This window comes from Cupressus sempervirens, chromosome 3, assembly GCF_028749045.1.
Source record: "Cupressus sempervirens isolate cs-2001-9-10 chromosome 3, ASM2874904v1, whole genome shotgun sequence".
Taxonomy (NCBI): domain Eukaryota; kingdom Viridiplantae; phylum Streptophyta; class Pinopsida; order Cupressales; family Cupressaceae; genus Cupressus; species Cupressus sempervirens.
This window is the reverse complement of record NC_143120.1, coordinates 12,281,953-12,570,310: the sequence shown is the minus strand read 5'-3', so window position 1 is coordinate 12,570,310 and position 288,358 is coordinate 12,281,953. Positions and strand designations below refer to the sequence as shown.

The 288,358-nt window shown below is 34.7% G+C and overlaps 1 protein-coding gene and 1 pseudogene across 1 annotated transcript; one reads left to right on the top strand and one right to left on the bottom strand.

Moving 5' to 3' along the window:
* The first annotated feature begins 81,492 nt into the window (after positions 1 to 81,492).
* On the top strand, positions 81,493 to 81,997 carry LOC149564489 (uncharacterized protein At1g66480-like; annotated as a pseudogene).
* Positions 81,998 to 98,799: 16,802 nt separating this feature from the next.
* On the bottom strand, positions 98,800 to 221,858 carry LOC149564488 (Phosphatidylinositol 3- and 4-kinase family protein). The gene is made up of 26 exons (XM_089818023.1): positions 220,611 to 221,858; positions 216,310 to 216,651; positions 216,045 to 216,206; positions 208,460 to 208,630; positions 208,135 to 208,293; positions 207,846 to 207,973; positions 207,301 to 207,607; positions 206,871 to 207,039; positions 206,462 to 206,679; positions 170,148 to 170,306; positions 169,844 to 170,026; positions 158,097 to 158,639; positions 157,546 to 157,905; positions 127,713 to 127,927; positions 113,662 to 113,851; positions 113,407 to 113,537; positions 113,119 to 113,272; positions 111,805 to 112,071; positions 111,531 to 111,608; positions 103,176 to 103,223; positions 102,596 to 102,768; positions 102,288 to 102,483; positions 100,722 to 100,862; positions 100,277 to 100,485; positions 99,548 to 99,709; positions 98,800 to 99,351 (listed from the first exon to the last, which is right to left on the bottom strand). Exons 1-26 carry the CDS (start codon positions 221,685 to 221,687, stop codon positions 99,093 to 99,095), a joined length of 6,201 nt encoding a protein of 2,066 aa, XP_089674149.1. The 5' UTR covers positions 221,688 to 221,858; the 3' UTR covers positions 98,800 to 99,092.
* Between the last annotated feature and the right edge of the window lie 66,500 nt (positions 221,859 to 288,358).

Sequence of the window (288,358 nt, the reverse complement as noted above, 5' to 3'; positions counted from 1 at the left end):
TATTTCTCAACCTTTTCTCTCTTGTATCCAAAATCTCTTTTGGTATCAAAACTAATTTCCCTTCATCATCAAGAGGTGGTAATTCTATAGATACCATGGTTTGCTGGCCTAGAACCTTCTTTAAGTAAGATACATGAAAAATATTATGTATTTTTCTGTTTGGTGGGAGCTCCAATTCATAAGCTACCTCTCCTACCTTCTTGATGATTTTATAAGGCCCATAGAACCTTGGCTTGAGTTTCTCTACCCCACTCCTCTTCAAGGTGCTTTTCTTATATGGCTGCAACCTAACAAATACCAAATCTCCCACCTCAAAAGATCTTTCAATCCTTTTCCTGTCAGCATATATCTTTTTTTGGTTCTGTGCATGTTGTAGATTATCCTTGAGGGACCTTATTATGTCTTGGCTTTGCTTGATGAAATCACTTGCTGCGGGTACTCTGCTATCAAAAAGTATTAGATCAATAAAGGAAAGGGCATCATAACCATAAAGAGCATGAAAAGGAGGCATACCAATAGACATGTGATGAGATGTATTGTAACAATACTCCCCTAGGTGTAACCATTTCACCCAAGCATGTTGTTGATTTGAAACATAGTTCCTCAAATATCCCTCTATCCATTTATTAACTATCTCTGTTTGTCCATCTGTTTGAGGGTGATAGCTAGTACTGGGAGTGATTTTAGTTCCTGCCAAATGAAAGAGCTCCTTCCAAAAAGAGCTGAGGAATCTACTGTCCCGATCACTAACAATGTTTCTAGGCAAAGCATGTAATCTAAAAATTTCCTTGAAGAACAATTATGCCACTTGTGATGCCTTGAAATCAGATGTGATAGGAAATAAATGTGCATACTTAGTTAGTCTATCTACCACCACATATATGCAATCCTTACCTTGAACCTTGGGCAACCCAGTGATGAAATCCATGGAAATACTGTCCCATTTTTGTTCGGGAATAGGAAGTGGCTGCAACAACCCTACAGGAAAATTTTGCTCACTCTTGCTTTGTTGGCATACCATACATTCTTTAATGTGTTTAAGTACATCCTCCTTCATACCCTTCCATGAAAACCGCTCTTGAGTTTTCCTGTATGTCTCAAAGTATCCCTGATGACCAGCCAAAGGTGTGTCATGAAAGGCCCTCAATATCCTCTCCTTAGTTTTTGACCCTAGTACTAAGAAGATCCTGTTCTTGTAATAAATCAATTCATCAACAACCTTGTACCTGTTATCATCCACTAACTTATCCAAAATCTTGGTGGCAAATGAATCTTTAGCATACTCTAAAATTATGGAGACTTTCCAATTAGCAGAGATAGATGATAAGGAACACAAAGTGGGCTTTCTTGAGAGAGCATCAGCAACCACATTATTCTTTCCTTTCATGTATTCAATATCAAAATCATAAGCTTGCAATTTGCTTACCCATTTTTGTTGATGATCATTCAAATCCCTTTGGTTCAAGAAGAATCTGAGGCTATTATGGTCTGTCTTTACAATGAATCTCCCACATACCAAATATTGTCTGAACTTATGAAGTGCATGCATGATTGCCAACATTTCCTTATCATAGATGGAGTAACCTTTCTCTGATTGATTTAATTTTCTACTCTCAAATGCTATTGGATGTCCCCTTTGAGTTAGGACAGCCCCTATACCTTCTCCAGAAGCATCACATTCAACAACAAAAGGTAAAGAGAAATCTGGAATTACAAGCACAGGGCATGAACTCATTACCTCCTTAAGCTTATCAAATGTTTTTTGTGCCTCTTCTGTCCAAAAAAAAGCTCCTTTCTTTGTCAAATCAGTCAAGGGGGCAGCAAGCTGAGAAAATCCCTTGGCAAATCTCCTATAGTAGCTACACAACCCGAAGAAACCTCTCAACTGTATAAGATTAGTGGGTGGAGGCCAATCCAAAATTGCTTGGATTTTTTGTTGATCAACTTGTACTCCTTTAGAACTTATAATATGTCCCAAATATAGGATCTCTGTCAAACCAAACTCACATTTAGATAGCTTAGCATAGAAGGATTGCTGCTCCAAGATTCCCAAAACAGTGTCTATGTTCTTTAGATGCTCTTCCCATGTTTTACTGTATATCAAGATATCATCGAAAAATACCAAAACAAATTTTTGAAGATGCTGACTGAATACCTTATTCATACAAGATTGGAATGTTGCAGGTGCATTAGTGAGTCTGAATGGCATAACAAGAAATTCAAAGTGTCCATAGTGACATCTGAAAGCAGTCTTTTCCACATCTTCACTCCTCATTCGGATTTGATGGTACCCTGATCTTAAGTCAATTTTTTAGAAGTATACAGCACCATGTAACTCATCAATGAGTTCATCTATGCGTGGTATGGGATACCTATTTTTTATGGTCTTCTTGTTTAGAGCCCTATAGTCTATACACATTCTCATTGTACCATCCTTTTTCTTGACAAGTACCACAGATGATGCAAATGGACTAGAGCTAGGCCTTATGAATCCCATGTCCAGGAGTTCTTTAATAGTTTTTTCAATTTCTTCCTTATAACCTCTTGGATGGCAGTATGGGGTTGTTATAACTGGTTTGGCACCCTGTTCTAACTCTATAACATGCTCAAAACCTCTATCTGGTGGTAATCCTGGAGGCAAATCATTGAAAACTATACTATGCTTATCAAGAATATTTTGAATTTCAAAATGGAAATTACCTTGATTCTTTGGAGAGCTTGTCGGTTGGATTATGACTCCTGCTGCCCATGTTATTTGTCCTCTTCGAAAAGTCCTCTCCATCCTCTTTGCAGAGATCGCCTTAGGTGCTCCATTCGATAACCCTCTCAATATGACTTCTTTCACATTGGAATTAAATTTAAACTCCATAGTTTGATGGTTCATGTAATAGCCTCTGATAGAGTGCAACCATTGAACACCCAATACAAGATATGTCTCCCCAATACCAACCACATAGAAGTCATCACATAACTCATACTCTCCTAAGGTCATCTTGAGTTGTTTCACCACCCATGTGCAAGGCATAGTGAATCCATCAGCTACAGTAAGATTGAATCCCTCAAAATCTTCTGCTTTAAGCCCTCTTTTCATGACAAATCCCTCATCAATAAAATTGTGAGTTGCCCCACTATCAAGAAGAACGGTCAACCTTTTCCCTGCTAGTACCCCTCGAATTCGGAAGGGATGGTATCTTGGGACTCCTGATAATGCTGCTAAAGTGCCATCCTTGCTGATTTCTTTTACTTTCTCTTCTTCTACCTCCTCCTTAGTATCATGAAATTCCTCATGCTCATCTAAATCAGATTCTGAAGGAACTTTAATATAGTGCACTTGACCTTTCCCCAAACATCTGTGTCTTGGAACCCATGGTTCTCTACAAGTAAAACAAAGCTTTTTTCCTTTGTAATTCACTCCTAGTCTCTTCATCTACCTTCTTTTTTGCCACATTTGTCACATCTTTTGGTGGTAGTGTTGGAAAAGTCTTTTTCTGAAAATTTCCCTTATGTTGCCAAAGATTTAGGGGTTTTTGATTAGTGATTGATTTCATAGGCACACAAGTTTCAAGTTGCAAGCTTCTTTTGATAGCTTCCTGTAAGGTTGAGGGTGAGAAAGCCTTAACCAAACCCTTAACAGAATCTTCTAAACCATCAAGAAAAAGATAAAAAAATCCTCTTTTCACTCATATCAGGTACCATAACAGCCACTTTTTGAAATTCTTCTATATACTCATTAACTGATTTGGTTTGCTTCAACTTTGACAATTATTTAAAGTACTCTTCATCATCCTTGAGGTCAAATCTATCTATCACTCTTTGACTGAAATCTTCAAATGTAGTTACCTGATCGTGACCTTGAGTAGTCATTCCATGATACCACCAATCATAGGTTGCATCTTCCAAGTGTAGACTTGCAAATTGAACAGCATCACTCTCTTTCATGGGGTTAAGTGTGAAGAAAGTTTGTAATTTTTGTAGCCATGCTCTAGCTGAAATTTTATTTGTTCCATCAAAAGTAGGTGCTGTAAACTTGCTTATTTTATTTTTGATCTCTCTTTCACTTGTGTCATGCTCCCTCCTGTTCTCTTTCTTGGGCATCAAAGTGTTCATCATATCCACATATTCTCTAAAAGGAACTGAACTACGAAAGTCATCATCTAAGCCATTGTAAGTAGCTCTTAATGTAATCAAGTTACCTGTAACCTCTTCCACTAGATTATTGGTTGGATTTGGTACTGGTGGCTCATCTGCAGGCAAGAAAATAGTTTTGGTTGATTTAGATGGTGTGGATCTCCCATTTCCTAGCTCCTCTGAAGTGCTCCCTTTCTCATTAATAGATGCAACTCCTTGTAATTTTTCTGTCAATATTCGCAAAGCCTCTCTAGTTTCCGCCAAACCATCCACTGTTTGCTTCTGATTATTTTGGATGTCTTGGAAGAATTTCTTTGCCATCTCATCTGGATCAGCCATACTTTTTTCTTCCTTGGATTTTGTACTTTTGCTTTCAACTCGGGGTTTGATCAAAATTTCTTTATTCTTTTCTCGCTGCAAATATCTTTTTTCTCTTTCACTTAGTTGCATGCGATCATAAATTTTGACATGCAACTAATTAGAAGAAACATGCAACCATAAAATATGACATGCAAGATCTGGGTAGTTGTCAAAACTGACATGCAAGATCTGGGTAGTTGTTAAAACTGACATGCAACTTCTACAAACCCTCAGGCTGGCAAGATCATGGCTCTGATACCACTAAAATGTACCTTTACTTATTTTGCATGGTATTTCCAGCTTCAAATCAGATCTTTAAAATCAAACAACCAAAATTACAAAGATCTGCCAATTTCCCAATAAAACCCAAATCGGGTATGTCCAAATTAGTGCCAAAAAACTTCACAACTTCACAAATTATTAATAAATCTGAGAATGGACATTTTTACAAAAATTTCAGCAGCATAACAGCCTAAAAAATGACATTTCCATATTTGTATAGCCTTTACACAAAAGCTCACAAATGTAGGACAAAACTATGCTCAATCGGGCTCCCGAAATTAACACACAATGCCCGAAAACACCACAAAAACACTCATAAACTATCTCAGAAGTTTAATCATGACCCAACACATATATTCAGCTCTATTTTAACATCTTAAAGTCTGAAATACAGCAGCAACCCAAACTGATATGAAACACTCAACTGAAAACACCAAACTCAAACCAAAAACAACCCTGAAAACCCACAAATCGGCACTATTCAGCACAAAGGAAAACTCTGTATGAGCATGCACATAGAATGGCTTCAAAATCCCATCCTTAGCCTTCCTGGAAACCTACAAACTCCCATTCTTGGGTCTCCTTCTCCACAGGTTTGGCAGCCTCTGAAGAACAACAAGAAAATTAGCAAAAATCCAGTTCTAGAATGAGCCCAAAATGCCTCCAAACCCCCTTAAAAGAGGGCATAACCCTAACTCACGTCCAAGAGGGGTTAATAAAATATAATTTAATAATAATTTTTATTTATTAGTCCATTGGTTTCCAAAGATTAGCCCCTTTTTCCGAAACTTCACCTTTTTGGAGCCTGCCTGCCTTAGCAAAGTTTATTATTTTTTTAATTATTTGAAAAGGGGACATGACAAAATTGCAATTACTAGGTTGAAGGGTCATGTGTCACTATGGTGGGGGAATTCGCAAACTAGTAGACAAAGGAGAGGGAAGGAGAAGATCAGGACTTGGCTGAAAATGGTGAACAAGGTGAAGAACGCGTTCCTTCCTATTGGTTACCAAGTTATCTTATTCAGAAAGATGAAAAATTTGAAGCAAAGAGACATGACCATGAAGGAGTATACTACAGAATTCTATAGATTAAACATTAGATCTAGACATGTGGATGATGATGTTGAGAAAATTGAAAGGTAAAAAAATGGATTGAAGTCTAGGATTCAAGATGAGATAAGTTTTATGAAATTAGAAAGTGTGGAGGAAGCATATCAATATACCTTCAAAGATGAGGAGATCTTGACAAAGAAGCATGAATAAAGACAAAGAGGTAGATGTGGTAGATTCCAAAGAGACAAAGGTAGATCTTATGGAGAAGGTGGTAGTTTTGATAATTTTGTGCAAGATAAGGGAAAACCTGAATGGAATAATGATGATAAAGGCAAGACCGAGTGGAAAGGTGGTGATTCATATCGAGGAGATACTGGTTCTTACCAAGGAAGAAGTAATTCTTATTCTAGAGGTAGTTTTTGTGGTAATTGTTTCAAATGTGGTAAAGAAGGGTATAGATCCTTTGAGTGTGGGTGCTCTGAAAGTGGGGAAGGTAACATAAATGTTGTGCTTCAAGGAGACACTAAGGGTTCACCTAGAGGACCTTAGGTTGGAGAAAATTTGATGGTGAGAAGAACCTTATGTAATAAGGGAAGTGATGAGGAACTTGTTCTAATGAGAAGTCTTTTCAAGACCAAATGTAAGATGGTTGGAAAATGTTGCAAAGTGATCATTGATAGTGGAAGTTCTTCAAATTTGGAATCAGAAGAATTGGTTACCAAGGTGTAGTTGCAAAGGTTGAAGCATCCTAAACCTATCATATTTCATGGATAAAAGATGAGCATAAGATATTGGTAAGTGAACAATGTATTATGAAGTTCAAGATTGGACATTATTTTGATGAAGTTTTGTGTGATATTATGCCTATAGATTGTTCTCATATTTTTTTGGGTGGACCTTGTGAAAAAGATATGTATGTTGTACATGATGGAAGATTGAATCAATATACTCTTTGGGTGAATGGGAGAAAGAAAATATTGTTGCCTTTGATTGAAAATCAGATAAGGTTAATTATACTATTATGAGAATTTTCATGGTAATTAATGGGAAGCAATCTAAAAAATATGTGAAGAAGAATCAACTCTATTTTTTCTATAATTCCTAGGAAGTTGACTTGTACCAATAATAGTCGAGTCACAGAAAATAGTGATGACTGAGTAACAACTAGTGATGGTTGAGCAACAAAAACTAGTAAAAATCTAGTACCAAAATAAATTGAAAATTTCTTGAATGAGTATAAAGAAATTCTTTCAGAAGATATTCCTTATGATTTACCACTAGTCAGAAGTATAAGTCATTGTATGGATTTGATTCCTGAAGTTAGTTCACTAAATGAAGCACCATATAGATTGACACCTATAGAGAATGAAGAGCTTAACAGACAAGTGCATGAGTTGTTGCATAAAGATTTGATCAGAGAAATTTTGAGTCCATGTGCTATACCTATTGTATTAGCACCTAAGAAGAATCAAGACTGGAGAATGTGTATTGATTCTAAAGCTATTAACAAGATCCCAATTAAATATAAGTTTCCTATGTAGAGGTTGGATGACATAGTGGATTGTTTGAGTGGAGAAAAGTATTTTACCAAGATTGATTTGAAGAGTGGTTATCATTAGATCAAAATTAGAGAAGGTGATGAATGGAAGATTGCCTTCAAGACAAAAGATGGTTTGTATGAATGGTTGGTAATGCATTTTGGTTTGACTAATGCACCTAGTACTTTCATGAGGTTGATTAATGAAGTTCTCAAGATATTTTTGGGTAAGTTTGTGATTTTTTATTTGGATGATATTGTGATATTCAATAAGACTAAGGAGGAACATCTTGAGCATGTCAGACAAGTATTGCAAAGATTAAAAGAGGAAAAGTTGATGATTAACTTGAAAAGGTGTTCTTTTATGCAAGAGGAGTTTGTGTAATTTGGATTTGTGATTTTAGCTTATGGTTTGAGAATTAATCTCAAGAAGGTTAAAGCAATTTTGGAATGATCTACACCTGAGAATTTGAGTGAGGTAAGATCATTTCATGATTTGGCTAATTTTTATAAGAAATTTATAAATAATTTCAGTTTTGTTTGTAATGCTATGACTAAGACAATGAGAGGAGACAAAAATGATTTCAAGTAGACACATGGAGCTAACAACAGTTTTCAGATTTTCAAACAAAAGGTTGTTGAGTTACCTGTATTGACTTTGTCTGATTTCAATAAGGTGTTTAAAGTTGAATGTGATGCAAGTGGTATTGCAATAGGAGTTGTATTGAATAAAGAAGGTTAACCTATCTTTAGTGAGAAATTTAATGATGCTAGAAGGAAGTATTCTATGTATGATCAAGAGTTTTATGATATTTTTCAAGCCTTGAAGAAGTGGAGACATTATTTGATTCATAAGGAGTTTGTGTTGTATACTGATCATAAAGATTTACAGTACTTGAAAAGTCAACATAAATTGAATAAGAGACATATGAAGTGGCTTAAGTAATTGTAGAATTTCATATTTGTGATTAAGCATAAGAGTAGAGTCACTAACTGAGTTGTTGATGCATTGAGAAGAAGACATTCTTTGTTGACTGAGATGAAGGTTGAGGTTCTTGGTTTTGATGAGATGAAAGAGTTGTATGATACTGACCCTAATTTTTCTAAGGTGTGGAGAGAGTTTAGAGCACCAAATCTATCATATCACATGATTACGTATGATGATTATTTCATTCAAGAAGGTATGTTGTTCAAAATAATTTAGTTACATGTATACCTAGAAGTGATATGAGAGTTAATCTTATTAAGGAAAAACATAATGGTGGATTGGCTGGACATTTTAGAATTGATAAGACATTAAGTTTGATGAAGAATAAGTATTATTGGTCACATATGTATAAGGATTTTTATAAATTTGTAAAGATTTGTGGAGTTTGTCAAGTTGTAAAAGGAGTAAGTCAGAATATTGGTTTGTATACACCTATTTATGTTCCTCGGAAACCTTTAAGTGACATCAGTATGGATTTTATTCTTGGATTACCTAAGACAACAAAGGGGTATTATTCTATTTTTTTTTTTGTGGATAAATTTTCTAAGATGGCTCATTTCATAACATGTAAGAAGACATCAGATGCCAAGCATGTTACTAAGATTTCCTTCAAAGAGATTTTTAGATTGCATGGATTACCAAGAAGTATTATTTATGATAGAGACAATAAGGTTTTTGGTTACTTTTTGGATACTTTATGAGAGAAGATGGGTACTAAGTTGAATTTTAGTTCTACATTCCATCCACAGACAGATCAATAGACAAAGGTTGTGAATAGAAGCTTGGGTAATTTGTCGAGATGTCTAGTTAGAGATAAACCACATAATTGGGAGTTAGTATTAACACAAGCTAAGTTTTCATATAATAATTCTATGAATAGGAGTACAAGGAAAACACCTTTTGAGATTGTTACTGGAATGGATCCTAGAGGAATATCTAAATTGAGGGATGTCACTAGTGAATAAAAGAGAAGTGTTGTAGGGGTAGAAAATTTTGATTTTATGGATTCTTTGAATAAGGAAGTGAAGTTAAGGTTGGAACAAAGTAATCAAAAGTATAGGGGGAATTTTGATAAGTCTAGAGGACATCATGTTTTGGAGTTGGTGATGAGGTGATGGTTCATTTGAAGAAAGGTTGATTTCCCAGTGGAACATACATTAAGATAAAGATGAGGAAGTTTGGACCTTGTAAGATCTTGTCAAATTTTGACAATGGTAAAGATTATGAAGTTAAGTTACCTAATGACATGGATATATCTCCTATATTTAATGTTTCTAATTTGTATAAGTATCATGAGTCAGATGATGAATTTTTTGTATCAAATGATTATCCTAAGAAGTAGAAGATGAATTGAATCAGAGAGTTGGTAAAAGCACAAGAGCAAAGGATTACTATGAGTATTTGGTGACGTGGAAGAAAAAACTAGTTGAAGATGCTACATGGATTTCTCAATCTGAGTTGGATTCAGCTCAAGTTGTGACACTTTCATGATTCAAGATAATCATTTCTTTCAACCCTAATTGTTTGAAGTAGGAGCATCCTAGGTTGCATCATTATCCTACATGTTTCTTTTCTTAGTTGTTGTCAAGTTCTCTATTGCTGTCGATATCTTAGTCTTTGTCGAGTTTTTTATTGTTGTCGAGTTTGCAGTTGATGTCAATTTCATATTTGATCTCAAGTTCTCTATTGTTTTTAAGTTCCTTTTGGTGTTAAGTTCTTTTTGGTGCCAAGCTTGTGTATGTGTCGAGCATTCTAAGTGCCAGTATTTGTTCTTTTCTTTCTTTGGATGAGATATCTATGTCTGGTTCCAATTTAGGCTAACCTTGTATGTTAATTTTATGATTTTTATTTAATATGTGTTGAGAGCCAACTTGTGGCTTGATTATGAATTTAATGTAGGGGTTTATTTAGTTTGTAATTTGTAGCAAGTTGACTTGTGGTCATGCAAGTATGTAAAGGAGTCTTGGGTAGAGTCTTATGTATGATTGTGGGATTAGGAAGAGTAGAAGTATAGTAAGAATGTGAAGATCATCATTAAAGATCAAAGTTTGAATTATAATCTTGGACATAATCCAAAAGGCCTTATAGTTGGCCATATATGTGGATGATTTGATGATTTAGTAAATTGTTTTTCTCTTCTACCTCCTTTGGTTTTTGCTCTTATGTTGTATTTTCACTATGTTTACTCTTGCACGTGACTTTGGTAGTTGGGTGTGCCTGTGGCCCTAGTTACCCAAGTTCCTCCCTATGTCACCACATATTGTTCTTTTCAATTTGATCAATCTCCTCATTCACAACATTAACCAAACATACATCATCTAATGAAAATTTTACTATTGTAGGTTCAAATTCAACTATTAATCATGTACCTCCTCTTATCATACTTTTTTTTTGTAATCCAACACTTCTATCTCCAAATATTTTATTTAGGTGTATGGATCTTCCTCACATATTTAGCCAATACAAGTTTAGCTCCCTGATTCTTTGCATCTCCTTCACTCTATAGAGGTTTGACTTTCTACTCAGGTTGTATTCTCTAGTGTTTGAGTATAAGTATATGTGACTTGGTAGAAGTTGTTTGTGATTCAGTAGTCATTTGTTATAACTCAAGTAGAGTATTAGGTGTCTCTTACTAGAAATATACAAACTCATAGTAATCTTCAGGTTCCTTCTTTCTTTCCACATCATTCTTCTCTACAAACTCATCAAATCTCACATTTTCACTTTCAATCATCTTGTTAGCAACCTTGTTTAAACATTTGTATGCTTTACTCTTAGATGAATAACCAAGAAATATACCTTCATCTCCTTTAACATTGAGTTTACCATTCCTTTTATCTTTATGAATGTAACACCGACTTCCAAAGATTGTGAAATTACTTAGATTGAGTATATGACCATTGCATAGTTCATAGTGTGTCTTTTTTGTTTCTCTATTTAATTGAACTCGGTCAAGAGTATAAGCAATAGTATTGATTGCTTCTATTTGGAATATCTAAGAGACCTATTTCTCAATCATCAGTGTCCTTACACAATCCATGATATATATTTTCTCCTTTCAGAAATACCATTATGTTGTGGTGTCCTTGGTGCAGATAATTATCTTTTAATAGCATTTTATATACAAAAATTAATGAATTAAACAAACATAAACTCACCATCTCTATCAGATCTTAAACATTTCAAAGATTTACCATTTTCTTTTTCAACTCTAACTTTATACCATTTGAACATATCAAAAACATGTAATTTCACCTTCATGAACATTATAGCCATCATCTTTGAATAGTAATCCACAAAAAATGTGAAATATACATCACCATAGAAACTATCAATACCAATTAGACCACATAAATATGTATACACCAAGTGATAGATGTCCTAAAATTGTAAAAATGCAAAACTTGTCAATAACTGAAAAGTTGCATGACAACATTTGAGCAAGAATTGAACATGTCATGGATTCGAAGTTGATAGTTACTATAATTGTTTGAAGCCTCTTGGTAAACTTATAAAACCATTAAATTACCCCATTCCAAGGGTTTGGAATTGTAACAAGTAAAAATTTGCAATTGGATCCACAAAATATAATTCAAAATTTGACAATTTTTGCATTTCATGACTACATGTACAAAACAATGGATTGAGAGACTTAATTTTGTTTTTGGTTCTTATTGCTCACACTATTACAGTACTATTCCTTTTAGAGTTCAATTTTATTAGAATCCATCTATACATAGTTGGAAAACCATTTGTATATAGGTTCTTTATTGTTTTTGCTTAGATAGTTTTTGGGAAAATGGCACCCCCATGAGTTCCTAGCATGGGTCCATCACGACCTTAAGGGGAATGGAAGTGGAGCTATTGTACATAATGTATATTAATTATTGGGCCTTGAAAATATGGTTAGCTATTTTTTCATGTGATGTCCTAGGCAAGTCATATACACTTGGTTAGGCACTTACGTTGCTTCCAATAAGCTTTTGGAGGTTTGAATGTGATAGATACTTGAAAACATGAGATGCAAAATGAGGAGGTGTGAGTGATGTTTTTATATGAAATAGGAAGAAGTTTCAAATAGATTTTTTCTAATTCTTTGAATACACCCTAGGCAACACTATCTTTTTGATGTGAAACCCTTGATTATAGGCATAAAAATTGCTTTCAAGTGTATAGATGGCTTGGGAACCTGAGACCCAAAAAAAAAAATTGAAAAGGGTACTCAAATCCATGATTGTATTTCCACCTTGTTCAGAGAATTTTTGAGATATAGTCCAAAAATCCAATTTGGAGGGCTAATTCAAGTAGGCCTATTTTTGACAATTTTTGAGTAGCTGAAAAGAACTTGAGAAAAACTTATGGGAATTTTGTCCAAAATCCTAGGTGAAGACTAGCACTACATGTATGAGCCCCTCACCCCATGTAGTTGAAGAAATTCTCAAGGAAACCAAGGAAATGAAGTTGCCAAGTTAGGTTGAAAATGTAAGGAAACTCAGGTGCGGAAATAGCTTCCTACACTAATCTCTTAAGAGAAGTATGGTGTAAATCCTATTAAAATCTTTTGCACTTACAGATTCAATATCATGTAAACAACAATATTTCAGCCAAGCAAACATAAAGAAAATAGACAGAGAAAGAAACACATAACACAATGATTTTCCAGTGGGGAAAAACCTTTCGGTAAAACAACCCCACCCCTTCAGAACCTGCACAATGTATTATCTTCAACACAAGGTTACAATACACTTGCAATGCAAGTTCAACATCGACAACAGAAGACTCCAATAGCAACTCACAGTACCAACAATACACTCTCACGCATCATCTCTCTTCGCAACCCTAAAAATGCTTATAACATGCACTTCACTTTAGGGCTACTCCCAAAGGTAAACCGTATTAGGGTTTTACCATTCTCTGAGAAAATAGGAAGGGTTAGAGTGTACAATACTCAAATATCTTAGTTGCCACATGTCTTCACCTATCATTGAATCTTTCTAACATAGTTCTTACGAGTCATAGGAATCCATCATAACCATTTTAGTCATGATCTCCTTACACACAATTCAAGATGTCGACACATCAACATTATTTACAAGAAATACATTTTACAAAACAAATAATAAGAATAGGAATTATACAAGGTTGAGACACCTTATTCCTAATAGAAAAGACATTTGGCAAGTACAAGAAGCAAAATTCTTGGTGTATCTAGATGGTGAAGAGTTGGGGGATAGGAAATTAATTCTCTAGATGTTAGGGCATCCAAGTGGACATTGTTAGGCTAGGAGAAATCCTAAGAAAGTCCTAGAGAAGAGTAAGACTAAGTAAGAAAACTATCTAGTATTACATCAAAATCGCTGAAATTTGATAGCATAAATAGGTAGAAGAGTTCTAAGAACTTTACTTATAATTTCAAAATCAGCTATAGCTTCTCCAATGGCTCTGGTTGCACTCACAACATCCTTTATTCAATTCACATATTGAGCATCATTTTCACCTTCTTTCATTCTCATATCACTATACTTACATCTAAGACCATCAACTATGACTCTTCTTACATTATCATCTCAACCATGTACTAGCTTCAGTTTATCCCATATTTTCTTAGCCTTTGCACAATTCTTGATATCATCAAATTCAACATCATTGAGAGAAGATGCAATCTCAATCATTAGCCTATTGTGATTTCTCTTCTCATTTGTTTTCTCCATAGTTAGGGTACTAATAGGGGTAATATATTCATTCTCTAAGAAATGTGTGTCATTATCTCCAATACCAAAAAGATACAACTTTATTCAGCCTTGACATGATGATAAAGATCTCCTTATTCAACTTTGGTGCCTCTCTCTTATACATCTTTGATCTTTACCTCAAGTTTCTTTAAACCTATTTTCCAAGAACTTAACTTTGATACCAAATAGTTAGATAACTAAGGGGGGGTCAGTTATGTCTAATTTTCTCACAGTCCCTTCAAACATTTCAATACCATTAAATCATCATAAAGATTATGTTAATATGACCTCGTTAGAGGATTTCACCAAAAGATCATCTAGACCTTATGACTCCATGTCCTTGACTAAAAAGAGTGGCCTAATTCAAAGGACTTACAAACACCACTAATCGATGTCACCATATAAGTTTTTACTAACTTGTTAGGTCCACTTAGTTATTTTGAGATTTTATGCTACAATGACTAAATAATAATAGTATAAAAATGATCTGTTACAATAGCAACTACCTTTTCTTGTTTAGATCTTTGTTCTTTCTCTTTCTCTATCTTTTTCTCACTTGGCTAATTCATCCTTTCACCAATTCTGCATATTGTCTTTTCTCTACTCTGCTAGGTTCACCTGGCTTAACTCTATCTTCTTTCACCTTACTCAACTTTGCACTATGATATGTTCTATCAACATGATCAATGATAATTTTATCCAACATCAACTTTGAACTAACAACCTAAAACAATCTCATTCTTGTCCTTCAATAGTTTTCTCAAAGCTTCCATATCCTTCTATCTTTTGTCATTTAATCATAATTGTTGATCTTAGGTTTATAAATAAAAAACTTTCATACAAAAAATTTAGATAATTTTAAAGTATAAATTGCATAGAAATTTTTGTCCATCCTTATCTTCATTCAATTCCCTTCATCAGATCCTTCTTGAATTTTCTCAACCGAAGATCTCACAAAAAATTTTGAGTTGTGTGTTAGACCTCAAACTTTCGAAATTTCCATCAAAATTCAGCCTCAAATTCTAATTTTTCAAACTTGTTCATCCAATTGTCACTTGGTAAACATAACATTTACCAAGGAAACATAACACTCAGTTAATACTAACTCACTTGGCTAACACTATATTTCCTTCTTTTGTTACCAATCGCTTGGACAATACTATAGTCAGTTGTTGAATATAGTCTCCCTTCATTGACCTTGTAACTTAGTTAACCTTGTGTTCTTCAATACATTGCAACAAAACATGATTATAAAACAATCAAAACAATAATACATTATCACTATCCAACTCACTCAAGTACCCACTGAATACCTATCACTTTTGTATTCATCTTCAAATCCCCTTTATCAATCAAATGATATGGTACTTAAATGAGTTAGCATAATGTCTAGCCAACTAAGACTTTGACATCAATCATAATGTAACAACTGATATGACTCTTTTACAAACATTCATAGCATCAACTAAAAATCTCCCACGAGATCAATTACATTATCAGTTGTGGCTTACATTTTCATCATTACACGTGTAACTTGGTAAGAATGTGCAAACTACCCCAACTCCATGAATAGTATCATCCATTTGTTTCTCTTCCAAATCAACACTTCCTTATTACACTCAATATATAGTCGCTTTCCATGAACATGACTTTCCTTGCAAATTGTAGACGAAGGCAATACCAAGCACATTCAATATATCCAATGCCATAGAGATCTAGTATATCTCTTTCACCTCTTTTATATCTATGCACATAGATATATATTTAATTAAAATGGTATTTGATTTGAATTTCTTTAGTAATAGCTTATTTAACTATAATACAATGATATCAATCAGAATCTCAACTAAGCATCTTTGATATCAATGGTAATACTTCTAGTAACTATGAACTATTTTATATTATTTAATATATATTATTAAATTACATTACATAATACTATTTATTTTAAATGAATTTATATCTAAATTTTAAAAAATTGGGGCAAACTCTGATGGGCAAGCTCTGATTTTGTGAACTGCTATAGATTTATGTGCGTAGATTCGAACCGTGCTATTGATGGTTCTGTGTTTACAATTTTTTGAGGGAAAAATGATTAGATTTCATTAGGATCTATAGGAGGTCTACTAATATTCACAATTTTTCCCTATCTTTGGTGCTAGTGTTTTGTTTTAGGGTTTCTCTACCGGCGAAGGTGGCGTCGTCAGAGAGAAAGGAAGTCGACGGCAGTGGACGGATGGATGTCCCTGCGCGTACAACTAAATCTGGTGGTATTCTACTGCAAACCTCCTTTAATGCTTATGTCATTTCAAGTCTCTGCAACCATCTCTGCCAATCTCAATGGCACTCCTTATTAGGCTTCTAACACCACTTTCAAAGCTAAAACATTTTTGGAGGTGGTTGCTCATTCGGTTGGGGTCATCGATGCTAGAGAAAGGTTTGTTGTCACTAGTCCTAAACACAATGAGGTTGCCCATGATGGTAAGATTCCTCTAACTTCCTCGGTTCCTTTTTCTTTGACTCCTAATTCAGAAATGATTGCCGAAATTGTTAAAGAAAAAAATAGGCTTAAAGACATTGCTATATTTTTTGTTGTGGTTGAAATTGATAAGTGCCCTCCTCACAAGTTTTTGGATGATTGGTTCCATAACTTCTAGACCATTAAGTTAGGGTTTCATATTTCATTTTGTAGACAAATTCAAAAAGGCTTATTTGTTATCTTTTTTGCTAATCAAGAGGCCCAAAAAGAAGTTCTAAAAAAACAATACTAGGCGGTAGGGTCAACTTCCTTTCGTGCTTTGGCTTGGACCCCTGAAGCCATCCATGAGGAAGTTTTGGCTCTTTTAGCCCCAGATGGATACTTTTGAAAAATACCCCTCCCTTTCTATGGCATTTTTTTACCACAGTTATTGGAAACATTGGGCAAAACTATCTGAATGGATGACACTATTAGACTTGTTCCTCACATGGATGCTAGGGTTCTCATCTCACTTCTTCCCAGAAAATAAATCCCTTCTAAGATTACTATTAATGTGATAAATGAGAATTTTTTTTTCCCTATCAAAATTTTAGGGGGCTTGAATGCTTGCTTTCTGTGTCAGAAAGAGGGTCATCGCAAGAGAGATTGCCCCATCATCAAGAAGTCTTCTGCTAAATCCACTAATAGCCCTAATTCTCCTTCAAACTCTACATTGCCAGTTAACCCCTCTATTGATTCATCATCTTCTGTTCATCCCACTAAGAAAGTTCCTGACACCTCTGGTGTTGCCCAAAATGCTCCTGCTTCCAATTTGCCTCTATTACCTCCTCCAGAGCTAGTGTCGAGGCTTGATCTTAATGAAGGATTTACGATGGTTAGGAACAAGAAGAAGAGGAAGGGGAATACCTCTGGTAACCCTACACCCAAGAATTTTATCGATAAACCCACTACTCTTACCATAGCTCATTCTCCATGTATTAATATGATTGAGTATCCTACTCCTATTACTGAAACCATTAAACCCGTTTTGAATCCTCCAAAGTTACCACCAAAAAATTTTAAGGAAATAGATGATGAATATGTTTTTGGAAATTATTCTTGCTTCTATGTTGCCTCAAAATGAGCTTAATATGGATATGGATTCGTCTGACTTTGTAGGACTCCTAGGTCAGATACTCTTACCACAAAAAGGCGTGGGAGGCCACCTGGGTCAAAAAATAAACAAGCGAGTAAGAAATATGGGGATAATTCCAATAGTCCCATAATGCCTATTCAAGATGTGTGTCATACTCCTTTCAATGTGTCTCAATGAATTTTTTATCTTGGAATGTTAGGGGGCTCGAATCTCCAAATAGAAAGTATGTTGTTAAGCATTTGTTAAATTCTTTTAACCCTATTGATTTATTTATGATGCAAGAAATTAAAGCTTCTGGTTTCACTCTTGAAACCAACTTTAATTTTATCTAGAAAGATGCTATTAAGTTTTACTCTAATCACATCAAAGGTAAAGGTGGAATTACTATCCTTGTCAATCCCAAATGGGGGACACTCATCTTTGATAATGGTGTCTCTCCCTATCAAAGGGTTGTCTGGTTTATCATGAACATTAATAATAAACCTATTGATTTTTTCTCTATTTATGCTCCTAATGATGTTAAAGCTAGAATCTCCCTTGGAAATTGGTTATCCACTCTTCCTGATATTCCTTGGTTTTTTGGAGGAGATTTCAACATGGTTGAGTCCCTAATTGATAAAACTGGTGGCAATCCATTCAAATGGAAAGATTATGAAAATATGCATTGGTCTAAATTTATAAACTCAAAAAACTTGTTTGATCCTCTTGCTAATAATAAGGATGCTCATTCTGGAATATGGCACACCTGGTGCAATTTCCAGCAAGGTCAATCTAGGATATATTCTAGATTAGATCATTTTTATGGAAATAAAGATTTATTTTCTTTTCTTCCTGATAGTAATGGTAATATTGTCTTGGTCATCGCTACCACCCTGTCTTATCATCATCCTATATTCACTCATATTAGTATCAATTTTGTGCCTATTAGACAGAAACCCGCCTACACCAAATTCTTGTTGAATTCTAAACTTCTTCAAGATGAAGACGTTCTTTGTGCCATTCAAATCATTAGAAGCGTCAACTTTTTTAATCTTAAGGAGTTTTCCATGATTAACAAGTGGAAGGCCAATCTTCCTGCATGGAAAGGTTTTCTTCAAACCATAGGTCAAAAGTGTGCCAAAGATTATAGATTCACTAAAAAACATCTCTACTCTGAACTTCAAAATGTTGAATATAATGTTCAGGCTGACCCCTTCAATCCAAATCTCTTGAACCATGTGATTTTTGTCAAAGATGCCCTGAGCAAGCACCAACAAACCAAAATTCAAGGAGCTAAAATTTGATCTAGGGTTAATTGGCTTCAGCATGGGGATCATGGATCTAAAAATTAGGCAAAGAATTAGGTGTTACAATGGTGGGAGATTTCAAAGGTGGTGCGAGGCCACTGGCCCTCAACCTGCAAAGAGAGTCTAACATAATTCATTGCTTAGCCGAGTTCTGCAACAGGAACCAGATTGGAATCTCCATTTTGTCATCTCGTGGGTCGGTATGCAATGTTCAATTCCAATCCCCCAATTTTCAACCCCCCGTGAGTTGGGGAGGCCCCTCTGAGTTGAAGAGGCTGTGTGGCTCTTTTATGCCTCCCCCGTGGAATCTTCCTCGTAGCATCTTGTCAGCAACTCTGGAAGGGCAGATCACTGGAGATATTTTTGAAGATAATCTTTGGGCAGCTGGTCCAGTCACGGTTGTGGTTATATGCTTAGCCAATCCTGGTTACTATGACATTAATTTCGGCCAAGATGATAATGGCGGAGCACACTCTGCGAATGGCATTGGCAATGGCAACATGCATCTTCCCGTAGCCCTTCCTTCTTCAGCTTCTAACTATACTTGCCTTTCAAATTATGCAGCTGATCAGAATAATGGGTATCCTATGGATTCTTTAAGTTATGTTCCACCATCATCACCATCTTATGCAAATGTAAATGTGCACCCTGCTACTATAGCTCTTCGTCAGCCAACAGTGACGAACAACAATGACTACACTAGTTCATTACCACCGATTGGATCCCAACCCAATTTGCCCAATTCTTTTCTGAATGGTGATGGATACTACATGGAGTCGTGCCTTGGTGAGAACTGCGGGTCTTTGGAAGGGCAGAGTTTGAACAAAGAGGAGAGTGCTTAAATAGGCGGCCTGCTGATTCAGAACACAGAGAATATGAAGAGTGACGATCAGCACACAGAGTGACGATCAGCACTCAGAACACAGAGAATATGAAGAGTGACGATCAGCACGCACTATGGATCTCACACCATGGGAAGAAGATTTTACTTCAATGCATCTCTTGCTTTGAAAACCCGTTACACAAAAAAGCTCACTTGGGAATATAGACAAACTTCCATAAAAAGTATTCATCCTGAGGAAGTGAATTGAATTCACCTGACAACTGCAATGTGAGAAGAACAAATTACTGCAACATATCAATCAATTGAATACATTATTACTCTTCAGCTATAATTGCAATTGATGTTTTCTGGCAATTTATATTTTCTATTGACAATCTAGTGATCTATTTTTCAAATTCTTGTCTGCCTAATTAACATTTCTATATTATGGATAAAATTTCGATAACAATCTGTATACCAGTAAATATGGTGCAGATAGATGGTTAAGGGACCTTTATTGGCCAATTCCATTTCTCTGTTTGAAACTTGATATTGTGTGGTAGTTATTTTTGTAAATTTTTGGTATTCTGGGCCGCCAAGAGACCTTCATGTTCTCTCACAGCTTTAAATGCCTATAATTTGCCTCACTTTGCCTTCAGTTTGGTAAAGTTCTGCTAGACCTTTTTGTCCCACAGCTTTAAATCCATGGCTTTCTGCCTCCAATTTACTTCATTTTACCTTCATAACTGAAGATAATGGAAAAAGGGGTTTTCAGAGGCCAAGGAGGAGCAGTTGCCACCTCGAATGAGGTATGTTGGTGTAGGAGTGCTTGCTTGTAGTGGCCAAAGTGCATTTTTGGATGGAGATTAGTCTATTTCTAATATTATCATATTTGTGCTAAGTAATAGTAATATTTGATATTTTTTCTAATGGGCTGCTAAATAGATAATATTTTATATTTAAAGATATATAAAACATTTTATAATTTTATAAAAATGTTTGAGTCCTAGAAAGCAATAGTATTCAAGAACTAATAATTCTATTTTGGTTGTACTATGTCTATCTGAAATGTAGCTCTATATTTTTACTACTATAATCCAAATGTCAGCTATATTTACTTTTTAAAATTATGTTCTATATAATATATTATATTATATATAATTATAATTAATATATATTTAACTTTTACATATGATATTAATTTAAATATTTAGTACATTACATGCTTAATTTTGTAATACTATTGTAATCACTTAAGCTTAATTAGTGATTAATCTTTTCTATTTTCACAAGTTTATTATTAATGAATATTACTTATGAATTGTAATTGTAATGCATTAAAGATTGTTTTTATTTGCCTTTGTTTATTTTGTTAGACAATGTATACATCTAAATGATGTGATGGGAACTCCGAACCCTATTTTAGTTATAATAAAGAAATTGCATAGTATAGTACACATAGTATTTGTAAAAGCTTACATTTTCACCAATAAAATGTATCACTTAATTTTATTATTTCAATTAAAATGATGAGTTAAAAAGTTAAATAATAGAAATTTAATAATTTTAACTAACATGATCTAAAATAAAATCTAGAAAAAAAAATGCCATTACAAATCAAGTGCAAATCCAAAATTCATTAATCTTTATCCTTAAATGTTTCCAATTAACTACAACATGATTTTTTAAATTAGTTTTGCATTCAAAAAATAGTTGTGCTAAGAATTAGTAAAATTGAAAGTTTGTAGTGTGGATTTTCATGGAAGAGATTGTATCTCCATACTTTCTAATTATATCAAAGTTTGTATTGTTGGTTTTTAAAGGAGGTGTCTTATGGATTAGTTTTTATTTTAAAAGATTTTGAATTTTGAAACTTGTTCAGGTCTTATTTTTTAAGATCATTATTAGAGGCTTTTTTTATAGATACTTATAAATTAGAGTTCCATTTTCAAAGACTCTGGATTTGGATACTATTTTTGAAGATAGTTATTATGGTGTCTTTTGACTCAAGGTTATGAGATTATAGTTTTTTTTATTTGGGTACATATACAGAGTATATGCTTGTTGATTGACATTATAAACTTTTAATTGTGGAATTTTTATTTATACAGATTATACACTTGTGTTTGTTGGCTGATTTTGAAAACTCATTGTAGGATTATATGAGTTAGACTATTTTTAATTATATTTTTTATATTCGAAGGTTGTATTTAAATATTTTAGTATGGCATTTTATATGATTTAAGGTTTCCTTTTTAATAGATTGTAAGTGATTGTGAGACAGAAGGCCCCATGGGTTTTGTTTCATGGCTCTTAGCGACGAGCAAATGGTGATGAATGTCATTGAATACCACAATGGAGGAGAAGCTACATGTTTACAACTATGGTGGTCATGGTCATCATAGATATGAGCATGGATGTGGTATTATAAAATTGTAATTTGGAATTCAATCAAACATTTGTCTACCCATTAGTTCTTGATGTATATATTTTCTCAAATGAAACTAGACAATGTTGTGATTTAATGTTGCACATTCTATTCATTATTTTATATATTTTTTGTAAGTACGTTCTTTGTCATTTAGTGCATTGTTTCTACTTTCTATATTTTAAAAATATTATTTGTTTATTTATAATTAATTTAATATTGAATAAAAAATCTTATTAAGAGATTGAGATAATAATGTCTTAAAATCAAAGAACGAAATAGAATTTGAATATTGTTCGATACAATAATGCCACCACTTTGCTAATAAACTAAGCGATTATAACTTCATCATATCATAAATAATTTTGAGCAACTATAATAAGATTTATTTTATTTTATGAAGGATGATTTAATACATCTTTTGAACTATTTAGTGTGGTTGTAAAATATTATTCATCTAATTTTTTATAGTACAAAAACTATTTTAATATATATAATTATATATATCTAAGTTCATTTGTGAAGTTATAATATTAATTTAATATTTTACTTTAAATGTTAGAATGATTAGAATAGTTGGGAGAGGGGATGGGTGAATCAGTTTTCTTCTGGTCCATATGTATGAATTCAACTTTTACTAACTTCAAACAATTTAAACAAACTCTTTAAACAACTCGATGCATATAGCAACTTATCAATAGATTAACATTGTTTAACTCTCTATCATGTATATATGCCAATGAATAGTAAAATAAACAACTATAAAAATATCATGAATAACATATTAAAACATTCACACAAGTAAATGACACTTTGGGGTGAGAAGATGGTGTACAAAAAGGGGGGGTATAAGTGGACACCTTTTTCTTGAAATCAGGTAAACCTTCACTTGGACGAGACATTTGAGGGTCATCCACTCAAAATGAAAAGATGTGTAAAATATTTAAATTGCAGTACTCTAAATCTACTTTCTAAACTACTAGAGTTTTTACAAAAGGGATAAGAAGATGAGGTGGGTCAAACCCCATGCACACAAAAAATAGTTCCTTGTTTTTATAGAAAAGATAACATAGTTATTTTTGTGTGCAGTGCAAAAAACTTATTTATATTCAATATTTTGTAAATCCCTTCAAGGTAGGATGATAGATACGAGTGATATCTAGAAGTTGTATATTTTCTTATAATTTTCTAATGATTACTTTTCTTTAATGAATAATTGAAGTGACTGCATCATGAAATTTCAATACCTATTCGTGTGTAGGGCATAACTTGTAGGTCAACATATTCAAAAATGGAAACTTTTTTTTTTTAAAAAGTGTCTAGAATGAAGTGTAGGACAATAATATTTAATTTATTTTTTATTTGGTTAAGTATATTAAAAGTTATTTAAAAAATTAGACATGTGTCTATGAGGACTATGAATATAGTGGCAAAACTAAGTAAAGTTGACAATGTTAATGTTGTCCAAAAAAGGAAAACTTTATATGTTTAGAAAGCTAAGCAGACATGCAAAATTATGGTGGTGATTTTAGCCATACCCACTTTAACAATTGGAAACTTGATGAAGGGAAATATGAGAATTCATCTTATAAGATGAAAAAATGTCTAAAAGAATAAAATTCGAGGGAAAATAAGTTCCCAAGCCATTGGATCAACTCCCAAGGCTATTACCAAGTCATAAGTTGATTGGGTTTTACATTTTAAAATAACCCGATCGAGTTATTAAAAGCAAAAAGTACATTCAAAACTCGATTGCATTTTGAAGCTTGATCGGGTAATGAAGACGTACGACTTTACTTTTTCAAAACCCAATCGGGTTTTGAAGAAGTAAAATGGGCTCTACTTTGAAGGCCATAACTTTCACATATGGAGTCCAATTGACTCCACTCAAAATGTGTTGGAAAGGTATTGAAGAGATCTAAAAAATTATGTAGATGAAAAAAATCCTATAACATCAGAAAAAAATTTCCATCCATTTGAATTAAGAATAGTCTAAAATATGTACTCATTATTTTCTAGACATGCAACCAATAGGTAAATACGACTACAAACATATTTTGAATCATCTCACTCCCTACCTCTCCCTCCTTCACTCACTAACTCCTAAGATATATATCTAACTCCTAACCTCTCTCCTTCATTCACTAAGTCCTAGCCTCTCTCTCTCTAACTTTTTACCCTCAACCTTTGTCTATCTTTGAGTAACCCCTAGGCCCACCTCTCCCCCCCCCCTCTCTCTCTCTCACACACACACACACACTCATTAAGTCATTCACTCACTAAATCCTAATCTCTCTCTTACTAACTTTTAACCTCTCTTATTCTCTCACTAACTCATATCCTTAATATTTCTCTCTAACTCATAATCTTTACTCTCTCTCTCTCTCTCTCTCTCTCTCTCTCTCTCTCTCTCTCTCTCTCTCTCTCTCTCTCTCTCTCTCTCTCTCTCTCTCTCTCTGATCCCCTTCTTTCTCTCCATCACTCCCTCTCTCTCTATCATATATCCTCCTCTTTCTCTTCAATCCCCTTCTCTCTCTCATAATCTCCCTCTGTCCCCATCTCTCCCTCCCTAACCCCTCTCTCTCTCACTCCCTTTGTGTAGTAGTAATACATAATCTAATCGGGTTATTAGTCAATATGGATATTCAGCTATGACTCAATAACCCAATTGAGTTATTGAAAAATGTAAATAAAATAACACGTCATTGATTATTATGTTGTTTTAGTATGGTCCACAAGATTCTACTATTGTTTCACATGTATTTGTGTATCAAGTATGCAAGTATCAAGGTTTTTTGTGCTTGGGAATGCTAAATTTGATCTATTTTCATGTGCCAACATCTTATTGTATGTTTAATTTTGTATCTTGTGATTGAGCATAAAATAATCATGCAATTTTTTTTTAATTTTGTATTTGATCATTTACTTTGTTCATGCTATTGTTTATACCTAGGGTAATTTTCTTGGAAATGATGAATTCATTCTATTAAATCTTGTGTCCACATGTTAGTTTATGTTTGTATCTTGTGATTGAGCATAAAATAATCATGCAATTTGTATTTGATCTTTTATTTTGTTCATGTTATTCTTTATAGGGTAGTTTTCTTGGAAATGATTAATTTGTTCTATTAAGTCTTGTGTCCACATGTTACTTTATGTTTGTATCTTGTGATTGAGCATAAAATAATCATGTAAATTTGTTTAGTTTTGTATTTTATTGTGTGTTTTATTCATGTTATTTTTTGTAGGGTAATCTGCATCTACAATCATGGGAAAGAACAAGAGAGGAACACTTGAAAAATGAGAGGCAACAAAGGCACAAACAAGGGAGCATATGAGGAGATTACATGAAGGTACATCATCAAATTCCTTCAATATAAATGATGAAAATCTACCTATTGATGTTGATGTCACAAATGCACTTAATATGGCAAACGAAAATGTTCAACATACCCCAATTGAAATGATTATGACAAATACACGTACATCACCTAATGCCCCTAATGCGACATCTCAAGTTGAAATGATGAATGCACATAACGTAAGTAATGAAAATATAGAGCATGCACATACATCAATGTAATGCCCTGCCAAGGAACCCAAAATAAATTAACCCAAAGTTTCACTAAGTTTGTCAGATATTATTTTTTGAAAGATTAAAACAATAAGAGCTAATATAGTGGAAGCAATAATTGGCATACATACAAACAATCCATAAATAGATTACATCTCTTAAGGGTTGCATGTCATTGAATCACATATATAAAAGTTTCATTAATACTAAATCTAATACATAACAAAATCCACATTGAAGGATAACAAGTAATATTCAATTACATAAGATGCCACATGGCATAACCAGAATGCATAGTCATCCACTATAGGAGTCATAGGGTATGAAAAAAAATCAAAGAATATACATCATGAATAAATACATCATCTCAAAAGATCTCTAGATAAATAAGTACGGTACAACAAAATATAACCATCCAACAATAATACAAGATTAGAATGAAATGAACAACTACACAAGTACATCCAACAATGACATCTAGCTATCAGATCTCAATGGTATAAGAAACAATAACACCCAACCTTGTGGAGCCTAAATGGTCCACTCCCACCGTGTTGAGGAGATAATCTCAAGTCCCAAATAGATAACAAATCCAACAGTCATAACCAACATCTAGGTCAAGGAAAAACTTGATAGCAATCTATCTCAAAGGTACTACGATACAAATAACATCTAAACCCAAAGGCAACAAAGACACATAGGAAATCTACTATGTAAGTGGGAAAGTGTCATTGCATGAGCTAACTCTAAGGTTACCCTAGTAGCCTCTCTGGACTCTACCCCCTGGTGTCTCTATGCAGCATTAGTATCCTTTCGTATAGACGAGGAATACTAACAAGGTAAGGTTGCAACAAAGCATTCCTTCTACTCCCATCCTAGCCTATACTAGTACTCAAGACATGGGCGATAAAAAATACTAACTCTTATTAATTCATTTTAAACCAGTTTAATGAAATGTTATCACTTTTTAAAACAACTTACACTAGGTTACCCAAGCAACCTCTTTAGGACTCCAACCTCCATTGCAAGCCACTTCCAAACATACACAGATAACATGCCCTAATCTCATAAAAATTACAACTCACAAATCACAATATTCACCTTAGTCATATACAAGCAAATGGAAAGCACAAAAAAATAGTCAATTGAAACTCAAAGGTTACAACTAGAAAATCACAATATTCATCTCAGTCTTATGCAAGCAATTAGAAAGCATCTAAAGATAATTGATCGAAACTCAAAGGTTACACGAGGAAAATTGCACCATTCACCTCAGTCATATACAAGCAATTGGAAAGCACTAGCAAATAAATAATCAAAACTCATCACAAAATTATATGAATGCATCACACTAGTTGGAAAGATCATGACCAAAATATTATACGTAACATCATCATAGAACAAAATCTCTCAAGCCTCTGGTAAACATCCTAACTGGTCAATGTACTAAGTCAACCCTAATCCCAACACAAAGTAAATTGTACATCACAACAAGTCTAGTTTCATAATTTGTTGTGTTTTGAAAATATAAGATTTTGATTTACAAAAAGGGTCAATTTTTCATTCTTCACATGTCATATTTGCCAAGGTCTTCGAGTCCACAAGAATCTCAAAAGACTCAACAATTCTTAAAAACTCATCTTAATATGGAAACTCATATTTATTTTATAAAATGAACTATCATTTACACAAAATCCAAAACTCATTAAAATTCTCTTAATAAAAAAAAATCGGATTTATAATTATAAGTTTAATATCTAGATATATATTATTTTTCAATTATAATGAACTAATTAACAAACACCTTTAATTTAAACTTTATTAAAATTTATTAATAAATATTAAATATTATTAATATAATTATTAGTTTATTAAAAAATAATTTAATTAATTTATTAATAACTAACAATTAATTATTTTAATAATAATATTTAATAAAAAATATTAATTAAAAAAACTAATTAAAAAACCCTTACCTTTAAATTTTTTAAAGCCTATGGGTTATATTTGTTGTCATGACAGCTCTGTTGATGCATTAAGAAATTACTGCCTACGATAGTACCTGCTACTATGGCAACATAGTACTATCTATGACAGTACCTATTGCTATGACAACAGAGTCTATCATGTGACAAGCCTTTAAGGTTGCCAACAACACTCTCACAGTCGCGCATAGGAAGTAGGAAGAAGGTGAGGGGGAGGTGTGGGTGGTGGTCTGCCTCCCAATTTTATATTATTATTATTATTATAATTAAAAAATCAAGCCCCTCCAAACAAGCACATTTTCATAATATAATTATCACAGTAATTATTAAATACTATGGTAATTATATGTGTTATATATATATATATATATATTGATAAAATTCCAATATAGACCTGATATAGCAACCATAATTAAACAGTAAAAAAAAAATTATATATGGTTTTCTTTTCCAAACCCACATCTTAATTTCATAATTTTTTTAAAATAATCTAATTACAAATAACAAAATTCCTAAAACAAGGGTTTCCAATTGATTTCATCCATAAAAGTTTTTAAAAATTAAGAATGGTAAATTTTAACAAGGGTTTCAACTAGAATTATTTATGAAAATAGATCCATAACAAACACAAAGAAGATAAAGAAATTTTGAAGGAAAATTGCTATGCAAATCTCAACAAGATCTTACCTTGATTTGATACTAACCAAATGAATGCTTAGAGCTTCCAAGAATTCACATCGTCTCGAAAACCCTCTTTCTCAAAATTTGCTCCTCCAAACCTATGTTTGGAGAAAATGAGCTCTAATTTCTTAATAAAGAGCTTTCTCCTTTAGGGTTTTGGTTTTGCAAACATGCAACCCCTTTTCTTTATTATTTTAATTTCATGCAACTTTTTGCATTTTTAATTAAAATAAACTTTACCTATCTCTCTCTCTCATTAAATCACAAGATGTATTTAATAATATATTTATTAATTTATCTAATAATAATATTTAGATTTAATTATAAAATGAAACTCCTAAATAAATTATTATTAAATTAAATAAATATAATTATACCAGATTTGAAACTTTAATCAAATTTTTTAAATTTAATTCTTTTATTTAATTAATTTCTCATTTTTGGCAAAATACCTAGCCATTATATTTTTATTAATATATATTATTTTTTAAATACACTACTTCAGGAAGCTCTAGAGGGAAAGAAGCAGGGAAGAAAACCCTCTTTCTCAACCCAAAAAGAAATAATATAGCTACCTAAAATAGAACTATGCTTTTTGGGAAAGTGATCACGAAAAATACATATCAAAATTTTGAAGCCCATACATCAAATATCGAAGATATGGTAGATATATCCAAGCCTTCAAGCCTTTAGGATAATAGCTTCTAATCGTGTCATGGGTTTCATCGACCAACCAAAATTTTGGCTTGAGGAGAGTCAATGGCAACCTGATCAAAACTTTAACACTTCCAGAATGGAGAGACCACGAAAATTGCAGAAACCCACAAAGTAAGATTGAAACAACTAAAGCATTTGTAGAAGAAGCCTTAAATATTGAGTTTATAACTTTCACAAAATCCCATAATTACTTTTTCATCTTCATGGTTGTAGATCGACCATCTCAACCATAGGGTCAAGATTTTACCAAAACCTCTCTATAATTTCAATTTCCATTAAAATTTAAATATGTGGCACGCCTGCCAATAATTAGACCTTTTACTGCAAGATAGAGTAAACCTTTAAAAAAATGCTATTTGAAGGTCCAAGATGCAAAACACTCGTCACAACTAAGATAGTTCTTTAGACCCCAAAAAACCCTCTACTCAATTGTATTAGTTACCATTGTTGGAGTACGAAGATACTCTTGTTATTTTTCTACTTTTGGATATTTTGACAATGTTCTCAATTTTAAATCCTCATGTTGTGGCTTGGATGATTTAGTTGTCAAATCCCTATTTATAAATAGAGAAAGAATAAAAACCATTGAAACAATTGACAATATGTTTCCACAATCATTTTTTGGTTTCAATTTTCTTGAGTGTGCAAACACTACCCCAAGATTGAAGTTATTGATGTAAAACAAATTGATTGAAATAAAATCAACAGTAAGATTCAAACAAACCCAAATTGATGATGGTAAAAGAACTTCAGATGAATTCTATTTAAACAAACAGGCCTAGATGGATGATGGTTAGAAACTTGACAAATTGTATTTTAAACAATTATAATAATAAAAACTATGTGCCACCATATACAAATTAAACATAAAATTTACAGATTGGGCAAGAGAGAAGCCCATAAAGCATATGAGTAATAGAAATAAAGGGGCAACAATGAACAAGTTACCTATTAGTGCTTGTCATTAAGCTCTTTAGTTTTGACCTACTATATATATATATATATATATATATATATATCATTAAATTACAAAACTATTACAACAATATAATATATGTACAAAATAATTTTATATATTATTAATTTTTTAAAATATATTAAAAATTATTTAATATATTGAAACTTTGAAAATCTAAAATTAGTAAAAAGCACCTTAAAATAATAAAACAAATAAAAATGAAATAAAATGAACAAATAGTTAACTTATGTTAATTAAGGTGATAGGTTTATTCCTAGAAGGATTGCCATCGGGATGTTAGGACTTTCAGATGTTGTCAGAGCTGATAAATGGAAAAACAACACCAGAAAAGTGTGAATGTGTCAAAAAGTGTTGCACATATTTCAAACTTTGCAGGGCATAAGAAGCATTAGCGTGGACACCTAGCAAGTAGTCTTGGGTGACCGAGGAAGTTTGAGAGGACATAATCACACCATAAGAGTGAGGATCCCATGTTTGAGTGCAAGATAGAAGAAAATTAAATACAAATCTACCACCTGGACTATCATGTGGACTGCACTAACCAAAGTCACCATTGTTTATGCAACACCAAAATGCACAATTTACTATAATTATTAATTAATGAAAATATATATATATTCATTTTATTTCAACTTTTAATTAATCAATCTATATTTCTAGGAAATAATTTTTTAAAGAAAGTATTTTGTGAAGGCCGCACTCTAAGGAAGATCGTCGAATTTTATATATATATATATATATATATATATATATATATATATATATATATATATCATGTGTCTAGAGTAGAATATTATTGAAGCAGATGGAGAAAGAGCTTGTCACCCACTATAAAGGAGTCATTGATCAATAAAGTGGTTTGTTGCTATTTATTTTAAGCCATCACTATCATGTTGGTTTATTGCTATTTATTAAGAAATAAATTTACTATGCAATGTATTTTTGAAGTATTTCATATAAAGTTATATTTATATAATTATGAAGGGAGGGAGATAAGTAGACAAAATGATACAGATATATGAGTTGGTAGATTAATAATGAATAGATAGATCTAGATAGAGCATATACATAGAATAAATCAAAGAGATATATAGTAAATATTATATAGATAACTAGGAGTAATAAATCAAATGTATTAAATTTCTTTAGTTAACAAAATTTATATTTTAGTGAACATTTTCTATTTCAACATCTTTTAAAAACTAACATTTAAAAAATAATGATATAGATTTTGATATTTTATTTATATTTTGTTAAAATATCAATTACTTATAATAACTAAATTAAAAACTTATGTAATAGAAATATTATAGTTTAATATGTAAAAATTAATTATATTATAGTATATTAATTATATTTTACATTTTAATTAATATAAAATGTTTTTGTTTTATTTTTAAATTTAAATATATAGCGATCTTAAATTTTTTTTGACAAACAAGTCTTCATTATTAATTTATAGTATTATAATACATTTTCCAAAAATCAAGCTTCCCTACAAGAGAGTCAAATGTTATATGTAAAATAAATTAAGATATCTAAATATAAAATAAAATATTAATAATAGAACATTATTTAAAATGTTAAAATATGGTAATTTCAATATAATAATAGTGATAATAGATTTTTTTTAATATTATATACAATATACAAATAATATATTTATAGTTAACTCTAGAGTAGTCAATGATAATTAGGGAGTAGAGAGATACATGGAGGGATAGGGGGAGAGAGGTTAGGGTACTCAATAAGATGAATAATATGAAGAGAGAAGAGAGATAGAGAAGTGAAAAGATGAAATTGATAAAAATAGGGAAGGAAAAATAGCAAGAGAGAGTGTGTGATTATGTATGCTGGAGATAAATATCAAGGGAAACACAAAAAAGGAGGATGTGGGAGGGAGAGCAATCTAAGAGAGGAGAGTGTGGAGATGAAGAGATAGAATAAAGATGTTTGAGGTTATAGATATTATATAAATAGATTTGCATAGAAGATCAAAGAGAAATAGAGTAAATAGAATATAGATAGTGAGAGGTAAATGGTAAAGAGAGGGGAAAGATAACATAGAGGTAGTGATGGACAAAGGAGTGTATATGTGTACAAGAAATATATAAGAAAAAGGATAGGGAGGTAGATTGGGAGAATGTGTGAATTAGAGAGAGACATATGGATATAAAAATCTAGATAGATATATAAATATAAACTAAGATGAAGAGTAATAGATAGAGATGACAAGATAGAAACAATAGATTAGTTGTTCATTTCACATATGAAATGATAGTTAGTGGGATAGATATTTATAATGAAAGATAAGGAGAGACTGAGGGGGATGGAAGAGAGTGATTAAGACAAATAATATAAAGAAAAAAGAGGAATAGAGAGGTAAAAAGATTGATAGAGATAAAAAGAGAGAGGAAAACATTAAGAGAGTCAGTTTATAAATAGATGGATCATAATCGAATACCAAAGTGGAGAATAGTTATGAAGGGATAGACAAAGAGGAGGGAGAGAAATAGGAAGATTAAATGAGGAATATATAAAGAGAGAGAATGATAAAGATATATGAGGTGATAGATAGATAGAGTATGTACATATAGTAAATCAAAGAATAATATAGGAGATAGGATATTGATACATAAGAGAAAACAATAAATGAGGGTAAGATAAAATATAGATAAGGAGGGAAAAAAGTGTGTCATGTGTGTGAATAGGAGAGATATAAATATTAAGACAAGAAATTAGATTGGAAGAGTTTATAAATAACTATTCAAGAACATTATAAAAATTACACACTATCGACTTAACCCTTGTACCCTTCAAAAGTGCAAGCGCTAGTCTATATTAACATACAAACTTGACTATTAGAAAACTAGAAAAAAATTAGCTAATTATTAATTTTGAATTAATTAAAAATTATAGTGCATGGTAATGTCTATATGTAGACATTGCAATGCAAACATATCTAAGCACTTGTAGCAATGCAAGATGATTGAAGGGAATCTGTCCACTCATTTTTATGTCACAATGTTTACTTTCCCACTCTTGCTTTTTTTTTCAATACACTATTTATTTAGCATGGTTGACATTATAAAAAAAAATTATATGGAGGATGAAGAATTAGCCCTTTTTAGAATATCCCACGAAACTTTAAATTGTCTTATAAGATGGGATTGTTTTAGAGCTTGAGTCTACCTCAAGCAATGAAAAAATGCATAAATTTTGTAATTTTATTAACATGCTTGTCCTTGTTTTGTTTTTTATTGTTCTAATTAGCTTTTAAATTGTTATGCGGTGAGAAAATATATGTATAGGCTTCATTCATGTATTTCTAATTAATGAGATTGTGTATATAGTTTCTAATTAATTTTTGGAATCATATGTTTTTATCTATTATTATATTGAAAAAGAATCCAATAACGAAAATGATAGATGAAAATACCTTAGCATTAAAAAAAAAACATTAGCATCAAAACAATTTTACAAATTTACAGATATTCATTAGATGGGCTTTCATTGATTTCAGCTAGATGAGGCAAGGAAAGATAGAATTACATCAAGGCGTGATGCAGAGAAAAATTGAACGGAAGCAAAAACAAAAGGAAGCAACATCAAAAAGAGATAGATAACAATATTCTTCTAATTGATTCATCAAATGAACAGTATATACACTTGCTCTAATAAAGATTTATTCTCCCTGTAACTTCCTATCCAAAAACTTGACTAAACCTAAACCTAAAAACTCTATTTATACTTCCTAGGACTATCTACAAAACATTCTACATTATTACAAAATAGGAAAACCTACCCAAAGAGACTTCCCATCAAAATAGCTTACAGAATATTCTAGATCAATATAGAATAAGGAAGAATGGCCCCACAATGGTCTGAACAAATCCCAAGAAAAGATCTTATCCTAAACAATTTCTGGTGCTCGGTAACTTTTGCAATGTGGTAGAGTCTGAAATGCGGCAACATGTACAATCTTTATGTGGGTGCTCCTGCACCATACTCCCCAAGAAATTCTATCTCAAGCCCACTTGAGATGAGCTCTTGTAGAGTGGTATCCTGCTTCTTGATATCTTGTTTGGTCATCCACACAGCATCTACATCCAAATAACCTATGAGTTTTACCAAATACTGCTTGGACTCCTTTCCTCTTGTTTGCTTTATGACTTTGGTGTCAAGTATCCTTTCTAGCTATGGTGTCTTCTAAAATGGTAAATGTTGAATGTCTTTTGTCTCAGTAATCTATCCTGTATCAATTTCTTCATGGGGTGCTTTGAATGGTGTGAGGTCTACTATGTTGAAGATGGGAGAGATGCCAATCTCAGGTGGCAATCGAATCTCATAAGCATTGGTTCCAAAATTCTTCAATATTTGACAAGGATGTAGTTTTCTCAAAATAAGCTTGATAGATTTACCTTTTGGTAGCCTCTCTTTCTTGAGATTTTCCCATACTAAATCTCCCACTTCAAATTCTAAGTGTCTCTATTTCTGATCTGCATGCTTCTTATACTTGTCAGAGGTGTGTTGGAGTTGTGCTTTGACTTCATCATGGATTTCTTTTATGGTTGTAGCAAATTCTTCTCCTTGGGCACTAACTTGTTGTTGTGAACTCATATCTCTTAACTCAAAGATCCCTCTAGGATGAATTCTATGCACCACTTGAAATGGTGACTTTCTTGTACTTCTATTGATGGAGTCATTATATGAAAATTTAGCTTCGGGTAGGATTACATCCCATTTTATTGCATGTTGTCTTGTCAGTGTTCTTAACAAATCGCCCAATGTTCTATTAACTACCTCTATTTGGCCATCAGTTTGACGATGGTAGGCTGATGAGAATGATAAATATGTTTCAAGTTTCCTCCATAAAGTTCTCCAAAAGTGTCCTACAAACTTCACATCCCTGTCTGAAACTATGTTGAGAGGTAGCCCATGAATCATTATGACTTCATTAAAAAAGAGATATGTTATATGAGAAGCATCATTGGTTGACTTACATAGTAAGAAGTGAGCCATTTTGTTGAACCTATCTACTACAAGAAATACACTATCATGCCCCTTTTGTATTTGTTATAGCCCCATTGCAAAATCCATCATTATTCTTTCCCAAGGTCTAGATGGTATTGGCAAAGGTTGATAAAGCCCTGCATTTGTATTCCTTCCTTTGGCCCTTTGACAAATCATACATGTTTCCACAAAGTTTCTAACATCAGTCTAAATTTTAGGCCAATAGTAGTACCTTCTAACCAATTCTAAGGTTTTATCCAAACCAAAATTTCCACCCATTGTTCCACTATGCTTCTCTTAGATAATGTTTGTCCTTATAGAGCACCTAGGTACACATAGTTGTCCTCCTTTGAAAAGAAGTCTATCTTGTATCAAAAATTAGGAAAATCAGCATGGTATCTTTCACCAAACTCCATACATACCTTGTAGATGTCGCCAAAAATTTGGATTTGCTACATACATGTCTTTTAGTGCTTCAATTCCCACACTTTCTAGTTGTATCTGGGAGACAGTCAAATTCCTTCTACTAAGATCATTGGCAACCTTGTTTTCTATTCCCTTCTTATGCTTGATGGTGAAGGTATAGGCCTATAAATACTCCACCAATTTCATGTGCCTATGACTTAATTTTTCTTGGCTATTCAGAAAACTAAGTGCTTGGTTATCGGTATACACAACAAACTCCTTTGGCAATAAGTAATGTCTCCACCTTTTGAGAGCTTGAACCAATGCATAAATTTATAGGTCATATGAAGAGTATTTTTTCTTGGCTTCATTGAACTTTTCACTTGAGAAAGCCATTGGTTTTCCTTCTTGACTAAGAATTGACCCTATAGCGACCTTTCTAGCATCACATTCTACTTGGAAAACTTTGTTAAAATCAAGTAAAGAAAGAATTGGCTACTCACTAACCTTTTTCTTAAGCAATTCAAAAGCTTCATTTGCTTATTGACTCCATGCAAACTTACACTTCCTTCCTCCTTTAATAGTTTCTAACATAGAAGCACATATATGACTCAAATTTCTTATGAATTTCCTATAAAATGTAGCAAGACAATGAAAGCTTCTAACATCTCCAACTTTTTTTGGGGGCGACCGAGATAGTATAGCACTTACCTTATCTTTATCCATCTTCAAGCTACCTTGGAAAATCACAAAACCAAGATATGTCATCTCCTCTTGCATAAACAAACACTTTTCCAAGTTTATTACCAATTTATCCTCATGAAGTCTTCTTAAAACCATGTCAACGTGCTCTAGGTGTTCTTCCTTTGTCTTGCTGAAAATTAATATGTCATCTAAATATACTATGATGAATTTTCCATTGAAGTCTTTGAGTATTTCATTCATAAGTCTCATGTAGCTACTATGAGCATTAGAGAGTCCAAATGGCATTACCTTCCATTCATATAATCCATCATTGGTTTTGAATGTTTTCTTCCACTCATCTCCAGCTCTTATCCTTATTTGATGGTAGCCACTTTTTAAGTCAATCTTGGAGAAATAATTTTCACCTCCCAAACAATCAAGAAAATCTTCAATTATTGGCATTGGAAACCTATATCTGATTGTAATCTTATTAGTGGCTCTAGAATCAATGCACAACCTCTAGGTTCCTTCCTTCTTGGGTGCCAAAATATTAGGTACACCACATGGGCTTAAGCTTTTCACAATCAAGCCAAAATTGAGTAACTCCTTTACTTGTCTAACAATCTCCTCATTTTGTTGAGGTGTCATCTTGTATGCAGTGTTACTGGGTAAAGTAGCTCTAGGAATGAAATCAATACAATGAATAATGTCTCGTATAGGTGGTGAAGACTTTGGCATACCTTCTGAAATCAAACCTTCATACTTATCCAAAAGTTTTTTCACTTCATTAGGGATTTCCTTCTTTGTTTCAGCCTCCTTTATGTCATTTCCAATAGGTTCTTGTGGTTCTGTGTTAGGCATCAAAAGAAAACAAGGCTTAGGTTCATCCTTCATGTCCTGTAAGAATTCATTTTTATCAACCATCATAATTTTGGCTTCCATCTCTTTATTTTCTTCCACTTCTTCATGATTAGCAAATGGAATCAATCTAATCACCTTTCCATCCTTCTTGATGGTGTATATATTTAGTTTTCCATCATGTTGTCCTTGCAAATCATACTTCCAAGGCCTACTAAATAATAGGTGGCATGCATCCATGTCAGCTATATTACACAAAAAAAATTCTTTATACTTTCCAATCTGAAAATCAACCTGTGCTTGCTCATTTACAAGAGTTTGTTGACCCTTTGTTAGCCATGAAACCTTATAAGGAAAAAGATGAGGTATTCTCCTAAGTTTTAACTTCTAAACCATCTCAAGAGAAACTAAATTCTCAGTAGATCCTGAGTCAATAATGACTTTACATACCTTACCTCTAGATTTGCAAGTAGTCCTAAAGATAGTTTTCCTTTGTGGTGGTTCCATGATAGTAGGCACTTTCAAAAGTGTTATTTTCATCAATAAACTTTCTCCTCTTTTAGCTACACTATTTGAGTCAAACATCTCCTTCTCTTGGTATTCATCATCTTGTACCAAATGTGTTCTTCTTTCACCTTGTGAACTTGAACCAACTCTATCCAGACACCTAGATGCATAATGTCCCTCCTTATTGCAATTGAAACAAATGATCGGACTTGCCCTTCTACCACCAAATCCACCTCTTGAATTTCCTCTTCTACCTCTAAAATTACCTCTGAGATTTCCTTCGGTTTGACTGGTTTCTTACTTTATCTCCTTATGATCTTCATGGTTTTTTCCTCTTCCTTGGAAATTTCCTCTTCCCCTTTGATTTCTTCCTCTTCCTCTGCTATTTTGTTCTTTCGTTCTTTTCAATTTGGCTTCCACCTTCAATGCTAGTTGATACATTTTTGTACTGTATCAGGACACAATAAATTAAGTTCTTCTTCAATGTTCAACCTCAATCCATTGAGGTATCTAGCAACTTTTACAATTTCACATTCACTCTGCTTTGCCCTTAGGCTTAATTTTTGGAATTCTTCAGTATAAGTTGTAACATCTAGCTCCTTTTATCTTAACCTTTATCTCCTTCAATGAAGTTGGATTTCATAATCCTCAAGTAAGTATGTTTCTCTCACCTTGGCACACGTCGTTTCCCATGAAGTTATCATGTTCTTACCTTCTTTGACCCTTTCTCCTTGGGTGAAATTACACCAAGTGAGGGTTGGTCCCTTCAACTTCAACTTGGCAATTTTTACCTTGTCCTTTTCTGCTATATTTTCACATTCAAAATGGTTATTCAAGGCTTCTATCTAATCCACAATAGCATTAGCATTAGCATCCATCTTTCCCGAGAAGATGGGTAGGTCACCTTTGGCGTCCTTCTTGCCAACTCTTTTAAGGGCTTCTATGAAGTATCTCTAGTCTGCAGGTAAGTTAACCACCTCCTACTCAAGGGTATCCTCTTCTTCCCCTTCTTCATCTTGATCTGAGGAAATCTTTGCTCTCTTTTCCTACCAACCCTTCACCTTCTCAAATTCATCCAATAACTACTTATTGGTTTTCTTATGTTCTTGCATCTTCTTTGCCAATTCAGCATTAGTGACCATGTTTGATGTTTCAGCTTCTAACTTTGATCCAAACATAAAATCCAATTACCTCAGGAGCTTTCACCAAGCTCTGATACCAAAAATGATGCAAAGAAAAACTCAACAGAAGCAAAAACAAAAGGAAGCAGCACCAAAAAGAGATAGATAGCAATATTCTTCTAATTGATTCATCAAATGAACAGTATCTACACTTGCTCTCCTAAGGATTTCTTCTCCCCGTAACTTTGTATCCAAAAACTTTACTAAACCTAAACCTAAAAACTCTATTTATACTTGCGAGGACGGTCTACGGAACATTCTACATTATTATAAAATAGGAAAACTGACCCAAAGAGACTTCCTATCAAAATGGCTTACAAAATCTTCTAGATCAATAGAGAATACGGACAAATGACCCCACAATGGTCTAAACAAATCCCAAGAAAAGATCTTATCCTAAACAATTTCTAGTGCTTGGTAACTTTTGCAACGTAGTATAGTCTGAAATGCAGCAACATGTACAATCTTTATGCAGGTGCTCCTACACCAAGGAAACATTGCTCTATTTGCAAGGCAATTGATTAAAATTTATGATATTTTCAATAGTTTTGTTTTGATAATATGTTTCTGAACAGAAAAAATACAAATTCATTAGCAGCAAGGCTTGAAATTGCCCCAGAAAAATAAATTAAAATCGAGAATAAAAACGAAGTCAATTGTCACATTCAAAATTGAATGATCCCTTAACTATAAAAGATGGGCTATTTATAGATTCAACAAATAGCCATTTGCCTCCTTTATAGCCTATACTTTTATCAATGACCTACCAATCAAAGACCTTTTAGAAAAATATTGTAAGAGATTATATTATTGATGTGAAAATATAGTTTATGATATTTAATTTAGCATATAAAAAGCTTTTAATATGTTTTAGAAGAATTTAACAATTATATATATATATATATATATATATATATATATATATATATATATATATATATATATATAATTGTAATTATTATTTGAAAACTTTATGTTTCCATTTAAAAGTATTATTTATGAGAAAATAAACAACAATGAAATTAAACTTTATGTAAGACTTATATTGTCCATATCTTATGTCCAAACTCTACTATTATTTCTTTTAATGAAAGAAATATTATTTAATTTTATTATGTTAATTTGTGATAAATAAAATAAAATTTTACAAAATAATTTTAGAAGATATAAACATTAAATAACTTATAGTATTGTAAATTCTTTATTTTAATAGATTCTACACAATCTATTTATTAGTTTAAAGAAGACATAAGAGTAAAACTAGCAATCACATGCTTTTGTACATGCAATGAGTGCACCGATAAGAGATGAGATTTAAGAGAAAAATGTAGAATGAATATTAAATATTAGAAATATAATTTTTTTAAATGAAAATTTTTTTTAAAAGTTGAAGATTAAAGCATAGATATAAAATTTACAATATTTAGAAAATTTGAATATTACTCAAGAAATGTGTTCAATAATTTCAAGATTTTACAATTAAACTCAACTTATCAAATATGAAAAAAAAATCATTTAAAATATATATATATATATATATATATATATATATATATATATATATATATATATATATATATATATATATATATATATATATATATATATATATATTTATTTATTTATTTATTTATTTATTTATTTATTTATTTATTTATTTATTTATTTATTACGAAAAAGTAATAAGAGAAATACAAAAAAAATAATATGAAAAAATAACATCTCTAACAAATATTCTATTGACTAAATAAATTATAGAAACTTTAAAACAATATTTAAAGAAAAACTAAACTAATATAAAAAATAATTTAAAAACTAAAACCTAAATCAATTTGTAAAAATAAGTTAAATAAATAGAGATCACAACACAAGCTAATGTGGAGATCACAAGTAATTTAAAAATAAGAAAAGAAAAACTATCATTAAAAGTGGATATTTAAAATATAATCTTATGTGAACAAATTAGATTATTAATATTTTTAATTTAAATAACATAATATTTACTAATATCTTTTAAATAGATTAATAATATTATTTATTTAAGCAAGCAACAAAAAAGAAAAACGGCAACCGAAGCAACAAAAAGCTAACTCGTCACAAAAGTTGGTGTTTTTATGGGCTCAACCTAGGCAATTGAAGAAGCCTACATTGTATCATCTTTCTAGATGACAAAAAATCTTTGTGATCAGTCGTGGATCAAAAGTGAGGAAAGCCAACTGATTGTAATTTTCTAAAACTAGATTTTATTTCGTGAAGTGTAAATCCATCACCATTTTTGTGGAATAGTTGACGCTGATAGAAAAAGCAGTGCATCTAAATTGAAATTGTTCACAACAGTAGAACTTGTCAGTCTAATAAGAAATAGATTGGAAAAAGATTAATAGAACAGAAGAAAGATCTGCAAAAGAATAGTAAAATTAAATCTTATCTAGCCAGATAATATAGACTACATCAAGCCTTTTGATGCGTTCATCTACATTGTAGAGGTTGAATTCGGCAGAAGTCAAGCGAGCACAGTAAAGAAATTAAGACCGTCTTTACACCGAAATCAAGTTTAATTTGGGAACCACCATCATCGACTTGTTTGAAAAAGGTTCAAATCACATTGTATGTTCATTTAAATTGTCAGTTTCCTAGAGAACAACTAAGTGGTTCCTTGTATATCAATTATGTATAACAATTTCAAAAAGCATCTCTGATATCCATAAATAAAATTCAGTAATCGGATCGAATATGGAAAGAAAAGCATACTACAACAATGGAAAAACTAGGGTATTTGGTGAATTCTCAAAACCCTAGATTGAAACCAACATGCAAGCAGCAGGGGCATCTTCCATTGACATTGCCTCGAAGCACTAAAGGGGAAACAAATAAGTTTGAGAGATTGTGCATTGATAACCCTCTCATCATTTGCTATACATCTACAAATCTAAGGTATGTTGTGAAGACTACAAATTCTTTTTTGGCTCTACTTGAAACAAATGTTCAGGAAAACACAAATGTTCAACAAAAGAATCTCAATCATAAGATCATCGATAAAATATCTAGTGCTACTGATCAAGATTTTCTAAAGAAATATTTAGAGAGATTAGGATTTCAGTCAGTGGTAAATCCAAATGGGATTATCTGGTCCAAGGCTCAATGAAATTTAAATCAGATCATTTCTCACCAAAATGCTCTGATTCGGAATAAGGCAAGTAAGCGTAAGTTTTATCACCAAACCTTTAATAGTGATGATTGCCATCAATTTGTCAACGCTACTACTCAGAACACTAAATATGCTACCTATAAGAGATTTCCCCTATATACCCAGCAGATAGGTTTTCTAGTTGATCCCTATGTGAGTTCCCTCATAAAACATTGCAATAAGTCGGATAAGTCAAATTTTAAACCTGCATATAACCTGCCAAAAACATGCATACCCCCTCATAGGATTACCCTATCTATCCTTCTCGGCTCCTTTGCCCCAATGTTAATACTAAGGAACAAATTCTAATTATCAACAATCATAACAGTGAAAATTGTTGGCAAGATTGCAAGAATGTCAGTATAATTTCATTTTAGAATGGGCCAAAACAAGAAATGTTATTTCATCAACTGGTTAAAGGATTTGTGTCAAAATCAGGTAAGTATATCTCACCATTCAAATAGATTAGTTTACATTCACTGTAGTGATAAATATATATCAAAAAAAATTTCCTCTTTATCTCTGTTTGTTATTTTAAAGGTCACACAGTTAAATTCTTGGAATGGGTCCCAAATTGTAAGGAAGAACTATTAAATATTGTCATCCCAACTTGGGTCTCAATTTAAACTCTCCCTCCAGAACTTATGCATTTAGAGATTCTTAAGAATATAGGTTCATCAATTGGTAATCTAATAGGAATATATGCTTCTTATAAATGCTGTAATAATATTAAATTTTTGATCAACTTAGAGATTAAAACCCCTAAACTCCAACCTATTAAGAAAATAACAAACAGATCTATTTATAACTTAAACTTTTATAGATTTGAAGGTAAAATTTCTAAAATAATCAGACTAAATAATGAAAGGAAAAATACATTTAAAACCTATCAACCAACCTTGGATCTTAAAGATACCTTCCCTATGATGAATATTAGGAACAAAAAGGAATTCTAGGGGAAGAGCAGCCATGTTACAGTGGGGAAAGAAGTTTCACATCTAGAAGATGGAGAAATAAGAAAAGGAAAAACAACAGTCATAACTCCAATATTAGAAATCAGATACAAAGATCAGAAGAAAGCTATAGAAATAACACTAGTAGTAAAAGAAAAAGAATCTCAAAGAAAAGATAAAGGAAAATCTTTAATATCAAATAATAGTAAAGATAAGAGTGAATTGTCAGATGCGAAAGAAAGTAAAGGCACTAGCTCACAGTTGGCAATTGATCCTACATGTGAAGACCAAAGTCATAAAGATATCAACAGAAGAGGAGGAGAAAAAGAAAAACTTAATACAATTAATATTAAGATGCAAAAGATAGCAAATAGAGGCAGAAAATTAAACAAAAAACTAAAAAGAGCACAGAAATCCAAGGATGCAAAAGAAATCAGTGGAAAAGAAAAAATGTTAGGAAAAGAATCTAGCTTTCAAGACAAAAATATCTTGGGTAATTCTAATAGCATTCTTGAAGAAACTAAAAACAAAGGTCTTTCATCTGATACATCTCCAGAGAGAAGTAAAGATAAATGCACAAAAGAAATATTAAAGACACTATTCCAATAGAAAGAAGATTCTATGAAGGAGATCATAGATTGTAATAAAGAGGGAGTCAAGAATTGGTCCAAATTTTGGTAGACACTAGATACAAAACAAGAATCTCCTATTAATAATGTCAGTGGGCACACTATAAGGGAGAAGGATGAGAGTAAGACAAAAGGAATACTAACACAATATTTTCATGACTTATTGAATAATGATATGTCAAAGATTGATGATATGGAAATGTTAATTTCAGATGAGGCCAAGAAAGAGAACTTGGAACTTCTAACAAATGAGTTGATCCAAGTTTTTAACCTAGACAATATTGATAAAAGTAGTGAGGAATAGAAAGAGGAACTAATGCAACGAGTTCTGAAATTAGGTAGGGATAAATATACCTTTGAAGATTTAAGAAGAGATTTGTTAATCATTGAGAATGAAGATAAGAGAAGTGAAGATGTACAGACAATCGAAGATAAAACAATCACAAGACAAGGAGATGTTCCTGATTTAGGTAAAATATGGAGTATACTAGAGTTATCAGATAATATACATATAGGTGCTCAAATAACTCATGCAGATTAGATAATGAAAGAATTAGAAAACGAAGAAAAATATGTGGAAGAAGGTAAGCAATCTGAAAGTGCAGTTAATGCTCAGGAGAACGTAGAGCTATTAGGTATTATGATGAATCGAGAAGGGATAAGTACTCCCAAATATGGAAGAAGGAAAGCTAAGAGAGGAAGGAAGTCTCTTTAAAAACTCAAAGAAGTGGATGGACAAGCAAAAGAACAACAAAAGATAAGTCAGCTACTTAATCCTAGGAAGGGGAAGAACCTTCTCATAGCAGCATGAAGATCACCATCTGGTATGCTAGAGGCTTAAATGCACCTAGCAAGAAACGATTACTAAAACATAATTTAAAACAATTTGGTTCTAAAATTATTATATTACAAGAAACAAAACTGAATAAGGAAGAAGGAATTAAGCTAGTAAAGAAATTATGAAACTAGAACATTAACTTACATGAATCTAGAGGAGCCTCAAGGGGATTAGGATTGAATTGGAATCCTAGGAAAGTAACCCTAAATATTCTAAAAGAAAACAACTCATGGATGAGTAGCAGAATTAAAAGCATAAAGGCTACCTTACAACTAATGTTACTAAACATCTATGGTCTGAGCCATAACACAAATAAAAAAATGCTATGGGAAGAAATAATTCTATTTATTAAAAACCATAGCAATGAACTCATTCTTATAGGTGGAGATTTTAATACTATTATGAATATAGATGAAAAATCTGGAGGCATCCAACAAATTTCACAAGCATCTATGTAATTTAAAAAATGGATAGACCTTAACAACCTATTTGATATACCTATTAATAATGGTAAGTTCACATGGAATAATAGAAGGAAAAACTTTTCCTTTATCGCCGAGAAATTGGAAAGGTTCTTTTTGAAAGGAAAATTAAGTGAACTAGGTGTTGATATTCAAGCTTCAATTCTACCTATAGCAGGATCGGACCACTATCCTGTTACGATTGAATTTTGTGAACCTAATAAACCTATCAAAAATCCTTTTAAATGTGAAAAAATATGGTTTTGAGACAAAAATTTGATGGAGCTCATTAGAGAATGATGGAACCAAGGCAATTTTAAAGGCTCCAAAATGTATATATTTGTCTCTAAGATGAAAAAAATTAAAGAAAATATAATCAAATGGAATAAAGAACATTTCAAAAATATTTTTAAAGAAAAAATAGACATCAAAGAAAGCTTAAAAAAATTAAACACAAAAGTAATTAAAGAAGGTATGAATAATGAGAACTTATTCCTAGAAAAAGAACTTCTCGCTAGACAAGAAAACATTTTAGCAAAGGAAGAAGTCTTATGGAGGCAAAAATCAAGAGAAAAATGGCTAGAAGAGGGAGACCATAATACTCTTTTTTTTCATAATAGTACTTTACACAACAGAACTAAAAGGAAAATAATTAAAATTAAAGACTCGCCAAGCTCTATCACTGAAAACCCTGATAGTATATCAAAGATTTTTGTAGGTCATTTCTATAATTTATTAAAAAAAAAATTGAAAGTTTGAATATGATAGCTCAAGCAAAAATGCTTGAAGATATACCAAAGTGGTTTCTATATAAGATAATAAAGCATTAAATTCACCCATATCTCTAGAAGAAGTCAAATTTGTGTTATTCAACATGAGAACTATCAACAATATGAACCCTGATAGTTCTCTAGGTCCAGATGGATTCCAAGCTTTTTTCTCCCAAAAATGTTGGGATATTATCGGAGTTGACCTTTGGAAAGCCATTGAAGCATCAAGAAATGATGGGTCATTACTATCAGAAATTAATAATACTTTTCTTACTTTAATACCTAAAAGAGATTATCATGAAAACCCAAGAGATTTTAGACCCATAGCTCTTTGCACCACCATCTACAAAATTTTAGCCAAAATTTTAGCTAATCAAATAAAAGTGCTTCTTCCTAAGCTTATATTAGAAGAAAAAATGGATTTTGTACTAGGAAGATCGATTCTAGATGAGATACTCATTATACAAGACACAAGATATTCAGAAAGCATATGATATGATTGACTAAAGGTTTTTATGCAAAACCTTAGAAGCATTCGGATTCTCTCACCAATGGAATAATCTTATCTATCAATGTATTTCAACAACTAAAACTTTAATTCTTATTAATGGGACCCCTAATGGCTTCTTTAACACATTGAGAGGTATAAGACAAGGAGATCCCCTATCATCTTTCTGTTACATTATCATGGTAGAAGCCTTCGGTAGAGCAATTACCAAAGCTCACTCTGACAGAAAAATAAGGGGAATTACTATAATAAAAAATGTTTCTAATATAACCCACTAACAATATGCAAATGATACCATTTTATCATGAGAAAGTACAATAGATGAAGCCCAAAACTTTAAGACAATCGTACAACAATATATGGAAGCTTCAAGTCAAAGAGTGAATGCTGAAAAATCAGAAAAAAAATTCATTAACACCAAACCTAAAATAGAAAGACAGATCTATAATATACATTCCCATGTAAATACTTAGGAATAGAGTTAGAAAAAGCTAATAAAACTAACAAAGGATGGCATAGTATACTTGATAGAATGGATAAAAGAATAGGAGGTTGGAAAGATCAATGGCTTACAAAAGCGGGTAAAGTTATTAAGATTAAAGTAGTTTTATCTCCCCTGCCAACATACCCCCTTTCTTGCTTACCTCTATATAAAAGTATCAATAAGAAGCTTGAGGCAAAACTTAGAAACTTCCTCTGGAATTAAACTGATGAACAGAAAAAATTGGCTCTTATAAAATGGGAAAACTTATGTAAACCATAGGAATTAGGAGTCCTAGGTATCAAAAACGTAAGCTGGCAAAATGAAGCATTAGAGGCTAAACTAACATGGCATCTTTTTCCAGAAAGAGAACAAAAATGGGCTAAAATTATGTATAGAAAATACCTTAATGCAGCCAATCCATACTCCTTATTTAGAATGAGGAACCTTCCTAAAGGATCCAAAAGCTAGAACTTTATAGTAAAAAGCAGAGCCTTGATTAGTAAGTATCTCATGTGGGGATGTTGGTAATGGAGATGAAGCTCTCTTCTCAGAGGATTCGTGGGATGGTCATCCACCAGTAGATAGCATGGGCATCCCATCTATCCTTAAAGAACAATTAGTTAAACTCTGGGCGTATAAGGTTAGCAGTTATAAAACTAAAAAAGATATTAATGGCAGTATAAGATGGGAATGTAAATCTTTGGATAATATTGACTTGAAGCCAGCAATAAAAGAGGTTTATGAAAAAAAGAATCATAAGAGGAAATTAAAGCAGTTAGAGAGAAATGACAAACTCTTATGGGTAGCATCAAAAGATGGTAGATATAGTGTTAAAAATGGATATAAAGTAATCATTCATTCATAAAGGTGAGAATAATTGAATATTCCCCTTAAACTTTGTCGGGGCTCTTCCTGTCTGCCAAAGACAAGCTTCTTTATGTGAATTGCCTCCCAAAATAGGATTTTAACTACTGAAAGACTCAAAAGGATGGGACCATCAAGATGTGTGTTATGTAAGAAAGATAGTGAAAATACTTATCATCTCTTATATAAATGTCCATATACACTGTTGGGAGTGGCTAAGACATATGTTGGGTTGGACCGCTCCTTTATAGAATCTTTGGAGGATCCTCTTAAGGAATGGTCAACTGATAGTAATAGCGGTATATATAGAAAAATATGGAATATTTTCCCATCTATCCTTGTTTGGGAAGTATGGAAAGAAAGAAACAGAAGAATATTTCATGATCAAGATATGACTGTAGGTGAGATTACTAATAAAATTGAGGCATGTATTATTGAAACCTTAAACTCTCACCTTAGGAAAAGCAAGAAAGGATCATTTTTAGAATGGGATGGTCTACTGAAAAAGATATGGAAAAACCTAATTAAACCCCCACTCATGTATTAAAACAAAAAAAGAATAAACAGGCAAAGGAAAAATGTAGATGGTTTCCACCACCTAGAGGTTGGACCAAATTAAAATTTGATGTAGCCTCAAGAGGCAATCCCGGTATTGCTAGAATAGGATGCATCATTAATAATGATTCTGGCAATTGGATTGCAAAAAGGGCTAATTCTATATGATCTACTACTAACAACCTTACTGAATTAGAAGCCCTTCAAGAAGGTCTCTAAATTTGTCTAAATCTAGGTATCTCTATACTTATGATTGAAAGAGATTCACAGATTGTCCTAAATGCCATTAGAAAAAGGGAGACACCAAATTGGGTTTCAAATTCTAAACTAGAAGAAGCTCAATCTCCTAGATTGCTTCAAAGAGACTTAGATTCTACATATTTTTTGGGAAGGGAATAAAGAGGCAAGCCGGCTAGCAAATAAAGGTGTTGATGGTGACAATATCTTAATCTATAATTATTAGTGAGATAACCAGAAATTGAATAGCCATCTTGATCAAAACTGGACTATGTAACTCTCATTCTTTTGAGCGAAATTAGTTCAGACATATAAGTTAGAAAATAAGAATGCTAACAAATATAACATCTTAATAACTTTTAGATATCTAGGTATATTTGTGTATACAATATTGTACATGTATATATATACACAAAAATTTATATATCTATGTGATTGTCAACATGTATAAACTTTGGAGTATAAGCCCCCGTAGCAAACAAAGGGGCAATTGGAGAAGAATTTATAATTATTAATTATGATTCTGCAAGATGCAAAAATGTAATTTTAAAAATAATAATAATAAAGATTTTTAATATTAAAATAAAAATAATTAGACAATAGTAACTTTAGATATGAAAGTAAATCAGTGTGAGAATTAGGATATTAGTAAGTTTATGTGGGTACATATTATTGATCCCTATTAGTTTATATCTTTTGCATGGCTACGTTTTTGAAATTTTATTTTGTTACTTGAAATATGGTTTTTATTACCATGAACTTCTCATCATTGTGAGACACTAAGTTTCATCTTATATCACTAACCTTACTTAGAAGTGAGTACTGTTTTTGATGTAGCTTCCAGTCAAATAACGAAATCTAGAAAGGAAGTTGCAGTGGTGGGCTAGAGTTTCATTTTTTCTTATCTTCTCAAGGAAATATTTTGATTAAAACACTTTTATGTAAATTAAAAGTGAGATGTAAGCTAGGGTATGCCCCTTTCATTCTATATAGTATAGGACTTCGGTTCCAAGCAAGACTGGAGGTTTTCTTACTCTGTTCTTTCCTACTAGTGCATGTTTGAATAGAGAATCCATGTAATTTTATTTATTAAATTATAATACAAGGCTTCGATCGTTTACTAATCAAGAAAAAAAATATTTAAATTAAATTTATCAAATATGAAAAAAATCATTTTAAAAACCCATCAAAAAATCTATTATGAAAAATTAATAAGAGAAATAGAAAAAAATATTGTCTAACAAATATTCTATTGACTAAATAGATTATAGAAACTAAAAAATAAAATTTAAAGAAAAAATTAAACTAATATAAAAATAATTTAAAACCTAAAATATAAATCAATTTTAAAACTCAAAAGTTAAATGAATAGATCACAACATGAGCTAATATGGAAATCACAACTAATAAATAGAAAAAGAAAAATAATAGTTAAAAGTGGAGATAGCAACTAATAAATATCAAAACAAGAGTTAAAAGTGGAGTGAGATAAAAACAAGCCAATAAATAATTAACAAAAAAGATTTTTATTTTTCTAACCAAACTAACAACTTTCCTATCGAACTAACAAACTTCCGTCAAAAATTTAATTTCCAGGAACAAAGTTCCCACAAATAGCCTATCGACTAAAAAATATTTATTATTTTTTCACAAATTATAAAAGTTATTAATCCCTGCGAAGGAGGAGACTATAGCTTTCAATTGCTATTTCAACATTATTATTATTTTTGGTACTTGTGCAAATACCCGCTAACATATGGTTTGACAAAAATTTCGTATTAAAGTGATATTAAATTCTTCAATTTGTTTAATTTCATTGGCCGTAGACAATTTCCTCAGTAGTCTTTTTCTTTTCCTCACCCAAATATTATGGAAAATATAAGCAGATGTAAGTTCAAATGAATGTCATTTTACAGTGTCCACACGACTCTTTGCAAGTTCCCTTTTACATGTCCTCTACATTCACCTACAAGTAGACGATAGTTCAAGATAACAACTGGCATATGAAGAGCATATGTTATTATTCTACATTGTTATTGACTTGTGCCATGTTATGTCTACAAGTTATTCTCATTTTTCCCTTTAACGTTCCTCAATGGGGTTAATCAGTGCATCTTTGTTTTGCTAATGGATTACTAATCTTTTTCCCAAATTTGAGTGGAATAAACAAGATCAATGTCTAGGTTTTTTTAGTTATTTATGAAGTTGTAGAGATTAATTTGTAGAAGGTGAAGGGTTGTTAGATGCTACAACAATAAAAGGTATTCTTTATATTGTTCTCCCAATCATTTACTTTTCTTGAAAACAAAAAATTGTGCCATTATTTAGATATCTGATATAATGTATGCATTTTTCTTCATTAAAAATTGATTGTGTTGTTGAACTTTATAATTTGTTCCCAAAATAGAAATCTCTGTGAATTTTTTAAACATCTGAAATATTTGTAGGATTTTTATCTTCTAGTTAGGTTTTCTACCTAGGCTCACTCCAAATAGCCCTTAGATAGTCTACCACAAAGGTTTTGCAAGCTTCTATAGGGGCCTTGTCCCTGCACTTCTTCAACACATCTCATACACCACAAATCTCATATTATGTAGCTCTATAGTAGATTCCTCTTACGAATTCTTAGCCAAACATGAAAAATATTTATAGACTTCTTTACCCATCATCTAGTTTTAGAGTGTTTAATGGACAGCCTGAAATTTTAACCATCAAAATTAGGGTTGCCTTTGTTGAACACATGGTTTTTTCCTTATTTGAATCTTAAACATTTCCTTTGTTTTCAACCTTCATCCACTCTTTATCATTCTTTAATAAATGCCCATTACTTGTAACAAAGTTTCCACTTTCGTACAGGTTGGAAGGATACTAGAAAAGGTTGATAGTTCAAGCTCACACTAGCTATTTGCATCTACTTAAAAAGTTTCAAGGCATTTACAACAATTCCATTACGTGAAGATCTTGCAATAATGACAGTCCATGAGATTGTATTTCACCAAATACATGATACAGATTATGTATTCTTCCACATTTTGCTTGCATATATACAAGTACGATATTTGATATTTGATAGAAAATTGCTTGCATCTTTACAAGTACGATATTTGATATTTGATAGAAGATTGCTTTCATACTTCAATGGATGTTCATATAGCCAAGCTGCTGCTATAAGTAATAATGTTACTTCCAGTCAGCCAAGAAACCTATGATGCACAATTTATTTTAGCTAAGCAAATATGTAAGCATTATTGAGTTCCATAATTCACTAAATAGAACCGAATAGATACATTGGTGTGGATGTTTATTCAATATTTGAGTCAACTTTTATTGCTGCTAGTTATTGTGGTTTGGCAAAAGCCTCACGCTAGTCTACATTTTTGTTCTATATATCTAAATTCTAAGTTTTGATTGGAAAAACATGATAGCACGATGAGATAATATCCAAACCTTTATGGAAAGGGAGGAAAATTTTCATCAAAAAACTATGATTTTTTTAAGTGTAATGAAAATTTCAATGAGGGAGTTAGGGACAAGTTATATTAGGACAGAGATTTCAAACGAGTTGAGGAAGAAAAGGAAGGATTTGACTAATAATGAGAAGTGGAAGGAAAAATATTTGAGACCTTATGGAAAACTTACAGAAAAATATTAATGTTGATTTTTTAGAATTGGATTAATCAATAAGGCAACATTTTTTAAATGGTCTCATTTTGCATGTTTTTCAGGAAATGTTTATAATTATGATTGATCGGAGATGTGGTAGTACTCGCGTGGCATTTGTGGAGAAGTAATGAAAAATTTATCACCACACTAAGTTATTATTACAACTTCTTAGGTCATTGGCCTCTTTTGGAATTAAGGATATAATGAATCTTTGTTTAAACTATCATATAACTAATAACTCGTTCCTCTCATGTGACAATGATTGTTGTTACTGGTCTTTTTGATGTAGGCATCTTGCTTTCTTTAATTTTAAAAAAATTAACAAATGGTTTTATTCATAGGAATGATAGGTTAGTACAAATAGGTCATGGAAGGTTATGATATGACATGATGTTAGCAATTTATTTTTCTCAGGTCTCCAGATATTTCAAATACAAGGATAATTTCACCAATTCTCCTCTTAAATTTCCCTATCCTTGTTATTTCATTCTAGATGTCACAATAGGAAAGGACTCCTCCAACAACTCTTGTTAGTTCCCGGTGTTGGTTCATTTTTATTTATTTTTTATAACAAAATTCAGTATAATGCTAAAGTTAATGCTAAAGTTCAAAAGTGATGTATTTTTTAATCAATTATCAATCAATAATTTCTAATTTTTCATTGGCTAATAGAATTTTTGCCAGGGGTAAAATTATTTTTTAAGAACAAAAAATTGGAACAATAAAAGTCTAGATGTTCTCGACTATATGGTGCTTCCTCCAACTTCCTCCAACTTCCTCAAGCTTCCTCAGATCGATTTAGTCAAAATACAACACTGTATGAAAACAAATTTAGAGATGAAAGATTTTGCCTACACCCGAAAAAAAAAATGAGTAGCAGCCTAGGCACAAATTATGTAGAAACGACATTCATGGAGGAGCATCATAAATGTCTATTCCAAAACAAAACCCCTACATATGAATACTATTCATTGGAAAAAAAATCCAAGCTTTTTTGTAGAAAATAGATCTAAGAATGGAAATATTCCTTTCTCTCGTGCAATCACCCAATACTTATCCAAGCTTGAAAGAAGAAATGTGTAGAAATAGTATGTGTACCCCTTTAACCAGAAAATAATTTGTGTAAAAACACCATCAATTACGCACTAAGAACACTGTAACCCTTATCACATTTGAGTAGCACAATGTCTCCATGAACAATGAAAGAATAGGGCCTTCCAAGGAATGTCATTCAGTGGTAATAGAGGGTTTTCCCTCTTCTGATTTTGAGCAGAGCGATTCAAGGGTAAGAGTGCATGGCTTTGTGGGAGAAAAGAATGATAATTTTGAATTGCATCTTGTGCAAATTGATTAAACCATATGGTTTATTCTCTCGGGCCAATTCTAATGCTCTATGATCATACCCAACAGGTAAATAATAATTACATGTAGTGAGTTGGGATCTTATTTTGACAAAAGGAATTTTGCACTTGTAAGCTAGATAACATTGTTAGTAATAGAATTGTCTAATTTTGGGTATACAGGGAAGCCATGATTTTTGCTCTGATTGCATATGGTTCTTCACTGCACCAATCTTTTTGGGATGATTTCCTTACATCACTAAGTTGCAGCACAAATGCATTCCCCTGGCCCATCTATTGAACAAGCCCATTCCATGATCTTCAAGAGCTGGTATGAAGGAACCTACAATACAAACACCATCACAAACTAGTCAAGAGTGTAGATAGTAGTCACCACAATCAAATCAACTACCTCACTAATTGGCTTAAGGCTTCTCTATTCCTATGCCTGTAGCATAGGGAACAACTTCATCAAATGGGTCTTGCATCCCTCTATCTGGAAATGTACTATAGCAATCCATACTTGGATCTATTACTAATGAAGCCTTTTCCCTGGTTGTTATTCTCGTTCCTATATCTGTTTCTAGAGAACCTATTGAAGGTTGTGACAGGGCATCAAAGAATGCAAATGAAAAGAAATATTTGGGTAGCAATGGGAATTTCAAATCATGAGGATTATGTGATTATTTTCAATGGTACAACAACCATGGTCATGAACGACGCAGGGAAAATTTGCCAGCTGATCTTAGCTATGATAGTACTAATTGTGTAGCTTCACTATCTTTCACTCTGGTGTGAGCTAGGTAATGTCTATGGACTATGAAAAATATGGATGATAAAGCTAAGAATAAAGATGTAGCAAACTACAATGCACATCATGGCCATTTTCCACCTAGCATGGATGAAAATTTAAATGCCACTTGCTGAAGCAATTGGAAACTACTCCACATGTTTTTCCATGAATAAGGATAGGTGTGGCTCCCCTCATGATGTGAAATGTCTTTTAGAAAGCATGTTTCAAAAGTGGGTCTAAAATTCACATGACTCTAGAGTTTCCACGTCCCCTTCTTCCATATTCCAAAACCCTAGACTATCAAGATACTGATGCACACATGCATATGTTGAACTTGGTAAACAAACTTCATGATTTAAAACACTCTACATGAAATAAGGCTTTTTATTTGAGCATTTAAATGGGCTTTTAGATTTATTTGTCAATGCGAACAACTCACTATTATTCACTTATTTTTGCAATTTGAGCTATATCATAAAGTTGCAGTTAATGAATTTTTAAAAATATTGATTATTTATTTTCAAATTTAGACACTTTCTATTAGAGTCTTCTAGAATTAAAAAATTCCTTACATATTATTTTCATATGTTCAATTCAATTAAAATTGCATTCGATCACTTCAAATTATATTAAATTTTTACTGTACGAATATAAGATTGTCAATAATTACATTTTTTTTTAAATATTATTTTTAAAGCAATAATATATTTATTAAAACTTAATTTCAATAAATCAAAATTTTAAAATAACTATACGTGTGCAATTGATATTTTTTCTCTAATAAATAATTGTTAAAAATAATCTCTAAACAATCTATATATATATATATATATATATGTGTGTGTGTGTGTGTGTGTGTGTGTGTGTGTGTGTGTGTGTATATATGTGTGTGTGTATATATATATATATATACATAATAAATATTTGATATTTTTTCTCTAATAAATAATTGTTAAAAATAATCCCTAAACAATCTATATATATATATATATATATGTGTGTGTATATATATATATATGTGTATATATATGTATGTGTGTATATGTATGTATGTATGTATGTATGTATGTGTATATATATATATATATACATAATAAATAATTGATATTTTTTCTTTAATAAATAATTGTTAAAAATAATCCCTAAACAATCGATATATATATATATATATATATATATATATATATATATATATATATATATATGTACATATATATATATGTACATATATATACATATACATATATATATGTACATATACATATATATGTACATGTATATACATATATGTGTACATGTATATACATGTACACATAGATGTATATACATGTACATATATATGTACATGTATATACATGTACATGTACATGTATATACATGTATATATGTATATATATACATATATATACATACATGCATATATATACATATATATACATACATGCATATATATATATATATATTCAATGGAACTTATCTCATACTAACATTATTGTTGTCGAATAAATTCTATTTTGAATCTTTTGACTTATATATCTTGATTGGCATTCTATAACTACACACAAAGCACACTTTTGCAACTATTATGGATGAAGTCTAAAAAATTAAAATTTATAAAATAAAAACAATTGTTTGAGATCTATATGACGTAATACAAAGAGCAACGGATTTCTCAAGGAAAATTTATTTCATTATGCAATGTCATTATGAGGTGAATATGACTATAAGCCTATTAGTTATTTCCACCTATCTACATGTCTCCAAATGCGTTAACTTTATTAAACTGTCAATGTGCAAGTTTCTGGACCGATAGAAGCTAATATTTATAAGTTTGGTCAATGGACCCTTGGTCTACTAGTGAAGTTGAATGGCTCACAAAGAGCCCACCAGGGATCAAGTCTTGCTAAGTGCAAGGTCCGAAGACATCATAAGGGATGAAGTTGGGATCGTGTCCTAGGCGAATTTGGCAGCGTGGATGCTCCTTAGTCCTTGGCTCTTAGCCAAAGAGGTTTCAAGCACACGTGGGCCCATATCGGGTACCTAAAACTTGTTTGTGGATGACCTCCATCAAAAAAAAAAAAAAAAATTATAAGTTTGACAAAATGTCATAAAAGAATTGAACTTGTTCGCTTGGAACTTGTGAACCATATTTGAACTTATGACAATTTCTTTTTAATGCTCCTATGTTTCATTAGTTGTTACAATTACTCAAATATTACTTATATTTCTTAAAAACTTAGCAGGGACTCTATAGGTCTTTTGCAACTCTTAGGGCCCGTTTGGCTGCAGGAATAGGAATAGGGCAATAGGAATATGTATTCTGGAATAGAAAATGGGGCTACGTATTCCTGTTCTCTATTTGGTTTAGCCAATATTTGATAGGAATTCACGAACCCCAAAATTTATGTTTTATAAAATAAATAAAAGTGGAATAGGAATACGTATTCCAATAACTCCTATTTGGGTGGAATTGCTAAACCTTATTTTTTGACCAAAATTGAATACGTATTCCTATTTTACTTCGTATTCCAATTCCGTTTTGGTGCATCCAAACGAAGAATTCAAAATTTTAAGAATTTACATATGCCTATTCCACTTGTATTCCCATTGCCAAACAGACCCTTAGTTATTATAGAGAAAATATGAAACGTTACTATTACTTAGCACAAAGATGATAATATTGAAGTACAGATGGAGCTTCTAGAATGCTTCAAAGCCCTGTCCAAATGTGGGCGAAACAGCTGGATTTTGCGGAAGATTTGCAAACCCCTATGCACTTTGACCTGTCCTGCTTTTTCATGATCAGGCAGATTCAGGAAGAGAAAGACGCACGCCTTGGCCACAACAAACTCCCACACCTGCTCCTCCTTGGCCTCCCAAAACCCCCTTTTTCCATTATCTTCCGTTATGCTCGAGTCGAAGCCAAAATGAAGTAAATTGGGGGCAGAAAGCCATGGATTTAAATCTGTGGGACAACAAGGTCCTTGATGGCCCTAAATAGCAGAACTTTACCAAACTGAAGGCAAAGTGAGGCAAATTATAGGCATTTAAAGCCGTGAGAAAACATGAAGGTCCCTTGGCGGCCCTAAATACCAAAGATTTACAAAAATGACTATCACACAATATTAAGTTTCAAACAGAGAAATGGAATTGGCCAATAAAGGTCCCTTAACCATCTGATCTGCACCATATTTGCTGCTATATAGATTGGAATCGAAATTTTATCCATAATATAGAAATGTTAATTAGGCAGACAAGAATTTGAAAAATAGATCAACAATTTGAAAAATAGATCACTAGATTAGCAATAGACACTATAAATTATCAGAAAACATCAATTCCAATTATAGCTGAAGAGTAACAATGTAATCAATTGATTGATATCTTGCATTTGTTCTTCTCACATTGCAGTTGTCAGGTGAATTCAATTCACTTCCTCAGGATGAATGCTTTTTATGGAAGTTTGTCTATATTCCCAAGTGAGCTTATTTGTGTAACGGGTTTTCAAAGCAAGAGATGCATTGAAGTAAAATCTTCTTCCCATGGTGTGAGATCCATAGTACGTGCTGATCGTCACTCTTCATATTCTCTGTGTTCTGAGTCAGCAGGCCGCCTATTTAAGCACTCTCCTCTTTGTTCAAACTCTGCCCTTCCAAAGACCCCCAGTTCTCACCAAGGCACGAGTCCATGTAGTATCCATCACCATTCAGAGAAGAATTGGGCAAATTGGGTAGGGACACAATCGGTGGTAATGGAGTGCAGTCATTGTTGTTCATCATTGTTGGCTGATGAAGAGCTGTAGTAGCAGGGTGCACATTTGCATTTGCATTTGCATGTGCATGAGATGATGATGGTGGTGGAACGTGACCTAAAGAAGCCATAGAAAACCCATTGATCTGATGAGCTGCATAATTTGAAAGGCAAGTATAGGGAGAAGCTGAAGAAGGAAGGGCTACAGGAAGATGCATATTGCCATTGCCAATGCCATTCGCAGAGTGAGCTCCACCATTATCATCTTGACCGAAAGTAATGTCATAGTAACCAGGATTGGCTAAGCATGCGACCACAATCGTGACTGGACCAGCTGCCCAGAGATTATCTTCAAAAATATCTCCGGTGATCTCCCTTCCAGAGTTGCTGACAAGATTCTAGAAGGAAGATTCCACATGGGAGGCATAAAAGAGCCACACAACCTCTTCAACTCAGAGGGACCTCCCCAACTCGGGGGGTTGAAAATTAGGGGAATGGAATTTGACGTTGTATACCGACCCACGAGATGCCAAAATGGAGATTCCAATCTGGTTCCTGTTGCAGAACTCGGCTAAGCAATGAACAATGTTAGACCCTCTTTGCAGGTTGAGGGCCATTGGCCTCGCACCACCTTCAAAATCTCCCACCATTGTAACACCTAATTCTTTGCCTAATTTGACCCTGTTCTTTGACCCGCGAGGGCGCCCCCTTCGCTTCTTTGGCTCCTCTAAACTCCTCTTCTCGCCATTTGCATTGTTATCATCTTCACACGACTGCTTTTGCCGCTGATCAAGGATTCCTGCCTCAATTCCCACCATGCTTGATTACCTTTGCTCTGGATAGATATGCACTCCAAATTCAAGAAACTAAAACTGATTTGTACGAATTGTGATTAGATGCGTAGTATATATGGCTCAAGCGATGAAAAAAGCAGAAATATAATGATCTTTTTAACATGCATGTCACTGTTCTGTTTTTTATTGTTTTATTAAGCTTTTTAAACTGTTATGGGATGAGAAAATCAAAACTAAGGCAGGCTGGGGTTCTATTGGCACCGGGCATGCTTAAAAATAGAGCTGGTGTGGCTGAGTTTTTTTAGAAACATTTAAAGGGGAGGGTTTCATGGGCATTACATATAAATCTGCTTTAAAAAATTAACTCCTAAATTGATGGAAATATTAAAAATAAATTGTTGTTTTTAGAATTTTTGGGAGGATGATTTCAATTTGGAGAAAAAATAAAAGGTAAGTTCTTGCCAAGTGGCAGAATTCTTCCCTAAACAGTAGGGGCTATTTCCAGCCCCCCACCTTTTGCATCCACTGAACTAAAAAGTAAGGGCTCTTAGTTAATAGGAAAAGATTCCAAATTAAGCTTTAGCTTCCCTAAAAATATTATCATGGGACCTCCAGCGCCTTAAATATAGAGCCCAAGATAATAAAGGGAAAAATATATTAATTGAAATACTAAAAATGCTCTATGTGAGTAGTTATCTGGTTTATTGTCGCATAAACAACTAGAAAACAATTAGTTAATTATTACTTTTGAAGTAATTTAAAATTATAGTGCATGGTAATGTCTATATATAGACATTGCAATATGATTGAAGGGAATCTGTTCGCTCGTTTTTATGTCACAATGTTTACTTTCCCACTCTTGCATTTTTTTCAATACACTATTTTAGCCTGGTTGACATTAAAAGAAAAATTATATGGAGGACAAAGTAGCAGCCCTTTTTAGATTATCCCACGAAACTTTAAATTGTCTTATAAGATGGGATTGTCCAATGAAAAAATGGAGAAATTTTGTAACTTTATTAACATGCGTGTCCTTGTTTTTTTTTTTATTGTTCTATTTAGCTTTTTAAACTGTTTTGCGATGAGAAAATATATGTACAGGCTTCATTCTTGTATTTTTTATTAATGAGATTGTGTATATAGTTTCTTATTAATTTTTGGAATCATATGTTTTATCTATTCTTATATTATTTTTATCTATTATTATATGAATTAACTTTAGCATTAAAACAATTTTACAAATCTACTGATATTCATTAGATGAGGTTTCATTGATTTCAGCTAGATGGGGCGAGGAAAGATAGAATTACATCAAGGCGACCTTGCTGTATTTGCAAGGCGACTGATTAAAATTTATGATATTTTCAACAGTTTTGTTTTGATAATATGTTTCCAAAGATAAAATAAACAAATTTGTTAGTAGCAAGGCTATCAGAAGCCTTGAAATTGTCCAAGAAAATTAAATTAAAATCGAGGATAAAAATGAAGTCAATTGTCCCATTCAAAATTGAATAGAACCCTTTAACTATACAAGATGGGCTATTTATAGATTCAAGAAAGGGACAGGCTGATCTCTCACAGAAAAGTGTGAAAAATCTAACTATTGCAGTCACTGATTATTAATCTTCTATCATAAACGATTATTAAACTACTGAAAACAAATTTCCAGCTAATATTGAAAAATAACACAATTGCAACTTCACTTATATAATACGGAAAGAAATGAACAACACAATGAACACAATATTTTCGGACAAATTGTCCGTAGAAAAAACCCCTAAGGGAAAACCAGTTATACAGATGAGGAATTATATTAAACTTCAGCAAATCAAGAGATACAAAATTCCTTGCCTCTCACTGGCAGAACTCCGACAACCTCCTAATTTCTCCCACTGATATTCCTCACTTCTATCCCCACGCTAACACTGCGCCCTTGCTAACACTGCAAGACAATTTGCTATCACTGCAAATTGCTTCTCCAAAACTTCTTGTTTCTCCAAATGACCCAATGACCCCTTTTTATACTACTCCTGTTGGTAAACCAACGACCGAGATTAAATCAAACCAACGGCTGAGATTAAGGCAACTCAACAACCAATAATAGAATTGGTTGCAAGGTGTCCAAAAGTGAATCACTAAAATTAGTAAATAATTATCCTTGCAACAACCATTTACTAATTCTCGGCAAGTGGACAAACAACTATCCAAATTACCCATAACTAATGTTGCTATACATAGATAAGGACGAACAGCTGTCTAAGCTACCCATAAATACTACTGCTATTTCCGAGTCTGAAATAACAACTGTCCAACTAACAATAATTAACACTCCCTCTTAGCGAGGAAGTTGTTCTGCATGACACCCATCTTATCTCTAAAGAAGATAAATTTGGCCTTTCCCAAAGCCTTCGTCAGAATGTCTGCTACCTGCTCATCTATAGGTATGTATTGTAGTCGAACAATACCTCGTTGTACACAATCCCTAATGAAGTGATATCTGATATCTATATGTTTAGACCTATCATGAAACACTGGATTCTCAGACAACTTGATGCAACTCTGATTGTCACAATGTATCACAGTAGTCTCAACCTTCTGACCAAACAAGGCTACTAACAACTTCCGAAGCCATATGGCTTCACATGTCGCCATGCTAGCTGCTATGTATTTTGCTTTTGTTGAACTTAGAGCCACAGACTTCTGCTTCCTGCTGAACCAAGATACAACTCCTGATCCCAAGCTGAAACAACACCCTAAAGTGCTCCTTTTGTCTGTTGCACTTCCTGCCCAATCTGCGTCAGTATAGTCTATCAACCTGATACCTTCACCTCGAACATATCTGATCCCATACTCGACTGTACCACGCAAGTAATGTAGCACATGCTTAGCCGTTATCCAATGCATTCTCTTTGGTTCAACCATGAACTGACTAAGAGAGTTTACTGCAAATGCTATATCTGGTCTAGTGTTGACCAAATACATAAGCAAACCAATCAACTGTCTATATAAAGTGGGATCTACATCTTTCTCCTTAGTTGTATCTACCTTCCTCCAATTCGTGATCATGGGTGTAGACATGGCTTTGCAATCCTCCATCCCAAATTTCTTCAAGATTTCAATGCAATATTTCCCTTGACCAAGAAAAATCTCCCCATCTGTCTGTCATACTTCCATGCCTAGAAAGTAGTGCATAAGTCCTAAATCCTTCATCTCAAACTCTTCTGCAAGGTTCCTCTTGCAATATACTATGAGCCCTAGTGAACCTGTAAGAAATAGGTCGTCCACATAAAGAACAAGAATGAGAATCTCACCCCTAACCATCAAGTAGTAGAGGTTAGCATCTGCTTCACTCTTCACAAAGCCCATTTTCTGCAAGAATGTATCAATGCGCTCATACCACACTCTAGGAGCCTGCTTGAGTCCATATAATGCTTTCTTCAATCTGCACACGTGGGTCTCTTTGATGTGTGCTACAAAGCCTTCTAATTGTAAAGAACAGTCCATTCTCTCTTGATTCCTTCTCTGGTGCAGAACTCATGGAAGACATTTCCTTTGTACTCACCTCCATTGTCTGAACGAAGAACCTTTATCTTCTTTCCTGTCAAGTTCTCCACAAGAGCCTTGAACTCTTGGAATCGACTGAAAACCTCATCCTTAGTCTTCAAGAAGTATATCCAGGTCTTTCTAGAGAAATCATCAATAAAAGTAACATAGTACTCATATCCTCTGAGAGATTTCGTCGACATTGGTCCACAAACATCTGAATGTACTAGATCAAGAACACCCTTAGATCTGGTGTCACTCCTTGGAAAAGATGCTTTCGCAAACTTTCCCAACACACATCTCTTACATACATCATCATGCTTTGTGCTCACCTCTAGAACACCTGTCACTGTCTCACGAAGCAATCTAAGTGCTCCATGATGAATATGGCCCATCCTCCTATGCCATAGCTCTCCAAGATCTCTAGGATTATTGTTGCTCATAAGTGCCTTAGGAGTATCAAACTACAATCTATAAAGGCGACCACTCCTAACTCGAATAGTTATGGGTGATTTCCAATCCTTGTGCTTAATCAACACATGTGTCCCTTGAAAGAGTACATTATACCCCCTATCCTGAAGAAAAAATACAGAAATCAAATTCATACCTAAGCCTGGCACATATAACACATCATGAAGTGGTATTATCTTTCCATTCTCCCTCTGAAACTGAACACTCCCTTTCCCAACAGGGTTGAGTTTGGACAAGTTTCCCATAAAAATCTGGATGTTGGTGTCCTCCTTCTTGTAACTGGAGAAGTACTCTCTAACTCCTGTCATATGAAATGACGCCCCACTATCTATATACCAAACACACTGTGAGGTTGAGCTAACCATACAAGCTATGAGTGCAAACTCATCTTCCATTCTACCGGAGAGTTCTTCTGCACTTGCTAAAGCTGCCACCTACTTCTTACCCTTCTTCCTCTCTGGGCAATCACTGACATAGTGGCCAAACTCGTGACATCCAAAGCACTTGACCTTAGAAAGGTCCTTCTTCTTCTTCTCACTTTGTGAATTTGATCCTTTGCTAGATCGCTTCTTTGCTTTCCCTTTACCCGCTAGGGCAACATTCTCTTGTTCCACCTCATTTTTTTGACTCTTGTTGGCCCCATTGACAAGACTTAATCTAAACTCCTCCTGAGTGAAATCAGTCCATAGTTGATCCCAACTTGGTAAAGTATCTCGTCCACTGATAACTTGAACAAAGACACTCCATTGTTTAGTAAACCCATTTAGGGCTATTCTCACTAGCTCATCATCACTAGGGCTATCTCCAACAGCTGCTAACTTGTCCTTGACAAGTATGAGCCTGGTGAGGTAACTTGTGACATCTTCTCCCTGATTCATCCAGGTATTTTTTAGCTTCTCTCCGAGAATCAACTTCCCGTTGGTGGTAGCATTCTAGTATAGACTCAAAATGGCATCCCACATCTTCTTCACTGTATCTAGCTCCGAGATATGTGGAACAATATGATCCTTGACACCAGCAAGGATTATCCTCCTCGACTTGGCATCATCCTTCCTATATGCTGCAAGCTGTGTTGCATCTGTTGGTACAGGTACAACACTGGTAGCATAATCCTTGATACCATTCTCTTCCAACAATAAAGAAATTCTGGCCTTCCAGACACCAAAATTTGAGGCACCATCCAATCTATCCTGATCTCTCAAACCAGCTGAAGCCATCTCAAGGGTTTAAAGCAATAATAAATCTAAAGAGATCAAAATTTCTTTCCTAGGGCAAAACTCTTCTACCCTTAACAATGCTCTGATACCATGTGAAAAATCTAACTATTGCAGTCATTGATTATTAATCTCCTATTGTAAATGATTATTAAACTGCTGAAAACAAATTTCCAGCTAATATTGAAAAATAACACAACTGCAACTTCACTTATATAATACGGAAAGAAATGAACAACACAATGAACACAATATTTTCGGACAAATTGTCCCTGGAAAAAACCCCTAAGGGAAAACCAGTTCTACAGATGAGGAATTATATTAAACTTCAGCAAATCAAGAGATACAAAATTCTTTGCCTCTCACTGGCAGAACTCCGACAACCTCCTAACTTCTCCTACTGATATTCCTTACTGCCATCCCCACGCTAACACTGTGCCCTTGCTAACACTGCAAGACAATTTGCTATCACTGCAAATTGCTTCTCCAAAACTTCTTGTTTCTCCAAATGACCCAATGACCCCTTTTTATACTACTCCTATTGGTAAACCAACGATTGAGATTAAATCAAACCAACGGCTGAGATTAAGACAACTCGACAGCCAATAATAGAATTGGTTGCAAGGTGTCCAAAAGGGAATCACTAAAATTAGTAAATAATTATCCTTACAACAACCATTTACTAATTCTCAGCAAGTGGACAAACAGCTATCCAAACTACCCATAACTAATGCTACTATACATAGATAAGGACGAACAACTGTCCAAGCTACCCATAAATACTACTGCTATTTTTGGGTCAGAAATAACAGCTGTCCAACTAATAATAATTAACAAAAAGTACTAAAGACAAGATCTTTTTTTTTTACATAGTGATTTTTTCCCAAATTTTTTGTTATTTTCAACTACAAACTATGTAGATCATGATCAAACGCTGAATTTTTTTTTTAAAACACCCATGATATTTTCGATCTTTTGAAAATTGGTCAAGTGTATATTTTTGTCGGAGGATAGTCGCATCCTTCAAGAAATAGTCATTTGCCCTTTATAGCCTATACTTTTATCGATAACCTACCATATCAAGAACTTTTTTGAAAAATATTCTAAGAAATTATATTACTCTTGTGAAAATATAGTTTACAATATTTAATTTAGTATATAAAAAGCTTATAATATGTTTTAGAAGAATTTTAAAATTATATATAAATTAAATTGTAATTATTATTTGAAAACTTTACGCTTCTATTTAAAAGTATTATTTATAAGAAAATAAACAAAATTGATATTTAAGTTAATGTAAGACTTATATTGTCCATATCATATGTCCAAATCATTATTTCTTTTTATGAAAGAAATATAATTTAATTTTAATATGTTAATTTGGGATAAAAATAAAATTTTACAAAATAATTTTTAACACCATAGTGAATTTTTCCTTTCAATAGATTTCACACAACCTATTTATTAGTTTGAAATAAGCTATAAGAGTAAAAAATATTTATTCTCGTTTCATAAACTATAAAAGTTATTTATTTCAAGTTTAACATTGAATAACTTTTTATTTTATTTTTATGGAGGTCATCCACAAACAAGTTTTAGGTACCCAATACGGGCCCACACGTGCCTAAAACCTCTTCGGCTAAGAACCAAGGAGTAAAGAGCATCCATGTTGCCAAATTCACCCAGGGCACGATCCCGACCTCATCCCTTATGATGTCTTCGGACCTTGCAATCAACAAGACTCGATCCCTAGTCGGCTCTTTGTGAGTCATTCAACTTCACTAGTAGACCAATTGAAGAATTATTAAGTACATTATAAAATTTATTTCTTATTTGTCGTTTTGGTTTCTAATATTAATTCCCTTTTGTATATTTAACAAGGAAGCAAAGCATTAAGTTCTTGCCGAAAGTTTGTTGTTTATATATATATTAAATGTGTAAGGTGAAGAAGACCATGGTGATTGTTGCCAATTATGATTATAGACAAAATTTGAATTAAACATTATAATTTAAGTCCTAGTTTAATTATGAGAACCAATTCCTCTATGTTGTCATGTCTCTTAGGAGGAAGAATAGTAGTATAATACTATTGTTAATGTTATAATTGTGTCGAATAAATTATATTATATATATGAGATATATAATATATGACAATGTTATATGTGGAATAATTAACTTATATTAAGAGTGATATATATATATATAATATTGAGAATATATTAATTGTGTTATAACTATAACTAATGTAAGTTAATATATTAAAGAGACATGTCTCTTCAAGAGGCATGCCTCTTTATTTCATATATATATTCATTTGAATAGTAACTTGGAAAACACATAAAATATCCTCAAGTGCTATTACAAGTTATAGATCGTATTTCACTAACATGGTATCAGAGCAGGTTTGAACTCTTGGGATAAGAGACTTCAAGACTGGAAAGACCAATATTCATGCAAAGATCATTATATATGAGGCTTAGGGGAAAATCAACATGAATGACTGTAACACCAGATTGAGTGTCTACAATTTTTGGTGCTTGAAAGTAAAGGAAAACTAGCAAGTAAGTGGAACCAGGCTAATGTACAATCAACATTCAAACAGTGTGTCAATGCATAGTTGCATAAGGGGGCATCATTCCACAATTATGTACTAGGATGTGGGTTCACTATCACCAGAAAATATGGGGATTCCATTGAAGGTGTGACTACAATAGTGATCAGATCTTCTATCCCAACCCCTGTGCATGATTTGACCAAATCCTCAAGCATTCAAAATAAATCACGAATCAAGATTCACGATGCCATTAGTAGCATTGGTGCAAGTCAAGTGAGACAATAATCAAGCTTCCGTTCACAAAAGGTTGCACAAAAGATGAGAAACACATTTCTACTAACTGGTGATGTGGATTCCATGAGGGTATAAAATAATGCTAAGGAGCTAGTTATTTGTATCATGTTGTTATTCTATTTTTCGGTGAACAAATACTTTCAACTTTATAATGCTCAACAATGATTTAAAACGTTGATGACCCTTTAAGAAATATGGCCAAATAGCTCGAAATGCAAGAGTAGTATATCTCCTCCGTAGGGAGATGAGGAGCCATGTTGTATATATCCATTATATGAATAGATTGAAAGATGGATAGAAGCATCGATCAACATGCTATTGGAATAGTGAGCATTATATCAAAATTTGAACAAAGTAGCAACTTTACATTTTTGAAATGTTCGATACTTATATATTACAGTACTACCAAAACCTATAATTCATACGACATCTAGGGATCGTGATAATATGCCTAGAACAAAAATTACGCTCTGACATTATGATGGAAAGGTTTTATGACACATTAGTAATGATGTATCGATGGATGATTTAGTAAGGATATCGATTTAATGTTTTAGGAGCGCAACATTAATATTATTTTGCAGCCAGTAAGATAGAATCGATTTTTATTGATTCTAAATTTGAAAATCACAACTTTCACATTAAAAGGTGATGGAGTCATTCTTCAACTAAATGCTTAAATTTAGAAGGAAAGGAACCATTATACCCAAGGTTGGGGTGAAGAAATACAAAGAATTATGAATCCTTTTGAGTGTTAGTACTTTCAGTTGGCCAAAGAATTGTGCATCAATGAGATCATGCTTGAACCACATGGTGCCATGGTTCCTCACCAAACACTGGCATTCATATTTATTTGTTTATTTATTTATTTTATTTTTTATTTTTTATTTTATTTATTTATTTATACTCCTCTTACATTGCTTATTATTAATACTTGGTGGATGTCATTAATACTAGTCATAGATATCGTTCATGAATATGAATACTATTGGGCTCTGTTTGGATGGAGAACAATATCCATGACTAGTTCAGCTATTGTAGGGTAGAGAAATTTACAAACATGTAAGAAGCAAATTGTTTACTGATGTTGAAGCATTGTTTACTGATGTTGAAGCATTGTCAGTGTGAAAGATATTTTGTATTTGGGAGAATGTAGAAAGTGTATAAGTTGTGGGTAGATGTTATGAGATTTCATGTGTGTGTTGAGTTGAAGAACCTATGACTATAATGATTATTAGTTTAAAATTATCAAAGGTGAGGATATCATCATTTTAAGGAATTTCGAATTGTCCATGCAAAAATCATGAGTGGCTGCATGAATATTAGCTAACTATACAAAGATGTGTAAGGTGAACAAATAGTGTATTCACAAGGTTGTTGAGATGTTGCATCTTTTGTATTACCATGATTGAAAGGGGAATGAGGGAATGACAAAATGGTCAAGATGTAGACCAATGCTATTGGAGGAGTTTGTGTTTCTTAATAGTGTATCCTGATTGTTGTATGAAACATTTTTTTTACTTGATGACAGCAAAAAGGACCACCCCCATAGAATATACAATGGAAGTCACCCTTACCCACATTAGCATGACGTGGAGTATAAGGGAGATTGATAGGTTGTGTATAGTACCTATCCTCTGTCCATTAAGATTACCCACGTGGATGGGGTAGAAGTAAGTATCATTATTATGATTGTGTTAATTAACATTATTTTATATAGTAGTGATATAGATATTATAAGTGAGCATATCATATATGTAAGATTGAGAATTAAAATGTGAATCATAATAATAATGATAAATATATTTTTGATGTTAGTAATAGATATGATCTAAACGACTAACATTCTTATTTGAATTATATGTAACTTTGCCTTGATATTTCCCTTCGAGAATGTTCATACAGGAAAAAGAGGGAGTAGATACATGATATGATTCAATCAAACTTTGGTGATTTTGATCATACTTATATCTTCAATAATATAAAAGTGGGAATCCAACATTGTAAGGGGGAATGATAACCAATGTTCTATTAATGATAACCAATATTCTATTCCCGTTTGAACAGTCCTTATATGAGAGCAGAAAAGATGTACTCAAATTGTTTGACAAATTCTTATATGGAGGCATTTCCTGATTTGATGCATATGGACCTTCATTGGAGCAACTTATATTATTATTGCAGATAAGGATTTATTATCCTCGGGTATTGCATGTATCTACTCATTGTAGTCTCTCTCTTATTTTGTATTTTTATAATTACTATAAAGAGATATTTGCCTTGATCTTTTATTTTGTCTCCAAGGATGTTCTTGTAGGAAAAGAAGATTGGTACATTAGGCATGCTACCAAATCTTATGATAGTAGCTCCAAAGAAGCTGTGGTTTAGGATTCATGAATCATCTGATGATTAGGTTGGATAATGTGAGTTTCTTGAAGCAAATATCCTTGATGATTGAAATTATGAGAGGGAATATGACAGTTCATTAGAGGCAACCTTGGAGAAAGAGAGGGAGCAGTAAATAAAATTGCTTAAATCAAACTTTTGATGATATTGGTTCAAAAGGAGTAGACCTTGTTGATGGATTCAACACTAGTCAGAAACTATAATAGCTAAAGGACTATGATTCATGAGATAAAGTCTGATGCATGTAGGTTGGAAGGCATTATGCTATCAGGATACCCATTGAACTAGGGAAGCATGACATGACTTGCTTCCAAGAGATTAGAAGGATGATAACAGATTTAGAGGAAGTCTGACACTTCATCAAAGAGAACCTTGTGCTAAGAGGTCAGAAAAGTTGATATCAAACTAAAAGGGAGAAACCTTATTCTCTGATATGTTTTATGGTGAATTTTGTAACAACACCACATGATAGTATTCGTCGAGACTTCATGCAAACTTTTGATGCCATACATATATGAGCCTATCCCATGTTTACATCATGAAGAAGTGATGACTTCTAAATGATTATCACTTGTATCAGGAGAAGTTGTTGTAAAGTGATGTCCTTACAATAACTTGTAGCATGATTCATTTTTGTGAAATTGTTTCATGTAAAGGCTTTATCTTATAAATCAACAACTAGGCATTTGATATCATTAATTTGATTATCTACAAGTTACTTGTATAGATTTATTTTTGATACTTGGTGAATATATTGCCTTGATATTTTGATAGGCCATTACTCAAAGTATTTGGTGAATATCATTGGATTGATATTCTGATAGGCCAATGCTCATGTTACCAAATATGATATCAAAATGAAATTGGTGAATATCATATATTGATATTCTAATAGGCCAATACTTATATGATATCATATACTAGAAATGTTATGATCAAAGATTTCCTATATGTATTATTTTTGAAATATTACCTATGGTGTAATATCTATGCGTTTTATCCTTCTTCATTAAGAGGGAGTGTTAATGTTATAATTATGTCGAATAAATTATATTATATATATGAGATATATAATATATGACAATGTTATATATGGAATAATTAACTTATATTAAGAGTGATGTGTGTGTGTGTGTGTGTGTGTGTGTGTGTGTGTGTGTGTGTGTGTGTGTGTGTGTGTGTGTGTGTGTGTGTGTGTGTGTGTGTGTGTGTGTGTGTGTGTGTGTGTGTGATTATAATATATTGAGAGTATATTAATTGAGTTATAACTATAACTAATGTAAGTTAATATATTAAACAGGCATGTCTCTTCAAGAAGCATGCCTCTTTATTTCATATATATATTCATTCGAATAGTAACTTGGAAAACACATAAAATATCCACAAGTGCTATTACAAGTTACAAATCCTATTTCACTAACAACTATAATAGGAAGAATTTGATTTATTTTAAGAACAATAATTTCTTTCAGATTATAAAAAAATTAAATTGGGATGAATTTATGATTTATTTCATATAGATGAAAACTTTATAGTTGCAAAAGTAATTGAATAATAAATTGTTTTGATTGGACAAACAAATAAAGGAAAAAAAGTTGCACTCCCTACTATAGCACAAAACAACCACTCAAATTGTCAATAAATATATTGTGTTGAATTACTTTAAATACAATAAATATGAAAACTTTATACCTCAAAAAGCTCAAAAAGTAATTGAATAATAAAGTGTTCTAATTGGACAAACAAATTAAAAAGTTAAAGTGCATTGAATGCTATAGTTTCGTGGAACTACTAATGATCTTATAGTATCTCTAAATTATTAATTATTATTGATCAAGACATGATTTTTTTAATTATTACAGATTTAAGAAAACTATTTAATAACAAGAGTTGCATGCAACTAGAATCCCTACCTAAAGTTGATAAGTAAGAGAAAGGGTAAGAGAAAGTGAATGTAGTGTATGTCATTAGAACTAGTTGCAACTAGTTACTTGTTCTTGTTCTAAGTTTCTTTAAGATGCATTGAATTGCATCAATTACAAATCTAAAAAAAAATTATATCCAAAAAGAATTTAGTATAGGAATCACATCTAAAATTTAAAATAAAATTTGAAATAATTATATGAAACTTCAATGTATTTATGTACTAAATAAAAATAAAATTATTTCTCTCTTAATACCAAAAATAGAAATATAATAGTTAGTAATAAACACTTCAAAATAAGAAGCAAACTATTCAACCAAAGAAAGTAAACTCTTCCCATATAATTTGAACCATTGTACATTTAGCGAAAAAGTGGGTGTTTTAAAGTTTGAGAAACAAGATTTATTTAATGTTCAATAAAGGTTGATTGGTGCATAGTCAAGTTTAGTGATATTCATAGCATCTACACAATTGGCTATGCCACTAACTAACGCTATTGATAATCACTACAAAATTTTACTTTCCACAAATGGCATCCTTCTATATCAGAATTATGATGTAGAGAATTGTTTGAAGACTAATTTAAAAAAGAAATCTCACAATAAAAGATTTCATATGATAAACCAAGAGACAAAAAAATAATAACTATCTATCCAATCTCTCCAAAATATGGGTAGTGAATCACTATCTAGAATTAACAACAAGGTAACATAGAAAAGGATATGTATCCAAAGATTGGCAAAATAGAAAAAAATGTCTGTCAATATATTTGTTTAAATACAATTATAACTGAGAACTTACAAGCTTAAATTTAGCCACACATGAGAAAAGGAGTAAAAATGCTCCAATTTTCTCCAGATTTTTGCTATAATCATGACAATTTGTTAGAAATACTAAAAAATTCTTAGAAAATCATGTGTTTATCTTCTTCAGAGATGGCTATTCTCAGATAAACATAAGAAAATAATACATTTTAAAATATATTAATATCACTACAAACAAATATCAAGCCTAAAAAGCCAAGCAAAACTTGTGAACCTTCAAAAATTGGATAGCTATCTAACTAGCAATCGCACCTTAGTGTGCAATAAGTACACCGTAGATGTATGCAAGATCATTTTAGTATTTTTTCCTTTGCATGTATCTTCCTCTCATCCTTTTTATATCTTATTATCTCTTTATCTATGTATCTTACCATCTTTTAGCTCTGAATCTACCTCTATATCTCTATATGAACATCTATCACTCTATATTCATCTCTATCTCTATCTCTATCTTCTTCTACCTCCTCCATATCTAGACACACACACATCTCTCTCTCTCTCTCTCTCTCTCTCTCTCTCTCTCTCTCTCTCTCTCTCTCTCTCTCTCTCTCTCTCTCTCTCTCTCTCTCTCTCACACACACACACACACACACACACACAGACTCTTCTTCACATCACTCTTCTTTTCAATCCCATCTTCATACCCCCACACCTTCCCCTCTCTCTCAATCACACTCACACAAACACATATCCATCTTTATTTGTCCCTATAACTCCCCCTCTTTATATATCATTTACTATCTAGATCTTCATCTTTCTCTCTCTACCACATTTAGATGTAACCCTTACCCCTCTTTCTCACTTTTTTATTGTTTCTATTCCTCTCTTTTTTATTTATTCATTTTCTTACCTACTAAATATATGCATTTGTTATATATCTCACTACTACACCATAATATACTAAAAAAGTAGTAAAAATAAGCACATATAAAATCACATGTATCTCCTCTATCTCTATATCCATTTGAATAACATATCACAAAATCATATAAATTAAGAAAATTATATAAATTAAGAAATTGTATATGTAAAAGTGAATCGTTCATTATTTATTTAAATATTACCCATCCTCGAGGTCCATGGTGGCACCCCTTTCTACAACATTGACAATGACTGGGACGAGGCACTTCTCCACCATTTCAAGGATTGTATTCATTGTGAATTGACATAAAGACAATGTGTTGAAGTGCAAGCTAGCAATTTTCCTCTAAAGGCGCGAGGAAGTTGAAAGTTGTGGTGTTTAGGATAATTGGGGAAATTGGGGAAATTTGTCTTGAGGGCATGTTTGATCTTGAGGCTGTGAAAGTCATGTCATTTAGGATATTGGGGAAATTGATCTTGAGGGTATATATGATATTCTCAAGGTCACATGCTATCACACTTTGCATCGTACTAAACCATGATAAATTGAAGATGCAAGTCCCTCCACTGGCCTTGAGAGTTTATTACCGAGTCATACATTCGGTCCAAATTCACGACAAGTGATGAAAATAGTGGATCAACTTCAACATATTTTTTGTTCCTCTACAGCCAAAACTGGATCAGTTTCTAATCTATGGTTGCATTTCTTGCATTTCTTCATTCACGCTTCTCCTTCAGAATGAATATTTGATTAAGTTATATTGACAATTGCCAATCCATGTTTCACTTAAAATAAAAATAGTATCATGAACAATAATAATTTCAACGGAGTAGATGAGCCTATATTCAAGCACAAGCATTCTAGCCCTTGTAAGTCCTTTTTATTTGTTCTTCATTATCTCTTCATTTTTCATTTTATGAATAGCCAGAGTTCTATTTTTTATATTTGCAACAAAAAGTGGGGAGATCAAATGAGAATAGAAACTTATTTTGGATTTTGGATCCTATTTGAAAGAGATGTATTCCTTTCTACAAAATTGCTCTCCATGGTTGGATCTAATTTTACATTCATGTAGTCATCTTTCGAAAGAAGACACTCACTTGCATCTCTAAAACATTTTTCTATTATTTTGTGTTACATATGAATGGTAGGTAGTTCACAAAGTATACCTGCTAATAGCTATTTGATTGGAGTGTCCTGGAGCCATTCCAAATTTCCTTCAGCTGGCGAACACCACCACTTGGATTTTGCATAGCTTTGTACCTATGAAATCTAAATAAAATTCACCTAAAACTAATGTAGCAGAGTCCAGATAGATGAAGATCAATCCAAGAGACCTTCAAAATATTTGCACAATGGAGATCTTCACAGCCAACATAATCAATTCCTTCAAACGCCTAAAATAGAGGAACTTTATGCTCTCATCAGTTCTTTGTTTGAGAGTTGTTCAAAGCTAATAAACATGAAATCTAAGATTCCTAATCTCTCACCCAATATACTTGTGCGGATGGTTGCCAACAAGAGAATATTGGGAGGACCTCATAATTCAAAGGACTTACAAGAAGGGAATGGTAGAAGAAACACTCTACTTGTATGCATGATGTAATTGCAGTCCCTGATTACCTGTCATTTCTCAAGTGGCTCTATGTGTTGTGACAATCAAATGGGCACCTATGGTAAAGTTGTTGTAGCATTGATCAAATTATCTTTAATATAGTATCATACTAGTTGAGTATTATTTCACTTTCATCACATGATTACAACGCAGTCTTATTTTTATAGGTGACCTCTCTTTTGTAATCCACAATTACTCTTTCAACTTTTCTTTTAGCCTTACAAAAACTTGAGTTCAAAACCTCTATGTTAATAGATTTATCCCATTTCATATTGATATAAAAATGACGCAAACAATAAAATGACATACAGATAGGATCTTGTGTACTTTTAGTTTGATGCGACATTATATTATTTATTATGTTGACATGTATTTGGTTATTTGCTAAAGCTTTCCACACTACTTGTTAACCAAATATAGAATAATTTTTTTTGTACTTCTTTTCGGACATAACTTCTCGAGAGCTAACATGCTTATGATTTTGCACTATGGAAACTACGCTTTCGAATCCCAAGATGCTCCATATCCATGTCCAGGGATCTGTTGTTGTGGTGTAGCACTCTGTATGAGAGATGCTCACCATATTGAGCATCAATGACTACTATATCAATGTTGTGGGTGTGGGAAAAGACACAGCTGGTGAGATCCAGTTGTTGATATGTGGTTTAGGGTGATCTCAGGAGTGAATCACCCCTTATCAACATTAGCTTCTTGCTCCTCTTTAACTTTTTCTTCATTCCTTGTAGATGAAATCAATATAGTAGATTTTTGAAGGAATAGCACACAACTTTTGCACCAATATAAACAAGTGCCATTGTTGACATTTCATTCAAATTCCTAGATCTAGTATTAAATATTTAATACCTACAACCAACAAAAACCATATGTATTATTACTAGTAATAAAGGGAAGTACAAAGCTCCCAAACATACACAGAGCAAAATTTTGTGAGCCTTACAATTCAAAAGTTCAACGACTTTTTAAAATAGAATACCGATCTGAAATCCCCTGCCCGAAGAATGAATGCTCAAGATTCTAAATGATTAACAACACACTCCCGATGCATGAACTCATAACATTAATCGTGTTAAAAGTAAATCTTGAGAGTTGTTGTGGAATAGTTGAGATAACTGAACCATATCTTTGGACATTATCATAGAGGGCCAACAATGGAATGACAACAAGTTTCAAGTTTTGGGACCTGCAAAGTATTCCCTATTAGATAGATGAACTGTGAAGAGTTTCTTACATTCCTTTGGTCTTGTTATATGTGATGGGCAGTAAGGATACATCATTATCTCTAAATTAGGTCTCCACCACATGACAACACACTCTCCAATCTACCAATCTGGCTGAAGAGCACTATAATTTGCAGTAACTTGGCAGTTTCCGCTTCAACCCTTCAGTTTTATTTCTTCCTTTTGGGGTCATTTGTGCCAAATATGTAGCTTGACAGAGGACACACATTTACCACTGGTCAAGACAACATTCTTGTTTCTTTCTCATTCGAAAAAAAATAATGGAGCAAAAGGAGCGGGACATATTATCTACTGTGCAAAGTCCTGGTCTTTAAACAATAGCCCAAATAATACTATAAATGCTAACTAATGCATTTAGTAGCGATTTGAAGACACTCAAAAAGGTCAAAAAGGTCTGGAGACTAGGAGGTTTAGTGCTCTGCTACTTCTCTGTCATTTTTTTTATGATTAATTAAATGATTTAGACCAGTACTAAATACTATATTAATTTTTTTTAAATAAATCAATCATAAAAATTCTGAAGAGGCATTGGTTGAATTTAAAAATATTAATCACCAGTTAATAACAGTGATTACAATAACATTTAACCTACTATAAATACTTTTAAAAAACATGTTTTCTATTTTCTATACTATAAATTATTATAATTAAATATTAACTTTAAGTAGTTTTAACATAATTTTTTAGGAAATATGAATCTAATTTTTAGATAGATATCTCATTACCGAAGAAGAGGAGAAAGGCACTACGAAAAAATCTTCATTCTTTAATTTTCTATGTTGTGCCATAGATCCTCATCGGCTACACTACTATAGGATACTTATAGGCTGCAACCATACATATTGCCTATTGTGTTTTGTCAGCTACTAAGTCATTATAATCCGCTCTGTTTTCAAATACAAACAAGTACGTAGCGCGTGGGGAATGGTTTCCCAATTGGCAAGATGATAGAGTGGCCTGAAATTATTATTTTTAAATGTTTGGTGTGGTTCCCAGTGATGGAATTTTTATTGGTGGTCTGAAAAGGCATGTCACATGCTGATTGGCAGAATGGCATGCTAGAGGCATGTGTACGGTCCCCGCTGTCCTGCCACATGGATTTTCACAAACAATATAAAGCTAAACGAAATTTCTATGTCAAGGTGTAACGCCCCGCCAAGGGATCCAAAAGAATTAACCTAAAGTTTCACTAAGTTTGCTAAACATTTTTTTTTTTTTTTAAAGTAAGAATGTATAACATACACATCAAACACATAGTAGCGGAAGCAATAACATGTAATCATCGACAAACATACATTGCAAGTTACATTTCTTAAAGATCCCAAGACGTTGAGTCACATTTAAATTTAATTAAATCTAAGTCTAACAACTATCACATACATATGAAAGAATAATCAGAAAGTCCCATGTCCATAATATACATTTGTTCCGAATGCCTCTCGGCAAATTAATTCGGAATGCTCAATCATCCACTGTACAAGTCACAGGGTATGAAAGGCTTAAAAGAATATACATATGTAAAGATAAAGATACAACATCCTCAAATCCATGATACAAAGTATAGTAGAAATATATGAAACTATTCACCATACATGATACATCCATACATCCATAATGATAAAACATCTATCATAAAATCTAACCATCCATCATAATAATCCAAGAACATAGTAAAGATGAAAGCCAATCACGAAAACTCCAGCCATGGTGACCACGGAACGGATCTCAATGGTAAGAGTAAAAAGCACTACCACCCGACCGAGTGGAACCTAAATGGTCCACTCCCACCGCGCTGAGGAGATAGTCTCAAGTCCCAAACAAGGTATCAAAACACAAAACACAAGTACTCTCTAAGTCTGGAAATCTTAAAAGTATACTAACTCAAGGGTTCCAACATAGATAGACATCTAGACCTAGAGGCACCACAAAGACACGTAGGAAACCTAGTATGCAAGCGGGAAAGTGTCATCGCAAAAGTCACGTAGAAGTTACCCGAGCAATCCCTTAGGAATCCCGGGTCCCTACTGATCCCTACGGCCACTAGTATCCTCTCGTACTGACAAGGCATACTATGGAATGCAAGGTCGTAACCAAGCGTTCTCTCTACCCCATCCTAGTATGTACTAGCACTCAAGGCATGGGAGAGAACATACAATTATCTTGTTAGGTTCATTTTCCCTTATTTAGTGTAAATGTTTTCACTTATTAAAACAACTTACAATGGGTTACTCCAGGCAGCCTCTTAGGGCCCCGATCCCCATTGCAAGCCACTTCCCGACACTACACATAGATAACCTACCCTAGGCTCATGAAATCACGAATCAAAGAATCATAATAAAATCACCTCAGTCCTATACAAGCAACTGAAAAACATCATAAAAAGATAAGCCACAAAATTACATCAGTTCTTCATGAGCAACAGATAATATCAAATAGTAAACATATGATCACGACAGTTCTCTATCAGCAACTAAAGGCATCAATGATAAATCACAAAATCCAATGGTTCTCCAATGAGCAACCAGAAAGTATCCCAATAGTAAATTACAATACTAATCGAAGACTCCAAAATGGTCAAGTCAAAACATGACATAATCAAGAACATAACAAACACTTCAGTCCTCTCAAGCGACCGAAAAGCAATCCAAGTATAACTGATCCAGACTCAAAAATGGTTATCAAATATAACTGATCAAGACTCAAAAATGGTTAAGTTAGGTATCTCAAATACATACACCTTGGCTTCACACAAGGAAATTGGAAAGCAATAACAAACAGTAAATGCAATCATGTCATAGAGCACTTCATCACATTACCATGGTCGGGTTAAGAAAGATCGAGACCAAATCATCATGACATCACATTCACAACCCCGAACCTCTGGAAACAACCTAAGATTGGTCAAAGCTAAGCCAACCCCCAAAAATCACAAATAATAGACAACGTATAGAAACATCAAAGTCTCATAGATTGGATTTGTTTTTTTGAAAAATATTGTTGATTTAAACAATAAGGTTTCAGTTTCAATATTGTCAAACCTAAATAAGATTAATTAATGATACATAAAGAATCATATGATATTTATTAATAATTTATTTATTTATAAAATCATTAATAAATAATATAATTTCAATATAATTTAAAATTTAATAAATTTTAAATTAACTAATAATAATATTAAATAAAATAATTATATTTAAAACGATTTTTTTTTAAAATGATTTTTAAAAAAAAGAAATCGTATTACTATTAAAAGAAACGGCATTTTTTTTTAAGGCCCGCCGGCCTGCCGTCCACCTGCTGCGGCAGCGTGGGGAAGGGTGTGGGGCGTGGGAAGTGGTGGCCCCGCCCCACCCAAATATATATATTATTATTATTATTATTATTTATTTTTATTTTATATATATATATATATAATCTCTAATTTCATTTTTAAATAAATGTATAAAATAAATTAATTTTATTTTAAATTAGATTTATTTAATTTTATTAAAACAATATATATATATATATAATAAATAATGTTTATTTTAAATTTAGTTTTATTAAATTTTCATTAAGACAATATCCTCCAAGGAAAATATATATATAATATATATATATATATATATATATATATTTTTTTAAAACTTAGAACTTTCAATTTTACATTCAAAACCCTTACTCATTTAAATCTTAATTTTTTTATCTAGAAAACAAGGGTTCTAATAACTCTTCCAGTCTCCATGAATACAAAAATTATTGACGAACAATTAATGAATTCACAATATTGAAAGGTTAAAACTTTCATCATAGAGAAATCAGATTTACAAACTCCAGACACAAAGAAGACAGGAAAGGATATTTGCGTAATAAATCGATAATCAATAACACAAGATCCTACCTGATCCTGATGCTATTATGCAATCTCCAGGAACTGTAAGAGAATTTGCTCCTCTCAATAACCTTCTTCTGGAAAACTTTCTTGGTATCAGCCTTCTAAAATTCGCTTCCAAAAGTAGTCTCCCCAAAAATTCCCGTCCAAATTCGTGTGTGTCAAAAATGAACCCCCAAAGTTGTAATAAGAAGTTTTCTCCTCAAATCGGGGCACTAATTGTGCGTTCACCCAAGAAGACTCTTTGCACAACTGAGTTAACTCCCAAATTAACCTTTATTATCTTTTCTTTTAATTTGCATTCATCTTTTATGCACATTAAGTTGATTTATTAAATAACTTTATTTAATATTCTACTTGACTTCTATTTTAAATTAATTTATTACTTTAATCTCATGTGCACTTTATGAAATTAAAATAATGTTATTAATTTCTATTATTTAATCTTTTAATTTAATTCTCAAATTTAAACTCATGCTTAGATCATGCGATCTAGAATTCTTAATAATTTTATATCTTTCAACTTTTAATTTATTTTAGAACTTAATTGATAACATATTTAATTAATTTAATTAACAATAATATTTAGCATTTATTTAAAAATGAACTCTAAATATATTATTATTAAATTAAATAAATATTATCCTGTTCTAAATTTATCTTTGAACTTTAATCTCCAAATTTAGTTCTTTTATTTAATTAATTTCTCAATTAATTAAATATTAAAGATATCAAGATAATTCTCTATTAAATTAAATCATTAATTAATCTTTTTAATTAATTTCTTTTATTTTAAACTTATGCACGCATCATGCAATGTAGAATCTTTTTAATAATTTAATATCTTTTCCACTTCTTAATTCATTTTAGAAACTTAATTAATAAAATATTTATTAATTCAATTAATAATAATATTTAGCATTTATTTAAAAATGAACTCTAAATATTTTATTATTAAATTAAATAAATATTATCACGTTCTAAATTTAAACTTTTAACTTTTATCACCAAATTTAATTCTTTTTATTTAATTAATTTCTCAATTAATTAAATATTAAAATGTCATAATAATTTTTCCATTAAATTAAATCATTAATTAATCTTTTAATTAGACTTAATTAATAAAAGTTACACCAAAGACTCATAAAGCAACATACGAAAACCCATCAGTGCAAAGCACATACTAAATCAAACAAAATGGTTATAATCCCGAAATTACATCATTTGATGCATTCAGAGGGTACTTAACTCAGATACTTGTCCTAATTATCAATTAGGACAATTGGCTAAAGGGTTTAGGATTTGGACTTAAGAGTTTATCTCCCCTCTCTTACCATTGAGACAATGCGATAGGGTACGCTCATCTTGGCAATTCAAGAAAGTCGATACCCAGTACCTGCAACCTGCATAAAAATCCACGCATGTACAAACACAATATTCTAAGCTAAACAGACAATGGCAGGAAGTGGTGCATCGTGTAGATCCCGACTAGCAGGTGACTACAACTCCCTTCCTTAACCACATCAGAAACACCATACATAAATAAAACAAACACGCACACCATACACATGCAATATGGGGTAAGTATCCAGAAGAAAGCACGTGTGATAATAAACCATCTAACTAATCGTCATCGATAACTGAAAATATTGAATAATCATCATACATGCATGAAATATAGAGTACCAAGTAATCTCATCATATAATAAACTGAGTGTAAACCAACATCTGATAATCTCTAAAATAATAATACTAATCATCAAACATAAGTTGGCCTAAAAGAGTTTGGCAATGAAGACTGAAATGCGACTTAGGGGCAGGCACTACACAAGGCGAACGAATTTGTTGTACTGAGAACTAAACTGATAAATATTATCTAATCTCAAACCATTTCAATTATGATATTGTCCTTAAATTTTAGAGTGCCTCCTATAATCATGGATCTATATCCTCATAGTGTTCGTACTATTTTTTAAGATTACAGTGCTTTGTTTTAAAGATTTTTTGAGAAATGGGCAATGCAATATCGGTTGGGTGAAGATCATGAAGCTAGACGAACAAGCAACGAAGGTGAAGACGCCTCCGTAGATCGAATCTTGAAGGATTATCCAGGCCATGTAGTCTTGCTTTCGGACTCTGTTCATCTTGTGGGAGTTAAAGGAAATCCTTTAGATGGATCTGTGAGTTTTAAGGCTAAGCAACACTATTTTCTTGTAGAATTACGTGTCACGTAGGGTTCATTCTAGCATGAAGTTGGATGCAAAGTCTAGGGTGGAACATTTGCTTTTGGCTTGCAGGTCTATTTCTGATATCTCTGTGATGAAATATCAGTCGTCTGACTTTGTTGCTCCTATTGAGAATAGAGGCTTACGGCTTAAAGTGTGTCTCACTAGAGTTTAGCTCCATAAAATGATGGCCGAGAGTCAGGATAGGGTAGTTCGGAGACAACAGAGAAAATATTACAGACTTATTTTGAGCATGCTCATCGATGGAAAAGGAAGAGACCTATAAAGTAGCGGTTAAAACTACAACAGTAAATAGTGACGTCAATAGAAAAGATTCCAAAAATAATGAACGATAAGCATTTAATTTCATGGCACCGGCTACGGTGCAACTTATTTGCACCATGCCATTTATTTCCCATCAGTCTCCCTGCATTCTCTGTCGTACGGTCAGCGATCTCCTCCTCTAACATGCATGCTTCCTCTCTCTCATAGTACTGTCAGGGTTTAATCTTATTGTGAAATTTTTTATATATATTATCATCTGTATAAATTTAAAGTTTTTGCTTTAACAACATAAAAGTATTATAGTTTATAAATTTTTTTAAGGTTTAATATATATATTTTTATTATTTTAAATATTTTTTTATAATTAATTATTGTAATAGGTCATTATTATTATTAAATGATAAATTATTCTGATTATTTTGTTTTAAAAAAAATTAAAACTAAAAATGAAATATTTATTATTGATTAGAAATCATAGATTTTATTTAGTTAAAATGTTTTATGTTTGAAGTTATCATTTGTAAATTTTGAGATTAATCGTAGTGTAATTTTAATATCACAGGTCAACGAAACCAAACACATTAATTTTAATAGAATCCAAGTCAATAAATTTAAAAGTAAAATAATATAAATAATAATTATTATCTAACATTTAAAAATAAAAGTGATTATCTACAATGATTTAAAAAAAGATTATTTCTATTATTTTTTTATAAATAATTAATATAATTTAGTTTGATAATAATATTATGAAAGTTATTATTTTATAAAAAATAGTATATGAAGTTTAAATTAAAAGTGTAATTAGAAAATTTATTTACTCAAAAATCAAGCCATCACCTAGTGCTTATCATTGTTCCTTCTAACCTTACAAACATCTCACATCCCCACCACCTCATTACACAATATCATGGAATTGATGTGCACAAACTTGTAATTGCAGGAGACTATTCATAGTACCTCAATTTGAACAAGGTCAAATCTATTATATTATAAAATTGCTTTAAGTTATATACAAATGGGTACTAAAAGTATGATCAAATGGATACACACATGAACAAAGTCAATATATCTTTTGTTTGGTTAGTGACAAGTCATGGTGCTTGTATGTGGTTTAATTAATGGTGTAAGCATTTAGGTTTGAACTAAATTGATCTTTTTGAATATGCAAGCATTACTTATCAAGGTAATTGCTCTAAACAACTATGGTTTTATTAAACATGTAGGTTTGAACTAAAATGATCTTAGCATTTTTTTTTATCAATGTGGAGACAATGGTTGTAAAAATTAATTAGATTTTATTCAATGAATCTATCAATATATTTATCAAATGTATATACATTTAGACAAAGTTAATATAAGGTTTATTTGGTCAAGTTATTAAAACATAAGAAGACAGTAGTTAAGGTTATTATTTAATTGTTTTTAGATTTGATTGTGTATTTTTAAGGCATTAATGTTCTGAGTCACACTTCATATTCTATCATCGTAATGTTGAAGAGTTCAGAAATTATTAATAATCTATAATTTCTTGGAGTATTAATAAAGTATTATAAATAATTATAATAATCTAACATTTAAAATTATATCATTGTAAATAAAATTTACAAATGATAATTTCAAATAAAAAACCTTTTAACTAAATAAAATCTATGATTTCTAATCAATAATAAATATTTCATTTTTAGTTTTAAATTTAAAAAATAAAATAAAAATAATCATAATAATTTAACATTTAATAATAATAATGACCTATTACAATAATTAATTATTAAAAAATTGATAAAAATTAAAAATTAAACCTTCAAACAATTTATAAACTATAATACTTTTATATTGTTAAAGCAAAAACTTTAAATTTATACAGATGATAATATATATATAAAATTTCACAATAAGATTAAACCCTGACAGTACTACGAGAGAGAGGAAGCATGCATGTCAGAGGAGGACATGGCTGATAGTACGACAGAGAATGCAGGGAGACTGACGGGAAATAAACGGCACGGTGCAAATAAGTTGCACCGTAGCCGGTGCCTAATTTCATTATATATCTTAACATACTTATATGAAAATGTACGGAGTAATGGATGTACTAGTGCATGAATGTCTAATCACAGTGTACGCGACTGACTTGTCAAGAAGAAAATGAATGCCAGCATGTAAGCACTCATGGAAGTCAAGAGGACCCATGAGAAAGGCGTCGTATGGTGAAAATTGCTGGGGAAAATCAATGGATGAAATAGTTTTTATGGTCGTCCATGGCCTTTAGCGGAATTTTGACCTTTGATTTTAAAACTTAGCTCGTGAAGTTCATATAGGGAACGCCTCCAATGTAATTACAAAATTAAATCGTCCTTAATACAAATTCAAAATGGTAGCTTGACCCTCAATAATTCATTATGTGAGAAAAGTAAAAGTTCTAGGAAAGAAAGAATCTCATATTTAAGCATGCAAAAACCATCACATGTACTTACCCAAGATTGTGAAAATGAAGAAAAACCCTGCCGTAGAAGGCGTCACCCTTTTAGAGAGTTGCAGACCATAGAAACTAAGTAAAAAAGATGGAAGCAAAAACAATGTGCAATGAGGAAGGAAATCAAAAGTCTACTTTGCATTATGGCATAAAATGAATGTAATTCAACCACATTCCTTGACAGTTGTTTGTGGCAAACAATGTCATTTATTCACATATGCACAAAAAGTATGGAAGAAAATAGGTTTTGGGAAGAATTGTAGTGCTTGCCCTTAGTTCACATTTCTGCTATCATCGTCAAATTCTTTTAGGCTGATTTTGTGCATTGATAAGTTTTAGAGATACTGGATTTACAATATTATGATATTATTTCATGACTTGGATTAGTGATATATCAGTGATGATTACTTAGTTGATTTCATTTCATGTGTTGTTAATGATGTCTTGATGATTCCTAATTAGTAAATGTGTTTTCTTTTGTAACAATGTTAACATGATGTCGTTGATGATGATTATGTTGTATTGATAGAGATGCATTATTACAACTAAGCATTTATTTTAGATTGGTGATTTTTATACTTACCCCATACTTGCATGTGTATGGTGCGCGTATTTGTTTTATCTTTCTGTCTAACGTGTTTGATATGGTTAAGGGAGGGAGTCGTAGTCACGTGCTAGTCGGGGTCTACACGATGCACCACTCCCTGCCATTGCCTATTTAGATTAGATATATATTATATACATGTACATGCTCGTCTTTTATGCAGGATGCAGGTACTGGGCATCGACTTCCCTGATTGCCAGGATGAGCGTGCCCTATTAAAAATACTCAAATGGTGAGAATGGGAAGAGAATGATCAGGTCCAATCCTAGCCATAGCCTATAATACTTGTCCCGCAAAGAGGACTTGTAACAAATTGTCTACCCTTTTTAAAACCCGTGAGTATTTTGTGCATATGTTGTTTTGTGAGTCTTTGATGAATTTCTATTAATTAAGTCTAATTAAAAGATTAAATTAATGATTTAATTTAATGGAAAATTATTATGACATTTCGAATATTTAATTATATTTAATTAATTAAGAAATTAATTAAATAAAAGAATGGAATTCGAAGATAAAAGTGATAAGAATAAAATTAGAACGTGATAATATTAATTTAATTTAATAATAATATATTTAGAGTTCATTTTTAAATAAATGCTAAATATTATTGTTATTTAAGTTAATAAATAATTATCAAATTAAAACGTTCAAAAAAAATTAAGAAGTTAAAAGAACTTAAATTATGAAAAAGATTTAAGTTTGCATGAATGGGTTTAAAATATAAAAAATTAATTAAAAAGATAAAATATGTGAACTTAATAAAGATATTTTAATAATGTGAACATTAGATTTAAAAGTTAATAAATTAACTTAAAAATGAAGACAAGTGGAAAAATAGAATAAAGTAATTAAATAATTCCTTTGACGTGCATGAAAGGAATAATAAAATAATAATTTTAATTAAAAAAAAATTAATTGTGCATGAAAGAATCAATTAAATAAAATAATTGTAATTTTAGAGTTGTGGAGATAGAAACCCTAATACGGTTATTAAAGTTTTTATTAGAGGGTTTTCAGGTCATTATCACACACACAGGTTTCAGGGAACACACTTTTGGAAGAAGAAACAAAGAAATCTTTGGAAGCTTTGAAGGGTTTGGATTAGCAAGGGTTTCAACAGATTGTTAGCATCAAATCAAGGTAGGGTTTGTGAACCAATGTAGAAATACTTTCGGGTCTATGTCTTCTTCGTGGTTGTTGAAAATTGCTTTCTCAAATTTTATTAAATGAATCTTGCTACCTTTCTTCTGAATCTTTTGCTATTTGATTTCTTCTGGGAATCGAGATTGAAAAAAACTATTTAGATAACCTCGTTCTACAATTGAAAGAAATTAGTATTAAATTGGGTTTTGGGTTTTGGATAAAAATGGAATTAAGAAATTTAAAGTTGGAAAGGGTTTGTTTGTAGATCGAAAATTCGATTGGTTCAACTTAATTTTTCCTTCCAAATTTTAAATGGCAATCATTTTTATTTTTTTTAAGTTATATTATTGAGGGGGGGCATTGTTTTTGGATTAAAATTTTATTAAAAATAAAGTTTTAAATTATATATATATGGTTAATAGAAATTCTTCAATCAGACCATATTTGCAAAATACGTTTTATATATATATATATATATAATTAAAATTTAATTGTAATGGTGGAGGGGTGAAATGGGTTTTGTTTTGTATATATTTTTAAAAATAATAATAATAATAATAATATATAATATATATTACAAGTGGGGCAGAGCCACCGCTTCCCATGCCCTACCTTTTTCTCTCTGCCCGCGTCGCAGCAAGTACTGCCACGGCAGCAGTACCGTTGTGACAACAGGTAGTGCTAACGCAACAGTACCCTGCTGCAGCAGACCACAGTCTGCAGGCTGACGGGGCTAAAATGCTTTAGTTAATGCATTTTGTATTTTAAAAAAAATTGTTTATAATTTTTTTTAATATAAAATTTAATTAATATTTAAATATGATTTTGAATTAATATTTTATTAAAAATAGATTATGGTTAATACATTTTGTGAAATGTTATAGTATTCAAATTGTAATTAATTTTAATAATTGATTATCAAAGTTATTAAAGTTAATTTATAATGAATTTAAATTATTAATTATTAATATTGTTAATAAATTCTATTAATATATATTAATAATTAATTAAATATTATTGATATACTTTAATATTTAATAATTAACTTAACTAAAAATTAGTTTAATTAAAGTTAATTAATAATGGATATTATTTGATAAAACTATAGAATTAGATTATTGAATTAATGGAAGTATTGTTGCGAGTTTAATTAGTGATATTAAAAATTTATAATTAATGATTTTGATAAAGTCGTAATTGTTTTATTTAAAATCATTAAGGATCATTTTTTTATAACTTATAAATTTGCCATTTGTAGAAATTTTTTTTGTTACTATTCGCCATTCGTAGATTTGCCACTAAAGTTATGGTCAACATGTTGTAACCCTAAAACAGCATAAAATACTTGTATAAATGGGTTTAGGGTTAGGTATTTTTCATTATGTTGTGATGCGAAATTGGTTCTTGCGGCAATATTGAGTTGTAAGGGATTACGGATTGTAATCAGGTTGTAATCACTAGATTGTAATAAGATCAGACTTGTTGTTTGGTGGACGTAGCCCAGGGATTGGGTGAACCACGTTAAATCTTGGTGCCTTGTGTTCATTTCTATGTGATCTATTATTTTTTGTTATTGGTTATATTTGCATGTAGTTTTTATTTCTGTTCGTGGTTTATCCTAACAATTTGTTTTTATAAGGTTTTCTATTTTTTTTATGATTCAGGATTATTTTGGCAATATATGTTGCTTTTGTTTACTATCTATCTACTAGAAAGGCAAGGGTTGTTGTTACACCAAAAGATCAACCTTTTAATGCCTAATACAACCAATAGTCTTATAAAACCACGGGATCCAATTAAACCATGTCGTGAATCTTGTGAGGGATGTTGGCCCACCAATGATCCCCCTTCCAACATCACTTGTCATTGCCTACGACTTTCAAAACTATGGCCAAGCCCTAATACCAATTGTTAGAAAAGATAAGGTTACCATTGCACCAAAAGATCAACCTTTCAATTCTCGATACAACCAATTGTCATGAATCCTGTGAGGGACGTTGGCCCACTACCAATGATCCCCCTCCTAGCATCACTCGTCGTGGCCTGTGAAATTCAAAAATGTGACCAAGCCCTGATACCAATTGTTAGAAAAGACAAGGTTGCCATTGTTCTTTTGTGGACACCGTTTGATGCTTCATTTATCTGTTATCTTCTTGGTGTAGGTTTCCAGTCCCATAGACCCATTTTGTGGTCTTTTGTTGCACATTAATAAAATTATCATATCATATTTGATCTTATCTTATCTTATAGAACCACAAGAGGCGGTTAAGCCATGTTGTGAATTCTGCAAGGGACACTAGCCCACTATCAACACTATCAAGGATTGTTATCTCTTCCAAACCATCTGCATCCTCTTTTCTTCATATCTGGTTCATTTTCCATAAATGTAATGAGAATCACTTTTTCTTCATTTTTTTCATGATCATGTGTCATGTTCTACGTCAATTCTATCTTATCATGTGATTCCCTTGATGTCATTTAGTCCCTACATGAGACTCAATGCCCTAGCATTTGTACTATTTTTATTTGATTATATATTCAAGATACTATGTTTTATTTGTTTAAACTCTATGCTTTGATTGTTTTACTTCTAACTTCCATCGATGATAATCATAATTTAATTGTTTTGGGGCAATATCGACATGGTTGGATGTCACTTGTTTCATTTGATGTGGACTCGTATTATCCAAACACTTTTTTATTAGAGATTTTGTTATTCTTTTAATTTTATATTGTTATTACTTGAAACTGATAAATGGGGACAAAGTAATGGATCCAACTTGATACAAATACAACACTAGAATAAGATATATTTATTCTCATTGCTCTAAAAATAGGTGGATAGGATTCAAGATGAGTGAATTTTGGAATGGTGGAGAATAATACAACTACACAAGTGTAGTGATCCCACTTGGATCACGAAAAATAACCTTAAAAGGAAACACTATTAAAGTCATATACTTGTATAGATTTTTTGTTTTTTGAACTTAGTTTATTGTATATTTAGTTAGAAGATTTTAGCTATAGGATCTTTTCCATCCAAAATATAAAAGCAAAAGTGAAAGTCAATCAAGCTCTTTTGTCCATACGGAACAAGAAAAGGTATTGTTGCTATTGACTTGACATATTATGACCAAACAAGTCCTAAGTTGTTCTATAATAAGAACACATATTTTTACAAGTTAGCATTAATGTTGCCATTTTTCAAGAATTAATTATATGTTTGCACCTTGCCTCCTCATGCTCAAAATCTCAAGGAAAACAATCCATAAGTGATATTGTGTATGCCAATTTTCTTAGTTTTTTTAGTTTCATTTGAGTTTTATTTAAGTTAGCACAAAGTGTCAATATTTATAGCTCGTAGGAACACCTTGGTTACAAAAAAAGACCTTGCAAGTCCCTTAATAGTAAGGACAATAGATCCTACCCTTGCTTCTATTTCATATGCCTTTGCTTATGGTGCTTATGGGTCTCCTATTGGAATCAACAAAAGAGAACATTCTAATCATCCCTACTATTATAAGGGTGGGCCCTACAATTATATGGAACATACCTATTGTTTTTCTATTATTTATTTCCTTTTAAATGAAATTAAAAAATAACAACTTTCCCATATAGTCTTCCTTAAAATTTAAACGTACTTTGAAAATTGTTGAAATTTTATATAGTAGATATGAAAGGTCATTTCTTTATGTAGCTTTATGGAGTCTTTGCACTATGAGAAAATAGTTAGTGCAAATGAAAATGTGGAAAAGTGAAAATGAGGGGACAAGAAGAAACCAAGCAAAGAGGACATGATCTATACCAAATACATCAAAGAATTCAAGATTTGCAAGGTAAATAACTACATCAAAACCCTATCACATGCCCATAAACATTTCCTAAATAACAAAATTTTGCCTCTAGGACATTGTTTCCTTTGAAATGAGATTTTTACTAAAAAATCTATCCATTTCATTAGTGTTATTAGATTTTTACAATGTATCAAAATTCAATTAAGTAACTTTTGATTTTGATTGTGTATTTTAGAATCAACATTTTAGATTATACCATGTGATCCATTATCAACATTTTATTTCATACTATGTGATCAATTTTATCAATGTGTAAGAGAGTTGTTGTTTTTGTTTTAAAATAAAATCTCATCTTCCTTTTCTATATCAAATTCAATTTGGAGTGACTAGTTATATTCTTGTTGTATTTCATGGAAAGTGAAACTAAGAGTTGTTTTGTTGAGTCATTTTTAGACAAGTATGCTGAGCTTTACCATGCAATAGATATATAAAATTACTATAATAAAATCTAATGTGTTCCATGTCCACGCATTTCATCTATCTATTCATACATTTTCAATAGTCAATGCCTCTTCTCTAGCGTTTTTGCACAATACTTTGCAAAGTTAGTGTCCCATTGATTTATGTGTGTCATGTTGCATAAAAGGAATACAATAGTATTCTAATTATTTTTCTTATAGTCATATTTTCTTAAGAAGACTAATTTTTAGATTATGTTACATTATATATGTATGTTATAATTCACCACATTTCTCTACTCAACAAGATTTATTGATGATAATCTTCAATTTAATTATTTTTTTCAATTAGAGAAGGAGATGAGTGGAAGACTACCTTCAAGACCAAGGAAGGATTGTACAAGTGGGTACTAAAGAAATTTCTAGGCAAGTTTGTCACCATTTTCCTAGATGATATTTTGATCTTAGTAAGACATTGTAGGAGCATTTGATGCATATTCATAGGGTGTTTGACAAGTTGAAGGATGAAAAGTTATTGATAAATCTAAAGAAGTGCAGTTTTGTGAAGGAGTTGGTGTGCTTGGGATTTGTAGTTTCAGTAGAAGGTCTAAAAATGGACCCTGAGAAAGTGAAGGCTATCCTTGAATGGCCTACTCTGAGGAGTGCAACTGAGGTAAGATCTTTTAATAGAGTGGCTAGTTTTTACAAAAAAATTAACAAAGGTTTTAGTAGTATTTATGGACCATTGACTAAAACAGTAAGATGGGATAGGAAAGAATTTAAGTTAACTGTAGGAGCAGATAAGAGTTTATTTCTATTGAAACAATAAGTTATAAAATAACCTATTTTAGCACTTCTAGATTTTAATAAGGTGTTCCAAGTAAACTATGATGCTAGTGGTACTGCAATAGGAGCTATTTTGAGTGAAGAAGGTAGACCTATTGCTTATTTCAATGAGAAATTGCATGATGCAAAAAGAAAACAATATGTTTACGATAACAAATTTTATGCTTTAGTTTAAGCATTGAAGAAGTGGAGACACTATCTTCTTCCTAAGGAGTTTGTTTTGTATACTAATCATCAAGCTTTACAATATTTGAATATTCAAGGAAAATTCAATCAAAGACATTTCAATTGGGTAAGTTTTTGCAAAGTTATACATTTTTTTTGAAACACAAGAGTGGAAAGTCTAATAGAGTTGTAGATGCTCTTAGTAGTAGACAATTTTTGTTGATAGAGATGTAGATTGAGGTGGTTGGGTTCAAGGAGCTCAAAAAATTGTATCCAGAGGATCCATATTTTGGTGAAGCTTGGAAAGTTTGTACATAACCTATTGCACTTAATAAGACAAAATGGTTGGATTTCATAATCCAAGATGGTATTTTGTTCAAAGGAAGTTAGTTGTGCATTCCTAGAAGTTCTATGAGAGAAAATTGTATCAAGTAGAAGTATAGTTGAGGATCAATTGGACATTTTGGTAGAGACAAAAGCATTACTTTGGTTGTTGAGAATTATTACTAGCCATAGTTGCAGTAAGATGTCAAGAAATTTGTACAGATTTGTCGAGTATGTCAGATGGCAAAAGGAGTGAAACAGAATACGAGATTGTATCGACCATTACCTATACCCAAGAAGCCATGGAAAGATGTCAACATGGATTTTGTTCTTCATTTACTGACGACACATAGAAGGCATGATTAAATATTTGTGGTGGTTGATAGATTTTCAAAAATGGAAAATTTCATTCCTTGGAAGATAACTAGTGATGATGTTCATGTGGCAGAGTTATTATTTAGACAAGTGGTGAGACTAAATGGTCTTCCAAAGAGCATAGTTGCATACTGAGAGACCAAGTTTTTTGGGTATTTCTAGTGTACATTGTGGAAGAAGTTGAAGACAAATTTGAAGTTCAGTCTGTCACATCATCCACAAACTAATACACAAATCCATGTAGTATCCATGACCATTAGCTAAAGTGGGCAATGACACGAGAATAGAATTGAGAGAAGAACATAGAAAATTAGGTAGGGACCTAATTGGCGGTAATGGAGTGTAATAATTGTTCATCATATTTGGTTGATGAAGAGATGTAGTAATAGGGTGCACATTTGTATGAGATGACGATGGTGGAACATTAGTTAAAGAAGCCATAGAATACCCATTTGCATGAGACGATTGTTGATATCTAAGCATGTGATTGCCTATTAGTGTTGAAACACTTAGCCATTTACTAGGAAAGGATAAATGATCATCAATGCGACAAAGTCATCTAGTGAATGCCAAACTTATATAAGGACTTGTTTATTCTGCATTACATGTCGAGAAAGTCAATGATTGTCGAGTACCCTAGTTGAGACCAAGCGCATATGTAAGTTGAGCTATTATAGTAGAGACAGAGTAAATTGAAAAGATAGTTTTAGCCAAGAAAACAGAGAACATGTATATAGAAGTTGAGTGTTGGTATGAATGTTAGTGATGATCGAGTGTCGACACATTTAGATGTCGAGCAGTTCAGTTTTGTCATATGAGTTTCTAATTGCACAAACAACTATGTAAATAACTTTTTCTAACTTCTATATGATATTTAATGTTTGTAGAGGTAGTTAAAATGGAGATTGTGTGTCATCATAGAAGGTAATGATCTCGAGGAATGCAAATCAACCAACCAAGAAATTAGAAAGAAACGAAAAAAGGGATGTCCTAAGTGGCAAAATGGGTGAATCACAATAGTTAATTCCTACCTAACCCTAGCTCACCTAAGTCTTCTTAAGGAGGGCAAACCCTAAAGAGTTTGTATACGCAGATGAGAAGAGAAGGGTTGAAAAGTGCAGAGAGAGCATTCATGGTGACTAAGGAGGTTGTGAAAGAAAAATGAATTGAAGAATCAGTTAGAGAGAATAGAGCAGAGCAGTTAAAGGATAGAAGAGATACATTTGATCAAGAAGATCAAGTACACATCAAGAAAGATGAGATCTGATATCTAGCAAAGAGATGCTAACGGAAGGATCAAGGTTGAAACATTCTAACAGGTGAATCAAAGAAAATCTCTTAACTAAGCAGTCTTAACAAGCTTTTGTAAATCCTTTAACAGGGTGCTAGTTTTATTTCAAGACTAAATTCTCTAACAAGGCGCACTTTTACCAGGGTGTTGAAATCCTTTAATAGGGTAAGATTTAACAATCTTTGTAAGTCTTTAACAAGGCAGATGTTTCACAAGGTAGATCATAGTTTATGATCAAACAATTGTAACCTTCATTGGATACACTTTACAATTGCAATAGTGAAGATTTGTGGGTGTCATCCCCACTCCAGTTTTACTTTCTCATTGGAAGGTTTTTGGGTAACAAACTCATTATGTTATGTGTTTTTTTTGTCTATTGCTATAGATGAACATGTGTAGCTAGCTATTTCAATTTACAAAATAAATTATGAGATGGATGTGTGGTGAATATTTTATAGTTAAAGTTTTGAAGTATTGATTCACACCCCTCCCCCTTTACATTCCCATTTTTAATTCCAAATGCATGCACAGATTCAAGAAATGGGCCATGGCTATCCAACCACAAAAACCAAATGTGGCTAGATGTATACCCCCACCCATGCCTAGAATACCCGCCAACTTTGTATTCTTTGTATTCTGCAACAGTAGAGTATTATGTCAAACTGTTATACAGTATGACAGAAAGGATCATTATGTCACATTGTCATTGGTATGAACGAAAGTATTAATAGATTTGCTTAAAATATAACATTATTGATGATTAAGAACATTTAATTTTTAGTATTAAGTGTTTTTATTATTCCTTAATTTTTTCATAATTATTATATTATAATATAATAATATCTAATTTAGTAATTTTAGAATATGTTATAGAAATTTTATCAATAATATTATTATTTGAATTTTTAAAAAAACTATAGTATGTCATAAATCTATGTATGATAATTTTAAAATTTCAAAAAAAATCATTAAAATTATATTTTAAGATAATCACAATATTATTATATATAATTTAAAATTAAGTATTTATACAATTTGACATGTAATCAATTTTAATTTTCTATAAATATAGAATGCAAAAATTAGGTGAATGACTAATATAAACACTTATCTTTAAAAATTGAAATTTATTTTTGAAGAGATGAAATAGATATACAATATTCAAAATTTATAACATTAGGTTTCCACAATGTGTAATGTAATTTTGATTGTGGATTCTATTATGTGTGTTTTTTTAGCATCGATGTTTTGGATCACACTCTATGATCTATCATCATCGTGATGAGAGGGAAGGATAGAAAGGAACGAAAAAAAGGAACTTTTTTTCCTTCCTATCTTTCTCTCCCATATGATGATGAGTCACATAGTGTGATCCCAAACATTGATGCTAAAAATCTCACACAATGGAACCACAAAAAAAATTATCTGTTCAAAATTATAATGATTTTTTTTTTTTTTTGTAAAACATAGAATAATCTAATTAAAGTAGTTTTGTACAAACACTTTGTCTCACAAAATCACCAAAATAGATTTTTACTAAGTGTAAAAATCAAACAAATTTCAAATGTACACAAATCTAATTTGTACAAATGTTGTTAAAATGAAAGTTTAAATTAAGTATAAAGATTTATATTTTAAAATTATATTAACTATAATAACAAATATTATTATGATTGCATTGAAGTACAATTTTAAATATATTTTAATAGACTGGTTTTAAACAAATCTAAATTATATATTATAAAGATACTAAATTATATATCAGATCATAATATAATTATTACTAAAAAATTTAAAATAAAAAAAAATTAAATTTAAATATATAAACTAATTTTTTTTTTAAAATTAAGTTACATTATTAAACAAATCCAAATAATATATTATAAAGATACTAAATTATATATCAGATCATAATATAATTATTACTAAAATTTTAAAAATAGTAAAAATTTAAATTTAAATATATAAACTTTTAAATATCAAGATTTTATTTATTTACAGAAGTGTTTAGAAGAAAAAGGGAACTATTCAACCTTATTCATAAATACCTTACAAATTCTTATGATATTTGCACGATAATTGATTTATTGAGTTATTGAGTATAGAGTTGGCAGATACAAAGTTGACAGGTATGGTCATAGTTGGTGGGAATGGTAAGGTATGGCATGGCATGAGGGCATGCATCCACCCACATTCAAATTTCGTGGCAAACTGATTGTCACATTCAGCAATTCCTACTACCGAACTAGCGCAAATAGAATTTGATATCATGTAATAGAAGACAACTACTCCCATAATCTACTCTCCTCACTTATATCCTAGCGATCAGCCTAAAGAAATCCAAAGAAATCCAGTATTGTATAGATCAATAATACGGAACTTCTCAAATTTCAAACTAGGGAAGAAGCGTGGAAATAAACATAATTCTAAACGTACCCAAAGAAATATGTAATCAATTACATAAACATGGAAGATGTGAAAAACACAATTTTTCTTTGTCTTAGAAACTAATATTTTCATGAGACACCTACAATTATTTTTTATTTAGAAACAATTCTTTCATTAGACACCTACAATTATTTTTTATTTAGAAACAATTCAATAGCCTGAAGTTTGGTGAGCTTTTCTTAAGAATGTAATTTTGTATATTAATTCTTGATTTCTTATTGGTGCACACAAAATTTGCTCATGTTTTAACTCTTTTTTAAAATAAGAAAAATAACAAAAAAATCGATGCCCAAAGTTGCTTAGTATTGTATTTACTTATTAACATTGTATTTAAATGTGCAATTGCCTTATATATATATGTATGTATGTATAATTAATGTTTTATATTTTATTTTTTGTTTTTATTTTTCTTTTTTTGATCCATAAACAGCCAATTTTGTTTTTTCTTTTTTAGTTTTATAAAACTATTTTAAAATTTAGAGAGTTCTTTAATTTAATTTTTTATAATTAAATGAAGAATAAATGAATGTTAATTTTTATATATTATAATTTTTAATTAAATTTGTTGTTTTTTTATTAAAGTTTATCAAAGGATATTTGCACTTGGTTCATTCAAGTAACTAAAAATATTATCTCATCATACAACATATTTTTCTTTCTTCTTATTGCAAACCTTTATACAAGATATTTTTCTTTCTTCTTATTGCAAACCTTGAATGACTTTGTTGGTGAATAATTTAAATGATAATTCATATATTAGATATTTTTTAATATTCAAATTTCTATAAATCAATCAAATAGAAATAGATTTTCAATTGTATCTATTTAATCACTCTATTTTTTAGCATTTTAAGTTAATTTAAACATGAACGTATAATATTGAAAATAGATCTCTAGTATGGTTATGTAAATTTATTTTCTCATTTCAAGCTAATTTAAAGATGAATTCATAATATTGACTATATATTTCTTTTTCAGTCTTGCTTTCTATTTTAACAATAATAAATCAATTTTAACAATAATGAATCAAGAGATCTGACATAATATCATTTAACATTTAATTTCATGATAAGCCATGATATATTTACTAATTGATTTCTAAATATTGTTATCATTGTACAATTATAGTTTTGCCCTGTTTGAACTTTCACACGTGTAGTCACTAGTTTTAAAATATACAAGTTGTTTTAACTATTTTTCTATCTAATTGCTCTACATATTTCAGAATCTTAAATATGACTAATCTTTGTCATTAAATCCAAAAATATGTCCATCATATGTATACTATTTATACATAAGTTATTTTAACTATTCTTCTATCTAGTTGCACTACATATTTCAAAATCTTAAATATGACTAATCTTTATCATTAAATCCAAAAATATTTCCATCATATTTGTGTACTATTTGTGTACTATTTTTATCTTCATTAGAATTTAAAAGAGAGGTACTCCAGCTCATCGAGCTCACCAAGAGCTCTTGTTTTCTAAATAAATCATATTGACAACAGGTGACAAGTTGACAAGTACTCTTAAATTATCTGGGTAAGGAAACATCCAATTGGACAAGGAAAATTGTAAACCTACAAGGAGGAAACACATCTGGATGCGTATTCCATGTGTCCACTTATTAGCCAAGAATGGAAGCACGCCAGAATCTTTTTTAACCCTCTTATTAAGAATATTGACCATTAAATATAATAGACAATGCAACTTTTTTTATAGTTATTTTCTGCTATTACACGACACTAGTTAAAGACAGCAAAACAGTTTGACACGGTACTAATACTAATACCATTGTCTCCCATCAGTACTGAGCACAACAACTTTGTTTTCTACCTCTTGCACAAATATTAAATTTATTAATCAATAAAAGAAAAGAAAAAGAACTTTGAATGGCATTAGACTTAAAAAGCCGTATAACATTAAAGAAATGTTCTCCTGATGGTAATAGGACGGATTAGAGAAAGTCTGATATTTTAGGTCTCCTAAAAATAATCCTTGGAATGTCTCACAAAACACTCGTATTGGAAAGTCTGCTCCACATGCCCAAGGTGCTCAAAAGACAGCAAAACCTTGAAGTGATATATCATAATATAAAATATTGTACACCAATCACATCCAGTTGCATATAAAACTAAATATTTTTCTGTGATGAAGAATGTAAACAGTAAACTCTCACAGAAGATGAAATATTTTTCTCATTTTTGTCCCAAGTTAATGTTTGTCTGCTCAAAACAGCCGTGAAAATAGAGATTAAGGATTATTTTCTGTAATCAAATTTAATATGTTGTCACCAGAAGTTGGGAGATGTGTCCTATTAAATATGCTCAAACTATTACAGTGATGAACAAGTTACACAATGGAGATACAAACAATTGACTACTGTTATGATGTCAAGCTTTGGGGGTGAATATGATGAATTACTCCTGTCACCTAAACCCTAACCCAATTCCTTGGCCCATTATATAAGAGGCTGTCAATTCCCAACATCCAACCCAGCAGTCTATATTTTCAGATGAACTAATGAAAATAATGAATGACAAGCAATATCATATCAAATGTCTCCAAGCCACAAGCAAGACATAAACACATTCACAAGGCATATGCGCACACTGTAAATGGCCCGAGGATCTGCCCCTGCAATAATCAGCAGTTGTATCCATTTAAACTGGTCTCTGCTGCTCATATATTAGAGTGAATTAAATCACAGACTTCTTCAAAAGTTGAATCACAACTGAATAACGGAGGTTACAAGTAGCTGCCATAAAGGGCCTTCCATAGTTTAAAATCCTTCACTGCTCATTACGCATCTTGCAATGGTACATTCAATCCACATCAATTTAGTTAGCACCAACACATAAATATGAATAAACTAGACTGAATTTTAAAAAGAGCATGACACAGGCATCTAGTTATATTACACTATCCCCTCAAGGACACAAAAAATGTTATCTACAATGTACCACAGTAATCAAATAATGAGGCTTAGAGGTTGGGCTGTCGATGCATTTTACAATTTTAATAAATTGTGTTCACCACTTTATCCTGCAGATGCAAACTTTGATGTTACATGTAATCCCTCACTTTCACGTGATAACAAGGGTGCAGGAGGATAAGATTACAGTAATCACTGATAGCACCATGAAGCCCTAAATAGCAGATCCCTTCAATACAATTATTTTTCAATGCCTTGTTGTATATACTGAATAAGATCATAGCCTGCAGTCGTCCACTTGTTATATGCATCTAGGCATGTGTGTCGCATGAAATTTGCTGCTTCACGCTCACTCATCTCTGGGTGGAATCGTTTCCTCAGATTTCCAATAGGATCTCCACGACTAAAGCAAGGAAGTCCACTATCTTTCATTAATAATACAGTATTGATGATGCCATCCATGTGTCTTCTAGCTGCTAGATATCCTTTCACACACAAACTGGTCAAAAAATACAAGTAAGTGAAACAGTTTTTTTTCAAATAACCCTGTGAACAAATATGCAACGTACTACACAATACAGGCAGTGAAGGGCTCATGTACTATATCAGAATAGATTTCACATAACAATTCGTTTTTCACTTCTAAGAATTGGCATTCACAAATTGATTTGCATTTTTGTGTCTTCACAACTGACCTGACAAACCGAATCCATGTTTCACTTTTCATATGACCATTCGGATCCAGCAATTGTGTCATTTCATGACTCAATTTAAATTGTGCACTTTCAAAGCGCATGTTGCCACCAGGTGAAGTCTCCAAAATGAAGCCAAAGTCAATATGGACAAGCCTACCCTTACTGTTTCATGTATCAAAAAAACGAGTTGGTTTAGAATTCAGAAAGATAAATATTACATATATTTAAATTTAGTAAAGCATATAATAGTAACCCCAAAATTATCAAAAACATCAAATTTGAGTATAAATCAGTGCTATTGCATCCCAAAGTCAACAAGTTCAGCATTAGCAAAATAAGTTTTAACAATGAGAAAAATGGACCAATATAAAGCAATTTTTTGCCAAAAAATAAAAATCAATAATTCTTTTAACAGCTGGTTAATTCCTTTTCCTTTTCAGCTGTGAATCAAATATTTCGTGACAAAAAAATGATAAATTAATTCTTATACCCAAAAAGCATCTCCAAAAATCCAAAATGTAAAGGAGATGCCAACTGAAAGGGAAAACATCTCTTTAAGATTCCAATATCAGCAATGAATTTTTTTCCTATAAATACTTATAAACAAGGCTGGACCATTACAAATGGCACTCTACGTCAATGCTTCAAAATGTAAGGAGTAAGTTTAACAAACACAAAATGAAAAATTGAGAGAAATGCAATACAAGCCTGTAAATGCAGGACAATTACTTGTCAAAGAGCAGGTTTCCGTTGTGGCGGTCCTTTGGTTGGAGCAAGAGGCTGGCAACAGCATAGCCAGCACTACTGATTATAAAATTATCACGAGCTTCCTCAAAACGCAATGAGCCAACAGGTCCATAATCTTGTTGGAAAATTTCATAGAGTCCTCCATCAGTGGTTTCACCCATTTGATTTCTACTACGAGTGTTTGGAACCACCTGAAGATAAGCCGGTGTAAAGTTTAGAATAAATTCATGCCCACATGCTGCTTCTATTCAAAATATAGGAAGACAGAAAACAGAGTCTTTCATTGAATTGGGAACATTACAACTGCTCAGTCTGAGGTCCAACTTTTTGGCAAAAACCATATGACTAGTGCAGCAGCCTACCTCTCTAAATGTTGTTATTTATTTTCCAAGGAAAAACTAGTCTTGGAAAGGTACAGAAGCCATACCTCAATAATACCTCTCTCAGGGCCTGTTGGAAGAACACCATATGGAAACAGATAAAGATTCAGCCCAACTGCTTCAAAAATGTCTCTTAACAAGGAAATCACTTGGAGAGCAAGTACATCCTGTCGACAGTCATCTCCAACCTATAGTCCAAAGCAATTATTAACAAATAATGTTGGTAACCTGATGAATGCATCTCAGAAAAAAAATACACCCATCCAACATGGAAGGACTTATATTACACTTGAACATAATTTTGTGTGATGATCCATATTTGCTATTTTTAATATTAAATAATAATATTTTACCAAATTAAATTCAATTTCTTATTAATTGAATTTATCATTTTGCATACACCATATAAATTGATGGATGGCACAACAGAAAGAAGAAATAGGGAAGTCTCAAGAAATGAAACAAAAATAAGCACGAAGCATGTGATAGGTATGTCAAGTTCTTGATAAATCTATTAGCATCTAATTTTCAATAGGAGAGTAGGAAACTGTATTAATGTCTGTGAATCATTGAAGTCCACAGATAGAATTCGAATATAAGTTTTACAATAGCATAGTGTGCTGAAGAATTCCAAGAGATTTAAATAAAAGGCACTACAATGAAGAAAAAGAAAAAGTAGAGATGAAGCAGCTAAATCATAAACAAGTTGGAAGCTGCAATTGTTTCACCTTTAACTAAAGTGTGGGAAGGTAGTCCTCAAATGAAAACAATAAATCTGACAGATACTGTGACAAAACCTGGAGTCTAAGGTTAGAAATCAAAGTTGACATTATCAACATGTTAAAAACTTTAAAGCTTTAGAGAAGCAACAACAATATCATCATCCAATATTATGAAAAGGCCAATACATCAAATGAGCATAGCTGATAGACTCAGCTAGTCCTCATAACTGAAGGCAGGTGAAAGCTTAAAAGAAAATTAACAGATATCTCAAAACTGATAATTGATAATATCAAATATGAATGGTGGATCCAATTTGATTGCTTGCAGATTCAGGTTGCTTCAAAGCCCTTGAGCTACGCTCTTGGCCATTTCAGGCTATTGTCAAATTTCAATGGATTGGGTAGAAAGGGATTCCTGTTATAAGATTGAAATCATCTCAAACTCTTCCCTCTTGGCAGGATTGGATATAAAATGAGGTAATTTTACTATTGTAATGAAAACTAGTACAATCCAATGACCATAATTGCAACGATAATTATACCCTGATCATTAATGTAAGCAGAAAAACGGTATATCTGCACACAAAAGAAATTGGTTCAGTTTATATGTTTATATTACATGTAGTTGACGCTTCCCTTTAATTTAATGTTATGGAAACTGTAAAACAAAAGATGATTTAAAATTGCATCTAAAATTTATAAGCATAATGAGATATATACACTAGACATCCCAAGAACTGTAAATAATTGTCAAAGTGAGACTCAATGTAGTTTCAAACTACAAAACTTTAAATTTTAATGATATTTCATCACAGAGGCCACATTTGATCATTTGAAACTTGATTGACAATTACTTGTAGAATACGAAAAAAATCGAGTGCTTGAGAAGACCTTAAAAATGCATGCTTGAGGCTTTATATTATTCGGATCACCATGTTTTTCCACGACATTAAATGTAATCATTATTGGAACCTTTGCAGCAGACTGTAAGGGGATCCCGCTATCTAGTTGAATGCTTCTAACTAATTTGTTTGGAGCTGTCGGCAGATAAATATTGTCTCCATCCACTTCAATTTTCTCCAGTTCCCTGCCAGTACATACCAATTTCTCATGATGAACACATATAACCAATTGAGAAATAAAGCTATGTAGATTGTTGATCATTTGACGTGACAAAAGTCAACGTATATTAAAACTACCTCCGTATGGCAGCTCGTCTATCCTCCTTTCGTAAATGATAAAGTGTACCAGAAATATCAGTTACTTTGTCAAAAAACCGGAACTCCTGAATGAATATGTCATATGCCTCTGGAGTAAAGCCATCTATGATGCGTTGTCTAATACGAGGTAAAAGATCATGGAAAGCATCCCCCTGCAACAAAGAACGAAATGAAAACTATAATATAAACAGCTGCAGAGAAATTTTAGACAAGACAAATCCTGAACATGACAGTAAGTTGTTTTACATGTTTGGTGGCATAACATTTCTACATTTAAATGTCACTCGGAATTAAACCATTAATGGACATCAAGACTGCAAAGAAATAAACTTCACTAGGTGCAAGGTCAAGTGCTTCTCAAATGCAGGAAAAATTAGAATCACAGGAGCAGCAGTTGAGTGAAAGATGGAACTTTGCAACTAGTAAAAAATTCAAAGATAAGGTCCAATAGAAAATCACTGCCTCTATACACAACATCAACCACCATAAATAAGAGATGACACCAACCTAAGCAACAAAAACCACATACAGATATATTCAAGACAATAGAAGCACGTACCTTGACACCACCAGCATCTTTTCCTCCTTCATCATAAGGCTCCTCCCCCTGCCAGTTGAAAAGAGTCAATATGCAAACAACCAAATATAACCAGGCCTTCAATATCTGGACATTATATCAGATAATGTTCTCTCAACATCCATCAGATTGGCATATACCATATTCAAAAGGAGATGTATGTCTAGAGAAGGTAGATATTAAAATTTACTTCTACAATCAAGATATATTCAATCCTTGATATTATTTAAGAACAAGAGGAAGCGTAATTGGTTCTCTAAGAATCACACTACAATGAAAACTAAAGAAAATCGGCTGTTGTCATTAACAAACATATCTACTCATTAAGCATATTGATAGTTACAATAAGAAAGAAAGAAATCATACCGATATCCAAAAATAAGGAAAGTCAGTCATCAGGATGAATACATATTTCATTTCACCATAGCAAGGAGTTTAAATGATATCTAAGAATTCAAAAAAATATTTGGCATTAAAACAATAAAAAGAAAAGTTAGATGGAGTGCAATCAATACAGGTACTGTCATACCCCAGCCATAAGACATTATCTGGAGAGTCATCATGCCCTAATCCTTAGGAAATAACCAATAAAATTTAAAAAGCAGTAAACAAAATAAAATATTCGAAGATCCAATTTTCTCCTGATTGGAAATTTAATTTGTGGATAAGGATATTCATTTTCAAATAAATCCCAAGCAGAAGCAGTTCCAGTAAGAGTCATGATTAGATGAAGAGGCAGCAATTAATTTAGAAGAGACGCATCATTTCTAAAGGATGGCAACCTTGATAGGGGTTGTGATTATCTATCCTATTTAAAGACCATATAAGGCAGACTGCCATTTGGAGAAAATTGCATTGATAAGGATCAGATCTGATATAAGAAATCTAAATTCAGAAAAAGAGCAGACATGTGAGCTAACAAGTATTGCAGTAAGCAATATAATGTTAGTGTGTACTATATATTCTCATTTGTATTTTGATATAGTTCGCAAGAATTACTAAACTATCTAGATTCTTCAGTTATAAATTTAATTTACTTACTTTCCTACAAGCAATCATGTATGAGTTTAGTAAGGAAACACAATTGGGAGATCAGATACTTGGGTTCCCCCGAAGTAAACCACCCAAATGTTAGATAAACTTTGACACTTGTGAGCTAATGGGTGTTATATCATGCCCATGGCTTGGTTGCAGTGATTCAGAATGTCCAATTGTGCATTCCTCTCCAACACCTACAAAGGATGGTTGATGAAGTGAAACTAAAGAACAGAAGAAATCATGAATGGGTTAGTAAGGAGACACTATCGGGAGAGTGCAAATGGGTTGCACCTCTAAGTAGGCCACCCCAATGTTAAATGGGCAATATTTCCTGGCACTTGTGGACCGAGGGGTATTATATCATGCCCTTGGGCTAAGTTGCAATGAAGGTTCCAGGCACCTTATTCTGTGTCCATCTCGAACTCTCATGATGCTTTGTTGTTGGAAATGAAACTAAGCAACCAAAGCAATCATAAATGGGTCAGTAAAGAAACATGCTTGGGAGAGTAGGCATGGTTTGCCCTTCTAAGTAGGCCGCCTCAATGTTGGATGGACAATAGTTCCAGCCACTGGTGGGCCAGGGGATATTATCACACCCTTGGGCTTGATTGTGGCAAAGGCTTCACACGCCCTATTGTGTGTTGCTCTCCAAACGCTATTATAATTGACCTAAATATAGACTCATTCCTTGACCAGATTGAAGGTTGGCCACAACATGAGAAAAGAGATGCTTGTTTGAGTTGGTCTTTAAAAACAGTGTAGAATCTTCTATTGGGTATCATTTTCAAAGAGTCGGCTCTGAAACAAGAAGAGAAGAATTGAAACAGAGTTATCTTCAATATTGTTGCAATTGAGGTTGTACAAAGTCTCTTGAAAAGCATTATGCAAGTAGGATAGCTCATGAAGAAGTGCTAAAGCTTCACAAAAGACCAAGGCCTAGCTTGTTGACAGTAAAATAGTTTTGAGTTGATAGTGATAATTATATTTTAGTTTTGGGAATGTGTTTGTGAGCGGCTTTGGGGACTGTAGAACATTAGATTTCATGAGGATTTGCTTTTAAATGTCTACATGAATTTCATTGTATCATGTGCACATTTGATCATTGAATAAGGCTATTTTCCCACACCCTGTGTGAGCAAATGACCTATGTATTCCATTTGTTGGGAGCAGTTTGTCTCCATTATACTTTCCAGTTATAGACCAATGATTGAAGAGTGCCAAAGGTTACCCAATATGAATATCATTCCAGTGAGGTGTACTGTTGAACTTGAGACCCTCCAAATAAAGTGAAATATTATTTGATAAAACCATGTTTTGAGAGCTAGAATCAGTCACCTTGCTTTCCTAGTTTCAGTTCGAGCGTGAAGACTCTTATTTCAGTTTCTTAGAAATTACCTATGGTCCATTAAGTTTTGAGGACACGTTTCCAGGACATTTCCTAAAGAGCTGAAAATAGAGGACAACAGTACACAAATTTTATTTGTGTATACATGTGTGTGTGTGTGTGTGTGTGTGTGTGTGTGTTAATTTTTCAAAATATATTGAGATATTAGAGAGAGGGGGAGAGAGATAAGTCAATAATTGATAACAAGAAAACACAATGCAAATAAATAACCAAACTCACAAGTTTCAAAAGTAGTATAACATGAATGATTGTAACAATTGGTTTAAGGAAACGAATGAAAATGTCAAGATCTAGAAGCTCAATAGATACATAAGAGAGACACATAAAAAGCCTATTCAGATATTTAGATATGTACAATGTAGATGTGTACAATGTAGATGTGCCTGAATATGTAGGCAATGCATGATAACTAGGAGATATGCAAGAGAGGAACTGTCAATTACACTAGGTGTGATTACATGTCCACTAGTGGTGGAGCACCCTCCATTGTGCAACAAAAGCACCATCCCTTGTACAACAAATTATGTGCAACAATGAGAGTATGATATAATGTGATAAGAGCATTAAGGTGGATCTCAAATACAAAAAGGTATAAGATGACAACTAACTACACCTCAAGTGGATTTCTCCAACACCATGTGCTAAAATGAAATGCAAACTCTTATGTATCTACATAACAACTAATATGCAAATACATTATCCTAAGTAAACTTAACTGTAATTAGTGAATATTTTATTACACCAACACCCTCCTTAAGTACAACTTAGAGGAATGCACTTAAGCTACTAAGGCTAGATGACAATGCATGATGGGTCTCGGCTCCTAGGCCATGCTAGGTACCCATGTACAATATGCAAGTGCAAAGGCAATGCAATCTCTCATAAAGAAGAGAAAGTGGGGAAACGAGAAAGTGGGGAAACCTCAACAAAGAGAAGATGAATCCATGATGTTTCCCATATCCTCAACGTAGGACTCCACAAACAAGCTTAGTCATCCCAAGGAATAGTCAAGAAGACAAAAAAACCTTGATGCACTAAATCACAAGCATCCATTGCTATAGCAATACAAGCATCATGAGGAGCAAAAATAGACGTGGTTTAAGCAAGAGAAGTAGCAGTTGTATGTTGAGCCCCAAAAAATCATGGCTCTCAACAAATGCAAGATGTTCAATCTCCCTTGAGGTAGGCTCATCATAGAGAATGTTATTAGCATCAAGCAAATGAGAAAATCTGCAACTACATCGACCTAAGTTCGATGTTGGTTTTGATGTTGATGCGGGTGCAGGGCTCTGATGTGTGGATGCACGAATTTTCTTTTTTTCGCTTCACCATTGATAAGTCAACTTCAAACTTCACTAACACAAAGTGACAAACAAATTGAAATAACTAATTAGTAAATTATAAAATTACTCAAGTTCAAAATTCCAATGCAATTTGAATTACAAAATTAAAACTTTGTTCATGATTCAATGTTAATCAATCATGAGTCAAGACTCAAGATTCATTAATCAAATTCAGTCATTCAAAATCATAAGGATTCTCAAAGAAATCCACATTCTCATCATCATCAATTAAATACATGTTAAAATTGGCATCTAAAAGGCCTTTTGGTTGCTGGTGCTTTCTAGATGGGTCTCGATGCTCCTAGGAAGCACATCCTGGGCCTATGGGTTCTTGTTGGATGCACTGCAGCTCATCCACCAAGAACCCAGAGTCCCATGATGCTCTTTGAGAGAATCTGTGCAGCATCCTAACGCACCCAAGCATCTGGATGCATCAGAACCAGCATCTGACCATTTCTGCAGAGAATCAGTATCTAAGACATCCACTGATAATGGAGGAACATGTGGATCTCCAAAGTGTTCATAAATAATGATTTGTTGTGTGTGCAGGCACCTAATATCCACAAGATTGAATGTGACTTTAGAACAGAAAGTATCCATACTATAAGCAATCAATCCCATGATATTCAAATTCCTTTCCTTTCAAGCTAACATTTTCAACTTTGACTTTGGCGTAGGAATAAGTCCATAACGATTAAGCAAGGTTTTTATTCATATAAAATATGTGATGATGCCCTTTGCCCATGATTATCCCCATTAAAAAATACACATTTGGATGGATTGTATATTCCATGATTTTATCCATTGTGCACTTCTCCCATGAAACTAAATGAGATCAACAAATAATAAGAAACTAAGCCTCATTCTAGCTATCAAAATATCCAAAGGCTTGGAATAATCTAAGTCACTATCCCAATCTAGCAGAGTGGATCATCCAATGGTAGCCTGACCAATCCCAATTGCACCTCCTTCATTTGAGCTTTATTGTCTACGAACATAGATTTGAACCTTGTGGGTGCCTGACATTGTTGCATCAGCGAAAAAATTTAAAATGTTTTTTTATGTTGTAATACCAAAAAACAACCAAATGTGAATGGGATAGCTAGCCCTTTGCAAATGTCAAGGGACGTTTCCTACCATTTACTGCAATTTTTTGAAATCAAGGGTGGCTAGGGACTTCTCCTTTTCGTCCCATCGTCCCCAAAATGTTTTGGGGATGGAAACAAGTCCCCTAGGGACCAAAAACATATGCCCATGTAACATAGGGAATTGCCAATTCTATGTAAACCAGTGTTACTAGGGAGACGTCCCCAATATATTTTCACTCATCCCCGTCCCAGAAATGTCTCAGAGACATGGGGACACCTAGGGGACTTTGTATTTGACTTTTAGAACAAATTAGACTTTGACTCTCAAAGTAACACAAATTTGGCATATGAATTCTGTTGATTCTTTCATTTTAAGGTTCTATTCTGTATAAGTAAATGCTTTATCCATGTTTTCATATAACTATTTAAATTTCTCTATATATTTTAATTTTCTCTATTGATAAATAGCTAAATTGCCAGTTCAAATGCAGGTTCGATATTTGCTCAATTTTTTTTTGCACTGGATTCAGGTTTGTTTTGGATTCATCAATATAAGAACTTTTTTAAAAATCAAATATATTATACTATGCAGACTAAATATATTTTGAATATAATTCATATTTTCTATTTATTTCTCTCTGCTTGATACCCTTGTTGGAAGGTATCATAATATAAACAAATAAATTATAATAGTAATAAAAAATAAATATAATATTTTAATTATGCATTAGTACATATTAATAAACTTAATATAATATCATAAAGAAAGAATACATTTAATAAATCAAGAAGATTGGGTCTTTCTTTTGTCTTAAAACCGAGGCCCTCTCAGAATGATGAGTCTACAAAGTCACAAGGCCAGAATACTTAGTCATGTAATCCTCAGGTAATCTTGCAAACTGCTTGGCCTGGCCACTCTCTAGTAGCCCCCCACCCAACCCCATAGACAGAATTCTAGGGAGCACTGCTTGGTCGTGATTTCAACACTTAGCTGGATTGTATTGGATTCTAATGACTGCCTCATACTTGTTTCTGTCTCCAAATAGGTTGTCGAGGTAACAAGAGACGTTCATGATCAGAAACAAAACACAGTAGGGATAAGACAGAATCGTTTGCAAGTCAACAGCATCACTGGTCATTCGCTACAGGATCGAAGTTTTTTGCTCTCATCCACTGAAAAAATCGCCACAAAGTCGTGCAGGGTACTTTCTAGCGAATGATGCTCAAATTCAGCACATTGCAGGCTAATTTGCATCGAATTTGAATTTGATATGAATCGACTTCCAAATTTGGGGTTGGAGGGACGAATACGGTAACTTAGTTATATAGCTGTCCCCATTTGCCATCCCCCTCCATCCCCAAAGTTGGCGAAAAAATTTGCCGTCACAGAAACCTGTCCTGCTGTCCCTGTCCCGGAAACTTGGGGGAACATAGGTGTAAACCCTTAAGCAATGTGCTGAACTATTGCTGCAAGAGAAGGCTACCACTCGGTACCCTAACCTTGACCACATCACTTTCCAAACATTATAAAATTTAACATTTTTTTCATATTCCTTGTCACAGATGAAAAAGGGGGCACTTTGATGCTATTTCAAGTTTAGATTATACATTTTATATTATTTAATTATAATCGTTCTAAAATTGAACAATAATGACATATATAGAGAACATAAGCATTCAACTAGAGTTAATTTACCTATTCTGAAATCAACTCTTAATTTATAAAAGAAATTTCAATTAATCACGTTCTCACTGTTCATTCTGTGCATGTGCAAGTCTATAAACCTGTGCTAGCATTTCATATATACCCAAACCCTGTTCTAAACATGGACAATAAACTGCACTCAGATATTATTTGAACATGTCCCTTACAAAATCCTTAAACTAGTTATTAACTTATTCATCTATTTATGCATGTATTAATTTACACCTGGCCCTTATTGCTTAACCCAAAAGGTTTATTTTATAACTGACGCTATTTCCATGCCTAATAGCCTTTTTCAGTTATCCCTGGATGCTAATATTATTTATTTACTTCTTTCTATGTCTGTAAGTGACATGTGAACTATGACGACATCTCGATGTGAACTCGGAAAACTGAACATGCAAGCATCTCTAGCAGCAAGCTCAGCTCCTGTCTAATGGGATACTCTCAAAGCTTTTACAAAAAATATATTTGATCCATTTGTACCATCTCTAATCTTCAACTCAGTAAAAATGATTGCTCTAGAAACCCTCAAATCAAACATACCAAACTATCAGAATGAGAGGCAGAATTATAGCAGCTTGCACAAGATTACAGTGAAAATAATATTGATATTCTTTTATTACGTCTCGTCCTTCTTCAATACAGTTTTACATATATATATAGGAATTGTATTTCCTATATTATAGGAAATGTCCTATAACAACACATAGATAGTTTAGTATCTAACAAGCTCCTAAATGAGTTGTTAAAACAACTCATAATACAAACATACATTTACTTTAATATTAAGTTGATTTTCAACAACTTAATATTAACGTACATAACTCTTTTATTAATAACACAAATAATGCTAACCTTAACAACTACGTGAACACTAATTCTCAACCCCCCACAGTGTGAACATGGGTAGAAAGAACATCACACAAGTTGGAAACAGAATCATATGCATCTGCAAACTTTTAGGTCTGCATACTGCTATATGGATCTTTCTGTGCATAATCACCTACATAGGAGAAATTATCTCACTTTCACTCGCAATGAAGTCATCACTGGCCGGCCATATCTGTGTAGTGAGCTGCTCTCTTATACAACTGGCTTTAATATCAATGATATCCATATTCTTCACCTTAGCACTTTCAACTGCAGTAAACCAACTCTTTGTGTGTCATGATCTTGATTCAAATGTTAGTCTCTCCACAAGCCCTTTCAAGATCCATGAACTCACTTACTCTGGTACTTTTGTTCACCACTATACTTGTACATCAGGGAATTTATGTAGAAACCAAAATACATATCACAAATTGAGAATGGATGGCAAAAAAAAAAGCAATTCAAATCATGCTGGATACTAGAAAGGGAGAATTACAGCTCTCATACAAAATCAGAATAAAAGGCAGAATCATAGCAACTTGCACAAGATTTCAGAGAGAATAATATGATATTCTTTTATTATTTATCCAGGTATCCTCCTCCAATACGCTTTTACATGTATATAAGAATTGTATTTCCTAGATTATAGGAAACATCATATAACAACTCATAGATAATTTAATGTCTAAGAAGCTCCTAAATATGTGAGTTGTTAAGACAACTCATAATACAAACAAACATTTCCTATTGTATTAAGTTGTTTTCAATAACTTATAAAGTTAATATTAACATGCGTAACTCCTTTACAATAATAAAACAAATAATAGTAATCTACACAGCTATGTGAACACTAATTCCCAACACATATAACTATTAGTCGCCTACCTGAAGCTGCCATATCAAAATATGTGCAAATAGATTGCTTCTATGTGCAGCCTCCAACAGGTAACCTTCTACAAGCTTCTGCAATTAAAAGAAGAAAACGTCAGCTATATTACTATCACAGAAAACCTTCATAAATTAAGAGTTGCTCTATCTCAATTTGTTTAGAGCCTAAGATATTATTATTTGTTAAAGCAAACCAAACTTCGATGGGTTGATACTGACAAGCTACATTTAGTCACTTCCTAAGTTCTTCCACAAAAGGCAAAATGCCTACCCCTTCATCATACCGCAGAGCTTGAACAAGCTGAGGCATGAAAAATGTAACCCTTTCAGGCGGATATGATTCCAAAACCCTAAGGACATATGCCATAACTCGTGGATGACCCTTGAAAGGTGGAGTGAGAAACTCAAGTGCTCTTGTAACTGAACAATTTGCCCAATGTGGTAGTTGTTGGAGGACCGCTGAATTCTCTTCCACAGCTTTTGGAGTGACAAAGAAAGGTAGAGCTTCTGGAATATTGTGCATTTCTAATATGTTTTGCTGCAATCAAAATCAGTCTCATTACATCATTGTAGCTGGTAAAGAATTTATTTTTAAAAATGTCAGTAACTAATATGATCTAGAATGCAACATATAGAACAAAGAACAAGGGTATTAGTAGAACAGACATAAAAGGTAAGCTAAGTCAAATATCAAATAATATTATACATTTCCTTCAAAGCTCCCATTACTTACAAACATATGTTGGGGTTATCCTATATGATCTATATTCAATATATAGGCCGAATAAAAAGGCACATTTATTAGACCCACATAGTTCCTACAAATAAAATTTCAAGATATTAGGGTTGGTGATAAATGCTTGCCAGAAAAACAGTTAAAATAATTAATGCAGAGCCTAGATTTAGCTCTTCTATTGATGCCGATATGGTGATTTAATATTTTCTGGGATTTTATAACATTTCTATCATCAGGATATTTAGTATGGATCTTACAATTTCAGTTTGTAGTTTCAATGTCATATAGATTTGAAACAAACCCCCATTTTCAAATTATTCTTCCAACATATGAACAAATGATGTTTGACATTTAGCAGACGAATTTTATTTTCTAAAACAGTCCATGCATACAAAAATACTGTCATCGTGCAAACAATTATGCCATCCCCAAAATGCAGACCTGTACTAATATACAAGCATCTATTATACTTATTTTACACCATCTCAATTTATTTCTTTTCCCTTTTAATGAATAACTCGCATTCAACCCACATTCATACATAAACATACGTTTTATCAACTTCAAATTTGTTAAGCAACGATTGTAATGTTTCTTCAAGAATTCAAAAAACTATTCACGTGTGGAACCAAAATTCTTTGTTGATGTTCCACCAATTTGTTTCCACTAGAGCTTTTAACTCACTAAGGAATTGCAATCTTAGATTTAGGGCAGCAATAGTACCAGTCCGAAGAACAATCCTCAGTTTCTAAATTTTTTATCTATGACAAAGAGTGTGCTCGTATGCCTAGGACTTCTGGAAATAAAAGCTGCAATGAAAGGACATTTGAAAGGCTCTTGTGAAGATACCTGCACCAGTGACATGACCTCTGCCCTTAGAGAAGATACAGAAGGAAACCTAGCCACCAAACAAATTGCTATTCTAGGATCCACAGAAAATGCAGTTCTCACATATTCTGCCCAACGGTCTGAACTGATTTTTGATCGAGATACTGTGATTTCTCTGTGTAAAAGAAAATTAAAACATAACAGATAAATAATCAAGCAGATGCAGAAAGTTCACAAAGCTCTATGCAAATGATCTTTGAATTTTGTGAGTATCTCGTAAATCAGGACGGCATAAATTATTGACCATACCTTAAAGGGTTTGCCCAAACATCAAGCCTGTCAGCCTCATGCTGACAGAGCATCAATAGTAACTGCTTTCGCTTCTCTCTTCCTATTCCATAGTTCTCTATTTTTCCCCAAACTGGATGAGATTGATCCATCTGCCAAGTGGCATCATATTTAGTGAGCCATGCAAAACAGAAAATGGAAAACGAAAGAGAGCAACTGGAAGTGAACATGGAACATATTTCAAAGCACATATACACTTCACTTGCAAATGCCCACCATGTTGCTTGATACAGGTCCATTTTCTTGTCCACGAGATTTGGCCCCTGATTCTGCATTAGGAGATACAGCTCGGTTCATAGCCAACTGATTCACAAAATTAGAAACTGATTGAGCCTCATCTTGTGCCAGTCCCTTCATGTCCGAATCATACCACTCTGGTTCACTGGAAAACCAAGCTAATGCAGCCCTAGTATACATAAACAGGTAAAAAATAAAATAAAAAAGCTGTAAGAATTCAATAGTTAGTGACATGCAAATTCGTAATCATAGTGATGAAATCTGAAATGCTCATTAGTGTGTTTGAACCAATCTTATTCTAGCTACATAGAACATATCACTTATATTTTTCAATAACGAAAAATAGAGACACTATATCAGCCACGGAAACATATCTCCAATATAGAAAATGTAAAGTTGAACAGTACTATTAAACAAGGATTTATCTGCATATAGTGATGAAGCTAAGGATTTTAGAGAGTGAAACCGCCCAACTAATATATAAGTAACCATGTTATGATCATATCGTAGAAATCTGACTACTGATTTACAGCTAAGATTATTGAAACAAAGCATTCAGGCAGTGAAACAAAACCCGACAAAATATAAAATGATGGATAGCTATGCAATTACTAATAACCAAATTATTTCAATTTCATTGACTTAATGATACTACACTCAATGGCCTCAAATGGGTAATTAATAATTATAAGTGTTTAATTATACTGCATTTGCCATATTCTTGTGCTTCCACTGACAGAAATATCTGTTATAGACATCAGATTTCCACACTCGAATTTAACTTAAGTTTCTGGATTTGACTCTAAATTATTTTGAATGACCATTTTGGGTCACATTACATGTTCCGTTGTCTTGATGATAGAGTGTTATGGAGGAAAAAAATGGTTAGTAGAAGATCAAGACAACCCTGTTGGGTGAATATTTTGCAACTGCCAGTTCATTCAAATCCAATTGCAAAATAGGTAGACCAGCCCCAGCATATGAGACAAAGTCTCTCCTAAAAGGGAAGACTCCCCCTTCTCACTGTTCCTTGGATCAACTCAAGGTAAACAAAAAGTTGAAAGTTTTTGTAAGGGGTGTTACCAATTTTCTTTCCTCTTATCTTTTCAGGAAAGAATCCACTTACCCGTGGAGCAAAAAATGGGCAAGATGAAATCTCTAACTACACTTATATCTAATAGCTAGAAACGGTGATACCAATAAACGAACACCAACTCAAACGCTGATTGAAAGCATACCAGTTTGGCTCTAAGTCATGTTTTAATCTATTCTATAAGAATAACCTCTACCACTGAGCACACGGACTTTCAAAAGTAGGGAATTCTAACTACTTTTGTGAATTGAGATGGCAATACAAGCTACAATCAACACTTCTAGTCTATGTATTACCACAATCGCTCCCAGTGAAAGCTTCAGCTCCAATTGCTTCTTAACACTTTATGCTCAATTATTTAAATATACAACAACAGCATAAATCAATGATAACAGACCCAAATTACAGTCAAAGCTTCTAACTTGCACTATCACAATTGCTCTCAATCAAAGTTTCAGCTCTAATTGCTTCTTTCAATTCACTTATCTTTAAAATAGTACTACACAATCAAAGTTATGCTTGCAAAAAAAGTTAGAGCTTTCTTACATACAATAAAAGATGATTTTTACGATAAGGGGAGCACTTCTTATATAGGAAAAGAAGTGAGAAAAAGGAGGAAAGAGTGGGAGCAACTCAACCACTTTGACTTGGTAAAACTAGGTGAGAAGAATTATTGGATTACATGTCATAAGGACGTGCAATTGCATCGCATGCGATTCATATTCTCCAACTACAAATACATAAAAACTGAAAGAAGAAAGTGGAGAATGGTTGAATCAACCCTTCAAATCATTCAAAAAAGCCTTATATTTGGTAATACAATTATGAACTATAGGATGAACAGAGATCTCCATTGTCTTTCAGATAGCTTCAATTCTGACTGCATTCGCAGACACTGAATTTACAACTTTGTAGTTTTCTACAAGAGAATACCACAAGCATTTTGCTAAAGACTTGTATGCAACAAATCTGTTCATTGTATGTGATCTAAATTCTTCAAAATCAAAATCAGCATTGACTCTATCAGTCATTTCTTATTAAGTGAACAGATTGTCATGTTCTATAACAATATTTCATCCTATTTGCTCCAGATTACACATGATCTATGTTTCCATTGTTTGACAACCTTCTAAGACTCCCTGTAACTTTGTCAAAAGTTTTCCAAGTACCTCCTCCTTATGACCCATGAGTCCCTGACATCTGTAGAACATATCAAAAGATTGAATGACCTCACATAAAATCAAGTCAACATATTGACATCTGTAGAACATATTAACGTCTGCCAAATGATAACAAATACCCAAAATTTCTTTCAAGGTATTGGTTTCTTGTTTATTGGAAGCAACCATGTCATGGAGTATCTCCTCAACATCTCTAATACATTCAAGAACTTTGACCGCATCTTTGACTGATTGGACTCATTCCGAGATAAGTTCTTTGAACCAAGCCTCTGTTGCTTCAGTTCTTTGATTCATCTGAGTTGGTCTAAGATGTGATGACTATGCGCTACGAACATTGTTGACAGAGAGCCCCATTAAGACAAGCAACCTCATGGTTCAACTGATTCTTCTTCTCCCAAAGCTTTTGATTGCTCTTTGACATATTGGCGAATGCATCTTAGGCATCCTGCAAACATCCCAGCCATGACTGTTTACCAAGTTCAATATTGGTGAACATGTAATCTGAGCAGTTGAGCTCCTCAACTAGTTTGTCTACCAAAGGCTCTGCAATCTTCAACAAATATAGTCCTTTTAGAATCAACAACGATTCTTAAAACGAACTTAGCTTTGGAGGATTTGGACTTATTCTTCTTGACAGGAAAATTGTCCAGACTTACTACTATTTGGTACGTACAGAGCATGAGGATTCTATACCTGAAAGCGCAAGTCATTATGACTTGTATGGACAAAGATATCAGCGATTTATCAATTACTATTTTGCACAGGCAGAACAGGACAGTGTTGAGAGAATGATTAATTGTATTATGGAATTATTTTGATTTACCAAAACAATTACTTAACTATGGTACAACATCCTAGATGTTAACCCGAACTTAGCACGAAGTGATTTTATGTTTTGGGAAGCGAGCAAGAAGGTTGAAGGCCAACTGAACATAACAATTGGGTACAAAGGAAGGAGTTTTGTATCGAAGCTGTGTAATGACTATGTCATTGAATTGTGATTACTATATGATGCAAACTTTATGTTATAGCAAAGCAAAGGTAATACATGCAAAATTTTGTGAAGTGAGCCACCAAGGACAAATCAGATATTGAATATATCAGCATTGTTAGAAAGGTTTTAATATCTATACATTCTTGTGTATAGAATATATCGTTATATATGCATGTTTCAGTAGTACACTCAGCTTGCTACTTTTGTAATTGTGATACCTACTCCCAACAGGGTTGAGGCTTCTAACAAGGATAGATACACTATACCGATGTAATAGACTCCTGACAGGGTCAATATCTTTCACAAGATACTTTAATTAGTAGATCATTTCTTGGGTACCATCCCCACCAGGATTTTCCTTTGGCCAGGTTTTCCCTAGGTAACAAATAACGGTGTTAAGAGTTGCATTGTGTTATTGATTTGTTTACTTTTCAGTTCGATCATATGTGCATGTTTGAATATTTTTAAGGATATCCATGTTTGAGCAAAAGTTTGTGGAATACTGCTTCACCCACCCTCCCTCATTATTTCCTATTTCAAACAAAGGAAGGAGTTTTATATCGAAGTTGTGTGATGACTATGTCATTGAATTGTGATTACTATATGATGCAAACTTTACGTTATAGCAGAGCAAAGGCAATACATGCAAAGTTTTGTGAAGTGAGCGACCAAGGACAAATCAGATATTGAATATATCAGCACTGTTAGAAAGGTTTTAATATCTATACATTTTTGTGTACAAAATATATCATTATATATCCATGTTTCAATAGTAGACTCAGCTTGCTACTTTTGTAATTGTGATGCCTACTCGCAACAGGGTTGAGGCTTCTAACAAGGACAGATACACTATACGGATGTAATGGACAAACAAAACCAATTCATGCTGCTGGTAGAAAACCGCAGGATGGGATAACACGACTTGTTATCGGCTCGTAACATGCAGGGTTGACTACGAGAGAGAATTTGATTTCCCCAAAAATGAACGTTGGTTGATGAAGATCTTTTTGAAACGAATGACCTACATGCTGCAAGAGATCTCCCCAATGATAGACTAAGATGTAACTATCGATGCAAATCCTGCCTTCAAGATGGACGACCGAGATGCAGTGAGGAAAACTCCAAGATGCGCTTGATCCAATGGCTATCATGCAATTCGGTCTTCGGAGCCTCATTGAGACTTCGTGGCATGAAGAAATGCCAGAATGGCGACACTTGGTAGCACCTCGCACTTTTGTGAGAGAAGAAGACCATCTCACAAAAACACACGGGTCGTTGATGTGAATTGCCTTATTTCTAGTGGACAGTTGAGATGCAGCGAGGAGATCCCACAACAAAGGGAGCGAATAGCACGAAAGGAGGCTTCTAACCAGGGCCTGTTCTTGAATGCCCAGCGACTTCTTGGGCCTTGTTTCCATGGTGCCAATGCACTTTGTCCCTCTTTAATCCATGAAATGATCAAATCTTTGGAGATTTAACCTCTAACGGCTAGAAACATCGCTCTTGGCTCTTTTTGTCACTTCCAGCAGCAATTGCACTTCATGATCAAATTTCTTTTTGCTTCTTCAGTTTTTGCTTCCTCTGCAACTTGACTCCACCTTGGTTAAGGTTTAAACTCAATGTAAACATCAAAGTTATGCCTAAACTCTATAAAAGGCAGTAGTAAATATTCTTAAGGGTTCTTTCTTGCTCATATTTTTGCAGCAGCGTTATGCTCTGCAAGTTTTGCCTTTCCATTAATGAAATCTCTCTTCCTTACATTATATTTCCATTTTTCTATCTAGTGCATGTATGTGCCTTGTGGTGAATGTTTCTTTTTTTTTTTCTTGATTCAAATGTTGTGTTAAGTCTACTACCAGTTGTTACATAGTGAAATATCTTTCCTTTCAGCACTTCAATCAATTCCAAACTTGCATGTGATTCCTTGGGAAATAGAATGGAGTCAAGACTAGTATATTTTGGTCATTTCATTGATGTTTTGTGCAGCTATAGGCAGAGTTGTAACCATGTTTCTATCGTGGTGCAGTTTAGGTTTTCCCTTTCTGCAATTTCTTTATGTTTCACTGTAGACATGCAATAACATGTATTATTCTCCTTTGCAATGCCAACGTTTTGGCTGGAAATGCATATTTTGGCAATTCAAACAATTTCCAGCACAAAAATTGGCAAGCCGATTCACTAACTCACCATGAATCACATGCCTTAAGTCAGATCGCGAAATCGTGTGAATCACCTAAACCGCGACAATTCATGTTACTCTGATTCGAACTCTTCACATGCAATGACATAAGTTATTTTTTCAATGTGAATGCATGTCTAATGTTGGTCGGACTCTACATATGTTATTTTTCCAATGGAAATGGTCTTTACATGGCAAACTCTCCAAGGGTATTTGCATGTTAACATATTGGTTGCAAATGCATTTCACATGCAGATCGCATTCTCCAAGTGCTATTACAAGTGACCTCTTTTGCATGTAGAATGGAGCTTTCATGTAAATTGGACTCTTGGAAGTCCATTACATATTTAAAATATGCATTTTCAAGCCAAAAAAGGACTCTACAAATGCATTTGCATGTAAACATGTAAAAGACATGTTATTGAGTTTGCACAACTTAAGTGATTAGTTTAGCACATGTCGAATTGGTTTTTGAGTTAATATTACTTAAAGGGGTCAAAAATAATACTTAAGTCTTACACTATATAGTTTATATACCATGTGCAAATATTATTCAAAAGTATCGATCTTGATGCCCTTCTGCTTAATCATTCTGACAATGGGGACAAGAATATTTTACAACGGAAAGCCATCTTAATACTTTTTACCATTTTAAGAAGGATAATTGCAGATGAAAAATATAAATGTAATTCTCACGCAAATTGCACTTAAGTAGGAATACACTATTTCTATTTCCATCAATTTACTGCACATGAACAAGCATCTCTGTATAAGAATGGATTCACAAACATTCCTTTAATTACTTTCCTAAGATCAGGATTAATGTGTACATTGATCCCATGTTCTTGCAAAAACGTGGATAAAAGGTAGCTCTGAAATTGTCTAAATGTGGTTCTAAAATCTGATTTTCTGGGCATTTTTTACAAAATCATGGTTTTGAAATGCATATATAGGGGTCGTCTTTTACTAAGGAATCCAAAAACGTGTTCCCCAAATGCATATCCATTCATTAGAATGCAAAAACGTGACCCTCCAAAGCAAAAACGAGGATAAATATCCAAAATTCTGGGCGTTTTTGGTAAAAATGTGCCCCAAAAATGCATGTATTTGAAACATTTTTTACTTTGGTATACAAAAACAGATTCCTCATATGCATTTGCATGTGTTGAAATGCAAAATCAGGGTCTATGGATTCATATAATGGCTGGAAGTGCAAATCGCACTATAGAGGACACATTGCATATAGGCATTTTGTTTAAAATATTACATACTCGAACGTTTTTGGCTTGGGAGTGCAAAAACGGGGTCTCAAAGGGTGATTACATGACTTTTAAGTGCAAAATCAGATTCTCCAAGACATATTACATGCAAAGTTCATTGGTTGGAAGAGCATTTACATGTAAATGGACTCCTAGAAGTCTATTATATTTTTCAAATATGCTTATACATATCACAGTTTTTCAGGAATTTGATTGTGTCTGAAATTTTTAGCATCAATGTTTCGGATCACACACAATGATCCATCATCAAAATGAAGAGCAAGAGAATAAATGTTCATCCTGATGATGGATCACTGTGTGTGATCCGAAACGTTGATGCTAAAAATTTCAGAAACAATCAAATTCCAGAAAAATTCTGATATTGCTAATGGATTGTGGAAATCAAATGACACTCATGCTTATACATGTTTAAAATCGTATTCTAAATACGCAATTGCATATTTACATGTTTTAGTGCAAACTGCACTCTAGGAGGGCATTTGCATGTGATGCCTTTGCTGGATATGTCTTTTACATGTCAATCGGACTCTAAGAGTACATTTACATGTTTTAAAAACTCGCTTTTATTTGTTTAAGTTCATAAATTGCATTCCTAGTGCAAATTAGACTCTCAAGATGCTATTACATGTAAAGGAGAGTTTTCATGTAAAGTGTGGACTAAAAGAAGTCCATTACATATTTAAAATAGGCATTTTCAAGCCAAAATTGGATTCTACAAATGCATTTGCATGTAAACATGTAAAAAGAAACATGTAGTTGAGTTGCACAACTTCAAGTTAGCACATGTCTAATTGATTATTGAGTTAATATCACTTGAAGGGGCCAAATTTAATATTTACACCATGCAGTTTATATATCATGTGCAAATATTATTTAAAAAGTAATATTTAACTTAGATGTTTTTAAATAAAACATAAAAAGAACATTAAATTAGACCTATATGGTGGTAAAGTTCACTTAAGCAAAAAATTACAAAGCAAGTCAACGTGAAAATATAACATAAACTGCACTATAATCACTTAAGTGATAAAGTAACTTAAAAACATAACATAAAGTCATTTTATGTTATATTTTTCAAAAAGTGAATGTCAACATTAAAATATAACATTGATATTTTTAAAATGTGATTGCACTTAAGAGAGTCCACTTTTTGGGCACTTAAATGATCATATATTTTGACTACCAAGTCTGATTAAGCTCTAAGATGTATTGAATATAAGGGGAAAATGAAAGCAAGACATTGAACAAAACAAAAAGACTAAAAGTAACTAATCACACACTCGAAAACAAAAATAAGGACTTTGAAGGCTTCAAAAATCAAGCATAGGTTTAACAAAATGAAAAACAGAAAGGACTTGAAGAAAGGCTTCAATCAAAAGATTCATTATGCAAATTGGGAACAACTGATTGATCAATGTTGGCCAATTAAATAATGAATTATCTCAGATAAATGTGAAACTAAAGTTGAAAAAAGTTTTATATTGTTACCTAAATTTTGTGGTGACAAAATGCAGCACAACAAAACCAGTACGGAGAATTGGAAAAGTAGACAGCATGCCAAACAATGCACAATGTAGGCTAAGGAAACGTTAAGGATGTGGAACAATGAGATTGCATTGCGAACTTGTGAAACGAAGACAATCAGATAATTCAAGAGAATAAAAGTGCATTGAAACACAATCAAAAAAGGAAAAAGAAAACTTAATATCAAAATATCTAATATTTTAGGAAAATGTCAAAAGGAAAAAGAAACTCAATTAAAAATAGCGAAAAAGAAAACCACAAATAAAATAAAAGGGCAAACACCACAGGCAGAAATTTATGTATAAAGGAGAGAGAGAAGCAAGGGGTGTAGAGGTAAGGTGACATGTACAAACATGTAAAAATGCAATATCAAAGATTTAACTAACTAGATTAAAAATGAATAGTTAAATAACAATATATCTATAACAATTACTTCTATGTATTCCTAGTTGAAAAAGAAGAAGAATAAACTATCCATACAAACAAATGAATGTAACACAGTACACGTGTGTGTGTGTGTGTGTGTGTGTGTGTGTGTCAAAAATAATTAACAAAATATGTCTAAATTGAGTAATAGCAATAGGAGTGTAAATGCAGATATGTACATATACATATAAATATCAAAGTTGCACGGGTACGTGGGTACGAGAACGATGATGGGTATTGGAACGGGTACGGGTACGCATATTTTTCAAAATAAGGGACGGGGGTACGTGTGTATGCCTAAATTTTTCTATATAATTAATATTTTATAGAAAATATGTAAATCAAAATATATGTCATGAGTCATGACATTAAGCATTCAAAACAAGAAATTTGAAAATATGAGCCATAAGTCAAATTATTATATATATATATATATGCTATTGCTGAATGTTTAATGTTTAAAGTATTTTTCATAATAGGGGATGGAGGTACTTGTGTATGTCAAACTTATTTAAAAATTATACTTTTATATTTATAAAAAATCCGAAATTATGAGTCATGAGAATGGTTTTTCAAAAAAAGAACAGTGACAAAGTTTGCAAATGTAATGTATTGTTTTCAGTTTCAGATTTGCTATATGTTTGAAATAATAATACATGATAAATGCTTAGATGCATAACAAAGAAGGCAGACTTTAAACATGAATAAGAAAATCCTAAATCATAACAATGACATATTGCAAATGATAAACTTACAACTTGAACAGTGATAAAGTTTACTGTTAATGAGTATCAAAGTTTCAAACTGATTTGGTATTGAATTAAGTTTGATAAACAACAAGCTAATACAAAAATAAAAAACCAAAAAAAAAATCAGAATCTTAATCAAGGTCCTTAGCTATGATGCTTTCCATCGAGTACCCGGTACGTGGGATACGTGTACCCGGTACTTGGGTACGTGGGTACGAGTACCAGGGGTGTGGGTACGAGTACCCATGCAACCTTGATAAATATATAACATACATATATAACTATAATAGAAAACAAGCCTACCTAATTAATTAAGAAATAAGAAAATTTGAAATGAAAGAAAGTGCAAGATTAAATCAATATTAAAATGAACAATTATATAAAAATAAAAATGTGAAGGTTCCAATCTGACCACATCAAATAGAAACCATCAAGGCAAAGAATAAGAGGAAGGAATGCAGGAGCAAAATGAAAATGGAAAAAAAAAAAAAAGGAAGGAAATAGGTGAAAATGACAAGGAAACAATTGGTCAAGCGATAAGATAAGATATATTTATTAATGTCGAACAAGAGACCACAAAAGGGTGTAAGGGACTAAAAGTCTACAAATGAGGCAACCGCCAACAACAGAAGCAACAAAAGCTGTCCGGAAAAAGAACAAGCAAAAAAGAAAAAGAACTGGTTAGGGAAAGACTAGAGGCCCTTCATAGGCTGGAGAAAGACCAGCAGCAAAGGATATGGTCCAAAGCAAGGGTGAGAAAAAACCTATGTACCCCCAAGACGCGTCCCTTGTCATTAAACCCATGTTTCTAAGAGAGGGACGTCCCCAGTCATCTCCAAAATTTGCAAATCACTAGGGGCCATCTCCGAAACTTGGGGACTTCTGGGAAAGAAAAGGGGGACGGTTTGTCGTCCCTGGTACAGAAAGAGGACATCCAGAAGTCCCCTAACCATACCGGGGCTAGCTAGCTTTTTTGTGAAGCTCGAAAAAAAAAAATTAAACAAAAAGCTTTATTTTGTTTGTCCTTACTTGGTTGTCTAGTGGGCTCTACCTCTCCAAATGCCCTAAAAGGTCAAAAAAGACCACACTATGGTTGTTTTGTCATTTGTTTGGTTTTACCTGTGAAGTTGGAGTGTGTTGCAGTTCGCTGGGGTTTTCATTTTGCAAGAAGAGGTGATTTCTTTGCTTCCAAGAGCTTGAGCAGCAGTCTACTTCATTTTTCTATATTTTGTTTTCTATGTTGAACTTTAACATGATGGTGAAATTTTATGACAGCCCTCTAGCCTTTGGGCATATTTAGATTTACAGATTTTGTTCACTGCTAAACTTATATTTAAATATTTTTGTTCACATATTGACAATTAAGTACTAAAATCAGTTATTATTTCCTAGATGGCATTCAAATGGTGTATGTTAAGATTCTATGATGTTTAAATGACATGTTTTGTGCTTAGTTTCATATGAATGACATGTTTATTTACAATTTTCAGTGTATATTTTAAAATTTCCCTACATATATATATATATATATATATATATATATAACCGTCCCCATTTGTGTCGCCAAAAAAAGTGTCGTCCCGAGAACCCGTCTTGTCATCCCCCGCCATCCCCCACCCAGAAACTCAGGGGAACATAGGAAAAAACTGTCAATTTTATTGTAGCCATGGTTGAATTCCTTCGAGCTGAGAAAGATAGCATAAAGGTTGTGATAATTATTGTGATATAATAATTATATTGATAATATAAATTATTATATTGATAATATAAATTATTATATTGTTATATTATAATAATATTTTATCATAATATTGATAATAAAATCATTATATTTAATTAACTATTAAAGATAATTATTATAATAATATAATAAAATTATTGTATTATAATTAATTGGGCCATCTTGAAAGAGTGGTGACCCTTGGTGAAGGGGCGCCAGCAATAGATATGAAGGAAGAGTAAATCTTCTTTTTCTAAAAGTGAAGATTCAGCACATTTATTTGTAAAAACACAACATTGTATCAGAGCCATGGTTAATGTTTTGGAATGCATACCGTCTGATATATTTGGGCAACTATGTCTTCATTTCCATATTTCATTGGGCCTACTTTTTTCCAAAGATTTCAGATGATACTGCAGACGAATATTTGTGTGGGGAAGCTTCATCTATTATTTTGAGATAAACACAGGAGAAAGAATGGTTGAGCAGATGCATGAGAACAGCGTTGCCATGATGTTTCCTGGGTTGAATCAACAATCAAGATAATGCTTAAAATTCCTGGTGCAAAACAACAATTAGTTACTTAGTTCATCTTTAAGGGTGGAACTCATATGTATTGCTGGATGTGTACAACCCTGGACATCAAGCTCCATTATCGGCCTGTGTTCTTCCAATCTGGCAGTTTTGACTGCTACCATTTTCCTCAATGTTCATTGAAAGAGTGTTGTTACCTATTTGATATGAAAAAATTTGGAGGACAGATGCCATTCTGAGCAGTCTCTGTAATGGAATTGAAAAGGAAAATGGCTGTTCCTGTAAACACCAGTTACAATGGTTAATGAAGAGAATCAGGTTACAACCATGCCAAAGGCATTCTTCCCATTAGAAAGAGCACCATCCATTGAAATCATCAATTGGCTAGGTACATCAAGCTTATGGCACTTGAGCAGTAGTTGGAACCACGAATAGATATGAAGGAAGGGTAAACCTTCCTTTGTTGAAAATGATTATATAACACACGTACGATCTATAAAAACACAACAGAAACATGCTCACAAAAATTAGAAGGGGAACCTATTAAAAAAGAGAGGGAAACAAATGACAAAAGCACAAGGCTTCAAACAAGAGAGAAGCACCTAGAGTGAAACACACAAAAGGTAGGAAGGAAAAAAAGCAAAAACAAAGCAAACTCTAACAAGGGCAAGCGATAGAGAAAAGAAAAAGACGAAGGCTACCCATAACAAGAACCAATGTATAAGGGAAAAAACACCATTATAAAAGACAATCTGAGCACTAGATAATAGCTAGAGTAAAGGTGACAGAGGAAACAAGGATGAGAAGAAAGCACAATAGGAGAAATGAATTCTTGTAAGGGAGAGAGGGTGAAGCTAAAGGCAAAGATGGTGGATTAAGGTTAGTTAACAAAGGTTGCTAAGAAAAACTTAGGTTGACCCTTCATCGCAATTAAGGATGGAGGGCTTATTGCTGATTTTCATGGCTCAGTTGAGATCTCTTAAAAGTTGTCTTCATGGAAAAAAAAATATTCGCATATTTTCTAAGCAAATATGGTGTGTGGTGGAGGAGGGAGGTCAGCTAAGCCTGATTTAAGAAACAATTCAGGCTTAGTGTCAGCATAATGCTCTTTGTTATGTTGGTCAAGAGGCAAACAATTTCACCTATATAGGCGACACCATAGGAAAACAACTTTGTAGACACTTGCCTCAAGAAAGATATCACTGCAGTCTTTGAGAGAAAGGGATACGGTTTCTCAAATTCATACTAAATCTTCAGTCCTCCCTATTGCTTTCCTCCTATTCAATATGAAGACCTACCTCATGGTCTAAGTTTTCTTCATCACAAATATAAAAGGAAATTGTGGCCAAGGTCTTAAGGAAACCTAATTTCTAGGCATTTGGTTGATGGTAAGTAGTGTGGAGAGAGAGGTCAATGTGGGCAGTTCTGCAAAAAAAAATTGGTGAGCTAAGTTTTTATCTAGGTTTTTATGGAAAAAATGTCAAGGAAAAGGAGTTGGTGTCCAAACTCAATGCCTTTGGTGAAAGAGAAGCAATGAGCTATAATATTAATGTGCACATGGAAATGTTATAACTTTCGAAAATCACGTGGCTAACAAATATTAGTATCGTGATTCATCCACAAAGCGTTTACACCACTTTGGTTTCAGAGGAAAGATAAAGAGAAACACTTTCAAAATGCTCCATGTACATGTTAGCTACAACATGAGAAAGAGGACAACAGATAGCTACACCATCTACTTGCTGACTAATAACTTAATGCAAAGGAGAAAAGGTGGACCTTAAGCATAATTCAACAGAGGAGGCCATGTCTTTGTCTTGCATCTAACAATCTCGATACAGGCAACAATGGGAACTTTGATGAACGGGGACACTACATCAAATCTCAAAAGAGGCCATTGCTTTCTAATTTTTTATCCCTGACAAAATCCACAGAATATACAGAATCCATGATGATGGAATCATGTTTTCCCGCTTGAAGGGAGACTACTTTTGCCAAGAAGACTGTCAACTAGAAAGCCAAAGGAAAAATTAAATTTCTAAAGAATAACACATTAAAATCAACCAGGACAACATTAGATCTACCTCCATGAATCAGAAAGCTCCTTTTTTTACAATCACATTGAATATTAATAGCTTTAAAAAGATGTCCACCAAACAAATATTTGCATATTCTCACAAAGTTAGCTTTGTCATATAAACATGCTATAAGAATTAATACTCACTAATGAAATTGAGCAAAACAACTTGGGGATTCTTTTAATCTATTTTACTGCAAAGAAATATTTTTGAAATAAAATTATTTATTGCAGCTATACAACACAGAGAAGTTTAAATATCATAGCAATTACCGACAAACACGGTCTTCAAGGAGATAAAGCCCCTGAACACAATTCTGGAAATTGTTCTGAAACTGACAAGAACAGAACTTAAGCCCCAAAAGCATGAGTGTGAAAAAACTGCCAGTTGCAGCTGGATGCAATGAAAAATGGTATGGAGACTTCATCGACCCTTGCAACATGCGGCCAAACAGCAGAAGCTGTTCAATACTATCATGACGAATAACCTACATATTCAAAAACATATAGGAGTTGCTAAAATTATCAGTTCTAAAACTGTGTTAAGAGAGAGAGGACAAACAATTAAAATTATAATGTTGACTTAGATAAACTGCAAATCAGGCTAACAAAAAAGAGCAAAAACATAATATACAACTTAGTCACATGCTTCAGGTTTAGGTTTTAATTTTGCATCTTAAATTATTTGACATAGCCCTTAAAACTTAAAAGAAATGGTATATAAGCCATCTAAACATAAGCACCTAAAAACTCAATATTTACTATAAATCAACAAAGCCGAAACAAAAATGGAAGAGACCTGATCATATAAAAAATTGAGAGAGACTTAATAACTATATGATTCCCAGCAAACCTAAATTTCTTAAACAAGAGGGACGCTCAAAATCTACTGCTTCCTGCGTGCCTATAAATACAAGTAAGCCAATGCTGTAATTATCATCTATACTTTCAGAATTTTTCTATTTTTCATCACCCAGCATTGAAATGTCATGCAGCTGTAAACTTGAAGCATTGCAATCATTTTTTCACTTTTGAAGAACCAGGTCCCAAATTTGGGCACAACACCAATACCTCCAAATTTTTGGATCTTCTATAGATTAGCATGCTTTGCAGACACATTCTACTATAAACTAATAAAATCAGTAGATTTACATTCAGTAAGATACAAGGAATTGATCAGAGGCTTCTGTTAAGTATGTCTGCCAACATTCCTTACATGATAAGTTTTTTGGTTGTTCAATGTTTTCATATGCTTCTTCATTTAATATAAAGTACCCCATTATCTACTGTAGAAAGTTTCCTTTGCATTTCTGGATCCTGATTAATTGCTGTGACCTGCAGGAATATTAAATCCCATTGACAAACACCAGTAATTCACAAAACTTAATACCACTTACTTTATTTCTTTCTTCATACTTTCGTTCATTCTAATGCCCCAGTGCACCATTCGTGTTATACTGCAACACAGAATTGTCACTATGCTCTTCGAGAAACATAGTACTTCCACTGAAGCATTAGAATAGCCCGTCCACGGAGAATATAGCTTCAAGTTATTCTATTATATTCTCTGTGAGTGCCATCCATCCATCTTCTCACTTTATACCAGTGCGATCAAAGTGCCAATTTCCAAATAAACAATGTGGACTTGACCTTTGCACATTAAAAATGTCAATGACCACATATATGAAGACACAGTTTTTATAGAATGAGATCAGTCTTACTACAGCGCCATGAATTACATAAATACTTCTGCACATTCAAATAATAATTCCACTACAAAATATTACCACACGAGGCTAATAGAAGCTCTAAAAGTCCCACAATGATAACCACTTAAACACGTTTCGATATGCAATATATGATAGACACAAACACTCAAAACAAAAGTACTGATACCATTGCAGAGGTCTCAAAAATTTACCTCAAGAAAAATATATCGTATTGCTTACAAAAATGAATTGTATTAATAAGAACAGAGTCTGCTGTGAATGACTGTTAAAGTTTTAAACTTATGATCAAACTGTTATGGTTATGGCTTATCTTCAGATTTGATGGATACTAATCTATATATGCTTTGCTTGCAGGTGATAATCAAGATATAATGAATATGAATCAACTCAAGTCTAGAAACTGAATGCAAGGTCTGAATATTATTACTGAACTGCAGTCCCAATCTGGAGAGATGTATTTCATTTATCGATTTTGATGATTATGATCTCTTGAATCGATTCATATTTATATCCATACCAGTATTCAAGACATGGGTGGATATGTCTATTCATCCATGAAAAGACACAATGGTATAATTAGCAAATCTTTAAAGGACCCGATTCTTATTAGGTTGTAATTAGTTTATTAAACAGATTTTTTTTTATGATTTCTGATCTGTACAAGGCAATAGATCATTTGTTCGATCTAATGCATGATTGACATTATATCAAGAACATAATGCTCGATCCAAGAGAACTCTAATCTGATCATTCAGATTTTCATACTTGGTTTGATAATGATAAAATCTGTCTAATACCAGGATGATCTCAGAAAGGTAAAATTAATGTCTATGCATATGTGCATATGCATGTATATCAATTCACATGGTGAACTGGTATACATACATGCACACACATGAGCATACAATTGCCATGTTGGTAATTCTAACTGACGCTATCAAATCTTAACACTCGCTCTTAGCTAGGGAAGATGACTAAATATAAACTAGTTTAGATATTCACCTAATACATGATATCAACAAGTATAAATAACATCAAGTCACATGACATATGCTCCCTTTGAGGGTCAGAAGTGAGTTGCTCCCTCTGAGGCTCAAAAGTAGGTTCTTCCTCTATGTTTTTAGGTGAGACCTGAATTTCTAACTCAACTGAAGTCCTAAGACCTTTTGAAGGCAATGTCTTCCTCGAGGATGACATCTCTACTTAGCTCTACTTGACCTTGTTCAGGCATGTTATATCCTATACACTTTTGAAGTTTGACTATAAACTACAAAAATCCCTTTTCTCCCAGAAGGCTCTAATTTTGCCCTTTCTCTTTAGGTACATGAATGTACACAGGACACCCAAATATGCTTAGATGGCTTATATCAGGTTTTACCCCGATAAAAGCCTCTTCTGGTGTTTCGTTATCAAGATGTGAATGGGGACATCTACTTTGTATGTAGATGGTTGTTCTAGATGCTTTTGCCCCAAATAAAGTATATAGGTTTTGGTGGTACATCATTGATTTTGAATCCTATACAGTAGTTCTATTTTTCCTCTCTACTACCCCATTTTGTTGAGGATTATAGCATATAGTAAGCTCCCTCTTAAACCCAACATTAACACAAAATTCTTTAAAGATTTCTGAAGTGTACTCTTTCCATTGTCAGTCCAAAGAGTTTTAATTTTCTTTCCAAAGTAGTTCTCTGCCAGGGCTTTGAATTCTTTGCATCTTTAAAGGATCTCTTCTGACTCTTTACACCTTACGAAGTAGATCTAGATCTTACTGGAGAAATCATCCACAAAGATGACATAGTAAAGAGAACCTCCCATGGGGGGGTAGACATAGGTCCACATAAGTCTGAGTGGACAAGTACCAATACATTTTTGGTTTTGTTCCAAATATTTTGTAATAGTCCCTTAGTGTTTTTCCCTAAAACACATCCTTTACATGTCCCATTATGGGTAGGGCTTAGTTTGGGCAGTCCTATTACTAATTTCTCCATGGAGATTAGAGAACAGAAGTGTATATGCCCTAATCTTTTATGCCAAATCTCGTTACAATCATAAGTTTCATGAATGAATGAATGTTTGGTCTCAGTGCAGAGTAGGTATCCTTGTCCTTCACCTATATGTTTGGCTTTCTTAAATTAAGTGTTCTTTGGCCGTGCCAGAACTTTCCCATCCATGAATGTGACTTTGTACGTGTTATCTTCTAGGGCAGATATTTGTACTAAATTCCTTTTGATTCCAGGTACAAATATTACATCTCAATGTTGGATAGTGATGTTTGATTCTAATTTGATGTTACATGTTCCTACTCTTACAGGATGTGCAAAATCATCTCCAATAGTTACCTCTTCCTCAGTTTCTTCCACCATAGTATCAAGATGTTCTAAATCCAGTGATATGTCTAGATGACCCACTATCAATCAACCAAGTATTGAATTTATTTGATACACGATTTGATGGTGTTGAATAGAATAGGAACTTCTCATAATCCTCTTATGTATTTGTTTTTCTAACTTTAGCATAGGATGCTATGAAGTTGTTTCTGAAATGGTGACCATATTGATCGCATCTAAAACATTGAACTTGGGAAGCATCTTTTCTTTGTCTAAATGAACCTTCCATTATAATTTTTCTTCCTTTTGAAGTTCTTTCCTTTCATATGATGGTTGGTATTCAAAACATCAATGTCGTCATTTATAGATTTTGTTTGTTTCCTTTTGGTAAATGTCTAGCTTCTTCTTGTAGGCAGGCAGATCTTAGATGATATAGCTTTGGGAGTTTTGGCCTTGCACTTATGCTTTGAATGATTCCCATGAGATTGGTAGGCCACCTAAGGCTATTAGGGATATTTCTTTACTATCTATTTCATACACAACGGTTGACAATTGATACCTCAATTTTGTTATTCCCATGAAGAAAGCATTCACAGATTCTCCTTTGTTCATACTTAGTGAGTCAACTGCATTTTGAGCGCAAGAGTTATCCCGGTATTGTTTATCTCAAATGTACTCTCCAGAAATTTGAACATGAGGTATGCAGTTGTCTGTTTTGCCAATATAGATACTATGTGGTCTCTAACGGAATCCACTATAAATTTCATAGCTTTCATGTCATTTTCAATCCATTGGGATTTTTCTGGCTTAACCTCAGATTTTATCTTTTTGTCTTTTACATATGCCTCTACTTTGTTCTCTCTTTTGTATCATCATGATTCTCAACTTCCTTGCTATAAAGTTGTTGGCACCTTCAAGGCAATCCTTAAATCTGTTTGTGTTTGTCATTCTGAGGGACGGAGATGTGACTGTACTTTTCAAAGTAGGCAGTCTTATTTCTCAAGTTTAACCTTGATCTTCCTAACTCGCCTTTGATACCATGTAAATGACTGTTAAACTTATGATCAAACTGTTATGCTTATGGCTTATATTCAGATTTGCTGGATACTGATCTATATATGCTTTGCTTGCAGGTGATAATCAAGATATAATAAATATGAATTAACTTGATTCTAAAACTGAATGCAAGGTCTAAATTTTATTATTGAACTGAAGTCCCGATCTGAAGAGATGTATATCATTTACTGATTTTGATGATTATGATCTCTTGAATCGGTTCATATTTATATCAATACCAATAGTCAAGACATGGGTGGATACGTCTACTCATCCATGAAAAGACACGATGGTATAATTAACAAATCATTAAAGGACCCTTTATTAAACAGATTCCTTTATGATTTCTGATCTGTACAAGGCAATAGATCATTTGCTCAATCTAATGCATGATTGACATTATATCAAGAACATAATGCTCGATCCAAGAGAACAATAATTTGATTGTTCAGATTTCCATACTTGGTTTGATAATGATAAAATCTGTTTAATACCAGGATGATCTCAGCAAGGTAAAATTAATGTCTATGCATATGTGTGTGTATGCATGTATATAAGTTCACATGCTGAACTAGTATACGTACATGCACACACGTGCATATGGTTGCCATGCAGGTAATTCTAACCAACGCTGTCATATCTTAACATCTGCAAAGTTCAAGTGTCAAAACCAAAACACAAATGGACTAGGAAGTTTTAGTTAGAGGACAAAACATATCAATGACATGTTGCCAACACTAGTGTGTTATGTTCCCAAATTATGAGTACATCAAAACAAGTAGGTTTAGAGATACCTTTCTCTTTGATTGAGACTCTAAGAGCAAGTTAGATTTTGCAATCATAACTCATATATAGATTTTTTTAGTTAGAAATAAGCATATATTAGAAATGTAGACCAAACAACTAGATTGCTTAAATTAGTTTTAAGATGACACAACCAAAGAAGAGATAAGATAGGTGACTTGATATAGTGCACTACAAACCCTCTATCTTAGGAGCAAAAGCAGATATACCATCCCTCTTGGCCTTAACTTGCCTATGCCATCCATATTAGGGGGTACCTAATGAGATGTCCTATCACTAGTCCCCTCAATATTGCCACTTCTATCCTACTACCCATGATTGAACATTTTCAATGCATTTTGCTTGCCATGATAGAAAGCATGAGGAGTATTCACAACAGGGCACCCAGAAAGCCCATCCTTCCTATTGCCCTTTATCCCCCTTTGGCCAAATGTGACTCCTTGGTCATATAACATGAGGTGGCATGCTTAGAAGCTGACCCCAACACTGTTTAACCTACTTGTAATTCCCTTACTCTTTTTGCAATGGCTGAACACAGCAGTCAGATAGTATAAGCCCACATAATATGTTATCCTGATCACATATTTGCTATGTTTATCTATTAACTGAATCATAGGTAATGAATGAGCAAAATATTAAACTTTAAAGTTGAACACATAATTCAGTTATGAGCACTCCTGGATATATTCATTATGCATGTAAGAATTTGTCTAAAGCAATAATTCAATGCCAAGATCAAGAAGCTCAATAGATAGCACAAGAGAGAGTAATGATGATCAAATGAGAATCTCAATAATGATCAAAATGATAATGGATATCAGATGAATACACACTAGAAGTGCCTGTATATAAAGGCAACTAGAATGACTAGGACTCAGCAAAGAGATAAACATCACAACTAAGCACATGTCCACCAAGAGTGGATTATCCTCCATTGAGCACAGGAGTTTGTGCGATGATGAGAGGATAAGTTTACATAGGTGTATCTCATAAATAGATGTTGTAGACACCATGTGCTCAAATAAGTTGCTAACTCTTGTGTTGTCAACAAGACAACTCATATGTCTATGCATATTCCGAAGTAAACTTACGTATAATAATAATTAATTATTTACACTAAGACCCCCCTTAAGTGCAACTTAGGGGAATGCACTTAAGCTCACAAACCTAAATGCAAGATGCAACTGGGTCCCGACTACTAGGCCATGTTAGGTACCTATGTACAAATGCAATGCTCTACATACAATGCTATGCAATGCAATCTCTCTCAAAACAGAGAGAGGGAAAACCTCATAGGAAAAACCTCCTCCATAAAGAGAGATACATACAATAAAGAAGAGAAGAGTCATGTGACCCCCCGTAGTGAAAAATCCCGCACCCCCAAGAGATCTTGCAAATGAAGATACTTGACTTCAATGAAGGGCTTGGTGAAAATATCTACAATTTGTTGTTTTGTAGGACGATACTACAATGCAATGTCTTGTTCATGAATCAGCTCTCTGATGTAGTCCATATGAACCTCAATGTGTTTTGTGCATTGATGTTGCATTGGATGTTTTGAGATTGCAATGGCACTCTAATTATCACAATGTATTACTATGGGTCTAGGTATGTCAAATCCAAACGCCTTCAGAATATGCTGTAACCAAATAGCTTCTGTAGCCAAAGTGACAGCTCCTTGATACTCGGCCTCAATAGATGAAAGAGCAATAGTATTCTGCTTTTTACTCTGCCAACAAATGGGGCCGAAACCAAGATGAAACATGAATCCTGAAGTGCTTTTGCGAGAAACAAGATCCCCTACATAGTCTGAGTTTGTATAACCGACTAACTGTAGTCTAGTACCAGTTGCATAGCATATTTTGGCTACCTTCCAATGAAGTTCATGTAGCTCTTGCATGAAGCAAGAAACCATACCAACTGCAAATGATATGTCAGGGCGTGTATGTTTCAAGTAGATGAGACTTTCAACCAATTGTCTATACACAATAGCATCAACAAGTGGAGTGGAACACTTCGCTTCTAACTTAACACCTCAAAGAAATGGAGTAGATGCAGCGTTGCAGTCACTCATGCAAAATCAAGCGAGTAGATCAAGAGTATACTTGGGTTGAGATAATATGATCCCAAATGAAGATTGTTGTATCTCAATACCAAGGAAATAATGAAGTAGACCCAAGTCTGTCATGGAAAATTTGTCCTGCAATGATGGATGTTGTACTCCCTGTAATGATTAAATCATCAACATAAAGCACAAGTAGCAAGTGAGAATCATCCTATTGAAGAATGTAGACATTCGGATCTAAATGACATTTGGTGAACCCTGCTGAGAGAAGGTAAGAATCCATCTTGGCATACCAAGCTCTTGGAGCTTGTTTTAGTCCATAGATAGACTTTTTCAACTTGCACACCAAAGTAGAATCCTAAATGAAACCCTGTGTTTGCTCTATATAAATCTTCTCATAAAGATCACCATTCAAGAATGCACTCTTCACATCCATCTGACGAACAACCCATCTTTGAGCTAGAGCTATAGCTATAGCTAGTGTCAAACGAATGGAGTTCATTTTTGCAACTAGGGCAAAGGTCTCAATGTAGTCAACACCAAGCACCTGTGAGAAACCTTTTGCAACAAGTCTAGCCTTATACTTATCAATACTTCCATCCACTGCAAATTTGGTTCGATAGATCCACTTACACCGAACCAATTTTCTTCCCTTGGGAGGAGAGACTAAGTCCCATGTGTTGTTTCTCATAAGAGAATTATACTTCCTCCATTGCTTTATCCCATTATGGAATTCTTGAAGCTTCTATGAATGATTGAGGATTGGAAGCAACTGCAATATAAGCATGAAGGAGTGAGTTGTGTTATGATCTTGTCCTCCTAGTATCTGAAGGATTCTCTACTAGTGGTCCTGCCGCATCCAATGTTTGTTGAGCCCATTTAGCTCTTATGGAAGATGTATAAGGGATATCCTCAACCTCATCTCATTGATGGCTCTGTTTGGGTCGTGGACGAACATCTTTCAAGTCACTGTCATCACTGTCACTCTCTTCAATGAAGGAGGAAGGAGGAGTTAAAGAAGTAAAGCTTGGACAACTTTCTTCAAGGTGTACACTCCTCTCATAGAAAATTTCATGTCTCTCTGGATCCATCAATTTGTAGGCCTTATGAGAGTTCGCATAACCAACAAAGATGCACGGTTTACTTTGAGATTCCAATGCCTTGCATTTTGGTGGAGGTATACGTGCCCCTGTTGGACAACCAAACACTCTAAAATGCTTTACAATAGGTTTCCTTCCATTCCAAGCTTCAAAAGGAGTTAAACCATCCAAAGCTTTATGAGGACTCCTAGTCTAGATGTAGCTTGCACAATTCATCGAATCAGCCCAAAAAACTTGATCAAGAGACTTATGTAGTAGCATGCAAGTGCTCATCTCCTTGAGGATTCTGTTCTTCCTTTCTGCAACACCATTCTGTTGTGGAGTGTATGGTACTGAATGTTGAAGGTCAATTCCCTTTTGAGTAAAAAAATCTATAAGTCTTGAGTTCACATACTCCCTTCCATTATTTGTTTGAAGAACCTTGATGGCTTTCTCTAACTGCTTTTCTACTTGAGCCTTCAAAGGTGAGAAATCATTCAAACACTTCACTCTTATGAGCCATGAAGAATACCCAAGTATAGCAAGAATAGTCATCAATGAAGGTGAGTGCATAGCAAGACTTTCCAGATGATGGCACTAGAAATGGGCCTGCCACATCACTATGAACTAGGTCAAGAACACTTTGTGCTCTCCTAGACTTTCCTTTGTCAAACATTTTTTTCTAGATGCTTCCCAAGTGTGCAACCTAAACAAACACCATCTAAGAACTGGACTTGAGGTAGACCATGAACCATGTTCTTCTTGCTAAGCTGTTGAAGATACCTGTAGTTGAGATGTCCAAACCTCTGATGCCACAATTTTCTTTTTGTATTAGAATGAATTAACACGTCTTGTGCATTAGATTTAGGCACAAAGGAAGAGAAAGTGTAAAGCCTTGAATCATGTTTAGCTTCACCTATTGCAGCAATAGAATCATCTTTGATGCTTTTCGCAACAACTAAATCTAGAAGAAATTCAACCTTGTTTTAACCTCCATAGTGAGTGATTTGGTAGACTAAAAGAAGGTTGGACGTAAGATTAGGAACATAGAGAACATCCTTGAATGCTCCACTTTCCATCTCAACTTCACCTTTTCCTTCAACTTCTACTTTAATATCATCTCCTACAAAGATGTGAGGTACCTTTCAAGGTGTCATTGAAGAAAAATCTCTCTTTGAAGCCCCCATGTGATGTGTGGCACTTGAGTCAATAATCCATTCCCCTTGATCGACAGTGTGTGTGAGTAAAGCTTGCCCTTTGCTCAAAATCTGAAGATGAAGACCTCTTTTCCTTATAAGCATTAGGCAATAGATCATTGTGCTTCTTCATAATGTTTTTCAATTCATCAATCTGCTTGTGATAACACTCATGTTCATCTTGACCAATTCTTTTACAATAGGCACACTTCTTCTTTTCCTGATTATTGTCCTCCTTTTTGTTGGTATTAGGAGAAGACTTGCCTTGTTGATTTGATTTAGGTGGTGACTTTTCTGTGTTCCCTTGTTTGTTATCTTTCCTCTTCTTCTTTTTACCCTTGCCTTTTTTTGAACTTCCACCAGTTGGATTTTTGGAGCTCTCATTGCTAGCCACCAATGCCTTAGACTTTGAAGACTTGAGAATCCCCATCTTTATCAACTTAGCTTGTTCATTTTCTAACAACTGGGCATATTCGTCAAAAGTGAGTTTCTATAAGAAGCCCCTAAGGTTGCCTTTGAGGTGGTGAAAGTAGAGACAAATGTGAAGTAGTCTGATGACATCTTATTCTGAATTGGATAAATCAACCTGTCATCCTTAATGGGACTACCACAATCATTAAGTTTTGTTCTCAACTCATTCACCTTAATGATAAAATCCTAGATGGAATCAAAGTTCTTAGGATCTAGAGAGATAAGTTCATCTTCAATCTTGTAGACGTCATCCTTAGTCACTTTCTCATATAGTTTTTTAAGGGCATCCAAAGTTTCCTTGGATGTATCATATTTTATGATCTGATAAAGAATCTTGTCATCAACCCCTAACCTAAGGATTCCTAGGGATTTTCTATCTGCCAATATCACTTTGAGTTACTTTATCACCTATGGGTTTAGGAAGAGATCCATCTACATATTTTTTAAGTGACCATGTGGCATAATTATGTGGTGTTAATTTTGGAACCTTAATGTTTCCCATAATGCAAGGATAGAAAGATAACAGTAAGAAGAAAGGCACGCAACACCAAGAGACACCCCCCCCATTTCACTCATCAATGAAACCCCCCCCCCCAAATGAATGCTTTAGGCACTTTATACTTCGTGTGATTACAATAGCCATTTGCCAATTTAGGGCCTAAGTGGACTTCTGATTTTGTTTTTTACAACCTCCTCTTCAAGTTCAAATCTGGTACTTAGCAATGTTGCTTAGAGATACAATAATTTTGAAGTTCGATCAAAGCAATATAATGCATAAAAGGACCTATTTCTGAAAGTGATGTTTTTATCCACACAAGCCTATAATCTGATTGCAGATTTGGAAATGAGACGAAAAATTATGCACTTCCAAAAAAAATGACACTTGAATATGTGTCCAAATGAGCTCGTACAGAGCATTTGAAGTTACAAAATGCAGGATTGGATAGGTACACTCACCAAAAATAGATTTTTCTGACAAATCAACTCCAAAGCTCATATCAACATACGGAGTATCAAAAACTGTAGCACTGTTATCCAACTCCTCTGTACCAAAAGAAACCACCAAGGAAACTAAGTCTTCAAAATTGCCCACTACATCCTCCTAGATGTCATCAATGCCAATATGATCCTGAGACTCATCTGTACACACTGCCAAATATGAAAGATCATCAACACATTCTAGCGAAAATGGTCGACTGGATATATGAACAAAGCCCAACACTAGTGTATAAAAACTAATACCAACATCGAATAAGCTCTTGGCACAAGAAAAGACAACACCGTGCAATCTGCTAATCAAATCCATGATAGCACCCAAACAATCACTGCTACCAAAAAGTGTTAAAGATTTCCAGTCAACTGAATCCCAAATGCCAATATAACAATCTTGAGTCCATATCTGTAAACTATAATCAGCTGGTAACTCAAGCAAACTTCTCACCTGAGTAATATGACCAATACCAACTAATTCCACATACCTGTCTGACATTGTCCCTATATCCTGGATGTGGGTGCAAGATGAACTCGCAACATTATCAATGTCCACATATGATCTACCGTTCGCAGAAAGCTGAGTATTAGGAGTGCAAGATGAAACTAAACTCAATTCCATGCCATGCTTATCCCCATGTCTCTCCCAGTCTTGTAATGCCAATGGAGTATTCACCAAAGAAGCTTGACTGTCCTCAAGCTCGTGAGAAAGCCTGACAACTTCCTCCTCCTTCCTCCTAAAGGCATCTGAATAGTCTCCGACAAGGCTAAGAAGATGGTCACGATCTGATAGAAGATGTAAATAACTCAACTTCATCGTTCCCATTCCTTCCCTAATCGCTTGTAAGTCAACACAAGGAGACTTTGCCTAAACTCCCTTATGTCTAACCTGTAACTAAATCATTTGAATGTGATCCTCTATCATATCCCGCGTCCTGTCATGATGAGATAATGAAGTCACAATACTATCTTTGTTCACCTTCAGCTGGTTGGACAAATCATGTGAAGTACTACCTGCCTCAACCTCGTGTGATGAAGCATCTAACTGTGCCTGGTACTCTTTCTCAACAAAGTCATGAATGCTCAATGTCTGCTCATCTCTAACAAGTATCTCACCATCATGCACAACAACATCCTCATAATCATCATCTAAACCCACTACCTCTTGTGGCAGACTAGAATCTGAGACCTCTGCCTGGCTATAAGCTAGTTTCTCAAACTCCTCATTCAAGTTCTTGGTAATTGTGTCATCTACCTTGTGAGAAAATCTGCCAAATAGAAATCCAGTCAACTTATCCACCTTAGCTGGGTCGGACAACATGTCATTCATCATACGGTGGTGCTCAACCAACTGTTCAAACATGTCATGGCTTATTTTCATAAGTTTATCTCGAATGTCTAAATAACCATCCTTTCTACTGTTCTGACTCTGGATATCAATTGTCCAAGATCGTGTCCCCTGAGACTCTGTACTATACCTGTCCATTCTGGATAAAGTAGAGTGTAACCCCAATAGGTTATAACTTCTTCAAACACCAAGAACTAACATGCAATTGATTAGAAGTAGCATGCAACCATAGATTTTGACATGCAGCTGATTAGAAGCAACATGCAACCACCAAATTCACCAAGAACTAACATGCAAATGATTAGAAGTAGCATGCAATCATAGATTTTGACATGCAGCTGATTAGAAGCAACATGCAACCACCAAATTCACCAAGAACTAACATGCAAATGATTAGAAGTAGCATGCAACCATAAATTTTGACATGCAAGATTTGGGTAGTTGTCAAAACTGACATGCAAACTTCTACAAACCCTTAGGCTGGCAAGAACATAGCTCTGATACCACTGAAATGTCCCTTTTTTGATTTTATATGATATTTCAAGCCTCTAATCAGATCTTTAAGATCAAACAACCAATCTTTCAAAAATCCACCAATTTCTCAATAAACCCCAAATGGGTATGCCAGAAATAGTGCCAAAAACTTCACAGCTTCACATATTATTAGTAAATCTGAAAGTGGACATTTTTATAGAAATTTCAGCAGCATAACAACTTACAAAATGACATTTTCAGATCTATATAACATTTACACAACAGCTCCCAAACGGAGGATAAAAACAATGCTCATCGGGCTCCCGAAAACAACATAGAATAGCCCGAAAACACCACAAAAACACTAATAATCTATCATAGAAGTATAATCACGACCAAATACATATATTCAGCTCTATTTTAACATCTAAAAGTCTGAAATACAGCAGCAACCCAAACTGATATGAAATACTCAACCGGAAACACCAAACTCTTACAAAAAACACACCCGAAAAATCACAAATCTGCACTGTTCAGCACAAAGGCAAACTCTGCATGAGCATGCACATGGAATGGCTTCAAACTCTCGTCCTTAGCCTTTCTGGAAACCTACACACTCCCGTTCTTGGGTCTCCTTCTCCACAAGTTTGGCAGCCTCTGAAGAATAATAAAGAAATTAGCAAAAATCAAGTTCTGAAATGAGCCCAAAATGCCTCCAAACTCCTTAAAAGAGGGCATAACCCTAACTCACGTCCAAAAGGGGTTAATAAAACATATTTTAATAATAATTTTCATTTATTAGAGCATTAGCTTCCAAAGATTATCCCCTTTTTTTGAAACTTCACCTTTTTGGGCATGCCTGCCTTAGAAAAGATTATTATTTTTAATTATTTGAAAAGGGGACACGACATAAACACTAATTCAAAATGTCTTAATTAGTTGTGCACTCGCATTAAGATGGAAAGAAGTCATTTTTGTGAGGTTTAGAAACTCTAGATTTAAACTGTCCTCCATGTTTGTTAACAAAACTCAATTGAAAAACAGTCGATGTATAAAATCTAGTACCTTTACTGGAAATTATAATTTGAGATAATAAATTTAGATTTTTCAAATGACATTAAATCATAGTTTAATCTTTCTTCTCATTCAATAGTACTTCAAATTTAGAACTTAACAATGCAGCTTCATTCTTTGTATCATTGATATATGCATAGTCTGGCAGATATAATACATGTCAAGTTTCACAAACCATGCCGAGTTCCTAGTGTATGCTGAGTTCCATAGACCATGCCGAGCTCCTAGTGTATGCCAAGTTCCATAGATCATGTTGAGTTCTTAGTGTACGCCAAGCACCAGCATCTGCCAGGCTCCACAACGCTTAACCAAAATCCCTCCAAACATGCAGGATTGTAAGCAAACCCAAGGTGCTCCAGCATCAGACACCCTAGGTTCGAAAAGAATTCTCAGTAGCTGGAAGAACATGCTCTGGGATTCAACACATAAATCCCAAACTGGTTCTTGACATACATGTCCTCCAAGTCTTCAACTTGTGCATTCTTTCCCTTGTTTTTCTTCTTCTTCACATCCACATCATGTGTTCCATAGGTTTGTTCTCCATGCTGATCTCCAACCTTCTTAGAATCTACCAACTCAACTCGACTGCCAATAATCAGGTTCCTCCTACCGAGCTCTTCATTTTGTAAAGGAATCAAGAAAAAGTTCCTACCACCTTTCTCAAGAGTAAACACATTTCTAACACAATCACGCACAGCCCTACAATCATACTGCCAAGGCCTACCAAGCAACACATGACAACTGTTCATGTCCACAATATCACACAACACTTGATCCTTATACTGCCCAATCTGGAAATCAACAAGGCATTGCTCCCTCGCTTCCAAAGCATGCTCACCTTGTAACCAGCCAATCCTATAAGGATATGGATGTCTCACCATCTTCAAACCAAGTTTCTAAACCATCTCTTCAGCAACCAGGTTACCCATACTACCACCATCTACAATCACCTTGCAAACTTTGACACCAGACTTATAGCGGGTTCTGAACAAACTAGTTCTTTAACCAAATTCCAGTGTCCTCTCACCAATCAGTACTCATCAAGCCAGCAAACTCTCTCCTTGCTCAGGCTAACTATTCTAGACTTCAACCTCATTCACAACAATAGCTGTCCTACCAGCTAGACATTCAAAAGATCTATGCCCTTCTTAACCACAATTACAACAATTACCTCTGAAACCACCTCCACCTGTCCTTTTTTGTTCAACAAGTTTTGGTTCACCTTCTACCTTTGGTTTAGCTTGTAATGAACTATCTTGCTTCTCCTTCCCTCTGGAACTACCTTGATTCTTCCTCTTTAGCTTCTCCTATGCTCTCAAAGCATACTGATAAGCACCTCAACTAAAGAAATATTCGGCATACCAACCTCTTCCTGAATATTGAATCTCAAACCATTAATATACCAAGCTACCTTCTCTTTTGACAATTCCCTATGCCCAAACCAAATAGTCAACTTGTAGAACTCCTCTATATAATCCTTCGCAGTCATATCCTTCTATTTCAGATTCTGCAACCTTTTAAACAACTCAAGTTCATAACCAGCAAGAATGAACTTAGTCTTTAACTTAGTCACAATCAACCTCCATCTAGTGATCTTCATTTCACCTTCCTCTTCTCTATCCCTTTGTAGTTCTTTCCACCAAAGAGCAGCATGTCCTTTCTGCTTAGTTTGTGCCAACCTTACTCTGAGTGGATCCTCAATATCCTCAAGCTCAAAGTAGTCTTCCAATTCACAAATCCAATCAATTAGGTCTTCAGGATTCAAACTACTTGAGAAATGACAAACCTCCATCTTATGCTTCAACTTCAACAAAGATCAAGTCGAGCAAACTAACCAGCCCTAGTTCCAATAGGTCTCTCCACATGATCAGTTTTGTCCTCACCACTAGATCCAGTAACTTCAAAGTCTTCAGCAACTTCTTCATAACTGCCTTCAGTACCCACATGCCTAGGTACACCACCTAAAGCACTCACAATTTCAGCAATCATGTCACTCTTCATCGATGCTATCTGAGATCTAACTCTGCTCTAACCTACTCCATCTGAGATCTAAAATTTGCTTTAACCTTCGCTGAGATCCATTCTTCCACAGCACCACTAAGATCATCAATTGCCCTAGGGTCCAATCTTCTTGGAGGCATCTTCCAAAATTTCAAAAAACCCTAAGCAACAAATCCACCAATCAAGAAGATCAATCAACCACAAGATCAACCTTCTTCAACACGAGTCCTAGTGTAAGCTGCCTCAACTTCGGCAATTTGTCTACTCACTTAGGAACAACCTTCAGTCTGATACCACCTGACACAGTGCAAGGCAAGAGAATCCCCAAAGGAGATGTCCTAGCCTCCCAACAAATAACCATGCAGCAGAAACACAATAGCAACCAGCAACAAATACAAGATCAAATACCAAAGTACAATATTTCATTCATAAGATATAACTGATTACATGCAATATGCCCAACTGTAAGGCCTTCCTAGTTAAGGCCAGATACAAACAGCAATTACAAAACTAGTTTTGCAAGATCCCACAGGATACAATTACCACGCGCCTATTTCAACTAGTCTAGACCCACAACTCGATAAGATCACCAAGAAGAATCCACACTTGTGCCCTCAAGTCCACCAAGTATTCCTCTGGTTTATAAGCCTCATCCCTAGCGCTTCAAAATTTGCATCTACCCTTCCTTCCCCTTCTCCAAGCTGGAATGAATCTCCTAAAGACTCTACAAAACCCCCTACTTATACCCAACTAAGCCACAAGTCAGCTAAGTTCATTACAAACTAAATTAAATCCCTTACAATAAATATAGGTTGAGCCACAAGTCGGCTACAACACTAAATTAAATACCCATACATAAACTAAATGCCAAAGTCGGCTCACAGACAATTCGGCACCAACAGAAACCAAGACCAAACCGAGCTCCAGAGACCATGCCGACTAACCAAAGACCATGCCGAGTTCCACTGACCATGTCGAGTTACCAAAGACCATGCCAAGTTCCACAAACCATGCCAAGTTCCATAGACCATGCCGAGTTCCATAGATCATGCCAAGTTCCCAGTGTATGCCAAGCAGCAATATCTACCAAGCTCCACAACAATTAACCAAAATCCCTCCAAACATACAGGATTGTAAGCAAACCCAAGATGCCCTGCATCAACAAGGATCAATGTGCCAAATAACTGAATGCCAAAATCCCAAGTCTCACCATAAAGGGACACTAACTACCATATGTTGCTGCCCTATGTGCTAATACCCTCAATCAGCATGAATGTCTCACTCCATGAGTGACCCTGCGAGTCTACTGTCAAGTGAAGATGGGAGCTCAACAATATACCAATATCCACCCCAAGATAGTAACAACCAAACTCTCCACCTAGCTCCCCGATTAGTGGCAATACATAGGGATGCTCCACCTGGATCCCAAATAAGAACTCGTATGCTATCTAAGATACCACTGACCAACTCTTGTAATATTTGTACCACTATACCACTCCTGTAATATTTGTACCAATGACAATGACAGATCTAGCCAATCTAACTCCACCACCATATCACCCCAATGAAAACAAATTAATCCTAATCTCTGAAACTCTGATGTGTCAGAAAGCTAAAACACATATCATAATCCTGTGACTGTGTAACAACACAACATAATCCAGAAGATGTAAGATACTATTATAGCTAGATCCCTGATCACCCAATCAACCTGATCTTGGGTAAAGGAAAGAGTGGTTGGTGAATCACTATCATCATGAATGTTAAAACTATCTTCAATATACTGCTGAATAAAAAATGTAGACACCTCATGTGGAACGTAGAGTAATGTATGTTCACCCCACTCATTTGCAAATAACTCATTGAACCCTATAGGCCAAATAGAATCAGCGAGTATAGTATTAACATACACAGGTAAATCAATGATAACTAGAATATACCAACAAGTAAAATCACCAATCAACACATAGGTCGTAGCCATCTAATAAGAGTTGGATGATAAAACTCAGGATAAGCTGAAAAACCCCTCAAAGCATGCTAAAGATAAATCTGAACTTCCAACTCCACCATAAGTATCCTCACTTATGTCAAAGTCTTCATAAAAGGAAAGTTCGCCATTAATTGAAATCTCTGAATTATCCTCACTTGTTATATCACTAACCGTGTGCTCATGTGAAGATGTAAAGCTACTGTCATAAAAATCAAAATTTCCAAACTCATCAACTTGTTGATCCATAGAATTTTTCTCATCATAGAAAGTCTCAAACAGGGAACACGTGATTGAATTACATTGTTTGCTTTCACATCTACCCACTTTATGAATTCCTTCAACGATTTGTGTGATCTCTTGTGCCCTTGAACCCTGGTTATCTTCTTCATGAGTGGCTGCCCCACTCATTTGATTTTCAGCTTTGTGGATGGAGTAATGTGTTAAGCTCAATTAAAGACATAGCTCATCTACCTCACTCTCAATGTTCTTTCCAAATTTTATGGCTAGATCTCTATCCATTAATAATTGCAAGTAATCATATTTTATCATTTTCAAAGTTTCAGAAATAATACGTAAAAGAGGACTTGTGACACCACATACATTCCCATGTCTCTCTTATATCACAATCTTGTTAGAATTCTTTAGAATAACTGAGAGGGTGGGGGGTGAATCAGTTATCCAAGGTCTAAATGCCCTAATAGTACTTTTTCACAAATTATAGTAAGCCCGTTGAACTATTCATCCATCCAAGCTTAAAACATCCATCTTAGCAAGTTACAGCAAATCAACATGCAGGAATAAAACATGCAATATTAACACGATACAATGATTTACGTGGAAACCCAATTTGGGAAAAACCACAGTAACATGCTACTCAATTCTCACTCTTCTGAAGTGATACCCTGTTAAAAGCTTACAACACACTATTAAATGTGACCTTGTTAGAGGATTTAACCATACTGTTAGGAATGGGCCTGGTCAAAGAACTTTGGAACATTCACTTGGAATGTCACCCTGTTAAAGGATTTATATCATGGCTATTAAACCAACCTAAGTCCATAGGATTTGGATTAACTGTTACAATTGCTAGAGAGTAACAATAATGACTTTTGATCTGATACAACTTATAACATATCTTGCAGATTACAGATCACACTTCAGTTCAATCCTTCGCTTGGCTTTAATCACTACGGCTCTTGACAGCTTGCCTTCCTCTCAAGCTTTGTCTCCTTGAGTCTTCTTGCTCATTATACCAATGCAATCATCCTTGTGGTCATCTATCGAAGGAGAGTTTCTGTGCTTTCTTCCTCCTTAGCACCTTCTTCAGCACTTCATGCTTTCATGCTTGACCAACTACTTGTTTCGTGACCTTATGACTCCTTAAATAGAAATCTGGAATACCTTTCCCGCTCGATTCCAACTTTAGGGTTTCAATAGATTAGGTAGGATACAATGTATTTGTCCCATATCTCATCTTCATCTAAAAAACGTTTTACATAGAGTTCTGTGTCACCAGCTCATCATTCTTATCTTCTATTTGATTCACAGAATTCTAGATAACAACCTTGTCGGCTTAGATCTGGCAAATATTCGACTCTCAAAATAATGCAGCACCTCGGCACTATTGCTTTACTAATGCTCGGCACCCTTTGTATTACTCAGCTCCTGTATTCTGCTTGGCATCTAATCTTCGCTAAGCACCTGATCTTCGCTAGTGTAATGTCCCTTTTTTAGCATTCATAGCATGATGTTGTCGTTAGCCTATTTCCCCACGGTCCCGTAGGCTAACCAGGACATTAAAGGGGCTTAGAGGCCATTTGGCCTAGATAGTTTCAGTTGCAGGTCTTTTTGAGGGGTTTTGAGGCAACTTTGGGCATACTTACTATTTATAGTAAGTCATCTTGGATATGGTCAGACATCCAGTGGCAACGGTATGTCGATGGTAATTGTTTAAAATCGGCAAGAATACTTGTTTATCATTGATAAGATTTGTTATGCATTGATAAAGCTATTTTATAAAGTTAAATTTAAATATTTAACTTTATTAATGCATAGACTATAGTTTGTGGGAAATATTTAAATTCAAAGAGTCCCCTTTATTTTATAACACATTGGAGACATAAGTTACATAAAGGGAGTGATGTTTTATCCCACATCAAGAAAACGAAGGATTGTGCTGTTGTGAAAACACTATAAAAGAAAGGGAATAGCTTCTTTTTAGTATGCTTGGAAATATCAAAGAAATTGAAAAATTTTCTGGAGATTATGTCTCAATAGTTTGAAGGACGAAATCCCTTCAAGCTGGAAATCTTGACGCCATTGAAAGATATGGTCTTGAGATTCAACAGGGTAGCAGTCCGAAAAAGCAGATATGAAAAGGCAGTCCGAAAAAGCGGAACCGAAAAAAGCAGATACGAAAAAGTAGTCCGAAAAAGCGGAACCGAAAAAAGCAGGCCGGAAAAGCAATCCGAAAAAGCAGTTTGAAAAAGCAAATCGGAAAAAGCAAAGCAGAAGGGGCAGCATTGAAGAAAATTATTACAGCCATCTACAACCGGGTTCCTTTATTAGTATTGCTTTTTTAGGTGTTATAAGTTTCAACTGTAAGTGTGCATTATACCAGCATTATCATTTTGTAATCCATGTAAATGCCAAAAGTCTTGACCATATTTCATGAACATTGTATTAGAAATTTCATTGCAAATTAAGAACATAATAGTTGCTGGTGTCATTTAAGCAATTCAACATCATTATTAATCAGCTAGTTAGTTTGCATACCAACTGTTTGTAAAAATGCCAGTTGGCTGTAGGTGTTCATTTCTCATGCTTAGATCATATATATGCACTGAATATTGTTAAAATTAGTAACACACTCTTGTTAGGCCATTGTGTAGTCCATTTGGAGTCTTTTAGCACAAAATTCTCATTGATGCAAATAGAAGAAAGAGTCATTTAAAGCCAGCTGAAATACTATATCAGTCATACGTTCCTTGCATGTGAACTGTTTGATGAAATTCCTTGAGCTTTCATCAGCAATTTTGAGAGCAGATTTGAGGAGGGTCATTACAGCTCGGCACTTGATCTTCGCTCGGCACCTGAAGATCACTCGGCACTTGATATTTATTCGGCACTTGAAGATCACTCGGCACTTGATATTTACTCGACACTTGAAGATCACTCGGCACACTCTAAAGGTGAACATTGCTCGGCTTCAACTAAGAATCTGTTCGGCACTAACTAGCTTGCTCGGCACTCTCTTATGAACTTAGTTAGGTTTTACAAATGACTTCGCTAAACCTTACATCTTTTATGTGTTTAAGTGTGTCCATTCTCTGTGTTTTAGAATATGTCATCAATACACTATTTCATCAATGGCTTAGTTGATCCTTGTACTTCATTACAACATCATAACTTCAACCTTTCTCTAGGTGTTCTAGTTACATCTTATTGATTGCCACCTCCTTGTCAATCAACCAATTGATAGTATTTGGTTCACTAAAGCGATTGTCATTCCTGCAAGTAGCAAGTTTGACATCAATGACAAAACAATGATTGAAAACATTCTTTACCAGTTCCATTAGTCTTTATTCATGATCTCTTCAATCATTTCCAACAAATCTTCCGCATGAGATCCTCAATCAATTTGGAAGAATCGTCCATCGTTGTCAACACTTGGACAAGCTTGTCCTCTTTGACCAAAAGCATATCAATAAGTCAAGTGATAATGGTTTTTGACCATCTCTTTTGAACACAAGTGGGGTGTTCTCCATAGAATTTTATAATTTTTCATCATCTAGGGAAACAACATTTTTAGATATGTCCTCTAACTCAACATGTGGTAGATCATGTACCTTGCTAACATTGCGGTCCATTTGCTCCTCCTCAAAATTTGACATAATTTCCTGCCTAGTATCACCATGAAACTCATCCAAGTTAATTTTCATGTCACCAAATAAGACGCTGGTGTTTTCCATGTCTAAATAAGATGGGGAGTTGCCAACGTTGGTGGTTTGGACAACTCTTCTACATGGGCCATCAATATGCTTGTCAGAAAGACTAGTGTAAATAGCTCCATAAGGTATTTTTGTCTCCCACTTACCTATTAGTATACTTGTGCCATTATTAGTATTTTGCATACTATCATACGAAGGTTGCTCTTCTTTCTTAGTATTATTATCAAGTTGATTGATATCTTCCCTGTGCAAATTTCTATAACTGTCCTCTGCAAGCAGATTCCGAGCCAAATCATAGCATTTGTTTCTTATCATATTTGTCCTATTTTGCAGCTCTAGCTGAAGGTTCACATAATCAATGAAAGGAAATTCTTTTTGAAGCTTTGACGGAAATTTGTTATAATCATTGTGCAGTCTCCTTACTTTAGTTTTAATGTCGAGTTGGAAATCTTGTCCCACTTCCTCTGCCATGTAGCTTTTCATGTGCCTGAGACGAACCCAATCCTGATTCATATGTTCTACCTGTAAGCTTACTTTTGCAAACTGCATCTGTTTTGAATAAGGTAGCTGATTTCAAGACTAGTTGTTTCTCAGTTATTTCTATCATTAGGCTCAATACTTTCAAGCTTAAGTGGACCTTGAAGCTGAATACAGACTTTCAGAATGTTATATTACCACTGCAATTTTCCTCCTTAGATATGAAGAAAATACATGTGATTTCTTTCCAAGGTATTTTACCAAACAGTTGGCATGCACTAAACTGCTATAGATTAACTGTCCCACTATGGTTGTTTACTAAATCGGATACCATTGTAATGAGCTTTACTAAATCTGACCACTGAGTTCTGATTCTGGAACTGCGGTATTTTGACAAACGGTTATCATGCTAACAATAATATTCTCTACTAGAATGAAACAATAATGGAGTACTATGCTGATGGGAATTTCATCAAACACTTATCATGCAGTCTCAGTCCCTTCAGTAAGCATGCATTCAAAAAATATTAAACTTGTGCTGATCGAAACAATGTTATGAAGTGATAAAATCAATCAACAAATTTTAAGTTTCCACCAAAAAATAATCAGAGAATTTTAAACTCGGTATTCATTAACACAAAGTCTATGACAATTAAACGATACTTCTCAATCTGTACGTCAGAATGCAAAACCTATAATAGAGTTGGCACTAAACCAATAGGAAAATTCAAAACGGCAAAATGAAGATTAGACCTTCGTCCCAATATTGTCCCATCTACATGGAGAGTTGCTTTGTCCCTTTGTATGAAGATTTTATCTAGGCAAAGACCATCATTATTACTGTAACTTCCAACTACAACAACCCTTTGTGTCTTATGAGTTTCCCACTCCCATTCTTCTCCATGGAAATCAAAATCCGTATTCATTCAAGGAAATGTCGCTTTCTGAATTTGTGTTTGTTTACCGTTACTAATCCCAGTCCTGTCTTCTGCAAATTGGTATAACACTTTGTCAGAAAGCTACCCGTCAGTGTCTTCCCCACAGCCTCTTCTTATATTGGTTCAGTAGTTTATGCAGACATTACTTGTACTCCTAAAGGTGTATATCGTGCCATTGCTGAAGAACGTCCTTATGCTGCTACCTTTGGAGGTATCCTATTAGCCTACTTGGCAAACTCCTCCCGTGATCACCCTTGATCTCTTCCGAGTCTACCCGTTACCAGTGCTAGGCCTGTTGTTGTTGCGTAGGAGGTTACAAAGACTATTGGTAAATGAGGTAAATGCCAACTGTGACTTTCTCAACCCATGAAACTTGTGTCAGTCTCGGCCTCTATTTATTCTGGTTGTTTCAATACAGAGACCTCAACCTCTTGAATGCCCGTCCCTTTGTCACATACAGTGACCCCTACTTAGAAGTGAATACTATCAAGTTTGCCAGATGTCTGCATATATTCTACTGCAAGCTACATGACCCAACAGAATGGTAACATGGCTCTGATATACTGGAAGTCCATCCACCTTCCTGCACAATCCCACATCGACCTCTGCATAAGCTCCCAACTCCGCCAGTAAATATGACTTAACCCCCAACCTGCAACTGAGAATGGACTAGTTCCGAGATGAAGATACTGTCACAGGAGCCCAAAAACCAACCGGCTGTTCTAGTTACTACGTCCAACATTAACACAACTATTCCCTGCACTGTCATGTAACAAATAAAGGAGTGGATGTCTTTCCTCCTTACCGTCTGGTATGCTATCAGTCCCTGTCGACATACAAACTAATTGTCCTCCATTGCCAGAAATCTGTAAGTTCACTCTTCACTAACCCAATGTGTTCCCACAGTACTTCGAAAGTGCCAACCTGAATTCCAACCGAAGAAATTATCACAAGAAGACTGGAAATACATAACTCATGAAAACACAATGCCTATAACATACTTCCAATACTTCCTTGCTGAAAACAATGGAATTTCCTTTACTCACAACTAGAACCAAAGAGTATTTTGAATTCATAAAATCTTTGTGTTGCATGATTTCACAGGATGGCAGGATTCTTTGCTCTGATACCACTGTAATTGCTCTTTCTGGATATTCTACTAAAAACCCTTTATATAAACATGCAGATTTTTAAACAGAACAGAAAACCAATATTTGATATAAATTCCAGAACTTTAATAGATTTGTAACCAGCAGATTTGTATACAATAGAACTCAAAAAAGTTTGTTTGTTTCCTCCAATATTAGAAAGTGCATATATAAACCAAGAGTTAACAAAAATAACTGCCAAATACGTTACTGTATTATACAACAGCAATACAATAACATGCAACAATTCAAATAATCTAATCTTATAAACAAAAATAACAGTCAAATTGGCAAATGCAAATTAAACCTGTAAGAAGGCTAGGTTTGCATCCAACCTCCAAAACCTTCTTTAAGGGCTTGCATCATCAAAGAGATAACCAATCACTGTTTCCAACTCCCAAAATAATATTTGTTTTAAATATTATAATCTTCATACCTCCCCATGTGGAGTCTCTTGTACCTTTATCCCTTTTCCCAATGCGATGCATGCCTATTTAGGCAATGTGGGATAAAACACCTTTTTTGACCTTTAGTCACTTAAGTGAACATAATACCTTTTTAAAATAAAGTGGCAAGTTAAATGAACTTTTAAAGTCACTTAGTAAACCATATAATCATCAAGCATCAAAATAACTAACCAAATGAACTCAGATAAGCACGTGTAATAGCTTGTTGGAAAGCTCTCCACAAAACGCTTCCAAACCAACACTGAGATTCCAAGAATTTTGAGTCCTGTTTACTTACTAGAATAGGAAGGATCCGAACAACTTGCCAAAACTACTCTGATGGGTTTGAAACTAGAAATGTCTAGGCCAAATCTCGAACTAAACCCCATAAAGAACCTTTTCGCCCTCAAAACCTAGGCGAAGTTGGCTGACAAGCAGAAATATAATTTCCCAAAAAAAGGGACATTACATGGCTGTCCAATGCTAATGTCCCTCGTAGATAAAGACCATTGATAGAGATTAAAGACCCAACAAGAGGAATTTGAGGTTGGATTGGTGATCTCTCCTGAGAAGATCTTAGGGCGACGTGAATCAATGAAGATCTCACTTGAATTGTACAGACTAGTTGATGGGAGGAGAAATCGACTCGTGTTGTAATGTCTAGATCTTATGCATTGCTAGTGAGATCACAGTATATGTCGCGATGCTCAAATCGGATGAGAGGGAGTCAGAAATCCAACTGTTAGAAGCACATTGGGGGCTCGTCATTGCTTGGTGATGGACCTGATCGTTGATGCTACAATAGAGCATTGAAGCTGAAAATGTCTGAGCTTGGCGTGGCCTTTCCCGTGTGAATCAACTCCAAGGAAATGGACCCCACCATCCCAACCAGCTGAGTCGTCCTTGGGTTATCACTGTGATCAGACAATCTAGCAAACTCGAAATCCCCTAGCCTTCCCTTGAGCTCCGAGTCGAACAACACATTGCTCGATTTAACATCTTTGTGAACAACCTTCTTCTCACCTTGCTCGTGCAAATACAGCAGCCCCACGGCGACCCCCTTGAGAATATTATATCTATCAATCCACCGCAATACCACTTTGGGGTTTTCGAAAAATATGAAAGCACTTGGAATGTCCTAATCAGAAGGAAGATCTATAACTATGTAAAACTGACACAACATGCAGAGATCGAGCACCACAAAAATTGCCAAAATTGGTATGGCCACAAATTTTCTTAGATCTGAAAATAATTGAAAATAGTGTTTTTGAAAAAAATCCTCAAATCCGTACTGCGGCGAGATCAAGTGTAATCCTTCAAATTGGCAAATCGGGCCTCCAAGTCTGATTTGCAAAAAAAATTTGCCTCAAATTTGACTTTTGCCCAAGATAGGTGTATTGATAGTCAAAATTTATGGAAATGGCCACCCAGACGCAATGGTGAGGTCAAATCTTGCTCAAAACGCTCCCAATAACTGCAGATATCTAGATTTGAATCGTGGCCCTCCAAAAGGTGAAGCAAAAATAGTCTCCAATGGCTATGCAAAGAAATCTCATATGGCTCTGATACCATGTACGAATTTGTCTAAAGCAATAATTCAACGCCAAGATCAAGAATCTCAATAGATAGCACAAGAGAGACTAATGATGATCAAATGAGAATCTCAATAATGATCAAAATGATAATAGATATCAGATGAATACACACTAGAAGTGCCTATATATAAAGGCAACTAGAATGACTAGGAGTTAGCAAAGAGATAAACATCACAACTAAGCACATGTCCACCAAGAGTGGATTATCTTCCATTGAGCACAACAATTTGTGCAATGATGAGAGGATAAGTTTACATAGGTGTATCTCATAAGAGATGTTGTAGACACCATGTGCTCAAATAAGTTGCTAACTCCTATGTTGTCAACAAGACAACTCATATGTCTATGCATATTTCTAAGTAAACGTAAAGTGTAATAATAATTAATTATTTACACTAACAATGCCACACGTGTCCGTATATATATATATATATATATATATATATGGTACTCATACCAGAAATTGCAGGTTATATGTCTTCATTTATTACCAATGACTGTCTTCCTCATGCTATGATTCAACTGTTATGGCTCTTTAGGGAGACATGCCTGCGCATTATGTTATTATTCATTAATTAAACAGGCCTTTGCCATAACTAATGTTTGCTATATGCAACTGCTCCTTAACAAAGGTTATTCTTACTAGGATAGCTTTATTATTGGATAATTGACTTATTTCTTGACATTGCTAGATTCTATTATTCTTACCAGCGATTTCTGATTATTGTTAATTGATAAATTACCCTCAGATTTATTTAATTTTGAACCAGAATGAATGAAACACAAAGAACTGAAATGCAACACACAAATAAACAAGAAACTTAATAGATTTATCCTGGGAAAACCCTCCTCTTAAGCGTGAAAACCCCATCCCTCAAAATGATGATCCCTTTATTTAGATATCAGAACAAATACAATGACTTCTCACATATGATTGAAGAGATTAAGCAATCAATCAAATGCCTTATTGCTAAATGATGAGATGCACAAAAGACTTTATGATCTCAGAAATGTACACCGAGCCTTTGTATAATGGAGAAGTCGATCACACAAAGATTTAGCATTCAATAGACAACAATATGACACAGATACAACTTGAGCCCAACATAATCTCAAATGGAGCCAATAACAAAAGATAAATCCCATGTAGAATAATCAGCTTACAATCCTAGCAGATAACAAGGAGCATAGGAGAACAAAAGAGGCATAGTAGATCTCTATCACAGCTACTTATTTCAACACTCCCTCTTACCAAGAGAGAGATCATCAACATGTCACGTGACAAGTACACATAACTACAAACAAATAAAAGATGTGAATAACAAAATTTCATCATAGCATTGTAATTTCAGCATGACATTCACCATGGCTACTCAGAGAGGGTGAATGAACAGAAAACTAGGTCATGAAAACTCACACGTGACTTCCATCATGGCTACTCCCACAGGGTGGATCCACCATCGCTAATCCTAAAAGGTGGAACAAGGGCTTGAGAGACTTCATTTAGTGTAAGTGGATGAGAACACACGCCACAAATAAGGACTTCTCAGCCACCATCATATTCACACCACACAGGATCAGAACAGTCAATTGATGACATGTCAAACAAAATGACAAGTAGGCACCTAGAAGCCAGCTCATGACAAGTAGGCATGCAGACAGAACAAGCAGCTCAAGCTCGTTAAGCAGGTCAAGCACGTAAAGCACCTTAACCAGGTCAAGCCCATTAAGCAGGTAAAGCACGTCAAGCACCTTGGGGAGGTCAAGCTCGTTAAGCTGGTCAAGCACCTTAAGCAGGTCAAGCACCTCAAACTGGTGAAGCAGGTTAAGCAACTTTACCTGGTGAAAGACATAATTTAGTTCTCTGATGTTGGCACAATCATCCTTTCGACATCAATGACAAAAACATTTCAACACACTCTTTCTTCCTCCTTCCTCCTCCCCCACAAATCAAGTTATCTTTTCTCCCTTTTATACTGTATGTTTGAGGGAGAGACAACTTTCAGTTTATGCCTTTAGACCATTTGTTTAACTTAAGTATTAATTATCTTTAATTTAATTATTACTGTTTACCATTTAACCCTATTTCAACTAAGGAACATGACACTGGACGAAATGTTTATCTATTGGACAAACTAATCCATCACAACCAGCATCATTTAATTTCTAAAATCCATTTATCAACAAAGCATAGTGTGTAGAGTCCTTGGTTATGTGTCTTAATCTTACAATTTGAGACAAACTCATCATGCCCTAAGAATGCCCGTGTAGAATACAAGAATGTGTAGGACATAACAGGGAAAGCAGTTGGTAAAATACTTTGTCAAGGCCCTAAAATGTCATAAATTTCTAAGAATTGTGGTCAACAAAAAAAGTGTGTACATAAATGTAATGAAATTAGATTACAACAGGAACCCCTCAGTTATATATGCCAAGGTGGGACATATGATGACATAAACTTATGATGTGTATTGGTCTCTGACTTCATACAAAGTGATAATCCTCCTAAGTAAACAAGTGTGAATAGGACCTAATAGGGAACCAATTAGGTAGGATGTCTCATTCACACGAACATCCATGTCTCATCTACAATACTTGTATGCCTTGCATCATCTTAAAGACAATGTTGCACCAAAAATGGAAATGACATGCACAAAATAAACACATCAGATAGGAATGTTGAAAAGAACTTACATTTATACCCAAAAAAAGCACAAGTTGGTCAACGGAACTCAAAACTAAGACATAACACAGTAGGAAGTAGGAATACTAAAACAAAATCAACACACAAATACCAAAAGTAGGCACTGTACACAAAGTACATAAGCACTTTAATAGATATTATAAACACTAGACAACTACTAGTGATCAGAAAATATTTATGAAACATTCAGTAAAGTTGATGTTTTTTACCATCAGAATTGTACATTGAGGAAAATAATCTAACCTCAAAACGATCAAGGAAAAACCCAAGCCACAGTCTATGAGCAGCAATCCCTTCCACAGGATCCTTTGATGGGGGCAAATCAGGTTCACCTGCTGTCAGATGAGGTCGCAATTTAGCAGGGGGTCCTGAATTCTCAACTCCAGAGGCAAAAAGACCACGCTTTGTGTCTACTGTCCACAACCATGCGTCCACTAATTCTGCAAGAACAAGTGACCCTAGGTGGGGTGCAGCTGAAACTAACCACGTCCAAACAAAAATCCCTGTTTTCATGGCTTCACATGTTGAAATATATGCAGGGCACCAACAAAGCAGGCGTAATAGCTGTGAAAATCCCTCCAGCTTCACCTTTGCATCAACACCCTGAAAAATCAATAGCTGTCATTTTCGAAGCTGTTTGCTAGTGAGAAGAAATAAAAAGATCACTTAAACCAACACAGCTAGCATTTCTTTAGTTAAAAGATTCTTACTAACCCAAAAAGCACCAGTTTACATATCCACATAATAGAGTATTTTAATTATTGTTAACATACCACTCTAGATGAATGCCTTACCAAGTCAGACAGAAGAAGAGCGGTGGCCTGTGAGCATGTCTCATGAAATGATGCTTTATCTATTACACCACCTTTCTCAGCAACATTGACAAACTGCTGGAGGAGACGTACAAATTTTGTAACTAGCATCTCGTTGAATGCAGCATTATCAGGCTGTAATAATTCTCCATTATCGGTTGAGTTCTGAGAAGTACTCATTTTGTCAAAAGGATCAAAAAGTACAGGGAGTTTTCTAGCCTGAGGTTGAAAGCCACCAATACTAACATAAAGCCTTCTCATACCAGCAATTTCTCCTGCATAATTAGATTTCACATTTGCACTGACTATACCAGTGGACAGAATCTCCAAATTACGGGCTTCTGTTGCTTTCAAAGTGGAACCAGCTGCCGCTGCAGCAGCAGCTATGACTGCAGGGACAATAGATGTTGGAATACCATTCAAATGATCCTTTTTCCCTGGATCAAGCCTTATCTCTGATAGAAGAGAGACCACATCACTTGTATGAGGTGCCCTTTGCCATGTGTTCAGCTTGCAGAACTTCTCCTATTTTACATAGTCAACAAATCCCAACTCAGAAATTTACACTATAAAAAATAACATTGACAGAATAAAACTTGGATATTACCTATCATAACTGAAACAGTATTATCACAGTTGGACCAAAATATAAATAGTGCAATAAAGTTTACAAGAACATCTCAATAAAATCCTTTTAACATTGGCAATAGCCAAATATATTATTGCAAATCATTGATACTTTCCCATTTAAAAATTAAAGTTATAGGTGTCAAGCCTTTTGAGGATGCTTCAGATTTATGGTTTGAAAATAATAATATAAACATGAAATCAAATATGGCTGCTGCTTCCTTACACCAACTTAATAAAAATCTTTGGAATATATTTCTACATTTGTAGATTACCTCATTTTCTACGAGGACAATAAATACTAAATAATGTTTTCTAATATCTCTTCAATTCTACAGAATCAAACAAATACTAAGACTTTCGTCCTATTATGTATCTTCAACTATTTTGCAGATGATGCTCTACATTCCCAACATTTGATAAAGGAAACCCATTCAAGAAAATGTGAGTCATAGTGATTTCAAATTTCAAAACTAGTATTTTCTCCACTTTCAGCACATGATAAAGTTACTGAATATGCTTGATTAGCAAAAGAAACAATGTCTCTACAATTTATATGCTACATAATAGTTTCCTATTAGGTCTTTATTTTATATTTGTATGTAACTTCACAAATCTCTACTTTATACTTGAGAATTATAGTTTCATGCTTCGCACAATAGCCATGAAATGTTAAAGCACGCATATTTGTTGCATTAGGCACATTTGCATATGTTGCATTAATAAATTATGCATATGCTCAACAATATTCTCATACATATTATTATGCATAATTAGGCACATGTTTGCACATTCATGCTCTAGCTTAAATTCACTTATTTGAACAGAATAAATTGTAATGGTATCCCAATTCATTATTGTGCAACCAATACAGCATTCTAGGATTATTATAAAGGATATTATCTTTGTTCAATCTCTTTTGTGTGATAGGTGTTTTGCTTACAGATGATTCTTGGCTCCCATGGTTTTTTCATCAACTCCTACAAAAATCATATGCTTCAAGTCCAAAATTAACTCACAAATTTTGAGTATTGAAATAGAGTTTACATTGTGCATTTCACAGACTTTCTTAATTTTGGTATGGGGGGGCAACAATGGAGCAGCAGCAAAGATATATATACTGTAGTTAATATAATAATAGTTATAAAATCAATAATAGTATAAAAATTAATTTTAACATTCCTCATTTTTTGGAACTCTAAACTGTTCCAAAACTTCAAGTCTATTGTATACTTTTAAAACACGTCCCAACTCTCTCTTTCATCAGAGCTGTGAGAATGAGGTGCAGTATTTTGTATCATAGATACAGTACGCAGAAAGTTTGATTCATTTGGAATGGATAGTATATTTGGAAGTTCAATTTTTTGGAAAAGATTGAATTTGGTTTGAAATGTTTCAAAACAAAAATAAATAAATAAATAAACAATTATACAGCAATAAAATCCACAAAAAATAATAAATTAATTGAATAAACACCATTTTGTTGATGTCAGCACTAATACATTTCTTTTCTTTTTTCAAATGATTAACGTCATTAATTTTTTTTTTTTTGAAATATTTTATAATAGCATAAGTTTCTATGTTTATCAATTTCTCTACACTATGTATTTTATCAGTATACTTACATTGTGATGCTAAGATAGAAGTTATATTTTTCTACATAATTAGTTTGCTAGGTATTATTTTAACTTTTAACCCAAAATGAATTTTATAAAACTTATCTAAATAAGGCTTGGCTTCTTACAGTCAAGAATTGCTCAGGTAGCTCAAACAGGTGCCTAAATAAGAGATTGAAATAATAAGAATAATCAATAAATCAATCATCCTAAATAGTTATATGAAATTACTGCCTAGCAAACAATATCCAAATTGCTCAGAAAATTGTTTGCTTCACTCTATCCTAACTCAACAGTAAATCCTGAGCTGATTACCTCACAGCTTCTTCAGACTTCCACAGGCAGACTAATGCTTTTATTAATTTTCAGCCAAGAATTAACCACTCTGGGCACAGCTCTTCAAAGTCCACCAAAAGCATGGTAACTATGCCCCATAGCCACATAGTCCAATCATCTCATAAAATATTTGCATAGAAACAATTATCCATCTTTGAAGTTAACACCACAGATACAACTTATGATGCAGCAACTTCAATCAAACTCAGCAAGTTTGATATGGAAAACCAACTCTTATTTTGCAAGAAACTAATTTAAAAAGCAGCAAGTACCTAACAAGTGCTATTTGGAATGGATTCTTCCAACAACAAATGTGGCGTGCGTATGGGTGGTCAATGACACCCAAGACGGCAATTCAAAGGTATTATCCCCTAAATTAGGATAGCTCTCAGTTAATGACACCCAAGAAGGCGATTCAAAGGTATTATCCCCGAAATTAGGATAGCTCTTAGAGGTGGTTTTCGCCCCATGGTTTCGTATCCATTATTTTGTAATGCAACTAAGCAGTACTGCATATAGATGTGCCTGTAATTACTATCATGAGGAATATGCCTAAGCAATGGAGTAACATATCTGATCATACTGTGAACAATCAATTTAGCAACGTAACTCTTTTTCAGGGATTTTCACTAAAAGGGTTTTAGAAGATAAACTCTCTTGTTTATAATGTGAATACGCCATTATTTTCTTTCTATTGCACTTAAGATTATATCAACATTCCTACTCCTATATTAGTTTATCAATAATTTGCTCTTTGTTTGTATAAAAATAAGAATTTTGACAGTTCTACAGGAGTAAGTGTATATTAACTGTATGATAAACCTTTTCTTGTGTGGATCCTTACCTAGCTACATCAATTGCATTAAAAAAAATCTTTAATGGCTGGAACTTTGGAATATGGAAGCTTAAGGTGGAAAACTTCTTGGGAAGAAACATGCATCAGTTACTCTGTAAACAAAATTGCCCTCAATATTAAGTCAAAATATCACTATAAGATGAATTACAATGCCATGTGTCCAATCCGATTGCACCTTTTAAATTCTGTGTTGTCAATTGTATTCGCATCTTTGTATTAAATGAACTCCTTAATAAACAAATTCTGGTAAGATGAATAATAGAAACTTAGTGACTAACCATATGAATTCTTTTAATATTGTAGTGAGTCAATTAGCTTCATGATGTACAGAACCACCTTATCCAGGTAAAGGCTAACTGTAAGGCACAAATTGATCTTCAGCGACCACAAAGTAAGAAGATACATGATACAACTCAAGGATACAATTGTCAACACTCAACAAGCAAGTAAAAGAGACAATGGTAACTAGATAGACACAAAAACTTCAAGAAATAGTGAGGACCCCACAATATCCACAATGAATCATGGCCAACTCTTGTAATACTAATCAATACTCGCAAACATGTATAATTTGCAAATTATTAAACTCTCCCCAAGGTTTTGCATATTCAACAGGTTACGTGGTATTGTAAATAAAATGAGTGATCGAGATGTACAAGTAATATTTAAGGACGAAAATGCAACTGTATTGGCATGAGGAGCTTGCATTAGAACACTGTTTAAGCTTGGGGTTAAAAAATAATAATGGAATCCATACCTCTACCATTCCCAAGACAAGCAATGTAACATACAAAGCCAATACATTTCCTACACAGGAAACAAGATTTTCCCATCACAGAAGGGAACATATTAAATAGAAAGACCTTGGAGAATTGAACATTATAATATGGAGTATTAAATATCTGGTTGCTCCTTGGATTTTGGCATTTGTTAACATTGTGTTTAGGGTAAACAAAACTGATCACGGTTCCCCGCCACTAGTGCTACAGGAACATCCGAGATTTTCAACCTGATAGATAGTAGTATTATAAACTTCTGTGGTTCATCCCTTCCTTGAAGACTTTTCAAATAACTGTAATAACTGTTCCATGGGAAGCATGAAGTTACTGAATTAATTATGAGAATTATGGAAATAATGATGTTAAGAATCACATTTGTGATTATGAACATCATAGTAAATAACAAAGAAATCAAATAACATTTTTGACCTTCCAGCACTGTATGGCAACAATAAACCATCACAGAATGCATACTTAATTTGATAAAAATTCTTGGCCGTTCAAATCTTGAAATGCATATGAATAAGAGGAATGAATTCATTAGCTATCTTGCAAAAGAAATAAGATCCTACCTAAAAGATTGATAATCTTAATCTTCAGTTTAGAAGGAAAATCTAAGAAATATACCCAGGAATCAATTTATCTTAATACAGGAAACATTGTAGAGAAATTTGGTTACATTAACCTCCATATCTGTTCAACCGATATCATCAGTAAATTAATTAATTGTTTAGATTCTTTATGTGCATAAAGGTTAAGGAAAATATGTAAATCTAATAATACTATATTAGTTAAACAGTTATTATAATTTAATAATTTTAATCAGAAGTATATTAATATCTGAACCTGAATCTATAATTATCTAAAAGCAATAGATTATCATAATAGAAATTGTCGCAATGTTATTGGAATGAGGCCCACTTCCATTTGGTTTGCATCCACCACTTGTCCAACATTTCAATTCTGGTTCACCAAAGCTACATTGATATTAGCCTCAATCTTTGTTTTTCATCAATTTAAGCAATTTGGAGTTGAGGATTCTCGTCGCAGATTCATCATGTTTTGGCGAAGTTCTGAAGTATGTTAGGGGTTTTGCAAGGTAATGTAATAGGGGTGGAATTTCAATAGCTCTCAATATTATGAATCCTGAGAGGCAGTCAGATCCCGACCTCCTCTCAGGATTGCCTTTCCATTCATTTAACTTTGCAAACCCCCTTGGACTTCATTGATTCCATTTCATTTATTTTCTCTCGTTTTAGTCTGATTTTATTAGATTTTGTCATGAATCTGCAATTGCGAAATTGCAATATTCACCTTGAATCATCCTCAATTTGATTTGTAATTGTATTTTACCCCTTTTTGTCACTTTGAGCTTGCCTAATCTAGAAGCGGAAATTTGGGAGATGTAGTGATTTCCAATCCTGCCAGGTCAGAATCTGACCCTTTGTAGGGACTATTTCCTTTTCCACAAAGCCTCTTCTGTGTTAATTCAGTCCCTCGCAGTCCTCAATTCAAACTTCAAGATGACTTTCAAGGCCCAGTTTAAAGTCTAAATGATTCTTTGTTTTCAAATCATTTCAAGTATGTGATTCTGGAATTTAAAGATGAAAGCAAAGAGGCATTGAAGATCATTTTAAGCAGAGAATGTAAGAATAATGGGGGATTTCATGTTACAAATTAGGAAGGAAATGTAAACAATATATTCATTTCACGAATTTATCACAATTAGTTTCTTGTTTTGTGAGGAAATCAAGGAAGATGCTGGAGGACAAGGAAGAACAATGGCAACATCAAGGAGATGTGCATGAGGAGGTTCAGGTGAAAGGAGACTTTGCATTTCAAGATTTCAAGCAAGATGAAGACAAAGTGGAAGGGGAAGTACAATGACAAAGATCTCAAGGCTCGAAGGAGCAATCATGGCAATGACAAAGCAACATAGATGAAGAAAACGCTGTCATGATGAACAACATTGTATATCCAAATTTGTTGTAAACGTCAACCAAGGGTGATGATCGAATTGCAAATATGCACATCTCACGGAAAGAGGAAACCAAGGTGCGAGCCAAATACAAGTTCAAGTCGTGAAGCAAGGTCAAAGCCAAGACATCAAGTCAAGAACTGTAACAAGTTCAAAAATCATGCCAATGAGAAAATTTCCCAATGAAGAGGATTGAAAAGTGGAGTTGAAACAAACATTACAAAATAAACATGCTAAGGTGGCACCCACTTATCTCCAACCGATCAAAGGATTCCACTCGCGTGTAAAAGATCACTCAATCAAGTCTTTTCAAGTGTACATCCGAGTAGCATTTAATGCTTTACCACAACGAATTTTCTTATCAGTTCATCCTCAAGGGGATAAGTATTCAAACGCAATGTAATTTTCTTATTGGCCTACAAATTGGTGTCTTATTGTAATTGGACAACATTTAATGCTTGTAGCTAGTAGTTAAATTAGGGTTTTGCTAGCATACCCTTGATTGTTAATCTTGAGCCAATCCTAACCATCCATTGTACTTAGGGCCTCTATAAAAGGCTACCTCAAGCCATTTTTCATCTGTAGGGGGGAGGGGGAGGGGAATATTTGGAGAAATTGTTGCTAAAATGATGCCAAAGTAATTGCAGATTCATGGTCGAATGCATAGTGAATTACTTGTATTATTTTGAAGTGTTGGATGGTTTCCTATTTTCTCACTTAGAATAGGATTTTGTTTATATGTTGAGTAGAATTAGTCTAGTAGATGAATGGAAGATATTCTTGTTGGTGAATTATGGTGAAACTTATGTTCATACCTTACGTACTTGTTGATTGAAAGTAATAGTGTTAGCTTTGTTTGAACTTATTGCAAGCACTTAACTTCAATTACAAATGTCGATTTTCGATTGCACAATCATTGGATATTTGAATAAGTGTTGACAATATGAAAACCATCCACATATCCATAGACAATTGCACCCTTGTTTGACTAGTTGATTTGGCAAAGCAAGGACTGGTTTAGTTTCACCTCATCTTCAATGATCTCTTACATTGTTAGAGTTAACTTAGATTCTTAAACCCTTTATCTTTTTGCAATTTGTTTCATTAAAAGTATTTGAAGAACCATTATTCCCAAATCATTCACTTTGCAAAGTCGATAGATCATCTATTGAATGAAGAGTGTAAGTCCTTGTGTGGTTACAAATAAACCACAATATAAAATTGAGTTTTGATCGACAAGAAGTCGCAAGTTCGTAATAGGAAACTTGGAGTCGCCTCTATGATTATTTTGCACTCTTAGAATACGAGGTGTCTTTACTCAAGAGAGGATTAGATAGATGGCATTTTAAGCCTTAATTACTATTAATGGTCTAATTCAACGTGAAGTTATGGCTTGGAATTTAAACAAATTTATAAAAACAATTTGTAAAATGCTTACTTTATTTCAATCTTTTAAAAATCTACTGCATCCTCTAATGCATGAATGAGGTGCCAAATGTGCTCTTCAAATGATTTGTATCAATTAATGAGGACATTGTGATTGAACATTGGGAAGCGTGTCGAGATTTAGATTTTGGTTGGGAGATATGATGTACAATGTCACAAGGCAAATGATAGTTTTTTGGCAAGGGCATACAGAATATGTGTGAGAAGAAATTAATCGTAATAATGATTACCATCAATTCTCAACATAAGCTAGGTTTTAAGGAGAGCCCTACAGGTGGTATTAGCTTTATATAATTTAAATCTTGCACATTGAGTTGGTTAAGAACAATGGAGGTGGGCTTTACTCTAATAACGTAGAAACAAAAACTATAATTTTTGTGTCAAATTTCTAAAAAAGGGATGATAGGAGTCTTTATGATACACAACTCGACCTTCTTCCAAATTGTGGATATCTTCTTAGGGGACGAGTTTGTAAGGTGCGAACATGGCTATAGAATCAACACAAAGTGTCCATGATTTTAGCTTGGAGCCTAGAAGTGGAGACTAAAGCTGTTTGAAAGGGTGGCGCACGAATGCATTGGGGAAGAACAATTGGTTGGTCTCTAGCCATCCCAAGCAAAGGATTTAAAGTGGACAAGGTAACTAGAGGGCAATGCATGCAAATGAAGATAAATTCTAGTCATTCATTCTTTGGAGTGTGTGAGGAATTAAATGGAGGAGTGCAAGATAGAGGCACACATAGGTTGGGAATCATTTTTCTTGTACCTGCATGAATTGGAGAATTTTTTGCCTATGGAGGCAGAGTTGCACAAGAAGGAAAAGGGAAGACCAGTCTATGAGGCTTCTGATTTCATGCCCAATGGTCCAAGGAAACAACCTATGGAGAAGAAAATGAAAACGTAAATGTATAGGGAACCCCCAGTGTCTTTTGTGTTAAAAGATCAATTTTGTTGTTTTTTCTATAATAGGATTTGATGTCTTGAGGCGGCTAGTGGGAGCTTAGTGACTAAGCCATAGCATTGGCATTTTGTTTATAATGTTTATATGATATATACTTCTAAAGGCTTAAGAATGTCTCGGTATAAAGGTGTCTAGTTTACTTCCCTCAAGATTATTCGCAATATCTAGAGATCAGGTTTTCTAGTTCAATAGAAATATGAGATTTCTGAACTTTTAGTCTTATCATAAATGTGGATGTAATTGCTTTTACTATTAGCAAAAATCTCATATTTTCATCAACCATAAACAAGTATAAGGTGATCCCAAATCTTCTAGTAGGCAAAGTTAAAACTGAAGCAAAATAGCTTTTGCAAAGGATTAAAAACCTAAAAAATAATTCCCAAAATAACTAGAAAAGGCCTCAATTCTAAAGCAAATGAAATTGCATTTGCAAGTAATACAAAGAAAATATTATGGTACAAAGTTACTTTCTTTTTATCATGCACCAAAATAGTTCAGAGTGTTCAAAGATGCCCTAATGTTCCCAAGTCAATAGAGATATCAATATTTCCCCTTCACCATTCTAAGGGCATCACCTTGTTTAGGGGACGTCCTAAAATATTCTTTAGAAAAATAAGACAAACACCCCAAGGATATCTCAAAAAGTCATCATAACATCATCATATCAATAGGTAGTAAGTGTAAAAGCAAGTTATGGAGATAGGCACCCAAGATGAGGAAAGTCTAAAGGAAAGAACAAGGAAGGCCAATATGACAAACAATTATGTTCTAATGGAAGGATGCATTACAATGAGATTATATCAAAGAGATGCATCAAGAGGTGGGCATATATATGATACACCACAAATAGATATAAATGTACTCACATGTGTGCACATCTCCCCCAAACTAGGAGGACAAGTCACATGATACAACATAGCCTACCCAAGTACATAACTATCCGAGAAAGATTATCATATCATAATTTGAGATGCCCCACCTCCTTATGGCGTAGAATGTTGAAACCCTGCCAGTATTTGTTAGTAAAAATTAAAGAAGATTGTAAAGATTACATATAGAAACATTGATATAATGTTAAATCTACATATTTTATTAAGTTAAACTCTACCCAACTACCCCTTCCTAAACCTTCGGAGGAGTCCTTCCTCAAATTACCTAATCCTCTAGTGAGAACTACGTCTCGATTAGGTGATTATCATGGAAAAGAGCATCATCCTTAGGCCTCTTGGGATCTCTAGAAATCACTACTTGGTAGAGATCCCACCTCTAACCAAGTCTCTGACATATGCATATGTTTGACCACTACAATATATATTGCCTCAAAGAGATCTCCCACTAATCTCTCTTAGGGATTCTCATCCCGACATTCATTCTCGAATGCCCTCTAATCTTCTAAATTCTCTTAATGAGAGTTTTATATTCATTAGATGAATATCCTTAACCTTTCCTAAGGAGAGTTAGTATACTCTCACTCTTACTAATCATATATTCATAAGATACGTAGTTGTGTACCTCTGTGATCTGGGTATCTACTTGCTGAATACTTCACTATTTCTGTATCATAATAGATTGTATATCCTTTTATGCTGATCCTACTTCTAGCTTCAATGAATGTTGGCAGCCATGTATGTTGACAAGGCTTCTCCGATTTAGGTTGTTGGAACTTCCTTCACGTTACTCATCAATCACGGTGTGGTGTACAAATTCTCGTTTTACTTGGCTATTCATAGAGTTCTCTTCCTTGCTTTTCGTCTGATGAAATTATACAAATATCATGTAACCTTCAGCAGATGATATACGTTTCAAGTTCCTTCTAGCGCGGATATGACTATATCTCAACTTCGGGTTTGGTTGCATTTGAAGACCCTCGATTACTCACCTTCCTTCCTCCAAGAATAATAAGATTTCATGGGCTTGAGTCTTTTGTTCTGTGCTTGGTGTTGTCTGGTGTTGATGGCGTTCAGATTCTTCGCATGTACTTCAATGAATGCTTTCGATCAATCTCCCTCACAACACTTAATCGATTCCAATATTATATGTGTTCCACACCCTGTGGTATGTGTCGTTTGAGTATGTTAATTTGTAATTCGATGATATAGTAAGTTAATACTTACTTATAGCACTTACGATTTCCTTATTATAAATAAAGCAATTTCTTTTATTCATTATAATACATACATGTTTCTTTATTAGGATCTTAAAATAAAAACAAATAAATAAAAAATAAAATTATGCTTTTAATTGTGACTCATTAATAATATACATATCTCTTATGAAGATTTATTTTGTTGCGTTTATTACATAATTACATACTATACACTAAAGTGATAAACTAAATGTCATTTCCTAAGCACATTGTGCCATATATCTATGCATATTCAGCATTCAAAATTCTACACTAAAGTTATAAAATTGGGTGGGATTCTAGAAATCATACACACACAACCAATCTATTCTGTTATGCAAAGTTGTTGAAACAAGGGAGCTTACCAACAAGGAGTACTAAAATTGATATATGCTACACCTAATGCAGTCAAGGCTACTACTCTCTGAGATGGGGTGAAAGATCCAAGAGAAACTTTCAATCATGGAGCTTTGTTCTTCTAAGCGTGATTTTAAAAATCTCTAAAAATTGAGGCATTTTGAATTTTTTAGACTTCTTATTTGTATTTTGGAGCTCTTTGTAGCTGAATTGAGTTCATCATCTATGCTTCTCCAAAATATATATCAAAATTCTAAATTCTAATTCTAGGCTATAAATCAGGAGATTTAACCCCAAGAGATGGGGTCAACAAAAAATGTCACACCAGCAATTCATTTCACTTTCTGATCTATTGACCTTATCCATTACTATATTCTGGTTTCCAAGAGGGAGGCATCCCCATGAGAGATGAGCTTACAGTTCTCTGGGAGAATCCATCTAGTTTTTAGGTAACTTTTGAATTTTTTTTCAATGCTATCAAACCTGAGCTACTCTAATCAATGGTATCAATTCAAACCAGATTTTGGAGTTGGCTGCTCTTCTCAACAAGGAAACAAATGTCACCCAACCGGAAAATAAACTAGCAGTGAGATGAAAAGCTACAATCAACATTTCCAGACAGGAGGACCATAAAATATACGAAGGGCACCTGTAGAAGGCCCTGTGTTGTACATGGTGCATATGAAAGAGAGTTGATAATCCATTCTCGAACAACCCGTTGCAATAAAGAGCGTACTGTAAACACCCAACTAGGATCTGTAACGAGACCAGATGGCACTTGATTATTAACTGAGAAGAGCAATGAGTCTAAGCAAGATGTACTCCAGAGAACCTGCACAAAGATAATCTGTCAAAATTTCAAATCCACAACATCACACTTTTAAGTCAACTAATTTACATTTAAATGAACTGTTCAAAAATAAAAACATTTAAGAAAAAGAAATCAAACCTACCTGCGGAAATTTATTTTGCAATTGACCTATCAAAATGATAGAAATATCCCGGACACGTTCATCCCTATGAGAAATATTTTGTATAAGGAAGCATGCATGTGTTGCAAGTACAGCTTCCCTCTTGTCTGCCTCGTCTCCAGTTGCTGTTACTCTCTCATCCTACAGATAAAGAGAAATTTACTCATTCTGAAAATTTGGAAAAGCACTCAATTTGTTTAAACAGATAAAACAAATTATATTAACCAAACATAACCTCCAAACTCAAAAGACCAAGAAAAAGCTACCCAATTAATATTATACACAAATTGTTAATGAAATTGAGTTTTTAACTTAAAGAAATGATTGCATTATAAAACGATTTTCATCCCATCTATTAAGCAAGCATTTAAAAAATTTGGCCAATAAAAATATTTAAAACAAAAACAAGTAAAAATAATGGCAGTAATAAAAACATAGTGCAGAGCCACCAGCTAATTTCCTCTCAGAACAAAGCATACATGTGAAGGAAAGCTACTTACCCAATTAATATTATACACAAATTGTTAATGAAATTGAGTTTTTAACTTAAAGAAATGATTGCATTATAAAACGATTTTCATCCCATCTATTAAGCAAGCATTTAAAAAATTTGGCCAATAAAAATATTTAAAACAAAAACAAGTAAAAATAATGGCAGTAATAAAAACATAGTGCAGAGCCACCAGCTAATTTCCTCTCAGAACAAAGCATACATGTGAAGGAAAGCTACTTAAATTACATTATTAGCATTCACTAATATTTGGCTTAACAATCTCAATTCACAGGAGTTTCCTCAAACTGCATGCACACACTCATAAAAGCGCTTCCAGGTACACCAATATTAACATCTTCGAAAACAATAAGAATCTGACAAGTGCATGCCTCAGATCACAAAAACTATTCATAATTATTAAAATAACTGTTGCAAGATCAGAAGCATCATGGAAAGTAATATCATATGACTGAATTAGGCCTTACATTCAAGAAGCCTTCATCATAGAAAAAAACTAGAAAAAAACTCCAGATCTATTGATTGGAAACATGACTTATTTGCCCCATGAACACGTGGAGGAAATTTTTTGAAATAACTTATAACAAGAAGGTGAACAAGTTGGAAAACAATAATGAGTGATGATAGGTTAGTGTTTCCCCAAAAAGCACAGTTCAACAAAGTTTCTTGACAAAGGGATGTGGGGGACTCAAGTCAAGTTTCAGGAACAGTGGACCAAGGGACTAAATTTCGGATGGGGGGACAACAATGGAGCAGCGGCACAGATATATATACAGTACTTGATATAATAATAGTTATAAAATCAGTAATAGTATAAAAATTTACAAACAAAACTTTGGGAAAATAGTAAAATTTAGAAACTACTAAACTTAAATGTGAACATTAACATTTTAATACTGTACAATGAAAAAATGTTGAATTCGAAGATTAAATTACATTCAAGATTTCATAACAATGATAACAAATATTCAAAAAAACAAGATGGTGTCATGTGAGCCTCCAATCATTCCCAAACTCTTCTTCTTGCAGCTCCTCAACCTTGTTGCACTTCACTGCCATCCTTTCACCTTCCACTTAAAACTCTCACACGCACACTCACACCATCAGCTTCTTGTTGTTGACATGTTGCTGATTGGAAGTTTTCATATCAGATTTTTCACCATGCGATTCAAAAATCTAATAAGTTTTTAATTTCACATGTGATTACACTATTTGTTTGTTATACTTATACAAATCCTGTGTTAAATGGTAGTATCTTTTATTTCATCTTGTTTGTATCAATCCATTGCAATTTAATATATTGCATAATAAGGATTTTAACTTGCAAAGATGTTTCCTACATTCACTTCGTTCTCAACACTTCCATACATTATTCATGTTGCTATATGATAATATTCTTAAACATGTCCATTGTTTGCTTGAATGTCATTAGAAATTTTGTGGATGTTTCAAAGGGCACCTTTGATAAGTTTCCTACGAATGATGTTGAAATGAATAATGTGTACTAGAATATCCCTAAATAATGAGGAAAGTGGTAATGCTCCTATCAATTATCTCCCTGATGGAGATGAAGCATTAAAGAGTAATGATGGATCCTCCTCTCACAAGGTTGCTTTGGTGCACGAGGGTCATACTTTAGTCGATCCAAATACTAACACCTCTATCACCAGTAATCTCCTCATTCTCCAAGAGCCATCAAAATCTTTTGGGAAAGATGATTTTATGCATTTCCTATATGATATGTCACCTAGGATAATATTGATATAAAAGAGGCTTTAGATGATGATAACACTTATTCCTAGTCTAATAAGCACTCTCTCACCTCTCAAGAGGACATGAATAATGTCAATAAATGTATTCTCCTACAAATATTAATTCCCCTACATCTGTTCATCTTGTTGACTCTTAAAAGTACACTTACACAACAATCTTCAATGCAGTCTATAATGAAAGTCCTTCTACTTCAAATTCGTAAACAAATCATAAGCTTGGATTTGGCATGAATCCTAAACAAGACTATAGTGGACAAAGTCTTGGGAAAATAGAACAAGGAATCAAAGTCCCTAAAGAACCTTCAACCCGATACACTAGAAAAGGTGTAGTGTTTTATCTTCATTCTATACCTATGCTTGTACCAAAGCCTAATATTCCTCTCCCACAAGAGATAAAGCCTATCCATTGGGATATTCACTTGAACATTGATGAAAGAATGTTTTGGACTTCTCCTTTCATAAGATATACAAATGAATTCAAGCACAACAGTAGTAATGTATTTTGTCTCTTTTATTGTAGTTATACTTACTCTTTTGTTGATTAGGCATTTTGTAAGAAACCTACTCAATGAGGAACACCAACACAATTCAAAATAATATTTATAGAAATGACAATGTGTGTTATAACCTGACAGTGAAACTCCCACGTTTGGGTAGGCAGCATATACCATTGTTATTCTTTATGAGTAATTACAAGACATTTCATAAAATGCCAAACATATTCAAATGCCTAAACTAAACCTGTACAAGTTAAACATAACACCAAGATACAGTTAACTGAATAGAACCTGGTATTTGCCGTAAGGAGAGGAAATAGTTGATTGTGTGACTGAGACTGGTGAACTCTGCATTCAATCAGGTTACTCATTGTCGTTGAGTTGACGTTAATCACTGTTACTATTGCTGCCTCCACTCGCAATCCTCCTGTATGACCTTTGGTGTCCCAACCAAGTTCCTTCCCTGTGAGTGGCTCACAGCCCTAGCCTCTTCTCTCTTTCTGCAATGAAAAACACTACCCCCAATGTCACAGGTTTGCAACTTCTGCATTCAATACTCCTTCCATGTGAACAGACTTATACTCTACTGACAAACTTTACCATACGTGTACATGGCTTAGCTTAGGTTCTCCAAATATCGACTCTATACGAACAATGTTTGCACACTATTATTGTCAGCATTAAATCTCGAAGGAACAGTTGGGGCTACGTCCAACTCCTCACACTTGCTTTAAGGGGTTTTGCCCTTAAAAGAAACCAGTCACATTAAAGCAACCTGTTTATATCTTGATCAAAGTCATATTCTTTATGGTGTGAATCCCAATGTAGCTCCTTGCTTTTATAACCTCAATGTCAGGGGAAATGCAAACAATTAGGCAATGTAGGATAAAAGCCAATTTCGTCTTTTAGTCACTTAAGTTACTTTTGTCATAAAGTAACTTATAAATCGACTTTATTAAATAAAGTGACTTTAACTATAGGAGTTCCACACTTAAATATTTCCCCAACAAAACCAAATAGAATCCTGTGACTGGCTGGCATCCTCAAATTAAATGTCATTAGCCTATCCGGATGGAGAGATAGACCAACAAGGTGCCACAAGGCCTAGCGTGTAGAAGGGGACATTACAGTCCTCCGTTCCCGGGATTGCTTGCTTTAAAGCAATCTCAGTGTTGGATAATGCAGGATGGATTCACCCTCCCAAGTGGCATCTTCATATGGCGAATCCATCCAATGAATTAAATACTCCCTAATGGACCTGTAACACAACTTCCTTTCTCTAACCTCAATCACCTCTACTAGAACCAAAACTAGCTTCCCTTCTACATCAAGTGGGGGCAATCCACTAGAGGGCACCACATGCTGACCAATCACCTTCTTGAGGCAAGAAACGTGGAAACGTCATGAATTATGTTGTCATCTAGCAAGTCCAGCTCATAAGAAACCTCTCCAACCCTCCGAATAATCCAACAGGGACCATAAAATCTAGGCTGAAGCTTTTCGGACCCACTCTTCTTCAAGAAGCTCTGCCTGTAAGGTTGGAGGCGAAGGTAAACCATGTCTCCTAGCTCAAAACTCTGCTCTGTCCTACAGCAATCAACATACATCTTCTATTGATTCTGAGCCTATAGAATGTTCTCCCGAAGAGATCTGAGAATGTCCTGTTGATCCTATATCCAACCTCCAACTAGCGGTGCTTTGTTGTCTTGCAAAGCTAGATCTACGAACAACAAAGGTTCTCTGCCATAAAGAGCCTGAAACGGCATCATCCAGATGGACATGTGGTAAGAGTTGTAGCAGTACTCCCCTAAATATAACCATTTAACCCAAGCTCTTTGTTGCTCCACTACATAGTTTCAAAGATAACCCTCCACCCATTTGTTTACTATTTTAGTCTGCCCATCCATCTATGGGTGGTAACTCGTGCTGGATGTCAATTCCGTACCTGCCAATCTAAATAGTTCCAATCAAAAAGGGTTGAGAAATTTGCTATTTATGTCCCTCACAATGGTTCAAAAAAGACCATCTAGATGAAAAACCTCTCGAAAAAATAACTCGACTACCTAAGAGGCCGATCAATCTGCTGCTATAGCAAAAATGTGAGCTAACTTAGTCAATCTGTCCACAACCACGATAATGGGATCTCTGCCCTGCACTCTCGGTGTTCTTGTAATGAAGTCCATGGAGATACTCTCCCATTTCTGTGTTGGAAAAGGAAGAGGTTGTAATAATCCAGTTCGAAACTCGAGCTCCGACTTGCTCCGCTAACAAGTACGGCATTCTCTAACATGCTGAAGGACATCATCCTTGAGGCACTTCCATGAAAACCTTTCCCTGACGTGCCTATAGGTTTTGAAGAAACCTAGGTGTTCGGCTAATGGTGCATCATAAAGAGTCTCCATAATTTTTCCCTTGAGATTAGACTCAGGTACGACATAGATCCTATCCTTATAAAAATCACATCATCAATTACCTTGTACCTGCTATCCTAGAGCTGTCATCGATAGAAATTGTGTATCAGCCGACGGGTCCCTTCAGAAAGGCTCTTGTACGTAGCTAACGGGTCCCTTCGGAAAAACTTTTGTTATGTAGCCGACAGGTCCCTTCGGAAAGATATTATTGTAGCCGACATGGTATGTGGCCGACGGATACCTTCGGGAAGGTTCCTCGAAAAGTATTTATACCCCCTTCGGGAAGCATTGTAATCATCATTGAAGCATAATGTAATGTCTTTAGCATATGCGAATAAAATAAGAAGTTCTGCTATTCATATCTATTGTCTGTGCCTTGATTTCTTTACCCAGCACGGTAAACATTTGGCGCCATTGCCGGGGAATACCAACAATAAAAAAAAATTTTAAAAATTTTTAAAAAAAACGTCGACAAATCAAGCTTGCTTAGAATGAGTAACGGAGGATACCAAAGGGAAGGGGAAGCATCAGCGATTGCCAGAAAGAGTGTAGAATCGGCAGAAAATGACAGAAATAGTGTGTTTCATGCAATTTTGTGTGGGTTTCGAAGTGCTAATTTAGTCTTGGCAGCGAGGGGTGCTGCCCCTCGACCCCGCCAGGGGCGTTGCCCCCTGGACCCCCAGTCGTTGCGGATATCAGTCGTGAAATGTGACCAGTTGAGAAGACTTGAAGCTGCTGCAGGCATGGAGTGTCTGTGTACCAGAGGCACTGAGAGTAGGTGTTGGCTGTGAGGCTGTCTTGGTGGATGCGTAGAGAGCTCGGGAGGAGCTGATCATCCAGTTGGAGGCAGTGCAGCGACATCTGGCTCAAGGTACCGAGGAGTTGGAAGTAGAGAAAGCAGCACAGGTGGCTATCAAGGTCAGCTTGAGGAGTCAATATGGTGTTAGTAAAGGCTATAGATGCAACGGGATGAATGTGAAAGTGATGTGGCAGATCAATATTGTTGTATTAGCTGTTTGAGTTTTGTTCTGTAGTCGTCAAGAGACGATTTTCTTTTTGGAGGGGATGATATCGTCGGTAGAAATTGTGTATCAGCCGAAGGGTCCCTTCAGAAAGGTTCTTGTATGTAGCCGACGGGTCCCTTCGGAAAAGTTTTTGTTATGTAGCCGAAAGGTCCCTTCGGAAAGATATTATTGTAGCCGACATGGTATGTGGCCGACAGATACCTTCAGGAAGGTTCCTCGGAAAGTATTTAGACCCCCTTCGGGAAGCATTGTAATCATCATTGAAGCATAATGTAATGTCTTTGGCATATGCGAATAAAATAAGAAGTTTTGCTATTCATATCTATTGTCTGTGCCTTGATTTCTTTACCCAGTACGGTAAACAAAGCTGCCCATACATGCTCTGAAAAGCTTGAGTATTCTTAGAATACTCAACCAACAACTAGGACGTCCAATCTGTCGATATCTCGAAAATGGCACAACACTCTACTATTAAAGGTCTCCTGGAAAGCCCATCAGCAACTATATTGTTCTTATCCTTGACATACTCGATGTCAAAAACATAGGCATGAATCTTGGTGACCCACTTTTGTTGTCTTTTATTAAGATCCTTTTGTTCTACGAAGTACTGCAAACTATCGTGGTCTGTCTTAACTGTGAATTTGCCGCCCACCAAGTACTATCTAAACTTGGCTAAAGCGTGCATAATGGCTAATATTTCCTTGTCATAGGTGGAGAACAATCTCTCACTGTCCTTGAGCTTCTAGCTCTCATAAGCTATCAGATGCCTATCCTGCATCAAAACTATGCCAATTCCGCTCCCCAAAGCATCACACTCTAGGGCAAAAGGACGAGAAATTGGAAAGTGCCAAAACCGGGCATGTGCTCATCACCTTCTTGAGCTTATCAAAGGTCACCTCTACATCATCTATCCACCTGAATGCCCCATTCCATGTGAGATCAGTGATGGGAGCTGATATCTGAGAGAAGCCTCTAGCGAACATCCTATAATAAGAGCAAAGACTGAGGAAGCCCCTCAAATCTGATACGTTCCTCAAAGATGCCTAATCTAGGATCGCATGTATCTTTTCCTAGTGTATCTTCACCCCATCTACACCAATCACGTGTCCAAGGTAAAGAATCTCAGTCAATCTGAACTCATACTTTTGACTCCTTCACAAACAATGAGTGCTCCTCCATAATGTTAAGTATCTCATCTAGGTGTTGCAAATGCTCCTCCCAAGTTCTGTTGAAAACCAGGATATTATCAAAAAATACCAACACATTCTTGCACAACTGTTTTCTAAAGATATGGTTCATACATGACTAAAACATGGCCGGTGCATTGGTGAGCCCAAATGGCATAACCAAGAACTCACAGTGCCCATAGTGACATCGGAAAGTGATCTTATGGATATTCTTCTCACGAACCGTTATCTGATGGTATCCAAATCTAAGATCTATCTTCAAGAAATAGATTGTCCCATGTAACTCATTAATGCGAGGAATAGGATACCTATTCTTAATGGTCCTTTTGTTGAGAGCACGGTAATCAATACACATGCAAAGAGTGCCATCCTTCTTCTTCACCAAAACTACCAAAGAAGCAAAGGGGTTGGAGCTAGGTTTGATTTGTCTCATGTCCAAGAGTACCTTAATCGTCCTTTCTATTTCCTCTTTATAGTGCCTAGGATGACGATAAGCAATGGTAATGAGGGTTTGGTGCCCTCCTCCAACTCAATGATATGCTTAAACCCTCTATCTAGAGGAATTCCCAGGGGTATGTCCTCAAAAACCCTCTTGTGCTTATCAAGCACCGGCTGGATGTCAACCTAAAGTTGTTGTCCTGAATCTAATATAGCCTTAGAGGAAATGAATCAATGTGCTGCCCACTCCATGTCATCATGCTTCATAATAGCCTCCATCCTGTCAGCTGAAATCAACCTTGGTTCACTCTCTGACATGGCCTTGAGAATCCCCTGTCAGCCATCCAGTAAGAATTCTAGTTGCATCTTATCATGATCAACTATATAGCTACTGATAGTTTGTAACCACTACCTACCCAACATGGCCTCTAATCCATCCAAATCAATAACATAAAAATCTGCCTCTAGAAGAAAGTCATCAAAGTGAATAAATAGCCCTTGCACTTTCCCTGTGCACCTCAATCTATCACCTCCTACCACTCTAACTTCGAACTCGGGTATAACATCAACCTATAACTTCCTCTTTCAGACCCAACACAAGCTTATGAAGTTATGTGATGCACCTATCTAAAAGACACACAATACCCTGCCCACTAACTACACCCCTCAAGTGAAAAGTTTGACTCGTGAGGTCGCTAGAAAGGGAAGCTATGATAGGAGACTGCTCCGAAGTGGATTTCTTCTTCCTCTCTTTAGGAGGTTGCTCCTCACTTTCTTCCTCATCGCTGCCCTCTTGTCGCCCATCCTCCTCTTCTGATAGAACCTCAACATAATGTACTTTACCTTTTGCCAAGGCATCTATGATCTAGTGTCCAAGTCTCCCTACAAGTGACGCATAGCCTCTTCCTCCTAAGTTCATCCCAAGTCTCAAAGTCCAATCTAGGACGAGTAGTCTTTTGTTGGTTCTTGTTCTTCTAGAACGAAGTAGACCCCTTATAAGGTTTCTTAGGAGGTTGTAGTATCGAACAAGGTGACTCTAGATCGTGTGCGATCTTAATGGCATCATCCAAAGTGTTTGGTTTAAGGACCCTAACCAAACCTCTAAATCTGTCCTGTAAGCCCTCGATGAGCACCATTAACTTACGTTGCTCTATCATATCCAGAACCATCACCGAGATCCGTTGAAACTTATCAATGAAGTCATCTAGAGATCGTTGTAACTTCGCCAAATCCCTCTAGTAAACCTCAATGTCCTTCTTGTCAAAACGGGTGATCAGCTTAGAGCTAAAAATCTCGTAAGATATAATGAGACCATGATCCTGGGTGTGACCAACCCATGATGCCACCAATTATATGTTGCTTCCTCTAAATGTGTTGTGGCGAATCTAATGGTTTTTGTCTTCGATGTGAGCTTAAGTGTCAGGTAGGTACTAGCTTGTGAATCCAAGCTCTAGCAGAAGTCTTACTGCTGCCATCAAAAGTGGGAAGGGATAACTTGTTCATGGCATGCTTCAAGTCCCTCTTTTGTGCCCTAGGCCTCCTGTCCTGTTGTGGTGTCTCTATCTCCTTTTTCTGATTCATGTATTGAACAAAAGTCAGATTCTGTTTGATCTAGTCAGGGAATAGATCCCATTCATCGTACATGGCCATAACATTATCCGGAAGTAATCCTGGTCTTGCGAGTTGTTTTACTTCCTCCTCGGCATTATTCTCAACAAAAATGGGCATCAGTGGCCTGTCAGTGTTTTGTGTGGGGGCTCTAGCAGCTCAGGGTCATCCTGCCACACTACCACCTCCACTGTGATGACTTGGTGTTCTCCTGTGAGTCGAAGTTAGCTGCTGCATAGCACCTATAAGTTGTTGAAGTGCAATAGCGATGTTATTATGTCCATCTCTAATAGCCCGCAAGGTTTCCCTCACTTCCCATTCTTGTTCATTCTCATTATGAGCCATTTAAGTGTCTTGTACCTGTTCAACCTGTTCAACCTAATAGGCCAACACTGGGGCAAATAATAAGAAAGGATTAATAGTTTATGATGAAGTTCCAGCTTAGTCTAATCGTGTCAATCCGAGAGCATGAGCTTGTGAAAAGTGTCAGAGCAATATGCCATTAAGGGGTGTCAGTAGCTGAGCAATCATGGATGCAACTAAAACACAGAAAACTAAACCTACAATAAATAAAAGCGGTTATGGCGACAGGAACTGTCACTTCCTATCGACATCATAAACAAAGATCTTGAAAACAACAATAAAAACAATAGCAACTCAGGGTGATCCTACCACACTACCACCTCCACTGTGATGACTCGGTGCTCTCCTGTGAGTCAGAGTTAGCTGCTGCATAGCACCTATAAGCTGTTGAAGTGCAATAGTGATGTTATTATGTCCATCTCTAATAGCCTACAAGGTTTCCTTCACTTCCCATTCTTGTTCATTCTCATTATGAGCCATTTGAGTGTCTTGTACTTGTTCAACCTGTTCAACCTGATAGGTCAACACTGGGGCAAATAATAAGAAAGGATTAATAATTTATGATGAAGTTCCAACTTGGTCTAATCATGTCAATCCGAGAGCGTAGGTTTGTGAAAGGTGTCCGAGCAATATGCCATCAAGGGGTGTCAATTACGAGCTAAGTGATCATGGATGCAGCTAAAACACCCAAAACTAAACCTACAATAAATAAAACCGGTTATGGCGACAGGAACTGTCACTTCCTATTGACATCATAAACAAAGATCTTCTTGAAAACAACAATAGCAACTCGGGGTGATCCTGCTATACTACCACCTCCACTATGATGACTCAGTGCTCTCCTACGAGTCGAATTTAACTGTTGCATAGCACCTATAAGCTATTGAAGTGCAGTAGCGATGTTATTCTATCCATCCCTAATAGCCAGCAAGGTTTCCTTCACTTCCCATTCTTGTTCATGCTCATTATGAGCCATTTGAGTGTCCTGTACCTATTCAACCTGTTCAACCTAATAGGCCAACACTGGGGCAAATAATAAGAAAGGATTAATAATTTATGATGAAGTTTCGGCTTGGTCTAATCGTGTCAATCCAATAGCGTAGGCTTGTGAAAGGTGTCCGAGCAATATGCCATCAAGGGGTGTCAGTTACGAGCTAAGTGATCATGGATGCAGCTAAAACACCAAAAACTAAACCTACAGTAAATAAAAGCGATTATGGCGATAAGAACTGTCACTTCCTATCGACATCATAAACAAAGATCTTCTTGAAAACAACAATAACAACAAATGTAACACAACTATAATTGGAGGAGGGACTACAAGGTGGGGCCCCCTGGCACTCTCGATTGCCCGACGGGTGGGGGGGGCCTTCTTTTATAGAATTCGTGGAGCTTTCTGGATCGTGTAGGTGCCCCATGGGCAGTTGCCATTAAAAAATCCAATAAAAATTAATCTAGAAGAAATGATACAACACCATTCATATAACTAATCCAATACAGTAATTTACTAATGCAAATAAGATGTAACTTTAATGTTTTATCTCTTGATGCAATATGAATCTTTTAATAATCTACATAATACGAGCAACAATTTCCTGTGTGGATTCAAGTTTAGAAATTCACAATATGAATTTAATTCAGGAGAATGAATAAATACTTGATAAACTGTCTCACTATCTTGCTCAATTACAACGCTAATCTGACTGTGGTACTATAAATACAAAGGAACTACTGAATTGAAAGGAAACTTTATTCAATTAAAAATCAAACAAACCAAACTTAAACTACAGAAATCACCGGCATTCTGAGTAGTGGGCCCCTCCTCCTCAACCTGCTGGTGATAATAAGTCAAAATGTTTCTCTCTTAAGCAATTTCGATCATACAAGGTTTTTATATTATTGATCAGAATTTTTCATACATATTCTTTGCTCGAGTTGATATATATCGCTCCGAAAACATAACAAACTCTATTTAATGTTGCATGGAAATAGCACAGCTTGGTTTTGGACTGTGACCAATAAACAAGAAGGAAAAACAATATATATCAGCTTATACAAATTAGAACAATTCTGTTATAACAGCATACACAAGGATTGTACTATCACAAGTTTCCCAGCATCCCTATCATTCATGCTTCCACGTAATTTGCTGCAGAAATGGTACAGGTAGAATATATGGCATAGACCATCATTAAAGGAAAAAGATAGATCTTGTATACTAATCATAGTCACCACAATAATGGTTGATAATTAGTTAACCCCTTCTCTATTTGTCATCTATACAATATTTAGTCAAATACCATTTCCATCTGATATTTATTACAGCTGTACCATACAGAACAAATTATGGTTTTCATAACATTTCTCGTGCCCAATTTTACATTACTTATCCTCTTTGTAATGAGTTTGAGATTCCTTGTCAGCATAAAGATGGCATGTAATGCTTGTATTATTGTTTTGATGTAGAAATGGAAGAAATAATTAATCAATCATGTATAATAGTTTTTGCCCAAATGCAACAAGAAGTGCCCATAAAGTAGGCAACAAGAAGTTCTATTCCACACATCAACATACTATGATAATAAAGATTAGCAAACAGAAACCAATAGTAAATTTTCCATATTTTAATCCCAAAACCTTATTAAATACTATTAATATATATTAGACCATATGCAACGTAAAATAATAAAATGGGTCGAAATGGGATGGAAATGGAATACGGAAACGAGTATTAAACTGAATGAAATGTATTAAAATATGGCATAGAATGGGTCGTAAATTGCTCTCGTCACAACCTGTTCAACTTGCTCACCCTGTTCAACCTATAATATTGTCCCAAATGTTAACTCCTCATCAACTTTATAACTGTCCTCAATGTCAATCTGATCGGAAGATCATGCCTGTTCAAGTCGGATGTGACTAAATCTATAAGGTTTCCTATTCATGCCTATTTGACATTGTCCCTATTTAAAACAGCCTGTAACTCAAATTTTACCCACAAGTCGGTAGGTCTTGTGGCTCTGATACCAATGTAAGAAACCTACTCAATGAGGAACACCAACACTGGCTCAACAATTAAAAATAATATATATAGAAATGACAATGTCTGTTATAACCTAGTAGTGTAACTCCTATTTAGACAAGTAGCATATACCACTATTATTATTTATGAGTAATTACAAGACATTTCATACAATGCCAAACATATTCAAATGCCTGAACTAAACCCGTACAAGTTAATCATAACACCAACATACAATAAACTGAATAGAACCTAATATTTGTCATGAGGAGAGGAAATAGTTTATCGTGTGACTGGGTCTGGTGAACTTCACGTCCAATCAGGTTACTTGATGTCGTTGAGCATCTCCAACAACCAATTGCTTAGCCCTTGCGAGAATGTCTGCAATCATAGCGGCTCAACTCCTAGCATCCGTGAGTACTGTCATCCACCACTCTGATGACCTACAACACAATATTTACTTGGCCCAGCTAACCCAACCAGGGGTGACACGGTTACTTGTATTCTCATCAATGTCTTGTCTTGACGTTAATCCCTGTTACTACTACTGCCTCCACTCATAATCCTCTTGTGTGACCTCCAGTGCCAACCCGAGTTTCTTCCTTGTGAGTGGCTCATGACCCTGGCCTCCTCTCTTTCTATGGTGAAGAATAATCTTTTGAATGCCACTAACCCCAATGTCACGAGTCTGCAACTTTTGCATTCAATACTACTATTGTGTGAATAGACTTCTACTCTACTGACAAACTTTACCATGCACGTACTTGGCTCAACTTAGGTACTCCTAATCCCAACTCTATACGAGCAATGTTTCCACGCTATTCTTATCAACATTAAATCTCCAAGGAGCAGTTGGGGCTACATCCAACTCCTCACACTTGCTTTAAGGGGTTTCACCCTTAAAAGCAACCAGTTACATTTAAGCAACCTGTTTGTATCTTGATCAAAGTCATCTTCTTCATGGTGTGAATCCCAACATAGGTCCTTGCTTTTATAACCTCGATGTGAGGAGAAATGCAAACAATTAGGGAATGTGAGATAAAAGCCAATTTTGTCTTCTAGTCACTTAAGTTACTTTTGTCATAAAGTAACTTATAAATCAACTTTATTAAATAAAGTGACTCAACTATAGGAGTTCCATATTTCCCCAACGAAACCAAACAAAATCCCATGATTGGCTAGCATCCCCAAATTAAATGTTGTTAGCCTATTTGGATGGAGAGATAGACCAACAAGGCGCCATAAGGCCTAGCGCGGAGAAGGGGACATTACACATTTAGAGAATTCAATCAAGATTCCTATGATAGTATATGTATTTTTGTTACAACTATAATCTCACTCGTTTTCTAAATCCAAATATGCCCATAGTGCCTTAGTACTTGTAGGCCCTATCATACTGCTCCTCACATGTGGCATTAGTGGCTTACTTTTTGGGGGTTCTTTGTCATTCATTGTGGTACAATTTCACGTAGCAATGATACTCAGCTAGCAACATTCAAACCAGTTATTCTTGTCTCCATGCTAGAGGCAAGAATAGTTTTCAAATGATGTTCTTTACTTCATAAGGATCTCATTCTTCTTTATTGAGATTGAAGGACATAAAAGTTATTACATGGAATTGAGTGTCCTTTATGAGTATTTTTGCCTAGCTTGGAGGTGTGTATCCATGATTAGGATCCCTTCCTTTCTTGAAAGTGTATACCTTAATAAATGATCTTCTAGCAAGTTTCACTGTTCACCAAGAATCCCTTTCTTAGAAAAAGGTATCTATTCTTGACCTCTATCACATTTAATTGTGTTGAAGATGTTATCTTTTTTAAAGTTCTCTCTTATTTAGAGGTTGATGTCTTTATTCAAAGATTATTCAAAGACTACTTCCACCCTCTTTGATAGGTATGCATCCTTGATATAGATCACTTTACACTTGTTGCGAGATATTTCTTTTACAACTATCTCTTCCTTGATTAAAGAATCATATCCTCTTACTAGCTTAAAGTGCACACATTTTGTTAATCATATCTCCTTAGTGACGAAGTTGTCTATCCTTAATGAGGATTTATATCTTCCTTAAGATATCAATATGGAGGTATGTTGATCTCAAGCCTTTTGTTTGTGTTTGGTGTCACTCCAACACCCATTTTGTAGTTGCATTTCATATTACCTAAGAAAATGAGGGTTCTTTTTGGTAATCTTTGTGTTTGATTGTAGTCAGTATTTTCTCGTCTTTCTCTTTTCTTCCTAATGATGGATCATGGAGTTTGATCCAAAATGTCAAGGAAATAAGCTAACATAGTTGATATCAAAAAACAAGATTAATAATCTTTGTGGTTGGTGCACGCTTCAACACCCATTTTGAAGTTGAGGTTTTGGATTGCCTAACAAACAAATGGTTTTGTGTGGAAATATTTGTGTTGGTGCATATTACACTACCTATTTTGCAGTCAAGTTTTTAGATTAATCAAAAAACAAGAGGTTTTGCTTTATCATCCCTAATGTCAGCTTGAAAAACATACACTCCTTCACCAATTTGACTTTTATTCATATGGATCACATGCCATAATGCACCTTGTTCTCTAGTGCAAATCATGTATGTCACTCTATTCCATGGATCACCAACAATAATAAAACTTGCTAGATAGGAATTCATGCCTTCTAACATGAATCACCTAACATAAAACACATTGTTGGCCAGTAGCACTAATGACCTACAACATGTCAAATCTTGATAGTTGTTGGATCATAGATTTGTGTCTCATCAATTGATTTGTGCTCTTCTTATTTTAATAGGATTGCATGTGCTCCTGCTATTTGAATTGGATTACTTGTGCTCTTGCAATAACATTTCAAGAATGATGTTGGTGTTTGAGACATTTGTTATTGGCGATCTCTCCTTCGATTAGTTTACTTGGAGCCTTTGCCTTTAGTACTAACCCCTTTTGTGTCTCTTTTTGTCTGCCTTTGTTTGACTTTGCTTTCCTTTGTTCTTTGTTTTTTGTTTTGTTTTACTTTGCTTTGTTTTGTCGCGTTTTGTGTCCTTCCTTGGATGATATTGTGTGTGCAAATATCCTAGGCTTGGAAGCTTCTTCGCTCAAACTTGGTGATATCTTATCTCTTTGTAGGCTTGCTCTTGGTCACTATCTCTTTTCTTCTACATTACCATGAGTATGAGTGAATTTCATAATCTCACCACAACAAGGGCTAAATGCAGTGTTGTAAATTATAACCCCTAACAAATGCTCATTCGTTTTTGGGCCCTTAACTTAGTGAGTCTTCTCATAGCTCTTTCCAAGCCTATTTCTGACCCCTACACTATCAAATTGTTGTTGTATGCTAGTATGGTGATCAGATTATGTGATGATTCATTTGCCACTATTTCAACCAGTGTAACATGGGAATTGGGGTATGTTGGGAAGTTGAAACGAGTTTTGAAGATGGGGAAAAAAGACTTCAATTTGAGGAAAACAGGAGGATGGTGACAAGGGGTCGACGTGTTACAGCAATTGTATGCACATGAGCTTTCATGGTTGTTCTGTTATTGTGTTGTCATGTTGTCGCATTGACACTTGAGGATGCTATCCAAAGAGCATTTACATTTATCAATATTATCAAGCTTGGAGTATAATCTTGTGATAGTAAGCATTTTACTTCAGAGTAAGCATTCTTTATAATGATTATCATTGGAGGGAAGGGTGAATCCTAACACCTTTTTCCCTCTTATCATGTCCAGGTATTCAGATTTTAGAGAGAAGAATTATAGACCGAAGAATAGTAGATTGAGCCAAAGAGGGTCAAACTTTGAATGAGGAAAAAAGTTTGGTGTTGTACGTTACCCACAGTCTTGGATTTTCAACTTAATTTAACACATTTTACATAAAAGTGCAAGGAGATGGTCCAAGCAACATGCTGAGCCAGAATCCATTCACAATATTTGCATTAAAATCTATGGGACTGATTTGCCTAGCCACATAGTCCCAAGTGTTTGTGATAGGTTCCTGTTTGATTATATGATTTGTATCTTGTTGTTTATGTTTTTTATTGTCCTATTCGCATCATTTACCCTAGTTCTCGCATCTAATCAATTCAATCAATAAATCAAATGCACAAAAGAAGAAGAATCTCAACCAATTGAACCCAACTCTTTCCTAACAGGTTTGAAGTTTGGGCAGGTATTGAATTATTCTTCAATTTGAGAAGATGTGAATCGGCTTGATTCTGAGTTTAGATTTCATTGTGCCATGATAGCCGTTATCAAGTATGCACTTCTGATCAACCTGATGGAGCCCCAAATTAAGAAGAAGAATCTCAACCAATTGAACCCAACTCTTTCCTAACAGGTTTGAAGTTGGGCAGGTATTGAATTATTCTTCGATTTGAGAAGATGTGAATTGGCTTGATTCTGAGTTTAGATTTCATTGTGCCATGATAGCCGTTATCAAGTATGCACTTCTGATCAACCTGATGGAGCCCCAAATTTTTGCAAATTTGAAGCTTCCATTTGAACACCTTATCTGATTTTCTTACCATATGATTAATATAATGTTTCTATCTTACATGCTTATAATAGCACTATAACATTATAGAGCTGCATATCATTGCCTCAAATTGTTCTTGCTGCATTTATATGTATTGTAATTCCTACAGGTCTGAGCAATTAACATCCAAACTTGCAAGCAATGATGATTCCCAGCATACTATTCAATCCAAGACATCATTTAGCCCGAACTGCAGAAGCCATGGTATTAAAAGGACTCAAAGAAATTCAGAAGGGTATAGTAGTCAACAATTATTATAATTATCAAACTTGTAGCAGCCAACGTCGAAATAAGAGATCATATCTGAGTGATTTATATGCAACTATAATGGGCAACCACATAATAACAACTCTGTTTCGACCTGTGTATAAGATAAATCCTGTAAACATTTGGAATGAATAAAAGACGACAATAATGAACAGAATATATAATTAATTCTGCATCCAGGCATGGGAGGCCATCAATGGTCGCCATTATAATATCGAATAACTCATATGCGTGGTCAAAGATGATGTTTAATAACATGGTCAGGAGCTGCTTGAAGAACAACCTTCACCCACTCAGCGTATGGAGATAAGTTCATATTTGGCAGTGGCAAGGGATTTACAATTTAGGCGCGTTATTGTTATGAGTAAAATTAGAAAGAAGGTCCCGATGTCATTACTGCTGAAAATGCACAGGTCAAAGCAGCAAGGAAGCTTCTGTCACCAATCTTCATCTTCACTTCAGACATCGTGTCATTGGCTAAAATCAACGCATCACACACCAAAGATAAACAATGGATAGCATATGTCGTCCGCCTTCAGTAATAAAACCTTGCAGCAATGTCAGTATTTGCAGAGAACCAGAGAGTTGAAGTTGTTTCGAACACTCATTTTCGGTTTTGGTCTTATTTCCTCAGTAAGTTTTCAATCGTTCTTTGTAAGATGTGTTCAGAACATTTTATCTACGACAGATGATTATTCTTCTGTAATTGTCAATGCCCAGCCTGGCCTCTCTGTGCGTTAGAAAGCATCTACAGTATTTGCTATACAGGACAGAAGATAAATGATGGTATGAGAGACAAGCATAAAAATTCTTCACAGCAGAAGCAGATATCCGCAGTCCATAAGATCGAACTTGTTCTTCCCATCATCAGATGCTTTCCACAGGACTTTCTGGTAAATTTTTCCCATAAGATTATTGTCAATATCGTTTACTTATAGCATTTTGAATGTTGCGACAGGTGTGTGTGTGGATGAAGGAGCCGTCTGAAGTCAGGAAAGTAAAATGGTGCTTCAAATTATTCCGATGAGGATAAAGAGAATACGCGGCAGAATCTTTATATGACGCCTCTTGCATACAGAAATATTATGATCCTGAGACGGAGATAGTCAAAGTGATCTACAGAATAGATGGCCTTGTCGGGAGTGTTAACAGGTGTGCAATATAGGAGAGGTTCATGCAAATGAAAAGGCCTTGTGGAATGTGGCACACGGTTGACATTCTATGGATGAGAATCACACAGTAAAGGGGATCACGGGATTGAGAGCATGCGGCATGTGTTATAAACCACAGTAAGGATACAAATGTCAGTTACATTCAGATAGTTTTTAAATTATATTTAATATTGATTAGTTTTTATTTATGAAAGGTTGCAATGTTTGGTTAAGCAACCAACATCTCCTAGCCCTGTATAAATATATGATGGAAAATCAAACACCTTACCAGTGATTCATTACAAAACCCAAAAAAAAAAAAAAAATTATCTGCATTCCTAAGGCATATAGATTATTGTAATTTCTTTGCTGAAAAAGATCAAATTTGAACTAAGCTCCTGGATGTTGAAAAATTGAGCATACATTACAATATTCTGTGAGATATAATTGTGTGGAGTGGAGCATCTACATTCGGATGTCCTCAAACACGAACTTCTCCACAGTATAATCAGTAAGAATTTTATATGCTTTAGAGTACAAATATTATATAGTTCATCCTTTATGATTTATTTGTTTTCTATTAATAATTTATTATTGGAATAAGCAAATAAAATTATTTGTTGCTATTTAAACCTGATAAATACAAACACTGTGGAATATTATAATTGTTTCTTTATTTGTATCTATTTTGTCCTTTTAAAGGTTAAAACATTATAGATTGGTTTTAATATGCATAAAATAAAATAATTTGACACATCCCAATAATTGAATTATTCATAGATTTAATATCACAATATCGTAAAGTTGTATGTGAAAACTTATAATATTGACTCTATCGCCCATTTAAATTTCAGCATTGATCTTTAAATTGTTCATTCTTCTCTATTTGTTTGCTGGCAACATTTTGATCTTTTCGTGTTAAGGGTTTAATATCTATTTGTTTTAGTAATTCAGTTTTAATTGTATTTCAGCACTCACAACTCTATTAAAGTAATCAAAATTCGAAGATTAATATTCACTATTTGCAATCCAGAAGCTTTCCCTAGAATCTTTCCATTTAAGGAGATTGTCTTTGCATTATATCTATTCGCTATAAAATGTCTTGTATCCAAGTTTTGTTGTCCAAGATCAAGTGTACAGGCCTTGGCCAAAAGCACAGAGGATTTAAATCAAATCGATTAATCCTGTCAAGTTGGCCACAACCGATTAGGCATCCTAGCATCGAGCAAGCAAAGCTCATAGGATTCTAATCAACGGTTTTGATAAACAACAGATTGGCGACTCTACTGGGAAATTTATAAGTAAGCTTTGCATACTTACACCATCAAACCAGTGTAGAGACTCGTTTAAAACATGATTTGTGTAAGTTTCAAATTTTGTTTTCTAATCATTTGCCAAGATCATGATTACGTTATTAAGTTTAATTTCAGTATTTACCATTTGCTGTTATATAATTTTCAGATTTCATAACTCAGTTTTTTAGAAGCATTTAAGCATAGAATACATAAGATTCTTACTAAAAGTTGAAAATTCTGATTGTGTCCAAAGTTCTGATCTGAAATTCTTATTATTATATTCCACACAAACTATGAAAGCAACTAAATTAAAAGTTTTATTGATATTTTCAAAAAAACATAGATCACTTTTCAAGTTATTGTTGGCATTTACTCTACTGGGAAAGCACCTAGACATTTATTTCTTTCTTCTTTAAGAAAAAGAAAGTGGCGACTCTATTGTGTTTCATTATAATATTTTGTTTAAGAGCTTTTATCTACTTTTGAGGTGTATGTGGGGAAGAAGGTCTGTGAATCCCAGACCTAAAAGGCTTGAGCAGCTAACTTTTGAGAAAAAACCAAGAACAAAGAAAGTTAAAAATCAAAAATCAAATATGCTTTACACAGGACACAGAAGTTTACAAGAAAGGACCAACAAGCAAAATGAAAGAGACAATTCGTCATAATAATCCAGAAAATGATGAAAACTATAATCCATTTTGTCACATTCCTAGGGTAGACAAAGAGCCAAATTGCGAGATAACTCATATTGAGGATGATGAAGAGCATTAACAGATAATGCAATGGGATATGATTATAAAGAAAATGGTTGAAACAACAAATGGCAGTGGTGCAATATTAGCGAAAACATTAAAAATGCAGCCAGATCATATCCTTGAAAAAATAGGGATATCAAAGGATCTTATTGTTTCCCCACTTAGAAAAACTTGCAATGAAGAGAAGTCAGATAGGTGGAGATAAGAAAGGTCTGGTCAGATGCAAAATGAAGTAAATACATCATAAAGTACAATCCACCTCATAGAAAGACTTTGAAATCGCAATTCGCAACTAGCCATGTTAACCCACTATATGAGAACAAAAAGGATAAGAATCAATGTAACAATTTTCAAGGCATTTCAATAATAACCAACGGGCTTGGAATGTTGGACAACATACCAGAGGAGTTCTGCAAAACACTGGAAACATCAAACGACCTTATGGTATGAATCAAAATAATAACAACCAAAACACCCAAGGTTATATGGTACAAAACTAGGGCATTAGGAATCAAGCAATAAGGCAACCTATGACAATCGAAAGATACAGACCACTTGATTTCAATGGAATTAGATGATATCCAAATCCAGTATCTAATGATTTAAAGAATGTTATTCCAAAAAATTTAGGAAATGGGACAAAATCTGCTGAGCAGCATGTGATTAATTAGAAAAATGTAATCGAAGATTTTGACGAGGATCATGAGGATGTATTTATGAAACTCTTCGTGCAATCAATAACTAAAGATGTTGCAAAGTGGTATAGAAGTTTGCCAGATGGATCCATTTCTGGATGGTGCAGTTTTGCTAATCAGTTTATTGAGCAATTTGGTGATCACAATGACACATCTTTTTCATCACATGAATGGACAACTATTTAAAAAAATACAAATGAATCAGTATCAAAACTTAATAAAAGATTTAACAAAATTTTAAACAAGATCCCTAGAGAGACTAGACCAATGGATTCATTTTTGATTGATTTCTACTTCAGTGCGTTTGAAAGTAAAACTCATTATGAGATAAGATCTCAAAGACCCTTTTCGCTGCCACAAGCTTTCAAAGTTGCCATGACAATTGAAAATGATAGGAAAGCAACAGGCATAATCAACAAAAGGGATGACCCAAAATTATATAATCCTAAAAACCCTAAGAAGGATGAACTAAAAGACATCATGGACATGCTCAAAGATATGAAGGTTAAACAAAATAAAAATGAAAGACCATCATTCCACACAAATGACAGGATGAGACTTCAGGACATGCCTTACAATACAAATTGGAAGGATGGGAAACCAAAAAGACCAAATTATGTTAGGGACACCCTTGATCCTTTAAAGAAGATCAATATTGTTGATGATGGGCCATGGTGTGAGGTATGTAGGCTGCCCCATGATCCTAAATATTGCATTGTTGCGCAATCTATTTTTGAAGAGGAAAACCAAGAAGGTGAAAGAAATTTTGTGTTTGTTATGTGAAAGGTTAAATGGTAAAGTTTGATGATAGAGGTACATGGAAATATCATGAAACCAAGGTGAATTAGGATCAACAAACTCACATTATGAATTCAAAACTAGTAACATTATATTCAAGTACTAAAAATTACTCCACTGAGAACTATAGAAAAGCTTTACTATGATATCTACAATTAGAAATAGATTCCTTTTAATTTTTGTTTGTAAGAATTGTTGGTGTTGATAAGGTTTTGTACCTAGCAATGTCATGCACCTAACTAATTTCCAGTAGGGGGTTTATTTACATGACTTAAGCTTACTAATGTCCTAGGAGTCAATCTCCAAGACTGATTCATCATATCTTTTGAAACTACTAGTTACCAAGCTCAGTTAATATTTGTCACTTTAGTTGTCTCATTATGTAGGATTAAGAGACACATCAACAACCTGTCTAATCTTATCTCTTGCCTTGTCTTTGTAAGCAAGGCCTTTCATGTACATTTTCATTCAATTCTTGCATCAACAATCAAGCAGCCTACTCTTGCCATTCTCTCTCTTGTAGAGGTTATTTTGGTCTTGTGAGGTTCCAAGGGTGCTCAAGAATCACCAATCAACTTCTACAAAATCCACATTAGATTCATTCACCATGAATATGATAACTTGCAAAACATGGCTAAGAAACATAAAGGGCATCAATTATCATTTGGTTACATCAAACGAGTGGGTGGTCCATATTGCTCAACTTGAACAACGAACACTCTTAACCAAATACCATTTAACTTAGTAAATGTCTTAGAGACATTTTTAAGAATGTGACCTTGGTGTAACCTCCTTGCATTTAGTACACCACAACGCATAGTAAATTTCTGCTAATTCTTTGTTCTTTGAATTAGACTTTCAGTTTTGAATGGTTGAGAATGATCTCCTAAATAATATGAATATTCAGATTGTTTGAAGAAGTTATCACTTATCTTCAATATAGGTCAAATCCTCTATATTCGATCTTGAATGAATAAGAATATCTCTACTTTATAATTTGTTGAATGTAAATGCTTGAAGGAGCAGACTCAACAATTTTTGTGTGTCCCTCAAACTGCATCACAATTCTCTAGATATCAAACCAATGGATGTCACTCTTAAAGAGCATATCACTTCACTTGGTCGGCTTTTTATCTCCTCATAAAACCAACGATTTGCTAGATGAATTAACATTAAATAATAACTAACAAAATGTGTTAGTTTCTTTGTAACACTAACAAATCTAAAAGTCGCCGCCTAGAGGAGAATATAAATACCAAGCCATTTGTAGATAGTTTTAGTGAGTGCAATCTGCACTCTCAGGCCTGGTGATTATCAGGTTATAAAATTAACACTCCCTCTTAACTTGATAATCACACAAAGAGATATCATACCTAGCAACACCAATACATATGAATAAGCAAGAATTAATACTCTATTCTGTCTGAATTTTCTTAGTATGTGATATCATAGAACATATAACACAATGTCATATTACTCAATCTGTGATATGACAAATCACTGTTACTAGTGATAAATTATAGGATAAATCTGAAGAGTAATTTTTCTTTCTTCATTTATCTAAGTTGTGACTCATAGAAACTGGTCTTTCTATATCACAACAAGATCCTGAGTTTAAGATCTACCAGAACACATGATAAACCTGGAGAATACTAAAATTCTTCCTTTATCCAATTTGTGACCCATGAACATAGCAATGTCAACATCACAATATGATCTTGAACTCATCAAGATCTTACAATAGAACTCTACTGTTTAGCACATTATCTAAGAGATCGTCACCTCTCATAATGTTTCATACGAGTATTCATTATTTTTCAAAGATCGTCACCTCTTAAAACAATGAATACAAATGGTGGAGCCCATAACAGTCAATAGCCTAACAAAATAAATTATTTCATTAATAATCAAGAGTACAAATGGATTACAACTCAACCATACCAAGTCTCCTCCTAAAGTGTTCTATCTTCACTCTAGATAGAGGTTTGGTGAGTATGTCTATTGTCTGATCCGCAGTGCAAATGTATTCCAGCTTTAAAGAATTCCTATCTACCATATCTCTTACATAATGGTAAAGAATTTCAATATGCTTGGACTTGTCATGGAAAACTGGATTCACTGAGAGCTTGATAGAACTCTGATTATCACAATGAATAATTGTGGGATTCATAGCTTGCCCAAATAATCACACAAGTAACTTCCTAGCCATACTGCTTCCCGGGAGGCCATTGCTACTACAATGTATTTGGCTTCTATGGAACTCTATGCCACTAAAGACTACCTTCTACATATCCAAAATATCATTGCTGATCCCAAACTACAACAGCATCCTGAAGTACTTTTCCTGTCTTTAACACTTCCACCCCAATCTGAATCAATGAATCCATGCAAATCTAAAGCAACTTTCTCATATTTGAGTCCATAATTAAGAGTGCCTTGTAAGTATCTCATAATGTATTCAACAGCAACTAGGTGAATCTCCTTCAGTTCACACATAAACTGACTTAAGGCATTAACAGTATAGCAAATATCAGGTCTTGTATTTACTAAGTACATAAGGGACACAATCCTCTGTCTGTAGAGAGTAGAATCTATGGAAGGTTGATTCTGCAGCTGCTTCTTTAAGTTTATGTAAATTAGTCTCCATTGGAAAAGACATAGACTTGCAATTCCACATTCCAAATCTCTTCAAGATATCTGATGTGTACTTTCCTTGATTAAGTATGTTACTGTCAGAATTATGTTGTACTTCTAATCCTTAGAAGTAATGGAGAAGCCCCAAGTCTTTCATCTCGAATTCTCTAGTTAGATCTTTCTTGCACTGATCTATAAGATGATCATCACTTGTGATAAATAAATCATCAACATACAATATCAAAATTACCATATCATTTTATCTGTTTTATAATATAAGCTTGGATCGGCTTCATTCTTGAAGAATCCTAAGCCAATGAGATATTTATCAATCCTTTCATACCAAGCCCTGGAAGCCTATTTAAGCCCATAGAGAGCTTTCTTGAGCCTGCAAACAAATGCGTTAGGATCATAGGTTTCAAATCCTTCCGATTGCTCCAAATATACTTCTTTTGAAATCTTTCCATTTAGGAATGTTGTTTTTACATTTATCTGATGTACCTTCCATCCCTTTGATGCGGCAATTGCTAAGACTACTCGTACGGAGGTATATCTGGCAACAGGAGCAAAGGTTTCTTCATAATCAATCCCTTCTTTCTAAGAAAATCCTCTGGCTACAAATCTGGCTTTATATTTCTGAATACTACCATCAGCAGCATGCTTTATTTTAAATATCCACTTGGAAGAAACAACAGATTTTCCTTTAGGTCTTGGAACAATTTCTCAAACATCATTTTTCATAATTGATTGATATTCTTCTATCATAGCTTCTTTCTAGGCTGAATGTTTAATAGCATCAAAAGGATTGGTTGCCTCTGTTTTGGATAAATCACTCATATTTGTTGTATAACCAAAGAATCTTTTAGGTCTTTAACTTTCTCTAAGTGTTCCTGAAGGTGCAGCAAAGTCTTGAGCTACTTCAACTATTTTTATGGCCCAAAGTGGTCTTTTCTTTGAATTTTCTTCAAGGTTCATATTTTGAATTTCATCTTTGATCTCTTCTAAGTTCTCCCTCTGGGATCCAAATTCACTTTTTTCTTTCAGAACTCGATAAAGGAGAAGGTTCATCAGAACTTATGGCTCTTTTGAATGCAAGATCTTCCTCAAAGATTACATCTCTGCTAAGTTCAATAGTTTTCTGTCCAAGTATGAAAATTCTATACGCTTTAGAAGTTTCACTATATCCTACAAAGATACCTTTCCTCCCAAAGGGTTCTAACTTGGTTCTCTTTTCTTTTGGAACATGAATATATACAGGACATCCAAAAAGTCTAAGATGACTTATATTGGGTTTTACTTTAGTAAATACTTCTTCAAGGATTTTATCTTTAAGATAGGAGTGAGGGCTTCTGTTTTGAATATATACAACAGCACAAGAGGCTTCTGACCTAAGATAGTATTCTAGATTTTGGTCAAAAATCATAGCCCTAGTAGCTTCTATAATTGTCCTATTCTTTCTTCCTGCAACTCCGTTTTGTTCTGGGTTATAAGGAACAGTGTACTCCCTCTTGATCCTTGATTTTTTACAAAACCTTTTAAACATATCTGAGGTATATTCTCCTTCGTTATCTGTTCTAAGGGTTTTAATTTTATGTCCTAAAAAATTTTCAGTTAATGCTTTGAATTCTTTAAATCTTTGTAGGATTTCTTCTAATTCCTTGCATTTTAAGAAATAAATCCATATTTTCCTAGAGAAATCTTCTATGAACAAGATATAATACCAAAATCCTCCAAGAGAAAGAATGGACATAGGTCCACATAAATCTGAATGAATTAATTCTAGTACATTATTTGTTTTCCTAGTACTATCATGAAAGGGACTTTTGGTGCTTTTACCCAGAGCATACCCCTTGCAAATACTAGGGTGATCTTTATTTAACTTGGGTAATCCTGTAACCATCTTTTCCATAGTTGATAAAGTTTTAAAATTTAAATGCCCTAATCTTCTATACCACATTTCATTTGAATCTTCAGCTTTGTGAACTAGGGCTTGAATGGATCGAGTAGATTCTGTATTCAATTCATACAAATATCCTTTTCTTTGACCAATTAACTTTGCTTTCTTGATGGAACAGTTCTTAGCCCAACTTAATACTTTGCCATCCACGAATGCAACATTGTGTCCATCATCTTAAAGTGTTGTAATTGAGATTAGGTTTCTTTTAACCCCTGGTACATAGAGTACACCTTTAAGAAGAAGAGTATTTCTTGATTTTAGTTTCAAAGTACAATTTCCAATTCCTTCAACGAAGTGTGTTGAGTTATCACCAATGGTAACTTCACCATTGACCTTCTCTAATAAGGAATCTAGAGTTTCTTTGTATCTCGTTATATGTCTAGAAGATCCACTATCAATTACCCATGCTTTACTTGAAATTTTATTTGATAGTGACGAGTACAATGCTCGATTCTCAGGATCATAGGTATCTTCTTCTCTAGTAACAATAGTACAGTTTGCTTGTTTAGAATTCTCAGGACAATTAGATTTGTAGTATCCAAATTTTTCACATTTGAAACATTTTATCTTAGATAAATCTTTCTTGGTCTTTCAATTCTTTTGATTTCCCTTTTTCTTCTTGAAGTGCTTCTTCTTGCCCTTATAGGAGTTTGGATTAAGAACATGAAGTTCTTCATCTTCTACTTTTGGTTTCTCTCCTTTCTTTAGTTTTCTAGATTCCTCTTGAAAACAATCATTCTTGAGTCTGTTAAAGTCCAGAAGCTAATCTCTAGCACTTATTCCTTGTGCAAATGTCTCCCATGAATCTAGCAATCCATCTATAACCATAAGTGTTAATTTTGTGTCATTAAAATGGTTCCTATGCTTGATAGTTCATCTCTAATACTGGCAACTCTTAGGAAATAAGGATTTATCGATTCTCCTTTCTTTATCTAAATGTGATTTAGTTGCCTTTTTAATGCAAGAACCCTGGTTGCATTGTTTACTTCATATGCATTTTGTAATGCATTCTTCATATCAAAGGCAGTTTGATGTTTTGTAAGCATAGGTACAATATCGTTTCTAACCCCACCCAAGATGATTTGAATAGCTTTTCTATTTCCTTTGCTCCATATAGATTTGTGAGGTTCAACTAGGGGTTGTTTGGCTGAGAATGATCTCCTAAATAATATGAATATTCAAATTGTTTGAAGAAGTTATCACTTATCTTCAATGCAGGTCCAATCCTCTATATTCAATGTTGAATGAATAAGAATATCTCTGCTTTATAATTTGTTGAATGTAAATGCTTGAAGGAGTAGACTTAAACAATTTTTGTGTGTCCCTCAAACTGCATCACAATCCTCTAAATATCATACCAAAGGACATCACCCTTTAAGGGCATATCCCTTCACTTGGTCGGCTTTGTATCTCCTCATAAAACCGGCGATTTGTTAGATGAATTAATGGCCCAAGGTCACTATTTATGTTTCTTATCTTTAAGCAAGATACTCGTATAACCTAGCATCATTATCATCACTAAATTTAGAATCATCATTTTCACTTCTCAACCAATTTATTTTTACTTTTGTCGTCGGTAAAGATTTTGTAGCCGACAGAGTGTTGTCGTCGGCAAAGATTTTGTAGCCGACGGGCAGATTAGTATTGTTATGTAGCCGACGGACCCCTTCGAGAAGGTTCGGCGAAAAGTATTTATACCCCGTCTGGGTGCATTGTAAATCATCTTATCTTATCTTATCGGATCTTATCACCAGTTATGTAATCTGTTGGCATATGCGAATAAAGGAGTACTACTATTTGTGTTCATTATCTGTGTGCATTACTTAATTAATCTATGCAGTAAACATTTGGCGATGTTGCCCGATGGACCTAGAACAAAGGCTGGAATGAAATCTGATGCCGAATCAGCTAAATAAAAACAAGAACAAGCTGAAGGACAAGGATGAAATTCGCACAGCTTAGGGTAATTTAATTATGGCACAGCAGGCAGAGCGCCAAAGCAAATTCCAGAAGATTGCCGACGGAAACAGGATCGCGGAGGAATTACTGGAGGAGACTCGACAGCGGTGGCGTTGGTGGAAGAAGCACGGGAGGAGTTTTTGAATTTGAGTTCATTGAGGGAAGAGAATTCAGACGGAAGAGCATTGACTCGCACGGCTCAGAGTGCCGAGGGAGCACAAGTGTGGAGTGAACTCTTCGTCCCGAATACACTTCCGCAGGAGACAACTTCAAAAAATCCTTCTTCACCAAGGTTCGCAGCTGTTGAGACCGTCGGTGTGGCAGTGCAGGCCGCCGGTGTGGGAGAGCAGATCACCAGTGTGGGAGTGCAGACCGCCGGTGTGGGACAACAGATCGCCGGTGTAGGAGTGCAAACTGACAGTGTGGGAGTGCAAATCGCCAGTGCAGGAGTACAAATAACTAGTGCGGGAGTGCAGACCACCGGTGCGGAGTGCAGACCACCGGTGTGGGAGTGCACAGCCACAGTGTTGCAGTGAACAGCGTCAGTGTTGCAAGAACAAACAACGCTCGTGTACAAAACCCAAGAGTGATGGCGGGACCAAAAGAAAAGCTGCCAAAGTTCGATGGTGATGGTACAGCCGATCCCATTCGACACTGTAAAACATGTGAAACGATTTGGAGGGCAAATGGCATAACCGATACAAACAAATGGGTTCGGCAGTTTCCAACCACCCTACAGGGTGTTGCAACCGACTGGTTTGCAGATGCAGATCCCCAGAACCTAACCACTTGGGATGACCTTAAGAAGGAGTTTCTCGCAAAATTTCAACTGTTGCACGATGATAGTGAAATTGTTGGCAAGATCTTCAATACTAAGCAGGGGAAAAATGAAATTGTCCGCATCTACGCCAAGAAATTAAAAGATTTGATAAATAAAATGGAAAATAAACCAGTGGACGGACTTCAAAAAAGATGGTTCGTGGAAGGTCTACGCCCAAAGTTGCGAAAGAAAATGAAAATTGTGTCGCCGTCGTCATACGCGAAAGCATACAACAGAGCACTGAACTTGGAAAGCAAGCAAAAGACAAAAAAAAAGAAGAATAATAGTTCCTCCGACTCAGATGACGACGAGTCCTCGAGAGAAGATACCAATGATGATGAAAACAGTAGCAAGAAGGTTCGCGCCTTACAGAAGAACATGATCCGCATGATGGAGTTTAAAAATATGCAGAAGGAGACAAAGAGCAATGAGTTGTGGTGCATGGAGTGTAAGACCGACGGTCATACTAAAGGATCTTGTCCAAAGAACCAATTTTGCGACATTTGTCAGATCATGGGCCATTCAACAAAGAAATGCCCCTTTAACATGAAAACCAGAGGATCTCCGCAGGTGCTTCTTACACAAGAGGCTTGCCCGTCAGGCAGTAGCGGAAACACCAGTAATGTAGGTGCCACGTCGGGAGGATACAGGAATAATAGCAGAGGGAAAAACAACAATAACAATGCGAACAATAACAATAACAATGGCAGCCGAAGTTGAATCCAGTATGATATGAACAGACGACCAATCGTTCAATGCTGAGCATGTAATATGTGGAGTCATTTTGCGCGGAATTGTACAACGGCAAACACACCGAAATTATTATGCAGAGGGTGCGGACCTAGCGACCATGAAGATGCTAAGTGCCCAAAATTCGGAGTAAACTTGATCACTATCGAGACGGATGAAGAGGAAGTTCTCGCAATTACACGGAGGCAAGCAAAAGTGTACCCAAACCCAACGGAAGAAAAGAGGAAAGTGGGAGAAGCGTGGGCAGAGATTGAAAAGGCATCGCAGGCAAAGACATCTCAGTTGAAAGACATCACCGACACCTCGACAAGGAACTCCGCGGAACAAAACATTATAAGACAGATCTTACAAATGGAGGTACCGGTCAAGATAAGTGACCTTCTCACAATGCCTCAGTTACAGACGGCCATTCTGAATTATACACTGTTTTCGAAAGCAACGGAGGACACAAGAAGGGACAATAGTGGAACGATGACAACAGACCCAATGCTTCTAGCACTCACAACGGGAAGGCATCCGACGATCGTTGAGATGGGGATTTTGGGAAATGTTCTGACAAACACAATTGTTGACAGAGGGTCCGACATGAATGTGTTGCCAGAGGATACCTGGAAGAAGTTGGGAAAGCCGACGTTGTGGCCACCTACATTCCAGTTGCTCACGAAAGACCAGCGCAGGATCAAACCGTTGAGAACCTTGAGAGCGTCACCAATAACTATTGGAACGCAACCATTTTTATCGGACTTCGTGGTTGTTCCATTGAGAAGAAAAGGATATGATGCTATTTTGGGACGGAATTGGTAAGTGCAAGCAAAAATAAAACATGATTGGAAGCAAAATACCCTATCAATGAACACGTAGGCAAAAGATTCATAATTGACCTGCACACACAAATAGTAAGAGAGGAGGCAGCATCATCATACTTAGAAGGTGAAAGCGAAAGTGACGACGAAGGAAAGAAGAGAATGGAACCGGACGAATGAGTATTAACACTAGGAGGATTGAATGACGACAACCTAGACTCAATGAATGGCCTTTTCCACTGGCAGATAGAAGACTACGAACTCTTTCTGAGCTATAATATGTTAAGGGTCAACGAAGGTGAGAAAAAAGAGGAAAATGAATGTCTGAAGGAATACAGAGAAGCGAAAGAAGGAAAGGCGATTATGGTTGAAGCTGAAGGGAAGAACATACAGTCCAAATCCAAAAAAAAGAAAGATCCCACCGTTCGGTACATGGTGAATGAACCGCACAAAAAGAAAAGAATGCACCACACCACAAAATTAGTAGACAGGTGCCGACAGCAAAGAAATAATCTAGCTAAGCAACGACCGCAGGCATAATGGGCCACGGAGGTGACACAGAATAGACGCAGAGCGTGGCGTAATAAGCACTTGGAGCTGAACAGGTTTCAGCCGGAGCATTTGGTATTGAAGTATGACAAACGAAATAAACCATGCAAGTTTAAGGTCAAGTGGGTCGGCCCATACCAGATCCTGAAAGTAGGTAACAATGGGGCAATAAAATTGTGGACTTTGGATAGACAAGAAGTGCCTCAGCCAGTCAACAGATCGAAGCTAAAGATGTGCTATACCAGGAAGACTCCATTGTCGTCCCAAAATGGCCAAGTCCGAACAACTCACTTGTCGTTGCAAAATGACGAGGTCTAGAGGCAAAATTGAGGTGTTGTATTTTTTTATCAAAAAAAAAAAAAACAAACAAACAAAAAAAAAGAAACGAAAAAAATTAATTTAAATTTTTAAAAAAAGAAAAAAAATTGAAACGAAGTGAAGTGTGCCCGCGGGCACACCCCGTGGACTGCTGCCTAGCAGACAAGATGTCTCGCAGGTAGCATTCCACAGGTGGTCTTGCGGACGGCCATGGGTGTGTTATCCCTGCGGATGTTTACTGCTCCCGTTCAAGTTGCTTCCATGGCGTCTTTCTTGATCTTCCGCGTGGATGTTTGCTTATTCTTCCACGGATGTTCCATTATTTCCCCGCAGATGCTGGTGGTGTGTTTGCCGCAAATCTTTCTCTTCCGCGATTGAGTTGCCTTCCTACGAACTATCTTAATTCCCCACGGCTTGCTTATGCTCCGCAGACCTTGGCCTTCTACCCCGCAAGGTGTCTTGTCTTTCCGCGGATACTATTCTGCCATACCCCACGAGTTGAGTTGTGATTTTGTCATTTTGTGCGGTGCTATTGTATTCTTTCTCTGCAGACGCCTTCAACGGATGGTCTTGTACATTGAAACGTATCGCTTCCAGCCATAAAACCAGAGTGAATCAAAGATAACTGTCTCCCGAGGTCTCTTCAGCTTCTGCACATCTGCCATATCTTCCTGTTGTGGAATGCAATCAGAGCAGTTTATGAACTTCAAAGGCATCTCAAGCGTAACAGGGTGCAAGTATATAAATTATGGTTATCTTTCTCTTTCACGGTCATTGAGTGGGTTGCAGCATTCTCTTCGAGCCTGGACAAGCTCTCCATCAACACTCTACGACTCATGTCTGATGCTTTGATCGTAAGGCAGTATATTGTGAAGGGCAAGACTTGTAGACGGCAAGTTAAGTTGTAGCGGCTAACAGCTCCAACGGTTGAAAATTGCTCCCGAGGTTATCCGGTGTGGGAGGTGTGCTTGTGGTTTGGCAATTGGTTACATGGGAGTGAAGGGAGAAGGAAGCAGTCAGAAGTGAAGGAAAAAAAAAAAAAATGACGACAAATTGAACCAGTTCGGAACAAGTAACGCATGATGCCAAAGGAAAGAGAAATACATAATCAGGTAGAAAACATAAGCAGTTGTCAGAAAGAGTGTTGGATCAGAAGAAAATCACAAAGGTTTTTCGTGTGGCTTCTAAAGTGCTATTTTGGTCTTGGCAGCGAGAGGCACTGCCCCTCGACCCCGCCCTATATTGTGTGCCCCAAGACCCCGCAGGGGCGCTAACCCTCAACCCTGCTGGGTCTTTGCCCCCTAGAACCCCAGTAGTTGCAGTTATCAGTCGTGGGAAGTGTGACCAATTGATGAGACCTGGAGCTGCTACAAGCATGGAGTGTCTGTGCACTAGAGGCACTGGGAGTGGGCGTTGGACGTGAGGCTGTCTTGGTGGATGCATAAAGAGCGCGGGAGGAGCTAATCATCCGGTTGAAGGCAGTACAGTGACGCTTGGCTCAAGGTACCCAGAAGTTGGAAGCAGAGAAAGCGGCACGGGTGGCTATCAAGGTCAGCTTGATTAAAGAGACAGTATTGTGTTCGCAGTGGCTGCAAATGCAACACATTTTGGAGACTAGTTAGTCTATTTTGTTTGTTAATCTATCCTGGATATGTTGTAATTGTATTTTGTAATTGTTGTCTGGAGACGACTTTTTCTTTTGCGGGGGATGATGTCGTCGGTAAAGATATTGTAGTCAACAGGGTGTTATCGTCGGCAAAGATTTTGTAGCCAAAGGGCAGATTATTATTGTTATGTAGCCAACGGACCCCTTCGGGAAGCTTCGGCAGAAAGTATTTATACCCCGTCTGAGTACATTGTAAATCATCTTATCCTATCTTATTGCATCTTATCACCAGTTATGTAATCTATTGGCCTATGCAAATAAAGGAGTACTGTTGTTCGTGTTCATTATCTATGTGCATTACTTAATTAATCTATGCAGTAAACAACTATCACTACCTATTGATATATTGTGTGCTTCTTTGTAATATGGGGCAGCACCATTTTCATCATCCACAACAAGGGAATGAACATCTCAACAAACCATTGCTTTTTAAAACAATGTTTTCTTGTTTTCCTTGTCCCCAACAATTTTGCGGTTGCCATTAAGAAACCTAAGTTCTTTAACGAAGGCCTTTTGCAACTTATCTCAGCAAAATGATCAACAATGCCATTAGATCTTGATACATAATCTAAGTAATGACTTTTTATTAGTGAACCTAACGTACTTTACTATTAGGAGGTTCCTCATGGAAGTTTGTCTAGGTTCCTCAATTTTTCTAGTATTGTTGGACATATACATATTTTCAACACCTCTACAACCTAGGCAATACATACACTATTGTCTGCCTTCAAAGCACCTTCATTTACCACTAATTTAGACCAATCCAATTTTCTACCCTAGTATTTTTGGTTTAGTATCTTAGAAATACCAGTTTTTCAGTGCCTTGAATATCGATCTTATAATCTACTTGATCTTCTCCTATGGATGTTAGTTGTTGCCTAACAATAAAAACCTCCCTCAAATTAAAGGGTTCAATCAGCTCTATGGATTCCTCTAAAATACTAAATCCTACTTAGTCAACAAGGTTTAGACATCATCTAGAATAAAAAATCAACTAGCAAGTTGCCATAAGAGTGGCTTGCTCATAATTGTAGTAAAGCTTGAGATTTCGCTTCAACATGCCATGGTACTTCAAAACGAGAATTGACCTAATTAATTTTTACAATCAGTTGCCTCTCACAGCCACCTCCTCTATTCTTATTCTACCAGTCCAGTTGGCATTCGTATTTCTTTGTGTACTCCTTCGGCAAGTTGTATTTTCACAATCTCATTCAATATGAGACCTTGCAATGTCTTCGATAGTTGGTGTCAACATGTTTCCACTTCCAAGCAAAATCAAAATTATACAACTTCAAACAGGCAAAAATGTGAGAATCATTAAGTAAAATATTTACAACCAACCCATAAGACTATATGGTTAATATATCTAATAATGTTTTTATTGCATAGGTATTATTCAGTACAATACTTGTCTGTACGAGAGGAAACTGTCACAAAACAGTAACCTTACCCCAACAGCAGGGAAGCTATTTGGAAGACCAAGAGCTGGTTAAGACCATTGGTATAACTGTTTGAAACTACTAATTGAGTTATACTACCTAAGCCAAAAAATAATCAACTACAAAACATTTAGGTCATTATATTCTCTTAGTGACACTTTAACATGATTTGTCATAGCTCAACCAACACAATATTCCTGAGTAGCAATTCAAGAACTAAAGGATTACTGCAGCTGCCGATGGCCTTTGCCTAAGCTGAAATGTCTGAAAACTTAATAAATGGGCTACTAACGGTTGTGCTCCCTTCCTTGAGAAAGATTCCTAAACTAATACAATTTGAAAGTTATCAGTTTTATCCATTCAGTGGTGCAATGCATATGAACTGACAGTGAGCATATAGCTATGGCACTCAATCTCAGCTTGACTTCAACTTTGACAAGACTGATTGATACACCCAGACAATTCTGACTAGCAAAAACATGGCAAAATCTCTGCTACCTTGAAATAGGGGTTTTTCCTGCACATGATGGCTTTTCTCTCTGTTCTTTGTTGCTGGTTTTCATGATTGGACACTCAAATTCGGGTGACAAATCACTGAAAACCAGGGTGACTGGCAAACACATTGAGGCTCAATCCCTTTTCAACACATTCTGGTTCACTCATATGCAAAGGAATATGATACTATGACACATCAAAGTGCTTTAGTTGAATATATACCTGCTTATACAATCTTACCTGTACATGAAAACGAAGCAAAGACAAAGCATATTCAGCAGATGGAATAAATCAATGTAATATTTTTCAACATGATTATTTATGTCATCACTGTTAATACAAGCAAATTTCTTGTCATACAACTTGCAGGAAGTGAAATATTTCAAGAAATTAAAGATGGCAATCATATTTTCCTCCATTAGAAACTACTTTTTAACTATAGGATAATATCAAATATATTTTGTGTCATATAATCTGTCTAATTTGATCTGTGTTTTAATACACAAAAATGAAATATGCATGATTTTAAGATAAGAAGAAATAGAAATTAAACAGCATTTACAGCTGAAAAGAGAGTACCAGCCATGATACAGCCGCCTCAAATGCTCTGTGAACAATTGCTATAAGACACTGATACACTGCTGCCAAAAGGTTTGGAGTCTCAAGGTATTTGAAAACACAAGTAAAAGCACTTGAGTGCTTATTCTCACTAGAATTACTTTTAAGAATGCCACCATTGCAACTGAAACGTAGGATTTCCAAAAATGCAACTGCCAGGAGGTAAGTTGCCTTGACTCCTGCTCATGAACAAAAACAAATTAATTAATATTATAAAATACTATCAACAATTCTAGAGTGCAATTCCAAAAGAGATCTGCCATAATAAAATCAAATATTATCTCTTGCAATCTTAATTGCTACTAAAGATATATATTGGTAGCTGAAAATTTAAGTTGGAAAATCAGTACTAAGAGGTGAAACATTCTACCTGATATTGTGCCCATTGATGTTATCTCAACGCGTCCCCCAAGAGCTGCCGAAAGAGCAGCCCGTTGAGCTACTGCAGCCTTCTCATTACCACTACCTCGACGACTCCCAGGATTATGAAGTGCATTGAGCTCCAACTCATCCTCAAGCCATTTCACAGAACTTACAACCTAGAAAGTTATATATATTAGAATCATTTACAACCTTAAAATGAAGTAAAACAAGGAAACACACACACTCATATACATGTGGATGTGATGTGTGTGAGTGTTATGCATATCATGTGTGTATAAGTAAACATATTGTGCATATATACAAAAATATGTATAATATGAGCATATATGCATGATATGTATATTTATATTATGTTCATATAAATCTATTTAGCAACAATTCAATTAGCTGAAATAAGCTTTTTCCAGTAGTATTACAAGTGGGGGTGTTCCCTGTGTGATCCTCTGAACTGCTGATGACCATTGTACATTCCACATGTATGGCCCTGCCACTGCATGAAGAGCCATGGCACTCATGCTTCCTAAGCTATTTGTGGTTGTGGCAAGAAGCTTTGAAGATGGCTGATTAGCCTGGATAGGAGGAGCTAAACCAAACAGAACAATATAAAACCACAAATTCCGAAATAACTTCAGTAAAGGAGGATCCACATCCTCATTAGGAGCAAAATCCGAACATATCTCAGCAACAGAAGGTAGAAGGGGTCCAAGCAAGTCAGCTCCGCTCCTATATCAAGGACAATATTGTTTTCTCAATATAGATAATTAAACCACAATTCTTTTTGTTGCACTAATACTGCAGAGCATATCAAACAATCACTTTTACAAGAGACATACTGGTCAATTCATTTCTTATAATCAGCCTCAAAATAAAGAGCTTTGCAGATGCATATACATGCAGCATTCAATTCGCAGCATTGGCATCTCTTTGGTTCTTGTTGGATTTTAAAAAATTATCTGTATACCTTCCACTCTTTGATTCAGCTGCCAGACCAACATCCGAGCATAAAGCCAACAAACGGTGTCGATAGTCAGTCCGCAATTTAGCATCATGAAGACCACATGCAACTGAAAGAAATGCAGCAGGCAGGGTCTGGATTTACCAAAACAGATAATAAATCAGTAGCTAGTACTGCAATCCATCAAAATTCTGTAAACAGCAAATCATTTCCACAAAACCAACATAAAGTGGATTTAAACAACTTCCCCCATCAACTTATGTCAGAAAAATATAGGCATAAACCCAAAACAAACCTCTACTCTTTCTGTTGTTGCTTCAGGAGCTAGTGTTCTGCTATGGGTAGACCCAACCATAGCCAGTTTATCCAAGTAGCTTCTTGTCAATAATACTATTGTTTCACGATAAGATTTTTCAAATCCTAAACTTGCCATACGAGCTACGGCGTCCAAAAGCTGCATAATATATGCAATTAAAAAATTTAATCGAAAATATAACTGATGGTCTGCTATAGGAAAGAAAGTTTTTTTTTTTTATTAAAGAATATAAACAAGTTACTGTCAATGGCCATATAAATTAATTTCACATTAATATTCTATTAGATGTAGGTACTGTCCATACTCTAAGACGCAAAAGGCTAGGTGTTGAAGCATCCCCTTCCTCTAAACTTTCAATAAAAAGAGGCAAAATCATCTCTACAACTTCGGGCTTATGCAGCAAAATTGCCATGTCAGCCAACAAACGTATGACATTCAGTTGAACCACTGGAACAACTTGCTTATCTCTATCTTCCTGAAAACAAATACCATAGAAAACCATATTAATTTAACAATACACAATTTCATCTTTACGAAAAACATGAGATTATCAAAACAAATATATATACACATCTGAAGTGTTATTTTGACCAAACTAAACTAAAATAAAGTAACAATGCACTCATACATATTAACTTAAAAATGAAAAATTTCACATTTCCATGGCATTTCTTTTGCAAAACATAGCATCACTCAGCTAAAGGTAACCGTCTCTGTGCAGCATGAAATGAGTATAATAAATTGAAACACCAGCTCAATGTATATATTATTTCTTTCTCTTTTCCTACCATTCAGGTTTGAACTTCCATAAAGATACGCATGGCAACTTGCTTACCTGGAATTTTTCAATAAAGTGCTTGTCTCCCAATCTAGATTTGGTTAAGATATTTGTAAACAAAAATATGTGAAACTAACTTATATGATTAAAAAGCCACTCACAAAACTGAAATGCCTCTATCATGTAGGAAAAAAGTTGTCTCTAGTGAAATTGGACAGTAATGACTGACCTGATAATGACAACTGAAATGAGTGCACATGCTCTTTTTTATTGCCCCTAAAAGTAACCTGCACAGCTCTGGGAATTTTTGAATACTCTCGTATGAATCCCCAACTTATAATTAAAGTGACTGAAAAAATAAAGTAACACTAGTCCCTTCTTTGGAATTAACTAAAAAGAAAATCCAAAACACCCATCATCCATTTTATGTGAAAATTGGAGATTTTGCACAAAAGAAGTTGGGAGTAAAATTATATCAAATAGGGCCTCGACTAAAATTTAAATATATAATAAGGTCTCTTGTAATTTCATTTCTAGTATAGATTTCATACAGGAATTGGGATGAACTATTTAAATGTCAGATTGATATTAAGATTATGCTAGTGTTGAATGGGTGATGCGACTGCTGGAATAATTTTGCATTCATTTTTAGCTAAAATACCAAATTTGTGGCTGTGATCTGCTTTTCAGGAGTGTGCTAACAGCTGGGTAACATCCACTGTATGCATCACTGCCTTTAGAGCAATTTTTTATTTCCATCTGGAAGGTGCTTGTAAATATATTACACCATAGGTGCAACTGTGAAAAGGATTTCATACAGGCAGTCACTAGATTCCTCAAAAATAAATTACACCATTATTTATAAGACAGCACTGCAAGCCAGGGTGTCACTTAGATATATGATGGATCCAGATGATATATGCAGCTCTTGTACCACTGTCATAAACGCAGCCTGATTCTGGATTATGGCACACAAAGCCCTATGAATAAATGTCACAGCCACGGTATTGATCAGTGTGGAAACTTCATCATTGATACAGGTATTAAGGATTGTAAGATCTATCATTATTGAGATTTCAGGACTGCTGGATGTGCATAAGTCCATATTGTATGTGTCATAACAGCCCTGTGTTACTCTTCCATAGAACATTGTGTTACTCCTAAGTGCCTTAAGTGTTGTGATTAGTTTTGAAAAAAAAAATCATTATGGAATGAAGAAACAAGTCAGTGAACCTTATTACCAAACAGGAATACAGCTACTGAACAGATATGGATACCGAGTAGTATATCTTTACCGAGCATAGAGATCACCAAGCATATCATGTTACCGAGTAAAGTATATTACCAAGCAAATATATTACCCAAGGGCAAGCACATCAGCAAGCGTTACCAAGTGACACGGGATGACTATCAGAGTTTGTAAATGCACAGAATACTATGTGATTGAATCCTACGAGCAAGGAAACGATTTACGAAGATCGAAAAGATGATTAGGTGAGATGTATTGGTATTGTTACATGATTTTATGGATCCCTAGGCGAAGTGTAAGCCACTGAAAATAAAGCAATACCTATTGGCAAAGGAGAACGAATGTAGATCGTTGATCTGATTATCCGAGCATTCCAAAAGAATCTAATACTCTAATTAGGTCAAGAACAAGATTTCTATATAAGAATGGATTGTGAAAGAGATTGATGATGCCCGAGTGAAGGAAAAAATGAACAAAGAACAGAGATAAGCCAGGCAGTGCTACTGAGCAGAGAAATAAAGGTTTATTGGTGAAATCAGATGGAGAAAGATGGTGAGACTGCACAAAGCATTGAGGTAGATGCATTATTCCAAATCATTTGTTGAATATATTGCTAGTATTGTATTGTATTCTTGAATCCCTAGTATAGGGTAGGCCTTGACAAGCCTTTATTTGTAGATCTCTTAATCGAGTACAAACTTGAAGAGTATTGTGAAATTCATTCATAGGATAGACTTCAGCAGGTCTTATTGTAATTACTCTTAACAGGGAAAATCACCAAAACTGATACTTTTGTATGCTCTAACCAAGCAACATTTATGCTGCAGTAGTGAAGGATTGTGGGTGCCATCCCCACCACAGTTTTCCCTCTAACCAAGAGTTTTTGTGTGACCAAAATCATGTGTCAAATGTGTTTATGCATGTGATATGTTTGTGTTGAGGTTATTTAGTTTTACTTACTTTCATTCAACAATAAGATATTATACTCATGCATGAAAAGCAACATCTAATGTTCAAAGGTTAAATCAGTTTTGAGGGATAAAGTTTTAGAAGGTACCAATTCACCTCCCCCCCCCCCAACAGCACCTTAACTTTCCAATGCATTGTGCTCATCAATCAAAAACTTGAAAGTATTGAATTCATTGCATCAGTAACTCTGCATTTTCAGACTTGCACTTCCAATTTGTGCAAGGGTTTCAAGGTATAGTTGTATTCAAATACAACATTTCATATTATCCCTAGCACTACCCAATTGTGAGAGCAATAATTCAAGTCCGCAATTCATTGCATGTTTAAGGGTGTAGACAAGCCAAAAAGTTACATGGAGTACTGATATGGAATTTCTCAACAAAGTGAGAATTTCTATTCACGTGAGCCAATTCATGCAAATAATGAACAAATACAAACTTTGGCTAATTTTTATTAATCAAACAAAAAGCTTTAATAGCTTCCCAAGAGGAAAAATTCATGGATGAGAGATAAACTCTCTTACACAAACATAGGGTACGTTGAGGAAAGATCTCAACTATCCCTCAAAAATCTAACCACATGAGAACTAATAATTATCTCCTATTATTAATTATTAATTGATATAATATATACATATTTAAGTTATGGGAAATATTATCCTTATCATTCATCCCACCCATAGAAGTATTGGCCTCCAATGCTCTACCATGAGAGGAAAAAAAAGTTTGTTTACTAGGTTGCATGGGTACACATACCCAAGCACCGGGTACAAGTACCCCAAGTACTGGGTACTTAGTAGAGAGCATCATAGTTGTTTACCGTACAATGTAAACGGTTTATTAATGCATTCAAACAATAGACAAGAACATGTACCACAGAAGTATTCCTTTTATTATGATTGATATTCGATATGATTGATAACAATGATGATCCCAAAATCCATTCCGAATAGTGTAGATATACCTTTTCGAAGGGGTGACTCAACCGTCACGCGCCCGTTCGGATACTATTCTACCCGTCGACTACAATATAGATTTTACCAACAACATCAATTCAATTATCAATCGTGGGAAGTGTGCCCAGCTGATGAGACCTAGAGATGTTGCAGGCATGGAGTGTCTGCATGTCAAAGGTGGAGAGAGCATTGGAGCAAGCCTTTCGAGAAGGATGCTACACTTTGAGGCACTCGGAGTAGATGTTGGACGTGAGGCTGTCTTGGTGGATGCATAGAGAGCTCGAGAGAGGCTGATCATCCAACTGGAGGCAGTAGAGCGACACTTGGCTCAGCGTACCTAGGCATTAGAAGTAGAGAAGGTGGCACAGGTGGCTATCAAGGTCAGATTGGCTAAGGTGACAATATTGTGTTAGCAGAGGCTATAGATGCAACTTGTTTTGGAGACCAGTTTGGTGCAAGCACAAGAGAAATGTGAATGTGATGTGATGGAAAAAGATCTATCTTGTTATAGTGAGTCATAGTTAGTGTATTCTATTTTGTTAATTTGTCTCAAATATTTTGTAATTGTTGTCCGGAGATGACTTTACTTTTTGGGGGGGATGATGTTGTTGGTAAAATCTATATTGTAGCCGACGGGTAAAATAGTATCCCAACGGGCACATGACGGTTGAGTCACCCCTTCAGAAAGGTATATGTACACCATCCGGAATGGATTTTGGGATCATCATTGTAATCAATCATATCGAATATTGTAGTATCTTCTATATACATACGAATAATAATAAAAGGAATACTTCTGTATTACATGTTCTTGTCTATTGTCTAAATGCATTGATAAACCGTTTACCCTGTACAGTAAACAATAGATAAGACCTTGATTAAGATTTTGTTTTTTTTTGTTTCACTTTTTTATTTGCATATCAGCTTGTTGTTTATCAAGCTTAATTCACTGCATAATCAATTTGAAACTTTGATACAGTGCTGATTAACATTAACTTTATCACTGTTCAAATCAGCAGTTTATTATTTGCATTGTGCAATACGACATTGTTATATGATTTATAATCTTCTTGTTCATGTTTAAAGTCTGCCTCTCTGTTATGCACATAGAATTTATCCTATATTATTATTACAAACATATTGCAGATCTCAAACTGAAAACAATAAATTAAATTTGCAAACTTTATCACTGTTCTTGTTTTGAAAAACCATTATGACTCATAATTTCAGATTCTCTATAGATATTAAATTATATTAAAAAAAAATTGACGTACCCAAGTACCCCTATTTTGAAAAATAGTCGTACCCGTACCTGTATCAGTACCCTAAGTACCCAAGTACCCTGCAACCTTGTTTGTTAATGTAGTCTATGCTGTTGATGCCATAGATGTCTGGTGAAACTGGTGACTAAAAGATTCAGAACCCAAATTCATCGTCAAAAATCAACTGTAATTCTCCCAGCAAACAAGTTGCTTATGGCTATAACAGCATACATAGAGTGGTGATCCAAATGACAAGTATTTGAAGCAAAATATGCTCCAACAAGAATCTGGCATCATTACAAAAAGACAGTAGATGGACGCCCAGGTTCATGGATACGAAAGAAACTTGAAAGAAAAATGTTTGAGTGGGCAAAATCAATACTGAAAGTACTGTTGCCAGAAAATGCCAAAATGGTAGTGGATGATTCAAATATGAAAATCCCTAAATATTTTTTTTTCAAATGAGAAATGGGTTCTCAAATACCATTTTCTTTCGTCAACAGCAAGTCTTCCAACACCACTAGACCTCTCTCTATTATTTTGTTCATAACTTTATTACAAGACATAGACTCAAATTGTGTCAAAGACAATTTGAGACATGGAAGAACCTTTCTGCTGATATATGATACTCCATATATTAAGAAAGTTTTTTTTGATATTTGATACTTATATTATGCCCATTGTAGAGAAAGAATTCACCCCGAAATATGAGATAACCATGGCTGTTTTATTCTCAAACGTGGGAGAATTCAATCAACAATATCTCAATATTCAGAAAACAAAATCAAGTTCCTGTTAAGCTGACACAAAAACCTTTATAATGAGCTATCATATGCCCTATAGAAGTGATCTATAAAGGTCGACGCATCCCTCTGAACTTTCCAGTATACACAAATTTGAGTAAAATAAAAAATAGCTTTATTTTTTTAAGCTTCAATCGACCATACAGACATGAATATGAATGCTACAGGCCATGGTCTACCTCTAAGCTCTAGAATAGTTGACCTTAAAACATGTAAATTCCTGTGCACTGTGTATTACTTGACATACACAGACTAGAAGCAACACGATAATTCCAGTGGCTGCTCCCCTTAACCAAAATATCAGATACAAAGTGACTATAAGTGACTGAATGCGGCATACAATTACTAAGCAATAGGATATCAAAATCGAGAACCATGCTCTTTAGTCATGTTTGATTGTAAAATAATTTTACGCTGGAATAAATTAGAGTATATTCTTTTAAGCAAATGAGATATAAGAAAGACTTGAATGTAGAACGGTGTAATCAAGAATTTAATTCCTAAGAGCTAAACCGAAAAGTGAGACATTGAGATCCTAAGATGAAAGGATGAAAATAATTTTTTCAACAGCAGTTAATAGTTATTGACATGAAGCAAGTGCAAGTTATTTTGATAAACAAATATCTACTAGGAATTTCTTTTCAAGAATCTTAATTGATTCCTGCTTGCAAAAGCAGGTTTGGATAAGGACTAGTGGTCCCAACGTGAAACTATAAACCAAATCATCTGTAATGAAACCTGCGACTCTAATTAAGTTTACATAGCCTCTGCTTCTATTGGTGAAACACCTGTTGAATCCTGTGGCCATTCAAATGGTGAAAGTTTTTGCTAGCTGGCTCCAAAAATCAATATACTGGTCCCCACATCAACTTGAAAGATGAAAAGTTTTTCGCAAGTTGTAAGATTTTACTTGCTGGATGTAATATTTTATATTATTTGAATTACAGATAATGCACAAAAATCACTAGTTAGACAGTTCTGTTGGGGTTGAGTGTAAGCATTTTGAGTTGCCAGATTCTGAAATAAATCTGTCACAGAGTCACTGAAAATCTCTTTGGAATATTACAAGGCAATTGATAGGTACTTGATGAGGGTTTTATTTCCCATAATTTAAATACGTATATATTTTCTTTGTTAATAAGTTATAATAGGAGATAATTATTAGTTTTCATGTGGCTAGATTTTTGTGGGATAGTTGAGATCTTTTCTCAACTTACCATATGTTTGGTGTAGGAGAGTTTATCTCACATCCATCAATTTTTCCTCCTCTGAAACTATTAAAGTTTATTGTTTGAATGATAAAAAATAGCCAAAGTTTGAAATTATTCATTATTTGTATGAATTGACTCACGTCGATTAAATTTCTCACTTTGTTTAGAAATTCCGTATCAGTTATTCTAGAGAAACACTAGCAATGTCCATTACATGATTGTTTTTCTATAATAATTAATTTCCTCTTATGAAGATCATTCACAATAATAGCAAATGTAACCGCACCTAGCTTTACACATTGTATCATTCAAATCTGCTCTTGCTTTCTTGCCTCATATTATCGAATGGAAAAATGTCTAACAATAATTATTTGTATGAATTGATTCACATCAAGAAAATTTCTCACTTTGTTTAGAAATTCCATATCAGTTATTCTAGAGAAACACTAGCAATATCCATTATATGATTGGTTTTCTATTATAATTTATTTCTTCTTATGAAGATCATTCACAATAATAGCAAATGTAATGGCACCTAGCTTCACACTTTGTATCATTCAAATCTGCTCTTGCTTCTTTGCCTCATATTATCTGATGGAAAAATGTCTAACAATAATTGTTGATTTGGATCTTCTGAAAGTTACACTTAAACTGAAACAAACCTTCTCATTATAGTCAGCTCTCTCTCGAATGTTTGCAGCCAAAGCAAGAACAAATGATTCTATTGGGGCACGATCCTTGTTCCAGCCAAAAGCAATTATGTCACAGCTAGTTTTGCTAATAATTTCAAATAAGGCACCTTGGCTGTCGCCCCAAGTATCAGCCTACAGAGCATAATCCAAAGAGCATAAGAAAAAGTGCAAATGAATTTCTGAGCAGGAAACACATAAAACACCATCTATGATTCCATTGTGTATTAGCTCTTACCTGAGCACAGGTCATTAATACAAGTGCTTTCAAACGAAGAAGCAAGACCCTTAAGACCTGACTTCCACGTGTAACAGCTGCCTGTACTACACCAGAAAGAAGGGAGCTGAAAAGCTCTTCACAAGCCCTTAGCTTTCGCCAAGAAGAAACAACACAAGCATCAGCTGCATCCAATAGAAGAGCAAGAGTTTCACGTAATAATGATTTGCTGGCTTTTCCATCTAAATCAGATAGTAGAAGTCCTTTAGTCTGAACCACCGCTGCTGCTTGACAGACACTTAATTTTGTATTTATTCTTCTTTTGAGAAGAGCTCCTTGTTCAGACCAATCTTTTTTCCGTATCTGTCAAAGTAACCCAGAACATATTAACATATGATTTGATAGCTTGAAAACCAGACTCCAGATATGCAAAGAAGCAATGAAAAATCTCGTAATATCACATGTCCACTGTAAGGGCATTGAAAAGAATTAATTCCTACTTTAAAATCGCCTTTAGAAATCTTCTGTCACCTGCTGCAATATCAGCTTAAAAGGTTTGATGTGAGGTGTGCGAATTTAATATATCTAGATGTTAAAAACAGTATAGTATGTGATTAACTTGTGCTTATGTCCCTTTTGGAGTCAGTATAATGTCTTGTCTGTTGTCTGAATCACAATAGAAAAGGCACAGAGTTTAGAAAATCATACACAGGTGGCCAAGTAAAAAACAAGAGTCCAAAATTAATTTTAATCAGAGTTTGGTCAGAATGCCAAATTTGTATATGGAAACACCCATTGGGAGCTAAGGAGCGTAACAATTAAATTTATATATGCACAAACATACATAGAGACAGTAAAATACTTAACTGGCAATAGGTCAAGGGCCTTAATTGCCAAATGTCATTCTTATGCTGACAGCAGTACAAGCATTATTGAGCACACTCCCAGCCACTATCCATTTCCATCAGCAAACTAAAACAAATCTTCTGCACCACACCATTCTAAGACCAGCATCTATATCTTCTATCGTTTCCTGCTCAAGACAAATAACAACCATCCACATAACACTCCCACATGGGTATTGTGAGTCATGCTATCTTTAGGGCTGTGTGCATATGAGAATTGCAAGTCCCATTGATGCTATGTAAAACTAAGGTACATTTGTTTATTAGTGGCATGAGGAACAGACGCTTTCTTCTCCGAGAGTCGTAGTCCCATTGAGGGTTTCTCCAAAGGTCTTGTGTGTTGCAGTTGGGTGAATCTTGTGTTCCTCCGTAAATATTGGCATGCATTATAAAGTTTCCTCAGATACTTCCCAAAGAATTAAATGAGCTATAGAGTGATTTCTATATTTCTCCCCAAATATTTTTCTGTATGATGATGACGCACTAAATACTTTCTCTTTTAAAATGGCAATGCGTAAATATATCTCTTCTAACAAAAGCTTGTAACTATCTGATCTAGACTCTATGTTCCTCCATTTAAAATAGAAAGCCCCATAAAAGTTTACTGCACACTTTTGTTAAAACCAAGAGCAGCAAGTGAATTCTATCGTTTCTCATCAATTATTAACCTGTGCTATATAGATTCCTCATCTATTTAACCAATTTTTTTAAGTACTTCTCATGTTTATCCACAATTCCTGCCCTGCATTATTAATAAATTCCTCATCCACTTTACCAAAGCTTAGAAGCAATAAAAAAAAATTCCCATCCTAATGTCTTGAAATGTCTCCATATGGATCTTCAAGACGTGGATACTTATTTGACAGGAGATGGGTACGCAGTGGGTGAATCTCCAGTTTACTAATGAAATGTACTTTCCAAAATAGTGCCCTACATCAAACAGACTGCTCAATTATTCAGCATGTTGTAGGAGTACCATTAGAAAAGCATTAGATTCATCTTAAATATTGGCTTTCAAAATAATAAATCATCAACTTTTATACAGTATGCTTACTATTGAAAGAGGATTCAACTGTTTCTCCTATAATTTGAAGCTGCATTATAAATATTCTTCAATTGTTTCACCAAAATTTATGATTACTACAAGTAAATCCTTAGGTTCTCCTGAGTATTAACCTTAGGGTGTGGTCCCATGAGAGGGCTTTCAAGACCTATTTTTATGCAGCGGGTGGTCCCATGAAGCCAAAAAAAACAAATTGCTAAAGGATTAATTGGAATCTTCTCCTCAAAAGTAGCAGCCTCTACATTTTAGGGTGCAGATTTGAGCACATGGAAAAGGTATGGAGCTAGAAATTGCCCCACCAGCTTAGGCTTTTTTTCTACCACTTGTCAATCATATCAAAAATCCAATTCTTATGACTACAATTTTTTTTATGATTTAATTAGTCAAGTGAATTGAATATGTTAAATTAAAAATTCATAAGACCACCTACATCCATAAATTGTGGAACTTAAACTTTTAAGAATAAACTCGACTACAAAATTCATGGGACCTTGCACTTTAAAATAATCCTAAAAAATCTCAGCAGCACCCGCTGACAATTTTTTGGAAGCCTCCCTCCATAGGCCCGGACCTTCCACCTTAAAATAATCCTAAGAAAATCTCAACAGCGCCTGCTGACAATTTTTAGGAAGCCCCCCTCCATGGGACCGCACCTTGATTACAAAATTTGTGCATGTCACAAGTGAATTATATTCTTCTCACATTACTCTGCATTATAAAAAACTCATCAATTAATTGCAACAGTTAGAAGTATTAATAATAGTTCAATGTTTATTCTCCCCAAGGATAAACTGTAAAATAACATGTCATGTTTCTCCTCAGTTACCAGCGTTTACAAGAATGGTGTGAATTATATGTTCCTCCCTAAAACATAGCATGCACTATACAGATTCCTATACTACTTCGCCAAATTTTAGTTTTAGTGGAAAGCCAATTTGATTGTTTCTCATCAAATATTGAACTGTATTGTAAGTAATCGTAGAATATTGAATTAATTTCTGGGGAAGATTGTGTGAGAGTTTTTTTGATGAAAAAACTCTCACACAATCTTCCCCAGAAATTAATTCAATATTCATGGATTGTGGAAATCTGTTTGCTTTAATCGTAGAATAGTTTGCCAAACTTTAGCAGCATAAAAGTAATTCCTACAGATCTCCTTAAAAATTATCCCACATTATGAAAAATACTCGATTTGGAAATATCAAGGTTAAACTGCACGTTCTTCTCAAATATTGTAGCCTCCACAAAAAATTACTCAACTATTTAACTATTGTTTAGAATTTACTAATAAAAATTTTAAAATTCTACATTTCTCCTCAAATGTAAAGCTGTAAAACAATGATTGCTCAGCTATTTGACACAATACTTCTCCTCAAAAACTCTGCTCTCTGTTTCTTTTCCACATCAAATACTAACCTATAAAACAATGATCAATCAGCTAATTGGCACTACATTCCTCCTAAGCTATTCTACAACATCTTTCTCCTCAGTTATCCTTCACCAATTTTTCCTCAGCTATCCTACACCACATTTTCCTTGGCCATTCTAAACAAAATTTCTCCATAGCTATATTAAGCATCATTTCTCCCCAGTACTGTGTTACAACACTTCTCCTAAGCTATTCTACACTGCCGAATCTCCTCAAATATAATCCTGCATTATTAAAAAATCTTCGGTTTAGAAGTATCAAGACTGAACTATATGTTTCTTCTCACTTATTGTAGCGTGCATTAAAAACTTACTCAGCTACTTCATCATTATTCAGGACTCCATGTAGTAAATTCTACATTTCTCTCAAGATATTAGCCAGTCAAACAATGATTTGTCAGCTACTTGACACATAGTTTCTCCTCTACTATTGTACTCTGTGCTTCTTCTCAGCTATTCTAATTCCTAAACCCCTTTTATCCTCAACTATTCTAAACAGAGCTTCTCCCTGGCTATTCTACACCACATTATTTCCAGGCCATTCGACAATACTTCTCCTCTACTATTGTATTCTGTGCTTCTTCTCAGCTATTCTAATTCCTAAACCACTTTTATGCTCAGCTATTCTAAACAGAGGCTATCCCTGGCTATTCTACACCACATCACTTCCAGGCCATTCGACAATGCACATATCCTCAGCTATTCTGAACCGCACTTCGCCTTAGCTACTCTACACCGCGTTCCTCCTGGACTATTCTAATCCGTGTTTCTCCTCGACAATTAACCTGCATTGTAAAGATCCTAAAGTGCCTTTCAATTTTTAAATTTAAAATACTGAAAGCATCCTCTGATTCTCCAAAAACATTAGCCTGAAAATGAATATTCGGCAATAATAAGAATAATACCTGAAAATTTTCATTTCATACCTTGAGAAATGTTGGCAAAGTCTTCAGCTGTTTTCCGGCCGCAACCCTGAGCTGCTGCATATAGTCGTCTTTAACATTGCCGCTCTCCAAAATATGTGCAAACAACCTAAAAGCAACCTCTTGCTTTTCCAACCCTTCCAGAGGTTCCTCCTCAAATGCGATGGCATGCTGCTTAACCACTGCTTCGACCTCATTCAATCCATAGGTGACGGCCAACTGATCAAGGCTACTCCTCGCGCCGCCATTCGTCGCCATCCTCGCCGCCTTCGCAGACGAAGAGCAAGAAGAAGAAGAACAAAAATTATTATCATTGGTAATCTCATCGCCACCTCTGTATTCTCCCTTTCCCTTCCTCGTCTTGGAAGGCGTGCTACCCGGGGTCGAACCGGGCGTTTCCTCGCTCGCCGGACTAGAAACCCCACCGCCGTTCAAATAGGTACCCTTTCTCGCATACGGAGAGGAAGACGACGCCGCCGAGGCATCCGACGAAGGCGAAGTTACGATAAATGAAGACGCAGCCGAAGAAAAAGATCCCGAGGAATTAACAATCCATTGATCAAGCAAAAATGCACTCACCTTTTCGGCATCGGAAGCCTCTAGCCTGGGGCAATTCTCCGCCAAAGCGCTCAAAAACACCCTGGCAAACCCAGTCTCATATAAATTACTGCCAAACCCCTGCATAATATCCGCAATGATTCTGCTCACATCTGCCCTAAAACCCTCACTATGTTTCGAACTCGCAATCTTCGCCACATACTTCATAAACTCCTCGTAAAATCTTCCGACAGCATCTGCGCTATAATTCTTTGGCCAAAATTCCTCGTCAAAAGACAGAGGCATTGCCTCCAGGAACTCCACCAGCACATTCAACAGATCCTTCTCAAAATTCGACGAAGCGCTCAAAAACCGCGCCATCGCTAGCACTGCATTCAGCTGAGAATTAGTAACCCTAACAGAAGATCCAGGCCTAAAGTAGCCTATCTGAGGGCATCTGCTATAAATCCAGCCAATTTTAGAGGCAGCGATTTGGACATCCTGCGCCATGATATCGCATAGCTCTGTCAGAGCGTCCATCATGTTTCTCTGATGCTTTTACGTTTGCACTTCCTCTACATTTAGCTTGTGCTCTGAACAGGCTTAGCAGCACTGGTGGAGAGAGTAACAGAGAGTGACCATTTTTATTGCAGGCGAAGAAGCCGAAAATGTTTCTCGTTTGCTTTGTATATTTTATTTTTATTTTAAATCTGTATGCCGTCCCCGCTGGACCCCCAAATATTAATGCACGAATGTATGTGGGAAATCAAATACCGTATTCATACGTCCTGACAGCTCCTAAAATGGCGGGATGAATCATTATTTGCGAGCAACCCATGTATATAACCGTGTCATACCATACACCATATACGTCGGTATGAGTAATATACGCTTGCTAAAAGCGTCAGATAACAGGCTGCATAAAATAATTAATCGCATTTTTATATTAGTAAATGATCAAATATTATCAGCCTGGCTAATTATATTTGTAAAATGTCAATATTGATGAATAATACAATATTGTGAGCAATCAAATTATATTAAAAAAACAATTGACGAATGATAAAATATTATAACTTTCACCAATTATATTTAAACCATTTATTTATGATACAATAGTAAACGTATTATACTGTAGAACGTATACGAACTTTAGCAAATTAAAGTTGTACGTAGTTTATGTCTGTAGAATAATTGTTTTATTGTAGAATGCAAGCTAAGACTTGTCCATTCGATTCTGACGTGCATATTTTCTATAGGTAGCATTGATTTTGACGTGTTTTGTATAATAGTAAAAGTGATTTTTCTGGATTTCCATTTAACGAAACTCCAAAAAATTGATTTTGGAAGGCCGAGGAGTTGATGGCGAAGCATTGGATGCCGCTTTCTTACAGTTATCTGTCATTTTGTACGTATTGTAAAAGCCCTTCCCTGTCATAATTCCCTCGAACTTATTTGACGAAAAAGAATGCTTTGGGAGCAAACCTTGTGGACTTCCGAGGAAGGAGGTGGGAAACGCTTTCAAAACTATTAGTTCTAATTTACAACTGTTTTGTAAGCTAGTTGGAAGATGTCTCATACTCTTGTTGCTCACTCTATCTTATTCTTATTATTAGTCGTTGTCTATCTTAAGTAGGGAACTAATGTTTTCATCGAGAGTGACAATTAATTTTTACAATCAAAACTCACTACTTTCTAAAGTTTAAAATCACTTTATTTTTTAATTCATTTTTAATCTAACAATTTCTAAATTTTGATTGGCTAATAACAAATTTGTTAGAGGTAAAATTATTTTTATGAGAGAAAAATTAGAAGAAAAATGTCACTGTCTTCTACAACTTTCTATCTTCTTCTACCATTTTCCATGAGAAGTTCTTCGTTTCTTTCCAGACTATCAATGCTGATTTTATGCAAGGTCAAGATGAATCCATCTTGACTATGAATTGTAGATTCTCATTTTGCTTTAACGGGAGTCCATGAAATTGTTCGTGAAATCAATGGAATGATCTACTGTACCCACATCAACAGAGCTCTCTCCACCTACAACATAAATCTTCCTGTTAACCACTCCACAACCACAATTTGCCTGCGCATCATTCATCCCTTGCATGCAACTCCATTGATTTGTTCGGGCATTCAACACGCTCACTTTGTTCATCGTTAAAAAACTGAATGATGTGCTACCCTTTGGCCATTCGCAACTGCCTATCACAAAGAGCAGCTTGCCAATTACGGTGTAATTGAATCCATAAACTAGTGTGTGCTCTATTGACATCAACAGCAATGGCCACCAGTCTGAACCCTTTGCAGTTGCATACTAGAGGACATGTGTTCAATTCTCCTACTCGCTCACCACTACCATGTAAATCCAAGATTTCGTTACTTGCAGCCATTTCCTCTAGTTGAAAAGAGTGTCACTTGTTATAGCTTCCTTCCATGCGCAAGAAGAGAGATGCTGAGCGCAGTATTTCCTGGGCACTCTCGCCATAATCTGCAAGCTCAAGTCGTAAGGCAACCCAGGGATGATACTCCATCTCTCACATTTTTAATTTCTCTCTTTCCACTTTTATGTTCCCATAGAGAGATAAGATTTTGCTTAAATAGAAGCATATGAAGGGATGTTAGGAGGTAAAAGCAAGAATATAAATTCAAGATTTAATCTTCCTATTTAAGTGGAAGCAATCGAAAACAACTCTACTTTGATAGAGACATATGAAGCTGCCCATTAACGAATTTTAAAAATTTAAAGAAAGAAATTATGTTTATGAAGTGACAGGAATAGTGTGAGATAAGGTTAGGTTGCCCCTTGTGCATTTAATTAAATGAAATCATTGTCAATCTCAAAGGCTTGTGTTATCTCATTCAAATTGAAAATTACCTCGTGCATGTCAAATCTGGATTAGTGTTAGGAATTAGTTAAATGTTGTTTTTAACTATTCTATATTTTTTACACAGAATATTATATTGAACAACTTTTGTTTTAAGACTTTTGATACAAAGAAATAGAGATTGGAGTAAATGTTTTAAAATTTTAATATGAGTGAGTTTAAAACATTTTTTAGTGCATTCTTATCGACATAATGCCTCCTTGTTGGGATGAGGGATTTCAATGGCTATGTTTTCTAAAGCTATCTAAATTACAAGTTGGTTGCCCTTCGCTCTCCTTAATGAATCTGCAACGTTGTGTAATAATCTTTTACTAGGTCGCATCGATCTAGATCATTCTAGATTTCTTTATTGGAATGTGAATTATATATATATATATATATATATATATATATATATATATATATATATATATATATATATATATATATATATATATATATATATATTATAATATAAAACATAATATAATTATTATCTTTATCATAGTTGTAGACAAATTGAATATTTTAGTGACAATATTTTTTATAGTCTATGCTAAGATTATTTAAATTTGTTATCTTCTTATCAAAATATTATAATTAAAAATATTTTTTTTGTTTATCAAATTGATTTAAATTATTATACACTTTAATAATAATATTTTTTATAATTTAAAATTATTTCTTGTAGAAAAATAATGGTGAATTAAAAAGTCATACCATCGTTCATTATTTATATCTTAGAATATTATTTTCTACATTTTAAAAAGACTTATATCTAACAAAGTTCTTTAATTTTTCAATTCATATTTTATAATATATACAAATACTTTATTAACAAAATTGTAAAGCAAAATATTTCACAAATTACATAGGCAAGGACTCAAGCTCTATGCACAGAGCTCTTGTTATTTTTATTTTTACATCTGGAGTCTTCTTTCTCGGGTTACTACCTTCTTATGTAATTCAGCTTTGTTCAACTCAACAAGAGTTTTGAAAACTAGATTACAAAACAGTTTTTAATTACAAAACTGAATTACAAAGCTGAATTACATAAGAAGGTAATAACCCGAGAAAGAAGACTCCAGATGTAAAAATAAAAATAAAAAGATATATATATAGAGGTAAGGACTCAAGCTCTATGATATATATATATATATATATATATATATATATATATATATATATATATATATATATATATATATATATATATATATATATATATATATATATAAGTTTTAATTTTACATTGTACTATTTAGCATTTTCATAACTTATAATATTGACATAGATTCATAAACTAATAATGAATGTAACTTTTTTAAAATTATTTATTTAGGGATGAGTATTTATAGTGCATTTGGTAAGTATAAGGATTTTGGAGCTTGATAATCTAATCTAAGATTTGAGTTGAGCTAAAAAAAAGTATGATCTAAAATGTTGATGATAAAAATTTGCACGCGATCACAAATTAAGAGCCTTTTTGTTTGCAGCTACAAAAATGTCCAACTTTATATGTACATAATGTATTTGGTAAGTATAAGGATTTTGGAGCTTGATAATCTAATCTAATATTTGAATTGAGCAAAAAATGGTATGATCTGAAATGTTGATGATAAAAACTCGTACGCGATCACAAATTAAGAGTCTTTTTGTTTGCAATTAGCAAAATTTTCAACTTTATTTGTATCCATAACATACAATTATTGGGCATGCAATAACAATTAAGATCACATTTTGTGGTCCATAATTTTAACTCTTTTATCGACTCTGTGATGTTCTCTCCTCATAAATGTTGATGTGAAATAGAGCTAACATTTATATCACATTCTAATGATTACATGTCATAGTTAGTGCTTGATATTTCTAATTTTAGATGTGTAAAATGTTGTTTTGCAATCCATTACCTTTTTTTTATTGATCAATGTTGATACAATAAAAAATAGTGGTCCAAGAGGAACTACAAATAAGGAAAGAAAAATTAAAAACCAGTCTTATCTATGCATCATTACATAATTTTATATTTACATACCATATTGCAAATTTGCAACCTTGAAACACCAAGTAACAATAGCAAAAAGAAATTAGTCGTTACACTGCTTGAACTAAGAACTTAAGGAACTTGTGCAATTGTCTTGAGCGTAAAATATTCTCTTCTCTCAACGTCAAAAATGGGTACTTAATCTTGTCCAACTGGTTGCTATAGGTAGCTACATTTTACATCTCAAAACACATAAAAGAAAATTGTAGCATAATATCACAATAAAATTGTAGCATCTCCACTTCCTGGTAAAGAACATGGTTAGAAAAAACAACTAGACATCAACTTTTCCAGATATTCATCAAAATCATTTGTCTAAAAGAATCAACAATTAAGTTCCTCTACAGTTTGACAAGATGGCTTCTTTCCAATTCAAAACACGGTAAAAAATAGTAGGAAAATAAGCAAAAATAGCAAACCATTTTCTCCTAGTCGAGCAACAATTCTAAAAAAAATATTTCATGTTTTCAGAGCATTGGCAAAAAGGGTACTTGGTAGGAGAAATCATTAAGAATTTTAATTTGTCCCCAATGAGCAACCTAAAATGTAAGATTTTCCATGCTAAAATCTTAGCACTAGCCTCAGCTTTAGATCTCTAGATTTGGGCACTCAAATTTCTCCACCTTCTCTCCTTAAACATACAACCCCATTTAATGTTAAGTTTTGGATCAAATTTCATATTGGGAAGAAGTATTAAATAGATATTTTTTAGAGGAAAGAATGAAAATGATATTTCCCCAAATCATAACCAGTCGTTGAACACATTCCATTTAAGGGGTGAGCATAACCTCATAAGGAATTCCATGGGCACCATTGATTTCACAAATATCAAAAAGCTTTTATACTTGTCAGCCAGTGCAAAGGATTATTTAGAGCTCTAGTCAACCCAGTCAGTAGAATTAAAATCCCAAATGTCATTAAATTGTCACACTCCTTTCTTGAACAGATGTTAAGACTATTTGGGGAACATTATTGCAAGTTGAAGAGATTTCCTCCAATTCAAGAGAATGTTGAAGAGATACATGTTGAAGAAAGGATTGCAACATGACTAATTTACCAACTTACCAATTTAAGTTTATGTAGTAAATTTGGGCTGTGCATTCAACATGATTTTCAAATCTTTTCCATAAACAAGAGCTCTTCGGAGTAGGAGTTCCTGCCTATTGTGAAAGCATAAGAAAACATTATAGTTTAAGATATATAATATCTATTGTGAAATCATAAGAAAACATTATAGTTTAAGATATATAATATTAGTTAGAAATATAATATGTGAACATATAATATAATATTGTTATTATTATTTTATTTTTTGTGTGAATTGTTTAATTTCAAATTATATATGCATTTTAAATTAGTTGAGTAAAAATAAGATGGTCAAATGATTTTCCACAAATATATTTATTGTAAATAGAAAACCACCATCCACGGTGGGCAACATGGACAATACATTGTACCTAGGCTCTACCAATGATTGGAAGACATGAAAAACATGTGAATATTATTATAACTATCTTCTAGTTTGATGGTTGTAATTTTTTTTATTTGTAAACAAAGCTATTTGAATGAATAAAATCTTAATTTAAATAGTAATAATTATTATATAGAATCTATAAATTTAAATTTTTACTAATTAATATAATATTTTATTAAATAAATTATATTAAAAAAATTTATTAAAATCTGATGCTCTAAAAAAATATGTACAAATTTTAATTTTAATTTTACTTTTGTTAATTAGATAATTTGATTTCTTTTGTAATTTTTCAACAATTGAAAAAGTTAATTTTCATTTACCTATTAAATATTTTTTTCAAATCTTAATAATAGAAATAATTAACTCTGAAATTTAGTAATTTAAAAATAATATTTTTACCATTATATTTACATATATATTTAAAATTAATAAAAATATATAATAATTGTAATTTATTAAAGTTATATTTTAAAAAAGAAATAAAAATAAAGTAATTATAATTTGCTAATTTTTTATAAAAACAATTACTAAACATAATACATAAGTCAAATACTACTCTTTCCATTTACTCTCATAAAAAATGGTTATATCAATATTAACTCAAAATTTATAATTGAATGGTGATATCAATATCACAATTTGACTAACAAAATATACTTAATTTTTTAAGTAATATATAATAATAAATAAAAGAAAAATCACTTTGAAAGAATGATTATCTTAAATAGCATTCAACTCTCTAACATAGTTTTTTTATCAAACCATTTGGTAGTTTGTTAGTCGAGTGTTTTTTCTTTGTCTTGGGCCATATGAATCATGAATAATTTTCCAATCAAAACTCTTCTGGACCAATAGTTTTATGAATAGCTATATAATTTATATGTAAAGCTCCTTGTTCATGGAATTGACGTTCTCAACTGGTTTGCTGCAAGGATACAGAAACATCATGGCTAATTGAGCAGTGAACGCCAAGGCACTGGTGGATGGACTGATGGTGAGCGGGCAGTTGAATATTTTGTCCAAGGATGTGGGAGTTTCGCTGGTGGCCTTCTCCTTAAAAGACCAGAGCTAGCATGACGACTACAAGATCATAGACCATTTGAGAAGGTATGGATCGATAGTGCTTGCATACACGGTGGCCCCTGACGCACAACACATCAACCTCTTATGGGTGGTCATATGAGAAGATTTCAACCGCTCTCTCGCTGAACGCCTCGTCCGTGATATCGAAAAAGTGGTGCACGAGCTGGATGGGCTATTGTCTAAGCTAGTCCGCAATGTGATGTGTGAAACCTGTGTATGGTGGATAACAAAATATTCAAGATACAATATTTTCAGCGCTCTAAGGTATTCTGAGCACAATACGTGGTGATTTTGCAAATGCGTGCAAAGCTAGGCAGTTAATACCTTTGTACAGTTAAGTAACATGTGTCTACATTTTCTTTAATGTAATTAATGATGCCCTTTCATATTTTCCTTTTTTTTTTAACCCCCAGGAAAATTCTAAGAGACCAATTGGAAAAAAGAAATTAATTTTTAAAAAAACTTTGTCAAAACTTTAGAGCTTAAATTTTGTTGGGTTGCACAAATTAATTGGGGGTGGGGGGGCTAATGAAAACATTAGTTACTAATAATGGTTCATTCTAAACAAAATTCTAGCATTGAAGCCACTGTGTTTGATGAATATTGAGTTCTTGTATTTTGGCTCCTAATGCAGGCGGTCAACAGTAGTCTAGAAGAGGAGAATAGAGACCCTACCTATTAGTGGAGAATTATAGAAATTAGGTAGTATTCCTCCATGAGAGAGTAACAGAAAACCCAAAACCTGTACCCATAATATTGATGCCAAGCCAGACAAATTCCTGGACCAAAGACTAAGAAATCATAGGGAAAATTATTATGTATGAAAGAATTTAATTCGTAGGACTACTAGAGCCCAATTAAAGAAAGGGGTTTCAATTTTCTTGATGGAAAAGGCAATACGAAACACATATGCACAGGAATTCCATTTTAGTTTGATGTTTACATGTTGTCACAATTTTATGTCTTATGTTTGCTACAGATTAACAACAAGTATACACTTAGTCTATGTATTTTTCTCTAATAATTTATTATATTTTTCCACATCTGCTCTATTTTCCTATAGCCGATTGAACCATTACAAATCTCATAGTTTGATTTGTTTGTTCTGTAATTGATTCGCGATGACATATTCAAATTTTCAAAAATGCTACAAAAATTGACTACATTTTTCATTGTCATTTTGTTTCACAAAAGTACCCACCAAATCTGCTAGTTTTTCCATCTTCCCAATGATCGACATTGAAAATCTGTGTCTATCTCCATACAAAATAGCCTATCTGCTAATTAAACTTGGGTGCACTTAAAATAAATATGTACATCAAAATAACAAATTATGTGTATAGTAAACAAAATTATCTTACAGAGATGTGTATTCTAAGTAGTAGCAAGGAGTGGAGGTATTTGTATACATAATAAAGATTTGGTTGACATTACATATAGAAAGTTGAGAATAGAGAACAACCACAAAGGATGAAATTAGCAGTAAAGTAATGGATGTGGTGTGTGATGAATGAATAAGTGTCATTTGATAGTTGGACTTTGAATAGTTTTTGTATGTATCATACATCCTTTGTTATAAATATTTATGGTTGTACAGTGCATAGTATATCGTAGAAGCATTATCCACTAGTGATTTGTTATCGCTTAGTATGTTGCAAAGGTGGCTCATCTTAATGCATTGTGTTAGAGAACAAGTTAATTTAATTTCACTAATTAAATTACCTTTTCTCCCTTCTTAAGATTTCACTTTATGCACTTTTGCATTCTCATTTAATAATTATTTAGTAATTATTAAATAGAATTTACCTTTTAGATTACCCTTTTTGGGTTTTGATCTCTTACTATAAGTATAGATTGTTTGTAAGTATCTTGTATCTTTTATTTTTCAGAGAATACATTCTCATATATTTCAAAGGAAACCCTTGCCTCCTCTTGTCTTTTTCTTCTCTAAGATAGGTTTTTACATGCAGGTATTCGAGGGCTTTATGGATTTGTTTCATGTATTGCTCAAATCCTTCATGGTATCAAAGTCAAATCTGTTGTAGTTTGTTTAGTATTTGGAGAAAAAAGGATAACGAGAATTTGACAGATGAAATTTGGAGTTTTTGGGTATTTTTTGTGAAAACAAGGGGATCACATATTTTTGTAGTAGTTTGAGGCCAAATGGACTTTGTGGATGGATCTAGAAGGCGTCAAAACCCCTATCTTCATATAAGGTTTGTCCATTTTGGACAACATTGATCCGGCAAGCAAATTTTTTTACATAGCAAGGTCATAGGCCTCTACACATAATCCAAGGCAAAAATAATAATTTAATTTAATTTTTATTTTTTGTGTTTTTTGGTCGATGCAATTTAACAAAATCACCAACAGTCCAGCAAATCGCAACAACTCTGGCACCACCAACGCTGTGGCTTAGCCACCACCACCGACGCCTCTACTCCTCCTGCCACAGTGGCCCCACTTTGCCAGTGACACCACTGCCTAGCTCCTCCCCACTCTAAAGCATCACCCTCCCACCATCGAGTAGCCACTATTGATCTACTTAGGGTGGTAATTTCTTTTTTGATGCATTTCCTGGGGCCCTCTCATTTTTTCGTGATATCTTGAGCATACGAGGGTCTTTTTCAATCCAAAAAAAATTGTTAGAAAGTTGGTTTTGAGACAGAGACAATGATGCATGATTTTTTGGGTTTTGAAGCTATTTGGTTGCCTATTTGGGCAGTCAAAGTTGGGTGTTCTATTTTTCACTCTAGAGGGCATATCTTGAGCATCCCAACTCTATTTTTTGAAAACATTATATTTATGGAAAGTGCATTCAATTCTCTTTCCAAAAATGTTGGTTTGTCTTCCAAATTCTACTCCAAGCTCTTTCTATTGTTGTTTTTTCTTTATTATACTATGGTAGACATCTTGGGTGTTTTAGGTTTGGGGATCATTTTCGTGGCATGAGATTCCTTCTTTTGGGTTGTACTATTTGTTGTAATAGCTCTTTACCCTTTGTGATCATTGTTGATATCATTTGTAAGCATGTTTATACAAACTCGCTAAGATAAAGTGTCACTCCTTGCATTTTCAAGATCTTTTTAATCATTCTGACTTATTGCACTCGCACTACATTATAAAGTGTCATGGGAGATAGTTGTTTTCCTTTTAATGTCCTCTTCCTTTCTCAAGTGAGTGTCCCTTCCACAACATTAGCCCCGTGATGTGTCGATGACATGTGCCTTTATAGGTGTTTGTACCTCTTCCTCACTCTCGATATTCTTGGTTTTTTTTGTTTTGTAGGAGTCATTGGCCCACTTTCTCAGTTGCCTGTCACCTCACCCTTGTTTGCATTAGGGGGGTTCTTTTGTTATTTCTCATTCTTCTTTGGTTTGACTGATCAACTCTTCAGGTTTTGATTTTTTATGCCATCTATATCTTCAAGTTCAGTTGTTTTCCTTTGTGTGCCTCCTGATTCAATGCAGATTATAGTCTTCTCTACCTCATCAGGCTCTATTTTGAAGGAGGTTCTACAAATCAACTATTTCTTTTTGACAGAGTTTGCGACTTCTTCATGCTTCTCTAATGTTTCTTCATGATCACTCTTTGTTCCTATTTTCTGAAACATTCATCTAGTTGGAGGCTTCTGCAATCCTTCGCTAAGTTTTCAACTATCTCTTTTTGGAGTAGAGTTTTTCCCACTAGGTTTTCTTTATTTCTTTATTTCATAGAGATTTGGTCATGATTGATTGCCTCATTAGGCCTTGTTGCTGGGACCCAACTTTGTTTTCAGCATTGCATTGTAGTTTCTTTGCTCTTTCTGCATTGTTTGTAACTACATTGTTGCTCATCTTGAGGGGGGTGTTAGAGAAAAAGGTTAATTTAATTTCATTAATTAAATTACCTTTTCTCCCTTCTTAAGATTTCACTTTATGCACTTTTGCATTCTCATTTAATAATAATTTTTTTAATTATTAAATAACTTTTACCTTTTAAGTTACCCTTTTTGGGTTTCAATCTCCTACTATAAGGATACATCATTTGTAAGTATTTTGCATCTTTTCTTTTTCTGAGAATACACTTGCATACTTTTCAGAGCAAACCCTTGCCTCCTCTTATCTTTTTCTTCTCTTTGACAAGTTTTGACATGCAGGTATTCGAGGGCTCCATGGATTTGTTTTGTGTATTGTTCAAATCCTTCACATTGTTCTATGTTGAAGAGGTAACTCACCACAATGCATTATTCTACCTTACAAAGGTAACTCACAATAAATATTGTCTCTTACATGTTGTCTTTGAAGTATGCTTGTGTTTAGTTTTTGTGGGCCTAAAATCACTATTAACCACTATTACATGAACTTGAAATTGTAGTTCCTTATTGTAAGTTTGCATTCATTTGCTTTATTCCCCATTCATTTCATTGTTTTGTTCCTCAACATGAAATATAGACCTTAGAAATGAGTTGCAAAATGTGCATATTGGCTTTATCTCATATTAAATGTTACCAATATGCAATAATAGTGATACACCTTTGTAGTAGTGAATGTGCAATATGCAAGAATAGTGTGTTAACTATGATGCTTCTCGAGGCGCCTAACTAGATTCAGCCTCAAGTTCAAACCATTTATATATTTGGTTAAGATTAATATTACCACCACTACTTGACAATGGTTTTAGGGAAGGGGTAGGGGAAGCGACCTAGTAGCCACTAGGGGGTCCAATGATCATAAGGGTTTCGTGATAGATACCCCTCAACTATCACTTTTAAAAAGCCCCAAAAAATGATAACACATGTATTGATAGTTGATGACACATGTGCTAACACTCGATCACACATGTACTAATAATTGATCATTTTTTAGCTTTCTTGGTTGTTGGTTGGTCCATTTGTGCCAAAAGTACAATTTTTTTTTATTAGTAGCTATTAGGGGGTGAACATAACAAGTTTCGAGTGAGTGTTTAAAAATGGAACTTTTTGACCACTTTGCACTCCATGGCCTCTACAAAGAGATCTATAAATGTCCAAACACTGAATTTTAAGCTCTTAAGTGATCTGTGGAGGTACACCAAAAAAATTACCATAATTTGACTAATGGTTTAGGAGATTTAGGTGTGTGAAGTTAGTCTAGGTGGCTACTGGGTATCTTTCCTTATATAGTATTATTTAAGTAATAAACTTTGGTTGTGAGCAAAATGGATAGATTGGCATACATATTCTAGTTAATAAATTTTGGTTGTGAACAATTTGAGGGAAATTGATATATTATTATTCTCATCACCCTCATCATCATCATTATTACTATTTTTGAGCGGGATTATGTGTTTAATTATATTTTGAGTAAATTGTGCATATTGCTCTGAAAAATGTACATGGTTTCATGGTTTGAGTATTTGAGATTATGAATTCTTTACATTTAATCTTTGGTCATTTTTTTAGCTATGATGTTGCATCAAGTATGGGTTGTCACAAATTATTTGGGTCGAGTACCATTTTCCATGTACCCTTTAGTATTAGTATTTATTTGATGTGAGTTTAGTATAAATATAATATCATCTATATTGTGAAGTAGTTAATCATTTTTTTATCATGAAAACTATAGGGATTTGCCAATGGCAATGAATAAAAATGTCAAGATCTAGAAGCTCAATAGATAACACAAACAATAGAGACAAGATGATATGATCCTTAATTGTCTGGATTCAATAATTATCAATGCTCAAAGAATAATAGATGTATGCAATGTGGAAGTGTTTGAATAAATAGGAAATGCATGATAGCTAGGAGATATGTAAGTGATAAACTATCAACCACACAAGGTAGAATCACATGTCTACCAAAGGTGGATCATTCCTTATTGTACAATATAGTATGTGCAAACATGTACAACAATGAGAGGATGATAATGTGATAAGAGTGCTAAAGGTCAATCTCACACATAGAGTGGAATAAGATAACATCTAGCTCCACCTATAGTGTATTTCTCCTACACATGTGCTAAAATGAAATGCAAGATTTTATTTGTCTACAATGAATAATGTTGTGTGATGTATTATCCTACGTAAACTTAAGTAAATAGTAACTAGTGAGTATTTTAAGTGCAACTTAGTGGAATGCACTTAAGCTCACAATGGTATATGAGAATGCATCATGGATCTTGGCTACTAGACCATGTTAGGTACCCATGTACAAAATATAAGTGTAAGAGTTCAATGTAATGCAATGCAATATCCCATAAAGTGAAGAAAGATGGGAAACCTCAAGGAAAAAACTCTCCTACAAAAAGAGAGATGAAAAATAAGCAAGATGAACATATGGATGGAGTGCTCAAGGCTCACCCCACCAGAACATCATCACATGTATACAATCATGAAGTACGAGAAGGAGAAACTCCCATGCGAGGAAAACATTCCCTCCCCCCAATAATGTTGAACTCACATTAGTGATAGTTTCTCTAGGATGAATGTAGAAGATGGTCCAATTCACATCTAGTGATTTTTATGCATTTTATGAATATTGGATAAAGATACAAATGTTTGTATTAAGAACCCCACAATAAAATGGAATTGTAGAAAGAAAGAACATAACTATTCTACAAATTGCAAGGACAATAATTACCGAAGGAAATATTTCATAGATCTACTTGAGAGAGGTAGTTACATGCTTAATTGAGTGAAAAATAGAGGTGTAACTAGTAATACTTCTTATGAGTCATGGTATGGTAACAATCCTACTATGAAGTATTTTAGAACCTTTATCGGCAAATGTTATATCAAAAGAGATTAAGATTTAGGGAAGTTTTATCCAAGAAGTGGTGAAGGAATATTTCTTGGCTACTGTACAAAGAACAAGGCATACATGTGTTGTAATAATAGGTTAATGAAGATAGTTAAGAGGGAAAATGTAAAAGTCAATGAAAGTAATCAAAGAAAATCTATATCTTGTAGATATGATTAAAAATATTAGGATATCAATGCAAATCAAGGAGCAAAAACTAAAAAATAGAATCAACTTCAAATTATTCCTAGAATTTGAGATGATAAGAAGAAACTCAAGAATGATATGCCTCTTTGATAGAGCGGAGGAGGAACTAAGGGTTTCACAAACTAGATAAGCATGGAAGATGATAGATTTACGATAGTCATTGGTTAGGGAGAAGGGGCGGAAATCTCCCATGGCTTCCCCATAGTGAGCATGTGAGCATCTGAAAAGTGATAAAGGAAGGGAGATGGTCAGTAAAAAGGATGAGAAGGTAGGAAAAATTGGTGGCTCGAAATGGGGGATGCAAGGGTAGTAACTGAAGTCAATCAGAGAACAAATGGTGATGGGAATCTAAAATGGATTCTTAAATAACAAAACCATAGCGAAGGAAAGGTTCCCCTCAATGCTACATACAACTGATAAAAGGGTTGTGAATATTAGGATTGACTTAGAGGAATAGCAAGAGAATGTTGAATCCTTGAGGGAGATGAGGTTCATTTTTAAATGGGGCGGTGGATGACCGATGTATCTAAGGATTTGCCAACGGGTCAACGAGAACTAGGGTGAGCACTTTATTTTCATATCTTTGCCTAATTATTTCTTCTTAATAATAGGTAGAGAGAAACATGAAAAATAGTGGATTCTTCTCAATGGCTCATTTATGATGAGTGGGATAGGTTTTTATATTAGAGATTAGGCTCCTAATTTTAACCCAAAGAAAGCATCAATAGAAGAAATCCCAATAAGGGTTAGGATGTACAACCTCCCTCTTAAGTACTTTTGTAATGCCCCGCTAGGGAACCCAAAAGAAATTAACCTAATGTTTCACTAAGTTTGCCAAAAAAAAATTTTTGAAAGATTATATCAAGAGATAACATAGCGAAAGCAATAACTCACATCCATACAAATAATCCATAAACAAATTACATCTCTTAAGGGCTCCATGACATTGAATCACATATATTTAAGTTCCATTAATACTAAATTTGATACATAACAAAATCCACATCATAGAATAACCACAAGTACAAATCAAATGAAATAATATACAATTACACAAGATGCCACTTGGCATAACCATAATGCATAATCATCCACTATACAAGTCATAGGGTATGAAAAGCTCAAAGAATACACATCATGAATAATTACATCATCTCATAAGATCTCCATATAATCAAGTAAAATACAACAAAGTATAGCCATCCAACAGAAACACAAGATTAGAAAGAAAAGGAACAATTGTACAAGTACATCCAACAACATCATCCAACTATCAAATCTCAATGGTATAAGAAAACCACTCGAACTCATGGAACCTAAATGGCCCACTCCCACTATTCTGAGGAGATAATCTCAAGTCCCATAGGAATGTCAGTCCACAAGTCATAACCGACATCTACGTCAAGGAAATCCTGATAGCAATCTATCTCAAAGGTACCAATACATAAGTAACATCTAATCCCAGAGGCAACAAAGACACGTAGGAATCTACTATGTAAGTCGGCAAGTGTCAATGCATGACCCAACTCTAAGGTTACCCTGGCAGCCTCTCTAGACTCCGACACCCTAGTGTCTCTATGTGGTATCAGTATCCTTTCGTACATACAAGGCATACTAACAAAGCAAGGTCGCAACCAAGCATCTCCTTTACTTCCATCCTAGCTTGTATTAACACTCGAGCCATGAGTGAGGAAAGATACTGACTCTTATTAATTCATTTTAAACCCATTTAATGAAATCTTATCACTTATTATAACAACTTACATTGGGTTACCCAATCAACCTCTTTAGGGCTCCAACCTCCATTGCAAGCCACTTCCCAACATATAGATAGATTACCTAACCTAAGGTCATGAAAAATACAACTCATAAAATCATAATTCTCACCTCATTCCTATACAAGCAACTGAAAAGTAGCTAAAAATAAATTTCAATATTCACCTTAGTCCTATACATGTAACTAGAAAGCACCAAAAGATAACCAATAAAAAACTTGAGGGTTATCACAAGAAAATCACAATAATCATCTCAGTTCTATACAAGAAATTGGAAAGCATCAAAACTGAAAGGTTACACTAGGAAAAACACACCCATGACATCGCATAAACATCATAAAACAATAACTCTCAGGCCTCTAGTAAACATCCAAAACTGGTCAACATACTTAGTCAACTCCAAATCCAACACAAAGTAAAACGTACAAGCGTAGTTTCATAATTTGTTTAGTTTTGAAAACATAAGATTTTTGATTTACAAATAGGGTTCCAGTTTCTATTTCCAAAGTGTCATAAATACAAAAGTTTTCAAATTAGCAAAAGTAATAGAATTTCACTAGTATTAGAAACCATTTCTTATAAATTGAATCCATTTCTCTTTTAAAAAATAACACCCTCAATTTTTAAAAACCATAAACTATTTAACAATGTCTCATGATTAAGTATTATTATTATTAAAAAAAAATATTAAGTATCATTAAATTATTACCAATAATAACTATTAATAGAAATAATAACAACAACAACAACAACAACAATAATAACAATAATAATATTAACAATAATAACAATAATAACAATAATAATATTATTATTATTATTATCAATGATATAATTTAAAAATAATTGCTAATAAGATATGTGATTTCAAATTGCATTCCCCAATTGGGGAGGTCGTAAGTGGCCTGTTTACCGAAGGCAGTCGTTGCCTTAGCAGCATCTGTTGCCTTAGCAGCATGCGCTGCTATGACAACATTCATTGCTTTTGCAACTGGGGGGGGGGGGGGGGGGGTAGGGAGAGAGTCATGCCCCCCTCTTCGTAAAACACTCCCCTCTGACTAAACCCTGAAATTTTATAAAACACTAATAAAGACCTGGTATACAATTGTTTTCCAGCAGCCCCCCACCTTTATTTTAAACAGATTGGTTTTCCCAATTTAATACAGATATGAAATTCCCAATAAGACCCATCCTATCTAAGTTGATAACCAAACAAAATTTACTCAACCAGAGGGTTCCAAATTTATTTATTTTTTTGTTCACAGACATATCCATAATGAAGAACAATACAATAATTACTCAAATGAGGGTTTCAACAAATCCATTTTTGAAACAAGATTCTTACACAAGCATGAAGAAGACAGAGGAAAAATTTGAAAATAATTACTATGATAAATCCAAGCAACATTCCTACCTCTATCTAATGCTAACTAGACAAACACTCAGAGATTGCAAGAATTTCTTGTTTCCTTGAAAAATTTCTTTTCTCAAAATTTGCTCTTCCAAACCTGTGTGTGGAAAAATGAGCTCTAATTTCTTAATAAAGAGCTTTCTTCCTTTAGGGTTTCCTTTTTTTTGTAATCATGCAAACCCTTTTCTTTATTATTCTAATTTATTTTAATTTCATGTGCAAACTGTTTGCATTTTAAGTGAAATAAAATTTGTTAGATTTATTCTCTCTCTCTCTCTCTCTCTCTCTCTCTCTCTCTCACACACACACACACACACACACACACACACACACACACACACATAAAATCACAAGACATCTTTAATAATATATTTATTAATGCAACTAGAAATTATGTTTAAAGTTTATTATTAAAATAAAACTCCTAAATGAATTATTATTAAAAGAAATAGATATAATTACGCCAAAATTAGAATTTTAATTAAAATTTTCAAATTTGATTCTTTTGTTTATTTAATTTGTTAATTAATTAAATATAATTAAAAATTAAATTTTCTTTGTAATTTTTTTGTTAAATTAAATCATTTAATAATTTTTTTATTTGATTTAATTATAACTAAAAATCACAATAGACCCACATATCCAAATAAGAAAACTCATAATAAAGACAGAGTACTAAATCAAACTCACAGCTCAAAATCATGAATTCACATCACTTGACGACTTCAAAAGGGTAAATAAGTTAAATACTCATCCTATTTTCTAGGATAATTGGCTTAGATTTAGAATTTGGACTCAAGAACTATCTCCCCTCTTTTACCATTGAGATACTACGATAGGGCACACTCATCCTGGCAATTCAAGAAAGTCGATGCCCGATACCTACAATTTGCATAGAAGTTAAGCATTTACATACACGTATAAATCTAAACTAAATAGCAATGGCGAGGAGTGGTGCATCGTGTAGATCCTGACTAGTAGGTTACTATGAATCCCTCCCTCAACCACATCAGAAACATCAAACATAAAGTAAAACATACAAGTACACCATACACATGCAAGTATGGGGTAAGTAACTATAGAAACTGCATATAAATCATCCATCTAACTATCATCATGAAATAACTAAAATCACTATATGAACATACATGTATCATCATCAAAAGAATAATCATGACCACATGAAATAACTGAGTATCAAGTAGCTCACCAATATATAAACTAAGTATGAGATAAAATCCAATAAAATCTAGCAACTAAGTACCACTAATCATAAAATATAACCATAAAATTGACCTAGAATAATTCAACAATAAAACATGAAAAGTAAACTAGGGGTAGGCATTACATCCACCCCCCAGACTTAAGCTTACTCCTAGAAGCCTACAAGAAAAAAAAAAACTCTAACATTCACTGTGCGGGTCTCATTAGACCCTTTCCCTCGTAGGAGGATAAGACTCTATTGAAAACACCCTCTGAGATCAATTCATATCTCCAACCGTGGGTTCTGAAGTTGTAAGTCTTTAATCCAAGAATTGTGGTTTCCATTGAGGACAATGGGACAACTTATGCCCTTGTTGTCCGCATGAAAAAAAATTCTCCATCAAAACTCCTCTACACTCTACTTGCGTTGGACTGCTGAAAACTACCCCCACTAGCAAAAGAATGATTACTGTGTGTTGGTTGATCATACTGATTGCACCTATTGCATTGAGAGTACTGAGAATTCTTAGAGTGTGAACCACTGCCACCACTCCATGTTGGAGGATAAGATCACCCCTGCTACTATTGTTGATTGCCTCCTGAATAAGAAGGCTTCCTACTACTACCCACTCCCTGATTACCTTTGGACCTTGATGTTGCAGGTGCTCCCACAAAACCACCATGTCCCAAAGTAATGTTGGAAGCACAAATTTTGATGATATTCCTATCAGGGAGTATTCTAGAAACATGATTAGATCATTATCATGATGATATGTTACATTCATTACTGTGTTTTTCATTGATGTCGACATAGTAGTTTTCTGTGGTATTTGACAGAAGAATAGCAGAAAGATCAAGTTGTTACAGATAAACAGTTGAGTACTTTTAGTAGTGAGGTTAAAGGGAGATTATACTACGTTTCTAGTATATGCAACTAACCTTGGAAGAAAAATATATTATGTCTGGATGAAGTTATGCAAGTTTTAGTGAAGACTGTTGTGAGATAGAGTTTATAGAGGCATGTTCTGGTAAACTTGTTATATCTCTTAGCAGAGTTATTATTTTGAGAAGCCAAAGTTAAAGAAGTGAAGAAGACATGTTGATGATGACGTGGCTAAGCTCACTCTTCATAATATTACATCTACAGAAAGTTATTCAAGTTACAAGGTGAAATATTAATGTTATTGCTAAGTGTTATGTGTTCTTAATGTGGTCCTATAATAATTGATTGAGAAGGTGCAACAATCGACTCAAGGAATTATTTTATGGATTTGATATAAAGGAAGGACATTTTCCTTTATCATGGATGGAGGAATGTGAATGATTGTAAGCAGCACAAAGAGTAAAATGTGAAGTTAAGAAGAGCAGAGCGAAGTTGAAGGAAACTTCATTGTCGAAGTTTGATTCTTGGATCTGAGGTTCGTGACCTGTTCTACAAGGTCTAATAGCTATTGGTCTGGTTGATAGTTTAGAGGAAAGAAGTTAAAGTACAATACATACAATTATTTTGCAAGGAATAGTTGAGAGATTAGTTGGATAGTGAGTTCGGTGATCTTGCCCCAAAAGCTATTTGGACAGCGGGTCCTTCTGTCTTCTACAACTCTTAACAGGGTTGGCACAGCTTCTGACAAGGTTGGAATCTTCTAACAAGGATTCAAAGCCCCCTAACAGGGACTCATGTGTACTAAATGTTGTAATAGACTCCTAACAGGTCCATCCTCTAACAAGAAATAGTTATATTAGTACATTATCTTGTGGGCATCATTCCCACCAGGGTTTTCCCTTTGATCAAGGGTTTCCCTAGTTCACATATATGGTGTAATTGTGTATGTGCATCTTGTTACAATATGGTTGTTGTTTACTTTGGTTGAATGATTAAGATTATTTAAGTTGGATAAATGTTTTAATTATTGGATAACTAATTCACACACCCCCCACCCCCCTCAGTTATCTTGGTGGACTATTGTTTCCAACAATTGGTATTAGAGCATCAGGTCATTGAAGGTAAATCTTAAGAGCTTTGGGAGATCATTGGTGAGTTATTTCGAAAAAGATAGTCCTGAATCTGATGGAGGAAATTTTGACACCTAGAAGATGGAGCTTCTTGGTAAGAGATTAGAATTGTGTAGAGATTTGAGCATTGAGTTTCTGGATAGAGGCACAAGCAAAGATAAGTTCAGATCCAAAGAAGACATGAAGATCAAGGAAGGTATTGATCTAGTTATGAAAAGAGAAAAATAAGTTATGGAATTTTTTTCTTGTAGGATATGTAATGAGTTTGGTCATTATGCATCTACATGCCCTAAGAGAGTAAGAAAAATTAGAAATAGTTTGTTTTCTGATGAAGATGAAGAATCTAAAGCAAGTATTGAAAGATTCTTGAATGATTGTGAGCTTAGATTGGTTAAGGAAAAGGAAGTAGTAGAAGAGATAACTTTGGTAACTATTGTTGATCTAAAGGCTAACCATGACAATGTGGAAGTTATCATTAACAATTATTTGTAGAATGGGAATCAGATTGAAGAGAGAAGATTCAATCCTAGAGCAGAAGAAAGAGTCGAGTTGAAGACTCCTAAACAGAGTGGAATAATGGAGAGAAGAAACAAGTCAGTAACAGAAGGACCAAGAGCCATGAATGATGTATCCAAGATGTTTTGGAGAGAAGCTGTGAATATATCATTCTACACTATGAACATAGTGCAACTGAGGAAAGATACAAGCAAGACCCCTTATGAATTGTGGTTTGGTCAGTCACCTACAATTAAGTATTTCATAATTTTTGGTAGTAAGTGTTATATCAAAAGAGATGATGATATTGGAAACCTTGATGCTAGAAGTGATGAAGGTATGTTTCTCAGTTATTTATTGAAAAGCAACGCTTATCGATGTTATAATATGGGAACTAAGACTATTATGGAAAGTGTTAATGTAAGAGTTGATGAGAAATTCAGGATACAAGAAAGTTTAGTTGATTATAGTTCAGATGATGATGGTGTTACTAAACCAAGGAATGATGAAGTATTCTTTGAGACTAACAATGTTTTGCAAAATGAAGGAGAGCTAAGGCAGAAACAAAGCTTGGAACCTTCAATAGAGCTAAGAGTTGAGATAGCGACTCCTACTCTGGGTAAGAATATGAAAAAGAATCATCTACCTAAGAAGATCATCAGAAGCAAAGATAAAGGCATGATGACAAGACGCAGAATCAATGAAGAACTATGTTTTATATCTCAAGTTGATCCTAAGAATGTATATGAAGCATGTAAAGATGACTATTGGAAGCAAGTTATGAACAAAGAATTGAATTAGATAGTGAAGAATGAGACATTGGAATTGGTCCCCAAACCAAAAAACAAGAATGTGATAGGAACATAATGGGCATTCAGGAACAAGATGAATGAACAAGGTGAAGTTGTAAGGAACAAGGCAAGATTGGTATATAAAGGTTGCTCACAACAAGAAGGAATAGACTATGATGAAATCTATGCTCTCGTGGCAAGAGTAGAAGTAATAAGGTTATTCTTAGCATATTTAGCATATACGAAAATTTGAATGGAGAACTTGAACAAGAGGTATACATAGAACAACCTCAAGGTTGTCCTTTAACAGATGACAAGGACATAGTATGCAGTTTAAAGAAATAATTGTATGGCTTGAAGAAAGCACCCAAAACTTGGTATGCAAGGTTGGACCAGCATTTGACAAAGCTTGGATATAGCAAAGGTATGGCAGATAGTAATCTCTATTGGAAAGAAATTAACGATGGATTGACGATTTTGGTAATATTTGTTGATGATATCATAGTTGGAGGAAATGATGATGAAAGTGACAAGTTTGCAGAAGAAATGAAGAAGGAATCTGAAATGAGCATAATAGGAGAAATGAAATATTTTATAGGCACATATTGTGCAAGATAAAGAAGGAATGTTTATTTCTTAGACTAAGTATTTGAAAGATTTATTGAAAAGGTTTGGTTTGGAAACATACAAACCAGTTGAAACACTTTTGGTAACTAGACACAAGTTATCTATAGAGGATGAGACACCTATTGTTGAGCAAAAGAAGTACATATCTATGATCAAAGGATTGCAATATCTAACTCACACAAGGTTAGATATAGCAAATGTAGTTGGAATTGTTGCAAGATTTCAAGTTCATCCCAAAGAAGCACATTATGCAATAGTCAAAAGGATATTTAGATATCTTAAAGGAATACCAAAGTTTTGATTGTGGTATGATAGATCTCATGATTTTACTTTATATGCTTCTACTAATGTTGATTGGGAAGGCAACATGGATGACAGAAAGAGCACCAGTGGTGGAGCCTTCTTTGTTAGAGGAAGATTAGTTTCTTGGCTAAGTAAGAAGCAAGAATGTATCTCACAAAGTACAACAAAGGCAGAATATGTTGTAGCCACAAAAAATTGTAATCAAGTTGTTTGGATGAAGCAGATGTTGAAGGATATAAGGATAGAATTTAGTGAATGTGTTGTCATACATTGTGACAACACAAGCATAGTAAATATGTCTAAAAATCCAGTGTTGCATTCTACAACTAAGCACATTTCTGTCAAGTATCACATGTTGAGAGAGAAAGTTGCAGAAAAGGAAATTAGATTGGAGTATGTAAACAACAAAGAGCAGATTGTAGATATTTTCACTAAGCCTCTTCCCAAAGAGACTTTTGAGTATTTGCAAGGTATGCTAGGGGTTATGCCCCTTCCTACATCAGAGTAGATGATGCAAGAGTGCATCAGTCCAGTGTAATAGAGCACTATTATTTGTCTGGACTGAATGTTGATGCTTCCTATATGGGGGAGTATCTGAGATGGACAAAGTCATCTAGGAGTCTTGTTGGAAGTTGTTTTTGAATAGTTACTTTGGACACTTGAGCTAGTAAAAAATAGTTGCTACAGAGTTTGATGGTTGCTGAAACCTTTGACATTGATGTCAATGGGGGAGAAGTATACCATGAAAAACAAGTACAACATGGAAAAATAGTTTAAAAAGCATGAAAACAAGTACGACATGTTCGACAAATTGGTTGGGAAGAAGTACAATAGGAGAAGTACATCATGGAAAAATAGTTTGATGTAAAGAACATTGAGGTATATCAATGGGGAAAATGATTGATGAGGAGGATTTGAAAATGATTGACAAAGAGGATTTGAAAAGAAAGGTTAACAATCTTTTGCAGTTGTTATTTTGGAACTAGATATTTTTCATCTATGTTGCCATCAATGCAAAGGGGGAGATTGTTGGAAGCATGAATGTTGATGATATTCCTATGGGGGAGTATTGTAGAAACATGATTAGATTATTATCATGATGATATGTTACATTCATGACTGTGTTTGTCATTGATGTCAACATAGCATTTTTCTGTGGTATCTGATAGAAGAATAGCGGAAAGATCAAGTTGGCACAGATAGACAGCTCAATATTTTCAGTAGCAAGGTTAAAGGGAGATTATACTATGTGTCTAGTATACACAACTAACCTCAGAAGCAAAAGATATTAAGTCTGGAAGAAGTTATGCAAGTTTTAGTGAAGACTATTCTAAGACAAAGTTTACAGAGGCATGTTCTGGTAAACTTGTTATATCTCTTAGCAGAGTTATTATTCTAAGAAGCCGAAGTTAAAGATGTGAAGAAGACATGTTAGTGATGACGTGGCTAAGCTCACTTGTCATAATATTACATGTACGAAAAGTTATTCAAGTTACAAGGTGAAAGATTAATGTTATCGCTAAGTGTAAAGTGTTCTTAATGTGGCCCTATAATAATTAATTGAGAAGGTGTAACAACCAACTCAGGGAGTTGTTTTATGGATTCAGTATAAAGGAAGGACACTTTTGAGTTTGGTTTGGGTTAGAAAGTTTTAACCCTTGCTTAAAGATGTGTGCATGTTTAGGAGGGGGATTAGGCTTAGCTTAGGAGGGGGGTTAGGAGGTAAGTGACTTAGCTTTGATGGTTAGTTGGCTAAGTGAGGTTAATATGGGTGAATGGGTTGACTTAGGGTTTAAGGATTGGATTAGAGTTGTAGGATTGATTTATTAAATATTATATTTAATAAATGAGGATGTGGAATTAAATTAAATATATTTTTGTATTTATTTAATTTAATAGAGGAATGGGGATTTAATTGATAAATTTATTTTGGGTTATCATTTGATTTTATCAATTGGACTATAGTCAATTAAATGAATTAATTAAGGGATGGCAATTAATTAATTAAATATTTTATATTTAATCAATAATATCTTAGGAGATGACTAAATAAGATTACCTAGTGGTGTAATTAGATTTAGGTGTCTATATTTTGCCCCTCTTTGACATAGTGTTGGGACAACACTATTTAAAGAAGTTCGAATATAAATGACACAAATAATTTATTTAAGGAAATAGGGTTGCCCTAGTCTTGAGTAGAAGAGGAGAGAAAGCACTGTGTGATGCCCCCTCAAGAAGGCGATGGGGAGAGAAGATGAGGCACAACAACTTCTTGAAAAGTTACAATAAGCCAAGTTGAGTGGGAGGACATAGAAGGACGTAGAAGGACTAAAAGAGTGTTAAAATGATAATTAAATTGCAAAAGTAACAAGGCTGGAGGAAAAGGGGGGTGACTAGAGGGGTCATAGAGGAGATAGGGCACCATAGGGTGCCTATAAGGGGGTCTATGAGGACTATAAAGGGTTATTTTCCCTCATACCTAAGGCAAGATATTTCGATTTGGAGCTCTGATTTGGATGACGTGATGGTTGCGCAGGGATGACCACAATATCAAGTAGACATGGTATGATGAGTGCAGGCATGACATACACCAGACTAATCGGTAGGTGCTAAAACTTTTCCCTTGTCATTTTTGCATATTATTTTATAGCGATTCCAAATTTTAGAAAGTGCATTCCCGCAAGCACAGGTCCGACAAGATTGCTCTAGGGATCTACGAGTTTGCGATCTTGTAAAATGACTAAGGGGAGGGGTTAAAAAATGAGTTATAAGCTATTTTCGTGAGAACATGAATTTGACTAGTAGTTATCATGAGAATGTGATTTTGGTTGGAATCTTTTGCGGGTTAGCAATCTCAACAATAGGAACATGTTCCCGATTGATGGAGACACAACCCAAACATAGAATGAACACAACAAGAAAGAGAAAATTTTATTAACTGTGTAAATATGCTAATACATTCAGTACAGAGAAAATAGACTCCAAAACTTGCCCTAAGGTCTTACAATAGCATAAATCTGGAGATAAATTCTTCTCCTAGTACCTTCTCTCAAACTCCACTCCGAATTGCCTTTTACAATGCCATAAATGTTCTTAAATAGACCTCGGAGGGTTAAGGATTAGGAATACATTCTAGAAAGTGCTAGTTGGCATCCATCGCCAAAATGGAAGGTTCTAGAAGTCGCTTTAGAAGTCAGTGCAAAATTAGAAGATTCCAGAAATGGTAGCCGAACTTTCGGGAGGCATAACTTTTGAACCGTAGCTCTGATTGACGAATCGTTTACATTTTCGAAAAGCTCTCAAAGTGCTCTATAGCCTTATAGACCAACTTTAGTCATCCCCCATTTTTCAGCCCTGTTCAAGGTCATTTAATGCCCCTAACCTAACTTTGAAGCATTCTTAGGAGGTCTCCAAAAATTGAAAAACTACGATAACTTTCAAATCGTGGGGCCTTTTGACCTGATTCTTTTTTTGGAATGCTCTAAATTACAATTACATTCATCCAGCCAATTTACACCCTCTAATTTACCAAAATTATGGCTCAATTACATACTCCTTTTTTTTTGGCATTTACACGTATCCCAAGGTGTTCAAATACTCTAACCTAGAACACTAATAGTGGAACTGTGAGAGTTGGAACCTTTATTTGACCCAAATGGGTATCAAAAAATGAAAACACATGAAATAGAAACTAAGTCTAAGTACATTTTTTTGGGTGACACAGGATTACCCTTATACCTCTGGATGCTCCTGCATCAGAGACCCAGGGTAGATTGAAAAGTGACCCTGTCACTTTATGAATGGTAGAGGAAATCTCAAATGGGAAACCTTAGCTGCTGATATCCAAGTTGAGTCCTCTATCGATCGTCCTTTCCACTTGACTAGATACTCTTCATACTGCCTATTTTTGGTACTCCTACCCACACGACTATCCAGAATCTCCTCTATATCCTCCTTCTTAGAAGTAGGAATTGGACATGGCTCTACCATCAGCTCCTCATCTGCACCATCATCATGATACTCTATTAAGTCTGCAATGTTGAAAATAGGAGAAATGTGAATTCTATTTGGCAACTCTACTTCATATGCATTTCCTGAGTCATGTTTCTTCAAAATTTTGCAGGGGCCAAATTTCTTCATCTTCAGCTTGTTGTAAGTACCGGCTAGAAATCTTTCTTTTCTTAAGTGTACCATGACTAGATCCCCTACTTGGAACTCCTTATGTCTTCTCCTTTGATCAGTCCTAGCTTTATACTATTAGTTCATCTTGGTAATGTGTGCCTGGACCTCCTCATGTAGACGCTTGATATGTTCAGCAAATTCTTCAGCTTCAACACTTGTCCTCTCCCCTTGCTCTATCTTCCTCAATTTTGGTGCAGTCCTTGGGCTACTTCCATATACAATTTGGAATGGTGATTTACCAATACTCCTATTTATAGAGTTATTGTAAGCAAACTCTGCTTGTGGTAGAATCAAATCCCACCCCTTGGGCTTATCCCCAACTAAACATCTCAGCAAATTGCTCAGACTTCTGTTTACCACTTCTATTTGGTCATCAGTCTGTGGGTGATGTGTGGAACTGAATTTCAAGTCTGTTCTCAACTTCTTCCGCAATGTTCTCCAAAAATACCCCACAAATTTAGTATCTCTGTCAGAAACTATACTCCTTGGGAGACCATGTAGTCTTACCACCTCTCTGAAAAATAGGTCTCCAATATGGACAACATCATGAGTTTTGTGGCATAGAATGAAATGTGCCATTTTGGAGAACCTATCAACCACCATAAATACTGAGTCATTACCCATTTGTGTCCTCGGCAATCCAAGAACAAAATCTATACTTATGTCCTCCCATGGCTTTGATGGAACAGGCAATGGCTAATATAGTCTAGTATTGTGACTAAATCCCTTGGCTACTTAACAGACCCAGCGATTCTGTACAAACTTCCTCACATCCTATGACATTTGAGGCCAAAAATAATGTTCTTTGAGAATGGCAATGGTCTTATCTCGACCAAAATGTCCTGCCATCCCTCCATTGTGTTTCTCCTTAATCAAATTTTCCCTCATGGAACTCCTTGGAATGCACAATTGACTACCCTTGAACAACATACCATCCTGAATCAAATAGTCTAGCCACTTGGTTCTATCTACAGCAATAGGCTCTTTATAAGCTTTCCATGCTTCAGCAAAATTAGGATCCTCAGGGTACAAATTCTTGAGTTCATCAAACCCAACTACTTCAACCTGCATTACTGTAAGCAAAAACTGTCTCCTGCTTAATGCGTCTGCAACCCTATTAGATTTTCCACTTCTATGCTTTAACACAAATGTATAGCTCTGCAAGAACTCTACCCACTTCATATGCCTATGATTCAATTTACCTTGGCTATTTAGTTACTAAAAGGCTTGATGATCAGTATATAAAACAAATTCCTTTGGCAATAAATAATGCCTCCATTTCTTTAAGGCCTGAACTATTGCATAGAACTCTTGATCATAAACAGAATACTTCTTTTTCGCATCATTCAATTTTTCACTAAAATATGCAATAGGATTACCTTCTTGGCTTAATACAGCCCCAATAGCACTGCCACTAGCATCACAATCCACCTGGAACACCTTTCTAAAATTTGGAAGTGCCAACATAGGTTGTTCTGTCACCTTCTTCTTCAGCAATTCAAAACTTCTCGCAGCTGCCGCAATCCATTTGAACTTTTGTCTATCCCCTCTTATTGTGTCAGTTAGGGGTGCACATATGCCATTGAAATTCTTAATGAACTTCCTATAAAAACTAACCAAACCATGAAATGATCTTACCTTAGTAGTAGTCCTTGGAGTAGGCCATTCCAAGATGGCTTTTAGCTTCTTTGGATCCATTTTGAGACCTTCAGGTGATATAACAAACCCCAAGTAGACTAACTCCCTTTTTGCAAAGATACAGTTCTTCAAATTAATTAACAGTTTCTCTTCCCTTAACCTTTCAAGGACACTAAAAATATGCAATAAATGTTCTTCCAAAGTCTTTCTGAAAATTAAAATATCATCCAAATAAACAATAACAAATTTTCCCAAGAACTTCTTAAGTACCTCATTCATAAGCCGCATGAAAGTGCTTGGGGCGTTCGTCAATCCAAAGGGCATGACTAACCACTCATTAAAACCCTCCTTGGTCTTGAAGGTTGTTTTCCACTCATCTCCTTCTCGTATCTGTATCTGATGATAGCCACTCTTGAGATCTATCTTTGTGAAGTACTAAGCTCCACTCAAGCAATCCATAAGATCATCCATTCTTGGCAAAGGAAATCGATATTTAATGGTTATCCTATTTATAGCTTGAGAGTTTGTACACATCCTCCGCTCTCCATCCTTCTTTGGTGCCAATACTGTAGGTACTGCACATGGACTTAGGCTCTCTCGAATCAAGCCCTTCCTCAATAGCTCCTGAACCTGTCTATTCAGCTCCTTAGTTTCAGTAGGAGTCATCCTGTGAGCAGCCTTGTTAGGCAAACTAGCTCTTGGGATTAAATCTATCTGATGACTGATTTGCCTTACCGGTGGCAATCCTTCTAGAATATTATCAGAGATGATATCTCCAAACTCACCTAGTAAATCTAAAACTTCAAGTGATATTTCAATACTACCTTCTTTATCTTTCCTAGGGATCAAAGCATAGCACATACGCTGATGTTTTATGCCATCTAAAAACTTTCTTCCATCAACAAGACAAATCCTAGCACTGCTACATACCTTTTCCCCTTCCTTTTTCATGGGCTTCAGTTTGTGGCGAACTCCATCCTTTGTTAGAGAGTATGTGTTTGCATGACCATCATGTACTGCATGCCTATCAAACTGCCACGGTCTACCCAACAATAGATGGCAAACATCCATTCGAATAACATTAGAAAGAACTTCATCATGGTAACTCCCAATTTTGAACTTCACTAAACATTGTTCACTTACCAGGACCTTATGATCATCTTTTACCCAAGCAATTCGATAAGGCTGGGGGTGTTTCTCCCTCTTGAGCTTCAACTTAGAGACCATCTCCTCTGATACCAAATTATTAGTGCTACCACCATCAATGATTACATCACAACATTTATCCTCACACTTGCACTTGGTACGGAATAAACTCCTCCTTTGTCTTGGTTCAATCTCACCACTTAGCAGGATCCTTTCGTTTACTAAAGTCTCTCCTCTTTTTGCATCCTCTAAATGTGATGATTGCGCATCCTCATCCACATGAGCAACCCTAGCTTGACCCTCAGCTCTCCTATTTGTCCTTCCTTGTCATTGAGGGCATTCAAAGGAACGATGACCTTCTTCGTTGCAATGGAAACAAGTACCATGGAAGCCTCCTCTTCCTTGTCCATGTCCTCTACCTCTTCCTCTCTGATTTCCAAAGTCTTGATCATGGGAGTGATTGAAACCCTCATTCCTCTGGTTCCTGCTAGTACCCACATCTTCATTTTTCTTTTGGGTTTCATTTTGGCCTCCAGATGACCTACCACTACCCCTTCCTCCTTGACCATTCCCTCTTTGTCTCCCTTCAAACCTTTTATTTAGCTTTTCTTCAACTCGTAGGGCAAACTGGTATGTCTCCTCAATGCTGGTCATTCTTACCAGACTTAATTCTTCCTGGATGCTAGGTCGCAATCCACTGATATAATGAGCAACCTTCTCCTTATTTGCTTCTGCATGCCTTGCTCTAATCATAAGTTGATAAATTTCCTCTATATATTCCTGGATTGATTTTCCTGCTTGCTTTAACCCATGCATCTTCTTAAACAAATCAAGCTCGTAGTCAACAAGAATGAACTGCTTCTTTAGTTTGTCCACCATACGATTCCACCTTGTGATCTTCTCCTTTCCTCTTCTGTTTCTTTCCAATTGAACCTCTTGCCACCAGATTTTGGCATGGCCTTTCAGTTTGGCCTTTGCAAAATTAACCCTATCTAGATCCTTGATATCCTCATACTCAAAGTACTCTTCTAGTTCATTGATCCAGTCAATCAACTCATTTGGTTTCAGATTTCCTGAAAATACACCCACATCAATTGTAGGTCTCTAGCCAAACTTATAATGGCCCTAAAAAGCCTTTCCTCTGCCTAATTCAGAACTTCCTCGTCAACTTCCCCTTTCGATCCAATTTCTTCTTCTTCATTGTCGTCCTCACTTTCATCACCTGCAGTAACATTTGTTCCTCTATGGAGCTCCTCCTGCAACACTTGTACCTGCCTTTGGAGGGCTCTAACCTCCTCAAGATTAATAGGTTCAGCCCTTCCACCACGCTCTCTTCATGGAGGCATCTTCTTAACTCAAACCCACAACCACACAGTCTTGGTCCAAACTACCTCATAGTCAGTGCTCTAACCACTTGATGGGGACACAACCCAAGCACAGAATGGACACAACAGGAAAGGGAAAATTTTATTAACTTTGTAAATATGCTAATACATTAAGTATAGAGAAAATAGACTCCAAAACATGCCCTAAGGGCTTACAATAGCATAAATCTAGAGATAAATTCTTCTCCCAGTACCTTCTCTCAAACTCCACTCCGAACTGCGTTTTATAATGCCAGAAACGTTTGTAAATAGACCTCGGAGGGTTAAGGATTAGGAATACATTCTAGAAAGTGCTAGTGGCATCCACTGCCAAAATGGAAGGTTTCAGAAGTCGCTTTAGAAGTCAGTGCAAAATTAGAAGATTCCAGAAATGGTAGCCAAACTTTTGGGAGGCATAACTTTTGAATCGTAGCTCCGATTGACAAACCGTTTACATTTCCAAAAAGATCTCGAAGTGCTCTATAGCCTTATTTACCAGCTTCACTCATCCCCCATTTTTAAGCCCTATTCAAGGTCATTTAATGCCCCTAACTTGACTTTGAAGCATTCTTAGGAGGTCTCTAGAAACTAAAAAACTGCAATAACTTTCAAACCGTAGGGGCCTTTTGACCTGATTCTTTTTTTCGAATGCTCTAAATTACAATTACATTCATCTGGCCAACTTACACCCTCTAATTTACCAAAATTATGGATCAATTACATACTCCTATTTTTTGGGCATTTACACGTATCCCAAGGTGTTCAAATACTCTAACCTAGAACATTGATAGTGGAACTGTGAGAGTTGGAACCTTTATTTGACCCAAATAGGTATCCAGAAATGAAAACACATGAAATAGAAACTAAGTCCAAGTACTTTTTTTTGGGTGACACAGGATTGCCCTTATACCTTTGGATGCTCCTACATCACCGATAGTGGGAACGTAATCTCGTAGGGAAGGGTAGTTTAGGAGAGAGTCAACACGGGATTGGGGGAAATTTGATTGAGAGGGGTAAAGGATAGGATGCGTTCCCATGGTGATATGTAGTTGTGAGAACATTGGGGTATAGGTTAGGTAGTGGGAATGTAGGTTAGGGTTTGGGTGGGATTTAGAAAGGGTGAAGGAGCGATCCCACTAAAGTATGTAGCAGTGGGAACACAAGGAAAGGGTAAGCTACTGAGTGGGTGGGAAATGGAGGGTGATGAAACATAGGTAGATTGTTTGGTAAGAGGAAAAGAGGACTAACATGAGTGTCTCTTTGCTTGATGCAGTGGTCACTGGATGCCTTGGTGTTGCAAGAGCGATGTGCTACAATACTTCGTGTTGGGGAGCAGTTTACACTAATGGACTAGGTGAGGATTGACACCATTAGGCTAGGATATTTGGCCAGATTACCCTACACACAAACCTATATGACTATGGTGATAGCATTATACGAGCACTAGCATAGTGAGATTGACACATTTCATCTATTGACAGGCGAGATGATAGTGACTATAGGATTTTCCATCTTCTAGTGTGAGGTATGCCATTGATGGCGACTAGGGAGATCATAGGAGAGGTGGTTATGCAACGATTGGTGGGGCCTATAGTCAATTTTCATATCTAGAGGAGCTAGTTTGTATTATATGAGAATTTGGACTGGGTGTCTATGGAGCGACAGATATAGTTCTATGTATGGGCTAGTGTCAAGGTATATTGCCCCAGACACAGGCGGTACTAGTGTTACTTTGGCATTGATACCGATGATGATGCAAATCATGGATGACAGAGTCCTGACGACATGGGGCTCATTGATGTTGGTTGAGTTGTATCAGGATTTTCATCAGATAGTATACTAGGGCACGAGGCACCATAAGGGGTAGAGTGTAGGCTTCCCTACTTCATTACAAGTGTAGACATGGGAGAACATTGTAGCTTTCAGGTCGATCGAACAAAGGCACAGGCAACCAAAGGAGCCTATGGTTTACAGCTAGGGTGATCCTCTCACCTATCACCATACAAAGGAGGTTGACTACTAGAGAGTCTAGTTGGATGAGATTTAGGTATCCATATGGATGCCATAAATGGGTCTCAGGCCGTGGGCTGAGGAGAGGCAGTAACTACCTTATACCTTGTTAGTGAAAATATTGTCCTCCAAAGAAATACATACAAATTAACCCTGAATGTCCAAGTGAGAAGACTAATCAACACTAATAGTTGGATGGGTTATTATTGGATTAATAACCTTCCTCTGAATTCTATTGGGTACAACTCCCCGTATATGATATATAATGAATTAAATATGGATGCTTTTAACCAGAAAGTATGAAAGGTTTACAAATATCTATATGTAAGCATGATATAGATGCAAATAAATTAACTAATTATGGAAATAAACAACAAATGACACCAAGTTTGCTTGCCCAATCATTACATTATAGAAGAAAAGCAGAAATAAAGATGAATCATTCTTTCCAGATATACAAATAACTAAGCCCAAAGTCTACAGGTAATTGTAGCAATAATTCACATGTATCATATTTGTATTCAGAGATAATCAAGATAACTCAAAGATTAACATTGATTAGAAAATCAACGTGCAATCACAAAGTATTGATATACTAAATTCTCCTCCTCTAAATACAACAAAACAACATAGACTTGTTGATTAACACACATAAAATCACTATCTGGAAAAATATTCCCCTTCTCTTCCTGCATTACAATTTAAATCCAAAGCTATCCTGTAGCACCCAGTCTACAACAAAACAAAACAAAAATGGAACCTCTTTTCCAATGTTTCTATAGCTTATTTATCTCCTCTACTGTTGTTGATCTTTTTCAGTTTTTAGAAAAAATGATTCTTGAAACTTAACTATCCAACTCTTTCCTTTCATCTTCTTTTGATAGCTTTCCTTTGACTTTTATGACATTCAACTTTTAAAGAATTTTCACTAAATCAAATATCATTTTAACATTTTTGGACAAGTGGGAAATGAATAAATCAGTCCATAATAATAATTATCTGCTGCTGGGTGAAATTTTTTTTGATAGTCAAATTGGGTCTCGATGCGGGGGCCATAACTAATTATTGCACCTTTGGATCTTTCTGAATTTTGGATATGTTGTCACAATCCTAGTTTTCCAAATTCTCACTAAAGCAATTTTGAAAATAATGTCTCAGTCAAAAGTTACAAGTCACTATTCAAGGGTCTATATGACTGTCATAAAATCAATTTTTTATCAAGTTGATAGCAAGAGTCTTATATTTTTCATCTTTTCTTGTATCAATTTGGTGGATTTATAATGCATTCCATTTGGTCTTGATTCATCATTCATGATTGCTATCATATGAATTCCATGCTTATTGAGCTAGAGCATTATGCCAAATAGTTCACATATATTGCCTACATTTCCACTAAACTGATCATCTAGCACTTCTTCATGTGAGACTTGTATTCACGTTCCCATTCCAAGCATTAAAGTTTAGATCTGGGCTTTGCTTTAGTTTTTCCACCTTTAACCTTTTGAACTAAACCTTTGAATTTGTGAATTGACAAATTGCATCTATGAACTGGAAATGAATCACCGAACTGTTGTGGTATCCACAACACACGCCCCATTCCTCACTAGGAATGAGGACCCCCTACTTTTTTTGACTCCCAGACTCATAGTTTGGGAGTCTGAAGAAGAAGTCTCGGTAAAATAAGTTATAAAAAATAAAAAAAATCTCGCGCGCACATGCAAAGAAAGGAGGAAGGGAAGTTATAAAAAACCCCCTCCCCCCCCCCCCTTTTTTTTTTTTTTTTTTTGATGTTGAAGAATTTGAGATGAGGAGGGAAAGGTATGGAAACCTTCCCCCCTCCACCTTTCACGCAACCTAGCGCTTGCGCATGCGCGACTAGAAGAGGAAGCGCGCGCCGCAGTGCCCTTCTGGGCCGTGTGTGCAAGCCGCTGCCGCCATGCCCTTTTTGGACACGCAGCAGCACGTCATTACGTGCACCTTCTGGGCCACGTGGTGGCGCGTCACTGCGCGTGCCTTCTGGGCAATGTGCGGCTGCCATTGTGTGCACCTTTTGGGCAGCGTGCAGCCACTGCACCCTTCTGGGCACATGCACGATGCCGCCACCGTGCCCCTCTGGGAAGAAGAAAGAAAAGAGGAAGAGCCTCTCCTTAGAGGATCCAGATAGAGCATGTTGAAGAATAGGCCCCTTTGTAGTAACATGAATCTGCTTCCCAAGACCCCCAAGACCCTGGAATTTCTCACATCTAGGTTGATTTTCCATTGCCTCCTATTTTGTCAAGCCAATAAGAAGAAGGAGAGATTCCAGAGACATCCATTCATCTGATGCATGAAGAACCCGCTTCTCCTATGGTTCCACAGAAGCAAAGGAGGGTTAAGGTTAGAACGAACAAGAGGGAGAGAGTTCGTAAAAGATTAGTGCCTAATCCATCTGTTCCTAAAACCATTCTCGAGGAAGAATCAGATAAGGATGAGACAGAGTCAGATGGAAAGGAAGAACAAGTGCCTTTATAAGGGAGAACCCGACTGGCCAAAGGCACAGAATTGGAAAGAAAGAAGAATTTCACAAATACCCCACCACCCACCCAAGCTGAAACAATAGAGATCTCCTCTTTGAAAGATGAAGTACAATGATGGGTGAATGAGCAAAGAGAGCTAGGTGATGATATTATCTGCATTCCAAATTTTGATTTCATGCCAGTGGGTACAGAATTGGTTGGAGATAAGATTAGAGATACTCCTACAGGTGAATTTCAACAACGAGATTAGATGCAGATGCCACTTGAGACACAAGGTCCTCATCCAACTCCCCCATCTTCACCTCAAGTTGTGATGGTAGATAAGGTTTCAGTGATGCCTTAGAGGAACATGTTCAGAAGGAATCATCATTACAAGGAGAACCTGAACCAAGGATTACTAGTGAGCCATCAAAAGAGGTGAAGGTAATGGAATGTATACGACAACCTTCCCAAGAAGTTGAGGATCAAACTACAAGATCTAAAGAAACTGAGACCACAGAAGAAGAACCCTCACAACATGAGACTCCAAGTAAGAGCGACGAAGGGAAGGAGGTAGTTGAACACATCCCTTCATCATCTAGAGCCAAGGTTATGGAAAGACATATCCCGAGATGGTTTTGGAAGGAAATCATGAGAAGTGCTAAGCATCAATTCCTTGCTTTAGAGGATGATATCTGTGACATTGCAGAGATTTTGAATAAGCATGACTCTCCATTATAGGATGCAACATCATTTGCATTCATTACTACTACTCGGAACCAGGACTTGTTTGCACAGGTGGCTCACCCTTTGAAAGGTATAGATGAAGAAGCTTTCAGTCTTCAGGACTATGAAGTGAAGGATATCATGTTAGGGAAGCCTACACGGGATACTTCTCGACAGATGATGACTATGGGAGTCAAAGAGGTTCTTAACCATATGGAACGTGATGAGATTGAAATTAGAACACTTTGAAGGCAAGTTGAGATCTTGAAAGGATATCTAGCTGAAGTTATTGGTCCTCTTGATTCTTAACGCTCTAACGAGACTTTGATTACCATTCTTAAAGAAGGGAAAGGTGTATGGCTCAGTCCATTTTTGAGAGCTTGTCAGGATTGGCGAGACAACCTTGAGGATAGGGGTGTCACTATAATTACAGGAAGTCTGAAATTATTACATGCTACACAAGACAATGTTGATAAGATCGTGGCAATTTTGAGACAAGACTTCAGTATTTATGGATGAGGTACGGGTTTGGAGCAAGGATTTGCAAATTCTACAGGCCATAAAAGGACAAAGGTACCACATTCTGATTGATGTATATATCGGAGAAGAGCTAGACATGATAGATGATTGGATAGAAAAGATTGCAGAGGGAAATAAAGTGATGGAAACATTGCATGATGAGATACATAGGCTCAAGGACCAAGCCCGAGAGCGAATTTTGGAAGCAAAAAAGTTATATAGTGATGCATGCTTGGATATTTTTGAAGATGAAGAATGAGAGAAGCTTTTACCAGTTGAGGTAGTTGTGGAAAACTTTAGAAAAACTTTAGAGGAAGCATCCAGTGATGAAGACATCAGACAAGCCTTCAGGACAGAAGAAGCATTGTTAGAGTTGGATACCAAACTCAAGGATTTTGCAGAAACTTGAATTGAGGTGGACAACTATAGATAGAAGGTCAAAGATAAGTATGAGGCTTTGGATCTTCCCAATGCTGATAATATTACTAAGATTATAGATAAATTCAAGGGCAAACATCCAAACATATATTTAGGATGCAGATGAGCAAAACCCAGATGCCAGAATTTCAATTTTGACACTTAGAATTTTTTTGAGATTTTTGACTCAGTCGAGGTCCGCAGCTCTGCAGGTCTGTAGCTCCGTAGCTCCACAATTCAGAGGTGCACCGACAGTTGACTGCCAGTTTCAAAAATATCACTTTCCATTCATTGGAAACGTATTTTGATGGCAAGTTAACTCTGACACAAATCAAGTGAAGGGCCAGCTTCTATTTTTGGTGTCTCCATGCACTTCTACTTTGATTGATGGATTCCTCCTACTTTCTCTCTCATGCTTTCATTTTTTTTGACATGTAAAGGGCTCATGCATCCAATTAATGAATAAAATATGGATGGAGCCCCTCTAAGCACCAGTTAGATTACCAGTTTGTATATATTTAGTGTATTTTAATGTTTAAAAAGCATTTTATTGCATTAAGATATCTCTCACTCTCAACACAAATGGAGGAGACAATTTCTTATAAATACCCCATTGTAAAATGTAACAAGGGCCACCATTATTATGCAATAAAATTATGCTTTTGGTGCTAGCATTTGGAGTGTAGTTATTCTTTCCTAAATGTGTCATTGTTTTGTGGATTTTATTCATGAGATTGTGATTGAGTCAAAGGTTTATTGCATTGTTTTTGGTTGTGCGATCTTTTAGTTCTGGTGTTTGCTACTGATATATGAATTCCATTGACGTAACAAGCTTGAGAAGAGATCACTCGATTGCGTCTACATAGCTTTTTGTCTCGCATGAGCGCACTTTCTGTGGCCTTGCGATTTGATGAAGAGTGAAATATCATTCGATTTGTTAAAGATTCTCACCGATGATTGCATCAGTGGATTCTAAGAAGTGTTGCTCTTGTTTTCATTGGTTTCCTACTGATTTCTTTGAAGGTTTAACTTGCAACGTGTTGTGTTCTGTAGCTTATGTCCGTTTAGGAATTTCAATTTCAAGTTATTCGATTTCATGTTATTTGCTTTCAGTTTTGTTATTTGCTTTGCTAACCCCCCTGTTAGAATAGGACCTCATAGTAGCTGCATTGTTAGAGTTGCATTCATTTTATTAAAAAAAAAACAAAAAATACAAAATATTGTTCTTTTGGTGTGATATTTTGAGACAACGAACAGATTTTACTTGATTCCAAGGTAAAAGAGTTTTTGGAACCAGCAAAGGCCTCCTCGTGAACATTCACATTTATCTTCTAATGAGCAGATTTTGGTACGTCGCAAGACAAAAATTGAACCTTGGAGTGGATCCTTTAAAAAGATTTGCTTTTCAAGAGAGAAATTACACTATGGATTCCTGCCGTTGACCTTGTGCAAAACGAACGCCCAACATGAACCCAGGCCACTAAATTGAATATGTGAACCTCTTCGAAATAAACCACTGAACCCAAATTATGAACCAAGAATAAATTCAAGTCTTAATCTGATCATGGATTATAAACTTTCTAAGTCAATGAATTTGCATTTTGAACCATGACTCTAAACTTTACTTGTGTTGAATCTGTAGGATGGATCATTAGAACCATTGAACCACTGTGAATCCTCTTATGTAGACTAAACCATTGAAATAATGCACTGAAGATTCCAACCATAACCTTGCACCTTTGATAACTATACTCTGAACATGTCTATTATGCCACATTGAAACAATGAGCTTGTAGAATCATTCAAACCTGTTCCAGCAAGTTGAACCAAATCAAACTACTGAACTGTTCTGAACTTCTTTGAACTACTTTGAACTTTAGTTCAAAGTGGTTTGAAAACATAAATTACAAGTTTTAAAACCATGTCCATATTAGGTACCAACATACCCTTTCACCTTGCTTCATTTTTGGTCAATGGGAGTACATTATTGAGTAGTATCGACTAGATAGGGTGCTATGACAGTTTGGATGGCTGCAGGTTGCACTAGGAGAGCTCATTTAGTACTAGAGGGTTACAAGAAATTTTGTGACCCTATTTGGGCTAGCTCTATAAAGGGAGGGATTTCTACAGGCATGGAGAGACCTAGCACTATAGGATTGAGGCTGGTTCGGTAGGGTAGCAGATGTAGGCTCCACACAGGAGTACATGGATGGTTTTGAGTGCTTGAGGCCAATAGGTCGAGCACAGGTGACAAGAGCAGTGGTAGTGGTAGGGGAGATCACCCGAGCAATAAGGCAGGGGAGATATGAGGCCAAGGACCTGAGATAGCGAGAAAAGGCTATGGTCAAGGGGGAGGCACCATAAAGGTAGAGGGTAGAGGTGGGGAGAGGAGACAAGAGGATGCGAGGCCACAACCGAAGAGAGGAGATGGTAGACATGAGGAGATGAGGTTGTAGGAGGAGAGGCCAGTGATAGGGGGAGGAGGAGGAGCTAGTGGATCATCCATAGGTGGATGAGATGATGTTGGGCTGGCGAGGAGGTATGCATCACTTCAGTAGGCACATTAGACCATGAGCTATTTGTTGTGAGATACACATCAAGAGAGGGATCAACTATGGATATAGAGGGATCAATTCCAACAAGAGTGTGATGTGGCTCAGGGACAGGCAGAATGAGCAGAGGTCAAGCTGGGGATATTATAGATGGAGGCAAGGTCGTTAGAGGGGAGACTGGATGTGATGGAGGCAGGGCCATTAGAGGGGAGGCTGGATGTGATGGAGGGGGAGAGGGAGAGGCTTCAGGGAAGATTAGACATGGTGTAGGAGAGAGACTAGTTGGTGGTGGAGGTGGTGACCATGTGGGCATAGATGGTGGAAGGGGGAGGGGTGGAGGAGCGCGAACGACTGAGGGTGGAGGTGGTGACTTTGAGAGCATAGCTAGTGGTGGGGTGGGCTTCGAGGAGTTGAGACGACTAAGGGGGGAGGTGGAGGACCTTTGGGAGAGAGCTAGATTTTATAGAGAGAGGTTATGATAATGAACTTAAGATTATGATAACAAAAATGAACCTAAGATTATGATAATGGAAATAAAACTAAAATTGTGATAATGGAAATGAACCTAAGATTATGATAATGAAAATGAACTTAAGATTATGATAATGAAAATGAACCTAAAATTATGGTAAAGAAAATAGATAAAAAATTATGATAAGCAAAAATGGATCTAAAACTATGATGATAAGAACATATCTAAAACTATGATAATGAAAAATGGATCAAAAAATATGATAATAAAAAGGGATCTAAAAGTATGATAAGCAAAATGGATCGAAAACTGGGATGATGAAAATGGATCTAAAACTATGATAATAAAAATGGATCTAAATTTATGATAATAAAAAAATTGGATCTAAAACTATGATAAGAAAAATGGATGAGATATAATTAATCATAAGGATTATGATGAGGAAAATGATAAGTGATGGCGGACTTAAAGAATTATGATGATGTAAATGATGTCGTCAAAGAATGAAAAGGATCATGGGAATATGGGGAGAGATGAGTGGACATGATATGAAATACAAGTAGAATGATAGGGAAATGTATGTGATGATAGGATCTATAACATATCACTAATCGACCATAGCCTTGGTTGGGGGAAACAATGTGCATAAATTTGAACATAATACATGTGGGATAGGAGATCCAGGGAGATGTTATGGTTTAGGGGATCAAAAGAATGAAAAGGGGACGGGTTGTTAGATTGGATATGAGGTGATGGGATGGAACATAGATAGGATGATAGGGGATCAAGGGATGCTTTTAGGAATAGACATTGGGTAGGTAGGTAGGGTAGATCTGTTTAGTAAGATAAGAGCATGGAGGATTTGGTAGTACAAATGTGGGAAAAGGGAGATGAATGAGATTTTTGTTTTACGGAATAGAGTGATGGGATGATGCTTGAAGCTTGAGGGTGGGGTACTTTGTTAAGAAGTACCACCATGTAGTTTGAGAACTTAATTTGATATATGAATATTGGGTATTTGCCAAGGTTACTATGAACATAAAGGCCTGACCCTAATATTTCATAGGACTAACTCGAACAAGCACACAAGGATTGTCCCAGCATCACACATGAATCCTAGAGGAATAAGAGTGGAAATGATACTAGGTAGTCCACGAGCAAACGATATTTCCCAATTGCATTATGTGATCATGAATGAGCACATGTTTGGAACATGCAAGAGTCACATCTGACTGACTCACAAGCATAAAAGACCTAATCAAAACCTTACTTTCTAATTGTCCCATTCACAATGCACCAGGATATAAAAGATCATGGTGACCTTGAGTAGGGAACAACCAAATTGCTTGGAAAATATATTTTTAAGAACCAAAAGTAAAAATACAATATCAAGAAAAAATAAATCCATGAAAAAGTAACCTTTTTCCAAAGAGATCGGTAGGACTGGATATTGATGGACCAAGGTTTAGACACGAGGAATCATGCATCTTGAAAGAGCCTATTGGTAGTATTTGGGACTACGATGAAATTGGCAACCATAACTTTCTTAAGACAACTCTTTGATGACATTGGATCTTGCTATAGGGTTCGAAAAAAATGACTTGCCTTTAGGAGAAATGTGACCTATGACGTAAAAAAGGGACACGAGGTATGTTCAAAGAGATAAGATTGAGAAGGATTGAGAATGTACAAGGACTACTATACAAATTTTTAGGACATTTTGGACATTTGGTATGATATGTGAGTGATTTTTTAGACAATGGAAAAAGCTTAGGATGAGGAGGTAGCATTATGTAATATGATATAGTACATTGTTTTACAAGGTTATGATACATGAATATGGTACAAGAGAGAAGCTATGTGCGATATGATACATGTGGAACATGAAACATGAGTTAGGGTAAACATGATAGGATACATGGATACAATACACGTGGGAAGAATCATGGTAAAATACACTAGTTTGTTTTGATTTCCAAGCTCAGAGATGGAGATAGCGGTAGTGATAGTATGGGAATGGGACTGTTGGAACACCTTGGAAAAATGGGAAGATGGGTGATGAGATATAGAAGGAGATAATGAATAGATGTAGATGACTAATAGAAAATGGGAAGGCCAAGTATGCATGGTTCCTATTTTGTAGGTTTTCACCAAGGTACCTATCCAAGGGGCTTGAATTGCAAAATTTTCACCATTGGACACTTATTTCTTTCACTTTTTTCAATTTTTGTGGTTTTTTCAATAGGATTAATAGGATACATTAAGGATCTTTAGGTATAAAATTTCTTAAAGTGAATGATGTTGGTGGGATTATTTAGTGTTTCACCTTCAATTGTTGATAGTTAATAAGCTCCAGAGCTAAAAGATGTTGTGAGAACATACGAACCAAGCCATGTGGGCTCAAACTTGCCCTTATTTTCTCGGTCTACTTGGACTTTCATATTTTCTTTGAGGACCATGTCACCTTCTTGAAACTATCATAGGTGAACCTTTTTGTTGAAGCTTCACTCGAGGCAGTTTTGATAGACCATGAGATGCTCATAGGCATGTTCCCTTTTCTCATTAAGTAGATCTAGCTGGGTGAGTCTGGCTACTCTATAATCCTCATCTGATATTTGTCCTCACAAAGAAATGTGCAAGGATGGGAATTCAACTTCAATAGGTAGTATTGCTTCAACACCATAGACCACGGAATATGGGGTTGTCTCTGTGGATGTATGGAATGAAGTATGGTAAGCCCATAAGGTAGGGTTGATTTGTAAATGCCAATTGCTGCTGGAATCATTGACAACTTTCTTTAGGATTTTGAGTGAGATTTTGTTAGTTGCCTCAGCCTGACCATTACCTTATGGGAAGTAGGGGCTATAAAAATGGTGATGGATGTGAGTGGATGTGCATAACTCTTCCATATTGAGGTTTTCAAAGTTACCTCCATGACTAGTGAAAATGGTAGTCGGGATGCTGAAGTAACATATGATATGATACAGGATGAACTTGGAAACTTAAACTCCTATGGTAGTGACAGGCGAGATAGCTTCTACCCACTTAGTAAAATAATTAGTCGCAATAATTATCCACTTGTGTCCTTCTGAAGAGAGAGGTGCTATAACACTAACAAAGTCAAACCCTTAGCATGCAAATGGCCACAACTGTGCAATGGGTTGAAGATCTTGAGTTGGATCTTGTATCAAATTTTCCCGTTGCTAATAGGGTAGACACCTTTTGATAAAGTCACAAGCATTATGTTCTAGAGTAGGCTAGTAGTATCCACCTCTGAGTATTTGTTTTGCTAGGACTATATCGCTTGTGTGAGCACCACAAAGTCTGACGTATACCTCTTTGAGAGCCATTACAGCCTCATTTTGGTCTAAACACTGAGAGATAGTTTCATGATAACCACAATGATATAAGGTGTATAGTGTAGTGAGAAGCTCTACAAATAAGGTTCTAGCATTGGGTTCTTTTGAGATGAGGAGATATGATACCATTTAGTAGGTATGCATGAATTTTGTGGTACCATGGGGATTGGAGACCAACCAAGACACATACCCATGTTGATTCATCATTCTCGTACGTGGGCTCATGTAGCTGTTCGACTAAGAATTCATATTGTTTAGCCTCCTGAGGGATCTTCGAGAGTGAACCAATAGTAGCCATGGCATCTGTAACCTTATTTTGAAGTGTTGCTTCAGCTGATTTCTTTGTAAGGCTAAAGTTTATCATCCTTGGTTTTAATCTCATAAAAGACTTGCTTGATAATCAATTGTGAATCTTTGAAGACTTGTAACTCTATGATGTTCCACTCAACCACTATTTTGAGCCCTGCAATAAGAGCTTCATACTCTGAGATGTTATTGGTGCATTGGAACTGGAGTTTGAAAGACTTAAGAATGTAGTCACCTTGAGGAGTGACCAACAATATGTCGGCACTGGAACCATGGGATGTGTAAGATCCATCAAAGTATAGTTTCTATAATGGTTGTTCCTTTATCAGGCAAAGATGTTCATCTGGGAACTCCATAATGAGAGGTTGATTAGGAACTAATAATACATCAACCAAGTGATCTGCTATGGCTTGACCTTTGATGGCTTTTTTGTCGATATATTGGATGTCAAATTCACTGAGAAGTATGACCCATTTGGCTAGGAATCCTATGAGTATTGTGTGTGACAACATATATTTTAAAGGATCAATCTTGGAGATTAGTTGCATATTATGACTCAACATGTAGTGATATAGCTTCTGAGTAGCAAAGACCATAGCAAAGCAATCTTTTTCCATAAGCATGTAGTTAAGCTCGTAACCAACTAGGGTGCGACTGATGTAGTAAATAACCCTTTATTTTCTGTGGTCATCAAGTTGTGCTAGGATCACACCTAGTATTGTCGAGGTAGCTATGATGTACAATACGAGTGGTCTTCCTACAACTGGTAGAACCAGGATAGGTGGATTATCCAAGAATTGCGTGACTAGTTCAAAGCTGTGTTGGAAAATAAGATCCCATCTGAATCTGATCCTTTTTTAGAAAATGTGTAAATGGCTGACATTTGTTAACGAGTTGTGAGATGAATCGTCTGACTAATTGAAACTTCCCTTGGAGAGAGAGAAGTTGTTTGAGTGTCTTGGGAGGAGACATATCCATGATAGCCTTGACCTTTTTAGGGTCGATATCAATACCACACATTGATACAATGAACCCCAAGAGCTTTCTAAAGGTGACACCGAAGACACATTTCTTGGGGTTGAGCATGAGACAATACTTACTTAGCTGATCAAACATTTCCTTGAGGTGAGATAAGTGATCAAGGGCATTAAGAGATTTGACTAAAATATCATCCACATAACCCTCAAGAGTTTTGTGGATGAGGTCATGGAAGATGATTGTCATGGCTCATTGCTAGGTTGCCTTGATGTTTTTCAATTCGAATGGCATCATGTTGTAACAAAATGTTCTCGAAGGAGTAAAATGTTGTCTTATGCCTATCTACTTCTGGTATTTGAATTTGATTATATCTCGAGAAAGCATCCATGAGTGATAAGAGCTCATGGCCTATGGTGAGATTGACAATCATGTCTATATTTGGCAATGGGAAATCATCTCATGGACAAGCCTTGTTGAGGTCTTTGAAGTATGTGCAAATCCTGATATCACCAGAAGGCTTTGTGACAGGTACCATGTTAGAGATCCAATCTGAGTAGTCAATTGGGCGAATGATCTTCGCATCTAATAGTTTTTCTAACTCCTCTTTGAGTAGTAGGGCAACTTTGGGATGCATCTTATAGAGTTTTTGCTTGCTTGATTAGCCTTTGGATCTATGGCCAAGTGGTGTACCACTAACTTAGGGTCCAACCCCTGCATGTCTTGATAGGACCATGCAAAGTGACCAATATTTTCTCGAAGTACCCCAATGAGAAGGTTCACTTGTTCTGCTGGTAGAGATGGTGCAATGTATGTAATTTTTGGTGTCGCTGTGAGATTGATATTGACTGGTTGATTTCCTTTGTTAGGATTGATGACACTACAAGCCTGTGATCTTGCGAGGGAAGGATGAAATCTCCATCCTCAGGTGCCTCAGAAAGGTTTTCACCAGTGGATACATCCTTTATTTCTATTTCATTTTTTGAGTGATCTGATGATGCTCCAAAAGAGTTTTCACTAGGGGATAATTTTGCTTTGCCTTTTCACCTTTTATTTCCTTTTTTTGTTCATTTTTGTGACTAGAGAGTTCCTCCTCCTCAAAGTAACCTTTTGGATTCGACTTGTAGACATAAGCTAACTTTAGAAATTATTTCTTGTGTGTTTTTTCATCTCCCATGAATCTGAGGAGTGCATGCTCCATGGAGAAATTGTCGACATGGATAGCACTTGGCTGGTCCCAATCAATGAGTTTGAATGAGTGAGTGGTAAGTCTATGAGATTAATGGAGAGTTCATAGAGCATAGAGGCTCCTAAGATAAGTTCGTCAAGGAAAATATCATCATAGGCTTTATTTTCAACTTCCTTAGGGATGTCTTTGATGTCGACAAGATTTTTTTGAATGTTTAAAAAGGCATGACCATCTTTTGTGGTCCCTCCAGTTATGGGGAGTCCATAGCTGAGACCTTTGTTTTTCTCTTCATTGTATGCCTCTACAGGCTGTCTAATGTCTAACTCTTCATGACCTAGGCCACCTCCTTGATAATCCCACTATTTGGTAGTAAGGCAATGTGAGTGTAGGAATTTTTGTTTAAAGTAGTCAAGGAACTCTTTACCTTTTGGAAGCGATTCTCTGCATAGCCATGTACTAATATCAGGGGTGGTTTCCTCTCCATTCAAGATCCCATTTGCAACAAATGTGGTGGATCTAAGCTATTTGGTTTGAGGAGTCATGTCTGGCTTTGGCCCTTGATAAGTCAGGCACCCCTGAGTATGTGGATCAAGTGGTAGAGCACCAACAACAAAGGCATCTGAAAGATTGTATTCTCCACAAACATGGTAGTTGATCTTAATCATGGAAAGAGTGGAGGCTAGTATGGTATCTAAATTGTGACAAGTACTAGAGGAGCTAGCCATGGTGTTTTTAATCTTAATTCTGGGGCAATGGTTATTATATGAGGCATCTACCATATAGCAATAAACAAAGGGTTTAGGATCATCATGGATGGTTATCTCAGTGCCATTATGTAGAAATTTAACACATTGATGATATGTGGAGGGAATGACCTTCATGGCATGAATCCATGGTCGACCAAGAGGATGTTATATGGTGGGTTAAGATCAACTACATGATAGATTGTTCTTGAGTGGCATGGCCAACTCTGATAGGTAGTAGGATAGTTCCTTCAGTGGTCCGCTCCAAATTGTCATATTCCTTGATAGTGATGACTTCATTTAGGATATTTGCCTCATTTTATCCTTCTTGTTTGATGAATTTTAAAGTACATAGATTCAAGGCTGATCCATTATCTATCACGACCCTTTTAACAACAAAGTCAAAAACCATGATGGGTATGCAAAGTGAAGGATATGATCAAGCTCAACAACTAGGATGTCTAAATTTTTGAAGGACAAGGTGCATGATGCAAATAGATGGCCTACTAGGTTGGAAAATTCTATGGAATTGATATTTGTAGGGATGTGTGACTCATGAAGAACACTGCCAAGGATCTCTTAATAAAGTGGACTTGTGTGCAAGAGATCTAAAATGGAGATTTGAGCTAACATATTTCCAAGGCGTTCCAAGATGTTATACTGTGGTCCTAAATGGGGTGGTCCTAATGGGGTAGATATAGATGGACTGACTACGTTGAGTTGAGTTCTTCTAGTGGTGGTCACACATTAATTGTCTAGGCCTTTGATATTGATGACATTTACAGAAGGCTCTATCTAGGATATGTAGCCGATCAGATTTCCATAGTCCAAGTAGCCCAAGGTATAGTTTTGTAATTTGTTGTGGTTATCACCTTGTTTGGTTTGATCATTATTTGGTTTATTGGTGTTGTTAGTGGTAGTGACATTCACAAGGGCTTTGTTGGCATTTTTGTTATGTGGAGGAAATGTATTTTGATATATCAATAATCTTGCATTTGGGGAATTTTGTGCCCCCAATGTGGTTTCCTTTTGATCAATGAGATCTTGCACATATCTTTGAGTTGCATGCACTTGAGGGTGGGGTGCCCTTTAAAATGATGAAATTTGTAGAACTCATTTTCGTTGTACCAGGATGCCCTTGATTGATTATTTTCTAAGGGTTGAGTCTGTGGGTGTCGAATAAGGTTATTTTTAGCCAAATTTTCAAAGATGGCATCAAGTGGTTCCCCCAAAGGGGTGTATACTTAGGGTTGCCTCTGTACACGCAACCTTGAGCTAGTTGCAATCATAATGGCATTCGTTTGATTTAGAGGATTTTGTGCTTGTGGATTGTGTTGAGTGTGTTGTGATGGGTGTTGGTATACACTCTGTTGATAAGTGGATTGTTGTTGTTGTGACATTTCTGGATAAGGGGAATTAGGTGCAGTGGGTGTAGCTCCTACAACATGAATTTGTTGTGTATCAGTGACACCATCGGTGATTGTGTTTTCATTTTTGTTCCAATATCGTGGGTTTGTCATTATATTACCCTTGGTCTTGTGTGTTTTCTTTGTAAATTTTAATGACATCATCTTTAATGAGTCCTTACTCTAGGCCCATTACCTTCTTGATGTATTTGTATGTTTGCATGCAGTTCATAACCATGTGACATGCAAGACTAGGATGTGCGTTGTTAATGAACATCTTGACAAGGCGGTATTCAGGTATGGTGCATGAGATTCAAGTTGTGAGAGTTTGCCATCATTGTAATAAGTAATCTGCGAGGCTTGCCTCTCCTTTTTGTTTAGTATGAACTAGATCCACTACAGATAATTTGGTCTTGACTAAATGATCATACTGGGCTACAAAGGCTTCCGACAGATCAACAAAGGTACTAACTATGCCCTGGGGTATGCAACAAAACTAGTCAAGAGTGGGGCCTCCTAGAATTTTTGGAAAAAGATGCATGAGGAATATATCATTGTAAGCCACCTCTTGGTAGTGCATATAAAACTGTTTAACATGGATGACCGGATCACCTTTCCCCCTAAATTTATCAAATTTTGGGATTTCAAAGTGTTTCGGGAAGGGTGTCATTGTTATAGTCTTGTCAAATGGATATGGACAACCATTTTCAAACTTGAAGGCCTTGGACTCGGTTACATCCTTGAGTGCTTTTAGAGCACTTTTCATCTCTTCCCCTTCAAGGTTGATAGGAGTTGTGATCGGTGCCCCCAATCCCAGTGCCCTCAGTAGAGGGTATGTATATGATTGTGCAAGTGAGGATATGCGACTTTGGTTTGTATGCAGTGGTGGACAAAATGAGGATTATGCTATTGTTGGGATGAGAGAGATGGGTTGTTGGAATGGTGGTTGAACATATTGTCGTGCTAGCTAGATGTAGATTTGATAGGATGATTCTTGCAATGGAGGATAGGCATGGGACTGTTGTCCAGCCAAAGGATTTTGTATGGGAGTTTGAACATGCGATGACTACAATGGGATTTATTTGAAGGGTGAAGGTGGTGGATAGAGTGGTGTTGTAGTTTGGGATTGAGTGCTTGAATGAGGTGACAACTAGGAGCTATATGGAGCCAAATAGTTAGTGTAAGGAAATGCACCTAACAGTGGTATTGACTGGCGTGGCATGGTTGGGTTGCTTCCTAGAGGTGGCATAGAAAAATAATTTGTGATGGTAGGTGCAGGGTTGATGGAAAATGGTGGCGGCGGTTGGAAATTAGGCATGAATGGATTGCTAGTGAAAAGGTTGGTAGGTGGTGTTGGGACTCAAAATCGAAACCCTAATTTTGATTACTATTGATAAAATCAAACACCCCACGCAAGAAAAAATGCCCAGGCGACATCCACAGGTATTTAGGCATCTACGCCAAAGAGAGAGAGCACTAATGGCATAAAGCAAGAAGATGACATCAGAACCGTAGTTTGGAGCATAGTAGAGGATGACATCAAGGAAAGATGAAGCCATAGGCAGAGAAGACCATGGGTAAAAGGGGCTGAGTGCATAGCAGAGGCATATCTTTGAAAAAATGTTTAATCCCACATTCATGCCGAGGTGGGTAATGTTGTCTTTTAAATACAAAATCATGCAGATTGTAAGTGTCTTTAAGACATGAGGCTTTTTTAAGTCGCAAGCATGAAGGAGGGGCCCACCGTGGTCAGCCAGCTAGAGGACACTATGAGCAAAATTTTGACCAAGCGATGACATGGAATCTGAGGAAGGAGATTGTAACATGTGGATGACCCTACAATAGTTGCTACGTCATCGAGGGAAGTTGCTTGATTGATATGCATGACAACATAGCAACCAACCTAGGTGGTAGGTGATGTGGCAGTGATCATGTAATGATGTGGCAATGATCAAGAAATGAGGTGGCAGAAGATGTGGACCTGAGAGCAAATCAAATGTTGACATGTGGCAAGTTGTTGTGTGGTCAAAAGCCAGATTTGGAAGGGCTCTGATCCTACGACATGGTGTGATATCGTAAGTAAAAAGTTGAAGCTCTATGATGTGACAACAATTGTATGGTCATAAGATGGATTCAAAAGGACTCTAATGTTACAATATGTCATGAGATCGGGGGCAATTTCCAAGGAGCTACGATAATACGAAGAGGCTAGTCAAGAGATTGAGACTCAATTTTTTGCACGATGTTATGATTTCATCGTAAGATTGAGAAATTGTGAGATCCTAAAGCATAAATTCAGGGCCCTGATGCTACGAAAAACCTCTTATCATGTGATCAAAGAAAGAAGAAAGTTATCATAAGATCATAGAGATTAAAGCAAAGGTGTGTAATATTATGATCGATCGTGAGATCACAAGGTAAAATTCAAGGGCTTGCGATGTTACAAAAATTGACTTTGTTGTGATATCGTGAAAGAAAAGTGGGGTCTTAAGATCATATGTCAGGGGAAGATTAAGAATTTCAAAAGTATAGTATGATGTGGAGCCCACCCAGGTACAATCAAAAAATTAGAGATGGACATGTGGCATCAGAAAAGAAGGGTGCAATTAAACAAATTTTGACCTGCCATGTGGCCATCTGTCATATGGTTAGGAGAGCCATCATAAAATGCTCCAACCTTATGATTTTTCCGTGAGATTGTGACCAAAGATGTATGGTGATGTGAACTTACGACCATGTCATGAGATCAGGTAAGGCAAGAGCAAGACCTTTGATATTACGATCAATTGTAAGATCAGAGGAGGAATGATGAGGACCTACGATTTTACAAAAATTCAAAGATTGTAGAGTGATGATCTCATGTAGCATCGGGTTGCCGTATGATCATGAAGTTAAATGTGGAGGTGTGCGATGCTTCAAAGTTTGGCATAAGGTTGAGAAAGTCAAATTTGTAGGTGGAGATGCTACGACAGGCTTTTGTTGTAGGGTCGTAAAACAAAAGGTTCTAACCATGAGATATTACAATAATGAGGTTATTGTGTGATCAAGAAAGTCAAATTCATGGAATAAGATATCACGAAAATGATGAGTTTGTGGACTTTTTGTAAGGTTAGGGGAGTAAAATTTGAGGCATGTAATCTTACAGGAAGGTAAGATCCATTGTCGTAAGATCGTAAAAGAAAAATAAAAATTTATAAGGCAAGATGCTACGGGATAAAAAATTGTAATATGTTATGCATGTATGATGTGGGGCCACTTGAGCATTTCAACCAATGGAGGATGGACATGTGGCATTGTTTGATTTGGGGGCAAATGGAAAGGGACAAAATAAAGTTTTAAATCATATTTTTCTAATCTGAACACACCAGAATTTTCAAAGTTGAAAAATTTAAATGAGTTATAAAGTTTTATATAGTTCAACTATATAGATTTTTAAAAAAAATCAATCTTATGCTCTTTCATGGTTGGGGAGCCAGAATTTCAAATTGGTCTCAGGGGCATGATTTTTATTAGAAATATGCAGTATAATATACCGTTGGAACCAACAAAGAACAAACTTTTCATTTTTGCAGTCAGATATTGTGCAAGTGTTAACCATGAGTAGCTATAGGTAGATTTGTAATTTTGGGGCCTTCTCAGTGAAATGGGCTAAAATTGAAAACACAGTTACAGGCATGGTAAAAGGTTTGTTGGGATAGTTTTGAGGATATTATGCCATTCTAGTATAATTTGGCCCCAATTTTCAATTTTGAGAGTATTATGTTTTCAGATGTGATGAATTTCAGTAATTGAAGTTGGAATCATGATTCAATGGTTTTCATCATTCAATATAGATATTTACAAGTTTATTATAGAATAATGATGAAAATCATATCAGATTAGATGGGTAGAAAGATGAAAGAGGTTTTGCAACTGCAAGGGAGGGAATTTCAAGTGGACACATGTCATCTTCAAATTAGATCCAAAAATTCACTCCTTGTCTATATCTTCTTCTTTCTCATCCATGATAGAGGGTTGGAAAATATTGGAAATTCTAGAATGAAAACATTTAGCAAAATTGGCTCTAGAATTGATGAAGTCTAAATGGATAAATCTGGGATGTGCTGGTTCTAGACCATGAAGCTTTGCTTTGGCTATGATACCCCCTTCCCATCCCATCAGTTTCTCATTTCAACCATTTTCTCTCTTGTATGACAACATATGTTATTGTACAGTCTAGTTTATTAGGTATCTTGTGAGTCAATTTTATGCATTTTCATGTATTATTTCAAGGAAATTAATACAAAGAACAAGAAGTGTTGAGTTTCATGTTAAATCTTGTCTCCTTTCTCAGTGATGTGTAATGTTTTATAATCTTTTAACAAAGAGCCTAGATCATAGTTGCAGTCCCTTAAGGTTGTATGTTGTTTCATTGTTGCTTGTAATTCAAGGAATTATGTAAATGCTTCAGAGAAATCAACAGGGTTGTAGGTTTATTGAGGAGGATATCAGGTAAGAATGAGATTTAGATTGAACATTGATATCCAATTTACAATGTAAATGGATATATCTAGAGTCTTGGCATAGGATATGTGTCTAGGATATCCAAAATGCATAAGAGAGATTTATGAATTTGCCCAATTGATTAGGCACTGATCAACTACAAGATCATTAGCTTGTTGTCTATAATTGGTTTTCATTCACTTTCCCCACCCACATAAAATCAAATCAAATTCAAATCATCTTTATATTTTATGTTGAAGAGCTAAAAAGGATGCCCTCACCCAGCTTGTGAATTTCATAGAATTGCAATTTGATACTGCATATCTTTGTTATTGCATGAGTATTAGGAGATATAAGGGTTACATGTACTATAATAGATTCAGGAATATGTTTTTACACTGGTACCATATTAATTGAATTTGAGGTCCACCCACCTAGGTTTTGCAGAGCCTGAAGTAGAAGAAAGGTCTAGCCTTATAGTTGGCCCAATGTCTAAAATGACATGTTGAAGATGGGAGTTAGCTGCCCCTAAATGTGTCTTGTTCTCATCGGGGTGATTTGAAACCTGTAGTGTTTCAAAACACCAACAGGTGGACCTTGTGATTGGGTGAAATTCAAAGGACCTATTAGAAAAGAGGTGGCAGTGTTATGACTAGTAGCAAATGGCTTACTACTAATAGTGAGCAGGATAATAGGTGGATTGCTAGACCCTAAGGATGTCATTCATGTGGTATGATGAGATGTTGATTGGCTATGCTACCGAGAGGGATAGACAATAGCGTTAGTAGATGCATATGAAGTGGAAGTTGAGAGTGTAGTATTATTGAATGGGATAGAAGTAGATGGAGTAGTGAAGGTGGTGGTGTTTATAGGTGCATCAAGTGTGGTGGTGGTATGGTAGGATGTGGTGTGGACTAAATATTATGCTATGGTGGTTGATTACTCTATGGGATTGGAGCATTGATTTGGGTTGATGGTATATTTGGATCCATAGGTTCTGGTTGTGTTGACTAATATCCTCTATTTGGTATAAAAACAGGGTCATTGGGATCATATGGACTGATAGGTGGTGGTAGTCATCCAACAAAGGATGCCTAGTATCAATTATGTTAAAAGGTGGCAGTCTTCCAAAGTTGAAGGCACCAACATTATCTCTTAAGAAGTTGGCCATGATGGTTTCCCTATTCTGATCTATGATGGCATTAACAATATTTGCGTGTTTGGGTTGATTTCCTTGAGATTTTGTGGTGATGGATCATGTGTGATTGTAGGTACTGGTGGGTATGGTTGTGCACTAGCTAAACTACCACTAAGATTAGGATCCATGTTTTTCTTCTTACTTTAATTATTGGTGAGACATGTGGTAGGTGGCATTAAATGATGATGTTCCTAAGGATGAAGTGCAAGATGGTAGAACAATGAATGCGATGAATGATTTTGCAAAAAATGCTCTAAGGATATAACAACTACGAGATAAGGATTTTCTAGGATGCCCAAAGATGTATGATAGATGTGCAAGAAGGACATTATATCTAATGATATGATATCTAGGAAACCTAGGGATGAGTGATGTGATGCCAAAGTAAGATAGAGGATGTTTTTCCCTATGTATGCTTGAGATATGATGGGGATGCCAACTCTAAGGTAGACTTGTGACCTTTTGGAAGACAAATGACGATCAAGTGTAGAGCCCAACCTTTTTCTCAAGGTGATGAGGGACACACAAAACAAAGATAGTTTACCCTAAAAAATGCATAGTTTGAGAAATAATCAAGATAGTGTGATGGATGTAGGATGAAAGGTAGACAATTCTCAACAAAATGACACCAAATTCTTAAGTATGATGGAGATGATGTATGATTGTGGTCTATGATGTTTGATCTGGATGGGGTTGGATTCCTAAAGCATGACCTAAAGATGATGGGTCTATAAAATGCCTAAGTAGGATAAAGACTTATATAGAGACCAAAATCTATGATAGATGCCTAGTCTATGATATGATAAGTGCAAAGTGTGTGTGGAAGAAGGAGATCCTAATCAAAAATGGGTATAACTAGTATAGTGGATAAGGCTTTGATTGACTCCATGTTGCAAGGTTAAGTTCTAATTTTTTTAATCCCACTCAGTTTGTAGAGAAACTTTAACACCTTCTTGCTCAATCTGGTCTATCTTGGCGAGTCTTGGATTAGGTGTATACTTTTTACATTTTACTTCTATCTCTCTATAAACTATTGTTTGTGGAAGTTTGACCTTTTTAAACTTAGTTTTAGGTTGGTTTGACATAAGGTATTCTCTATCAGGTTTATTGCAACTGTGGATTAAGGTACTGACTATGGTAAGTATACCTTTTACTTTAGGTTGGACAACATAGATCAAAATAGGTCTAAGAATTGGTGTTTATCAAAAATGGCTTGAATTTAACTATGAGGAGTAAAATGGGACAAACTAGGCCTAGGATTGGTGCGAATATAATTGCTAATAATCTTCTTAAGATGGTGAGAGTAAATTTGGTTTGATAAAGGGATGACTTTGAGTCAACATGTAATAATCTTTGTCAATGGATGGCATAATGATTTTCATTTTGGAATAGGTAAAGTAAGACCAACTAGACTAAAGTTGTTGCGAATAAACTTGCTAACAACTATTTTGAAATAAAAAGAATTGTTTGTTTTGGAAAAGTTGAAGTAAACCAACTAGACTAAAGTTGTTGCAAATAGAATTGCTAACTATTACTTTGAACCAATAAGGATAATACTCTTGAGGATACGACGTATTTGTGAGCAAACAATCTCTCAAAGGATAAAGCAACTTTGAGAGAGATAGACAAATGATCTCTTTGGCAAAAGGATTTTGATAGTAAACATAAAATTGTGTATGTTCTAAAAATATTTTTCATAGGTATTTTGCATAAATAAGATAATTCAAACATACTTTTTTATCCCTAAGTTCACTTTGGTTTCAATGTATTACTCATTAGGCATGCTGGGAGGTGCCCATCTTGATGTTTTCTAGATCTAGTGCGATATTTCTGTCTAATCGAAGAGGTGAGTCGATACAAGAGTTAATCTAAAAACTTACACATCAATGATCCTTCAAGATATGAAAAATATAAGCCCCCCTTCTGCAGGGACAACAACTCTTGGAGATGAAACCCAAGTAGCCTTATGCCTCTACTAGGGAAAACACATATGTCAGGTAACTTCAAAGAAACCTTATATTCTCTTGCACCATGATTAATAGACCAAGGATAAAAGGATAGCTACTAAATTGGTTTGTAAGTAGGTTTGTGGATTCAACCACTCAGTTGTTATGTATGTGATCCACTTAATAATCTATTCCGAAAATGCTAAAATTGTGGGAAAGTTTTCCCACCTCAGGCTACCCCCTGAAACACACTGTGCGAACTTGCCTGATGGAACAAGAAGGTTTACCCTTCCTCTCATTTATATCTAGGTCAGATTTCTTACTAGTTTGAGCTTCTCTCCAAAGGGGACATGCTTCGCAGAGGAGGATGAACTTGCTAGAAGAACTCTTAGGTCATTGCAAATGATCTTGCTAACAACTTTCAATACATGCATCATGTATTTAAATGGCCTTAGTTTGCAAAAAGAGAGAATTCAAAGATGTGCTAAAAGACACAAATCTAAAAACACACAAAGCACTTGGTTCATTCTATTTTGGAAGCGTTTAGTGTATCCTAGTGACTACTTTAAAAACATATGTGTTTTAACATACAAGGTCCATTTCTAACTTACAACGATGGTCAATATAATAAATCACGTCAACAAAAGAAATTGAGTGAATGAAAAACTTTGAAAGAGATGGGAATAAGGATGAGTTTTCTTTAAGGCATTCAAGATTATGTGATGTTTGTTTTAAGCCCAAAATTCAAAGTGTTTGCCCACAATGTTTATTAACACTTAAAAATGAAAGTTCATTGCATTCATTTGTTTTAGTACTCGACATTCAAGATTTGGTTTTCTAATTAGAGAATCATTTATTCTAATGAAAGACATATTAAATTACTCAACCATCCATTCCATTAAAATATGTGAAAATTTTATCCTTAAGCATTCAAGATTGAGTTTTTGGCAACTAAACTAAATAAATCTACAAAACCAAAATGTTAGAATTCCAGTAAGGTACTTGCGAGCTACCCCCTACAAAAAAAATTAGAAGACTAAATTTTTTAATCAAATCAAAAAACTCGCTAGAGTCAACCTACGATCCTACAGCATGGGAATGCAATAAAAAATCATGGGATCATGGTGCAAAAACTAGTGAAAACAAAAGAAAATTGGGCCCTGGGAATAATAATCACAAAGTGTACTTGTGACAAAGTGATCCTGCAAGTTTTGGAAGGCATTCCCACTAACAAGTGTATCTACAAGTTTGAGGGTGAAATTTATAAACTAAATTTCTGGGGTTGGCTATTCTAGCTAAGTATTCTCACAGGTTTTTCCAGTGAACCTACTAGTAAAAATCTCGCATTCCCGTAGGAAGATGGAACAATTAGAGTGATGGGGGAGGTTTTAACTACCATGTGGTAGTTAGGTTTCATGATGAATACATTCTCACATTCATGGGTTCATGACCTTGCAAGTATTTCCCCTCAAAATTGTAGTCGCAGGTTCACAAAAATTTAATGTTTTAAATGTAAGTTGGTGGAAAGTTGGTTATATGGTTGGGAGCGCGCTTCCTGGATTGAGATTTATGCACCTACAAAAATTGTTTAAAACCTAACACATACAAGATAAAACACATCATGCTAGTTTGGTTAATTCACAAAATAGGTGAAAAATATGATCAAAATGACTTGAATGCAGGGTCCCACCAAATGTGCCAAAATGTAGAGTTATTAAACTAGTGTGCAAAGAACATTACTAATTAGACTAACATTCACAAACTAAGTAAATTAGCAAAACTTATGATAAGATGAAGGAAACATTGTCGAGGCAGACAAACCAAGAATGATAAGCTCCCCAAGTGTGACCTCAATGTTGTCAATATGTACAGTGATGGGGGATGTGTGCTCACACTTCAAGTGATAAGTGATCAAGCATGGGGGTGGATGAAAGATTCGACAATGGAGGTGTGTATAGATTTTAACATGGTGAGGATGTAAAATGGTTGTGTCGTAGTGGTTAATGGGGCATTATAAGTTTGCATGAAATTTGAATGATTTGTGAGAGGGGAAGGGCTCAATTTATAGGCTAAGGGGTGATGAGATGGAGGGTCAAGATGCAAGGATGGAAGAATGGTGAGGAAGGTCTAGGATGAAAGGAGGGGGGAGCACATGGATTATACTTCTTCAAAGTTCTAGCCTTGTGACAAGTTTCATGAGGGAATTGGGTGGTCAAAGTGTTGGACTTAAAGGGAATTATGAGGGAGGAGGGGTGTGGAAGAAGGATGTAAGAGGCATTTAAGGGCATTTATGGCATGTAAAATCCATTGATGCTCTTGGATGGGAATGTAAGGGGATAGGGTAGACTTTTGGCTTTGGCTTGGGTTAGAAAGTCTTAACCCTTGCTTAAAATTGTGCACGTGTTTAGGAGGGGGATTAGGCTTAGCTTAGGAGGGAGTTTAGGAGGTAAGTGGCTTAGCTTTGATGCGATGGGTTAGTTAGTTGCCTAAGTAAGGTTAGTATGGGTAAATGGGTTGGCTTAGGGTTTTAGGATTTGTTTATTAAATATTTTATTTAATAAATGGGGATGTGGAATTAAATTAAATAGATTTTTGCATTTATTTGATTTAATAGAGGAATGAGGATTTAATTGATAAATTGATTTTGGGTTATCATTTAATTTTATCAATTGGACTATAGTCAATTAAATGAATTAATTAACTAGGGGATGATGATTAATTAATTAAATGTAAAATATTTAATCAACAATGTCCTAGGAGATGACAAAATAGGATTACCTGGTGGTGTAATCAAATTTAGGTGTCTACAACTACGACTCCCTCCCTCAACCACATTAGAAATGTCAAACATAAAGTAAAACATACAAGTACACCATACACATGCAAGTACGGGGTAAGTAACCATAGAAATTGCATATAAATCATCCATCTAACTATCATCATGAAATAACTTAAATCACTATATGAACATACATGTATCACCATCAAAAGAATAATCATGAACACATGAAATAAATGAGTATCAGGTAGCTCATCAAATACATAAACTGAGTATGAAATAACATCCAATAAAAATTGGTACTTGAATACTGCTAGTCATAAAAATGGCCTAAAAGAATTTGGCAATAAAACATGAAAAGTAAACTAGGGGTAAGCATTACAACTTCCACGAGGAAATTTTCAAATAGATAGGAGATAGGTTAGGAAAATATATATGTAAGGATGAAGAAGTAGATAGAAAGGACTTCAACCTATATGCTTGTTTATGTATAGCATGGAGACCCATTCTACCTTTGTCTCATGCAATTGAAATTTGTACCTTGGAAGGTTATTGGTGGCAAGAGATTGAGGTAGAAGAAATAATGGAAAAGTGAAAATTGTAAGAAATGAGGTCATGGAAAGGAAGAGTGCACAACTCAGGAAAAAGGGAAAAGAAAATGAATAATATTTATGGAAACACTCTTGGTATGAGCCTTTTAGGACAAATATCACAAGGCAGACATGGTGAGATCAGTGGAGGAAGTATAGGATTTTTTGGGCTAAACACTGAGTAATAGAGAACTTAATAGGAATAATACATAGGTAGAAGTCAAGCATGCAGTGATTGTCTCTCATGTAAATGCACTAACACATGAAAATAATGGTAAGGAGGTATTGGAATATTAAATAGTAGTTAGAGTGGTGGACGAGACCACAAATGGAATGGGAAACCCTTGTAAGAACAATGCGGGGCCCAACCTAATGGGTGAGAAGGAAATCATAATAAGAATCTAATAGCGAAGGAGGACATTCCACCCACTAGTGGGATGACACATCACCAAAAACTAAGTTATGTTTCATGCCTTCTAGATTGCAATGCTGGAGAGACCCACAGATCTAGAGAAGTTTTGGGTACAGAGTCAAAAAATTATACCCTAGGAAAAGAAGGGGGATCTAGTTGAGAAGGATAAAGTTGAGAAGGTCTTCTAAAAAGACATTCAAGTCTCCCTTCCTAGAGAGGGTGAGTTTCAAGACTTCATATCAAAGGTACTCAATGTAGAAGAAGAATTTGATGTAGCAAATTCCTTAGTAGATGAATCAATGAATGAAGATATTGTACTCACACCTAGATCACTTCAAAAGAAGGTAGCAGGTGACCCCAAAAGTGACAAAGGTACAAGAGAATAAAAGAGATAGGATATTGGTCCAAAAATTGTTGGAAGAAGCTGGCAGTGTAATAACCCACTCAGGAATCCAAAAGAAATAAACCTAATATGTTACGAAGTTCATTGAGATATTTATTTGTAAGCGTAAACAACATCAAAGTAATAATTCAAAAGCAATATAAACATACACAACAATCACACATATGTAATTACAATACAAATTTAATTTCTCAAGGGTTCCTTTGTGTTCAGTCAAGTTTAAGAACTTTTATTAACAAGTCTCGAGTACAATGTATGTATTCATAAAATGAATAAACAAATACATAATTTCATACACATGTACATAAGAACAAATAATATGATAAAGTACATCCAAATAACATCATCTATTACACATATTATAGGGTATGCAATAATAAATACAAGTACATCAAAATGCTAGACATCCCATAAGATCTCAAATATAAGATACATAATACACATAGATACAACATCTACATAGAAATCTCCATGATGAAAATAAGAATGATAATGATACAACTGAATCAATGAACATCCACCATTTGTTAATGTAAGGGGGACACAAATGGTAAGAAGTCACTACCTCCTAGCTGTTTGGTCATCTAATTGGGCTCTCACTCCCACTATCTAGGGGAGATAATGTATAATCCATATATGGATATCAAATCATAAAATCATTCGTAGACAAGGAATCCTAATAGCCAAAACTACCTCAAGGGTACACACACTATTAATAAAGAAAGAAAAACAAAGTCAAACTAATACTCAACCAATTCCAACACCACATACCAAACTCAACAATAGATAATTATAAATCAAGTATTGAAACCATAGAGATACAACACTGAAAGAATAACCATTTCCAAACCAAGAGCCAATGTCAAAAGAACAATAACTAAAAAATAACAATTGTCATCAAAGAGAGTAAATCCCCAATCAATAACTCCAAAAATAAATACACTGCCAATGAATAACTAAAAATCATCAATAAAAGTCACTTGTCAACAATAAATGATATCTAATCAATATGTAACAACTCACAATGATAACATTCAACAAGTACACCACTAGAGGCAAATATGAAAATCATGAAGGAGACTCGAGCTACATACTAGGAAGTGCTATCACATGGTCAAACTACTTGAGTTACCCTGGAGTGGTCTCTCACTAGACCCCCTTGAGTGTTGAGTTACCCCAGGCTAGTCACTCTGGACCTCAAACCCTCAACATGACACATGAAGAACTATAATACCCTCTCATGAAAATGGGGAAACTAGTTATACCTCTCACTAGGTATCTTCTCATTCTCATTGTCAACCTATACAAGTACTTAAGGCATGGGTGAGGCAACATCTTTATTTATCTTTTTAGTGTGTGTCTAAATATTCTAATTACTATGTTATCACCTATTACACAACTTACAATGAGTTACCTTGGTAGGCATTTTGGGTGCCAACCCCCATTGCAAGCCAATCTCATAGGATGCACCTAGACTACCTTCCCAAAAATTGCAAACCACAATTGTGTCCAATATTACAAAAGCACTAATAGTCAATTTCAATTCCACGATAGGAAACTCAAAATGCATTGGTTCTCAAGACTCAAGTCATCATAAATGCTCATCAAAATAAATCTCATAAACATAAATCTCACTTTGAATCATAAAAGATATTATGACATCCAATTATAAAATCATAATAGAAATTTCAAAAGCCTATGATGCACATCTTAGGCCAACTATACAAGTCACATAAAACCATCATGAAATAAATATCACAGGACTAAACAAAATATAAGAAACACATAGTTTGAAACCATATGATTTAATTCCATGATTTACTATGGTCAGATTGAGTCATAAGGAAGTGTTTAGCAATAAAGTAAGAATATACATATTTAAATAAATTGTAAGGTTAATAAACTTATTTGAACGAATAATTATTTAAATGTCAAATCTCTTTATACATATTTAATGTCATGCAACACTATCATGTTATAAATTTAAATAATCTTAAATCATAAATGATTTAATTAATAACATAAATGTATATTTTTAGATTAAAATATTAATATCAATTTAATTTCTAAAATATTTATCTAACTTCTATTTAAGTCTAATATTAATATTTACTTTTCCTTTAATTCATAATGCAACTATAAATATTTGAGTTGAAATTCTAATTTTAATAAAATTATTTATAATTTCTCTCATAATATTAAATATTCATAACTAGATGTTTATATATTGAGCTCCACTATAACTTCTCTTAAAATATAACTAAATCACGATTATATATTTATTAACATATAACTCCATTTGCATTAATAAATATATAATAAGTTATATCCAACTAAGAGTTTTAAAAAGCATTAGTATTAAAAATCTATTTATAACAAATAAATTTATTTATTTATTTTTTTGAAATTAATAAATAATAATAAAATTAAATGTGAATATTAACATTTTTAAAATACAAATAAGCATACAATTAGTATTTTCACATGGTTGTGATCTTCTGAAAACATGCAAGCATAATATACTTCGTTCTCTATTTTGAATGATTTTTTTCCCTCCAATTTTCTCTTGTTGAAATTCTCATATTAAAAAGGGCTTTGAGATGAATATGAAAATTATAGTTTTTCAATTTCTCTAAATTTCAATGTGAATTTTCTACAAGTTGCTCAGATCTAGATTTTCCAATACAAATTTCAACAACATGATTCTATTATTTACTTCTCACATAGTTTCCCAAACTATACATGAATCAAATAAATTTGAGCAATGTGACAGACACGAGGTAGATAGATTTTTCCAAATAATTTAATAGAGGGATTCTCAAACCTTACATCATTTCGACAATTGAAATTCTGGACAATCTAGTAAACACATTCAATCTAAATGTTCCTAATCCTTCAATATTTCTTTAACTTCAATTCTCAAATTCTTCTCCCAAAACTTGTGTGCTCAAATAACCAAAGAAAACCTCTAATAAAGATCCATACCCCTACTTAAGGTTTCTAACCTATAATTTTGATAAAATTTCATAATACTTTAATTGTTTAATTCTTTCATGCACACTTGAAGCTCTTTTTTTATTAAAATATTTATTTTATTTTATTTTCTACACTTACATATTTATGCAAAGCACTTTTGAAAGTATAATTTATTATTTTAATAAATAAAAGATTGTATTTGGAATAAAATATGGTGAGCGAATGACAAAGGAGTGAAGGGAAAATGGGCAAAGCAAGCGCAGAGGGCAGATATGACAAACAAAGGAACCAATGGATATAACATCACAGTGGTCAGGACAAGATCTGGTAGCCTTAGGATTGAGAGACTAACACAAGTCATAGACCCAAGCATTCAACCCATGATATACACTGGAAGGAAAGATCTGTACTACTCTACCAGACCTCGGATTATAAGTTATTTTTTTCAAATTTTAGATTTCGATCATAGAAGGGGAAGCCCTAGCAAGCGATCACAATGACCTTGGTTTCCTCCTAGAACCCAAAATCCAATCTTTGATGTGGACTGAAATTGATCTCGACTAGATCCATCCATCTTGCAACATTAAAATTATTGGGGTTACTCCACCATTCAGACAGGCAACAAAGGTAAATTCAACAAAGCAACAAGAAAGGTATAACACCCATGCCAACCCCCTCTAAAGGTTCTAGATCCAACATCTGAAGATAAGGTAGAAGATATTCAAATTAATGTTACAAGCTAGAGTTGTCATTGCACACAAAAGATTGACCTGTTAATTCCCAATACAACCACTAGACTTATAGAACATAGGAGGTAGTTAAGCCATATCAGGAATCCTGAAGGGGAAGGCTAGTGGTTAGTCCAACAATTCCCCCCTTAGCATTACTCGAGGGGATTCAAATTTCTGACCAAGCTCTGATACCCCTTGTTAGAAGCTAGAGTTGTCATTGCACCAAAAGATGACCTATTAGTGCTTGATACAACCATTAGACTTATAAAACACAAGAGGTGATTAAGCCATGTCATGAATCCCAAAGGGGAAGGCTGGCAATTAGTCCAACAATTAACTCAGAAGCTTGGAGATGGGATAAAGGATGGTCGAATTTCCAAAAAATTAGAAAATGGGTGAATGAAACTTGGGGTGAGTAAGTGGCCATTAAAACCCTTCTGAATGTTTTATTTTTGTTATCATGGGAAGTACCTAGGAGAAAAATCATGTCCTTTACAATGGTCTTTATTTGATGGATGGTGTGGGTTTTTGCATCAAGGCTTGGTTCCCAATTTTAACCCACTCCAAGCCCAAATTGATGAAGTTACAATTCGGATTCAACTATACAACATAACCCATTAATAGTGGAATGAGGAGAGCTTCAAAGTAATAGGAGATAAACTAGGTAAGTACATTAAGATGAACGAAGCAATTGATAAAGAATATTTTAGTATGTATGCCAAAATTTGTATTCTCTGGAGTCCCTATCCCCTCTTGCCAAGGGTCATTAAGATTCAATCAAAAAAGGAATATGGTGGTAAGAAATTTAATTTGAGGAAATCATAGATTAGTACAAAATCTATAAAGCATGGGGTTATAGAGAAGTAGACTAATTGTCTAATTAGTGAGGAAAAGGCAAAGAATCTTCGACTCTAGAAGATCAATTATTGTTTGTAGTTGGCAAGTCACAGTGTGAAAGTTCTCCCTCTACCCAAGGATCCTTTCCCCAATAACCTGATGATGGGGATATCAATTCTAATGGATTGCCTCTTGGGGGACTTTCCAAGCACTAGGATTTGACTATGAGGATAATGGATCAAAACCTTTGGAAACAACTACTGATGAAAAATTGGATTCAAAACTACTCCATACCTTCAGGAGAAGATTAGCTTTAGAAATTATAAACAACAATCAACTTATGCTAGAAAATATTGCTTGCAAATCGGTGAGGTGTTTGGAGATTCTAAGGACAGTGTCAAAATCCCTTCAGATTTGGTTCCAACAATTGATTTGATAGAAACTCCTACTCACATCTTGACCTCAGCAAAAAGGGTGAAAGCTAGCAATAGTAAAATAATTGAGGCTAAATATTTATTGGGAAATTTAGATGAAGTTTGAATTAAGGAAGTCAAATCCATTTCCCAAACTAAGGCTAAATCATCTAAAGCTAAGTTTGGCAATCCTAAAGGATTGAAATCACATTATCATCTACTAGAAGATGCAGGAATCATGAAGAGGAAAACAAAACTGAGACCTAGGAGAGACATTGTATCTCTCAAGTGGCCATGAAGTTCCTAACCTGGAATGTCAAGGGTTATAATGCCCCTAACAAACATTCTCTAATCAAGAGAAGTCTTGATCAAGCTAAAGTAGATGCCATTTTTTGATGAGGCCACAATAATGGTTCTCACTTTCCATCACAAAGAAATCAAATGGAAAGTGTAGATTCTATTTTTAAGAGGCTTTTAATGAAGTCCAACCTTTGAATGTAGGTCCCTAGGGCTTCAAATGAATCCTTGTTCTTCATTCAAATCCCTTGTACTAGTTGTTAGAAAGTACCTAGGGGGCTGAAGATTCAAATCCCCCTTGGTAGTACGCATTCTACCACTAGGGGATTTGAATGAAGGGGGAAAATGTGCAAGAAACAAAGTTAGATGTTTAAGATGTGACAAGAATTTTTGGTGTTCATTAGCTTTGGTCAAGTTTTTTTGTAGACTTAGTTGGTACTTTTAGGGGATTGGGGATTCTATGGAATCCTAGATTAGTTTTCCTTGTCCCCAATCTCCAAATCAAGGCATTGGAAATTAATGCAATTCATATCCAAGACACTTAAATTATCAAGCATGTTCATTAATGTATATGGACCAACTCCTACATACCAAAAAATATTGGCTTGGGAGGAGATCTCGAGGATCATCAGAGACTTCTCAATGGAAGTCCTAGTCATTCCTAGTGATTTCAATGTGACCTTATCATCAGTTGAAAAGTGTAGAGGATGAGGCCCCATAGGTAGGGTACAACTAGACTTTCAAGAATTCATTATGAACAATGATCTCTATGAAGTTGAAGCCAAAGGCTAGGTCTTCACATGGACAAACCAGAGGAAAGGTTTCTCCAAAATTGTAGAAAAGTTGGACCATTTGTTTCTTGTAAGAGAGTGGAACTATCTTCCCCTCCTCTTTGAAGTAAGCCTTGTGGGATTTTTAGGATCTAATCACCACCTTGTATCCCTAATTATTCACAATGATTGCATCCTAGCTAGGTGCCCCTTCAAGTTTAAATAGATGTGGCTATAGAGTCAAGCTTCATGGGACTTTTTTTTTATCATGATGGAATTCATCCACATTAGTAGATGGAATTAAAGCCTTTCTATGTTTTGAAAAACTAAAATTTATGAAACATAATTTGAAAGAGTGGAACAAAGCCCATTTTGAAGATGTATTCAAAGAAAAGAAGGAATTGGAAAGATATTGAGTAGCCTTAAATTCCAAAATCTTAGAGGAAGGCATGGACCCATCGACTTTGACATGAAGAAAGATCTTATGGAGAGATATAATAAGATCCTACAAAGGGAGGAAATATATTGGAAATAAAAGTCCCATGAAATTTGGTTCAAAGAGGGAGATTGAAATATAAACTATTTTCATTGCTCTATCAAGACAAGAAGGAGTATAAATTGAATTTTATAAATATCCAATGAGTATTAATCCACTAATAACCTAGAGGTAATCAATAAGGAAGTAGTGTCATTATTGTCTATGCTTTGGAGCACAAATTAAACTAATAGATTAGAAGTATAAGAAGAGATCCTTTATGTTATCCTTGATCTGGTCTCATATGTAGAAAATTTGAATCTAATGAAACTAGTATCGATGAGAAAACT

Excerpts from the sequence above, each read along its gene's own strand:
- LOC149564488 (XM_089818023.1), bottom strand. The coding sequence starts at position 221,687 with ATGATGGACGCTCTGACAGAGCTATGCGATATCATGGCGCAGGATGTC. Across the intron at positions 216,207-216,309 it reads TATTAATGACCTGTGCTCAG|GCTGATACTTGGGGCGACAG; the intron begins GTAAGAGCTAAT and ends TATGCTCTGTAG. Across the intron at positions 112,072-113,118 it reads AGGTCATGTCACTGGTGCAG|CAAAACATATTAGAAATGCA; the intron begins GTATCTTCACAA and ends TTTTGATTGCAG.